Source organism: Ammodytes marinus (assembly GCF_949987685.1).
Source record: "Ammodytes marinus genome assembly, chromosome: 8".
Taxonomy (NCBI): domain Eukaryota; kingdom Metazoa; phylum Chordata; class Actinopteri; order Uranoscopiformes; family Ammodytidae; genus Ammodytes; species Ammodytes marinus.
This window is the reverse complement of record NC_137212.1, coordinates 12,876,274-13,164,631: the sequence shown is the minus strand read 5'-3', so window position 1 is coordinate 13,164,631 and position 288,358 is coordinate 12,876,274. Positions and strand designations below refer to the sequence as shown.

The window sequence follows — 288,358 nt, the reverse complement described above, 5'->3', positions numbered from 1 at the left end:
CGGAGGGCCCTGTGTCCAACATAATGGAAGGTTTTGGCGCCCAGGAATATCTCCAGGCTAGGTCAACACTGTCCCCAGATAGTGTTCTAAGGTTAGCTTTGAGGTTTCCATAAAATTGCTAGGTTGGGTATGGAGCATATGGAGGGGGGAAGGTTGGCTATGCTGCTTAAACGCTCCTTTCCCCACAAGTGATGCCAGACCTCACTGTTGGCAGTTTGTGCATGTGAGTGAGAGCCTTTTTATTTCTGACGATGTCAAAGCAGTGATTATGCCATCTGAAAAGGAAATACTGCAGAGAAGACACACAGGAAAGGGGAAGGATATATTGTTTTCCCTTTTAACTTCACAGTAACTTAGGACAACCTTTAAAAGAGAGCAGAGATAGGAAGAGCTGAGAGCTTTTCCATGTCCAGCTGAGTTGGCGTGAAGTTACCTGAATCTAGACAGGTTCCATTTTTAGGCATGGAGCCTCTGGGCCTGGACAGGAGAGCTGCAATACTAAAAGCAGACGGCATTTCAATATTACATCACCCCTGAGCCCATGTGGAATCACTGTTTCCTCAGCACTCAGGAGGGCCGGGAGACCGCACTGCAGTGTGGTGATTAAGGACAGTTCAATTTAGGGTCCTTTTTTTTTTTTTTTTTATGTATTTAAATCTTTGGAGATCATAAATGATCAATGAAGCATTGCACTCCACTAAAAACAATCGGCTCAGATTGAACATTAACTTCAAGATTTAAGATTAAGTTATGGTAAAGACATGACTGTATAGTCATAACCTCAATGCAAGTCTGTGGGATTCAGAAACAGTTTTCACAGATCCTTTGACATTAACGGCGAGTGATTTATTTTCTGCATCTGGTTTAGGCTGCAACAAATCTGGGTGCTCTGAGCTCAGACAACAGATATTTTAGTTAATTTACAACAGACTGTACACAGTGCGGTTTGGTCTTTGCATTTACTTTTTTTGCAATTTTAAATCAGGCTTCTACGGTGGATTTTCTTCTCTTCCCCTTTCACCGAGAAGCTGTATTAAAGACGAACTGTGCTGGGTGGGTGTCTGTCTCCCCGGGAGAGAGTTAATACAGAGACCCAGCAATTCATCAGAAAAATATCAACATGATATTGACCGGAATCTTCCTACTTCATAAGGAATCAAAACGAGAATTAATCAGTTTAGATGAGAAAGCAAAATAAATGATCGCTTGTTTGTTTCTGTGTCCACAGACTTGTCCAAGACTGTGTGCGTTTCATTGTTGTGTGATTTAAAAAAAAACTGCACATTAGTCTAGTCTTCATTGTCAGCATCTGTATGAAACCAGAATCGTGGGGAAGCAGAACATAAAAGTTAGAGAGCCAGTGTTATAATTAGAACGTTACCATTTTGAATCCTGGGGAAATAACCAAATGCAGTGCAAGTCGCAACCATAGGTCGCAACATTTTCCCACCTTGCAGTTGCCTAGATACCCCCAAGCAAGACATGTGATCTCTAAAATGCTCCAGGTGTGGATAAGTTCAACAGTATGAATTGTGGGATATAGATAAATGAATAGCCTTAAACACAGGCAGCTTTAGGCTCAAACGAGAAAGTCCTGAAACCTTTCTTCTTTCTTCCAGCTTTCATCTGACATTTACACATAGTAGGTTAGCTGATCATTCGCCAGCCTTCAGTTTCTTCGAGCTCTGCACAATATCGGCAACACAGTTTATCGGTATTGGTCTGTCAAGAGGGAAATCAGGTCATCACAATTCAGGCGTTATGTTAAAAACGTCAATGCAATCTTAAACTGTTGCTTGTTGCTACCATTTTATGACTTTTAAGTGCTGTTATAAGTTCCCTGGGACAAACACCCCACATCCTAGAATGAGCATTTGGTCCTACACTATTCTCTTCCACCCCGTCTATGGCCCACTGTCATTAAATATAATTAGAGACTGTGCGGGTCCGTGGTCTACTAAACTAGATTAATTATCCTTGTTGTCATTGTATCTCATTAGACCACAGCAGATCCAAATCAATATCCTCAAATTGCCCAGCCGAAGGGAAGGGAAAGGAGGCCTTTGGGGAGGGGACCGATTTCTAACTGTGCTCCACTGATAACAGGGTGTCAATGTGTGTGCACACAAGGTTTCACAATGTATGGACAGGCTAAATGCAGGCCCAAATAGAACACATCTTGGCAGTGTATCATTAAATGAGATTGGTTTTGCTGCTGGGTTGCCAGATCACAGAAGGTGGAATTTAAGCATTAAGCTAATGCAGTGTCACACCGTGTCATTTAATTCAGAAATGAATATACACTCATGGTTGATAACCTCAAAGGCCATCTTGCCAAATAGGAGAAATCATGCTATATTCATTTCAGCAGGGTTAGGGTCGCCACACATCACTCACTATTACAACCTAACAGCTGTACAATAAGGCAGCGACAGTGTGATTCAAAGTAAGACAAAAGAAGACAGAGACAGATGCTTAACCAACTTCTGGCTTAATTCTCTGTCATAGTATATTAGCATACAATGACACATTGGTTCTTTAGTGACATAATGAGCTCTTTAACATTACTTTCACCATCAAACCCTTAACTCATGTTTTCAATGCATCATTCCTTCTCCCCGGTGCACTTTATTGTAGTGGATATTCAAGTGGCCACTTCATCTTTACGGCTGATTAATTGGGTTGGCTTGTGGAGAAGCTGCTGCTCAAATGTAACAAACAAGTAGTCGCTGCAAGCAAACTGGGTCTTGTAACCAGGGATGAATTGCACTTAATTCCAGGGCAACAGCCACAAGGGAACATTCAACCGAAGACAGCGTATGAGATGTGTACAGCACAGTGCTGGATTTGGAGTTCTGGTCCAATCCTATACATCAATCCCCTCTCAATGGCTTTCTCCTCACTCAACTGCAGTGTTATGCCTAATGTTGTGATTCGTCTTTACTTTACAAATGTAAACTGTTACTACTACAATGGCGTCTTTACTTACCAACGAAAACAGACTAAGAAGACTCTTTACAAGCATGAAGGAAATGTATATATATTTTTGGCATTGTTTGGAAGGAGCCAACATCACCTGCTTATGTTCTTATTTTCAGTCTAAATCTTTGCCTGTCCTGTATTCCTCTTCCAGAGCGCTCACCTGGCAATGATCGACTCTCTGATGATGGCGTACACAGTGGAGACTGTGAGCACGGAGAAGGTGATGGGCTGCATTCGTCAGTATTCACCCTGGGACCCTGAGGTGGAAACCCCTTATGACACAGAGGATGCTGTGACCACCTGGATCAACAAGGTGGGTTTTTTTCTGTTAGTGTGTGTGTGTGTGTGTGTGTGTGTGTGTGTGTGTGTGTGTGTGTGTGTGTGTGTGTGTGTGTGTGTGTGTGTGTGTGTGTGTGTGCGCAAGTGTGCCTGTGGGTGTGTGTACCTACTGTGTGTACTGTTGTTGTTTTTTACACGTGATATGGACAGCTAAATTCCTGACACAAGTCAATCAGCCTGTGTTATGTCTAGCCATTGTATCCTGAAGTTGATATATGAAACCATAATCAAGTGACTGGGAATCTACTTAGATCTACCAATCAGATTTGAGCATGTCTTCATTTCGACAATGAAAAAAACATATGCAAGTGACAGTTCAGTCACAATTAACCAAATTGAATGGAATTGAATATGTGTCAGTATTGCTCATGGGGTGATGTTCCACTGTTATAACAGTGGGAACTAAAAGTTTCATAGAATGTTTAACACAACTAACAATGAAACCTCTCTTTAAGTAATAACCAAAATCTCATGTTTTGAATTGTAGGCTTTTTCTCTTCATATTTGAGCTAAAGATGTAATGTAAGTCTTAGCATGCTTCTTATTTAGAGTTTTCTCTCATTGATCCTGCTGTCGGCGCTCACTCTTTCAGGTAAACGAGTATCTGAAAGACATTGTGGCCCAGGAGCAGAGGAAGAGGGAGACGGAGAGCACCGAGCCTGCTGGGAGTGTGAGTTTTTGTTCTTCTTTCTTCTTTTTTATTTTTTTTTCCTTTCCCAGCTTCAACATTTTATTGAATAAACATGGACATACAGGTGTCACCAGTCTGATGGACAGTTTCAAATAAAGCTAAGTGAATCACCCCCCCCCTTAATTGTATTAACCACAGCATTTCCCTTTGTCATATATTTTGTCCCATACAGCTGTGCGACTTCAATATCAGGCAGCAGTTTTCTCAACAGATATTAAAACCCTTAAAATCCAGCCACCATCAATAATATCCTGTTCACTTATGTTTATTTATTTATTTGTTTATTGAACAGGGACAATGTACAGCACATAAGCAGTACCAGATTTAGCTATAAGCTAATGTGTGAGCTTTAGACGAAGCTCAGTTTGTATTAAATGAAACGTCTATCCACACAGATGACCACACAGGCTTCACTCTCTTGATGTGTGCCTAACCCAGCAGACCAGTGCTCTCTGCTCTGATTAGGCCAGCAGTAATTTAGTACGAGGTCACCCAGGTTCAGCGTCATGCCCATGGCCAAAATCTGTTGTATAACTGACTCTAATATCAGCAGTAAGACAGGCCTGTATGTGTGTGTGTCTGTTTTATATGTGTGTGTTTAATACTATATTTGAGTGTAGCTGGAGTAATCTGTGTTTGGCCTTAATTTACAATAAATAATGAACTGGTGCATATAAATCAATTTAAATCTCACTAAATACCACATTTAAGCTATTTCAGTCAGGTCCACAAAAACTTGATGTGGGATACTTGTTTTCGTATTTCAACTGTTTATATGACATAAACAAAGGCTTCAGTGTGTCATATGCTGCTTGGCATGCTGCAGGTACATATCGTGCAGATACTTGAATTTCTCTGTGCAATACGAGTGTCTCTATGATTCCATTGTGAGCCACCAGTAAAGCTACACACTTGGTATTATGTTCTGGCAGAGAGAGGGTCAGAGAGTTGGCATGGCAACCGTTGTTTATGAGCCCGACGCAGCAAAGTGATGAACAGAGAAGAGGGAGGAGGGGAAGGGGCAGCCTCATCCTTCATGCTTGGCTTCTGCCTCTCACCTCCCAATCATTTACCGGTATTAGGCCACAACAGCAGCTCTGCAGGGGGGAAATGTGACCTTTGTGTTGTTTTCAAACAATACAGTGTTTGTTTTGGACTTAAGATAACTATGCCAATTTTCATTTCAGTTATGTTCTGTCTTTTATTTTGTATCTTATTTTATTTTATATCCCATCTGCCATTGATCTTCAGTCTACTCCTCAGACCCATCCTCACCCCTAACTCTTGGGTCAGACCTCCTTGCCCCGCCTCTTCTCTGTCACCGGTTTATGTCATGCAACACACCATGTCACAACAGTGTCAGTGATGCTGCTTTGTAGAAACGTTAGACTTAGACAGTTTACCAGGAGGGAAAAACATCTCTACCCTGTTCCATGCGTTTTGGGCTGTAGAGAGTTGAAACTTAGCACGGCAGTGTATGAATGTGTGTGTGTGTGTGTGTGGTGTCCACTGTGTTTGATGCTGATCTGAGCGGTCAGTCTGCAGACGCATCACGGCATGCCTCAGCTTGAACACGCACATACTTTCAACTGGTGATGTCGCATCAAAAAGTGACATCATCACATTGTTGCATCTTTCCAATTTTAACAGTAGTCACCGTGTGACTGACTGAGTTCAATGCAGTGAGTGTTAATGCATCCTTTTGTTTGGCCCCCAAGCCTGAGAGTTGGACCTTCAGTAACACCATTCCTAACTAAGGACGACTTGTTAAAACCGCTCTGCATGTTGTCCAGTCAGGACAGATTTTGAACTTCAGTTTTCAAAATTTTAGGTCTTTCTGCCTCAGACAAGACACGTTGCATAACAAATGCTTGCTGTGTTGGCAGATGAAGTCACAGTCCACATATTGGCTATTTTAATTAATAATGACTTTTAGCTCTACCTAAGGTTTTTTTTTGTCTCTTGCCTTTCAATATTTAAGTTTGCGTATTTTTTACTGGGTGGTCATTGGAATAATGACAACACATTTCCTTATGACTCCCCTGTGTCTGAGAAAATCACACTCATTGTGTCCTTCATTCTCTCATCTGCATTCAGATGAATGCAGATGAAAGAGTGGCCTAAGTGTGCCTTTGTCTGCTTCAAAAGTCAAAACTCACAATAACATATGCATGACATCATTGATTAGTGGTTAGTTAGTTGATTAGACCAAACAGAGAAAGACAATCCATCAGAACGAGGTGAGGAATTAGCCAGAGACCATTAGCATTTTGTGTAGGACCAATTTAACATAATGAAAAAGAAATCAGAAAAGAACAAAGTTATAACACTAGTATGCAAAACACTGCTGTTTTTGTGCAATGAACCTCCCCCTCCCCATCTTTGCAGCATAACTCCAATGTGAGTAACACAGGCAGCCTCTGTCTCAGGCAGAGAGATGCGTACCTTTGAGGTACACTGTAACACTGTACAGCTCATAAGGGCAATGGTGTGTTTTTATCTTAACCTACTGTACCCAAGAGTGAAGGGCTGCAAAGGCAACATCAGGACAGATAGACAGAACTAATCCTTTTAAGCTGCAAAAGCTCAAACGGACATGTCAGGCCTCAGAGGATGAACTTTGATGGGAAGAGAGGCGTTGCAGGATGATTGAAGTGGTGATGGGTGGAGTGTGTGAGTGTGTGAGTGTGTATGTGTGCGTGCGTGCGTGCGTGTGTGTGTGGAGATGATGGTGGACGAGGGCCTTACCTCTCCCCAGGGGTTTGATTGGTTGTTACACAGATTATAGACTCTGTTTAACCCTGCCGAGCACACAGTCTTTAGAGCGTTGCTTTATTGAAGATAGTTTTTCCTCTATTCATTCTTATTCTCAAACTGGGGCAGTAGGGGCTGGGAGTTCAGCATTTCGGAAGAGCCTGCCATTTGCGTCATCATCACAGCGAACTAGCTTTGGATACCATATAAAAGTGATTTAAAAAAAAAAAAAACTTGATTAGCAGAAACTGTCTCAGAAAGAAAATATAGATACAACAAATAATTGTACTGTATATGTATAGACCTGCAATTTAGAGTATAAATGTAGGTAAAAAAAGATGCCTAATGTAATGTAAGTAGTTTACAGATGTCATATAATGCACCAATACATGACGTATGATATGTTGTGCTTGATAAATGTATGTATGTGAATATTTTATTTGAGAGAAGCTGTGACCCTGACAGTTAGCCTTCCATTTAGTCCGGCCTTAACCAAACCCTTCCTCTGTATTATGTGTGAGCAGCAAAAGCCTGGGATACACACACACTCTACACACAACACACACAGCAGCACATTACTCGAAACACAAATCCAGGGGTTAGTTTGCATTGTGTGGGCTGCTCTTGCACTCTTGATAACAGGCAGGTTCTCTCCCTTTGATCCAACACAGATGTCATGTTTCTCCTTGTATTACTAATCGCATTATGAGCTAATCTCACTAACAGGTATGTCTTTGTTGTTCTTCTCTTTTTTTCTCTCCTTTTTGCTGTGCTGCTGCAGTCTCCAACCAAGTGGTACATGAAGCTTGTGCCTGTAAGACCAACTAATCAGTGCTAACTCTCTGTCATCTATGTATCCATACTGACCATCTCTGTATGTCCTTAATGCCATCATTTCAACACACCTTTGCATGTATCTGTGACTTCACTGTTAGCCAAAAACATTCATTTGTACAGCAGTAATTCTGAATATTTAACTAGTTTCTTCCAAGTAAGACAACGCAGTATAGTGTGTGATGACATTAGACATTTGTCATCCTTAAATACAGTTTAGAATAAGATTATACGTATCTGTTTTATTGGAATCTGATGATATACACACATTAAAATAGAAATATGTCTATTTGAACTCTACAACAGACTGCCTTGTGTTTGCTGAATTCCCTGTCAGTGGAAGAAGACACCCTTGGGGGAATCACTGAAAGAGCTCCCAAGGGATTAGCCACCGAAAAAAGAGAGCGAAAAAATAATAAGAATTAGAATTTAATTTCAGAGATTGGATGGAGCATTTTGCACAAAAATAGTTTGAGAGTCTCCGTACCAGCTCTCTATGTAGACCCTGTTGTAACGTTGTCCGTTTTCTCTTTAAGTTAGTGCAAATGGTTTTCATATAGTCATGCTAATGAGTGGCATGTATAGCTGCTGTACATAAAAAAAACAGTAACATGCATATTTTTTAACCGTTTTCCAAATTTTAGAATGATTTTAATAAAAACTCAATATTGAAGCTGAACACAAAATGTACAGAATAAGTATTTGGTCAAATACTCCAAGGACTAACAAAGATTTTATCATCTTCAAAAACATAATCAGCGAGGCGCTTCGGTTACACTTATGCCGTACTGATAATTACCGAAGCGGGTTTTGTGGGCTCATTATGTCTGTTGATTTTATACTATTACTTTTGTATTATCTATATTAACATATATGAGAACAACTAATGAAGCCTTGATGTCTTAAGTGTTTTGTTGCCCGTGTTACAGAGACAATAAAGATAGAACTATTATGATACCTAAGACCACATACATGACTAATAGGCCTACATGACCTAAAGCAATAGGATAAGTGGTGTGGATGTAGATAGGGTGATGTTGCACGTTGCACTGTGGTTTATATAGGTATGTATTATATTATTATGCTCCACACAGGCACGCTACAGGAAGGAACAGGCCTCCAGCCAGTCCGTTCCATGGATCCCCCCAGTGGACAACCTGCTGAAAGACAGCACAGACGGCTCGGCCCTGTGTGCTCTGCTGCACTTCTACTGCCCCCAGCTTCTGCAGTTGGACGGTGAGGAGCTCACATGTTAGAATGAGCTGAAGTCAGAGTTGTCAAGTGTTGGTTTTGAGGCAGGTTGTATGCAGGTCCTCCAACTCAGCACAGGGATCCCATGATGAGCTCAGAAGCATGCCCATTTTATTTTCGTCACCAATTTTCAGTGTGGAAAAACAAAATATCTGGAAAGAATTAAAATTTTATTTTCTGAAAAACCTGTAATTGTGCTTATATTTGCAGTAGTTGGGGATATACTGCATTTGCATACTCGTATCCCCTATTGTTGAATAATTCATTCCATTGATTAAAGATCAGTCACACAATGAAATCATGATCTAATCACGTTGCTGATGAGTGTGAAACTGGACAGAACACACACACACACACACACACACACACACACACACACACACACACACACACACACACACACACACATGAGCACTCAATTACAACGAAAACATCACAGGGACATAATATCCGTCAATCAACACCATTTACTCTTTAAATGTTTCAACACACAGCTCCACCCACAGGTTGATGTGACCCGCTGTTGTGATTCGTCAGTCGTTCACAAACCACTGTGCCTTTATAAAACCTCAGCGGATCCTTACTAAAAACACTCTCGGCTTTGTAACTGGATTCTACCTATTATCTCCTAAAGAAAAAAGCACGTCACTGTTTGTTATAACCAGAACCTTTTCAATCAATCATCAAATTCATACTCCCTCCGTCCTCCCAGATGTCTGTTTGAAGGAGAACAAGTTGCTGTCCGATCGCTTGTACAACCTGCAGCTCATCCAGGACTTCTGCAGAGACAACCTGAACAGCTGCTGCCACTTCAGCCTGGAAGACATGCTCTACGCCTCCTCCACTATCAAGGTAACCCTCAAACCTTGCCTCATTCAATGTATGGAGCTTGTAAATTCAGCTTTTTTTCATGATTTTACACAGTGTTAATGTGTGACAGTTTTTATTTTTCCAATTGTACCAAATGTTTTGGGGGGAAATTATTTTAAAATGTCCTTCATGAGAGTGTTTTTTCTTTTCTTTTTGAAAATTGTTGGTGTTCAGAAATTGTTCCTGTAAATTGAGCTTGGTGATCATTTTACAGACTTCCTGTTGTTTCTTGTCAAAATATGACTTTGCATCACAGAGATCTCTGGAGTGACTCCATTCTTGTGTTGTGAGACTGATCCTGTTCGGTCGGTGTTCAAAGCGTCCCCCTGCAGAACAACTGCCCATTCTGAAATCGATTTTTACAGTTCGTTTGTGTGATTGCCATATAATGGTCTTGGTGAAAAATCGGTCAGAATCCAAGCTGCTAGAATACAGACTTGTTGAAAGTTAGCCTTTAAAATGTGCCTAGTGTGTGCCAGTAGGAAGAGGAAATTCCAATGGCGGGTCTTAAGTTTGAGAATTTACAAAATTACACGTCAATCAAAATGTTGAGTTATACTTCTGTAAACGATCGGTTCCATAAACTCGTACAAATCCGGTTCAGGGCTAATTCATTCATGAGTTCTTGGACAAGCCAGATTAGAAAACCATATGTATGCAGCGAGAAAGGCTAAGTGAAACAGGAGAAAGGAGCAGCTCTGTAGGCCAAGGTGCATGGTGAGTCATGCTGTGGAAACAAAAACATTGAATACAAGCTATCTGTCTTCACCAAACACCAGCCTGCTCTCCCAACATGTCTGCATAATATGTTTTTTCATTTATCCCTTTCACACTTCTTTTTCATGTATTTTTTTAATCATTTCCTTTTTGGATTTCCCGTTTTTTTCTTTCTCTCCCTACTGGTACTCGTTCTCTCTTTTTATTTTCATTCAAATCTTCAGTGATTTTCTTCATTTCCCAGTCAAACATTGTCTTTTTCTGTGTCTGTCACTGGCTCACTCCCTGCTCTCTCGCCTCACAGCTTGGGTTTAAATAGTCCTCTCTGTTTACTCTGTCACCTCTCCACCTCTCCGTGTGTGTGTGTGTATGTGTGTGTGTGTGTGTGTGTGTGTGTGTGTGTGTGTGTGTGTGTGTGTGTGTGTGTGTGTGTGTGTGTGTGTGTGTGTGTGTGTGTGTGTGTGTGTGTGTGTGTGTGTGTGTGTGTGTGTGTGTGTGTGTGTGTGTGTGTGGTATAACAGCAGGTTGTCTGCTATACCAATTATTGATTTTTATTTCTTGGTACAGTATATACATTTTTGACTCTGCTGGAGTGCATCTGTCGATCAGAAAGCTTTACTATTATCGATAGAACAGGCCATCCTAGTTCTACTCTTAATGAAGTTTCAACCTCATGTTGTTACTTGGTCATGTATTGATCGACCCTAAAACCCCAGTGTTTTGCTGCAGGATTCATGGGAAATGAGCTTGGAGGTTTGATAAACGCATTCTAACACACATTATGCAATGCGTGGGTGTGCATGACTAATATGGTGTTCATTTAAAAGAAATACTGGTTGTGTTTTTTAGATGTGTTCATATATTTTTTCCTTTTTCAAACAAATAGCCACATATTGGCTGGAGTCCACAATTCCCACAACGTCACAAAACAGCTAGCCCTCACTATTCTGCTGCACGATGTCTGCCAAATGCTGTGTAGACGGTGTGATGGAGGTTTTGGCGTAACTGTCCGTCCTTGCTTTGTGTTTCGCATGAGAGCCGCATAAGCAGTAAAAAAAAAGTTATCCATTTGTGTGGATGACATTGACTCTGCCTCAGCATGTCCTCGGATGGGAACTGTTGTTCTCAGCAGCACTGACTATACACGTGTCACTGGAAGGACAGACATCAGTAGACTGACTAGACGGCAGCTTTTGTAAGCCCCCTTTGACTTAAACACATGCTGTAAACAGTGCATTTGTAGCTATGTTTCCACCCAGCTGTTGTAAGCTTGTTTTACACAGTTTAAATTCAAACAGCAGGCTGAGTGGATGATGACGGGGACTTTATAGACTCTGATGTCACATTTCAATACATAAAATGGGAATTTCTTGGGCAATTGAAAATCATATGTTGTGCTGCTCCCATCTGAAGCTGGAGGAAAGAGACAAAGTGAGAGAATTGTATTTCATTATGTTCTGAAATACAGATCTGTGGTATTGGAGTTGAAAAGATAGACCCATGCAGCAATATTGGTATTTGTACTAATATTACAGCAATATATAAATCAAACTTCATCAAACAGGGAGGAAGCAATCATTGAAATGGGTAATATGAAATCTCCAAGCTTACAAACATTGACTAAATACATTGCATCAAAAAGGAAACAGTTGAGCCGTGTGAAGCAGCCAGTAGCAACGTTTTGCTGACGGTGATATAACGAAAAGAAAGAAAAAATCCCAGCAGGGCAGAGTTTTTGCCTGAGAGAAGCGATGCTGCCAGAATTGCCGACAGAACCGGAGGGATTTAGTAACCTTGACCCAGTTTCCACAGACGGTTACGCCCTCAGTAACGGCACATCGAGGCCCCTGCCATACTAACAGAGGCCTTTATTATAGAGGAATGAGGAATGAACACAACCCAAGAGAGAGTTTGTGACCATCAAAGAGGAGATGGAAGGGACTGAGGGGGACGTCATGATGTCTTACTGTTTAGACAAAACACCCAACAAACCAGATTTCAGATGTTTTACTTTATTTCTTACTGTATAGCAAAACATGCTGCATTGAAAAGTAGACCGCTAATTGAGTGTCTTCTTGCCCACACAGACGCACGCACACACACACACACACACACACACACACAACACAACACACGTTCTGGCATCTCCGTGTCTGATTCCATGTTCCTTCTTTGTTAATATGTAGAGCACTACACATAAAACCACAACAGTACAGGGTCGGTTAACCTGCTACCTTTTCAAAGAACCACAAGACTGAGGAGTGAGTCGAGACCAAACACAACATTTTGTTTGTTTGGTGAAGATGGGATCAGTCCGCGTTGTTATTTTCAGCAAGAGACAATAAACTAGCCTTCAGTACCCAACCCCCAAAGCCATAGAATACACACATTACTCAGGGCCATTCTCCTCTAATGGACATCAGGCCAGTAAATCACATCAACCCACTTCCATTATCCAGTTCTTCATACAATTCATTTGCAGCACATCTTAATTAATTCTCATCGGTGGATCCAAGAAGGAGAAATGGAATTTCCATTTTTGGAATGGGATTTTGCCAGCGTGTGCTCCTTCTTTACCAGGACCAAAAGCTGCAACATGGTTTTACATTCCATATTCATGCTCCACAGTTAGATATCATTATTACTAAAAAAGCGACACACAACATTTATTTTTTTATTATTATGTTTTATTTTTGTAACTATATTTAACTCACTGCTTGATTTATAGATATTTGATAATATTGCATTGATTAACAGAGAATGATGCACCAGGATTGGTTCCAGTTCCTAGACCACAGCTGGCTAAAAGAGAGCAAGGATCATGTGACAATCAAGCAATGATGATTATTTTCGATGTCATAGTGCCTTTCATCAGTTTTTGCATCGAAGTGCTTCACTTAATGTGTTTGAGTCTCATGTCTATCATTTAGAAATGTAACACAAGCTCAGGTTCTTCTGAAGGCAGATCAGGGCAGCCTGATAAACTTGGCGGTAAATCAAGAGAGTGGGGTTCCCAGATTGGAAGGATTCTGTCTGGGCTGCAGGACCTAAATCCTTTAATCAACCCTCTGGCCCAATGTTTTTTGACATTAATGCCCAGTGCATGCTCAGCTTGTGTCCAGGACTCATGTCGTACTAAGCTGAATAACTTAATAATATATCGGGCATTTATGTGCAAAGTTCTGTATGCATTTATCAAGTATTTCAGCCCTATATTGGAGCATTTGAATGTAACACCGCTCATGTGTTAGTGTGTGCATGTGTGGTACACACAGGCTGGGCTGTTGGTGAGTGGATTAGCTCACTCCACCCCCCACCTGACTCAACCCTGATCTCTCTCCTTTGCCATCACCAATAAGGTTCCAGTTTTCATCCAGACAGTGGCACAGTCTGACACGCAAATCTCCAGACAGGCAGATCTGGCAGCACTGCAGACCTGGCAGAGGTCGTAACGCCAGTCAACAGGGAGATAGGCGCAGCGATGTTGCTGCGGTTGGTGGCTGAGGGATCTGTGTGTGTGAGTGTGTGTGTGTGAGTGTGAATGCTGACTGGTGGTATTAAGAGATCCCACTCACACCTGGTGGGTCAGTAGTAGTGAGAAGAACAGATGGGGAGAGAGAAGTCAGGTTGGGCTTTCTGTCACCCGTCTCCACAGACAGGACGATAGGAGATCTTGGTCTGTCTCTCTATATTCTCTTCCTTCGTCCTTTTTTTTCTTCTGTTGGTCTTAATCTATTGAGGAATGCTTCACAAGCTGAACACATCTAAAGGTAACCTCCACTTTGGTATTTGATAGCTGTTTGGTAGTAACTTTATGGCAAAGAGCTTTTTACCACCAATGTTCAAAGAGGGGCAAATGTAAGTCGAAACTATGGTCGTAAAATATGAAAAAAAGTAATTAACTCCTGAGCAATGGCTCAGTTTGCGTGTTAATATGATAATTTGGTATATTTGTGCTTTGATAACTGCCTTTGGCAACTATGTGCACTACAACTTCAAGGACTTAGATCATGTCATAGCGACACACATTTTCACAAATTAAAAATAAAAATACTAAAAAGATAAAAAATGCTTCAGTAACAACCAAGGGAAAACCACTACTACTGGTGTTAATTGTCTCTGCCCCTCCTGGGGGGCTTCTGGGCTGCAGCTGGGGGTCTTGTGGTGTGTGTGTGTGTGTGTGTGTGTGTGTGTGTGTGTGTGTGTGTGTGTGTGTGTGTGTGTGTGTGTGTGTGTGTGTGTGTGTGTGTGTGTGTGTGTGTGTGTGTGTGTGTGTGTGTGTGTGTGTGTGTGTGTGTGTGCGTGCGTGCATGTGCCTGTGCGAGCGCATGCTTGGTAGAGCAAAATGTTGCTGATGAAGTAAATCAGGTATCTTTAGAGCTGAGCCATGCAGCATTGTCTTTGTCTGGAGACCATGGACTGGGGGCAGGGGGGGCGTGTTTCCTCAAGGTCGTCCCTGCCTTACCTCACTGCTTTTGCATAATATGTGTGTGCACATGTGCATTTGTAAATGACTGCCAGCATTATTCACTGCAAAGAAAAGCATAATTTTGCCCGATAATCGATTGAATATTGATTCTTGACCTATGTGAAGATGGGAAAAAATCTGCCTCAGCTATATTCAGTTTAAAATGCAGAATAATTATTTTTGATTGGAGAAATTGCTTTGTTTCAATGTAATGACATTCAAATGAGATGGTTTATAAAAGGTGTTATTTTACTTTCAACATCTTGAATTCATTAAATAGAAGGCAATGTTTGGAATGTTTGAGTGGATTTTTCTACTGTAGCTACAGTAACAAAAGAAATCCTCCTGGTTAGACCATGTAGTGTATATTGAGTAATGTCTGTTTAAGCTGCATGTTTACCTCCATTATACAGTGCAGGTCTAACAGAAGCATTTGTTTTGTTTTTTTAAGTTAGATGGTCTTTCAAAATCCATTTTTTCCTTTTTTATATAGAAAAAGTAATACTGAGGGAAATGACTTTTTAAGATGAATTGCTGCAGTGTAGTGTCCTCAAGCGGTTTGATCTCCCACTGTATGTTGACCTGATTTAGACGTGGACATGCCCTGGCACAGCAGTGGCAACATTTCATATCTGATCCAATCGAGGTTGGCTGGTGGATTGCATGCTGGTCACTGAGAACAGAAAAAAAATAGCTGACCTCTATTTCATAAATTAGGTTAATGCCTTAATCACTCCTCTACTAGCACAGGTACTATTGACATTATCATGTAAGTGGAAGATTAGCTCATGCAGCATGTGAAAACTGACAATCTTGGTAAAAATAGCTAAATTATGAGTATCAGATTCCCTTATAAATGACTCCACTGTAGGCATCTTTCTCTTTAGCTTGTATACTGTGAAATGGAGCACGATTGTTGAATAATTTAAATGCAGACTGGAAGATTCAAGTGATAGGCCTAGTACTGTATTCACCTCAGGTTCTCTATAAGGTTTAATAGGGACGCCTGCTGGACAAGTAGGTACACTGCAATTGTATGGCAATGGCTTTTGTGAATGAAGTGACAACAAGGTAGTGGATAGAATTTGTACAGTGTAACATCTCTCAATTTAATTTATAATTTTTACGATTGGTTAAGTGTCTCCTAATCCCATGTTTTTAATCATCTTTGTCTTGTTTGAATATCTCCACAGAATAACTACCTGGTATTCATGGCAGAGCTGTTTGAGTGTTTCGAGGTGGTCAAGCCGTCTTTTGTGAAACCGAGATTACTGGACGACGAAGGCAAAGGCAAGTCTTAAATTCAGACCTCATGAAAGCATTCATAGTAGCAATAGCAGCCGCGGTGTTGTGTTGAAATGGTTATGGGTAGGTAATGATAGTCGTAGATGTGCCATATTTTATCTGAAACAGACATTAAGCAAGGTAGTTATGGGGAAATGTAACCAATTGGATTCATTTAGTACAGTTTGATCACAAGCCTCTGCTGTGTCATCACATCAGATCCCCCATCCTTGTTGAAGAATATCCCAGCCATCCCCATCTCCAAGGCAACCAAGAGAAGCTTCATGGAAAGGCCCCCAAGTCCTGAAAGACCCAGGTATGCTTCTCTAAACAATGGTGTTCGTTGTGAAACTCTGTCTGTGTGCTTCCAAAAGTGCATGATTAAGGCATTGCACTGCCACCGGTTGGCTAGTAGTTCGCTGGCATAGCAAAGTTCTTATACAGACACTTTTAAGCTAAACAGTACAATACAAATGTACAGTATATTACAATGAATAACATGGCTGTCATTTTCATTCTCTCATTCTTTAGTTTGCCCCTCCGACCGCAGCCACGAAACTCAGGTGAATTTTAAAATCTGAAATGTAGTATTAGGGATGAATATCAAAATATGTTTACATATAGGGACAACATCTTCTGTTGTGATTATAACTTTGCTTACTTCTGTCATCCAGGAGAGATCAAGAGGTCGACCTCAATGTCCTTTGTCGATGGCAACCAAGGCACCTGGCCCAAAGAGAAAAGGTTATTATTAATACTGCTGCCCTGTGCATGCACTGCACATTTAAAATATCCAATCCCTAAAATATTTTATTATTCCTTTGGGATAAATACAAGCTTATTGTGATGTTGCCAAGTCAGAGTCCTGCCTCACATAACCTTTAAAATGTTGCCAGGAGTACCAAAAAAAAATCTGGAGATTTCAATATGGTTTCTTCTTTGTTTTTCTCTTAAGGTCTGGGCCTTATGGAGTGTCTTTTGACATCCCCTTTGACAAGGATGACTCTTCTCCCAGCCCTCTCTCCTCCATGCGTGGCATGGTGAGATCGATCAGCACTGACGATGGCTCTGGTTTCAAGGTCCAACATCTGCCTCGTGGTATGAAGCGCAACCTGTCCTTCCAGCCAGTGAGCGGTCAGAGTATGGGCATCGAGGAGGAGGGCTGCCCAGACAGCCTGGCTGCTGTGGAGCCCGGCAGGAAAACGTACCCCAACGGACATGGAACTGTCACAGCAGCAGCTCCCTCCATGGAGGAAGCCCTGCAGATTATACACAGCCCAGGCAGGCTGCCAGTGGAGGGGATCAACAGTGGTTTCTTCTTGCACAGTCCGGTGGGTGTTGGTGGCTTGGAACCGGTGTCAGAGTTAGACTCCAAAGGGCCTCTGAGCACCGCAGACACCACAGAGGTGGACACTGGCATTCACATCCGAACAGAAGACATGCTGGATGAGGATTCCTCTCTGAAAGACTGCTCTGTGAACATGGACCTGGAGATGGACACTCCAAGTCCCAGTCAGAGCAAATCCCCCTCGGGACTGAAGATGACCAGCTTTGCAGAACAGAAGATGAGGAAGCAGGGTTCTCCAGTGCCAGACTCTGGGAGGTGCAGCAGCAGCTCCCTCAAGACCACTCCAGAGGGCTCTGAGTTAGGCCTCCCGTTGTCTGTCTCCTGGGCCCCCACACCAGAGCACAGCCCCATCCACCAACAGAGCCCACAGCCACCCCTGGCTGCTCAGGCGTCTTCCACACCTGTACAACTTCCACCCAGCGACCCGGCTCAGGTCATGGCTACAGAGATGGTTGAGCTGAGGATGAGGCTGGAGGAGAAACGCAAAGCCATCGAAGCACAGAAGAAGAAAGTGGAGGCTGCTTTCACGAGGCATCGACAAAAGATGGGTCACTCTGTGTTCCTCAACGTGGTGAAGAGAAAAGGAGACGGAGAGGAAGGAGGTAAAGCGGAGGGAGAAGGCAAAGCACCGAGCACCAGTCCCACCTTCAGATTCGGGAGGAGAAAGGCGGAGACGCCCGACGGGGCCGAGCAAAGTCACGCCGCCTCCTGTTGGAACAAGTCGGGAGAGGAAAGCGGGCAGAGTCACGCTCAGCTCACCGAGGTGGATCTCGGCGAATACACGCGTTCTATTGAGAAGCTGAACCATTCGTTAGCTTTCCTTCAGACGGAGATGCAGCGGTTGGCTCAGCAGCAGGACGTGATCATGGCCATGAGGGAGAAGCAGCATCAGCAGTCGTGGGTCATCCCTCCGCCGCACACGACCCCATCGCCACACAAGGCCGCCAGAGCTGTCACTCGATCCTCGGGACCCTCCTCCCCCGCCGACTCCCCCCGTTCCACACACCGCTCTCCCACCAGCATCAAACGCAAGTCCGCCTCCTTTCACTCACGTAACCCTCGCACCGTTCGTCCCAACGAGCTGAAGCTGGCCCCTTACAACCGAATCCTAAACGCCCCGCAGTCGGTCGATAGCATCCCCAGGCTGCGGCGCTTTTCTCCCTGCCAGCCCTTGGCCAGTTCCTTCGTCTACATGGGGGAGAAACCAGTGACAGTAGCCTCCGAGGGGGGAGATAAACACAAGGAAATGGACTCACAGCTCTCCCCGGAGAGTGAGAATGCCGGTATATGTGTAGCCGCCTCACCCCCCACTTCCCCCAGCCTGAAGAACAAAAGAGGACAAGGTGATGTAGATCCTATGGAAACAAAAGTCCACAGTCAATCCAAAATGACTGATGTGGAAACGGGAAATGAGCGGGAAGTTCAGAACTCAGTCTCAGATCTCAAACCTACCATGGAGTCTTCATTTCCCGAGGTTCTGGCCCACCCTGTGGTGGAGACCTTCACAGTAACACCTACAGAGTTGATTTACCAGACAGAAGCCTCGGGCCAAGTCAAGGGCAGCTTGATTGAGGTTCCTCTGTCAGTCCTGAAGCCACTGGAGGATCTTACACTTGATGATGACGATGATGATTATGATGAAGATGATTTGGAGATGCAGCATGGTCAGGTGGAAGGCTCGGACTGCGAACAGAAGATGTGTCATGGTTTCTTCTTCAAGGTAGGCTGTTGATCCCAAGAACTGTCACCACTGTCACCTCCACGTTACACAAAGAATAACTTTAACTCCCTCACTTTGATTTATCTAACCGATGCACTGTCTATACATTGTAGCACTTTCTTTGATCATCTTTATGGATTTGTACCAGTTCCAAATGGCATAATGTAAAAGATTGATTCAAGAGTAATGACACTTTACCGGTCCATGTTTCGTAAGATAATATATTGTCTACTTTATTCATCCTCAATCTAATAATTTGTTTTGGACTAGAAAACAAGTTAACAACACCGAATATTAGCACAGACAATGAGGCCATAGATCATAATAACTAAAGAACAAAGTAACAGCAGCATAAAAGACAAGAAGCGTAGCATTAGGAGTCTGAGTGGCAACCAGTCAGCAGCACCATACAAAGCCCTAACATGTAGTACTCAAAAAAGACAATCACATTTTGTCTGCGGAAGCAATATATGTTTTTATACTCTGATGAATAGTTCAGGAAACATGACCACTGGGAACAGCGTGGTCTTCCCAGTTAAGGCTCGTAAGATAGCTTGCCAACTTTAGTGTGGGCTGTGATGTAGGTCATAAAACTGGGGCTGTTGTGAATAATTCAGGCACAGCTGTGGTAATGTGGGGTTGGGGAAGGGTTGACTAGATTGTAGCGCTGGATGCTGAAGGATGAGCAAAGGATGTTCAAATGAAATGAAAGCAGTTTCTTCCTTTATGAGCAGCCTGGTGTGCCTATGTTTGAAACAACAGGATTCAAATTGAATGTTGTTATTATAGCGCTATTGTGAGTGTGTGTAAGGCCTGGTATTTGACAAAACATGCCCTGCTCACTTTGCTAAAATCAAGGTTTCATGCAAAATATCTTAACTGCAGTGATATTTGGCAAAATATCCATGCAATAATTGAAAACATGGTTTCTTGTAGTCCCATTATACAAATATCATGGATAACAGAATGATAACATAACATTGTATCGTAAACATTTTTAGAAAGTATATACAATAGATGAACTTACGTCTCTCCTTTGCCTCTGTCTTTTACTGTCTCATTGAATTACTAAAAGGAGAGCTGAGCGTTCACAGTAACAGCACATTCATCATATCATTTATGAGATGAATTCAAATCAACTTAGATAAAGAAAAAGACAAGATTAACAATCAGCTCGGCCTCTGGATCTGTCACAACCATAGGACAGCTACAACATCAAAGTGTATAATATACAGTGGCGATTGGGGGGGGAGGGGGGATAGGTAGTTCAACGATGATGGGTAGATTTATTTTTTTTATTTATTTTTTTATAGTTTGCCACGTTCCATCAACACACACACTGATAAATCAATGATGACAGCTAATCCACTGATATAGGACTAGTTTGCAATATCCAACTACTACAGAAATGATTGGACTGTGGCCATTAGAACTGGTCTCTGGTCATTGACCATTGAGATGTTGTTTCCCTCCTGACTCAGGCAGAGGGAGAGGCAGAGGAGAACATGGCTCAGAAGAGAGCTGCACTGTTGGAGAAGAGGATGAGGAGGGAGAAGGAGAGCCAGCACAAGAAGATGCAGCTGGAGGCTGAGTCAGAGCAGAAGAAGGAGGAGGCTCGGTATGTTGACACGTGTGTCTATGTTTTTTATTCTCTTTTTTTCCATCTGTTATTTTGTTGCTTTGAATCTTGAAACAATCCATATAAATTAGATCACCACCACAGTGCAGAACATGATTATCAAGAACAACAGAAGGTTTGGCCACAGTGCCAGATGTTTTCCTTTATTTAAAAGACAAAAATTGGGACATATATATTTATAATTTGTGACATGGATTTAGTTACTTCTAAAGTGTAATCATAAGGTGTATAATATCCTGTGTTTTGAACAGTATTAGAGTATTTCTTTGTATGACTTTCTTCCATCCCTTCTGTCGTGCCTGTGCAGACTGAAAGCAGAGGAGGAGCGCACCCGGAAAGAGGAAGACAAGGCCAGGAAGCAGTTCATCAAGCAGGAATATCTGAGGAGGAAGCAGCTGAAACTGATGGAGGACATGGACACCGTGCTTAAGCCTTGGCCGGCCAGTGGGGCCAAGCAGAGACGGAGCCGCCCCAAGTCTATGCATCGCGACAGCATGGACTCCCCCAGAACCCCCGTCAGAGCTGCCACAGGTAACCTTGGAGATGACCCACACTCAAGTCATCCCATCTGTCTAATGTGTGTCCTGATGCCACTTTGCTTTGTGCCACCTAAGCCTGTCTTAATGCAAATTTGATCAAACTTATGCATACCCTTATTGATAGTATCACCGGAAATAATAACACAATGTTTCTGTGTCGTATTTAATGTCTAACCCAAACTAATATAGACAATCTTAAGATTAACATACTGAAGGAGCAATGCAGTTTGTGTTTGTATGTTTTATATGTCATATTTTTGTTCACTATAATATAAATGTATAATTAAAATGTATTTATGCATTTTATTTTTTATTTATAAAGTGTCCATATGAATTGTGTGTGTGTGTATTATGTGATGTTCATTTTATTCATGGCACTGAAGCTGCATTGCTCTGTGACAGTGTTGGCACAAAACCCAGTGGACAGCCCGGGGGTTGTTGTTTTCATGGTGTGACTGTGTAAACCGTGTTGTGCCGTGCCACATCTTGTTTCACATCCAGGTTCACGTCAACGTGTCTTTTCAGTCTCCAGCTTGTCCCTCGCTTCCCTCAACCTGGGAGACCGCGACAGTGTTCAGTCTGGGAAGAGATCGCCGAGGTAAGACCTTTTAAGTCTATAACTGCTGGTGTGACATGGGGAATGCAATAAAAGGGTGGCCTTTAGTGTAGCCAGCCCTTTGGTGTGGGGCAATTTTTAAAAGATTTCATACTTTCTGATACTCTGATAAATCCAGGACAAAGCAGTGGGATGTGTTTAGTATAACATTAAAAGTGTGAAAACGTCAATGTGTTCATGCCAGTTAGTGTGGTTCGCTTTATGCTGAAAGATGGAGGTCCAAACTTCTCAAAATCATGAAGTACCACATAAGCACCCGATGTTGGGAATCATTTTAACCCAGTTCACTAGCTTTTTTTAAGAATTACAGTTACTAATCCACTGCAAATGAGCACACAATCCTTGCATAATATATAGAGCTAATGTACACTGAATTATGCAGAGCAAGACATTTGTGCTGTGATGCTCTCTCTAGGTTGAATTCTCGTGAAAGACAGATTACAGACATGTAACAGCAGGTGTTATTCCTCAACAGCTAAATGTAAAAAGTGTTCCATAACATTACAAGTAAAAGCCAAAACATTTCAGAAAAACTTTGAAGATGTAGGGGAATTAAAGTCTAATCTGTTCCTCGTGTCCAGTTAATGTGATATTTTCTTTTTCTCAAGCCCTGCAGACTAACTCCAGCTCTCAGCTCCAACATGTCTGCTTTATTCTTACATATCTTTCCTCTTCTTTAATACTTTCCTTCCTGCCGTTTCACACGTGTCAGAAGTCGTAGTTTAGCCTCTGGAAGTCTCTTCTACTTTCTGAGCTCTCCTAAAGTGAGAGGGAGAAGGTTAGTTTTTGCTTGACAGTTTTAGACCTTCACGATGTGCCCAATCCTGCACTGCAACCCTGTCCCCCATGCTGGGTTTCTGGTGATGATTCTAAAGGTCTAATGCTATGCTTTTTAGCAGCATCACCATCACAACATTTAGTTTTTTGTTTTTCACTCGACTCTTTGCTGTGCCTTCCTCACCAACTCAAACGCCTGCTCTTGCTTTTCCACACCTGATAAAGCATAATTATCTTTTAGTTTTTTAGTTTTTTGTCACCGACCAGGTCTGTGCAACACACCCTGCATATAACATCCATCTTAACAAGTCATTTAATCAAGTTATTTTAATTCAGGTAAAGATTGGAAAAGGAGCAAATAAAGGACAAGTTCTTCAGTGTAATTGATTGACCTCGTTTATTGACCTCAAATGCACCGGACTGCTTCACATCACTGTATTGCTGCCTGTGCTTTGCAAGCTTTGCTAATATAAGATATGAAAATCAAAGTCCCCTACGTAACGTCCCTCCCTTAGAGGAAGGCAGCTTCTGATAGTTTCATGTAGTCTCCAGTCAGACCGTGCACTTCCCACTTTTCTGTCTGTTGAGGCTAGATCGACGACTACATGAACCAATCAGAGGTTACCTTCCACTAAAGGACTAACGTTAGGCCTGAACGAGAACCCTGATTGGCCCTGTCATTTATTGCCAGGGCTCCTCTTCCAATGATAATTGGAGAATTCTGCGTAAGAGAAACAAATGTGAAGCTTGTGAGATCAGGCTGGTCTCGCCAGTCTACTGAAACAGTAAATAGTCTTGAAGGATGAACCTATAAACATGATGTGGACATGGGGGGAAAATGACACCAGTGTGTGTGTGTGTGTGTGTGTGTGTGTGTGTGTGTGTGTGTGCGTGTGCATGCGTGTGTTTTCTAGGCCAGAATCTGCAGACGGCTTCCTGTCACCGAGTCGATCCAGCAGCAGAAATGGAGAAAAGGACTGGGAGAATGGATCCACAACCTCCTCTGTTACATCTAACACAGAGTACACCGGTAAGACAAAATAGAATATTGCCAAAATATAACCAGCTGTCAATTTTAACTACAGTTCAGTTTGGCCTAAATAGTTTTTAAAATAAACATTTTAAGAACATAGATAATTAGTATAATGATCTTACGGAATAACTTCATAAACATACCTTCAATTTCTGAAGTGTTTCATTTTGACCATCTCGGGTCATTTTACAGTCACAAGGTTTTTCTTGTCCAATGTTATGTCCTCCTCTTGTCTCACTGCTTCCTGACAGTGTTTTCCACCTTTGTAGATGTGAAATGTAAATTCATCATATCAGCTGTGTGAAAAAAGTTTGAATCTAATTACTGAACTCACATTCCTTTGTCAGTCTGCCCACTATCACATGGACATTCTACCAGTTATCAAAAGAAAGAGTAACATTAAGGGGGGAAAGTATATCTCTTTGACGTCACTGGAGGGGTTGCTATGTCAACAACAGTCTCATCCTGATGTTGTGTCCTCTTGTTGTCATTCAGGACCAAAGCTTTACAAGGAGCCCAGTGCCAAATCCAACAAGCACATCATCCAGAACGCTCTGGCCCACTGCTGCCTCGCAGGCAAGGTTAACGAGGGGCAAAAGAACAAGATCCTAGAGGTAACAGCCTGGAGCTTTCAGTAGTGTCTTTCTTTCACACTTGCAGGGGGTCAGGGTGTCCGGTGGCTCTATTGATGACGCAAACACACGTAACTTCAACACTGTGGATTCAAATCTAACATTGGATCTTTTGTCTTCCTATTTTACTACCTGTTTTTACTGGTTACTAATAAAGGCACACGTGTGGTGGTTTTGCTATGTAATTGTATATGGACTTGACTTATATAGCGCTTTTTAGCCAATCTTCTCAGCCCCAAAGCGCTTTACATTTCTTACCACATTCACCCATTCATACACACACTCATACTCATACACCGATGGCAGTAGCTGCCATGCAAGGCGCCCTCTGAACCATCGGGAGCAATTTGGGGTTCAGTGTCTTGCCCAGGGACACTTCGACATGTGGCGGGTAGGCAGAGGATCGAACCTTCGACCCTGCACACCAGAGGCGACCTCTCTACCCACTTCGCCACTGCTGTAATGTCTAATGTGAAAGTTGACCAAACAAGACTAAACAAAAAAATATATTATATTTAGTCTGGACCAAAGCAAGTGAATTATGGATCTTTCCCAGTGTGAATACACCCTAAGTCACAGAACAGACAGACTGTTAGCTATAGCTCAATGTATGTGTGGGAGAGTCCAAAGAAGAAGTCAAATATTATCCAAACCTTTCCTTTTCTTTAAAAATGGAGTCAACATCACTTTTTGTAAATATCCGTGAATATCTCTTCACAATCTGCTACCTGTCCAGTCTACACTGCTTTGGCAGTGAAAATAATATTCAATGTTAATACACAACCGAACCTAGGCTCTGTAAACGTGAATATTGATAGCCCTTTGTTCACATACCCTTTATTGACATACAAGTTTACAGAGCATAGGCTGATTTTTTCATTTCAGCTCACACACACACACACACACACAGTACGGACAGGTCATGAGGAGATATCGACAGAATTTGACAACCCACGATCTCCAGAATCGCTGACTCCACTTTTAACATAGCTGACCTTCATACTGTGTCTAATGACATGTTTCTCCCCCCTGACCCTAAACAGAGAATGGAGAAATCGGAAGCCAACAACTTCTTGGTTTTGTTCCGAGACGCGGGCTGCCAGTTCCGCTCTCTCTACACGTACTGCCCCGAGACGGAGGAGAGCAACAAGCTGACAGGCATCGGGCCCAAGAGTGTCACACGCAAGATGATCGACGGCCTCTACAAGTACAACTCGGACAAGAAGCAGTTCAGTCAGATACCGGCCAAGACCATGTCGGCCAGCGTCGATGCGGTCACCATCCACAGCCATCTCTGGCAAACCAAGAAGCCAGCCACCCCTAAAAAAGTAGTGCCTGCTCAGTCCTAATGGAACTCGATATACCCCAAAACATTACCATCAACACCCCTACCCATTTCACTTTGCACTTCACTGTACATATCCACAAAGATTCAAGCACCTGCAATGCCAGTTAGATGAATGCATATTTGTCTTTTTATGTTATGTGTTTTGATCTTTCTTTTTTCTCTCTTATCGCATTCCTGTCCTTGTCTTTCCTACTTACTCTGGACACGATAGGACTCAAAGATTATGAACAACTGGAATGTATGCCTCTGTTGAAGAATGATGTAAAATGCTTATCAGGTCTGTCTTTTTAGAGGTTGTCCTGATTGAGCCTGTTAATGAAGCATGTGTGAGTGCTGCTTTTGTTCCCTATGTGCCAAACGTCAAAAAAGAGACATTGTGAATGCTAGTACATTTTATTGGTAACATTAAGCACTGAATGTTTTTAATTGTTGTACAGATTGACTTTTGTTTGCAGTATTTTGTGGATGTGTGGCCTTATGCACATTTTGTTTTACCGTGTGAGTGCAATGATGTGATCGAAAAACAGTGTATAAAGAGGTTTTTTTTGTAATTGGAAGAACACTTTTTTCTTCATATCTGTGAGTTAAACAGTTTGTATATTAAAAAGGTACGTGAAACCACAAAGGGCCAAAAAAACTAATTGCATACAGCTAGTGTTAATAGCCACACAGTTCATGTGTGTTCAGCTCAACAAAGCCAGGCGGTTTCAGCTTTTTCAAAACCCTCTTTGAGAAAGTGATTTTAAAGAATGCAGGACGTTACTCCGGATCACTGGTTCTCAACCTGTGGGTCAGGACTCATGCAGACAATTTGAACTGTAATGTATGATGTGTGACAAAAATACATTTCTCATATACTTATATACTTGCCATGTTTGTAATTTTGTTTTAAATGACTTTACTTTGTTGCAACACAAGAATCTCAAGATGTATTCCAATAATTGGGTACAACATAAATATAACTTTTGTATCACACTCTTATTCCAAGTCATAACACCTAATAAGTATCTTTGAACATCGGGATTAAAACTAAAAGGTTGTACTGGTACGTTCAAGTCAACGTTGAATTCTTTCGAATGTCACTGGGCTTACTCATTTGAACAAAGTCTGCACTTATGATGATTTTTGTTAGGAACTTCCACCAAACACAAAATGTAGTTAACATAGTGCATTTACAAAGTTTAGATTGCTGATAAGTTAAAAAACAACTGCTTCATTATTCAAAGAAGTATGTCATACATCACAGCAAGTACTATCTGATTCATTAAAATGGCCACACTGTCAATAAGGTTGTGTCATTTTCAACACGTCTGTGCATTTGTTTCTCTTTCGTAACACAAACGTATGCTGACCCAAACTAAATATTATGTGAAGAGTGTGTATTAGCATATTTGTCTGTTTCCTATTGATGCAACATGTCCTTAATACCCCAGAAATGTTAGATTTCTGTCTTATTTTTTTCCCTGTTATTAGGAGAATGAATGTCACATAATAATGCTGCATACGGGTAGAGACTCGCCGCAGAGTTTCATTGGCGTCAGTATCATGTTTCTTATGCCACCAAATTTCAAATCAACAACACCACTTGCCGGTACCATTACCAACCGAAACAACATCTGCATATTAAGACTTTTATTTTCAACTGGGGGAGAAATGTGACCAAAAGAGAGCATGTACATGTCTTTGAAAATGTAATCCAGTGTGACAGAGTTAAGAAGTGTTTCTCTCTCTTGCTCATTGAAAGGATGTGTCCACAGAAGCTCCTTCCACCTGCTTTGGGCTGCTCAAGGCAGAGAGGTTAAGGATTATTTTAAGTGTTCTGATATTGTACAATGTTTTCATGGGAGCTCAATCCTATTCACTATGATGACTTTGTTTTGTTTGTTTAGACGCTGTGCTGTCATTCAACATATTGATGCTGAACATGTGGTTTAATTTCTCTTGATTTCTTTTCGCAATGAATAAAACTAAGCATGGCCTCAGTATTTTGGTGGTGGTGATTGTAAATACATGAAGTCATATAAAGTCAACACATATTGTAAAGGAGGATGGAGTTAATATTATTGGTATAGTTTTAATCTTGATTGATTTATAAAAAAAGCAGATGGCCGCCTTCATCCCTAAAGAAACGTCGGACTGTTTCTTCCTGTTAAAGGGAAGCAAGTGCTTGCTCATGGTAATGTTGGGTCTGTCATATCGTGTATTATTTGGTGCTATAGAAATAAAATTGACTTGATCTGGGTGACATGAGCTGTCACATCTTTCTCCATGCAACATTCATGGAAAGTTAAATATTATTTTGCAACTTTTTTTGTCATAAATACATATTTATATCAGATACATCAACCCTTTTGTTTGATGTGACTATATTAAATCTAGGTAGCCCCAAAAGCTCCGGGTTCACTGGAGGTCAATTGGTTGCACACATTTAGAATTGTAAAAGGGCTCCTGCATTGTTGCCAAATTGTTTGGCCCTGATTAGAGCAGCCCTGATTCAAAACCAAAACTGTTGTGTGCATGGTTTTGATAAGAACTCAGAGAAAACATTGTGAATGCAAAATGGGGACAACAACTCTTAGCCCCAGTCCTCCCACACAGATTAATACACTTGATTAGAATTTTGAGTTAGCTAGTTAGAAACGTGTATTTTGTACATTGCAGGGTTCAACATGACCCATGGATAAAACTAGTATGCAGGGAAGGTTGATTGGCCATTCACTGGCACTCCGTGGCAACTGAAGGCCGATTACAGTTTCTGCGTTTTTGTAGAATACATTGTGGTTCACTGTATAACGTGTGTTGAGTCAAAATGAAAAGGCCTGCCTAATTTTTTATCATCAATATTTACATCATCATTTCATCTCTTTGAAGATGCTACAAGGAACTTTTAAATATTTCTGAAACAGTCTCATTTTACTGTGATGATCATACATTAGGCCTACATGTAGCCTAACAGCAAATGACACCATCAGTGCAGAGAATTATATTTTTATATAGTTTTTCTTAATGCCTTTGTCATGGGCATAGATAGTAAATAATAGGTCATGGGTCCGCTCACCCAGGAACAACAGCTGGCATAGTAAAAACACTACCGCTTTTCTCCAAAGGGGGTGCAAGAATGAACACAAACTGAAAGTTCCTCGGAGCACCTTCAACTAAAATAATTTTTTTTAAATCCAAAGGGAACTTCAATATTGAACATACTATCATTTATCACCAACAGGGATGACCATGACCCCATAAATGCTCAGACTAAATCATGGCTAAATAGCATAATGTGTTCTTGAGCTATGTTAGTCAACCACGTAGGCCTAGGCCTACATATTGAACTTGATAGGCAGGTTATTGTTTTGTTTTAACAATGTTTTAATTTAAATTTAGTTACGGCTATAACCACACGTATAATTAGAATATCGTATACCTAGCCTACCTTTTAAATTTCGCCGTTAAATAAGTTAAAAGTTTTTATGTATTTGTTCCTGCCGTTGTTGGGGTGAAAACGTGAAAACGGGGCGTCTTCGCTACAGTTGATAGGTGGTTTGCGGCTGCGTCCTCATGGCAACCGCGAGACACACCGACAGAAAAGACACAAGGATAAAGAGACCTTTCTTCGTGAGACGCTCGCATCCAAAACAACCATTCACATCTACCCTTCCTCTCCTTCGCAGGTAACGTGACATTTGGAGACTGCAGACGGGCTGGAGCGGCTTTAATGCGGCGTGTTGTTGGCGCAAACTGACAGGTGAGGAGTCCGGGGCACCGATTCAGGTTGGCGTTTGGTACCTAGGTACCACTGGCGTAGGTCTTTCCACAACGATACCATGATGGGGAATCTTAGTGGGGGGAATTTATTGACATTGTTAGCTTTTGTTGTGTCCTTACGCCAGTCCACAGAACGGCTGTTTATTTGTACAGTGTGCGTGCGCGCTACGTGCTCTCATGCTCAAGTAAACAAGGTGTAACTGAGCGTAGCTATAAAGTGCTGAGGCTGTCAGGTTTGGGCCGCAGGATGGAACCAGGGCGGTGTCATTGGCTGACACCCGGAGGCATCACTGCTGCTCATTCACACAGACTCATCATACGCATGGACCTATTATAAAAGATCATACGTAGGCTACACAACTCGGGGCGAATGGATCGGGCAAAATGAAAGACCCGTTGTAGGTCTGCTTATGAGATGCAACTGCATTCTAAGATAACTATTAGGCATGGGAAAAATATACACCCTTTGGCTATATGGGAATGATTGTGCGGTTAGGCCATTTTAAAATGTTTACTGTAGCCTAGAAAAGACACCGCAAGAGAATGTTTGGAATGCTACTGCACAATACGATAGGAATTCATAGGCTACATATTACATGCAAACTAAGTTCCTGTAAAACGGGCATAAATAACTCCCTTTCTTATTAAAAAACTATTCCACCGGCACGGCGGAATCTCCTCCAGTGGTGTCAGTAGTAAATCACATTTAAAAACATCAGGTTGGTAGCCTATTGTTATTGTCGAGTGGGATGGACACACTTAATTGTGTGACCTTAACTTTTACTACGCCTTGGTTACCTTAGAGGACAAAAGCGTCCTCTCCCTATAAACTGCCATAAAAACATTTTACAGTAATATTTTTTTCTACATTTTTTTTACAAACCTTTTATCCAACTTGACCTCTTTACATACATATCAAATATTCATTAATTTGTAATTGCTTTTAACCCTTTACATGCAAGCTTATGTGATGACGTGAATAATTGAAAAATGTCTCATATAATAGATGCAAAGTGGATTTTTTTGAGTGGGATAATTAGACTCTAGGATGAAAGCATAAAATCATTGAAAAAAATATTGTATGCTGTAATGACAGCAGGATCAAATTGGTAAAAATTTCAATCCCCTATTGAATGGGAGTCAATAGGGGACAAAAACGTCCTTAAGGACATGAGAGGAACACAAAAGTGTCCAGCCTTTATTATAGATGGTACAAAGTTGCTGAGTAGAAATTCACAAAACATTTGAAAAAGAAAAATCCCTGGCCAAAATGTATTCAGTTAACATAAGCACAGCCAAAGTTATACACAAAAAAGAGCGGAAAAAAAAGTGCGAAAGGACAAAAACGTCCCCAAGAGCACCTAAGGGTTAAAAAGCCCTGAAAGGATAAGCATAACTGGTGCCTCATTGTGTAAAACCAGTGGGCAATAGAAGTGTGGATGAGTAGGCCTGTTTCATTAACATTGATCCATCTGTATGCATCCTCTACACACATCACCTCTGCTCTTACATATTTCTATCCACACAGTGACAGAATGATGTAAATGCTGTTTATAAAACAGAATTTACTTTATACGTATTGATTTTTATTTGTATGAAATCTGATCAATTTAAACAAATCAATTTTACATCATTTTTATCATTCATCATTATTATAATCTTGCACTCGAATTACAGCCGGACTGGTACATGAGAATTTCACTACGCATTGCCCTGTGCAATTGTGTATGTGACGAATAAATAAAACTTAACTTAACTAATGGGTGGATGGATGAAGCATATAAGTATATATTTCTTCTTTTGATGCAGCTTTTCCATCAACACGGTCCATCCACCTAATTCATCTTCTATTGCAGCCAGCTGTGAGTCGCCATAGCAGAGCTGTGAGCATGACGGCCGAGGAGACCATCAGCTTTAAGGAGGCCGAGGTGATCAAGGTGATGCTAGACTTCCTCAACTCCAGGAAGCTGCACATCAGCATGCTGGCCTTAGAGAAGGAGAGCGGTGTCATCAACGGACTCTACTCCGACGACATGCTCTTCCTCAGGTGATGACTGCACTGTATAGCCAAACGCACGTGGCATGATGTGAAGGACATGTAAGCAGTGTCCTGGAAGGGAAGATTATAGAATGCTTGTTGTTGTCCAATATTAGCACTTTTTGTCAAAAACAGTGACAATCTCCGCACGATCCTGCTTCCCCATACGTACTGTGTGCTCTCTGGAAGAAAAAAAAATAATCCAGTGTCAATGCACAGCCTAAACTCTGTGATCTATGATGGGCTCCCTTTGTTTACATTAGCCCATTGTTTACATGCCCGTTTACAGAGCCTAGGCTTTGTAAAGAAACACTGGTTTCTTTTCTTATTTTACGGCGCACACACAATGTCCGGGTAGCAGATTGTGAGGAGATATTATTCACTGATATTGACCAAAAGTGATTTTGACCACAACTCTTTCTCCAGAACCGCTGACTCCACCTTTTTAAATGGTTCATGTGTGTCTATCAACAGGCAACTCATTCTGGACGGCCAGTGGGAGGAGGTGATGCAGTTTATTCAACCTCTAGAAGCAATGGAGAAGTTTGATAAGAAAAGGTGAGGGAAATGAATGTGAGGGATTACTCTAATCTCATTAGATCAAAGTACCTTTACTGGCCATATTTTTATGTCATCTATAGGACACATTTAAGTGTGAGTGGCTCTTTAAGGGACATCAGGGTGGTTTTAATGTATTGTTGAGGAAGTATTACTATTATTATTATTATTATTATTATTATTATTATTATTATTATTATTAATAATAATAATATTATAAGATATTCTTCATCCTGCCTCCTTTTCGTCATGGTTTTATGGATTGTACATGTGAGAATGTTGAAATGAGTTTTGTTGGAAGACATCCATGGACGAAATAAATATAAATCAATCAATCAATCAATCAATCAATCAATTATTATTATTATTATTATTATTACTATTAATAATAATAATAACTGAAATGCAGCTTTTTGAGATAAAGTTGTCGTCTGGAAATAGTCTTAATTTGAGTACATCAAAGTATTGTGTGTATGTCTATATTTCAAGTAAAATATTAGGTATTTATAATGTTTCCTATTACTGGCAATTGGTTTGGACTTACCAGTACAGCAGGAGACCGGTAGACATTGGAACTAAATAAAGTCCGGCCCCCATATGCTCTAGTACCACCTAGTTTCCTACCAACCACCAAACTCTGGATGCAAATTAACCCTTATTTTGATCAAATAATTTTGTCATGAAATCAAGCAAATCCAGACAAGTGAGTTTTCAAAATGTTCTTAATCAGTTAATGTACAATAAAGTGTATTTCTTTAACACTGAGTTTTGCGTTTCCAGGTTCCGCTACATTATACTGAAGCAGAGGTTTCTTGAAGCTCTGTGCGTAAATAACGCCTTGTCTGCTGCTGAAGAACCTCTGAATGTACGTAAATATGGAATTAAGGATTAAGCCTTAAGGATATTAGTATAGGAGCAGTCGCAATTTAACCCTTAAACAGGCAACAGTGGAAAATGAGTTTCTAAAAATATTTTCATGTTATCACTCATCTCTTCAAGACCAAAGAAAAATATTTCCACATACATTTTTTTTATACTTTGTATATTTTGGGTTTTACGAGTTGTATCTCCCAGGATACGTTGCCCTATTAAGGTGTAAAAAAAGCCAAAATGGTAAAAATATAAATTTTTAATTTGATGAACAGAAATGATAAATTGTTGTTTATCTTGTCCATTTAAATTACAAATACTACTTTTTAAGTAAATTTTATTCAGTTTTACCAATCTAGTTTCATCAAATTGGATCAGCCACATCCAGATGGGCAGGCTTGAGACGGTCCATAGTGACCCGCTCTAGCTTATCCCCCATGTCCACCACAAAGTTCTTGGTCCCCGCCTCCAGGACACAGAAGGGCCCATCATAGGGGAGTCTTCAGGGGGACCTGAGTGAAGGGGCTGGAGTTGCCCAGGGCAAAAGTCCAATGTGACGCGCCCATCCACAGAACCGCAGCGTCCTGAAGGAACTTTCATGGGACCACCAGTGGCTGTCTGTAAACCAATTCAGCAGATGAAAACTGCAGGTCCTCCTTAGGGGCAGAGAGCCAAACAAGCCAACAACCACAGGAGGCAGTCAACCCAGTTGCGACCCTTTAGCCATGCAGCTCGGATGTGAACTGTGGGCCTCTGTACAAGGTGAGGTCAGCCGGCATACCAAAACGGGCTACCTATGACCTGAGGAACGCCCAGTCCACTTCAGTGAATGCAGAGGAATGGCTTCCGGCTACCTGGTGGTGCTGTCCACCAAGGTGAGGAGGTCAGTGAACCTACGGGAGGAAGGCAGGGGGCCCACCAGGTCCTTTTTGACCTGGTCGAAATGCCTCTCGGGGACCAGAATCGGCGCCAAGGGGGCTTTGGTATCATGTGTACCTTGAACACGCTGACAGGCCAAACTGAAGCTAGCCCAGGTCTTTACATCACTCCTGAGGCGGGGCCAGACAAATGTAACACCCACCAGCTTAGTATACGGCTTGTGGTCCACGAAGGCAGTGAAATGGAGGCCGTCCAACAGGAATGTAGGGACTTTATGGTGCCGTGTGCATGAACCTGGCACGGTGTCCTACTTGTGTACCAGTTTAATGGCTCCCTTTGTGGAAAGCAGTGCCCAAGGAAAGCAATGGATGACAGGCCAAACTGTAGCAGGATTGACTATTAGTCACTGCACCCTGATCCTTTCAAACAGCTGCCACAGGTGCGTCAGAGGCTCCTCTGAAGCCGATGCAGGCATGATGCTACACTGTGCGCCTACAACGACCAGCAGCCACCAGCTGGAAATTATATATTTAATTAACAGCAGCTTACTTTCCCTGCCAGTGGCTTTGGCCATCCCTGGGCAGTTAAGTTTGTGTTTTGTGCCTGGAAGGCACTCCCCGCCCCCAACGGTTAGGGATAGGGCCTTCCAGGCAGCACTGCCCTAAGTATACATAAATATAGAAAGATAATTTTAAAAGTGAAATACAGTAATAATGTTGTAATGGGCACAACTGTTCATGATAATATATGGTTCTGCAGTCATTATCAACATGCTTTCAAGTTTTAAATAAAATTCAGAATAATGAACATTGACCAAATTTCTACCCCCTAAGCAGGCAACGTATCTCTGGGGATACATACATTTCAAATTCTGCTAAAAAACCCACAAACACAGATGGATTTTTTTTTTCTTCATCAGCATGTTAAGACAAATGTCCTAATTCAATATATGAATTTAGATTGTTATTTTAACAAAAATAAGTATGTCTAATATATGATTACTTACACCCTGGGAAGCTGGCGCTTCACCACTGGCGTCCATGTTGATTTCTGATCAGGCTGACTAAACAATGAAAGATAACTTGAACCAAATCATGTCACCTAGATGCTAATAACAGACAAGTCTTTTGATAAATGCTAACTAGATTAGTGAAAACCTTCCAGCAAGCCCCCTACAGGATGTTAAAGAGTATGTATCTCCCAGTGCACGTTGCCTGTTTTAGGGTTAAAAAAAATAAGTCTGACAATTAATGATGAACCAAGCTACATTGGCCTGGAGGTCATCAGAGTCGGCCCAGGAAACCAAGTACACTCAAAATGCTGTGTAAATATGAAGCTTCTTCTAAAACATGTTAAAAAGATTAGACTTTAATGGGGGAACATGAGCTTGATACACCCCAACCCCTAATAATGAAATAGACTTGCAGCCTGGCAGCTTTCACTGGCTGCCGTCCTAAGATCTCTGACATGCTAAACTATTATTGAACAGCTCATATAATCCTTTATTTAACTTTTTATTTATTTATTATTTTAGTACTTCAGGACAATGCATGTAAATGAACACGTACAGCAGTACACGTAGATATGCCAGATTGTAGCTCGGGGCTAATTTCCATCTGTAGTCCATTAGCACATTTATCCATTTATCATCACACACGTTACAAAACAAAAACAGTTTAGAACACAGGGACCTCAGATTAAATAAAAAAGCATATACTCACCTGTCCAATTGCAGCTAGAGCTCAGTATGCAGGAGGCCGTCAAGTGCCTGCACAGTGTGGAGGAGTTCTGCCCCACCAAGGACGACTACAGCCAGCTGTGCCTGCTGCTCACCCTGCCGCGCCTCACCCACCACGCTGAGTTCAAAGACTGGAACCCCAGCACGGCGCGCGTCCACTGCTTTGAGGAGGCCTGCCCCATGGTGGCACAGTTCATCCCCGCAGATAGGAAGCTGAGCGAGGCAGGCTTCAGGGCCAGCGGCAACCGCCTTTTCCAGCTGCTCATCAAGGGGATCCTTTACGAGTGCTGCGTGGAGTTCTGTCAGGTGATATTATGATACGCTGATCATTTACGCGTCTTCCAATGTAATCATAAGTGCATATTTGATCTTATTTGAATCTACACAGGGTACCCGCGGGGTCCTAAGAACATTTGAAAAAGCATTGTATTGAGGTGATTGAATTTCACTTGCAAAGTATTGCACTTCCTTTTACAATGGTCTTAACTGTTTTGATGGCCTTTTGAAATACTTGTAGAGGGGTCGTTATGTGACGAATAACCCCTCTTTGATTTTTGTTATCAAGAGAACATACATCACAAAGCTATTGTATATCAATGTCAGCATATTATCGTGCGTTTATGATAAATGTTATTTATTTAAAAGTACCTTAAAATACGTCAGAATACATTAAACAGTCTGAAATATAACTTTGAGATCCCTGGGGGGAGGGGTTACACTTTCGACAGAACTAAGTACAATCTGAATCAATTTTTTTTTTTTATATTAGCAAGGTTTACATGAAAAAACCCTGACGCCCCCCCCCACACTCCCCCACCCCCAAAAAAATAACCTTTTCCGTTTCCGTCTGTTGTGTAGAGCAAAGCGACCGGTGAGGAGATAACGGAGGGCGAGGTGTTGCTGGGTGTGGACTTGCTGTGCGGTAACGGCTGTGACGAGCTGGACCTGTCTCTGCTCTCCTGGCTGCAGAACCTCTCCCCGGGCGCCTTCTCCTGCGCCTTCCAGCAGAAGACTCTCAACATCCAGGTGGAGCGCGTGGTGAAACCCAGCAAGGCGGGCCACGCAGACCTGCTCACTCCCCTCATCAACCGCCTCTCCCCCTGCCCTACCTCACCCTTCTTCACCCACAACAGGCCTCATTCAGCAGACACCTACATGTCCAGGTCCCTCAACCCGGCTCTGGATGGCCTGTCCCACGGTCTAGCGGACAAGAGAGGCATGGAGGCCAACAACAAGTCAGCCCTCAGTCGCAGCCTGGTGGAAAACAATGTGCATCAGGAGGACGATTCACCTGAAAGGCAAGTTTATTTATATAGAACAATTCAGACACAAATCCACTCAAAGTGCTTGACAGAGTCATGAAATACACCAAGAACACATTAGAAAAGTTAATAAAAAAAAATATATGAATAGAAATAAAACATTTAAAAAAAACAGGTTAAGTGGGAAACAGAAAAGTCTTCAGACTTGATTTAAAAGAGCTGAGAGTTGCAGCAGACCTCAAGTTTTCTGGGAGTATGTTCCAGATATTTGGTGCATAAAAACTGAAAGCCGCTTCTCCTTGTTTAGTCCTACACTCAACACTTTCTTTGAGTGTACCTGGGGCAAAATGATCATACTAGACTGGATAGATTAGAGTTTCCCTAACCATCAGAGGGAGAATTGTATTTGATGGGAGTTTCCACTACATCACTTTGATACATTTCTTTCCTCTGTATCATTAACACATTTTGTTGTCCTCGAAAAGTATCCTGCCGAGAACTTTCCTGTGATTATTGCTACTATGTAACTTCTCCATGTAGAAAGTCCGATATTTTAGAGCCAAGAGCATGTTTTTACTGCTCATTCGGCCTTTATGGCATCGGGACATTCATGCCTCTCTCCACAGTCAGAGATGCTAATTCAGCACAGCCAGGGAGTTTGTATGTGTGATTGTTAAAAACACATAGGACGTAAGCAAAGATGTATTTAAGGGTCCATCATTTACAAGATAACTGTGGATAAAACAAACAGGGTTCTGAGGCCACACCGAGGCTCTCTGGCTCCATCTGCTGGATGAAATCAATGTATGCATATCGAGACTCGAAAAGCGATAGGCAAACAGTAGCCTTCACTAATGTTTAACAATAAACTTGATAAATAAAATAACTCTGCTCATAGTAAAAGTTCTGACTTCGATAACTTGACGGAGCGATTGATGTGTGTAAATCCATCCGGTAGGCCTACATGTGTCTGATCACGGGCTGTTATATTAATAATAAAATTAGGGATAATAAGGGGAATGAGTCGCTACATTCATCCCTAGCTGTGGCCTTGGCATTTGATCTTGACCTCTTGTTGTTTGCTCAATCGCTTCACCTATTGAATTGCTTTCTGCTTGCATTGCATTGGTTTACTTTGTACTTCAAATCAGTTTGAATTTTAGAAAATGGTTGTGAATTGACCTTTTATTTTGACGTTTATTTCCCTGCCTATAGGAAGCATCCACAAGGCCTGGTTGGACCCACCTCCACACGCACACCTCTGACCCCTGGAAAAGATGGAGGGCCACCCTGCGGCACAGAAACAAATGAGGTGATAAGAAGTGCAGCCATATGAGCTGTGCAGTGGTGTATGTGTGGTGTGGTGCATTGTGAACAGTACACAGACCAACAATCAATGGAAAGCACAAAGTAATTTAAGATATGGGAGAACGACGTAGCGTCTCACCTTCGGTTGCTCAGGCTGTATTGGTTTCATGACTCTTAAAAGTGAAGACTGTAAAAAGTAATAGCCGAGGCCGTCTGTCTGGTCACTTGAGTCAAAGTCAAAGTGAGATATTCCAGTCTGTCTTCCCTTCACACTCATTAGAATACAGAATCCCCCTGAACCCCCTGAACCACCTCGTCTCCCCACCTCCACTGTCTCATAAATCCTTCCACCATTCTCAACCACACCTGTCCACGGGGCAGAAGCGCCTTCCTGCCTCTGTCCAAGTGAAGAGGGTGGAGGTCATGGAAACTGGAGGCAGATAATCTGGTTTGATGTGCGGTCACACCCAAAATGGCCCGATGCTTCAATCATTGCTCATCTTTATGCATCCCAGGCCCCATCTTGAGTAGCTTGAGATTGTGTGTGTGTGTGTGTGTGTGTGTGTGTGTGTGTGTGTGTGTGTGTGTGTGTGTGTGTGTGTGTGTGTGTGTGTGTGTGTGTGTGTGTGTGTGTGTGTGTGTGTGTGTGTGTGTGTGTGTGTGTGTGTGTGTGTGTGTGTGTGTGTGTGTGTGTGTGTGTGTGTGTGTGTGTGTGTGTGTGTGTGTGTGTGTGTGTGTGCGAGACAAGTGGTGAGAGAGATGAAGGGGAATATACAGTGTAGACCCGCTGGATATGATGAGGTCCTTGAAAACTTTTTATGGGATGAATGATGGAGGACGAGGCCTTGGGAGTTGAAGAGTTGTGAGTAGTGGCTCTGGGGATAGAGAGAGTGTGTGTGTGTGTGTGTGTGTGTGTGTGTGTGTGTATGTGTGTGTGTGTGTGTGTGTGTGTGTGTCACTGAATAGCGAATGGCATGAATGAATAATCCATCAACCAACCAACCAGGTTAGAGGGCCTATTCAGGTTGATCAGATCCTGTCCCGGAATATTGGAACATCGCTTCAGAGTTTTCAACGTCTTTTGAAAGAAAAACCATATGCATGTTGTTGACTCCCTGTGTTGCACTGTGTGTTTTTGCTTTTGTCCAGCTTCCTCCTGACTCCACGGAGCAGATCCAGGAGTATCACAGGCAGCGTCTGCGCGTGCAGCAGCATCTGGAGCAGAAGCAGCAGCAGAGGCAGCTCTACCAGCAGATGCTCCTGGAGGGAGGGGTGAAGCCACAGGACGCAGGAGCCCAGAACAACCTGACAGAGACCTTCCTCAGCAGGTGTGGAGCTCATGTTCAAAGTGTTGACATCAGCAAGTCAGGGAATCAAAATGTTGACACAATGGGATTTTGTTTATCGGCCCCAGATCCATTCAGAAGTTGGAGGAGATGAATGTGAGCATTGACCACAGAGGAGATGAGGTGATGATGACACAGCTGGGCCAGCAGTTGAACGGACTGACCGGTAACAGCGGCGCTACCAAAGCTCGCCACACCCCAGACACCGGTGAGCCCAAGAACAAGCAGGGTGGCCGGGTCAGCAGCACCCCATTGGGGGCCGGGAGCCACGGCTTGCCCTCCCTCAGTGAGTCCCCAGTTCCTGCCAGTCAGAGGTGAGAGAGGTCATGTCATTATGTTAAGGACTCACCGTCAATTATCAAATAATAACAGTGTACAAAGTAAGATGTTTGTGGTTGTACTAACAGTGCTGAGAGGATCAGAGGGTCTTGCACCACAGTCCAAGAGGATTCTGGCTGCTCTGCGACGCGAAACTCGCACGAGGTACAGCAAACTCCATTGTGTTTTCTACTGTGTCCTACATTGTTTGTCCCTATGACCACCTAATTCTTTGATTTTCCATAATTTTTTTTTATAAAAATACTGGTATTTATATTAATATATAATGTACATATTATTTTCGATATTTTTGCTTTTTTGATATGTGTTGCTTAAGCCTTACACATAATATCACCATACATTTTTTTTTAAATCAGCAGATATCCAAATCCAAGCTAACAGAACTAGATTGTAAATGAAAAATAGTGTGTCTCTAAGTGTTAGAAGAGTATTTGTGTTAGAAGAGTATTTGTGTATATGCTGATGTATATCCATCAGTTTGATTTTATTTATTCTGGTCTTCTATAGCCGGGGAAGTCCAAAGCACAGTTTGTTAAAGTGACCCAGCTAGAGGACACACAGGCGCTACGTGCAGTGGCTTTCCATCCTGCTGGAGCGCTCTATGCTGTTGGCTCCAACTCAAAAACCCTGAGAGTCTGTGGCTACCCAGAAACACTGACTGCCAGGTTGGAACCATGATGATGATGATAAATAATGTATTCACCAGTCCAGAACAGTAAAAAAGTATGGCCTTATAGATGGTTCTAAAGTCAAAACTCGTTTTAACCAAATTCTATAGTGGCAGAATGGGGATGACCATAAATGTGCACACAAATGCTGTGGGATGATGCCACCGTCTTGTCTTCAGCAATTCTAATCTTGAACAAGGAAAGCAAAAAGATGACTTGTTCAGTGTCTTCATATTAATTTGCATGTTACAATAGAGACTTGGTTGTACACACTCAAAGTCAATGGTCAAAATATTTAAATCCTAGTTGCATTTTTTTACCCCCATAATTATCATATGACATTTGATAATGGCATGCTTACCTATTCTCCTGGTATTTGTCTTGGTGGGTTCAGTGGTCCCGGTGGAGCCAAGCAGCCACCGGTGCGCTTCAGGAGGAACAAACACCACAAGGGCTCAATCTACTGTGTAGCATGGAGTCACTGTGGACAACTGTTGGCTACTGGCTCCAATGATAAATTTGTCAAAGTCTTGCCTTTCAATGCAGAAAGCTGCAATGCCACAGGTACACTATTGTATGCACTTCAGCATGTATTTGATAAATAACATCCATTTTTCACACCCAATCTCCAGATATTAAGTTATAACTCACCCCAAATGTACGCCTCCTGATTCAGGCCCAGACCTGGAGTTCAGCATGCATGACGGTACCATCAGGGACCTGGCCTTTATGGAGGGCCCCGAGAGCGGAGGATCCACCTTGATCAGTGCTGGAGCCGGGGACTGCAACATCTACACCACAGACTGTCAGAGAGGACAAGGCCTTCACGCCCTGAGCGGACACACCGGTATGTTCTTGCTTCAGATGTGCTTGAAATCAGTTTGCAGACGATGGTAGATCATGTTCAGTATTTAAGACTTCAACAGGACACATTCTGACTGTGTATACGTGGGGAGGCTGGATGATCGCCTCAGGCTCCCAGGACAAGACAGTGCGCTTCTGGGACCTGCGAGTCCCCAGCTGTGTCCGGGTGGTGGGCACCAGTCTGCACGGATCAGGTCAGTCACATAATGATCGGCTGGTCATCTTCTTTTTTTTTTATAGCCTATACTTTATTTTTGGATATTTTGTGAAAAATATATATATCTTATTGAAAAAGTGAATACACTAACTAAAGACAAAATAAAATGAACAACTAACATGGCAAACTCTACTTAACAGGTTTCTAAGGACATTTTTTAAATTAAATGTTAAGCAAAAAATCTAAAGTCAAAAAGTTGTTATGAAGGTCATTTCAGCGCTGCTATATAGTCCAGGAAAGGCTGCCATATCTGTTTTTAAATGTTTCTGCTTTCCTTGAGATCTCATAATGGATTTTCTCCATATACTGTATAGAGTACTAGAGAACTCCATGAGCCACATATCGAAGCAGGGGGCTATCTCCTTATTCCAAACCTTAAGAATCATATTTTTAGCAATAACTAAAAATGTGTGCTACTGAATAGATAAAAGTTTTCGTATGACCTAAAGTCTCTAGTTTTTGTAATAAGCCTGGCTGGTCATCTTTTTAAAGCCACAGCCAGTCACCACAGCAAACACATCAATAGCACTCTGTCTCACATAGGAAGCGCAGTGGCTTCGGTGGCGGTGGACCCCAGCGGCCGCCTGCTGGCCACAGGTCAGGAGGACAGCACCTGCATGCTGTATGACATCAGAGGAGGCCGCATAGTGCAGACCCATCGCCCCCACACCACTGACATCCGCTCAGTGCGCTTCTCACCTGGAGCGCATCATCTCCTCACCGGCTCCTATGACAACAAAATCATCATCAGTGACCTTCAAGGTATAGCAACGCCAACTAATGACTTGTATAGCTATGTACATGACATACACTGATACTGTCCGCAAAGGGGTTTTATAAAAACAAAAATTAATCACTCAAGTACGATTTTCTAATTTGTGTTTGAAAATGTTAAAATGGCTCGATAACCATTCAAGGTTCAAGGTTCAAGGTATCTTTATTATCCCCGAGGGGCAATTTGTTGTACAGCCAGCAGTATAAAAAGATGGCAAACATATAACATATAAGACAACAAATAACACAAACAGATCACATATTTACATGTGGTCATTGACCAGACTGATGGCAGCAGGCATAAATGATTTCTTCCACCGGTTAGTTCGGCAAGGTGGAAGCCTGTATCTGCGCCCTGATGGCAGCAGGGTAAACTCAGGGTACAGGGGATGGGTCGAGTCAGCCATGATTGAGCGGGCCTTCCTCAGTGACCTGACCTTATACAGGTCATTGAGGTTGCTCAATTGGGTTCCAGCAATCTTGCTGCACAGTTTAACAAGTGCCTGCAGCCGATTTTTCTGCTTTACAGAAAGTGACCCGTGCCAGCAGACAAAACAAAAAGTAAGAATAGATTCAATGAAACAAGAATAAAACATTTTCATAAAAGTGGTGTCAACATTAAAACTGCGGATTCATTGATGTTTGAAGAAGTGTACATATTTTAAGGAAAGGTTTTCTTTTTTATTACAAATGTACAGGACGGCCATGATTTTTTTGTTTTTTTACCTGTTCAAGGAGTCCTATATCTGATCATTTGTCCACCATATTAATGCAGCTCAGTGCTCAGTCAGTGCTCAGTGTTTGATCCCACTGTTTTGCCATTGTTCTTATAGGTGACCTAACAAAGGCCCTCCCTCAGACGTTGGCAGGGGAGCACAGTGACAAGGTGATCCAGTGTAGGTGGCACCCCCATGACCGGACCTTCCTTTCCTCCTCTGCAGATCGCACCGTCGTCCTCTGGGCTCCGGGGCCCCTGAACTCATCACAAGGGAAACAATGGTGAAAAACAGCAGCAGCAGCAGCAGCAGCAGCAGCAGGGTGCTCAACAACACAATGTCCACATCCATCCCAGCATGGGAGCTGTAACTGCTGCGGAGTGGGTTTGTGTGTGTGTCTGTGTCTTAGTGTGTATACAGTACGTACAGAGCATCAAGCTGTGACGCTCATTTTAGATTTAAGTGTGTGTGTGTGTGTGTGTGTGTGTGTGTGTGTGTGTGTGTGTGTGTGTGTGTGTGTGTGTGTGTGTGTGTGTGTGTGTGTGTGTGTGTGTGTGTGTGTGTGTGTGTGTGTGTGTGTGTGTGTGTGTGTGTGTGTGTGTGTGTGTGTGTGTGTGAGTGCGTGCGTGTTTTGTGAAAGATGTGTTTTTATTCAAATCAAACTAAATAAAAGAAACTTGTTAGAATTTAAACATGCAAAATCTATAAAAAGAGGAAACACCGAAGTTTAGTGTTAATGTCTCTATTCAAAATTGATGTGAGGTTGAGCATTGTGTGTGTGTGTGTGTGTGTGTGTGTGTGTGTGTGTGTGTGTGTGTGTGTGTGTGTGTGTGTGTGTGTGTGTGTGTGTGTGTGTGTGTGTGTGTGTGTGTGTGTGTGTTCACTTGATACATTTCTGCCTTTGGCTTTTCTAAGTAGAGCATAAAGCCTTTGGGGCCTACAAAGATGAAGTTGACACAGATGTAGTTAGAATAAGAGATGAATGATAAAGCCTGCTTTGAAAGGCATGAGCAAGTTCACTGCAAGCACACCTTTAAGTTGATTTATTTTTTTCTCACCATGCCATGTGACATTCTAGTCACTCAATAGTCAGTTTGGTACAAAACATGAAGGTTACTTTAGAAGGGAAGTTGATGCAACATGAAATACTACTGTTTCTATAGAAAAGCTGTGAAAAGGGACTCCTTATGTTGTGGGTTTAAGCCACGTTTGGTTATGCATATCATAATGTGCCTTTTTGTAACATTTGTAGAGATGTTTGGATGTGTGGATTGATAGGGATATTAGTTTATTTATTTGCAGCTTTATTTTGATGTTTTATTCATCTGTAAATCAATGTGACGTCACTGCAGTGCAGAAGATGATCACGCATTAACATTGTTCCCCCTGTGCGACTGTTACTATGAGTAATTAATGCTTTACACAGAAATCTCGAAAATGTGATATTGTCAAGTTTGGGATTCCAATTTGTATGTGTGTTTCTGACCAAATCATTTTTTTCAATGTTGCATTCCAAAAAAAATTATTGCAAAATTAGATACTGAGACAAATGTAAAAAGTGATTTGGTGATGAGGGGTAGGTCTTTAGTCCCAAACAACCATTTTAAGAGAATAAAATTTGAGATAGAATAATACTTTAATGTTGTCATAGAAGATGTTGTAGTCAGACAATGCTAACTAGGGCACTTTAATATTTGGAATGCTATGATATAACAAAACCAAAGTCACACCTTTACCGAGTACCTATGCAGAGACCTGGTGCATGTGAGTGATGTATAAGGTGTGGTTCATCCTATTGTGCATCATATGTTATGTTATCTGGGGCTCACAAGGGCATATTCAATGTCACATGGTGGTTTAAAACAATGTGCACGCAAACGTGTAATGATAGGGGTCAATGGAGTTCAAACTGTTAGCATATAAAATAGTAGCCATCTAATAATAACAGATGTTGTTTTATTTTTGAAGTCAGACTTCAGAGCTTTTAGTTATCTGTTGGAAGAAAGATGCCATGACACTGCTTGTTAATGTGTTGTTTAACTGTGTGGTGTTACCAAATAGAATGCACAAATAAAATGAAAACTTTTAACGATTTCTATTTCCCTTTGTTTGCTTTAAACGCATGTTTCGGGCCACACACAAGTACCCCTCTGTGTACACAGCGGAAGGTGCAAGTTTCACACAATTGCAGACATACAGTGGTGTCATCAAGGTGCAGGGTGCACAAACGCTCACTTGCTGCTCTACGAAATTGCCTATGTTGCTTTTGCATAGGAGGACTGTTGATGCCCGTCCTGCATACTCCAATCACTGGCATCTGTAAAGCATGGGGAGGGGGGGGGGGGGGAGGCATGCTCATGACCTTTGGTAGAAAAATAATCTCATGATTACAATTTAAAAAAATAATAGATAAATAGATATATGATGGGGTAATGAGAAGAAAACGTGCAGGAGAATTAAAAGTGCAAGGGGTTAGAGAGACAGACAGGGTGATGGAGGGAACTTTAGAGAAGAGAGCAGCGGGGGGATTTACCATCACTCACATGCTGCACTCGATCATTCCCTCTTTTGTGAGGTGGACAATGAGAGCCAGGGGTACAGGGCTTAAAAAGGATAGGCACACTGTTCCAGCCAGCAACACTGGAGAGACACCAGCCAACCCAGAGGTATCACAATCTGTCTTTTTATGGATTTACACAAAACCTGTTTTTATCTTACTTTTATGGATATGCTACTTTCTGTGAGGGTTTGAAAGGCCAATCGACAACCTATAGAACCTGCTTTTGGAGAACAAGTGGAACTACTTAGAGAGCAGGGATGAAGTTTGGAGACTTCTGTCCAGCGAAAATATCTTTACAGCTAACAAGCTGTGCCTGGGAACTTGATGTGTGTTCCTATTGCTTGATAAACAAAAATAGACACATACGATATTCAGATTTAGTGGTGTAATTTGGATATGATAGTGCAATTCTGTTCTTGTATTTGTTTTATTGTATAGCCGCAGTTAGGGTTACAGGAGTTTAAATCAGAAATCATCAATTGAAATTGTTGGTTTTGTTGGCTGAGTGACACAGAGCAACACTGCTGACAGTTCAGTTCCTCAGTGCTGAAAGATTAGTTTGCAGTGCAAAGAGGGGAATTAGTGGCGAACAAAGGCTCTGAACTGCCTGATAGGCAAGCTTATTGTCGGCATGGCTCAAAGTGCTTTGCTGGCTATGACCAAATTTGACAACCTCACAGAAGATTTTCTCACTGTCTTATCTAACGTACAAGAATGTACAATTGCCATACTCATTCCAACTCTCTCTCTTTCTTCCATGCGGTACAACTTCTTATTTAGGGACATTTGACATTATTTTTTAAAGCAAAGAAAAGCCATTGTTTTTTACCTGTGTTAGACATTGAGCATTTTATTTTTTAAGTGTTTATCAGTAAGATGCAATCAGTCAATCCTGTCTGGTAGTAACTCTAGCAGATCCACCTAACCCTGTTTTAAATAGAAAGAGAGGCAGCGTGTTTGTGACAGGTCGGTTGGGCTATCACGGACACCTCTCATAATTACATCCAGGAACCTTAAGTTCTGTAATGGCAAAACCAACCTAAAACATTTTGGAGTGCTTCTTGATTTTCACAAGGAAGGATGGGAGGGATAGTAGTAGGCTAGTATACCTGACTGGCAAGGACACATGGCCGTTGTTATCTTGATAATGGTGTATCATGGTTATGTGTGGCTAAATTGTCTGTACAGTATACTGTATTGTAGTTTGATCCCTCACCCATCCCCCTGTCTTCTCTTCACTGGACAGTTGCTGAATGTTTAGTTGGACAGCACTTTCCCCGGCTTCTCCACGATGCTGTATACTTTGGCAGGAGGAGGCACGCTCTGCGGCGTGGCTGCCCTCGTGCTTCTCATCGTCTCTACGGCAACAGACTTCTGGATGCAGTATCGGTACTCGGGTAGCTCTGCCAATCAGGGGCTTTGGAGGTTCTGCATCAACCACAAATGCCACGCCCACACCATCACCGTAGGTCAGTACTTCAGAGGTCACACATGGACAAGACAGTATGTTAAGCTGCCACCAGCTGATCTTTTGTGCTGGTATTTTTTCAAACCCACACATTACAAGTGTCCAATTGGGTGTGTTATGAGGAAATAATTATTTCAGTGTTTATGAATTATAATCATAACAAAAAATGTATTTAAACATTCTGATCAAATCTAGTTTTTATTTTGTTCAGTTACACATTAAATATGAAATGAACTGATCACACAGAGTTTTTAATTTAAGACCGATGTGATGCAGATTTGTGACAAAAACTTTCAGAAAACAATTTGTTGGTTATTTCTGCATACCAAAGCACATTGAAACTGTTTAGAAATGTGTCTACATAGATTAACTAGTGACATGAAATGAGCTGTCTAAAGACATGGCAACCCAATTTACTGTAGTGATGGGAAGATGTCTTACTAAAGTTGTACCAATCGTGTTTGAAAGGACATAAAAAAAGAAGAGCAAAAGGATTGAAGGGTGCTGTTTTTTAAGACTATAATAAATCCATTAGAAAAGTCCCAATTGCATAATAGGCCAAATTGAAATATGTGTGTTGATGTGTATGTGTCTCCTGACATTTGTTGTGACCAGCCTTCTGGGATGCCACGCGGGCCTTCATGTTGCTGGCTGTGCTGAGCTGCTTCGCCGGTGTTGTGCTCGGCCTGAGCGCCTTCACCAATGGTACCAAGAACAGGAGGGTCCGTACGGGCGGCATTGCCCTGGTCCTGTCAGGTAAAACACACACACTTACACTTGACCTTGGTGTTAGAGAGTTTGTCCTATATTATAGGACAAAGTTTTTTTCTGCCAACATTATATAACACACACATGTGACAACCAGTGGCTGGTCTTAGAACAGTGGATACCCAGGGTTTAGGTAAAAAGGAACAGAGATTGGTGTAATCATTAGATGATTAACTATTTGAAGTATAATATGTTAAACTTTAAATATATGTTGACAGGTGTTATAGGTGGACGGTTCCTACATATACATATGGTTGGCTTATTTCCTTTTTATTTTTTATTTTTATTTTCAAAGTTCCTCTCACCCTGCATTCTCAGGTTTTCTTGCTCTGCTGGCTTTGGCGATTTACACCGGAGTGACTGTCACTTTCTTTGGCAAACGCTTCTTGGACTGGCGCTTCTCCTGGTCTTACATCATCGGCTGGGTGGCCATTGTTTTGGCTTTTGCAGCAGGTATGTATTGGCTTTCATTGTCAGCAACCTGGAGGAGAGTATCTAACAACACGTATCTAAGGGTGTGCATTGCAACATTGCGCATTTATTTGCTCAGTAATAAAACCTGTTGTTGTTACTTTGAAACTCAGTACCCTGAAGCGAGTAAATACACTGGCTATATGCCAGAATAAAAATAACATTTAAATGATGTTATACAGTGACAAAACAGACAAGATGACAGGGTTATGCAGCAGCTTAGACAATACAATGAATTAAACCAGTGGGGAGAGAACCTTGGGCTCTTGTACTTGTACTTGTACATAGTAATAACTGTAGACTCTGTTTAGAAATTGAAAGGTTCAGTCCTCAATGATACAATCTCACATCACTAGCAAAGATCCACAACTTCAATCATGACAATAGTGTGCTTTTTTTCTTTCAGCAATCCTTGGTAAAAGTGAGTGGGATTTAAAATAATAATGACTGTGAGATGACTGTGTAACTTTATTTGGTGTCTTTCAGGTGTGTTTCAGCTCTGTGCTTACCAGCGGACCACTGCAGAACCTGCTCCTTCCAATAACCCGGACAGCTAAACAGCAAGAAGACTGTTGAAATGGATGTCACTGTTGCTTTTGAGAACTTAGAATGGAATAAATAGAAATCATAGACTCATTTGTCGTTTCACTGCAACACTGATTCACTGACAATGAATGTTTATTTTTTTTTGTTATCTTGACCCTAGTGTTCATCATCAACATCTCACATTTTTTTGAGGAGGTAATTGGAAAAAACAGTTGATATGACGCCATACGTTACCTGCAGCGAATGTTCTCACACCTTGATAAATCCAGGATATTCCAGACCCTGGAACCTTAAAAAAAATAATTTCTTATGACATTTTGTATTTTATTTAAAACAAAATGCATCATAATGCTCCTTTTGATTTAACAAAATGTAAAGACACATGAGGAGTGCATTCATTTTGCTACGACCCACCAGGAACCATGCGTATGTAGAAGAGATTCTCCACTAGATGGTGGTGTCCTGCCAAATACGAGGCCTATGCCACAAAGTGAGTTCATCTCACTCATGTCCTCTGAGTTAACCGTTTAACTCAGTCACCCAACTTCATTTTTTTAAAACGGGTTACCAGTCAGCTCTTTTAAGTTTGGATTTACCAACCCAACACAGTTTTTGATACTAAGATCCATTCATATGAACAATGAACAGCTCAGAAACAATAGGAGAGGAGGGTTTAACAATCTAAGTATACCTATGTAATAAAATACAAGCCGAAGAAAGAGGTAATAAGACAGATAATATATGGAAGTGCTTAACCATTTGCAACTGGATACACTGCAGCTGGCTTGGAGATGTAACTTCATTTTAAATGGAGAGCTTAGGTATCCTTTAGCATTTGAGGATAAATCTAGATTTTGCTCTCAAAAGGTGCCCTAAAACCACCAAATAATTAGCAATAGTGTTTCAAGTTACTAGAAACAACGTAACTCAAATGTTGCAGATAACAGCTTAAATTAGAAAGTAGTATTTACTTTAAGTTGTATGTGGTCAGTTGATGCATGATCATCCGATTCAGACTTTAGTAGTTTAGTTTGAGTTTTAGTGCTCCCTAAATCCCGTTTGTCAAAACATGAATAATCTGCATAAAACATTAAGCAGCAACTGCAGCTTTGTGCCAAAATAAAAGTGTATGAAAATTCATTCCACGAATAGAACATATCATTTATAAGTGACTTTCTCTATCAAACACACGCGAGAAATACAAATGGTTTTTGAGAATGTTTTTCCACTCGTTTCCTATTAACCATGTGCCATTCCCAAACTTTACTTGATGTAGAATATTTTCCATTTGAACCGGTTCTTGTGCAGTAAGTAACAAATACACACACATTCATTTACTTAGCAACATTTGATTTATTTTGAACAATAGCAAAGCCATCTCACAGAGACTACTTTGAATTACACAGAATGCAAATAAATATATGGACCATAGTAGAATTAAGGACATTAACAATTGATACAAAATTATTTACAACACTTTGAATAGTGCAAAACCACACAAATACTGCCCTCATCATTGAGACTCTTGCATCAAGTCCATTCAAGGACAGTGGATGAGTGTGTGCCTCCCCCTTGTGGGAGATTATAAGAACTGTATATGGCATGTTGACAAAAAACCTTTGCTACACATACAGTAAGAATATGACCATGTGTAAAACATCATGTAGCAAAAATTTTACCCAATCGCTACATCTTGTTTAGAAGAGCTTCCACAACAAGGGTGACGTTTAATGGCGTGGATATGCTTAGATTTGTTTTAAAAAAGGGTCCTTGGAAGGTCGGGACACATCATCTCAATGAAAAGTAGTGTGCTTTCTCAAAGGGATATTTGAGAAACCACCAAAAGCCAAGAATTACAGTACAGACGGTGAAGCCCCGTCACGAGCACGAGACTTTGAAATGACTAAGGAAAAGATGACAACCTAAAACCACGTGGCAGGTAGTGCCCACCACCCCTGAGTGAAATTAAATTAAAAAAAAGGTCTTAGCACCATGTCACATAGCACAGAACGCCAGTTTTTCCATTTCTTCCCAATCCAAAACAAGGTGTCTCGGACTGTGAGAGGCACAACACAATTTTTTAAAGTGCGCTCGCTCGCTTGAGCCGTTCCTATCACTCACATTTGTCGTTTTTTTTTTCTTGCGCAATTTCTTCCCCAAAAAACATCAAGCTTCATTTAAAAAAAAAAAAAAACAGCACACATACATTTTTGCCATGCATAATCATTTGTTGCATATTAATTTCTTTTCGGGACCACTTTGTGTTTCGCTGTTGAAAACTTGGACCTTGCAGCAGGTGTGGTTGTAAATTCACCTCTATGGATGATGGGTGAAAATGCGTATACAGTGTCAGTCAATTGTCAATATTGCAGACACATGCATAGACATCAGCAATACATTATTGGCGCTACTTTAAATAACCTGAAAACTCTAGAAATGCCACTTGGTCCTCTAGAGGCCTGTCAAAGAGAGGTGTACTTTTTACCACTATGTGGCGTTTGCCTGGTAGACAGTACATCAACAGATTATTAAATCTACTCTTGAAGACCAAAGTCATAAAAAAAGCCATACACAAAAACATATTGATGCCTCTGAGACAACCTCCTCTTGTCCTATTGTACTAGATGTGTGTGCATTGACGATGCATTGATCAAGTTGAGACTGCAGACAAAAACAACCTCCGATCATTGATCATTAAACTGGCTTAAATCATGCCAAAGACGAGGAGAGTAATACTGCAATCATTGCTGGTTGGAGAAAGAGAGCAAAGATATCAAGCCTCCGTGGGCTGATCCGATTTTGAGATCAACCCACAGCTGATTAAGAGGAAGATTACCAGACAGATTTGTACATACCGCTGAGAGACGGAAGGGGAAATCAGATGGAAAAGGTAAATAGGAGAAAGGAGGTAAAAAAGAGATAGAGAGAATAATTTAAAAGTATCTCCGTGCACTCATGCAAAGAGATGTGCACCGTGGGCATCTTTGGCAATGCATTAGCACTACGTCTCTGGTGTTGAGGTGCAATACAAAAGCACTACAGCAGGCTAATGCTGATTGGTATAGCCCTGTTCAGTCATGCTCAGACAGAAGGATTCATGTATATGGAGGACAAGGGATAACAAAAAGTTCACATGTGGAACCGTTTCTGTCAGGAGAAGTGCCCGTCGACTTGGCAAGCGTGGCACATTGCTAAGTTAGAGCCGTTTGGCTTTGGTTTGAATGACACACACGCTGCAGCCAGGCAGTGAATGTGTGTGTGTGTGTGTGTGTGTGTGTGTGTGCATTTTGGCTCGGCTCTGTGTGACCAAGTTGTGGCATGTCTGACATGTACTGCACTAGGGACGGGTGGAGGGTGAGGGGGGTGGGGTGAAGCCCTTCAAGTTGTCAAGTTGTCTCTGAAATTGCACAGGTCGGCCATTTTTTCTTCTAGCCGACAGCACCGGCCATGCTGGGAGAACAGTCTCATTTCACAAAGTTTCTCCCGCTGGAGATAATCCTCCAGTCACGAGTCAAGCAATCCCTCCCTCAGTCGCTGAGTGTTATGTGTCTTTGTGGTATCTGTGAAAAAAAACACAAGAGGGAACCAGTTAAGAGTGACATATCCCAAGCAGCAACTACATATGATCCTAGAAGTCTTATGTAACTTGGAGGCGAGGCTGCACCTTGTGCAGGAATTCATTTGCACCGTTTCCTCGAAATAGACCTCAATGCATAACTCAAACAGTCTCAATACATTCTTAAAAGGTGAAAAGGACACATTTATCTTTTTAAGAATGAATTAGATCATGGGGAACAAACAATTATTGGAAAAAGAAATCAGTCTTCCGTTTTTTATTCTCTGTCTTAAAACACACATATCCCTGACCACCGGGTGGCAGTAATGTGTAATGATTGAGGATCATTCACATACAGCGCACTTCACTGAATTTGTTTTCAAAATGGCACATGATGTAGTTAATTGTGTAAGGCAGAACTGCTGCCCTGGGCGGATCTAAAACTGCTCACTCCAACTTTTTTTTTAAAATCTCTTTGGCAACCATTCCCATAAGGAGTGTTTATGTAGTTTGATGTTCAGACAAAAGACGCAATGAAGAATTAAAAGAAGTGTCTCCTCACCCGCTCTGCAAGGTGAACTCAGACAGAGCCCCTAGCGATGTCAGCTGTTCCTCCAAGGCCACGATACGTAAACCGATGTAGCCGGAAGACAGCAGCAGCAGCACGACCCTGAAAAGAAAAAGAAAAAGCCAAGTCACATATAATGCCTTTCTCTTGCCTTTGTATTCACAGTGATCAAAAAGTAAGTAAGTAAAGTTTATTTATATAGCGCCTCTCGCAGACCAGGGTCACAAAGCACTTCACATTAAAAAACACAATAAAACGACACATATACAGAGTCTGTTACAAAGAAGAGTTTCCTAAGAACGTACAAAATATAATACTATACAATATAATACAGAGTACATAGACATGGATCTAGAAAGCCTGTTTGAACAAGTGCGTCTTAAGCTGACTCTTAAAAATATCCACAGAGTCCAGAATGCGCAGGGACTGGGGCAGGTCATTCCACAGACGAGGAGCAACAGCCTTGAAAGATCTGTCTCCTCTGGTTTTAAAACGAGTGCAAGGAACCATCAGGAGATTCTGCGTGGAGGACCTCAGGCTCCTGGTGGAGGCATAAGGCTGGATCAGGCCCTTAATGTAATCAGGAGCCTGACCGTGAAGAGCCCTGAACGTCAGCACCAGGATTTTAAAGTTTACTCTGTATGCGACAGGGAGCCAATGTAAAGCTTTCAAAATAGGAGAAATATGGGCTCTCCTGTGGGTGCGGGTCAGGAGCCTCGCCGCCGAGTTTTGGACAACTTGTAAACGAGCCAAGCCTTTTTTACAAAGGCATGTTAGAAGGCTGTTACAGTAGTCCAATCGTGAGGACACAAAAGTGTGGACAATCATCTCAAGCTCGTGGCTCGAGACCATGTGTCTGAGCTTGGAGATGTTACGCAAGTGAAAATTGCAGTTCTTGACCAGCTGATTCATATGCCGTTCTAGGGACATCCCTCCATCAAAAATTACACCAAGATTCCTCAGACTTTTTTTCACTGAGCTGCTTAAGTTGCCGAGATGCTGGGTAATAAGTGGGACAATAGTGTCCGGGAAAAAGGTTGAGATAAGCTTATCGCAGATACAAAGAGAACCATTAATTAAATTCTTGGTTAATACATCACTATATCTTTATAGTCTTTTGAGCAGGCACTATAAAAAGGTAAAAAAAAATGCTGCACATTTCTTTAGATTAGCGAAAACTGGTTTCAAAATCACAAAATGTCGGCACGCCTTGGCATATCTTTTTGCATAGTGAAAGTTCTACAAGATCAGGTTAGTTCATCGTTAGCAGGAAACATTTCTGAAATCCTTCACTAGTTGTAAGGTATGGGACTATTGACAGTGAGAAGCAGATTATGATTAGCACATTGGAAGACGGGAAGTCAATTTCAAAGGGAAGGAGGGAGGGAAGGAGGGATACTGTAGAGAGAGGAAGTGCTACTCACAAAATCAAGTAAATGAATAGGAGAGTGTTGAGGGTGCTGGCCTCTCTCTGAACCATCAGTGACTTGGCCCTATCGGTCAGATTCCAAACCCACGATCCACCTGAGCCGGGAGAAACAACGCAAAACACGGCATGAAAACCAATGTTGTCCACAGAGTTGTTGTTCTTGACATGTTTTTGTTCTTCTATCGGAGGACATGGCTGGTGACAAATAGAAAACTGAGTCTTACCTGATACTGACAGCTCCTCTGAGGACGAGCTATCACTCTGTTGCATGTGTAGACTCCGGAAAGCCGAGCCATTTGCATTAGGAACAGCCTCTGAAGATGGAAGGAGGGAGGAGATCAATATTAAACTGCTTTCAGACATTGGACTTTGCATGTCAAGGCCAGAACATATGAGCGAGCGAGCGAGAGAGAGAGAGAGCGAGGGCGAGATCTTATCAAGGATTTTTGATAAGATCCCGCCATCATACATAATGATTCTAGGTAACATTTGTTATTTTCACCAGGTTTGCTGTTAAGCATGTAAACATAAAGTGAAGGATTAACAACTGGCCTCTCACCTCTGTGCGGTTTGTGCAGAGGCTGCTCCTGTAAAGAGTGGGACTCCAGTGAGCCATTGAACTGGTCAAAGCTGTCGTCCAGGCTGGACAGGCTGGAGTTCTGTAGTGACAAAAGAGAGAAAGAGAGAGGGATACCATCACAATCTGTTGATCATATAACTCAGCCATAAGAATAGGGGGCATTAATAAATCATTATATTAAAAAAAAAAAAAAAAAAAAAAAAAAAAAAAAAAACCTGAAACACTTTCACTTTGTTCAGTATTGAGAAAGAGTCTTACCACAAGTTTGCTCTTATCAAAGCTGTTCTCCGCTGAGGAGAAGATTGTGCTGCTGTTGGTGCTGCCATCCTGTAACAGAGACAGACACATGTTTAGACTTTACGTTTAAAAGATTGGATTCATTTTTAACTAAACTCCCATTTTACAAGGCTTCTATCCGATATTTCTGCATGCTCAGACTATGTGCATTTAGTAAAAAAAATATATAAATAAGCAAAAATTTTCAGAGATTATGAGAGATATGAGATATGTAACAAGGTTTATAATCACATGGTTGCTGCTTTATTTCAGATTTAGTTTATGCAGGGATTATACTCTGATCGTCAAGCATTATAAAGTGTCAGTATTCCTAAACATTTATCAATGCAAAACTTCTGAATTTTTAAGACATTGGACATTGGAACCTCACCGCTATCTGAGGACATACTGAACGCAGCAGTTGAAAACATGATTCTCGATTCCGCAGCGACACAAACAGGAACTAGAAAACCAGAGTGACGAAAAATAAACAAAAAGAAAGAATATTAGCGAGGTGCACTTCTGGCACAAACATGATGCAAAAAAAATACACTCAGTTATTGTTTGGATAACATCTAAAAGCAAACTTCACTGTAAATGTGACTTTTTTTTAAACATGTCTAGTTGCTTAAAAATCTTTTTATTTAGACTGCTGTGTGGGGAGAGACTGACCTTGTCTCCTTCACTGGTGCGGATGGACAAGGCGTTGGGCACCAGCAAAGCTGTGTTCTGCTTTTTCACTATGTGGATGCAGGAGACTGGAATCACCACCTGCAAGAGCACATGCCCAAGAAGAGAAATCATGATTTGCAATAAGATGAATAGATTTAAAATGGTGCATATAATAAGTTGAAAAAAAAAAAACATTAGGAAAGGGAGGGAGCCAGAGTAGAGCTGAAGCCTACCTTAGTGTCTTTGAGCAAAACTGAGGAGTAGAAACAGGCATGGGTGTCGGTGACGTACAGACGACCGTGGTAGGGCACTTCCTTCTGCAGGGCACAGATGTATGCTGGGAGAGGAGAGGAAGACTTTTAGTTTTCATGTGGTTCATTTTGTCATTCAGTCGATCTTTTATTTATTTTTTTCTCCTACCTACCATGTATCAAGTCTTCACTATTGGGAATGTCCGGAAACAACCTGTGGAATGTTTTGTTGTGCTTCATGAAACTCTAAAAGAGAGAAGATTAAAGCAAAAGTCAGGACACGTGGCATGATGAGCAGACAATGGGCCAGACAACACACACACAGTAACACAAAGGCCTGCTTTTCAACCGGACTAGTATAATAACCTAGGTCTTCAATTCAAAGTTATGGTGGACTTACACTTTGTGTGCCGGTTCCCTCAGTCTTCTCAAAGCTTTTGCTATCAACATCGAAAGTCTGCGACCTGCAGAGGCAAAGAACAAAGCCGTCAATATAAAAAGGAAGTATGTGGCTTCACGTTTGAAGTTCATGTGAGAAGATAGTAGAAACACGACATGACTGCACACACTTGAAGGCTGTAGCAGATTGCATTTCTTTAAACCCGGGAGACAGAGAAACCAACTACAGTCTATAAATGAGATGAAGCCGTCGATGTTCCTAAAAACACAGTTATAAGATTGTTCTTTACTAGTGATGTCCATTTTTATTTTTTCCCCCTGACATATTACCAAAGATAATTGAGCGTTAACCCACGAGATTAAAATGCTATCTAGTATGGCGTTCAGAGCACTGACAAGGCATTTTGACATTTCAGAATTTCACATGGAGGGAGACAAAGCCAGGCGCTGACTTAACGTGTCTTTAAAAGCTTACTTGACCTGCTGCTGTTCAATAATGAAGAGCCCATTTGTTTGTGTATTTTCTTAATTTAAAGACCTAAGTGCCGGCCAAATGGCCAGACATTAAAGCATTACCAGCTAGCTACTCTTTCCCTTTTGACGTCTTGTGTCTCCCAGAGGAATGTTTTTTTTTAACCATTTTAAATCATGTCCATATATTTTTTGAGAGGAAAATATCTCTGCGGATTACTTTTTAAAATCCTGCATATCTTTCACCAACTCTGCGGAATCTGTCTGCTCTGTGTGTGTGTGTACACTTGTAATTACAGTAAGTGCAAGTAAAAGGAAAAACCTCCTCAATACACCTGTTAACCTGCATTACCTGTTTTTGAAAATTGCTTTACATATTTTTGAAGACATATTCCCACACACCACTTTGAATGCCCTCTTAAGTTTGCCTAAACAATATGGGTGATAGGTTGTAAGTGTCAACACGCACTCATTCATTGATTGATGTGTAAAAGGCAGTTTTCTTTAACAGTTTGACTGATATCATTAATTGGTTGAAAGTACATTAACAGTTAAGCGGTCAACCATGAACATCAGCATTCTTTACACCGTTATATCACAAATCTACCTTGTACATTTGAATCATGTGAGAACCCAGTAAGTCTCCAAAGGCGGTGCAGTCATGTGTGTGTCACGACTAAGCAACAGCTGAGACTCAGGTCGGGTCTTGTGATGCATGTTCAGAATAGCCGTGTGTCAAATGTGTGATTTTATGCATTTTTAAGAGTGAGAAATAAGATTTCCCCACATCTAATAAGACCCAAAACTGCAAACATCTTCTAACATATCTGGATGACGCCTGCTCTTTCCTCCTCTGTCCTACCTGATGGCTTCTTGTCTGGTGAGGGTTTTGTGCTGTTGCTTGATCTCGAGCTGTGCTGCCTCCAGGCTCAAGGCTTTCCTGGCCTCCGCCTTCTTGATGCTGCCATTGCTTGAGCTGCTCCTGCTTTTCTTTAATTTGGTTGGCAGCCCGCCACCACCGCTCTCTACTGGGTAGCTGCTGCACATAGGGGGGAGGGGGAAACAGACAAAAAGAAGGGGAGTTTAGCAACATGCAAAATACTGTTTCAGCGTCATTTACATTCAGCGCATATATCGAAATTCTGAAAACACCCACTGACAAAACTCTTCACCTCTGTTCCAATCTCCTGTACTCTACAGACTGTCATCATCCAGCAGCATGGAACAGCACCGTTAAAATACTGCATAGGATGTTAACTACATCATTCCATTTGTGAATCAAATTAAAATGCTCTCTGATGACTGGACAGACATTTTGCAGACAATAGGCTTATCTTTATGATTGTGAAATGGAAAACGTTTTCCCAACACATCATAAAGTTTAACTGACAGCAATGCGTCAGCAGTCTGCTGGCTGTAGAATTCCACCTCCAGGCAACTTTAAAAGCTGAACGACGTAGGCTCACGCACTAAAACCAACAACCCTCTGCAAGTACACAATTTAAAATAAAAAAGAAAGTAACACTTAAAAAGTAAGATTGCAGGCTACACTACAGCCAATATGCTCTTCAAGGGGCTTGTTCTTGATCAGGAGCAAAAAAAGCCACAGATACATTGAAAGACGAAGGCGTTTGCTGAACGCTAATGATACAAATCTAAAACAGAAGTTACAATCAGGACATATGAAGACTACAAAAACATACATCTATCATCTTGGGTATAAATAACAACAACTTTGAATCTACTTAAGATAAAAGGGCAACATAGACCATCTTACCTGGTTAATTTAAATCGCTTTGATGAACGGAAACTTATATACCGACTGACAATAGGCATTGCCTTTTCTTCTAGAGATAAATAAATTAATTAAATAACCCTTAAAAATAACTATCGTCTGTAAACTATGTTCTCTGGTCCCACGCCATCAAAGCTGAGCAGCGATATTCCTCTTTGTTGTTGTGTGGTTAAGAAATAGTCCTTGTTTGGTCGAGGTCCTACTCCACATCCTTCCAGAGAAAACCTGTTGCCGAGTTGCCGTTTGAATGTGCTAGCAAAAAAAGGGGAAGCCACTTTGTGTTGAGAATGGTGTGACACTCCGTAGTGGATGACGTCAAACTCAACCACTCCCCCGGGGCCAAACAAGCATGAAAGGGACCAACGTACACACACACTCTCACACCGTGCGCACACACACAAACACACAGAGTCAGCGGAGCACAACACAGGTACAGACATGCTTGAGAAAAAAAAAAATAGGCCCACCCATAAATTCTTCCACTGACAAGCATAATCTTATCAGAATCATGTTTGAGATTTTCATGTATTTTCTTATTTTTCTTCTTCTAAAGCGCTGTGTGCGTGAGTGGAAAAAAGTCAAATAGTTGTGAGGTGCTCAGACTGGCCCAATGTAGGAGTGGTGGATTACAATGAATCAATCATAACCAAGTACAACCTTAGAAGTCTTCCTTTAACTAACATAGTATGTTTTTTTTTAAAGTCAGGTATTAGAATCAATATTATTTACGATACATACAGCATTGCATTGCCTAAGACCTGAACAAAACCAGATCAACATTTTCAGACTGGATTCCTGATAATCAAGTTTGTTCAACTTTATTTCCCCCTGTCAGTAACCCCCGTTTAAAAAACACAAATGTTCCTACTGTGTCACGCAAGCAATTATGGGAACGTTCAAAAGGGTAAAGTAACAAACATGTCGTTAAGCTTAAGCCAGAGGGCCACCATTCCCTTTGTTCTTCAGTGTCATAACGACTTTAAAAAAAACTGTGAGTTGATGGATTTCATAACCAGCCAGCGCTGAAGCATAGACCTGGTGTGTTTGTGTTAACACGACTCACCTGACCCACTATACTAGACAGGGGGTCAAAGTGTCAGGGCAATATAGGCAGTAATCAAAGAGAACCGACTGTTTGACTTTCTCAACAACTTCCTCATACTCTTTACCCGGCACTAACCAAAAAAAAAAAAAAAAAGGCCTTGCTGAAACCGCATCCTGTAACACCAGCACTCAGCAGCCGTTAAGGCGAGATGTTCTATTTGAAAACACGATCAAAAGGTTAGAGGGTGCATTTTTCCCACGTATGCTGAAAGTTAAGAAAAATGTATTTCCTTGGTAATATTGTCACAGTAAAGCCCCTGTGTTATTCTGACGACAGAAGCCACACTACAACCATCTGTACCTTGATTAAAATCATGTATCTGCAGTTGATTTCAATACACAGAGGGTCTGGTAGCCACGCAATTCCAATAGCTATAATGGTTATTGCATAGGTTCCAGTTGAACAAAAAGATTTTAGAGCGACTGAAAATCTAAAAATCTTACAGCAACACAAGCATGTCTCAATGGAGGGGGAAAAAATTACAACCTGATTGCCTATAAAAGTGTTCAAGGCCAAAGCCATAAATGGTGAACAGGTGTGTGACAATAAACTGTAAAAAGTTACGGGAACATATAACATAAAACGACAACTGTGTATTTACGAAGCAGGAGGCAGCCTATGCCTGAAATGGGAGGCCTCAACCTCTGATCTACTTCCTCCTTGAAGCATAGTGTCATACCACCTGACAAAAAAAAATAATAATCAATGTAGCGCTTAGCATGACTGACATTTCAAACGTCTTGAACTCTCTTCAGCACGCATGTTCACGCTCCAGGGTACAATTTGTCTCGGCGGCTACAGCACAAACAGCAACCTCACATGCTGACATATGTAATAGAGATAAGTGGGAAACAAATGACAGTCAGATCCATTTTTTTTGGGAATGTGTTTGTTCTAGTACTATCTTAAGAGAGCATACAAATCACTTCATCACAGTCTCAAAGTTCATTAGCTCAGATCTGTGACCAATTCTATTTTTTTTTAGGGGGGGGGGTACACAGAGGATCTACTGAGGAAAAAAAAGGGCTGTTAGGGTTATGATGACCACATGATAGAAGTAGAACGTTTGTACCGAATCAATATTATTTCCAATAGGTCAGAGGAAGCAACCTTAACATCAAAATTAGGATTTAAAAAAAAACACACAGCCACAGACAGACAGCAAGCTGCGCCTCATGATGCGAAACAGTTTGACAAGTAGTGGCTGGAAACTGGATACGTTTGCTTTGCTTACCTTCCCGGTTCCTCAGAGCGACAAGAACAGGCCCCAGCAGCAGCAGGCTGTTGGCTCAACAAGCCTTTCCCTCTGTCCATGACCAACACAGTTTTCACTCCACACTTTCTACCATCTCTACAGGCTAGCAGCCATAACCGATCCACGCGGCCAAATGACGATGACAACGGCAGTCGCACCTTTTTGCACTTCGAACCAGCCCTAGGCATTGGCAGCAAAATGGAAAGGGTGTAAAGGTTTGCTTTACTGCAACAGGGGAAATGAGTAAGAACAAAAAAGAAGACTGGATGGGGTTCAAGCCTGAAATGCCCTCCCAAGCTTAGTCCTTTCTATGCCAGTGTCGGCCCGTGTTGTCATGGAAAGGGCTATAATAATACAACAGTAGGGGGTAACTGGTTGAAATGTGGGGGTGAGAGAACCATTGCCCGAGTATTCTCAGTTCAGAAAGGCCACAACAACAGCATTCAGGAGCCTGTTTTGAATAACAACAAGGAGGTGGCTTTGTAGTGTGCATGATAACACTTAGCTCAATCTCTTTGTGGATGTTGGTAATGGGGCCCACCAGGCACGAGACCATTTGTGTGTGACTATGGAGAGGGGAACCGAGAAAAGCTCAGGATACATCATTACAAATGTAGTCAGTAGATAAACGTAGTGTGTTGTTGTAGCGTAAATGTACAATGTAGTTGATCCTCGTTTGATTCACAAACCATAGGCTGACAAGTCTCTGCCATCTATTTCTAAACCATGACCTCACAGTCAAGGAAACCGACACAGATAATGCTGAAGTGCACTCATGACCTCAGTCCTAATTTAGTCCTCATACATGACTCACTCCTTACCTTTCCTATCCAACCACCAGCTGACATCTTGTCCAGTTAGAGAATGACTGCAATTACTGAATACATTCTGAGAAGAGGTTTCATCTTTATAATAAAGCTGAAAAGTGGACCAAAAAAAAGACACTTTGTGTTACCTTTACGAGATAATTGAACATACTCTGCACGATGAATTCTACTCTCCGTGTGTGTTTTTCAGCCTCCATCATATAAGATAAGACTTGCACAATGCTTATGAGGAAGTACACTCTAGGCACTCCAGAGAAAACACCTTATGTGAATACTATATTCCATGATAGCCTTCTTATCAATCTTCATACATGCATTGTTCCCATATGTCAGGGACTGAATGATACTGAATGGCAAAAATTAAAATATGTGTGTGTCAAAGGCACTGTAATGATATAAAGGTAAAAACAGAAAATGCATCTTACTAGTCAATGATTAGAATTCTTAAACAGCAACTTATCACATATTTACTGGGATTATAATGAAGGCGTTCAAATTCACTAGAAAACTAACTTTGATTGAGGTAATGGATGATTTCTCCGGAACGGGACATTCACAGCAGCAGAAAAACTAGTACAAGTTAAACAGTTAAGAATCATACAGAGCATAGATATACTATATAAAATATTCAGAGACATGACAAATGACCCAAGAGTCTTGCTGCAGACGTCAGCAATTCAATAGAATACCAAAGCTTCAGTGCAAGTGGCCCCCTTACACCGCTTTAACCACACAAGGCTGCCTAAAAGTTTAACAGCCAAGTCATCTCTGAGATCAGCTGAGAATTTGCTAAACCAGATAGTGTGATTGATTGCGCCATCTTCTGGAGGGACATGTATAATTTTTGTCTTGACTTCCCATTATTCAATCCAAATTGCTTAATTCTGAAGGAAAACAACAGGTCTCTGCAACTGTTCTATATTTATATTCACACATAGTGCCACACAAGTACAACTAATTGCACCTGTACACAGGATTTAAATGTGGCCTATGATTTGACACAACTAAGTTTCCATTATAACCAGAAAACAAATACATGATAAACAAAAAGATACAATAATTAGTTTCTGCCCATACGAGTTTGAGCTTTAATAGGGCAGTGAGGAAGCGAGCCAGTGGTCATGGTTAAATAACATGCGTGTGGCACCTTGCCAGGGCTCAGTCTGCAGAAAAAGTGTGTGTGTGTGAGTGAGTGAGTGAGTGAGCGAGTGAGTGTGTGTGTATATATGTGTGTGAGTGCCAAGTGAAATAGAGTGTCTGTATGCATGGGTTACAGAATAGCGTGTTTGTGTGTGCGCGTGTGTTTGAGTGGGAAGTCATGTGGCCTTGTGCATGCAGCACCTCCCTCCACTTCCTCTGTGCTAACTGGGCACAGGGACAGAGAGGGTCTTTCTTCAAGGCGTCTGTTCAGTGCACTTCCAGCAATGTGAGCAGGGTGGTGGCTGGAAAATCCCACAACTTTAAAATCGTTAAAAATAATGCCAGTCTACTGTACATAGGGGGGGGGGGCTTGGATTTAAAGTACTGTACAATTATGTGGATCTCATCTTCTTGGAACAGCGAGTTGTCCGATTAGAAGTCATATCCAAAACGTGTACGTACAAGTGTACAAAGCCTTCAGTCCAAAATGAAATGCACATTCACAACAAGCTAGTTTACGGCTGAAATACTATATCTTTAAGATTAATATCTTGAACAAAAGAGCAAGCATTATGGAGGGCAATGTGTATGAAGACTCGTTGCTGAATATCTTTTGCCCATGTCTTTACTTTCTGAGTCCATTTTATACATTATATGTTTGTGCGATTTTGCAGCGTTTATTTTTTCTCTAATTGTGTATCCACCATAGGTTGTTGCTGTGTTGGGAAAGTAGAAAGAAACATGCCATTCTTCATGTGAAGGAAATGGCCAATGAATGACAGTGGACTAGGCTCATCTTAAAATCAAGATACTATCAGAAAGGCTTACATGCACAATAATTTACAACCAAAGCATGCTATCCTTCAATTCAAAGCTGGCCAGAACATGGAAAAGCTCCATCTCAGGCGTATGGATGAGCTCGCAAAAAGCCCTATGTGTCTGAAAATATAACCACTAATGGCAACTGCTTTAGGTGGAATTCCCCAAGCTACTGTGAGCACCTAAAGGTGAAACAGCTTAGATGAATATGGCCATTTTGTCTTGGCTGTGTGACACAGGAGTGGTCAGTCATTAGCACTATCCTGACAGAGGCAACACATGACCAGCTGGTTAGCATGTCACCCATCATTTAGCATTCTTCTGACCTGCAGATGTGGTTTTTCACCCTGTAACTTGGGACTTTTTTTCTCTACTTGGCCTGCAGCACATCTCATAATTTAGACCTACATGCTTCTTCACTGCCCACGGTGGCAAGTAAGCTCCGTCCTGGGCACAGCCCTCTTGGAGCCAACAGAACGCCCCACCCAGACTATTCCAGGCTCCTCCATCTCAATAAGCTTTGCAGCTCTACCGGGTTCTTCCCTGTTTAAACAGGGCTTTTCATATTGTAGCCACTGTGTGCTTTGCAAAAAGAAAAAAGCTTGCATGTTCAGTTGTAAGGTGGTTAGGCATGTGGTGGCGTGTTTGCTATTTTTAACCATATGGTTAACCTAAAAAAGGGTTGTGTTTTCTGGGCATTTTCACCTTAATAAAAAGGAAGATTTCAGTATATAACAGACATAACACACAAGACGACAGGGGATACAAAGACTACGGTGAGATATTGCATTTACAGAGTTAGAGCTTTGGCTAGGCCATAGCACTCTCATATACATGTGTGTGTGTTGTGGAAACATTATCAGCCCACATACCATACTGCAGACATGCCACGCAGATAACCAGAGGGACCAATGTGATTGGCTGGGCTCCTGTACTCGAGCAAATGGCTATCTATGGGAAGGCAAGTGAAAGACAAACCTCAGAGGACAAGGAGTACTAACAGTGAGAAACACTGAGCATTTATATAACACCATATCCCACCTGTGGTCAACTCATGGGAGCTAAAAATAGCCTTCACCAAGACAACATAGACTTGCTCGTCCCATGTGTGACAACTGTATGCGCGTGTGTGTGTGTTAATCCTTGGGGTTTGAGGGAAACACAATACATGTGCATGTTTGAAAAGTGTGGTTGTGGTTAAGTGCATCTGTCAAGACTGCTCTACTATGGATCATCCACCATCATAAAGGGAGGACAAAAAGTGATGCCAATGAGATCAGGACATCTACTGAATGTAATGTTGTGCATTTACACTACCTGGACCAGATAAGACAGATATGCTAGACACAAACAAAACAGATGGAGCACCACACTTTGTATGGCTAATGTGGGACAATCACTGTGTTCTTGGAAAGGGTTCGATAAGAAACCAACGAAAAAAAGCACAATCTCGAGACCCATGGCTGGCACATTGGCTGTACAAAACCATTGAAAATAAGGCCCAACATTTAACTTCCTTAAATCCTAACTGATGAAAATATTTCCCACATAACTGGGCATCATTGTAATACTGGACAAGCATTCAATCTTATGTTCTTCAGCATTTAATGAACGCTTTATCAACGATGGCAGAAGCTTATGACATCATCTAGCCACGTAATGTTAAGATTGCTCAAAAAAACACTGTGCAGATTCTCCAGTACTAGGCTATTGCTTATGCTAATGTACACAGGTATTGTAAAGATGCTCGCAACAACCAACGTCGACAACAACATACTGTGTTTAATTCAGTGGCCAACAAATACCCGTTTTTTAAAATGTAGGCTATATCACGGTGTCAGAGACTGTAACTATTTGTGTCACTGTAACGTTATCTTAAGGTTGATTTAAATGCCAACCCATCTTCACCCAGACGGATGGCTAGCCTGCTAGCACTATCTACCCACCGACTGGAAGGCGTATATTCTCCTCTTACGTACATTTCAGGTAAAAATAACAAATGCATGAACACACATCCCCTGGTTCTTTGTTGAACAGTAGATTAAGGGTAGATACAACATTCCAATTAATCGTATAGGACAGCTTGTTGTCATCAAATAAATGCTAGCCGTTAGCATCCACCCTGCTGATGATGCTCTCCACCGGCAGATAGCGGTTCAGCTTTTTCGCCACATTCATTCCGCTCACCTCTCTTTCATAAAGTGCTTGAGTCTGACTATGGCCTTCTCGTCGATTTTCCTCAGGAAGGTTTTCAATCTCTCCCTCTTGTTTTCAAGCATCCTTCCCTCCGCCAGTGGTCGTCGGTTCGCGTAGAAACGACGGTCCACGCCAAACTCCGTCCACCGTTCTTTTTCGGCTTATGATTTTTTTTTCGTCCCCTCACTTCATCCTCGGGTGATAAAGATAATGAGCTCAAATCGGACCAAGTCAGCCGACCAATCAGCGTCGAGACGACGCGGGAAAAACGGTCATGTCAGACTGATCCTCCAATCAGAACGGGGTAGTTGGCTTTCAACGACCGCCCATTACCTTATATGGCAGTGGAGTTGTCCTTTCGTTTAGACCGGTGTTTTTATTGTGCTAGTGTAGTCCTTTTAAGTAGCTTAATAATTCACAAGTCTATTTAAAATGTAACGTTGGGACAACATAGGACATATACTTTTCGGTTGACCAACAGATAAACAATCCCACATCATACTACACCATATCCGAGAAAAAAATAAATACTGCTCATACATTAGGGTGGGGCATACAGTTCACATAGGCTATTGCTTTACATCTAATAGGCATACATAATCAGTGGCCTACTCCTTCCCAAAAGATAATTTGTATAAATAAGTATTTTGGTTCGAACTGCAAATATTCGCAGCACCCATGATGTTCAGTAGTTGGGCGTATTTAGTGGCATGCCAAAGTTCCTCTCCACGTTCAGCAGCAGCAGCCAAATGAAAACCCTAAAGTGCAGCCCAACACGGGCTGTGGACAAGGATAGAACATTTGTTAATACACGTACAGGCATAGCAGAGGCTTGTAGATGCTGATAACAGCACCCAAACACATTTGGGTGGGCACAATCAAAAGAATAAAAAAATATTTTTTTTAATTATTTTTTTTATTTAGGTGGAAGTCCAGACCCAGTATCGGACGGACCTGTTCATTCGCTGTCCAAGAAAATGTCAAATCAAATTCAGACAATTAATTAATACTAAAGAATATACCATTACTATGCATTGCTTCTAATTGTATTATTGGGTGGGCAGGACAGCCTGCCTCGAAGTTACCCACCCGCTTATAGTGGTCACTGGTCAGCAGCGCCGGCCCGAGGCATAAGCAAAATGAGCGGTTGCTTAGGGTCCCGACTGCCAGGGGGGCCCCCCCAAATTAATTTTTTATTTATTTATTTATTTATTTTTTTAGTTTGTGTGTTTGATATCAACATCATATTATGTGAATGTAAATTATCATACAATAAAAGGAATACAATGTTTTGGTAGATAGTTAATATCTTAATAATTGAATCAGTTCATCGGTAATCCGAGGTTAACTGATCACGTCACGTTCAAGTCCATGGTATGCACAGTGTGCATTGAGTTTATTTAAAAATATTTGAAAATGGGGCTGCCCTCAGTTGCCCATGCACTGTGTATAGTCTAGAGCCTATTTCAGCCTTGTCTGTGGAAAAAAAGATAACTGGACAACAGAGTTCTTATGCTTCGTTCCTCTCACTGCATTTAAATTAATTCATTATATTACAGAAAAATATGTCCCGTAAAAGAAAAAGAGCTCAAAGCCCATCCCAGAGGAACCTGCATAATATTTAATTTCTAATTTATATTTCTATGGGAAATCCATGTGCCTTTCTTCAATAGCTTCTAATTCATCCAACCCAGTGTCTCCCAATTATTTGTTCACACAAAATTCCTCAGATTTAGCCTCTTAATTTTCCTCTCAAAGTGCACCAGATTCATGCATTTCACTTTAAAAAGGTAAAAAAAAATCTCCCCCGGACCTCCCTAGCAGGGTTGTGACCTCGGCTGGCTACTATTTTCACCAAGCTGGACATCAGAGGCAATAGTGGAAAGTAGTGTGTATAGTATATAGCTCTGGACTACCACCATCCAGGTTGCCCAGTCCCAAAGCTTTCTCTTCAATCAGCTCAGGCTGCCTAAAAAAAGATACATTATGTTGTATATAATGTATATTATATGTTATTCATAAACATTTGGGAAAAAAAACATGCAAGAATCAAATCTCCTACACAGCAACACTCCAAGTGTATTTGCATATTGTGTTCTACACAATTCACAGTAAATGTGCCAAAAAGCAGACGCAGAGATCTTACAAGGGCTAAAAATTTCGGCTCGCATCTTCGGTCTCTCTGCCCAGTGTGCCCACCTAAAATGTCTACAGGCCCACCCAAATCTAACTGTCTAGAACCGGGCCTGCTGGTCAGCCCAGGTCTCATTCATTGAGTAGTAGAGTATAGTCCAGATTATCCAGCTCATCACTGCTCAGGACCTTCTGTTGTTGAAACAAAAATGTAGGTTTATTTGAATAAAAACACAGACTATAATGTCTCATCTTCCCCCCAAAAAACAACACACTTTATTTGTTTAGTCCTACATTTTATTGAAGTCACAGAGCTTTCAGAAAAGCACCAACTGCTCTTGATGGAAGAAAGAGAAAGAGCAACACGCGTCACATACCTACTGTGCAATCACAAGACCAGGGCCACAAGGTCGAAGTCAATATCATCAGCTAAGTGACAATGTAAAGTCACACAGGATGACTGTGCATGTAACTTGTGACAACCTTATGACTTCAAATAATAATGGAAATATGCTCAGAACGGTGGTGTATTGAAACAATTGGATAACCTGCAAGAGAAATTATTTGAAGGGTCGTGTGAGGGTTTTCTGAATAGCTGACATGTCTTCTCAACGAGAGGAGGTCTGGGTGTTGTAGGCCCCCATATTATAATCATAATAATCATCAATAAAACATCGATTGTGGCATTGCTGGTAGAAAAAGATGTTAATTTGGTAATAGCAGACATTCTTCATATAATCAACATGTTTTTTCAAGGTTAACAACATTTTACAATGCTGGATATTTAAAATAACTCACTAAACTGAAACATGAACAGCTATCATGCTAAAACACTGCCTCTCAGCTCCTCCAGTGATTTTCCCTGAATATTCCTGATATTTTTCAGGAAGGTGATACATATACTGTAGTGACAATTAGTCAATAACAAAATTGTTTTGGAAAAAAATATGGCAAATACAGTTCACTTTGATTGCTACTCAGTCAGGCTATAATTCCCCACTCTGACAGAGACTTTGGGCACATTGTAAAATGACAAGAAAAGGAAGAAAATCAATCATGATCAGGTAGCAATTCAGAGAAATGTGCACAAATGTGAGCATTTGAAGCCTGTTTTTTTTTCATCACCAGGCAGCTGAGGCGCTATACCACGCCACTAGGAACAGACGAGGTAGTGTACTGCCACATGACACAGCAAACACACCACCCTCACACAGTCTGCCTTACACAAGCCCATTCCCTCTGCCTGGAACCAAGGCAGAGAGAGAGAGAGGAGGAAATCACTCTTCATAAGGCAGTACGTGATGCAATGAGGGGGTGCTGATGCAGCGTAGGCAGAAACGCAGGCTTTTCTGTGTTGACTCAACACTGTGACGGCTGGGATAATAATTGGGCAAAGTGGGGAACTACGCAAGGGCCTTGCAAAAGCTGTCAGTCGGTTTGAGGTCGTTTGACTGGGAATATGCACACACAATATCAAGACCTTGAGGACCTTTCCTGTTGTAGAGAATAGACGTGTAATTGACGTAGCATTCACATACAGTGCAGTGCACCTTCATTGAGCCAAACATGTATTTTCAAATGTACAAAAAAAAAAACAAAAGGAAAGAGAATAAAAGAAAACACGCTTATTAATTGCCGTAAATGCTTTTAGTCCTTTAGGTCCACGCAGTTAGCTAATATTAACAGTCTGAGTCATGAAGCCGGACTTACTCAGCCTATCCTGTCAATATTTGAAATGGACTATAGAATAATTGGGGGAAAAAAACAAAACACAAACACACCATATGCTCAGAGCCAATGGGCTGAACGTCAGTCAACAAGGGCATATCTAAAATATGCTTTTGCAAACATTTGAAGTACTTCCCCGTAGCATTAATTCACTGGCTCTTATTGCTTTCTTTTGTTCTTCTCTATAGTCACTGCAGGACATGGAGCTTTGGCGGGCCATTGATGTTAGGAATCCTGCATGTTTACATTTTTGATTGAGAGTAAAGTTGCAGAGGTGTCATAATGAAGTTTTAATTGTACGTGAATTAATTCCTACGGATTACACCTGTACTAAAAACTACTTGAGCAGAAAAATATACATCTTGAAAAGAAAAGCGCTGGCGGAGTGTAAGCATATCAACATTTAAATGTTTCAGTAATGCAAAAAAAGGCTTTCACTCTTCCAGAGACAATGAACAATAAAGACCTCTGGGATGGAGGATGCAATGGCCACACCAGCCAATGTCAGACATCTGTTTTCTTTGAATAAATGAAGACATACAGTATAAGTTATCATGTTGGTCTCTACAAGACAAGATAATATTGACAGGGTTGATCATTATCTGTTGTAAAAGAAATGTGTTGCTAGAGAGGTCCATATTATCAGCTGCTGGAGTAAACACTCTAACCTTGAGAGGCTAGCAAAACCTTGGCCTTGAAAAATGGGGCTATGACGCACAAAAAAGCTGCAGCCACACATTACTGCCCAGGTGTGCTAGAATGCCTATGAGGCAGGATAGAAAAAAGTACATCACAGTCTGTACCCCTACTCTATGACGATTGGATTTACAGTTTTGGCTCAATATTACACTTAAAAAATTTATCTTTACATGCTAAATCTAATATAAGGCATTCTCACTCTATATGTGATAATGCCTTATATACAAGGTTGTACATCTGTTGGAGAAATCAACAGAGGCAAACATGTATTATAAACAGTATAGAATTGTGTTATGGCAGCATGCAGTGGCAATGTGACTGCCATTCAAATAGGAAACGAAAATTCCATCAGGTATTTAAATCAGTCAGCTATTTGAGTATCTCAAACCCTGTGTTGAGTTCATACCGCAAATACCATCACTGTAAGGAATCTTTGTCTGAGGGGGAATTATAATAGGATCACACTGGTGACATGTTGCCAGCTGGCAAATGGAAATGTGTTTTTTTTTTGTGGAATTTCCAGATCCAGATGGAGAGATAGATAGCTGTTTGTGTCCTGACACAAACGCTTCCTTGACTGACACTGGAGTAACATGTCACATGGGAGCAAGTGTGACAGATCAAAATTGTACAGATGATTATGGCTGACCACTGTGTTGATCAAATCATGAGATTTTGTGTTTGGGAGTTCATCCACTATCAAAAGAAACTTGGCTAGTTAACAAAAACATTTCTTGGTCATGGTCTGGTTTGTCGTGCAAACCCATTATCGCCTTTGGCTGGCTGATGATTGCAAATCCTCTTACCAAGCAACCTAGCACTTTTATCTATTTCAGTCTATAATTTTACGTGATAGAGAAAATGTGTGTCTCATAATACATTTTACAGTACCTAAGCATTGTTTCCATTATAGGATATTAGGCACTTGAATCTGAGTCAATAAATTCAAATGTATTATAGTTATATTCTTCATTTACGTAATTAAACAGCATTGTGTAGGTTTTTTGGATACAAGGGAATGGTCCGTGGTTTACCTGACCAATCGGTAGAAACACATTTTTTAAACCCTTGCTCAGTATAATAAGCACCAACTGCCTATGTGAATTAAAAATCGGTTTGTTGGCTTTAACTGTCATCTGTGTCTGTCGGCTGCCTGTTGGGTCAAAAAGGTCAGTGCATCACCAAGGATTCACCCAGGCAACAGCCAACTTCATTCAGTGGGGCCAGCGAAAGGGGGAGCACCCATATCATCTTACCTGTAACACTGGGAGATTGTCTGTGGCCATCTTGAGAGGGCAACTTCTAGAGTCATTTTGCAGAGTTGCAGACATTTTCACACTTCAGAAGCATGTTCTATGCATTCAGGGTCGTGTGTGTCCAACATGACTCGCCTATCAGACTGATATCGGGGATTAACCTTCTCATGTGTATGAAGAAACCTTTACCTGTTGTGTTTTGTTAGTGTTGGCTATGCGTGAGCTGCCAGAGGCTCAGGTGTAATACATTCAATCCTCAACTCAGAGGGTGTTGGGTTTCTACCCAGCAGGGTCTGGCTGGCCTCTTCCAGCTACTGTTACCAGGCTACTCTCATCAATATTTCATCGGTCTTCACCCCAAAAGGCTCTGGGTGGTTAATTTGGGTGGTTGGTTGGACGGCTAAGTGGGGGGAAGGACAGACTTGCTCCCTCTCTTTGCCAGAGCAGTGCATCACCACGGCTCCCAGAAGAGGAGCATTTGTGATCTGGGGCCCAATGCAGAACGGTGAGGCTATGAGCCCACAGGACTCCAAGGCAGCAGGGGCCGAGGCCATGGAGGAACAGAAGGCCCACAGCCGCAGCCCCAACCAGGGCTGTGCCGAGCCCACAGCGCCCCCACTCCCTCCCCCTTCACCGCCACCACCGGGCCCACCAGAATACCCCAGACCCAGGCTCATCTTCCACACCCAGCTGGCTCATGGGAGTCCCACAGGCCGCATCCACGGATTCACCAATGTCAAGGAGCTGTACAACAAGATCGCTGAAGTGTTCAACATCTCCCCATCAGAGGTAAAAAAAACAAAAAAACAACAGCTATGAATGTAAACATTATTAAGCTGATCAGCTGCATTTCAGGTTTCATGGAAAATGACCAAGATAATCATATAGTTCTTCCCTTCTTGCACTTCTGATCTGGCAGGGCCTCTTCAAATAGGTGTTGGGTTTCCATTCTAGGCTTTTTTCCATGATGCACTATTGAAGAACATTTGGCCTCTCTACTGTCTGTCAGACTGTACTTATCTGGGACCTTGACCAGGATCAATAATGGAAACAGATTATGCTGTGTAGTCAGTAAACAACAAACATATACCACACCGAGTTACAGTAATGGACTTGAGCAAAACAAGTATCATGTAATAGGTAATGAGTAGCCTACCATTGATGCAAATATCTTCAGACTCCTTACTTGTTGAACAAGTAACAAGCTAGGTGATTAACAACATAAAGTCCAGCATTCCTTGGACATAAACCAAAGGAAAACGGTCAAATACAAAAGTACAATCCTTTCAAAAGGGCACTCGAGTGATTTTGAAGCAGCAAAGGCAGAGACGGTTCCTAGTGTATAGGTAAAGCTCCATAAAGGGCTTGATCATTTCTCTTTCCGCTATGCAAACATGAGAAGCTTCTTGTATGATGCTGTTGTGTCCATGTCCAATCCAAGATTAAAGTCCTTTAACCTCACAGGGGTTATTCCCTCACACAAATAAATTCCTCCAGCCGCAAATTAAAATCATCACAGTCTGACTAGTACTCCACATGACATGAGTAATAGACTGACCTTTTAAAATTAAGCAATATTGCCCCAAATATATAGCCTACCCAAATATTGCATTGAATAAATCGTAACATGTGCCTGAATTATCTAATATAGTACATTTCTGGTAATTAGGAATTCCAAATAGTTATAAACTATTCTATGGGACTCTGATCACATTACTGTAAATGAGCAAGAGTGTAGGCCAAACCGATCAGCTCTCAATGCTATGACAACAAAGGCCACAGGCTGCGTGTGGTTTTGTATCTCTGAAAAGCATTTAGATGACTTTTTCCAGAGCAGCCGAAAGTAATAGAAGAAACATCAAATAATATATGAAAGGACATTTCTTGTTTAGGAAAAAGTGTAAAGCTTAGGTGTAGAAAACAGATTGTTTGTCCTGTGCTTATTCTTATTTTATCATTAAGCAACATTAAGTATATTCAAGACTTGCTTCACAAGTCAATTGATAAAAATGTGGTTTGTTGTTTGTGAAATTCAATATTAGACTGCAATGATAAAGCGTTTAACCCTTTTTAGTTTTACATCATTACATAACTTATGATCGGCAGTGTTCTCCAGTGTATTGTGGTAACACACTGTACAACAGAACAATAAATATTTGGCATTGGCCCTATCATCTACTTATCTGTAGTGTTTTGAAGGCCACCATGAAGGTTTTTCCTATCTGTGTATCACTACCTGTTGCACAGAAATGACAGAAGATGAAATGATTTAGACCAATGTATTTCATTGGAGCTAACCTTCATGTTCTTATCAGGCAACCACTAGCCAGGGCTGTGTCAAAATGTGATGTCCTGTTTCTTTATGTTACACAACATCCAGTTCCTAAATGCTAAATGTCTATTTCAGAGAGTATCATCGGTAACACAGGGGTATCACCCCACAGTATACACTTACACACCTCAATGATGACTTTTACTCATCTTCTGATATTAAATTTTCACTGTTAACGCATCTGGGGGGGTGACGATAAATGCAGCATAGGAATAATTTGATATTGTTGGATTACAAGGCAGCATGGTGTCTGTTTTGTCACAGCAAAGAGGTCCTGCATATCTGCCAGTAGCGTGCACTCGGTTTGGAGTTTGTCTATTCTGTATGTAACTCTAAGGCACTCTTGTCCAGTTGAATTAGATCCTAAACATTCCCGTAAATGTGTTTCTCTTTCAACATACTGTATATTCACCACGTGTGCTGGTGGAATATCCAGTTATCCCGAAAGAACAAGCGGTTTACATAACAGTTGGATAGATTACTATTTATAGTAAGCAATGAAAGGGGTGTGTCTCACCATGTAATAAATACATAACAATAAAGAGAAACATTTTAAATGGAAGTTAATTAATGCTTTTGTTCAAAAGATACGAAGATCAGATATCATCAAGTTGACGACGGATTTCACGGCCTGTATATCTACAAGACCTTGAACTGCTGTCAGACTTCCCATGGCAAATACTTTGGCAATTAGCTGGTGATAGTGATAAGTACAGCAGTTTCCTTGTCCTCCGGTGAACTGAACAACAAGCAGCATCAAGTTACAGGTATACAGTAGATGCCGAGGAAGGCCTTGAACTTGGTCATACTGAGAATCACTATGAGCAATATCTTTCTGGAACTGCTCCAAGTCAGATCACAGTTCCCTCAGGTTATCTTCAATATCCGTCATGGCTGATAAGGCCAAACTTGAACTTTAACCTTATGTTTCATAATATAAAACTTAAGGTTCAGGAAGATTTTACAGAAAATAAAAGAAAATAAATAATAAATTAAGAACATTATAATTCAAAACTATAAAAAAAGGGGAAAAAAGAAAGAAAAAATTATAGTGTTTGAAGAGGCCATAAGGTCACTGATCAATCCGGCAATGTCAAATGTGCTAATTCTATTCTTTAAGATACATTTGCTCTAATACAATGTCAGGATGTTGTGACTGACGTTTTTAGGCTTAGCATTGATCTTGAAATATACAAAGACTCTTAAGGAGTTATCACATTTGCATCTCAGTCATGACAACATGGCCACAGTAGCAAACTCAACAATAGTTTGACTCTGCTGCCCTCTACTGTCTATTCTTTATACTGCACTGCTAAAGAAATTCTTATGGTCTCCATTGTTGACCTTTGTATCTAAATACAGGATGGAAAAAATGAAACACTAGAGAATGCCACCGGATTTCCAAAGAAACTAAAATCACACATATTGTAAAAAGTCTGGACTTTCTAATTGTTTTTTTAAACATTTTGCATAAAATAGTTATTTGCAAGGCACGGTCTTAACAACATAACAACTACACCCACTCGATGTTTTCACCAACAGCAAATTTAAGTTGAAGTGATTTCTTGCACAATGTCACTGACATTATTCAGGAAGATGAAATTCCTTTTTTGGGGTTATCAAATATTTTGGGGGCCATTTAAAAATGCTAAATGTAATTCTAGAATCTAAAATGTGATTTCATAAACGACCATGGGTAGTGATGTTGATGGCAAACACTTCAAATGAGGAGATCAAAACGAAACTCATAATGTAACATTTTTAATGCGAGTGCTGTCGATTCAGCTATCTTGATGTCTTGTCATACTGGATAGATACTTTTGCATGAGGGCTGTCCATTTCTTTATCCTTAGATCCTATTCTGCACCCTCAACTCTCACAAAGTGGACATGCAGAAGCTGCTGGGCGGGCAGATCGGACTGGAAGACTTCATCTTCGCTCATGTCAGAGGGGAGACCAAAGAGGTGGAGGTGACAAAGACAGAAGACGCCTTGGGCCTCACCATCACAGACAACGGAGCCGGATATGCTTTTATCAAGGTGAACCATTGGCAAAGCAGAACCGGATGGAGGACAGCAAGCTGACATTTCTTATTATAGCGATAGCTTTGCCAAATGAGCAGTTTTAAAGCAGAACAACAACAAAGACAGTCTCAGTTTAAAGGCTCTTCAGTTGGTCTGCCAAACTTGAGGCCTACTGTTGTTGGCCCTGTCTGAGAATATGTGTTCAATGTAAACCCTATTAGGTTGTTTTGTTGTCATACATAATAGAGCCATGCCATCTTACAGTGTAGAATGCTCCACAGAAGGCCTCTAAAAACATGTGAAGGTAAAACACATTTACATGTTTAATTTTTCTTCCAGAGGATAAAGGAAGACAGCACCATAGACCAACTGAAGAGTGTATGCGTTGGCGACCACATCGAGGCCATCAATGACCAGAGCATCGTAGGCTGCCGACACTACGAGGTGGCTAAGATGCTGAAAGAGCAACCGAGAGGTGTTCCATTCACCCTCCGCCTGGTGGGGCCAAAGAAGGCCTTTGGTGAGTGGAAAAAACTTTTTTTAATGACACACACATATAAGTAAAACAGAAAATAAAAACATAGCAATAAAATAGGGGTCCAAAGTGAACACAGTGGGTTTCACCTTGTAGTATGTCTCATGTCTCATGTGCATTTGTTGGGATGCTTTACTCTGGGCATTACAATGGCTTTCACATAACATACTCTGATAGGATTAATATAGCCTGAAACTAAACATCATCAGCCTACAGGCGAGAAATGCTCTTCCACAAGCATTCGGCATAAGGCTCTGATGTCCCTGTACCTTTGTTGTATGCCCGTAGCTGTACTGCTGTTAGGCTACAGCACAAGTTGACACTGATAACATTGTAGTTACTGTATACTTAGTAGTCTTTACAAATATTTTGACTCAATTCCTTCCGAATCCTTTGCCTTTTAATCACCCACGTCTATGGTATAAATCCATTCCTGATTAAATAATGGGCTTTTGGTCCCGAGAGCCAGCAAGTGAAAACACTGCAGTGAGGAGCATGGAAAGAGAAGAATTTCTGTTTCTTCTATAATTGCTACCTAAAGCTCTCTGCACACGTAAGCACAAGTGTTTTTTGGCTGTGATCCGTAACACTGACATCAGAACCCAAAAGCTGGCCCCAGGGTATCATTTGGTTTTATTAAAGGGCTGTCCACACAAAGTGCAGCACCAAAAGAGGATTCCTAATGATCACTGTGTTGTCCACAGTCGGCCCCAGTGGTTGATGGATTACAGAATTCGCTGACACTTTTCCAGCTCTCTTCGGCCACACAGGAAGAGGAAAGGGGAACATTAAAGAGATGATACTGGCAATCTGCCTAAGAGCCAGGACAAGTTATAAAACTTAGCAGCTATAATGAATTGAACAGTGTTATGGCAGCGGTCAAGCTTCATATCTTGCATGACAGTAGATGATTTAAACGTGGCTTTGCAGGGACAAAATATGACTCGGTTAGTAGGATTTCGACAATAAAAAAAAAAAAAAATTAATAAATACATAATAATAATAAACAGAATAACAAATTATCAATAAATTAAACATGTACATCCAACATTAAAAAGGCTTTGAGGGATTGTCATATCCCAACCCCTGGAGAAACCAGAGGCTCTGCAAAGCAATGCATTTCAATATTTTAAGTTTGGTTTTAGTTTACAATTCAATTCCCTGCATGATACACGCAGAACAGAAATGAGGCTAACCTTTTATAGGAATACAGAAACCTTCACAGGAACACACACACACACACACACACACACACACACACACACACACACACACACACACACACACACACACACACACACACACACACACACACACACACACACACACACACACACACACACACACACACACATTTTTACTTATATGTGCTGTGTCAACAATGTTAAGTCCAATGTGTTGAAAACACTAACAAAGCAAAGAGAGAGAGAGAGATTGCACACTACTTTTCATACAGTGAGCAGCACTCAGTGCCAAATAAACTATAAATATTTAATCCAAATGTACATTCTCTGTTGCCAGAGAAGCTGAAGGGCCCTTTTCAATCCCAGCCAGTTATCTTCCAGGCATAAACTTAATATTAGGTAACATAACCAAATAACCACCTCTTGTTGACGACCAAAATCTGCTCTTACACACAACAGCTTTTTTCCCCTTGTGAACCAGTGACCCTTATGCAGGAAAGTCTCTTTCACTATACGTTCCTCCTCCCTTTCCCTTTCTAGTAATGTACTCTTTACTCTAAAGGGGTGTTCCCTTTTCTAAGTGGATAAGGCAGACATCGCTGGAGCCCCGCTCTCCATAACTCCACATATCAGACAGGAAACTAAATCCTTGGTCTATGATTTCACTTCCTGTTAACAATTAGTAATTAGACCAACAACTTAAACTTAAACAATGGCTCAAATCAAATCAACAGTGCTCACACAAATAATTCACAACTGGGTTATTGTCTGACCATGCTGCCTTTGCTTTATTTCATGTATATATTTGACATTATATTGCTGCTCTTTAACCACTATATATTGCATTTTTATTTTTTTATTATCAGTTTTTCCATTTCTAAAAGGCTATTTAATCTTTTTTTTAAGCCTCCTGTGGACAGGTGTTGAAAACTAGCATGCATGCTAATACACTTAAAACAATGCATCTGGTTCGTCCAATGAAATTGTCCATGTCAAATAAAATATACAATACAATAGTATATTGTAGTATATTGTAACCATGCCTACTGATGCTACCGAGAAACAATCAAAATAACTGTCAAAACACTCTCAAGTCAAGGTCCACGCATCCGCTGCATTGATCTTGAACTTTTGATCATATAAGTCGGTCTTCATCAGCTGATTGCTCTGTTGTCATGGAACTGTAGATGTTCAATCTCATCCCTGTCCACTTAAAAGTTTTGCTTTTTTCTGAATAGCTACGTTCAATACCGAGAAAGGAACTGTCGAGCTCAACAGAAATCTAGTTGAGCTAATATGAAAATTTCCTATTGTTAACCATTTGTATTTATTTATTAATTGATCAGGGACAACGCACATTTAACAACATCAGTATAGCAAACAATGTAAATATGCCAGGGTTAGCTGTTTGATCAAATTTGCATCTGCAGTCCCAGAGCAGGAGGACAATTGAAAGGAACATTAAGCATATAAACATAATTTAACTTATCAGAATCAGACAATAACTCAGTGTGAAAAATAACATATCCTTGAAATAACTTGACTGCTTGTATACCTACGGTGGCGCTGGTGGTTGAAGTTATACCATTGTCCCTTGATAAATTGAATCTTTGTCTACAGTTAAACAACAGTAGCGGATAAGTGTCCGCTATAAGTGATAATCAGAGCAGAAACCCATTCCCCCATTTTGCTGTATAAACCTGCCAATCACAATTTTCGTGGGAGTAAATTAAATGTCTTTATAATTGAAGAAGCGATGGCTGACAACCAATCTGAAGTAAGATGGATTCAATTTCATGAGTAAAATGATTTATTTCACTAATTAATATGCGATATGTAACTTCGCTAAGTGCTCATCGTGGCCCTAAATGTCAAAAATATTAGCCAAGGCGGTTCACAGAGTGGGAGTAGCTCACATTCTTATTGTCTTGGTCTCCAGCAATTTAAATGCAGTTGCAGCTGTGTATTTGTTGAAGAAGACCGTTCATTTACTCCTTATTTTAGGCCTTTTTGATTCATATAACTATTAACATGCTATGAATATGTTTTTTCAATTTATTTCTTCCAATTTTCCTTTTCAACTTCAGTCTTTCTTGACCATTAAACTATATTCATATTTTTTTTTTTTAAAGATTTTAACCCTTTAATTCCTGCTGGTGATGCAACTGTTCTTTCAAATGAAAAAAACACAACAAGTTATTTAATTGCAATATGCTTAGTGCAAATTTGATTATTTAAGGGGATATACACAGCACACCACACTATTTCCCAGTAAGCATCTTGCTTATTAAAGTAACAAAAACAAAGTTATAGGCTTATCAGATGGGAAACAGATGGTTTGGCAATAATGAGTCACATTTAGCAGAAGTCTTTGTTAATTAACTGGAATTATGCCAGGTCATTACCGACATCATTTCTTCAATGCCAGCTTGATTACACCTGCATAATCTGGTAAAGTGGCATAAATAAAACAATAAAAGATAAGCTTCAAAAGGCTCAGAACAAACTAATGAGGGTACTCCTTAGTCCAAGTCCCAGAACACAAACCAGCCCAAGTTAGTAAAGTAAACCATCTTTTCAAGGAAAGTAATATTGACTATTTCAATGAAGTGTAGTTGTGTAGACAAGGGATATGAGTAGCAGACTGGACTTTCTGCACATATTTATGGAATGTTTTGCTCACCGGCAACAAAAAAGACTTCTCATTTCATCATACATCAAACATTAAGACTCCATTTCATGTTTAAGAAAACATGTCCTCAGTTAAACTGAGGGTTAATAACCGCTGTCTAGTTACAAATAATATGGTTGTCATCACTGTTTGTCATTTGTGACACAACAGAAGGAAATGTGAATGATGCTGCTTGGCTTTGGTGTCTGTTTAAATGTGTCCTTTCAAGAACCAATATTAGTTAGTTAGTAGATTTTATTTGGACATGGACATGACAATGTCATTGGACGAACCAGATGCATTGTTTACAGTGTATTAGCATAAATGCTAGTTTACAACACCTGTCCACAGGAGGCTTTTTAAAAACAACAAAAGAAACTGAACAAGACAGAAACAAGATCAAATACTGTTTGGAGGGAGATTTGGTTTCTGTCAGCACGACTGTTAAGCATGGTAGTGAGAGCCACACTGGTTGAACAGGAACGGGGAAATTGAAACTCAATCTTCAAATAAAATTCCAAGCTGAAAGGACTGGTGACCACTGGCACGTAGAGAAACACCATGTCACTACTACCAATATAAAAAAGAACAGACACAGATTGCCTCTTTTAAATGAATAATGTTTATAATTCTATCCTTTCTGTTTGCGTGTTGTTAGATATGATTGGAATGAGGACCAGAGCGCCGAAATCTAATGAGGGCAAGATGGCGAATGGGAAGGAGACACTGCGTCTTCGCTCCAAGGGTGCTGCCACAGTTCAGGAAGTGGTGAGTCTCACACGCTCCCTTCTCACATAATGACACGTACACAGAGACATGAACGAAAACACACAGACATTTCTTCTAACCCTCAGTTAAAACTGGTTTTCAAATTGAACTTTTGAGTGTTTTTTATATTTTTCTGTGGGATACTGAAGCACTTAGTGACCTCAACTGAACTGAACCAAACACGCCTGTTGACTGCAGTCACACATGAAGCTACCAGCCCAGATGTCCATTGTTCCTTATCAAGCACTATCATATGTTCCTGTGGAAGTTACCTCCTACTTCCAACACTTCAATGCCGGATGTTTCACATTGTGCTGAACTATGATGGGAATCCATATCACTTATGGAGAAAGTTTGGAGGTTGAAAACTGAAAGAAACTTTACCAGTTTACAAGAAGTTACGCACTTGGAACAATGAACAAGTTAACAGTCAACACCTACCATGGACACTATTTTTAATGATTTACAGTACACAATTTGATTTATTACATACAGATAAGTGATAAACAATAGCCGTGGATATCTTTTTTCTCTAATGAATATGAAATTAGACAAGGTTGCTACACTGTTGTTGACTATACTAAAACATTCAGTTTTATATCATGTATCTATGGGGGACCTAAGCCATCCTTTTACTCAGATATCTTCAGACACAGAGAAAATCTTGCAAGCACAAGGACTCTTTTCGAGGTCCTGTTTGAGAAGAATGTGTGCATGCTGAGACAGTGTTGACACATGAACGAGAACAGATTCGGCTCTGACAGCGCATTAAGCATGGGATTACATTTCATTGTGTTTATTAAAGTTGTTTTTGATTACTAAACGACAGTGGGCACAACTTGAACCACATGTGCAAAACTCTAACCACAGCCTGCACAGCAGGAGTTCATGTGGACCAAACTCTGGTTCCATTTGTATTGCTTGAACACAGTTTTCACACTTATCTCATGGCACTAAACACAAACTGCACAACACTGTGGATTTACAGCACTTAGTTCAAATGTTAACACCAATATTTTATATCTCTTGCACGTTATGACATGAGAATGTATGCCAAAATATTAAGAGCGTGAACAAAACTAAAATTGTACTAACACCTCTGTCTGCTTTGCCAGCAGAATGAGTTTGAAGAACAGGCCACTAAGAAAGTGGACGATCTGCTGGAGAGCTACATGGGCATCAGAGATCTGGAGCTGGGTAAGACCAACCACATAACAACTTGCATCCTTATAAAGTAGGCTTTACCTTTGAGACCATATTTGGGTGTGAGGTAGTGAGCCATTGATAAATGGATGTTCACAAACACACCCAGGAGTCAGTGGTGTTTACTGTTAGCCGTGCCTCACTGCCTCTGTGGAATGCCGGGACAGACAAGCCAAATCCAAATCTTTGAAGGATTAAAGGAAAATCCTTAAGGCATTTTCGACCTTTTATTTGACTTTGGCTATTTTTAAACACAGCACATATGCCCTGCATGTGTATGTTATTTCATGCTCAAACAAGCAAACACCACCTGCCGAGGAAGCCCATAAAGAAAGAGACTGAAAGCTTCATAACAAGTTAAAAAGTGCACCTTGAGAAACAACAACAACAACAATAGTGTAAGCAGACATTGACAGTATTATTCGTGGGCTATCTGCATACTTTCCTACTGAATATCACAATGACTGAAGACAGGCGTCCCTGTGCTGAAGGTTCTTGAAGGAATCATGAATTTGAGTTTGCTCTTTCCCACACTTCCAAGGTCAATGGCCTGATTTCCAAGCAGACATCCGGACCTCAGTTAAAATAGGTTAATGATTTGACAATCTGCTCTCCCCTGGTGGTCTGCTGGGAATGGAGCCCATACAAATATGTTCTGTCATCTGAGCCTTATGTTGGGCGGAAGTTTATTTTTAAAATAATGTAAAAAAAATATGAATGACTTTCATAGACCTTTTGATTGGAGAAACAAAGACGGATTCAGCTCTGGCAGTGCATTAAGCATGGGATTACATTGCATTTTGCTTGCTGTCTGACTGATCATTGTCAGTCTGCATTGTCATTCAAACATCAAAATAACAGCAAGATAAAACATTATTAAAATACCTAATAAAGAAAGAGATAAAGGCATATATTGGAAGATACTTGTACTATGGGATATAATGTTTACGGTTTTCTCATTAAATATGAACAAGCTTTTTGTGTCTTTTTGTCTTGTAAGTTTCATAATTAGTTAGCCAAATGTGTGAAAGTACTACAATAGGACCTCTCAAGAAATGTGTTGTTGAATACTACCAGCCACAGTCCAAAGACGGCCACATTTTTCACCAGTTATTAAACACTGTTAATCCAGTTAACCCTGGATTGATTCAAATCTGTCCCGTCCCTTCTTTTCTGCAGCAACCACCATTGTGGAAGCGGGCAGAGACAAGAAGAACCCTGATGACTTTGCAGAGGCCTTGGACTCAGTTCTGGGAGATTTTGCTTTCCCCGACGTGTTTTTGTTTGATGTATGGGGAGCTATTGGCGACGTCAAGAATGGTAGAATTTAGAAATGTATCAAATTCGAAACAATATACAAGGGAAACAGACTGACAGAGAGAGAGAGAGAGAGAGAGAGAGAGAGAGAGAGAGAGAGAGAGAGAGAGAGAGAGAGAGAGAGAGAGAGAGAGAGAGGGAGGGAGAGAGAGAGCTGTGTACTGTGGTACATCTAACTAGAACAAAAGAAAAAAAACTGTTCGTCCGTACCTAGATTTTTTAAAACCAATCCTGTAAAACCCTGATTGGGACTGCAGTTATTTCAACCATTTCCACTTTAACGGTCAAATGACAATAATTTGCCCATAAACAGATCATCACTCTCAATGTCAAATCTTTACAGTAAACAAAGAAAATGAAGATCAAAATGAACCTTTATGACGTAGGTCTTTTGCTGATGAGCTTATATTATTCAGATTGTGTTATTTAAGATGAAACACTCTCTGCCCATTAGTATAGAACATTTTATGAAGTCAAAGTAAACAATGTGGCAGCAAACTTGACTGCAAAAGCGTGTTCAATCATCCGAGAATCTAGGATTCAAGGAAGTTGCATAAGCTACAGTGAAACTTTTTTTCCTGTGCTGCAGAACCACTGAGAAAAACAGGAAGGGCACAACGAGTAAATGGCTTGTCGCAAAGTCACAATGTGTTAGTCTATCTTTCACTTACTAATAACTCATACAAGACAGAAATCTACAAGCATGATCTATAAATGATAAAGCAAGTGACTGATCCATGTATTAGTATATGAATTCACCCTTTTAAAATACCTAAGTGATCCCAGTGCAACTTTAACTCAATGTGATCAGAAAATGGAATCAGCTGAGAATGAATGCCCAAGGGACAGCCTCCAGCTGCACTGCAATTCACATTTTTCCCACATGATCACACTGTAAAAGAAAAAAAAACATAGTTTCCCACAATTTAAATCATAAAACAAGGAGCAAATTATATGGTTCCTTTTGCTTAGATTCTGCCTGGGGGAAAACATGAAGGGTTTTATTGAAGGGTTACATTGTATAAGGCAAGGCAAGGCAAGGCAAGGCAAGGCAAGGCAAGGCAAGGCAAGGCAAGGCAAGGCAAGGCAAGGCAAACTTATCTATATAGCACAATTCAGACACAAGGCCAGTCAAAGTGCTTTACAAGATTACAATATATTAACCTGTAATCAAAATTACAGGTTAAAATGGAAACAGAAAAGTCTTCAGACTTGATTTAAAAGAGCTGAGAGTTGCAGCACACCTCAAGTTTTCTGGGAGTTTGTTCCAGAGATTTGGTGCATAAAAACTAAAAGCTGCTTCTCCTAGGCTAACACATTCATTTGATTCCCCTTTTGCTATGAGTATATAGAAAACTTTCTGGTTTGTTTCAAGGAGGGAATGTAAATAATACTACAATCGTTTGTTCATCTTAGAGTTTGACAGTCTCTGTCTATGTGTAAGCATACGTGCATTTCCATAGTAGGGCAAGTAAACACTGAACCAACTTTTGGATTGTAGTTTTACTGTTTCAACTACACTTTGTATATGATTGCACCTCTTTTTGAAGACCTGAACAAATGCAAAAAAATAGGCTGAAATCATTGTTGTGGAGCCTGGCTGTGTTTAATAGAAAAGATACCATTTATTTGACTTATCCTCTACTTACATGAACAATCACATGCAATTTCTGTCAAGCACATTCAACATTAACACTTAATTTTCAATGGACAATGGATGACATCGCCATGGAGCTAAAGCAAGAAACATCTCAATCGCTACCAGTCATGGGTTCGGTCATTTTTCTCTCTGACTGTGTGTGACATTACAATGTTTAAAAAACATGAATTGCGAGAAAATAAATCAATTCATTTCCAATTGATTGATCCAAGGATCCCTATTCATTGCGTTCATAAATACCTTCTCGGTTTTACTTAAACTTAGCTAAACTTTTATGTTTTAGTTAAACATCTGAGAAACAGAGATGTTTTAAGCTGTAATACATTTTTTTAAAAGGTCCTTATATTTTTCTCTGAAAATCTTTCTTTAGTTAGAATTGTCTTACCTCATGAGCAACTCTGAGTCTAAGCACTATTTGCATGTAGGTAATATTCTTCTGATCTAAAACAGAGGTATTCACACTCATATATTCTAGTTGAGATAATACAATTGTGCTTTCTCCTGCCGGAGATATTGGACTCTTCATTCACTTGATTGATTCAAAGACAAGTCAACTGAGTAAGCCTGTAATTAAAAATGTCACTTGACCCAGGATTTATTTTCTTACCTACCCTTACTCACACTTGCACTTCACATTTGAATGTTTTGCAATAATCACATTATCATTGAGATTCACATTATTCATTTATTTTTTTTATTCTTTCCGGCCGACCAGAATGTGTCCATTAATGACACGCCTAAGAACTGAACGAGAAGAACCTATGAAGGGTTCGGAAAAAGAGTTAATAACGGATCATTTAAAAGTAATGGAAAAAAAGTCTGGTTTTATTTACGGGCCATCATCAAAACATTTACTATATAGAAGATAAATGCATTGTTATTATATGTATTGTATAAACTCTTGAAATGAAAAATGTATTCGTGGCATCTGGAGGGCAAAGCAATATTTAAATTCAGTCAAATATTGTTTTACTTTAATCACCCTGTGTTAGATGTTCAATCAACTGTTCCACCATTAAAACCACCTTCAACATTCAACACGTCAATTTTTACAAAAAGGGACGGATACATATACTGTACATATACAGCTCTCATGACGAGCCTGGTGACACGCTGTAATAAATAATTCTTCCTGCTTCCAACAGCATCAGAGCATAATGTCCAAGGATGAAAACAATTGCTTGAATGACCAACCCAAGTCCTCCTATCCACTGAACAATAGAACAACAATATAGTAGTGCATATAATTACCTTGATTTTTTCTTCTAGCAGACTGCTGAGTTCCATAAAGTGGTTACAGAGACGGTGCTCTATTAACAGATCAGTCGGTTTCCACTCAGCCCCTGTTCCGTCTTCATACTTTGCTAGGATTGTGATATTGCTAATACTGCTAAACATTTTCACTTGCATGCAATAAAACACATCCTTTTGAGATTACACAAACCTGCTTTATGCTCTGGACTGAGTTGACATGACAACTCATCAGAGCTATAAAAAACAACAACAACACAAAAAAAAAGCATGTCGCTCAGTCTACTGCAACAACAACAATAACAACAATAAGAACAATTCCAAATCCCACCATTCAGGGAGAAGAAGAAGAAGAAGGAGGAGGTGGTGGCTCTAATGAAGTTGTGACTGTTATGTTGGATTTGCCGCCCGTTCCTTCTTCTCTTTCCTCCGGGCCCAGGGTGCTGCCCAGGGAGGAGCGTGTGAACCTACGGATGGTGCTGTTGAAAGACGCGTGGCTCATGAAGGAGCCCCGGGACCAGTCGAGGCCGGGGTTGATCCTCTTGAGGACCGCCCTCCGAAACAGGATGTACACCCACGGGTCCAGGATCTGGTTCCAGGTGGCGAATCGGATCCAGAGCAGCAGGTATTTGATCTGGGTAGGACCTCCTGACAGCACAGTTTTTGCAATGAAGACCTGTTGGTGAAGGGGGGGGGGGGGGGGTTGATTAAAGTGGGTATATGGATAGAGAGACAGTGGAATAAAGCATAGTAAGAGGCAAAGAGAGGAAATAAAATTATGCGGGGAAGAGATGCGTAGGATGGATGGAATGAGAATGGAATAGGAGGTTTTTGCAGAGAGAAAGTTGTAGGGAAAACAAAGAGAGGGAAATGACAAGACAACACATTTTAGTGGAAAAAGAATGGAAAGATTAGACATAAGGAATGAGAGGGAAAATATTGAATGTGTTAATAATGCTAATTTACAATGACACATATATCATTGTTTAGTCCACCAAGGGAGAGGCTGAGCTAATTTTGACACGGCCCTCCTGAGGCAGTGGCTGCTGCAACACAATTATCTCCCCCCTGCTTAACTCAAGCGGCAGCATTTTATGTGAGGCATAGCCTTATTAACATTGGCCCAACCGTCTGTTGTGGGGGCAAACCGTGTTAACAAGCTCCTTCAGGAATGACAAATTGGCTTATTGTTGTCTCTGTTCCAAATTCAGCTGGTCACAGAAAAAAAACTGCTCTTGTGTGTTTTACATGCAAGCAGTGCAAGCAGTGCAAGCAAAACTGTTCAACGGTTGCGTCTTGCATGTCTTGTCTTGCAAGTGTTTAATTCCAAACAATTTTTCAATCGCAGATATACTGTATGCTCCAGAAACTGAAATAACAAAGTAGGGAAGGTGAGGAGATATTCATTGATTTCGGGGGGAAAAAAGTGTTTTTGACAACAGGCATTTTCCAGAATGGCTGACTCCACCTTTAACACAATAAAACCACATTCTGCAGTTTATTAAGTTATCAGGGTTTTGATGGGAAATCAGTTGTGTAAGTTCCACATGCAGGGGCAGTGAACAGTCAAAGGCCTGAAACTTTTTAAGCCTAATGTTTATTAAGTTAGGAATGGAATGAAGCAAAATCAGCAGCAAAACAAAGATGGAACACTGGACGCATTATGAAGCACGCAACCAATGATACTTTGAGCAAATGGGTAATGGTTTGGAAGCTGCAAGGCATTGGGTAAGATGTGACGTAAAAATTATGAGTCCATCCATGGGCTTCATTGTCAGATGTTCAGAACATGCTGAGGTAGCCAGCCAAAACAGCACAACGTTATGATGGGGGTGAGCAGTCCCTATTAGGAAGCTGTGTTATGGTGACAGCATTAAGACAATCTGGTTTTTACTCGCCTTATTCGAGACACTTGACACATGATGTATATCCAGGGGTCAAATATCTGATTCCAAGTAGCCATGCGTATGTAGAACAAAATAATTTCATCTCTTACGGGTTCAGCAGTCACCACGCTCATCAGAATATGTATCTGCGCAGGGTGTCACACAATTGAGGTTAGACAGGACTGCAAAATATGTATTTGAGGTGGCTTTGACCCTTCTATTCCTCTCTCTAATGTGCCGTCCAATGTGCTGACACACAAACGTTACATTGAAGAACGTAATAGAAAGTGGTCTGGGTTGAGTGCTTTAATATAACTTTGATGGACACCATTACTCAAAGTGCTTTGCATTACCATGGCTGACTGTGTTTTTTCAACTTCCCGATCAACCACTTGGTTTTCTTGATCCTTTTTTATTTTTTTGCCAAAGTTGAGTCTATTCAATCAAACGTTTTTAAGATTTTTTTCACTCTTGCAAATGAATTGAATGCGCTCTGAAGTCCTCCATCAGTGCTCGCTAACGCAGTAGCCTAATATGCATTTCATTGGAGCTTAATCATTTTCTATAAGACCACAACTAAACATTACATACACACATACTGTATATGTTTGGACATACTCACCAAGAGGGGGCACCAGCATATAGAAGCGATGACCATGATGAGGATGAGCTGAACCATCATCTCTATTTCGTGGTCTCGGCGGCGCCGGTTCCCTCCCTGTCCGCAGCACACTTTGATCAGGGTCACAACGCTCACCGTGTTCAGCACAAAAGACACGGCGATGCATGTCAGCCCCACAGCAGAGAAGAGCAGGCAGAAGGCCATGTCGTTTCCCTTGTGGCTAATGTTGAAAAAACACCAGGAGCCGGGAAAGTACATGTGGTAGCTCCCAACGCCCGCCAGGGGCAGCAAAGCTATGGAGCCAGCGATTAACCACACCATTAGCACCATGGACACTGTCCGCCTCTTGGGCATACTGGAGGAGCGTGCGAACGGAAGATTGATCCCAACGAAGCGCTCCAAGGCCATGGTGGCACCCAGCATCAGCGGGCAAAGTCCGTAGAAGACCATGGACACGCCCATGAAGTTGCAGAAGTGGCAGTTTGGATCCAACTGCCGCCAATTAAAGTTGGTCATATAGAAGGAGATGACGATGGAGCCCGTGACCAGTAGACCCATGAAGTCAGTAACCACCAGGCCACCGAGGAAGATCATGAAGAAAGAACGTGAGCGAACATTTTTCTGCCGGAAAGACTTGATGAGAACTATGAAGGCAATCAAGTTAGAGGCGAGACCCAAGGTGGTGAAGATGGATGAGAATTTGACTGAGGTGATGGAGGGTATGAACTTGAATGGAGGGCTGTTGATGGAATAACAGAGTGGGGTGTAGTTGGCGAGTGGCAGGGCTGAGTCATTCATGGTGACCAGCTGGTGTGGGCTCCGCTTCAGACGACTCAGAGATGGAAAGACAGTGCCAGTGTGAGGGGTTTCATTTCAACCTTGGAAAAAAAAAGAGAAATAATATTTCTTCAAAATGACAGAGGACACTTAAATAACAATAAAAATAATTAAAAAGGGGGTAAAGAAACACAATAAACTTTTCTTTTGCACTTCAAATGTGACAACCTTCATGGCAAAGCCTATGTGAAGAAGTACTTTTTGGTTTACTCCTGAGGATACAATGCTAAATGGTGCTTATCTTACTCTTTATTCAGGCTGGGTATATTGCAAAACTGCGGGGCTGAACATTTGGAGTGGAAAAGTTTCCATTCACTCATCTACTTTCTAACAAGCAAACAGTGTTACCGGATTATATAAACCGCTTCATTCTGAGGCAAAGCTGAAACTCATAGCACCCAAATTGTGATAATTCCTCATTCTAAAGGAAAACTGGGCTCTAAGAATTACCGCAAGGTTAAAGCTGTTTCTGTAATTATTTCACAGTTCTCTTATGTTTTCTCTTTCTGACCTGAGGGTTTTAAAACATGACCGATCATTGCCCGGCCTGACATATTTTCAGTGAGTTAGCAATGCACCAACATCACAGCTATTTACTTGGTAGGCGCAATATTATTCCTATCAATACGAATGATTTCTTAAACTACAAAAATAAGACATAAAAGTTCTAACAAACCAGAATTATCCTTTGAAAATCTATGTTTTAATCCGAAACCGTTTCGGAGTAGTTTTAGGATGGCTAATGTTACAGCTCAGTAACAGCATGCACATAAATAACACCCACACAGACACATGCAGACAGTGACAGCATGGGACAGAGATGGAGAGAGAGTGACATTAAGACTGAAATAGAAAGGCAGTAGGAGAGCTGGCATATCCTGGCAGGAAATGCAGTTATGTGAACTGTACTGACAAAGACAGAAACAGGAAATAAACAAAGTATCACGATGCTGTCCCCAGTGGTCTGTCCCCCAAAATACTGCCCGTCATTGTCAGATTGCATAAGACTAACTTCAAGCAAAGTGGAGGTACGAATTAGACCAGATGATTCAGTGAAACCCATATTACAAGGGTATTGGTAGCATCCTGAAATAAGCTAAAGGAATAAACTGGCAATCTACAAATTCCATAAGAAGTTACCTCTCAAAAAATAACCTTTTTTGAATTAACTCAAGCTACATAATTTAAACTGACTTCACCTGATGTGGCATCTAGGTCTTTGCTGACTTTTTAAAAGTCATCGCAAGTATATCACAGCTAAGTTGGATCGACATACAGAAGCTAATTCTATCATATCAAACTGTGGGTTTAACTTCCTGTGAGCATCCCAACACAGATTGTATCAGTGTACAGAAGGAGGTCATGACAGTTAACAGTAGGCATGTCCATGTTGGTTTAATGTTAATGAAGTAAACATAAATAATAAATAATACACTAGAATAAAACGAAAGCTGTACCAGACAACTTTTCATGCTGGTGGGTAATCGTCAGAAAAAACACGTAGATTTATTTGTCCAGGTATTTTCCAGTAGTCTATTGTTTAGCTTGTGTATTTTAATTTAGTGGGATGCCTGCTGGACTCCACAGGACATTAAACATTGAGGATAAAACGTTTACAAACTTGACCTAAATAGCAGGAACACTTTATTAAATCATTTGACTTTTTGGCACCAATATCTGTCAGTTTAATGTGCTCCAGTTTTTGCATCTAGTTCCTACATTTCCCCTTTAATATTAGTGTTCAAGTCGAAGAAAGTGAATATCAAAATGGTAAAGACAAAACTTTTGGCAAAATGATGTGCATTTGAGATGGAATTGTGCATTGCTGCATCGCACACTTTGAAATGCTTGATGTAGCACACACTGGTAGTTTGCTAGGAGAAAAAACATCTGAGTCCCAACTGCAAAAAATACAAAGCCTGTCCAACCCATGAATTTACATCCCCAAGGAGAGCAACAACACATAACTATGTAGAATATGTGTTGAATCCCATATACAATGTTACGCTTTTAACTGTCTTTGACAATCTTGTTATTTTGTTGCAAATCACTAGACTTTCCTAGCCTGGTCCTACTAGACCATCGTACTCCATTTCATTTGTACAGAGGGTCTGGAATCGCTCAATTGATAAATGTTAACTCACTTTAAGGCGGGTGTCTGTTGAAGTTTAAAACTATTGGATCTGCCCAGTGCCACACTGGATCTGCCAACCAATTGCATAACGTTTTGTCGTGACGTATGTCATGCGCCGGCTTCTGACTACAACTGAAACTGGCGCACTTCATTGTTCTCAGCCACTCCCTCTGTTCGCTGATTGGACCGCCCAAAAATCTGTCAGAGAAAACCAACTAATATACCATAGGCTGTTTCTGTATATTCTATTTACATTTTGGGAAAGTGATGTTCAAATTATGTGTATGATTGTTCAAATGGTATAATTGCTATTTATGATATTCAATAGCAATATTTTTTGTCTGTCACATTTCCCTAAAAGGCAGGAATGAGAGAGACCTTTTCAACTTCTGCTAAAAGCTAACCAGGCTATTAATTCCTTAGAGAATGCTAGGATGAGACTGATGGTGCTTGGCGCCAGCTCTTGTGTGACCCTGAAAACCTTTTGAGTGTGCCATTAGCAAAAAGTGCCTGTTCGCATCTAAAATCAATATGCCATATCCAACATTGCACCACTGGATCAGTCCAATGGCTTCTCATTTAAACTAATGGGAAACCACGTTAATGAGCTACACTTTCGGAGTGTGGACACTCTGGTAGCTGGAGAAGTGACAGGTCACCTCCTGGGCACTGCTTGCGCAAGGTACTGCAACCCCTAAGTGCTCTTTGCGACCCCTTTCTCTGACATCTCTGCATACATTAAAGTATGGGGTGGGTAACTTTTTCACTGTAATATTTGGCAAAAATGTCATATTAGCCATTCAGCTATATGTAAGTGAAGTGGTCTGAGAATATCTACTCATCACTTTGCTCTCCCCTGCCTCTGTGTGCTGACCCCAAAAATTGCCACTGCTCATGTACACTTTGACCAATCAGAGCGAGGCTCCGATTCTCCATTCTTATTGGCTGTTGGGACTGTCCATTCACTTTGGCACCGACGTTGTTGGTGTACAGCGTGTCAGGGAGGGACCATGGGGGAGGGACCAAAGAGAACACAAGTGGAGCGGTTGAGGTATTTGGATTCAAATCTCTATCCCAACAGCTATTTTCTCCCAACTCATATACCCCAGCTTTAATCTAATTTTATAAGGTCCTGTTTGTGCATTTGTGTTTTTCAGGCCTGCACATCTTATACTGCAACATAGTTCAAAAATGTAATGTCCTTGAGAGGATTTAATTAAATTCTTCTGTTTCACTTTATTTTAAAATCATACAAGTCAATGAGCTTGTACAAGACACTAAATACTGTATATATTTGTATTTACTTTTTGTTTCTGTATTTTAGTTGCCTGAAAAAAAAACATTTTGACCTCTAGAATAGTCTGCAGTCCCTCCAATATCCTACTCAATCCATCTTTAATTTGAAATTTGTTTTCATGTTTGTATTTTACATCAAATATGCTGATTCGACTTTCGACTGAACATGTATCGATGATGCTTCTGGATTAACCAATTATTTTGGAAGATTTTAGAGTTGGCCTCTGCTGACTTGAAGTACATCAAATATTATTCTATAGAGACAGGTGGAGGAATCAATCGGTGCACAGAGCATGGGCAGGAAGAGCATATACGTAGTTTCCAGCATCATTTCAAAAAAATCTAGGGTCACTGGGTTCAGTTTTCCCAAATGGGTCATATAATGGTTTATTTGACCATGTGAAACATCAGTAGGAGTGAATTTATGGAGGACGGCCACACATTAATACAATCTACAATAGCACAAAGGTAGTGCCAATGAGGATTATAAATTCAAGTAGATATGAAGTTAAAGAAACGTAGTATTGAAATTGTTCTTCAGCTCACTTTAACAAAACCAGAGTTTGAATGTTAACTTATTAAAATGGCGAACAATGTTCTATCATTACATTATAGTAATCCCGATTCTGTGTTTGGCCAATTAGCACTTAATTTAGTAAGTTTAGCATCTCCTCAAAGCTCCCCAAATACCCTGAAACTGACAGTTCATAATGCAAGGTGAGACGTTAAACACGTGTAAAAAAAAACTATGCTTTATAAGTCTATACTGGGGTACATTTGCAAATGGATAGCAATGAAACAAAATTAAACCCCTAAACGGAAAGGGCGATTTTAACTGGCTGCCCTGACAAATAAGAATCCTAGAATAATCTGATTCATTGTGATATACTACAACAGCATTTATAAAGATGAATATACAATGGGAGAGTAGCATAACATAAACAACCTTAAATGTATCATAACCAAGTCTCTATGTAGAACTATTCCTTATTTTCCTCTATAGTTTCTGCCCAATATGGAAATGGGGTATTTTTTTTTTTTCAAAGGTTGCTGTTGGCAAATGGAATGTAACTTTGCTCATTAAAGTAATTAAAGTTTTTCTCACCATCACAGGAGTTTCTTCAAGCACCAGGTAGACTGTCAGTTGGGAAGTTTGCACTACTCTTTCCAAACCATATTTCTGCACTCGTGAGAATAACAATGATGAAGAAAAGAAAAAATCGCAGGAAGGAGTGGGGAAAAAGTGCCACATGCACCGAGTCCCATCTGATGAATAAATACAAGTCTAAAAGTCCCCAGGCAGGCTGTTAGCAGGAACCCCAGCGATCATCTGCACTCCCTTCCCCCTGCCTCTGCTACTGCAGCTATAGATACTCATCTCCAACCCTCCAGTTGCTCTTCCTTCTGCAAAATTCTCTCCTCCCCGGAAGACAAAGGGGAAGGACTCTTAAGAAAGGCACCACTTAGTACTTTAGGCAGGATAATGGGCAATAGAGACAAGCTGTAAGCAGTGGGGGTCAGGAATGGGAGGGGCATTTTTTTATTTTTTTTATAATGTTTGGTTAAATATTTTTGTACACGTGTGAGTGTGGGGGCTGTGGAAAATCTGTTACCAATAATGTTGTTGTTACTGTTCCTAAAGGCTACAAAACAAGGCTCAAGGAAAGATTAGTCAGTGCATCAAAACATAGACATTTTTGTTTGCACTGAAAACATTTGGGGTTGAACAGCTAGTCGTCAAAATAGCAATAAAAGTAAAGATGGTTGTCCTTACAATATGTATTCTATTTGATGCTTTCCTTCTGAAAAACCGACTGAAGCTTGAAACATCAAAACACTTCAGCCAACAGAGTAGTTAACCTTTAAGTGCATGGACATCAGATTTAAGGAGAATTACGGAAAACAAGTGGGAAAAGGTGGACATGCCATCAACAGATGTTTATATTATTTGGATTCGGCTTGTATAATAAAATCTGAACTTCTCCCCAGTTAACTGAATGACATGTGCAGTGCAGATGTGGATCGTGGCTGCCAAACATGCTCGACTAAGATCAGCACAGTGAGTCACTGTGTGGATTCGGTCCCCCCTCTGGCAGCATCTGAAGTCCTCCTGCATCCACACTATTCGCACTTTACTTTAGTATTACCATGTAAACATCTGGTTAATGATCAAATTCCTTTGTGATTTTTCTCTACTTATGACATCTATTGCAGTAGGTCCGTCCTGGGAGAGGGATCCCTTACTTTGTCGACTCTCCCTGAGATTTCTTCAAATTCTTTAATCCCGGTAAAGGGTTTTTTACTGGGAGTTTTTTCTCAGCCGAGCTAAGGGTGTAAGGGCAGGGTGTCATATTGTATCATATTGTATGGAATGTAAAGCCCACTGAGGCAAATGTCTATTTGTGATTTTGGGCTATACAAATAAAACTGATTTGATTTGATTTGAAAGTAAAAGAGCGTCCATTTTCTTGTCCTTCTTCCAGTACAAAGAGGGATATTGAATCTGAGAAAAAAACAGCCTCTAACTGCAAGTTTTGGTCAAATGAAGAAATGATCATCAAGATTTTTCAATTTCTAAATTGTGATCAAAGAAGTTTCGGAAGCGATTAACTACACAATAAAATACATTTGAATTACAATATCACCGAGGTGCAAGAAAACCTTGTTTATTAGCTATAGTCCAACTCCAACTACAGGGCAGTCTGAAAAGTCAGTTTGGCCAGGCTCACAAATACCAGCATGAGAGAATCAACAAACAGCAGCAAAAAGTAAGCAACTATGACAGTGATGGAGTACAGTGTTATTTTTAGTCAGACATAGTTGCAATTTCTCCGCCCACAGCCATCACCAGTGATATAACTTTAAGTCTGGGAAACCCTTTTCCAATTTGAAGCCAGAGGCCTGTACTATTGGTGTGATCTTTGATACAGACCAGTTCTTTAATTCTCAAATAGCAAAATCATTCATCAATAACAATCATCCCCCCTCACAATGATCACATACCTGTATGCCCCACTAGAATGTGTGCTTGTGTGTTTATCTTCAGAGTGCTGGCTGTATTTTGCTTTGCTTTGTTTTACTTTGCTTCGGGACAAGCAACAGGGGACATGGGGTTAAAGGCCTACTTCACCGGTTTGAATATGAAGGTGTATTGAATTCTGAGATCCTATGTAGTATAAATGTGCAAAAAAAATTGAACTCGGTTCATCCTAGCCTGAGAAAAGGCAGAAAGAGTGTTTTTTTTAACCCTATATTTCTCTTTCTCGTGACATCACAGAAAGAGAAATATAGGGTTAAAAAAAACGTACTTTGTAAATATTACTGTGATGTCACAGTAAAAGACATCACAGAATTCAATACACCTTCATATTCAAACCGGTGAAGTAGGCCTTTAAGTCTGAAAAAATACATTCCTAACCCCAGCCAGCCTGGGGGTATATGAGGGGCAGGACACCAATGTCCTACCAATGACCATTGATAAATCTTACAAAATGTGGTATCACTGCTATATAGATTGATGATATTATACAAATACAAACTCAACCAATTACAGAAACACAGGTAAAACATTATTTGAATTAAGCATTCACTGCATTCACTTTTCCAAGCCAGAGCTTCAGCGCAGTGGATGTTTTCCTCTCAGAAAAGATCAACTGATATTCCCTCATCTATTCGCCATGTGGCAGATAAAAGGGTTTGAGATAAGGTACCAAATGGTGGGCGTCTGTATAGCTTTAATGTCTTCCACTTAAACAATCCTTTGGACTTCTTATGCTGGGTATGTGAGTGAAGACTTTTGGTAGAAAACAGATGCTGTGTAGAGCAAAGCCCAAAATGAAAGGCATAAGGTTAAAGGGAACTAGCAGACTAAACACAGTTTCTCTTACTATCACGTATTTCCGGATCTAACATACTGGATACCGTTTCAAGCTTATGGTGTTCAGGTGAGTCGTGGCATATCATATTTGTATTGTGCCGGTGTTTTATAGATGTTATGATCTCTGTCACAATCTTCACCACCAAAATGCTGCAAACTCAATAGAATGAGTTACAAGGGAAACATTTTTTTTTTCCAAGGGACACTTAAGGGAGGAATTAGCCGCTAAGTTCATGCTACAGAGGTCAATGGTCTGTCAATGGAAAATGAGCTGTCGGTTATCATGTGTTCTCTTGGGTTGCAGTGAATCATTCAGCTCTCAGGGCTACTGTGTACATTACAGGCATTGGACCAAATCCCAACAGAGCAATTCTCCAATGTGTCAACCATATACAGTATATGGTGTCCTTAAATGTTACATTCTATCTGAACCAAGAGCCTTGCTACAACAACCACTGAAGGCTTACCTCAAGTAGTTGTGCCAACAGTGTTGTTGTAATTACTCAGAACTCCTCATGGGGGCAACAGAAGTTACGCACTAGAGCTTTTTTCACTAGCTTGTGTTTTCTTTTCATCCCTCTGTACTTTTGTAAAGTGTCTTTGGGCTTCTCGAAAAAAAATGAAAACATTTATTGGCTCTATGCTGATTCACTCTCTAGGCCCCTCTTTTCCCATTTACATTGAGCCAATACATTAGCCACAGTCATTTGACAAAGCATCAACACAACAGAAACCCTTTTTCTTAACGCTAGACACAGAATCAGCATACACGCTATCACGGTCATTTGACATGCAGATACTGTCACTATAAGAAGCCTTAAGACTTCCCAAGAGACTTTTAAAAAATATTATAAAAAAAATATATATTTTAAAGAGGACTTAGATTCAATGACTGCAGAACTATTATTGTGTTTTACCACAAGCAAATTCAAGCATTTTTTTTGTTGCATCAATCCATCTCATCTTACACAATAGTATTGCATTGACTGGAGAGAGAACATGCTGATATGGGTATAGTAAATATATGAGTTTATCTATATGTCTGAAATCTGTTAAACAATGTACACAGAATCCTGATGGCTATCACCACACCCCACCACACTAAATCCATGAAGCCATAGATGATAAAACTCTGGTTATGTTACACCATGATTCTGATGCACCACGGGCCCACAGATATTTGACAGACATGTTTATAAAACATTTTTTAGCCAGTGTGGACAACATGCAAAATAATTGGCAAATGGTCAAAATGACAAAAGGGATGCCTCCTGTCTTCAATTTCCTAATCGCACACTTGAGCCATTTAGATTTTTTTATATCAACATAGACCACTTGGTATTCTGCTTAAAGGTCTCTTTAGACACAATATCAGACCCAAGATAGACTCGACACAGTTGCCAGACACAAAGCTATGACTGACAAAAGATCTTTTCCCGTAACGTCCTTTCTCAGACTTAAAACGTTTCATTCGTGATTCCAGAATTACATTTTATTGAGGTCTTTACAGAAGGAGCTGCTGCCCTTGAGACTGGGCTCAATTTGAGCCAGGCACAGCTCAATACACTCACTGAACAAGACCTCAGCAACATATAACAAAGAAAACAAGAAGAGAGAACTGAGGGATAGCATGAATAAACTGCTTAGTAATGCCATGGCTAACAGCCAACATAGTTGTGATGGTAATTTATCATATAACTATGTGCATTCAGATATTAATCATTGCTCAGTTATATATGTATTTGTGACTTAGGAAGTTAAGAGAAGGATAAATCAATTGGAGGTGTTGTTTACAAAAAAACAATTAATAGCTGTTTGTCGGTGTGGTATACAAGGAGTCACTATGAACTGTTTATTGGTATAATAGGACAGTTGGCCGTAATGTATTAAGAATAAACTTTGTAAGGGGTTAAAGTTATAACTCAACACATTTCCTCACGGCACAACTTTACATTTGAACATGGCCTCAGCAGCAGTAGTGTATCTTTGCATAGAGTGCATGCATCTGTTTCTACTTTCCTGCCTTGCTCCTTTCACCCTCCCTCTTCTCTTCCCTTCATCTCAAATTTGCAAAACCATTTATATTTGTACAGACAATGTGCCACCTGCACATTCACACTTATTATTCTCAACAAAAACATATTACAGAACTTCACTGTCTATTCCCTAAACGGGATAGAAGGGGGAAAACGCAAATATGAATAACCGCATAGTCATCAGAGACACCTTGAAGCATACTGCCCTCTGTTTTTTTAATTTTGTACGCCCCCTGATCTCATTACGCCAACTTCAATCCTCTTTCTTTGTCAGTGTGAACTGAATATTAGATCCATTGTTTAACCAAAGACCAGCCTGAGACTCCTATTAACATTACAATTTAGTTTGCATGCATCACTTCCTACAATTCTGTCCAGATTATAAATGAGCTGCTCTGCCCCACGGTTCTCTTTCTCACCCACTCTGTGTGTCAGTAGTATTGTGGGAATTAATATTCCACTGCATATAGGTTAAGACCTTAAGGATTCTTAGGGATTGTTTTTTCAACATTTTGTGGAATCTAGCCTGACCATAGTAGGGCAGTTCACACTGAATCTCGTAAATCTCCTTAGAGCCTATTTTTAACTCCCAAACTAAAAAATTCTCACCATATGATCGCTCTTAGTCTTCGTTAGGAACTAGTTGCCTATGGAATATCGATCGGCTATTGTTTTGTTGTCTCTGAATAATTCAATTTCACATTTTTGCGAAGTTGGACTTTATCTACAGTATGCCCTCAAACAATGATTTAGTTGCTGTACAACACGAGCCGACAGATACCTACAGATATAAGGCGTATTATTTATATCAATAATAACCAACTCTAATCACCCACTTTAGTGCTTCTTTTTTCTTCAAATCATTATATTTTAGCCAGTGTAGACAAGGTGCAAAAAATTATTCATGATGCTGGTTTCTTCTACTTTTCTCTATTAAAAGCCATGCATTTTAACAGGCAGTTTGGTCCAGTGAAGCTGCACAGCTGTAAAACCTGGAGTTTGTCCAGGTTCCAATACATAAATGTGCACCTTAATGAGCGTAAAGCAAGGCAGACGTTTTTACTTTTGTTTCTACTTTAATGAGCTGTAAAGGTGTAGCAGAGAAGATACAGCACACCAAAGCTGCCCGAGGAAAGAAATGACTGAACCGAACTGAACCTTACCTCAGCCAGAGGGTCATACCTGTGGCTTCAGACGTCTCCATTGCTGCTGCCTTGACACGGCAGATATGTTTAGTCCTGCTTTTTAAAAAAACAGCGAAAAACACATTTGACGATATATTCCCTGGGAAAAGCGAGTTGCAGATGCTTTCTTGCAAGATCCTCGTAGACGTGAGAAACCTCGAAAAGTATATAGCTAAGAACTATGGTCTCCTCTCCCTTCATTGCCATCCATGTGTGCAGGCATGTCTGAACAGAAGTGAAAAAGCAAATAACACAAGTTGAAAGGAGTGAGTCACACTGCATGAGGTGGACACATTGATTCTTACAAACAGCCATGTGACATGTCAAACCTGTTAGATGGCAGTCTCTTAGGGGCCACTCACACTAGGGCCGCGGCCCCGTGCCCGAGCTCATTTGCATACTAAAGTCTAGAACGTTTGGCTAGTCAGTGTGACCACGCCATCCGTATTCCAGCACGGAACAGCCCCTTGGCCAAAGTACAGATGCTAATGAGATGACACGCGCACAAACAAGCGCACAGGCGGCGTTCGTGAATTTATTAAGGATGCATAGTCCGTTAACGTCCGCTGCCTTAAATGCAGTTGCTGTTCTGAACTCGGCAAACTTTCAAAATGAAGGCATTTACATCATGCTTTTATTTAATACTGTAGATACGAAGTAGAATACATTGTGAATAGTGAATACCTTTCGTTTTTGTCTAAGTGCCCCAATTAATCTCTCTCCCTGCACGCAGCTCCAGGAGCAAAACAACTCACAGACAATTCAGGCCCACTGGAATGCTATTTGGTATGCTCCTGTGACCACTGGGGCGGCAGCGGCGAAGTGGGTAGGGAGTTCGCCTCTGGTGTGCAGGGTCAAGACACTGAACCCCGAATTGCTCCCGATAGTTAGCTTAGTTAGCTTAGCACCCTAGTGCTAAGCCTACCCTGCGTGGTAGCTGCTGCTATCGGTGTATGAATGTGTGTGTGACTGGGTGAATGTGTACAAAAACAATGTAAAGCGCTTTGGGTCTGTGATAAACGGAGATATAGCGCTATACAAGTCCATTTACCATTTACCCCCAAATAACCCCAGGCTCTCACAGTGACCACTTCTCAGGAGTCCTCACATTCAAATTTGGCCAAGTTTTGCATGCTCTCCATATCTCTCTGGCCGTTTTCCCAAATTTGTTGGCTTGAATTCGCACACGCATGCAGGCATGCACGCACACACACACACACACACACACGCACACACTTTTTTTACCCGAACTGTGTTTACATATTGAATTCCTGCATCAACTTGTAAGGATACTGGGCTGTCTGACAGTTATCCCTGGAGGGATAACCACTAAGGCCCTGTTCTCACGGCAACACGAAACGGTGCAAACGCGGAAAAATTCCCACGGTTGCACTATATCATGTACATGAAAACAGCAAACGCAGGCATGAAACCGCAAGTTTTTGAGATCTACTCCCAGGGAGGATTTTTTGGAAAACACAACGGTTTTGGTTTCTTGTAAACACCGAAACCATTTTCCCTGATAACGCTGACGTCACGGCTCCACTTCACGTATGCATAGTCTATAACATTTGCTGTCAAAATACCCACACGCGAGTTATAAAGTTAGAAGACAACATAACATGCACGGTGTCTCCGCGGCACCATCACTGTGATCAGCGGAGAGTGTCGTGCAGGGCTCAAATATAACACTCGCCAATTTAGTCTATTAGTAAGTTATTGATACCATGCACCCGCCACTTTGTCTGGGGAAAGATTTGAGCTCTGCCGGTTTTTCTAGCAAAATAAACGTGTGTAGCTTCTATATGCCAGGGACATGGCTCTCTCTACATTAAAAAACACTATCCATAGTTCGCAGCGGTTAAGTTACTGTTCAACAAAAGGAGCATTAAGGCTACGGCTTCACAGTAAAAGCATGTCACTGGCTAAACATTAATAGCATTTCACTGGACAAACGTGAGTTGACTTTTATTTTGAAGTACGTCTAAAGGTGCGAACACACTAGGCATTTTCTGCCAACAACTGTGCCAAAAGACAAACTGAACAGCACAAATAGCCTAGCATTAAAACAGCATTGCATATTCACGGCAGCTACATAACAAACACAGTTACAGCAGCATCGGTGCACGGCGGCACAACATAAAGGCAAGTAGCCAAAATTACCCTACCTGGCTGTGACAAGGGACCGTGGCTGGCGTAGATCAACACCGGTGCTTCGCTCTACTTGTCCTGAAAGTCCCGCGGACGGTCGTCATGTTTGGGTTCATAATATGAGGCGCTAGCCGCCCGCACACAACAGGATGAGTTAACTAATGCTATACGGCGCTAACTTTGTTTATCGGCTAAAGCACAGCCGCACATTGAATTAACCAGGAAGTCCATTCTCCTGGTAAACTTTCCCCACGTGTTCTAACCCCGAGCGGCTTCATACAGCACCGGCCGCCCGCAATACATTTTTCTCCTCGGTGTCTCTCATCAGCCTCTGTGTACAGTACACTGTTCTCCGACCCTGCCAATGTATCTGACGTCGCGGGTCAAGCTCAACGCTGATTGGCCAACGCGGCTAATCGTCTCGCGTAGGAGCAACAAAAGTTAAATTTTTTGAACTCCTCGCGTAGCTATACGAACGTAATACGCGCGTAAACATGTTGCTTTAGCGCGAGTGAAAATGTTGCTTTAGCGCGAGTGACGCATTTACGCGCCATGTAGCCTACGCGCGTAAACCAATGGTTCCCTATGGAAAAGGGGCGGATTTCATACGCGTCTGTACGCGTGTAAAGTGCCTAGTGTGTTCACACCTTAACAGGAAAGTAGCCGCTCACAGAGCCCCTTCACTATCAGCATGTCTTCTGTTTTCACGAGTTCAATGCGGTGAAATAAGAGGACAGAAAGCTTGTGATTTACAATACGTGTAACCCTAAGCTTACACCAACCGCTTTATGAACGTTAGTGGCATTAATTTTCGGTTACAGTAAGGTTTTATGCATCAAATTGTACCGGAAAAGCTATCTACTACTACCTTGTACCGCCAACTGCTGGCCTGGCATGCTTACTACAGCGATTTCATCCCGTTTCCTCTGAAAACATGTGTACGAGTGAAGATGTCAGATAAATTGTGGCTGTGTCTTGATTCAGGTATTGCACCCTACGTAGGACACAGTCTCGCGGTCTATGAAGGCTATAGCCTATGAAGGCCAATTTTAAGGCCGATTCCAAGGCCAACGAGCGTTGTTAAACGGGACGGTCTCCGCAGGTCTCCGTTTACGAGCATTTCCGGTTTACGTAACAAGCCGTTACCTTGCGTGACGACTCGCCGCTCCTGTGCTGCCTAGCAACCCTGATTGCTGCCAACGGAGACAGCCCTGTCAATGGAGGAAAAAAGAAAAAGAAGTTGCCTACCAGACGAAAAGAAAAAAAAGTACAAGAAAAAAAGAAAGGAAGATAAAAGTTAAGAAGATGGAGCAACACGTTGCTGTTTTGTTATATTTTATTTTATGCAATCTCTGAAAAAAACGCAATGAATCTTGGGATATGTTGGGCCACGAAGGATCCATCTGATGCAGCCTTCAAAACCGTGAAACGAAGGCTGCATTTCTCGGCCGCATATGAGGAGCCTTGCAAGAAGCCTTGCAAATGGGACAGCCTTTGCGCGCCGCTATGACGCAATCGGTCTTCAAATGCAGCCTTCGTAGGCTGCAACCCCTGAATCAAGACACAGCCAGTCTGAACGGGTTTTTTTTTAAAACCAAAAACGGGAAAACTGTCACGTTTTCACCATGAGAACAGGGCCTAAATCACATAGGCGACTACAGGGGAGGGGGAGAAAACAAAAAGCACAAAGCTATGAAGGGCCACACAGGCTACATTTTAATAATACAAACTAAAGCACGAACAAAACCACTGCTGCCAAGCAGCTGAACAGATAGACAAAGTAAAACAGTTGACTTGCTAAACTAAACACAGAGAGCACTTGGAGACAACGGCTGTGTCTTGATTCAGGGGTTGCGGTCTTGGAACCGGCCTCGTAGGCTGCATTTGAAGACCGATTGCGTCATAGCGGCGCGCAAAGGCTGTCCCATTTGCAAGGCTCCTTGCAAGGCTCCTCATATGCGGTCGTGAAATGCAGCCTTCGTTTCACGGTTTTGAAGCAGTTTTGAAGGCTGCATCAGATGTATCCTTCGTGGCCCAACATATCCCAAGATTCATTGCGTTTTTTTCAGAGATTGCATAAAATAAAATAAAAAATAACAAAACAGCAACGTGTTGCTCCATCTTCTTAACTTTTATCTTCCTTTCTTCTTTTCTTGTACTTTTTTTTCTTTTCGTCTGGTAGACAACTTATTTTTCTTTTTTCCTCCGCTGACAGGGCTGTCTCCGTTGGCAGCAATCAGGGTTGCTAGGCAGCACAGGAGCGGCGAGTCGTCACACAAGGTAACGGCTTGTTACGTAAACCGGAAATGCTCGTAAACGGAGACCTGCGGAGACCGTCTCGTTTAACAAGGCTCGTTGGCCTTAAAACCGGCCTTAAAATCGGCCTTCATAGGCTACAGCCTTCATAGACCGCGAGACTGCGTCCTACCAAGTGCGTGGTCTCTGAATCAAGACACAGCCAACCTCTCACTACCTCTAAAGGTGAGGCAATGAGCAGCACAGAGCACTGGAGTCTCAGGGCATATATAACCTCCTCACACCTGGGCTCAATCAGCGCCACACACCTGATTGCAGTGAGGGGATCAGTCACCATTCTCACGGAGGCGACAGATTTCGTGCCCTCGCAGGGCTGAAATCTTCTGTGTCCTCACACAACTTTGATTTACCATACTTGCTGAGACGACTGAGAGCACTCACGGATTTAATCTGCGAATAGGGATTATGAGTGACATGTGGGCGATGCAATGTTTTCACTATCAAATAAAGTGGTAGCTACTTCTGGCTTGTTTTAAAATCCTCATGATTGTCTGGCCTTCTTGTGCTTTCATTCTACCCCATTGGACCCATTGTGTTCTGAGAACTCAGCAATTACTTCTTGGAGCGCAACATTATCTTTATATGACTGAAGGAAAGTGCCGGCCGGAGCTGCAAAAATAAAACCCTAGCAGCAATAAACGATAGCTCTTCTTTAGGAATACAACAATCTTCCAAATGGCCACTCCAGAGCATACTCAACCATGTTAAAGATGCACTGGAAGAGCAAGGACAGTAGGGTGAGAAAGAGAGATTTATTGTATTTAAAGGACCTCGGAGGAGCCGGATATTGTTACACATTTACCATAGGGCTCATGCACTTAAATAGTCACATGTCGATGGCCTGCACCACTTCACTCTTCACTTCATGTTAAAACCAAACCACCCCGGTCAAAGAAAGGATACAAAATGGAAGTTAAGCTTAGTTCATTTAGCATCATAACTTCATACATAGACTGCTTTTACCCCCCGCAACTCATAAAAGCAGCCTAAAGAACAATAGGCAGAGAGCCCTATTCATTATGTGGTGAACTTCAGTGGATGCAGTGGTGAGTGAACGCCCTCTTTTTTAAAGGGCTCATATAGGCTGACAGTGCATTATGCTAAATGGCATCGCCTGGAACCCAATAGGATGAGAGGTCAAACACGCAGAGCCCCGTTAGAGGGCCCCGCTAGTTCTGTGTTAGTAGAAGTAGAATTATTATACACTTTCATCATTTCTCCCCCTTAACTCTATTTCCCAGCTCATCCCTCCCTCTGCTGGAATGTGATTTAATTGTGCTCAAACAGACATGTTTACAGGGAGACTTTAATGGTACCACTGCTGATGGTTTCATGTATCCTAATCGTTACTGTACAATTCACTTGAGAGCATCGTAGAGCAGATAGCACTGTAGGGTTTCATTCTCTGCCATTATTCTTGTGCTCTGTTTTCCATTACGGCGCCATTATCCCCACAGTACTGAGCCTATTTTGTTCTAAACCGAGTGTTAGCTGACATTTGAGACCAAAATCCAAATGTGTTTTCAGAAACAGCTGAACAAGAAGAGCTTTTTTCTTTTCTTTTTTTTAAAATGTAAGACTTTTATGTTTTAGCACAACGTATGCTGCTTGGAGTTCATAGGCCACTGTTGCTAAATCCACCCCAAGTTATTATCATTATCCAACTCATTTCTTACAGGAGACATTCCTTGTCCTACTCTAAATAGAACGATTTTGGCCTTCTTCCAATTCATACACTTCTTTATACAGTGGATCAAACACATCCCAAAAAGAATGCTTTGAGAAGCAAACACAATAGAGAACATATTGCCATATTTGCACAATATTTTTGTGTGAGATCTTGAAACCAAATCAGTCAATGTTTTGAATGATATTGCTACTTGAATAAAGAAAGTTCCTGACACGTGTTTAACCGCATTGTAAATAATAACATTAATGACACCATCATGACAAATGAAGTGATTGCAAAATAATGTGGTGATACTAAAAATAATAGAACCCAAGGCTCATATAAGACTCTGCAAATCTGGAAACCACACAGGTAGGAATGAATACAAATGTAACTTAAAAGTACCGTGTGGTTTAAGAAGTGGTAGTAAAGGAGTGACTACACCTTCACACAGCAACAAGATTGCCAAGAGGTACATTTCCTAAAAAGTCAGATCAAAATGGACCAATATCCTGACAAGAAAAGCCTGCCTTTAACATACTTCAACTAGATCGTCTTTCATTACACCTCCTGCTAATGTAAATAACCCTGATGAAATCCCTGAAAAGGATAATTAAGACCATCATATATTTTTTCAATGTATTTCACCCCTGGACTAACATTGGACTAATCTATTAGCCTAGCCGTCCCACGAACAGGGGCACTAAAGTGTGGCTATGAGTCAAAATATAAACAGAGAGAGGAGAGAGGTATTGCCTGTGTAGAGAGAGAGGAAGTAATAGCAAACAATGGAGGACAAGTAGAGGAAAAGGCAAATGAAAAGAGCGAGAGCTAGAGTGGAAATAAAAGAGTAGCCCTTCTTCCCACTCCAGCAGGAAATGGTTTTAATAGCAGCAATCACTCAGTGGTAGAACACTGGCTGCAAACGGAGAGACAGAGAGAATGGAAGGGGGAACATAAAACAGATTACGGGACATACAGGCATGACAGCATAAACATGGTACCCATGTCACAGAAGAGTTTTATAAATACCACAGTTTACTGCTGGCAGATGACCAAACCGGCGGTCAGAAGCTGGAGGAAAAGAAAAATATAGCACACATACTTCTCAAAACTATGTATGTTTCATATGTATGGAAGAGTTTATTAGACTTTAATGTCTGTGAAAGCAAAACAGTTTTGTAAAAGCACAGAAGACAATTGACAAGTGTGTATCATGATTCACACGTATTTCACTATCCACAAACCTGTCATTTTTGACTTGCAAATATGTAGAACTTACTCTGAAAATACAAAGTCATATTTACGCATTTACGGATCTGTTTCTGCTTGTGAAAAGGGGTTTGCATATTTGTGGATTGCCTCCTGTGAGTTTGTGAGCCACATTACATTTTTACATAATTTTGTCCAACTTCTACCACCGAGATCTGTAGAACAAGCGTTACAAATGTGAAGTGCAATAATTTGTATGTGTGTAATTGTGTTTTGTAAAGTTATATCCACACAAAGAAAAAGCGATTTGCAAATATGTAGAATTTAGTCTGTAAATGTGTATTTTAATTTTGCATAATTTTTTAATTTTTTTTTAATGCAAATAGTTTCACCACAAAAAAAGACATGTCAACTCTTATTTACACATTTACAGAACCATTTCTACATGTGAAACTGGCTCTGCGCATTTGTGGATCGCTTCCTGTGCGCTCACAGAATATTGTCCCATTCGTGCCGCAGGGATCTGCAAAACGACACCTGTAAAAATAGACCTGTATTTTGAATTCTGTACTTTAGGTGCAGTTAGACAGGTCCACCAGCAGATGGCGCACTCGCGGCGCAGCCTTTATCTATCGGCGAACCACATGGTCCCCTTGACCAATCAAAAGAGCTTGTTTAGGGGCGGCCACCTCATTGGTTCATTTGGAGGCCTGTCACACGAACAGAGGAGGGAAAAAAAGCTGTCCACAGCTCAAGCTCATTCTCGAGTTCGTCGGACATTATTCCTCGTTAGTGAGCAGGAAAGCAGCTGGCTGCAGACTAGCGGAGCTGAGTATCGGTGATAAGAGAGGTATGTTGTTATGCTGACCCACCATTATACTATCATACAGTAGTTTGTGCGCTGGTCACCTGCGAGGGTAATCAGCATTTCTTGCTAGGCTATTTAGCGAGCTAGCTGACATGTTAGTTACACACTAAGCATGATTATTTGAGTTTGTCGCCATCATTTTTAGCACACAGACATGCCGCGACCCGCGACAGGCAAAGCTTCTCCCTTTCATATAATATTTCAATTGTAATACAACAATATGCCAACTAATTAGATGGTCATTTAAATGCAGGCTATACATGTGTGGGGCATACCTCTAAAAAAAATTAACGTTTTACTCTTAGTAATATGTGTGTTGGTCACCTCCTGTGTATCTAGTAAATGGTGTTACAGGGTTAAAGTGATAGTATTGTGAGCTTGGTGTAGTTAAAGAATTGCAGTAACATTGCCAAAGTATTGTGATCAGATGAGTTTCATAATTATGCACTTCAGGGGAGATTGCCATTATAAGAATTTAGCATGGTAAAACATGATTAGCATCACCTTGTTTATTTTTATATTATCCATAGTTTACAACGTAACACATGCTGTCAAAGAAAGGTACTACAAGCCTCCCCCTGACTGTTATGGTGCTTTCAGCTAGACCTGATTTAAAATAAAATAATGCTAAGAATACCAAGAGCCACTCGAAGTGTAATGAGATTGTTATTAAAACATGTATATTCGTGTCACATGATTGTGTAACCTATAAGGTTTCTGTCATTCTTGTAACATATGGTATTTTTCCTCCTTTAGGAAATGCTGCTGAATCATTGACTGACTGCACTACGGACCAGCAAAGCTGTCACCATGGTGCACCTGTGGACCTAGACCATCTCCAGTTTATACTGTTACGGGACCAAACCAACTTCAGATCCCACATGCAAATCATTGGTTATGTGAAGGGTCATCTCTCTCATATCCCGGTTAAAATTACCCTATAGATATCACACTCAAGGACTAAAGGCAGTGCATTAACCCAATGCTCATTACTTGGTTACCCATGTACATTTTGCATTAGTCCATTGTATACAAGTTGGAAAATTACAGAAATAAAATAAACAAGTGAATGTATTTGAGCATATGGTTTCATGTTTTGCATGTTGATGAAGTGGGATGTTCCACTTGCTTCCACTCATGTCAGCCCTGGGAATCTCCCAGCCAATCCAGAATTTGACCATTTTAAAGCTTGTGGAAGTGCAAACGACTAAAGGACTGTACTAACAATTAACAAAAGAACTGGAAACGGAGATAATTGAGTAACTGCATGCTTGACACAGACACATACGGCTAGTTTGAAAATGGTTAAGTGGTGAAAATATTGTATTTATACTGTACACATTTTATTTGTTTTAGGGGGTAATTGTTTTTTGCTGCTTGCCCTGTTCACAGGCGTTACATTGCTATGCTCGGGCACTCCTGCCTGCTTGTACAAACTGTGTGATGTCGACCACAATCTACTGCAGCTAAAACACAATGACTATGGATAACCAAATTCTGCAAATAATCTGAACTGAATCCAAACACTGTATCCTCCTGACGATGTATGTTTATTTGACATGTTTCTTTACTTTTTATGCATCGCTATGGACCCATTTGTGAATCTGAAATAAATTATGGATATCCCTTGAATGGCCACATAGTGTGTTGCTGTGAGTTCACTTTGTCCATGGGCCAGACCAGAAATCGGTACAATCTTGGTGCTCATGTGCACCTCTCGAATATGTATTGATGCGATATACCTTTTATATTTTAAGCTTTATGGTGGTTTTCCCCTCTTACAGCAAAAGTAAGAGCTAGTCATTGAAGGTGAGACACTGCAGGGGAATAGGATATGTTATATTTGTAGATATCATCTTGAAACTTTTCCAGTTGATTACTAGCATTAAAACAATTCGTTTTTGTGTTACCATTTGTTCAGAAATGCTTTATAAATATTCTATTCTGACTGCAGAGATGCTAATTCACGGAAAGGGGTGCATAAAGGGCAACTAGTGAGCTCTTGTAAAGCTGTTGGGAAAGTCCTAAGCCCTCAATTAATTAACATGCTGAAAATTGCTTTTAATTTAAAGGCTCTATCCATCCTGGCTTTATCCAACATCTATATTTTGGTTTGATTTTGCTTTTGCAAATGTTCACAAAATAAGTCACTGTATCCTGAGGATGGATGTTTATTTGACATGTTTCTTTACTTTTTGGCATTGCTATGGACCTATTTGTGAATCTGAAATAAAGAATGATTGGTAGGGTGAGTTGCCCTAATGTGGGACACTTTTTGCAATTTCAATTTATGTACGATATTAACATATGAAGCCAATATATTTGACCCATACATGATACCATTCTGAAATCCCCAAGTTGTTTTTCATCTTCAATCAATCTGTAGCTGTCCCACATTCGGAAAGGTGTTTCCAAGAGTGGGACAGCAGATACGTTTGATTTGAATTAGTTAAGGGGATATTGTTTTTTTCTGCATAATACAGACTGTCCCAGATTAGAGCGACACACTGTCCCAGATTAAAGCAAACACCTTTTCTTGAGCAATTTTGCACATGGACCACTAATATACGTGCCATCACTTCTCTGAGTATGATATCTGAATTTTTTCTTCTCTTTTAATTAGCCAACATCTTGGGGATTTCAGAATGGTATCATGTATGGGTCAAATATATTGGCTTCATATGTTAATATCGTACATAAATTGAAATTGCAAAAAGTGTCCCACATTAGGGCAACTCACCCTACCAATCATTCTTTATTTCAGATTCACAAATAGGTCCATAGCAATGCCAAAAAGTAAAGAAACATGTCAAATAAACATCCATCCTCAGGATACAGTGACTTATTTTGTGAACATTTGCAAAAGCAAAATCAAACCAAAATATAGATGTTGGATAAAGCCAGGATGGATAGAGCCTTTAAATTAAAAGCAATTTTCAGCATGTTAATTAATTGAGGGCTTAGGACTTTCCCAACAGCTTTACAAGAGCTCACTAGTTGCCCTTTATGCACCCCTTTCCGTGAATTAGCATCTCTGCAGTCAGAATAGAATATTTATAAAGCATTTCTGAACAAATGGTAACACAAAAACGAATTGTTTTAATGCTAGTAATCAACTGGAAAAGTTTCAAGATGATATCTACAAATATAACATATCCTATTCCCCTGCAGTGTCTCACCTTCAATGACTAGCTCTTACTTTTGCTGTAAGAGGGGAAAACCACCATAAAGCTTAAAATATAAAAGGTATATCGCATCAATACATATTCGAGAGGTGCACATGAGCACCAAGATTGTACCGATTTCTGGTCTGGCCCATGGACAAAGTGAACTCACAGCAACACACTATGTGGCCATTCAAGGGATATCCATAATTTATTTCAGATTCACAAATGGGTCCATAGCGATGCATAAAAAGTAAAGAAACATGTCAAATAAACATACATCGTCAGGAGGATACAGTGTTTGGATTCAGTTCAGATTATTTGCAGAATTTGGTTATCCATAGTCATTGTGTTTTAGCTGCAGTAGATTGTGGTCGACATCACACAGTTTGTACAAGCAGGCAGGAGTGCCCGAGCATAGCAATGTAACGCCTGTGAACAGGGCAAGCAGCAAAAAACAATTACCCCCTAAAACAAATAAAATGTGTACAGTATAAATACAATATTTTCACCACTTAACCATTTTCAAACTAGCCGTATGTGTCTGTGTCAAGCATGCAGTTACTCAATTATCTCCGTTTCCAGTTCTTTTGTTAATTGTTAGTACAGTCCTTTAGTCGTTTGCACTTCCACAAGCTTTAAAATGGTCAAATTCTGGATTGGCTGGGAGATTCCCAGGGCTGACATGAGTGGAAGCAAGTGGAACATCCCACTTCATCAACATGCAAAACATGAAACCATATGCTCAAATACATTCACTTGTTTATTTTATTTCTGTAATTTTCCAACTTGTATACAATGGACTAATGCAAAATGTACATGGGTAACCAAGTAATGAGCATTGGGTTAATGCACTGCCTTTAGTCCTTGAGTGTGATATCTATAGGGTAATTTTAACCGGGATATGAGAGAGATGACCCTTCACATAACCAATGATTTGCATGTGGGATCTGAAGTTGGTTTGGTCCCGTAACAGTATACACTGGAGATGGTCTAGGTCCACAGGTGCACCATGGTGACAGCTTTGCTGGTCCGTAGTGCAGTCAGTCAATGATTCAGCAGCATTTCCTAAAGGAGGAAAAATACCATATGTTACAAGAATGACAGAAACCTTATAGGTTACACAATCATGTGACACGAATATACATGTTTTAATAACAATCTCATTACACTTCGAGTGGCTCTTGGTATTCTTAGCATTATTTTATTTTAAATCAGGTCTAGCTGAAAGCACCATAACAGTCAGGGGGAGGCTTGTAGTACCTTTCTTTGACAGCATGTGTTACGTTGTAAACTATGGATAATATAAAAATAAACAAGGTGATGCTAATCATGTTTTACCATGCTAAATTCTTATAATGGCAATCTCCCCTGAAGTGCATAATTATGAAACTCATCTGATCACAATACTTTGGCAATGTTACTGCAATTCTTTAACTACACCAAGCTCACAATACTATCACTTTAACCCTGTAACACCATTTACTAGATACACAGGAGGTGACCAACACACATATTACTAAGAGTAAAACGTTAATTTTTTTTAGAGGTATGCCCCACACATGTATAGCCTGCATTTAAATGACCATCTAATTAGTTGGCATATTGTTGTATTACAATTGAAATATTATATGAAAGGGAGAAGCTTTGCCTGTCGCGGGTCGCGGCATGTCTGTGTGCTAAAAATGATGGCGACAAACTCAAATAATCATGCTTAGTGTGTAACATGTCAGCTAGCTCGCTAAATAGCCTAGCAAGAAATGCTGATTACCCTCGCAGGTGACCAGCGCACAAACTACTGTATGATAGTATAATGGTGGGTCAGCATAACAACATACCTCTCTTATCACCGATACTCAGCTCCGCTAGTCTGCAGCCAGCTGCTTTCCTGCTCACTAACGAGGAATAATGTCCGACGAACTCGAGAATGAGCTTGAGCTGTGGACAGCTTTTTTTCCCTCCTCTGTTCGTGTGACAGGCCTCCAAATGAACCAATGAGGTGGCCGCCCCTAAACAAGCTCTTTTGATTGGTCAAGGGGACCATGTGGTTCGCCGATAGATAAAGGCTGCGCCGCGAGTGCGCCATCTGCTGGTGGACCTGTCTAACTGCACCTAAAGTACAGAATTCAAAATACAGGTCTATTTTTACAGGTGTCGTTTTGCAGATCCCTGCGGCACGAATGGGACAATATTCCGTGAGCGCACAGGAAGCGATCCACAAATGCGCAGAGCCAGTTTCACATGTAGAAATGGTTCTGTAAATGTGTAAATAAGAGTTGACATGTCTTTTTTTGTGGTGAAACTATTTGCATTAAAAAAAAATTAAAAAATTATGCAAAATTAAAATACACATTTACAGACTAAATTCTACATATTTGCAAATCGCTTTTTCTTTGTGTGGATATAACTTTACAAAACACAATTACACACATACAAATTATTGCACTTCACATTTGTAACGCTTGTTCTACAGATCTCGGTGGTAGAAGTTGGACAAAATTATGTAAAAATGTAATGTGGCTCACAAACTCACAGGAGGCAATCCACAAATATGCAAACCCCTTTTCACAAGCAGAAACAGATCCGTAAATGCGTAAATATGACTTTGTATTTTCAGAGTAAGTTCTACATATTTGCAAGTCAAAAATGACAGGTTTGTGGATAGTGAAATACGTGTGAATCATGATACACACTTGTCAATTGTCTTCTGTGCTTTTACAAAACTGTTTTGCTTTCACAGACATTAAAGTCTAATAAACTCTTCCATACATATGTAAATCTGGTAAAAAAAAACCTCTTTTGGTTGTGGAAAAAGACAAAGTATTGCATCAAAATGCACAACAACATCCATGTGTTGGGGTAATAAAACTGATGTGTCCCTGCTAAACAGCATTAGTAAGCATATGTAATGTCAATAGCACTGAGAGCGGGAGTCTCTTGAGAGGAAAATGCATTTCAGCACATCATCCATGTTGATCTTTGATTTAATTGAATGGAAATTGCTATTTAGTGTGGCTATCCCAATGATGACAAACCTTATAATATCCTGCAGATGGCAGCAAATCCTTTTGAGAAACAGCTCACCGATTTCTCTTGAGGGGAAGCAGAATTCTGTGAAAATATAGTTTAATGAGAAAAGATTTGAAGTTCAATGTTACTAAATGTACTCTGTAAATCAAGAGTCTCGAACATATCTATCAATCAATCTATCAATCAATCTATCTATCTATCTATCTATCTATCTATCTATCTATCTATCTATCTATCTATCTATCTATCCATCTATCTATCTATCTATCTATCTATCTATCTATCTATCTATCTATCTATCTATCTATCTATCTATCTATCCATCCATCCATCCATCCATCCATCCATCCATCTATCTATCCATCTATATATCTATGTAGCAAACTATCATTGCTCCTTGACTGTTCATTTACTTCTTTTAGATGTCAATGCAGAGCGACTCTCTCCTCTGTGAATCATAGGCATGTGGTACGGTACCCCTCTGACACCTTTACTATTCAGTCTGGAGTTCAAAAGTCGGTAAATCTCTTATTATAAAAGGTGGTCATAAACATCTAATGGTCGGTCATGAATATTTTAGAGCTCTGAATATCATACAGAAAGGACCTCTGGAAAACCACAACCTTTAACAAGGCACATCTCAGACACATAGCCTCAACAGCCAGTGCCACGCGAGGCCCCCTTCTCTGGTTCTTTTGGCTTTTTTTCGTGACATGATTGGATTGATTTGTCATTTGCGACAGAAAGAGCTTGGCCATGGGGTGTTGGATAATCCAATTTATCGCTTTGCCATTTATTACACATTTCTGTGGCTTTTGGGTCCACTGTCACATTGATTCGTTGATTGCTTGCTTAGCTGGGTCCTAATGAGCTGCTGTCTGAATCACTGCATAATCACCACCCTAATTCACTTCCTCGCCTGCCCTCACACTCGGTCTGTTGGCTCGCCACTATTAGAAAAGAATGGACTGAAACACCGCTCTCTGAGCAGACAATTAGTAACATCATCCTTGAAAGTGAGTGTCATTCTGCGTATATATTACCCTTTAATAAATGACAATTCTCTTGCGATTCAGTGGAATGTTGAAACAGAGTGCTGTTTTAAGTAGGCTAACAAGGAGCTCGTTGGCACATCATCTGCGGCTGCAGTATGTGTGAATTACACCGTCATGTTCAGTGAGACAGCTTTTGAGGTCCATCAAACCACCACCAAACTCTGCAGTCTAAATATTAATAATTGCAGCTACGCTTTAGAATACAGCCGCTAGCCTTTAAATATTTTGTACACATGAGGGTGCCAATAAAATAATTAGTTACTGGTAGGCAAAGAGAAAAACTACAGGAATAAGGTTAATTAAGCGCAAACCCATTTTGAAATGAGAATTAGTTAACCCCTTACTTCTTTATGTATTTCACCTCCCTCTGTGCGTTACATGTTTATCTTGGTAGATAGTATTTTATTGATTCCCTGGTATACTTGATAATCACAACTTTAATTTGTTAGCTGTAATTTAAAGCTAGTACAGTAAGGTTTTGTACCAACATTTCCCAATCAGTTGCAGACACTCTGCTTTGAGGGTTATGCTAGATTGAAGAGCCAATAGCACCAGGTGAAGATTTACCTCTGCACCAATACCAGCCGGCCTGGGTGACATTTATCAAGCCTGAAGCGGGTCCTAGGGACACTTCGGGAAATGTTTGCGAAGAGTCTGGCGGACTAATATAGGGCCAAGCTAATCAAGCCATCTATCAACAAAAAAAAAAATTGCACCATCTGTGTGCTTCATCACTTGTCATCATGAGATCTCTTGTATCCCAGATTGTATTTTAAAGGTCACATATTATGCTAAATGCACTTTTTAAATGTGTTCTAACATATCCATGGGTCCACAGTGTGCCTAGAGACTGCCAAAATATTTTAAAAAATAACACTCTCCTTTTCTCACAATCCCCCTTTCTGAAACCACCACCCCTCCCCCACCCAATATACTCCAGTCAGAATTTTCCCCTTTTCTGACCTCACAAACTGGAAAGCCAGAAGCTTCCACTGTGCAGCCCACACCCCTATTTCTTATTGGTCCACGGCCCTGACAGACAGAGGGCGAGGCGTATCTGGCTTCGCTTCCGGACAGGGGGCGGGGGCAGCGCAAAGATTGTATATTTACGAGGGGAGCTGCAGCTCTTTTTAAAAAATAGGCCATTGTGAGATTAGCTGAACTTCAGCATAGTACAATAAATTATCTGAAAGTTTTTTTCAGCAAACAATTAAAGAAAAACGTATTAGTGACCACTAAGACCATATAATATGGTGTATAATAGTACCGAAAAGTGTATAATATGGGAGCTTTAAAGCTTCTCCCAGTTTGATGAATATTTTGTGAAATGTAAGCGCTGGTGCGATTTAAATATTGCAGTTAAAAAAACAATCATGAGCTATTTGCACATTGAATTATGATAGGGATATACACTCAACAAAAATATAAACGCAACACTTTTGTTTTTGCTCCCATTTTTCATGAGATGGACTTAAAGATCTAAAATTCATTCCAGATACACAATTGTACCATTTCTCTCAAACATTGTTCACAAATCTGTCTAAATGTGTGATAGTGAGCACTTCTGCTTTGCTGAGATAATCCATCCCACCTCACAGGTGTGCCACATCAAGATGCTGATCTGACATCATGATTAGTGCACAAGTGTGCCTTAGACTGTCCACAATAAAAGGCCACCCTGAAATGTGCAGTTTTGTCTCACAGCAAAATGCCACAGATGCCACAAGCATTGAGGGAGCGTGCAATTGGCATGCTGACAGCAGGAATGTCAACCAGATCTGTTGCTCGTGCATTGAATGTTAATTTCTCCACCATAAGCCGTCTCCAGCAACTTCGCACAGCCATTGAAGAGGAGTGGACCAACATTCCACAGGCCACAATTGACAATCTGATAAACTCTATGCGAAGAAGATGTGTTGCACTGCATGAGGCAAATGGTGGTCACACCAGATACTGACTGGTTCTGAGTCCCCAGACCCCCAATAAAGCAAAAAAATGCACATTTCAGAGTGGCCTTTTATTGTGGACAGTCTAAGGCACACCTGTGCACTAATCATGATGTCAGATCAGCATCTTGATGTGGCACACCTGTGAGGTGGGATGGATTATCTCAGCAAAGCAGAAGTGCTCACTATCACACATTTAGACAGATTTGTGAACAATGTTTGAGAGAAATGGTACAATTGTGTATCTGGAATGAATTTTAGATCTTTAAGTCCATCTCATGAAAAATGGGAGCAAAAACAAAAGTGTTGCGTTTATATTTTTGTTGAGTGTAAGAAGGCACACAATCTGACATGCAAAGCGATATGCAGAATAATCACACGGTTACACATCGTACTGTTTCAGCAAAACATCACAAATCACAGGCAAACTGTTTTTCAGACAACATTTCTTTAATACAAAGTCAACATATCTACATACACAGTGGCTTTAAACCAATTATTGTTTCAGTTAGAAGTAACAGTTTGAAAGTGATAGCTCTTGGCCCTCGTACAAAGGAAAAACTATTTTGCTGAGTTTGGGTTCTTTTCCATTTTGTCGGTATGTACTGTATATGTTCTTTTCTTTTTGATGTCATTTTTTTGTTAGTGTTTTTTGTTTTTTTGTTTTGTTAGTACCCCACCCTCTCTACCCCAAATATTCTGCGACATGATCCAGTAAATTTGGCGGCTGTTTTTCAAAAGTCTAGCTTCTTTACATGAAGTCAAAAGAGTAACACATTGCACAAAGTTCCAAAGACCTCCTTGGTTTCCGTTTTGGCATGGGCCCATTTTTTTCCAGCCTGTTCGATTTTCCAAAAGACTTCATCAGGATTTTAGTTCATCATGAAACATCTCAAGGTTCCCACTGTTTCGGAAAATGACGTGCTAAAAATGTGAATTTGCAGCAAGTTTTTGGTTGTTTGTCTTCCCCTTGCATCACACTGCTCTGTTTCATTGAGTCCTGGTTATTCCCTGCATCCCACATTGACACATGGCTGAACAAAAAACACAGTATGGTTCTATACAAAGCTTAAAAAAATTTACCTGGGAGAAAATAAAATGTCATGTTGCACCTGAACTATTTATGGCCTTTAGCAGATGCAGTTGTCCATCAGACAATGACATATTCATGGACAACATATTGGCATTGTACAGCTGGGGACCTTCTGGAGATTTTTTTGCAAACCTTTGGGGAATGAAGAAAACTTTTAGGGCGATTTCCTCACACAATACATTAAGAATATTCACCTTTGAAAATCCTCTTTTTTTTTTTTTTTTGGAATTTGAGATTTTGGAGTCCCAATTAATTTGAACAGGTCAGTTTTTTCAAACCCCTCCAGTTGCTTTAGTTCCATTCTGTGATAGAAAAAAGTCCAACTCATCCCTGATAAACCCACGCTCAAGCCAGGGCAGTGAAATGCTCACCTTGAATTTAAGGTTGAATAACAATTCAAATGGTGAGATGGTAGAGTAAAACTTTCCATCCTCAGCTAAATTACACCAGCAGATCACTGATGCTGATTCTGTACCCTCATTGAGGCTATAGGTCTGAGAACAGATCTGGCTTGTTTCCCAGTTGAACTGCTAGCAGGGGAAATAAAAGGCAGCAAAAAACAGAAGTGAGTGGTAATTAAAGAGCAGGGAGCAGGGCTGGAGAAAGAACATTTTTAGAAGGAGAGAAAACAGGCGTTTAAAACAGTAGGACGTCGGAAAGGAGCAGAACCTCGATCTTTGTAATTCTGTTCCCACTTAAAGTATGAGATCTTGAGGGTCAAATGATACAAATACATATAATCTATATATTTGTTTATTTACAGGTATATTCTAGTTCATTGTGGATATCTAACAAAATGAATGACCACATTATGTCTGTAAATAATAAAAGTAAAAAAAAGAAGAAGAAATAACTTAAAGGATTTTCATAAAAAAAACTGCGAGGGTCATAGTCTGTACATGATCATAAGGTACAGTACGTCAAGTTGGGCTGACAGTTTTTGATTGATAAGATATTTCGTAGACCACCAGTTCATCATTCAACAGTTGTTAAAAAAAAGAATACTAATGCCTACATGTTAATGATAATAAAGAATCTCAAATTTTTTTTTTAAATGGTGTCTCCCAGAAGATAAATCGGTGAGTTGAGGCGGAGGATTCAGTCATAGTGCTGACAACACCTCAGCTTTTTCTCAAGAAACACACTGGCTTTCTAAGATTACAAAAAAATAGAAATAAAAACACAAAGAAAAAGAAAGAAACTAATAAAAAGTCTTCATATTTTTTTAAACACAAGCACTGGCTGGTATAAAAACAAAGGATGATGTGGAGAAAATTGAATTAATACTAAGGGTTTGGATATATCTTTATATTCTGCATTTAAATATATATGCATGTGTGAGTGTGCAGTCTATATATACGTATATATATATATATATATATATATATTTATATATAGATAGATATATATGTATATACATATATGCACACGTACACACAGACATGTTATACTTAACTTTTTCTACAGTGAAAAAATAGAATGTCTTTTAACGTAATATGAACAAATAAGCATTTCTCTTTTCCTACTAATTCAAAAAAATGTGATACATCTCTGTTAAAAAACAAAAACAAAAATAAAATAAAGAGTCAACTATGTAATGTAAAATAAGTCATCATAATACAACATTAATGTTTTCATAATGTAACAATAACAATAAGGCTTTTTTGGAAATAAGAAAAGATTACACACAGTTCTTACCATCGCTCTGGATTTTGTGCACGCCCATGGGAAAACCTTCCGTACACTAATCGACACCAAAGCACTGATCTCGAAACGAAAACCTGTTGATCTCAAAAGCTTGATTTTTCATCAGACACATTTACATTGGTGCGTCAAATCCAACCTACAGTTTGTTTTTGGAGTATTTGTTTTCGAGATTCTTTTCTCTTTTTTTTCTTTTTCTCAGGGATGTGCAAGTAACTTGTACCTAAGGATTTCATTATCACATCATGGCATCCAGATCCAAGATGGCCCCCTGGTCCGGCTGTGGCACACACACAGAGACATCATCTATAAAACACAGGAGGACACAAACCAAAGCAACTACTTTGTTTATCCACCTGGTACCAAACACACATACAGTGGGAACAAAGGCCAATTTTTCAACCACGTGGACGCACAGCTTTGTACCTGCAACAGGCCACTTTTGAGTGTCTTATTCAATGGATTAGATGATTATAGAGGAGGCTTGGGGGAAAAATATGGAGAGTTGGAAAAGACCAGTGGACAATGTCGTCGTGTGGATGCGTTTTCAGTCATACCCGCTTAGGCGCGAGCGGTAAGCAGAGCTGGCATCTTCAGTTCGTCAGTTTCCTCTCCCTCAAGAGTCACATGTACAGCATACACGAGATAAGCAGCATGTTTGGTTTTGACAGAAAAAAAAAAGAAAAAGGAAAATAAAGATAATTCCTCATAAGACAGACGGACAAAGTTCGAAACGATGATAATGAGCGTTGGTCACTGTACACAAAGAAAGGCCCCGACTTTTGCGGCAATCCTTGTTTGGTAGTTGCGTTTGTTCCAAAGCTTCTCGCCCACCAGATTTAAAGTATCTCTAGTTCAAAATGGTGGATGTTAACACCGAAGCTCCATGATGCAATGGTTCCAAAGAGAGCATTGATTGTAAAAAAAAATCATGGGACACGGTGACCATTTATCCCACCTTGACCATCCGCTCAACGAAAGAACTGCCGCAGCTTCTTGCAACAGCCAATGGTTTCCCCCGATTTCTCTGGTGACTGAGACCACAAGCCTCCTAGGGCACTTGTTAAGTATAAATACACTGTGGTACTTTTCAATATCACGGTGGTGTCTTGGCTTGGGATTCTGATTTTATACTGAAGTTCACAATTCTTGAAACTGATATTGAGATATGTCTTGCTAATTCCTACCAAGAAGGAGTGCCTGAGAAACAGGCGGTTAATGTAGTGTATACTTTAGTGGCCAAGTGTATTTCCACAGAAATTATGCACATCATATTATCATTAATGGGACAGTGTAAAAACTCTAGGTTTATTTGATGCCAAATGGTAGTGTTCTCGCGCTAGTTATGTTTTTGTCTTACCAGAGTTTTGGGGGAAAAAAAACATTTGTGTTCACACCAGCAACTGCAATTTGGTCATTTATCTGAATATCACTCACAAAATAAGTTGATAGAAATACTTGAACCCCCTTTCACACCCAGGCATATCAAAAACACAAGAAAGTCACCCCCGTCCGTCTTGGCTACATCCATCTGCCTCTCACAAGATGTTTGCCGTTTCCTTCTCCTTCATTATCCGTTGCTCGTTACCGTTGTACCACTGTTAAGATATTTTTGAGAAGTGAAATGTCCACCAATGTTTACAATGCCCTCCACATTGAAACACTTGAGGTAAGGTAAGCAGTCTGACACTATAAACCGATCGCCCGTCCCACAGCTTGAGCCACAGCATCTGGTTTCTCTCCTGATGAGGATTGTTTCATTTCTCGATGATGGGGCAATTTTCCTTGTGGCCCACTTTCCTCGCTCGAATTGGAATTAATCTTGACTGGTTCGTTGGGCTTCGTCTTCTGGATAAATCTACAATGGGATCCCGCCTGTTGTTTCTTGAATTAGTGATGATATTGTCGTCCGCTGTGGTCGTTTCAAATTTCAAAGTTTCTATGGCTCAGGAGACTGTTGAGGGGGTGGGGGTGGGGCCAAAGGATTTCGGGGGGAGAAGAGATGGCTTTTACGTTGCATAGTGATCAAAGCTTCCTAAATACTCCAGAGCTGCGTGATAGCAGAATTGATATTCATCCTGTTGGGAAGAAACATAGACACACACAAAAAAAAAATATATATCAGAACAGAACACAACAGATCACCACTGGTTTCAAGAGATTTGTTATGATAAGGGCATAACTTTGAATTAAAAACACATTACAGAACATGTTGAAGCAGACCACAACCTTCAGAGACAACATTATAGATGGTTTGACTTAGTATTTCAAACATTAGACACAGAGGTTAACAATACCTATATGACGGTGAAATACTACAGAATTTCACTAGATTGACTCAAGTTTAATTCAATGGTGCTGGTTCTTTTCACATTGTAATGGCGCTTTGCCTCAAAGCTACATCAAACTAAAGAACAATCGTGTGTCCTGCAGAAATAGGAAGAGTTTATAGTTTTGTGTGTGTGTGTGTGTGTGTGTGTGTGACCTCTGACCTCAGTCTGGACCATGGCTGGCCGCTGTGTCCGGAGCATCTTTACTGTCTGGAAGATATCAACCACTCCTTCGTAGCGCATTCGCTCCAGAACAATGCTGAGGGTGATGAAGACTCCGGTCCTGCCCACGCCAGCACTACAAAACACATTAACACAAAAGGGATTTCATGAGCATGTTACAGATATGCAGAAACACACACACACTGTCTTGAGCTGCATCATTCAGTCCACTGTCCTGGAGTTTTGTATCGAGCATGTCCTTAGAATTACAGTGGTAAAGTAACACAGTCATCCTTAAACAACTTTGATCCCACTGTTCACTCAACATCTATGCTATATCCTCAACACAAACCTGTTTCATAGCTATCCACTGGGCAACTTTACATGATTGCGACTTCGACTAGCTTGAAAAACGGTAACGACGGCAAGAATCCAATCTGCAGGAGAGAACTCACATTCTCATCCAAAAACACAAAAAGAGAGCTCAAGGACACATATCCAAAGAGACACACGCACATGCACGCGCGCGCGCACGCACGCACGCACACGCACACACACACACACACACATTTTGTCTTATTGAGCCCCTCCCATGTGTGGAAGAAGTCCGCCTGCTGAAAATACTCCAGAAATAGTCGGAGTCTTAACTCAGATCCTGAAATACTTGAGAGCTGCCTCTCTAAGCTTCTTTTTGCCGTGAAATGACTTCCACTTCACCAACGGAACAATAATTGATATGACAACAGATTTGTTTAGGCTTCTTCTAGCCTCCCGATGCCATTTTGTGCAATAAAGAGTGTAAAAGCGATGGCTGCTGCTAGCAAGCAGGCACTTCAGGGTTTTGCATGTGTATGTAATGCATGCATACAATTGTGTTGTCCTTTGGGCTTCGAGCAAAGATGACTTGTATCATTGGACAATTAATGAAATCAAATGGAACACAGTGGTTTAGGAGCCTTATCGTGCAGAACCTTCACCCTCCCACTAACCCAACCCCCCCACTCCGCAGTGTCTCTCAGCCCACCCCCAAAGCCTCTTCCTGGGGGTCGGTCACAGTTTGTCACATGGACTCTTAAACTCACTCACAGCTCATCTCTCGCTCACTATCTCGCTCACTCTAATTCTCTCTCTCTCACTCTCTCTCCCTCTCAAACTGTGTCTCTCTCTCCAGGAAGATCCACTCTCCAAATCCAAAACGTCGGCGAGCCACTGCCGACTGAGAGGATTTGCTGTCCCCATTCACAGGAAGTAATCAGGCAATTAATGACAAAAAGCATGTGGGTCTATTAGATAGTGGCTGAGGAGGGGGGGGGGGGGGGGGTGGGAGAAGGGATGGATGGATGGATGGATGGAGAGGAAAAGAGAGAGCGAGAGGATTAGAAATTAGACAAGAGAGATGACAGACGGGGAAGGCTGGTGACGGAAGACTAAAATAAGAGAAAAAGGAGTAGCCTGAAGGAGGGGGGAGGGATGAAGAGAAAGAGGATGATAGGGAGGAGCTGAAGGTGGCTACGGTGGACAGACAAAGACCATCCAAAGCTTATTTTACTTTCTTACCCTAACATTACTAATCAAGAGGAACTTCCTTTCCAGAATTTGGCATCAGGCTATAGTCAAAGTGACACCTACACACTATTAAAAAAAAGACTTAAGCACCAGATTAACAGCACCCAATTCAAATGGTTTACTACACTACGTACTGCAGAAGTGATCAGTAAAGGCTTTATTATGCTCTAAAAATCAAATCTCTCAAGTCCACTCAGATGTGTGGAGATATCTTAACTGCGTGTTTGGCAGTCGAAATACAACATCATAGTCATGTGACTCTACAGTCCTGTTTAATAGGCCGTGTGCCTTTTTGTCCACTACTCCAGTCGGGCAATTCCTCCTTCATTAAGCGACCCTTTTTGCTTTCAGACGGCTCCCCGAGAGCTCACCCCCTCCCAACGGCGCCATAGAAGTAAGGAATAATTCAGTCTTATTGGTGCCACCCTGACACAGCTAACAACTCCCTGGGGGCTACTTGATGGCTGGTGACATCATTGCTTTCTAACACAGGGGAGGTGAGGTTATGTTGGATGAAGTCATGGCACCTTTGCAAAAGAAATGTGGCAGGAAAGAAAGATGACACCTACCCTGTTCCTAAAGTAAACCACGTTTATGAGACAGTGAGCTAATTATTCAGCCTGTTAACACCTTTGTTTGTTGACACCATCACATTCAAAAGGAAGGGTTGTTTCTTTCAAACTGAATGCCAAAATTAGATTTTCAAAACATTTAAATATGTATTATGGATCACATAAAAGGTAAGTGTCGTTGTAAGCGTGTGTTTTTTTAGACATTGCTTTGTTGCTGCACTCTTCTTGCAGCACATTCAAAGACAGGCCTATAATCTCATTTAGATGGATCCCACTCAACATCTATTGCTGAATAAGATTAGTCGGAATTCTTGGTGGAGATCGCAACCAAACATCAGTTTCTTCCAGCAGCAGGTCCAGTTAATGACAAAGATTACCTTGGAAGCTACACCCGAGGTGATGAAAAATACATCACGAACACATCATAAAAACAAAAAAAGAATGGCCGTATCATTTCATGAGCCTCCTCTTTGCCAATGCCAAGCTGCATCTCCGCCCTATCAATTATGGAGGAGATGGGCCTGTGGAGGTGCAGGGGGTAGTGTACAGCACTGGCAAAAAGGAGGGAGGGATTGTGTTTGATGATGCTGTTACAGCAGCACCGGAGGACGTGCTATGCTGCAAAACAATAACCAACTTAAGTGAAGTGATTTAATCTTGCCTTGATACCTAAAGCCTTCTATCCTTTTTTAGGAAGGAAAGTGCATACATGCCCTATATAATAGGCTATATCATTTTTTTTTTTTTTGAGGGGGTCTAAAAAAAGACAATGTTTTTTTAAAAGCACAACAAAAACACACACAAGGAAAAGCAGTCTCTGAGTTCAAATTATATCCAAATAGAACATAGAAAACATAACAAGCTTTCACCCAAAAATGTGATGTGTACACATTAGAATTCCAACAAAGAAAACAAGCAGAGATTAAATAAGTTAAAAGAAAGTAAAGCGAGAGAAAAAAAAGTGTAATATATAAATGTTTTTAAAGAAAAAAAGTCATGACATTTGGAGCTCGGATCTTTGATGGTGCACAGTAGAGAAAGTGTGGTGCAATGTGACCGTGAGACGCCATACCTGCAGTGGACAGAGATTGGTCCATCCTGTCCGAACTGCTCCTTTGTTTTATGCACCTGGCCAATGAAATCGATGAATCCCTCCCCGGATTTGGGCACGCCTTGCTCCGGCCAATCAGTGAACTGGAACTGCCGAACTGTCCTGGACTGGCCATCCTGCAAATATAGGGAGAAGAAAAACAAGTAGAGTTAAAGGTGGAAATAAAGCAAAGGCAATTGCTGCGAGAAAAAATTAGCTCAGCCATCGTAATGTATTGCCTTTTCTAGTCAGAGAAGATCTTTGTTGTTTGTATTTCATTGGGAAATAGTAAGGCTGTCAGAGATTGGGGTTTCAATCCCACCAAACCAAACCACGCTTTTCAGATCCTTCCAAGAATATAATGCAGATGAAGCAATGCTGATAAAAGGTCTATGCGGCACTAACATCTTAATCTTTATTGCCCCTTTAAAATGAAACAGTATTTTGTTGATGCTTTTGCCTCCACAGCACTGATAAAGCACAGATGTATAGATGTCCAATGACACACACACGCACACGCACACGCACACGCACACACACACACACACACACACACACACACACACACACACCTCACAGGGACAGTGTGTCCTCTCCTTTCCCACCCTGCTCCTCTGCCCCCAACTCAATTGTCTCTATATTCTCCCGTTGTGTTTTTGTGTGTATGTGTGTGGCACGAGTAGGTCCTAGTTAAAGCTAATCAATAGTGTATCTGCCATGACAAGCGTCTTCTCCCAGACACCATGTTGAATAGGATAATCCTGCGATGCGATCGATAGAGCGACCTGATGGATGAGCGGAGCGCCGGATGGAGGAAGCAAGAACGGAGGACAAACGGAGCCGTAGGTGGGATTGGACGATGAAAATTGAAAAGAAAAACTATGACACACTGACAAGCCCGCTAGACAAAAAGTCAATCTTAACAATTTAATCTAATATTGATTCTTATAATCTTGTTTTATTGGTGCATTCGCTTCCAATGCAAACAAAAAACATAAAAAAAAAAAACATCCCAAAACATCCCGACAGTCCGCTGACATCGCACTAAGTGATCTGCTTCATTTTGCGCGGGTTGATCATCATGTCGGATAATGCATAGTCAACACTTTGTGTCCTTGTAAATAAGTAGAGAAAGTCCTTTCCAAGCTGTCTCGGCGAGAATACATTTATCAAGAAAGTGAGCAGAACGAAGACTTTTTTGCATTGTGAATCGGGCTGTCCGCTTGATACCACCGGCAATTAAGACAAGCAGGTGTTAATTTCTCACTTCTCTGTGTATCAATCAGCTTAGACACGATTGTCAATCGTACACATACTTTACCCATTCGTTTCACACTCCACAGGCACAATTTGATTAATACTCAGTTGGCAAGTAGAATGATAGACTCTTTAATTAGGTTTAGGGTAATTTTGTCTAAATTGTGTTGCAGAATCAATGTGGTATGCAAAAAGTTACACTGGGAAGAAAACATTTTCAACCCTAATAACATCAGTGAAACAAAACTTTGTTAAAAAGTAGAATTATGACACCCCATATAGCACGTGTGTGAGTAGCTCTTTAATGATACAAGTTACATTAATGCGCTGATCCAGTGAACGGGTACATGTGCAGCAAGTTAACAATGTGTATGTAATTGGCAAAAACCTTACAATGGCAATAAGCTATGCTGTGTGTAAGGCACCTACTGAAAGCAACATGTCCACACTGGTTCTAATGTAATACAGGTCATAAAAAGACGTGACATAACTGTTTATGGTGGAATTACGTGCATCCGATGAGAGCACACTGCCAAATCCAATGCTGCATTTGGATTATAGCAGTTACACATTGGTCTCCTGAAGTGGATGCCTCAAGCAAATTGAGGTGCTCTCTTCTTTTCGGAAGAATTAATCAAACCACTGAGGATTAGTGACTGCCCACACTAACCGCTGGATACAAATAGCCAATGGTTAATTTTCCATGGTTTCAAGGTATCACCCAGTCCAGCAAGCACTCACACAAGGTATGATGGGAATAAAAAAAAAGTATCATGTCCGGATGGTGTATGCAGAAAACACTGCAAACAACTTCATACAGGCTTTAATTTGGCAGTGACCATACAAATAGGTTACAACAGTGATTAAAGGCCCCTTTAAAAACAACATTGCACTTCTTTCCAAAAGAGCTTTCTGTGTCAAACATGACATAAATCAGACTGAGTTCATAGTGAATTTGTTGAAGTAAAGAAGTACCTTAGGCAATATATTCATCACGGTGGCTGCGCTACCTCCCTATTCATTCACTGGGATTGTTTTGCCACGAGGTAACCAGCCGCCTGTACTGGTAGCATGCCAAATGCAGAGAGTGACTGAATGTCGAATGCACAACATAGGATATACATAATCTGTTAGTGTCTATAGAATTCTTGGGCTCTGAATGTGGTGTCTTGTTCCGTGTGCCTGCATGCCCGTCTTGGCTGTTGATGTGTTTCTGCACCGATGCTGCCAGGGTGTATTCCTGTACACGTATTGTACTTGACAAACACAGTGATTTTGGATTCCAATAAGTTAAGCTCCAAGTACATACTGTCTTTGTACACAACATCCCATGTCTCTGTCCCTGTTTTATGGCACATTGCATGTTCTCTTTCTTTTCGTGGCCTTTGTTTTTCATTTCAAAATACATTTAGCCTCAGCAGGGGGATTAAAAGTGAAAAAAGGGGCAAAGACAAAAACACAATAAACCAAGCACGCCGAAGAAAGAGAGAGGAGAGGGGAAAAAAAGAGAGGAAAATTTAACACACAACCTGAGGGCCCACGCGGCGTGTCAAATTGTGTGATTAAATACGTGACTGGCTCGCTAGATGTGAGTGTTGGGGCGTCGAGTCGAAGCTATTACTGCGCAGAGGCGTGCAGCGTACACATGAATACACACACACACACACACACACACACACACACACACACAAATACGCAGTTTAGTTATACATATATAACGCAAACATGCGTGTACATCTAGGTAATTTATGGTATGTGGGGTAAAATCCAGTTTGTATGCATACACTATCAGTAATATGGGGTCCAAAACGCAGCTAACACATACAGTGCTGCTTAACAATTCACACTGGCTCAATCTTTCCACTTTCACACCTCCAGACACTGAATCTGTAGCACGATCTTCACTCTCTTTCTCTGTATGTTGTTTCCTTAATAAGAATAATAAGCTTTGAATGCCTGTCTATTTGCTGCCGTTGTATGTTTAGATGATTTCAACCCCCTTTAAGAATCCTCTGAAAGACACCAACATTGACCAGTTCCATGGACCAAATGTACGCATTTGTGTTGAGCGTGTTTACACTGGTTAAAAATAACAATCTACATTCTGTCAAAACTTGTGTGCTGAATGGTATGTCATGTGTTGAGAAAAGCATGTCTGCATGGAGATATGTGTGTGTGTGTGTGTGTGTGTGTGTGTGTGTGTGTGTGTGTGGACGTTTGAGCCCGTTGAGAGGCATTTTGCACACTGCACAGATTTAGGCATAACGTATAAAGTGTGTGTTTGTGGGGAAAGTGCATACCAGCTTAAATAGCATTTAGGCCTGATTTCCACACTGTGGATAGTGTGTACTTTTTTTTGTACATGAGTGCGTATGGGCATTTATAATGTATTACTTATTTTAATACCAATAGCATGAGTGCATGCTAGCTGCAACACCGACTGGGAAATCATTGGATATGTCAGCCTGTTTGGCAAAGAGAGGAAACAGATTTATTTCTGAGCTACAGTTCTGCTGCTGCTGCTTCAAACTGTCCGACCTAATTGGACCAAAAAATAAATCCGGAGGTAAAAAGCATAACTACAGGACCGTAGAGTAGGTTATAAACAGTTTGGGGCATGACTAGTCACTTTGGTTGTGAACTCTCATGAATATTTGCATGAAGATACTTTTAACATTAAGTCATTATGCTATCTTGTTTTCCATCTAGCTATGGAGGCAAATTAAGATATCAAAGCCATTTTAAGAGAGAGAGAGAGAGAGAGAAAGAGCGAGAGAGAGAAAGAGCGAGGGGTATGAAAAAATACTTGTGATGTTTCTGTTTATGTGTTTATGTGACCTACATTTTCTTAACCTGCTAAATCTCCCATTTTCCACCCTCCAGTGAAGGTTGGGTCGCCAGTCAATTGTGGAAATAACAGCAAAATTGGGTGCTGCATTGAATTATGCTCTATTGAGGCTACTGAGAAAGTGGCTCACAATCGAGAATCTATGAGGTTTCCTCTGCTCTTTGAATTCCAAGGGCATAATTTGAAAGCTTATAATTAGTGATGTCTTAAAGAGTATTTGACATTAATCTGAAATAAACTCAATTTAAGCTACGAAGGGAAATATTTAAATTTGAAATGTTGGTGTTTGACTGACACCAAACAACAAAAACTCCTTAACTTTTTCCAAACAATTTGCTGTAATTACTATGTTTATTAGAAAAACTGTTTGTTACGTTTGTCTGACGTTTTTTGATTGTTCCCTCCTCGTTGTGTAATCAATCAAGTTTAAGTTTAAGTTTAAGTGTATACTTCTTCCTGCTCCTTTTCAGGCATATCACAGAAATAACAATATTTTTGTTGTTGTGAAAACATAATTTGTTTATTGTATTTCCATGCTTTTCATTTTGTTTTGTATGTTTGATATGTCTGAAATAAATTGAATCAGATCAAATCAAATCAAATCATCTAAACAACCAACACTCCACAAGTAAATGTCTTACCCTTGCGTCTGTGACCTTGAACTCTCGGAGGATGTACTGGGGCATGTTATACTCCGCCATGGGATCAACCACAAAGTACTGGTACCTTGCAGAGCGCTCAGCCGGCCAGTACTGGTGGCACTTTTCCTGTGTGAGAAGAAAAAACAGGTGGAAACCATTTGTTAATTTACATATTTTTTTTCCTTTGACTCTTTTAAATCTTTCAATAAAGGGTCATATTAAAAATAAATAATTAAAATGTGTTTGTGTCCTACCCGTCCCATTTCTCTCAGTTTGGTCAGCATGACTACAATTGTAGAGTTGTTCTCCCAGAGCATTCTCCAGAAGTCTTCCGTGGTCTCTGCCAGAGGGCCCTGGGTTGCGATGTAGGCCTTCTGTTGCCTGTACACAGTGTTTACCGTAAAAACATATTAAAAAAGATTCACGGTGGGCATGTGAAATTAAAATATTTTTGCTGATACTTGATACATTCTTTAAGAAGAATGAGTGATCATCCCGCCATCTCACCCCGTTTCCCACCTGTATCCATCAATGAAGCTGGAATTGATGTAGTCGGATCCTTCCAGGCCTCGGATTGGCTGCAGGCAGACACGCGTGGTCTCGTAGGGCATGATGTTGACCAGCCGATTCTTGAACTTGTTGCAAGGAAGGTTGGCACTGATGAAGCGCGACGTGTGCGCTTTGGAGTTGGCCAAACGCTGGAGGGGGAAAGACGGAGAGAGTCAGATTAAAAGAAAATAGAAAAGGAAGAAAAAAAAATTTGACACGGAAAGTGTGGAATCAAAAGTTACAGGGTGGGGGGGAGAGAAGATGAAAAGAATACGGAAATAGAGTGCTCAGGAAAGGGGTAGAAGGAATGAATTGGTGAAAGCCACGGTAGTTACAACGGGGAGAATAAGAGGAATGGAAAGAGAAGAGAGAGAAAGGAAGAGTGGGAGAGGACAAAAAGGAGGGAGAAGAGGACAGGTGCGAGACCGATCAGGAGAGGAGTATCAACGGCGGAGACTAATAAAGCACAGCCAATCTAATCTGCTTTACCGTTGAGGGCCCAGCTTCAAAGGGACGTCGTTTATAAAGAATGTTTTTATCAGAAAGCTTTATCCCCTTTGGCTACGTGTGTGGGATCCTGCAGGGTCAGACGCAATGGTGGGAAATATGCCACACACCCACACTAACAAGCCTCTGGATCAAGTCTGTACCAAACAGGAAAGTCGGCTAAAAGTGGGTCACCGGTGCCTTTGATAATGGCAGTGTGAAATGTGTGCATAAAACATAGACCCGAATGGGGATGTTCAAAAAGACAAACACACACACACCCACACACACACTGCATCATGATCCAAATGAAAAGCTGTCACGACCACATCATCATTGTCATAGGGACCCTCAGTAGCAGTGTGTGGGTCGGAAAGTTTTTTTTTTCATCGCTTACTCTTGGCTTCAGTGTCTCAACAAAGAATTGGCGAGTGTGTGGGAGTGTGTGCTTGCTTGTTAACGTTTGCCCGCAACAATGGAAAACACACTAATCAGATTGTTGTGGTGCCCCTTTCAGACAGAGAAAAGCACGGCACACTTACGACACTGGCAGACACGCAAGAGGGAGGAGAGAGATGAGCTGCAACTGAACCCCACCGAAAACTTAGCAGGAATGCAGTGTTTCCCAAACTCCTTGTCTTCTCAATGATAGTCAAAATACACAAAGGGAAAGTGTTTCTCTTTCAAACTCAGTGAGAACAGGGCCTAGCGTACCATTTCTCTGTTTCCCCCCACATTAGAGCACTGTCCTTTCTTTCGCTCTAATTCCCCTAAAGCACTAGAATTTCTGGCCACTTGGAGTTGGTCCAGCCCTTCTCTTACTCCCCCTCCTCCTCCTCCTCCTCCTCCTCCTTCTTTCCCTTCATCCCTAGCGGCTGTCCTCTCTTTGATCTGTGTTTCACAAAAGCACCTGGAAAGGCTTGAGGTGGCCTGGCAGCACTAAAGAGGCCCCTCGGCTCCACCACCGAAAACACAGCAGAGGGTGCAGCCAGGGAACAGGCCAAACCTGGCAACCTGTCATCCAACTGGGCAGAGTAGCACCTTTATATTTCTGGTCACGGTTGCTTTTAGTGGGGTCAGCATATCTTTTCACTTGGAAAGTAAGAGCTCATTAAGCATGTTTTATCACAACAGGTATTAATCGGATTTTTCTTAGACAGTAGCTTTTTTTGGTTTCTGTTGTGATTTGTGTGCTGTATGTTGCTCTTATAACCACAGGCAGTCGGCCCCTATATAACTTAACACGTCACTATTCTCGCTTCATTCCCTGCTGTGTTCCCGGGTGAATCCCACCAACAACAGTCTAACTCTGTCGGACACTCTTTCCCCACCTGAGAAAGACAACACCCTCCCACCCGTCCCCTTAGTGCGGCATTCTGTCGAATCACTTCCTTAGTGCCAGGTTAGCATACAGTCCTCCCTTTGTTCATTAGCCAAACGTTCCTCCCTCCGTTTGCCCTGCCATCCACCTCCATTTGTCATCATCAAGTATTAATTACTTAGCTCCCCCATCCCTCTTCGCGCGCGCACACACACACACACACACACACACACACACACACACACACACACACACACACACACACACACACACACACACACACACACACACACACACACACACACACACACACACACACACACACACACACACACACACACACACACACACACACACACACACACACACACACACACACACACACACACACACACACACACACACACACACACACACACACACACACACTTCTCTTCTCCACTCTGGTCGTAGTGCGGCCGTTATTAATCCCTGTTTGACTCCTGATGCCAGCTCAGCATTATCCCTGTTACAGATGGTGAATGGAGATTCCATCGCTGTTGTGTGCCATTGAGTAAAAAAAAAAAGAATAAAAAAATGGTAGAAACACACACCAGCACTATTAATGTATCTTGTTGTGTTTGTGTGTGTGTGTGTGTGTGTGTGTGTGTGTGTGTGTGTGTGTGTGTGTGATGATAGATGATTTGAGAGTGAAAGTGTGTGCAATTCAAGGTCAGCAGCAGATACTGACTGTAGGGCCTGAGGTGAGTTTGTAAGTGGATGATTGCAAAGATCTGTAATGAAGATCTATGTAAACACTGTGCCTGGCTGTCTGTCCTCCACTTCTGCTTTGTCATGAGTTCCTCTGAAAAGGAAGCACACACTCTCTCTTCCTCACACATAAACTCAAATCCACTCTGCCTTCAGCCAAAATCCTTTGTCTCGTTCCTGCTTGATAGAAGCCAATTTCTTTACTTAAGCATATAATTCCAAATCCTCCAAAATGAACATTATGGCCAAACAGTGAAGGGGCTTTTATATTTCCATTTGTACAGCTTTTCATCAAATACAATAGTAATTCAAATAGTGTGTATCTAAGTGATTAAATTATTGAAGTGAGGGCTGGAGAAAATAAGGAAGACTTGCTTTCCAATCCATATTAGATCCTTTTTACTTGGACATCAAGTACAGTATAAACTGACAAATTGCTGCCATGTACATATGGTTGGTTTAATCTTTATTCACACTATCTAGGGCTGATTATAATAGCTTCGGGAGACGTGTCTTCATCTCAATTTCTCAATTATTTAATCTTACCCTGTTGTACACCTTGTTCATTCTGTTCCAATTATGTCTGTGTGAGCCACCAGCTGAAAGAGACACCAACGCTGCCTTTGTAAAAGTCAGTTTGGATTTTCCATGACCAGCATTTTAACTCAGTGCCTCATTTGCCCAGTTATTCTCCCTTAATCAGCCATAACCATCCATTTAATTATTCCTCCAGTCTACTCATTTAGTTTCCCATTTTCTTGCCAAGAAGACAGCTGCTGGTCAAAGACTACTACATTTTGTTTTGCTCATGAACAAAAATGCAAAGAAATGTATGATAACAAATCAAAAAGCCTTTATTGCAACCATCAATTAAGCCTGCTGCATAATGATGAAGAGCAAAAATCATGATAGGCATAGCATTTGGATTTGAGTCCAAAATAGCTCCCTTATAGATAAAGCTGGCAGTGAGCCTCAATTAAAAGTCTCAGAGTCTCTTAAGACAAGTTGCAAAAGCGTGTTGTTTGTGTCTGTATTATTTATGGTATAATTAAGCAGACATGTAAGATGTCTGCTCTTTCGGAGGGGATCTTGCGCGTTGCTTTTAACTGGCTTCGGGTCAGCTACATCTGCCAGGTGAGTTTTTGTGCCCTCATTTGCAATTTTTAATTGGTGCCTGCATTTGTCAAAAAACTCAAAATGGGATCACCTGCAGATAACCACAGGCAGTCGGTCCCTATAATATACAGTACGTACATACCAGAACCCAGTAGAAGTTAAAGTAAATATGAAACACTGTCACAGACGGTCAGGTTTCATCAGTGAAAAGGAGTACAGGAGATATACTCTAAACCACTGTCATTTCCGTAACAGCAATATACTTAAATAGCCGGAAGAATTATTAAAGAAAAATTGTTTAAATATCCATGTACCTTGAATTCTAGCTCCATGCCAGTGACGTGCTCTCCGCTCTCCACCTGAGCCAGCTTCTGGATGTAAGAATAGAGGCTGCGGGCGGCCACCTCAGTGTTGCCGCAGGCCACCGCCTCCAGCAGTGCGTCGTGAATGAAGCTGTACTGGTCCTCTGTCTGCACCATGTAGTTCCTCTGCGAGCGCATCAGCGTCACGTGGCCGTAGATGTCCACCGTCTTCTCGTGCTTGATGCGCTCCAGCATGGCGTCGATGACTATGAAGCAACCTGTCCGGCCCACACCCGCACTACAGGAAGATGGGAAAGGAACCAGAAGATTATTCAATAATCAATAGAATTATTTTTTCTAACTTTTTCTCTTTTCTTTTATTGTTTAGTTTAGTTTTGTTGAACTGGCTACTTTTATTCTGTTTTATAAATTCAGGCTATTACTTTATCTATGTTTGTTTTTCTTTTTCTTCAAATATTCTTGTTTAGAGATATATAATATAATGTCAAGAGGGTAGGCATAAAAAGCCTCGGCTTCTTCCTACACCCTTTTCAACATTGCTTCTATTATTGATCTGTGTATTTATTATGTCTTTGTGGTCATAGACCAAATAAATATTTTACTACTACTACTACTACTACTACTTTATCAGGGTGCTGAAGCTTAGTTTGAATATGATTTTTTTTCTTTACACTAAAGTGCTTGTCACTTTATTTGTGTTGCATGAATGTACAGTTATTCTCACTTGTGAAATAGAAAACAGCAGGAGGTGACTATGTGTGTCCACAGTAATGCTTGTAAATGTGTTACACACTTTTCATTTCATTGAGTAGGAGAGTGGGACAGAGACACAGAGTGATGGTTGTAGACGGATATAATGACATGACTGAAAATTGACAGAACAACAAGAGGACATTGACGGAGAGTTGAGCAAAGCAAGCTGACACATTTCACTTTTATCCCATTCTCCCCGAAGTCTCCTTATCTTGACAAAAAGGAGGGTTTAGATTTGAATAAGTCACATGAGAAATATGGCTCATGAGAGGACGATGGGTTAAGAAGCAAAAAAGAGAGAAGCATAAAGATGGGGAGGGATTACTGCAAGGCTTTTTTCCCAGAGAGAGAGAGAGGGGAAAAAAGAGAAAGAGAATAAAAGCTCTGATATAAAAAAGAAAGATGATGTGACCAATGGAGAATAAAAGGGAAAGAAGGAGGTCTGGTAAGAAAGGGAGCATGTGTTTGTATAATGTGCGTTATGTAAGATATAAAAGCAGCTACACAGGTCCTCTGCCATTCTCTTTGCTCAGGGGCATACGCGCACAAATACTACGGGTAGGGCAAAGAGGGAAAAAGGGATACCTTCTTCCATGTGTGGGTTTAGGCTTGCATATTTTCTCAGAGATCACGCCATAGTGGCATTGAGCTGGCCACTGGGGGGGGGGGGGGGAAGGTTACACTCTCCCACTTGGGGCACAGATAGTGCAGCTACAGAAAAGTTTAAAGATGGGGGCGCTTTGGAGAATTATTATTTTTTTTTACCAATCCCCCGACCACAAAAAGTTGCTGCTTACCTGCAGTGGGCGATGATGGGTCCGGCGTCTGGCGGGTTGCAGGTCTTCACCCTGCGGAGGAAGGCCAGGAAAGGGGTTGGGTACTCTGGCACGCCATGGTCAGGCCATGCTGTGAACTGGAACTGGCGAACCTCCCGCTTCTCACTAGAGCCGTTCTGAGAGAGTAGAGAACAGAGTGGGTTGGGTGTTAGATACTGTATGACTGTGAACTTACCAACTGCTTTTATCTGATGGTGCAGTGTTCAGGGGAGAGTGTTTTAAAGGGACAGCTATTGTCAAGACTTCAAAACTATGATAAAAAAAACAACCCTCTCTCTCCCTTTCTGAAAACATGTGTTCAACAAACCCTAGTCAGATTTATCTTCCCTAATGACACCCCACCCTCATTATCAACCTAACTTTAGCACTACCTCCACCTTTGATACGCACACCCCCATATACCCCTGTATCTAACTGGCAGTAAGAAAGAAAGCTGCAGTTAGATTCAGGGCCAATCAGAGCAGACTGGACCTTTTGGAAGGCGGGGCTTAAAGAGAAAGGCTCTAAAACGGAGAGTTTCAGACAGAGGCTGAAAAGAGAAGATACGGCAATGGCACTGTGAGAAATACTAAGGGTAATTTGGACCTTACTCCATGGAAACTGTTTATTGTAGAAACCTAAATTACAATTTTGAATCAATTTGGTTTAGCCACTGGATTTATTTTGACTGCCCCGAAGAACATGTCTGAACCATTGACTGGGGTATTTTGACTCTTTGGCACAGTAAGATACTATGCTTCAAAGCACATAAGCCTAGTCTATATGAGCACCCTGCATAGAAATACACCCTGCATAGAAAATAATGTGTTTCATCAAGTGTAGACACAGGCAGCTGTCTTGGTTGGCATAAGTTACAATTCCCTGTGTAGGTTTGTGCAACCTGCTCACAAGCTGGACAAATAGATTTTTAACTGCAGTACTGTTGTGATTTTCCTTTGTGAAAACACTTTGACACGTACATGTATCCAGCTGATCAGATGGACTCATCATAATAAAAAGACAATTCCTATACTGAACAGTGCAGGTAGTATGATACCTTCACGCTCACACACTGCTGCTGCTCAGATCTACAGATACATGCCGCAAACCCCCGTATTACGCTGCCGCCTGTCAGCGCTCGCCTCAAACTCAACTCTTGACGCATCAAAGACACAAGCTTGGATCCAGAGGAAGATTTTTGAGAAGGATATGAAGAGTGAGAGAGAGAGAGAAAAAAAATCTTTCTGTGCTCCTCTCCTCCTCAGAAGATGCTCTAATGGAGGTACTGTTTGCATTTCAATGCAGTGCTTACGCTACTCTGACAGAGGGAATTTTTTTCCTCACTGAATACATGAATACATGAGTGTGGTAATTAAAAGCAAACTGACCTAAATCTTATTTTTCCCTTTTCTCTTTTCTTTTTGGACATTCCCTGTTCCTGTGGACGAGGCAGGCTGCGTGGATGTGATTGGTGCTCGGCTGCTGGGCTTTCTTAATTTTTTTTCTCTCCTTTAAATAGACCCAATTCTGCATCACTGTGGGATACACATACATATGGATAGGGACCACAGAGGCTGCTTTGTAGATGCACTGTGTGCGTGTGTGTGTGTGTGTGTGTGTGTGTGTGTGTACGTTTGTCTGTCTTCTGCCAGATTCAGCTGAAAATTCACACAAATCCGACAGAATAACCCCATATCTTTGCAGAGATACAAAGTGAACACAGCTCAGTGAGAAATCCTGGCAATGGTTGCAGTTCTAAGGAGGAGGGAAAACGATAGATGGAAAGGATATAGCGTTTGATGGCGGCTGAGAGCAGCAGAATGTAAATGGCCCTGAATGTCAACCAGCGAGCTTAAAAGCACCGTGGCCGCTGAGTTCTCCTTTTTTCTTTACCCATCACAGGTTCGCTCTGGCGCTCATTGTTTCGCTGACACACTCCCAGCTCCACAGTCATCTGTGACATTAGCTTGGTGCTTTCTGGTTAAAAAAGAAAAATTCAGGATTTAAAAAAAAAATTCTTCCAATGGCAGTTTCTCAGCTCTAAAGTCTCTTCACATGTTCCCTTACATGACGTGTGAGAATGTTCTTCTTTCTCTTCTGCGAGTCCCACTCTATGTGTGACTACATGTGCAAATGCTTCATCTTAAAAGAATATATGGGTGTGTGTGTGTGTGTGTGTGTGTGTGTGTGTGTGTGTGTGTGTGTGAGGAATATGAGAGCAGTCTGCCAATTATGTATATTGAATTTCTCTTCTGCTCACTTTTCGTAAGTGCTCCAATTTGTCAATTTCACATAAACAGATGATTTATTGAGAAGAGAGAGAGAGCCAAACAAGGTAAAAACAGGGACTGGAAGGATATTGCAGACAAAGGGCTACATATAAGTATACCTTTACATTGAATTTTTTGTTTGTTTTTCCTTTGTACATTAGTGTATGTATTTCTACATGGCCATAGGCTGGATGAATCCAGCCAAGTCTGCCGGCGATTTGATTTTGCCCTGCATAAAATAGAGCTGAGGTCTAGTGATAGCCAGGCACACATCGCCTTCAGTTTACTGGAAATATACTGATTAACCATAATGTTATCTATTAACATCCCTTTTGACAATGTACATTTTATTTACAAAGAGATTCCGGTCTTCCCACTTCAGAGATTAAGGTTTAAGGTCCAGACTTTGACTGGGCCAATCCAGAACACAACACTTCTTATTTCTCAGCCATGGTAGTCTCCTTGGTAGTTTTGCTGGAATCAAAACCGAAAGTCTTGCGGTTCTGTTCTAGGATTTTACAATTTCACTCAGAATGACTGATTCTCTTGACAATGTGGAATTGCCCAAGTCTCAAAGGACGAAAAGCAGGCCAAGATCTTAAAGTTTTCTCTGAAGGGTTTCACAGTTGAGAGAAAAGGTTCTTTTTGTGGTATGCAGTGTTGACTTCATGCCAAATGCTGTGATTTTAGTGCTGACCGAACAATTCAATTACATTTTGGACTCATTTGTCCACAGAATGGACTTCAGGTCAAAGAAAGCGTCAGTTCTTCTCCAGGTGGTCTCTGGCAAAGTTGAGAAGATCAAGAGCAGGAGCATATTCCCTAGCAAACCCCTCATGAAAGCCATGTGCAATGTTCGTTTTTATATCTTATTTTTTATTTTATTAGAAGTAGATGTATCCCAGTTGTAGTAATAGTGGTCTGCAAATTCTAAAATCGTAAGTCTGTGTTGGCCTTTACTTGAATGATCACTTTTCGAGGTTTTTTAGAAGGTCATTTACTTTAAGGCAGAATTGCTTTCATTTTCAGTTCTCTTGATAATCTGCCTCATGGCAGGAGCTCAATTTTCTTCTGAGATGAATTTATAGCTTTCTCTAGACAAATGTCCTGTCACTACCCTCTTCCTGAGGTCCTCTGAGATGCATTTACCTCTCAGCATGATTGACCTGTATGCTTTCATCTTGGTAAGAACCAAACTGGCCTGGTTTTATCTCTGCTTCAATCAATGCTGCCCAAAATCTTCCCTAAAAATATCTTGTTTCATTGGTCCATTTCTCTGGTTAAGCCACCAATTCTGTCCCACCTGATTGGATGTGCTTGTTTTGTTTTAAGCAATGAAGCTCAGGGTTCACTAACTTAACTACACACACATATATATATATATATATATATCAATAATTTTTTTCCTGACTGCACAGTTGATTTCCTCCAAAAAGTATATGGAATTGATACACATGCACCTGTTATTTCATATAAAAGATATGGTTCTGATTAAACTCCAAATGGCTTAAGACATTCACAACATTTCAAGCAGCACTGTGTGTGAGTATGTGTCTGTCTGTCTGTGTGTGTGTGTGTGTGTGTGTGTGTGTGTGTGTGTGTGTGTGTGTGTGTGTGTGTAAGAGAGAAATTAATCGTTTTACCTTGTGCAAAGAGAAGGTGCGGACACAGAACGTGGCTAATTCTATGGTATCCAAGAGGGTTACTTGGGTCATACCATAGGTTTCTGTGCCACGACTGGGCCAATACTGGTCACACTTGATCTGTAAGTGAAAGAGAGGGACAGTTTCATTTGAAATATCTCACAATCTATTAAATGGTGTCTCCACAAATTAACAACATTATTGCCATAAATTCAGTAGTACAGACATTCCAAATCAGTATTGCTCGCTCGCACAAAAATACTATATGCTCTCACGCACACACACACCATTCATAAAGCAAGCCCTCCTGTGGTTTAAAGCACCAGGCACTGTTGACAGGAACACCAGGGTAGCTTCACTGTATTTCAAATAAGAAATACAACACTAGGCAGACTGAACAGATGTGAGCAGAATGGCACAGCAGCTCCTATCTTATAGCTTAACATACACCACCATTACACAAGTCCTGCCATCATCCTTCACTCAATCTTGCAATTACAATGTCCACCAGTGACGCAAAGCATAAGTATGCATCACTGTATTTGACATATAGGGAACATAATTACTCCCCAATCAATTCTTAATTCAATATCTGTCAAAATAAAAACATGATAAATTGTTAGCATTTCAGATGCTCGATAAAATACCTCCCATTCTTTGAAATGTTTAGTAAGAGTACAAAATCAGTTATTAAAAAAACTGGATTTTTATCTCATTTTTAATTTAGTTTTTGTTGTTTTTTTGTCCAGTGATCCTATGGAAAAACTGACAACACACAGTAACCCCTCCCCCCTCCCCCACCCACCCCGCTATCTGAAGCCTACTTAATATATATTCATTCAATATGGCGTTTGACGCGCCGGTGGACATCGGATTGGATGTGACAGCTGTGAGGGAGGTGCGCTGCTCTCTAGATTTCTTTCCTATTTCCTGCTCAAGCTGACACTCAAGTTCTACCGCCCGCTAATCACGTTTGACAGCATGGTGGAACGCGCATGTCCGTGAGCAGGATCGGCACACCATTTCATATGGACAGAGGGAGAGAACATGAGTGGAGACACCTGGGCTGAGTAAAGCCTGGTGTTGACATAGGTTGGAGTTGACAGGATGAAACACCCCACAGTTGTCTCTCTGACATTTATTCCACTCCCTTGATAGCAAACAATGCACAAGTCGTCGAACCATCCCCAAGTGGCACTCACACCATTTGGCTTTATTTGATGTCTTTATTTGGAGCGCTCACCTGCATTTTCGTCCCATCATTTAGAAAAATTGGTCATGCGACAAGAACTTTGTTGAGGTAATGACTCACTATGTGCAAACAGAAAATGCTATGCGACTGTCAAACACTTCAGAGACCTCCTTAACAAGAATCTTTCCGATGAGTTGCTTTAATTTCAGTTACAGCTAGTAATTCTTCCAATACATTTTTACCTTTTCTAATCTGATAGTTTGCGGCTGTAAAGTGCTGCTGTGGCCCAACTGTGAAATCTTCTCTGCTCTTTGCTAGAGTTAGTTGGCTAAATAAAAAAAGAGTGTTAAAATCACAGGCACAACTCAAAAAATGTACTCCCAGTGGATAGCAAAGCCTAACTTCGAAGATGTGCATGGGATGACCGTCTTTGAGTTAACCCCGTTTATCACTTTCCCCCCTGCTGATTTCCCCTACCTAGTCCCATTTTTTCAGCACTCTAAAAGCAATCTTGTGAAAATGAAATCTGATTACCCACCAATGAAGATCAAGGTGTCCTGTGCTATTTTCAACAGTTTGTTCATGTATTTGGACAGGTTAACCATTGATTTTCTTTAAAGGTTTACTGAATAAACAGCATTTTTGAGTGGTAAAAACAATCCTGAAAATTGGCAGAGCGGACTTACCCGTGACTTCTCCTCCAGCCTGGTCATCATGACCACAGTGGCTGCTCTCTGTTCCCACACCATCCTCCAGAAGTCCCCAAACGTCTCTGGTAAGGGACCCTGCGTGGCGATGTAGGCATTCTGCTTCCTGTAGCCATCAATGTAGTTGGCGTTGATATAGTCACTACCTGTGATACCTGGATACAGACCACAGCCAAAAGAAAGAACATATATTATGCTATTCCTCTTACAATCCATTTTCTGCCTCAATCTATTTGACTTTTCATTATTTTTGCTTTACACACTATTTCAACCCTTTTTGTTTTGTGCCATCTGCCTCAATATTACTCCCAGACTTCACACATACTGAACCACTGTTTCCAAACAGCAAAGGTGTAAAAGCCTGCAAAACCAATAATTTATTCAAGCAATATATATATGAGTTCTCACATCACTTACTGTTGAAACAACTGAAAATTGAGAAAACTGAGCTCAGTTAAAAGTATGGCCGATTATGTGTCAGCTTTTGAGACTTCAAATATTCTTAGTATTATTCTTGCCCGATAGGTCTAAGTTCTTGTTCGGTAAAACAAATTGCAATACAACATAATTCAGGATTGAATGAGATGTTAAAGCATTATCCCAGCCTTTTACCCCTTTCTGCTACAGCTGTTGTTTTCATTTGAATCAATTCAAATGCAACAACTGCTACACTGTCACAGCTTCCCTTAATGCTCTCAGATAATTTTTCGGTTTCTTTGTGCGTGTGCTTCTGCCTAGGCCTCTGTAGATATGGTGTAGCAGCCTACATGTGATTTACTACCACCGCAAATGGAGTGTGCTTTAAGATGCATGATATCAAGGAGTAAATCAGCCACTCTGCCACCAAGGCCGGGAGCTAGCCCTAGCTACCATCCCTCTCAGCCTGTAACCACGCTCTGTTGCACACTGCTCCCAACTGAATCCCGCCTTAAGGGGAACCCCTCCACATTGGCTGGGAAGACAGATGTTTACTTGGCAACTTGTAATGCGAGGATGTTGTATATAGCAGTTGTAAGCTTTATCTCAACAGCCTGCCTCCACTGACTGCATGTAACTATCAAAGTCCTCGGCGGCATCCTTTAATGTCTGTGCAGTAGCATAAGAACACTTCAAAAGGTGAAATATGTAGTTCACGGCGAGGCTTCATCAGGGGTGTAGCCTACGGAGTTGTGCAAATATGAGACAAGCGCCTAGTCTCATCATGCGCGGTGCCAAACCGCCATAGAGCTTGTATCGGAGGGAATATCCGGATGGTTGTGGTTGTTTTTTTTATCCAAAGTGTCTTTAATGTAAACAAGATAATCAGTGGTTAGAGAATGTCACACTCACACACCTAGCATGTGACAAGTGATAAGATATGAACATCGCAAATCTTCATTTAACCATCCTCTGCAATCCTGTCTGTAAAACATTTAAAAACAAAGAGTCTCCAGCGCGGCGGCATCTGTGCTGGAGAGTCACGTCTCTTTGACTGACGTCTCCTCACTCAAGCGACAAACAATGAAACACTCGACTGGGCTAATTTAAGAGGGAAGACGCAGTGAGGACAACAAACCAGGGTGAAGAGGGAGTAAGAGGGAGAAAGAGAAGAACAGAGAGAGAGAGAGAGAGAGAAAGAGAGAGAGAGAGAGAGGGTATAGAGAGAAATAGGCGGAAGAACAAAAAAGAGTAGAGGAGAAAGAAAAATTAATGAACGAAATAATGGAAATAAGGCAAAAAAAAGAAGAAGAAGAAGCCAAATGTCATTAAAACGGATGCCACGTCGCGCAATCTGACTGTGGCGCCTTGGCTTTAGTCATAGCTAAGTGAACAGAGAATGGTGGCGTGCATGAATTGTTCTACTGCTGCGACTAATGGCAAAATCACTGCAGTGTAAAATAGAAATTTCAGACTTGATTAATTTATGTATTTATGGACGAGGCCTTTTTTTTCTTTTTCTCTCTCACTGGGATAATTTTGCTACGCATGTTGTCGCACCCTTTAAATTGGCCCCCGACTATTGCGAGACGTCGAAATCTAGTCAGAGCAGTACCAAAGCTCACACAAAAGGATGAGAGGAACTGTGAAGAAAAGGGAGCTAGGCGCTATACTGCGAGGAGAGTCGGGGAGTTCCACTGGTGATGCAACCGCCAGAACAATGTCAGCGGTGAAGGGTGACTACCTCTGACAATGTCCCTTGAGATTTGGGAGTCAGAGGAAGAGTTTTTCCGGCTCCCGAGATTCTCAGTACAGTGTCTGTACTGCCGTTAAAAGAGAGCGGGCTAGATCCGATGAGACAAATGGTGCGGCGGCAAAAAACACTGGTGAAAATTCCTGGGTCACTCAGAGTCGGAGATTCGACTATGTACTGGGCCGGAAGATGAGCCGTAAAGAACAAGCCCACCCCCCCCCACCCACACACACACACACACAAATATAATATGATTTCATAAACTGCTAAGCTGCTCGGGAGCCCATTGAGCGGAAATGAGTCCTCAGTTTGCCTCAAAGAGAAGTTAGTTTTGCTCGATAAATGCACTGGATGCCGCTGAACTGAATGTGAACTTCAAATGTTGTAAATTATTCAATTCTGTTTCACTGGTGTGCCATTTCATTTCGCCTAATGCTACTGCAATGCCTCAAAACCATACCTGTGCAATCGAGCCACGTCTTGTTTATTTAAAAAAATAAAAAAATAAAAAAAATGCTTTGCTACTCTCTTCGGCAGTATAGTAAAACACAGTATTTTAATTGTCCTCATCTGCACTGCTATGACGCACTGCTCCAGTTTAGTCTTCACTGTGTCTATTCTCATCCGGTCTAATGAATGTCTATCCGGTACAAATTCCTAATTACTTAAACTGGATCGGTAATTAGCAAGGATTTCCCCAAATGATCCGCACTGAGCTGTGGCTCATGTCTTGAGGTGGTGTACAGTAGGTGCAGTGTGGGAGGAATGGGTGTGAGCCTTACCCTCGATGGGAGCCAGGATGACTCGGGAGTGGTCGTAGGCGATGACGTTGGCGTAACGATTTTTGGGCTTGTTCACCTCCAGGTTGGAGTGTTCCCAGGTGAACTGCTGGCCCGGATCGATAGACTGAGAGGGGGGGTGGGCAGAGACAGGCACACCATTTACAAAATTGACAAAACCACCTGCATGTTATCATAGAAAGATCGGAGGGAGGGAGGGAGGGAGAGAGGGAGAGAAACAAGGGATGATCTTCTCCCCCCAAAGGAAAAGAGAACACAGTATCATGAAAAACCTGCTCACTGCCGGCTTTGAATGCTCATAGCAGCTGCACACACACACACACACAGTCATGTATTAATAACAATACAGTACTTAGAGTGCATAATGACAAATAGTAATATTGATGAAGGTGGCGACACTCCCTCTTGAGCGGCAGTGGGCGCGGTGGAAGATTTGGAAGACAAATTCAGCTGCCTCTTTAAAATACCCGGTAACTGTTCTGTTCCCTTGTCAGGATAATGAAGTGTTCCATTACGATGGGTCTGATTTGCTCATAGGCACTCTGTTAGCATGGGGTTGGAGACTAATAGGATAATTGCAGTTAAGGCATCAGCATGTAGGGTAAGGGGGCTTGAGAGAAAAGACTGAACGGAACAAAGTCCTAGTGGAAAAGCTGATCTAAACATTTCCACTCAATCTTTCTTCTGTTTTAGCCCATTTCAATGTCCGTTTCCTTCCCTCTCGTCTCTACCCCTCTTTCTTTGTGCCTGTCTTCTTATCTGCATCGCTCCATCTTCAAAGTACCCTGTTCTTTTGTCCACATTTCTTTCTGCTTATCTCTTTCTCCATCTCCTCTCTGATGTTTAGATTCCCTCTCCAGCAGATGCCCTCCTGCTACTTTCCCTTTTAGTCGAGATTACCTTGCGGGTGACTGTGTGTGTGTGTGTGTGTGTGTGCACATTAATTTGGGTCACTCAACAGAAGCATTGCTCAATATGAACATTGAGAACCATATCTGTGCAATCCAGACTTCAATATTAATTTAGATTTAGAAGTGACATTAAAGCTTGTATGGCAAAAGTCCATAGCCTATACCTTCATTTGCCAGAATAACTATTTCCAGAAATTATTTAGAAACTAATTAAAAAAACACATTTTTATAATAAAAAACTATAATTTCTACTTGTTCCTCCTGCTGTGCTTATGCAAAACAAGCTTCAGTCAAAAAGGAACTCTTTGTCAGTAACAAGCTCTATGGTCAGGTAAAACTGTGGCTGGCTTTTCATTGCCGGTTTTAAGTCAGATTATCTCCTCTTCATCTCTACACTCCAGCTGAGATGCCCCCCCTCTCTCTCTCCCCTCACTGAATCCCCATCATTAACCAAACCTCCACACCTCATCTCTCTCTACTTTCTCCCCTCTTCCCTCCATTTTTCCTCCTCCCTCACATCCCGCCCGGCTAAAAACCAATCAGTCAAGGCGCCGTAGAGCTGTGCTTGGCAAGCCAGGGCGCCTGGACAAGCAGCCATTCATCAAGAAAATAACAAAATTAAAATTACACTTCTCCATTTAATTTGGTCATTCATTTTTCCTGGGGGGGGGGAAATGCTTGTGTAAAGGGGCAGGCCGGGGGACAGAGAGACAGAGAGATAAACAGACAGACGAGCGGGCGGTTTAATGCTCTCTCTCTCAAAGCCAAGTAATTAGAAGTTGTAGTTGTAGCGAAGCGTCTACTATGGCACCCCAGCTTTCCCCTCTCCCGAATAGAACGAGCTTGTCCATTTGGTACACGGCCTGGATGTGGATTTATGAATAATAGATACCAAAGAAATACTGGATGGCTATGAGAAGTCATTATCCACCAACATTCGCCGGCAGGCATGATGACAGCAATCTATGCCGGTGTACCTGCTTCCTGCGCTAGCCTGGCATGCAGCGAGGCGACAGGCACAATGATTTAGGGATGGCGAGGAGGGGATATTGCTTGTATGCAAACGAGAGCTGATTCAGCACTCTTGATTTCTAATCAACTCTAGTGTCATTTATAACCGCCTCGGTCTCAGAGCTCAGACAGCTCAGTTATCCCCTCTTCACACGTACACAAGCGCACACACACACACACACACACACACACACACACACACACACACACACACACACACATGTACACAAGCGCACACACACACGTAAACAAGTAGACACACACACACACACACACACACACACACACACACACACACACACACACACACACACACACACACACACACACACACACACACACACACACACACACACACACACACACACACACACACACACACACACACACACACACACACACACACACACACACACACACACACACACACACACACAATGCTTAAGCCTGACTGCCAGTGTGCTCTCATCCCCCAAACCTGCCAATATTTCCCTTTTAAAAGAAATCAATTATTTCGTTTTTTATCCCATTGTTGAGCCTACACATTTAATACGTTTTCTAAAGTTAATGTTTAAGATAGCTAAAACATTCACCGTGTCATTTCTGGTCATCGATTTAGGTAAAGAAAAAAAGAAAAAGAAAAGATTTTTCGAATATAACACATTTTTTCAAGTGTTTCAATTTGCCTTGAATGCAGTTACCCCATTTTGTAAGTATACAGAAACATTTTGGATGTAACAAAAGAACATGTTTCTTTTTTTGCAGAAATATTCAACTTCCTTTTCCCCCCTCTAACCCACTGTTTCATGGTGTACGACTGGATGCATTACAGTAGAGTGATTCTTTTACTCTGACACGAATTTGAGGAAATTGCATTCGGGAGTTCTGAAGCTTCCACAACCCACCAAGGGAAATTTTTATATAATTGAAAACGACAATTGCCTTGCTTTGCCATGTTGGGGAAATAAGTGGCTGAGAACAACTCGGTATTCCGTAATTGCTCAAGCCCCAGCAGCTACAGCATTGTCAACAAGCAGAGAAGAAAAGGACTTGTGAAAAAAAAAACAGCCACTTCGCCCTGGGGGAAAAGAAAGGACTCTTATGTCCCCTTCCAATGAAAACCCCAATCAGACAGAAATCAATACTCTGAAAGAAACTTTGACCTGTTGGCCCACTCACTTCATATTCCTGGGAGAGCTTGAGGTTATCGTTGGCCTTGAGGAGCTCTGTGTGTTCGGCCAGCTCGGAGATAGGGATGGGAGGGTGATTCATCATACCTGTCCGTCAGATGTTTGAGAGAGAAATTTCACACAGGAGAAAGAAAGTTCATTAGTACAGGATAGAGAGAGAGAGAGAGGACTCAAGTTCAGAAACTTTAAGAATGATACAAAAACACACGTTATGGAGTGAGAGTGTGTTGCTCACATAAAAAAAAATGGGAAGTTGGGTATTAGTGGTGAGGAAGCTTGTGCAGAACATGGTGAATGTCATACAGAGCAGAGAATGGTGTTGATTGGTGATTTTACATAGGCACTTGATTGGACCAGGCCAGAGCTCAAAAACAGCTGGGTTTGCCGCACAGGGCTGATTATGATTATTTGCTAAAAAGAAGCTGCATTGTAACTTACACCCACAGACCAAATTGTATTCATTCCTACAATGGTCAGGATGCAGACAGCAAGATGAACACATTGGAACAATGTTGCTGAGTGTTGCAACAACAAAAAAACAGATCGATTACATCTCAACTATTTCAATAACTCGGGAAATAAACTGAAAATTACACAAGAGGAAAAAGGTAAGGTGTTGATGGCGGAATAACAGACATTAGACGCGACAACTCTTTTTACTCTTTGAATTGATTGAATGCGAAATATGACAAATAATCCCTTTTACTCCTTATTGAAGATTTTCAAAAGCCATATTTGCTTTCACCATGGCTGCTGTCAACAGAGATCACCGGATCACTGATTTGGTGGGAAAAAACTTTTACATTTTAAGGATGTTTTTCAGTTGAAGCAGATCTACATTATTCAAGCTGAATTATTGTTTGGGTTTCTTGTAAACTATACATGAATTAATATATATTACCAAACCGACACATACACTTTATATTACTTCCAGCACCATCCTCAATTAAAAAGAACCATGGGTGAAGAGCTTTGAAACAGTCTTCCAATGGACCTGACCTAACATATCCCTCAGGCCGGCTTCTTCTAGTGTTTTCCCAAATCTGTAATGCTCCTGTTGTGCTGTGTTGTTAGCATGATGACAATTATGACTGTAACCTTTATAAGATGGCGCTTATTTTAGAACAGAGCCCTGACCTGGGGGCTCATGGGAAGGGTGGTGGGGAGGGGAATAAGGAGGTTTAGGGGTGTGAGTGATGTTGAGTGACAAAGTGAGCTGCTCCATTCCATTCCAGCCAGCCAGCCAGCCAGCGCCAAGTCAAGCAAGCAAGCTGCTGTTTCTACCCTTTCCCTTTCACAGAGGACATCGGCTCTAAGAAGAACACCCCTTACCTTCCACAATCGCAAAAAAAAGGTAAAAGAGGTGCATGTCCAATACGTTCTCCTCCAAATTCCTTTTTCCATGTTTCCTTAGACATTTCCAGAAAGAACTATCTTTTCAATTGGATGGGGACATTTATTTTTCTTGGCTGGCTCTAGTTTCCACTGAATATTGTGTTGCTACTGCTACAATATTATCAGCACTGCAGTGCACTCCAGTCACTAATCCATTTAGGAGCATAATGTTGAGGCCATGTAATGGAATATGGGGCAGCCATAGATTATGCCGCTGTCCCTGCATGTGGACCGGCAATACTTAAATGCTTTTATGTTTTTATTAAGAGGCCTCTTTCCCTGCCGAGTTACAAGGTCAAAAGTCAACTAAATGTTGAAATCTTCTCACAAAAAAATAAGTTATGGAGGCTTAATTGGGCGTGCAAATCAGCATAATCACATTAGGCATCCCTCATTTTCCCTCTCTCACAATGCTAAATACCCCTCCAATGTCAAAGGGGTCAACAATGTTTAGGCGGCTTTTGTTTGCACTTAAAAGAGGGAGCCTGACCCGTTGTGCTGACAGTCTTCATTAGTAATGGTAATTTACTTTACACTGAGAGAACAATGCAGCAGTGTCAAACACATGAAGACTCACAAAGATTACAATGCATACTGTATATGAGACAAATGGGGATGACACTGGACGCTGTGACATCCCCCGGAAAATGAACGGACACACTGCATTAACAGCCAACTTGACAAGAGATGTGCAACAAATACCCATATCGCTTTTAATGGATCATTTAAATGATGCCTATGTTGATTTTTTTTCTTCTTTTCAACACATTTAAATAAAATAAAATAAAATGAATTTGTAAGGTAATGGGAGAACCCTATTTGGTCAAAACTGTGTGTGTATTTATTCATAAGTGATGAAGCACAGACATCGAGGTAGCACCACTTCAGAATAAGAAGGAGCTATTAATAACTCCAAGTGTGAGGATTCATTGAGATTGCCATTAAGGAAAAACAGGAAATATTCAAATAATTTTTGTTCTTAGGACAAATGAGTTCATTGCACCGGATTTATTCTCTTACTCAGTATGTCATGTACACACTGCATGGCACATTGCTGTGTTTATCCAAGAAAATATTCACTTTCAAAGCTATGCCTATGCGTTGATCAGCACTCCAGCAAAGTCACTCAAGGACCAATTGTTGTTTTTCCCTACCCCCACTCCTAAGCTCTCATACTTCTCTTCAACACAACCCACGGCTTTTTCCTATCCACGCACAAGATCGCCCATTTATTTGTCACTGTAATCAACAGCATGATCAATGAACACAGCAAAACAAACTAGCGTCTAATTACACATCTCCCGATCCGCAGTCGATGCGCCCAGAAATATAATGATTCTTTTTGATAAGCCAAAGCAGTCAGGCTCCAAAAGCCTATTTATGCTCTTGTGTATTTCCATATAAAAGGGAAGAAGTCTGTCCGTGGGTAAGCAAAGAAAAAAGAAAAGGAGGGAGAGGAAAAACAGAAACTCGGCTTTTCTCTGGGAGAAATCCTTTTGCAGAGAGCGGGTAGAGAGGGGGGTAATCAAATGTCGAGCCATTGTATGCCACCGCTTTAATTAATTCTACTCGTTATCTCTGAGTACAGAAAATACCCCTTTACTTCAAAATGGAAATGGAGCAGTGGTGGTGAAGGAGGTGCAGACAGGAGAAGGGGGGACAACAACAAGGAGGTGAAGAAGGGAGGAAGAGAATAACAGGGATAAAAGATATTGTACTCCTGTAAAAAAAAAGAAAAAAAAGACCTCTAAAACCATCTCTACATCAGCAGGAGTGTTTCGCACAGGTTATTTATGCATGGGGGATTAATGCACAGCCAACAGCCCAAGTGAATATTGTGACTGACATCCAATTAAAGAAAAAAAGGAAGAACAAAGAACAACCCAGTATACCAATAGAAACCACATCAAAATAATTAGTGCTGGAATTTTGCTGCATAATGGGAAAAAACAAACAAATGCAAATTATGTATTTGTAAATGGAGAGGCAAGCGGTGCTAGGAAAAAAAAAGATAAGGAAAGCTGGTACGCAAATGCTGAAAGCATAGAGACTAACTTTCATAGTTAAAATCTGCTTCACTCTGAGGACTGCTTAGACCAGAATCTGTAAAGAACAGCAAACATAAGGGAAATGGTTTCAAAAAGGCTGCAATGCAACAGAAAAGGTTAAATGGAAAAAATAAATCAGAAGAATGTGCAAAATGATAAAAGGCCCAGATGTAATACACAAAGGCAATAGTACATTTAGTTTTCACAAACAGTTTTACCATCTGTAAACTCAGGCCCTTCTTATGTTGGCCTGGATGACATATTTGAGGCCAGACTGCCCCCCACACACACACACACACACACACACACACACACACACACACACACACACACACACACACACACACACACACACACACACACACACACACACACACACACACACACACACACACACACACACACACACACACACACACACACACACACACACACACACACACACACACACACACACACACTCACACACACACACACACACACACGAAAAAATAGGACAAACATCATCAGATCAGCTACAGTCCTCCTCAGGATTGGACTATTTAGCCATGGGCATCCGCCTCTGATGCCTTCAGCCCCTTCAGACAGGACACATATTAAGGGTCATAGAGATCAGGGATAAGAGAAATTGATTTGCTCGGCCCATTGACAGGAATGAGACAGAGAAAGGGGGAAAAAACAGCTTATGTTTCCTGGTGAAAAGTAGCTCTGAACGTCTCCTTTGTCTGCAGCTTTGTGCCGAGGCATTGGGAGTGAAAGGTGTGGAAAAGTATGTACATTTTTGGTTGACAGCCGTGGAGCCATGAGCTGATGGGAGTCAAAGCTCTCAGGAGCGCGGTGGAGGTTCAAAGTCTTATCTGCTCCAAAGGGTTGAAGGGTCCTCTTGAGGCCGCAGCCAGCAATACTAAGTTTGTGTAGAATCAAGTCTCCTCATTTTGTTCCAGCAGAAGAAAAAAAAATGCCCCGTGTGACTACATTAACTGGACATATGGCTGAGATGTACCTGGACTGTAATGCCTCCAAACCTGTCCATCAAGTGGAGGCGAATAAATATTGCCAGGGCTGAAAGCTGAAATCAGATCACCAGGGTCTCTCCGTGATGAGAAAGGATCTGTTCACCCAGAAGAGCAGAGGTGATCCGTAGAAAACAAATACTGTTTTTCCAGAGCAAGAAGTGGAAAATGGAAAGCAAGAAGATCTGACTTGAAATACTACTAAAATAATATTGTTTTTCTAATAAAAAATCTCCAACCTCAAACACCTCTGTGATAATGTAAGAAAGCAGTTAGGACATTAGTGAGAAATCAAAAAGCCTTTAATAGGAAAAAAAACTAACACGAGTAGGATGTATATCAGCCTTTAAACAGCGCTCAATTCTGCTAAATAACAGTTGCCAAACTGAGTTTTGCTGGGTTTACCTAGCACTGATGTTAAAGTGAGGGGGCACCAGTCCAATGGCACCACATGAGTGAGGAGAGATGAAGACATCAAACGTCCCCCTCTCCCTAATTGATTGGAGACAATGACTAATTAAACCTAGCAGGGGGTTCTCTGATCCACTGTCTCCAGACGTCATTCATCACAGCAGGAGGGAGGTACGAGTGTGTCTGATTATGTATAAGTCTGTGCTGTGTGTTTATGTTTGTGTTTGTGTGTGTGTGGGTTTCAACTGTGCTCAGAGGAGGAGGGCACGGTTGCTGCAGTCGTTGCCGTAGTCTGGAGAATCAAGTATTGCTGATGCAAGCGAGTGAACGGCTGTACTGTAGACGGTGGGCTTTCAAAAAGTGTGCGAGGCTGTCTGCAAGAAACAGTTTGACTTTCAACGTGCTCGTATGTGGAAGTAACTTCTGACAAAATCATGGGGGCGTGAAGTGCCAAACGCAAAGCTGTATCTGAACGGGGGGGAAGAGAAACACAGATGGTGATGGCATAAATAGAAGATATATCAGAGATGTGTAGAAGACTCAACCCAGAAAAGAAAAACCTAAAAAGAAAACAGTGAGTACTTATAGTTCAGGGGGGCGGGAGGGGGCTGAGTTGGAAATAGACAGTAGATATCCACTGAGTCGTGCTAATTCATTACTTTGGCCCCATTTGACAATTAAACCCCGGGCACCAATAGCGATAATGACAAAACGAGCCACTCTGCGCCCAAAGGAGGTATGGCTAGTCACTGTGAGGCTGTCACATGACCTACAGGCTTTAAAGTACACACACACACACACACACACACACACACACACACACACACACACACACACACACACACACACTCGCCTATCTTTGCCAATGGGAAGCCTAATCAAAAGCATATTTTTTGTTCCCCGGCAACAAGGGGTCACTGAGCACACATTGCCGATGTGGCATATGCTCCCTTGTGTTGGGGGGCCTTGGATAAGTGCACTGGGAGTATGCTCATTTGAACAATGGTCGCTATTAGCTGATGGGGATGTTCACAAATGCTCACCGGCCCACTTAATTGGGCTAAAATGTCCATTCAAATTAAATTCCCTGGGTGCAGAGATAACGACGTCGCCCAATCCTGCGGAAACATCAGGAAAGGCTGTCGATTGAGAATGCTTTTCATATAAAACGAGAGGTCACAGCATGTATTGGTGAGTGTTATCTATAGGAGAGCGCGAGAGACTGTAACAATAGTTTACTATTATTTAAGAGAGAGAAGAGGACAGTCGAGTGCATGGTGGAACATGCTGGAAGTCAGACGGACAACTGGCATTGTACATTATAAGCCTGTCCTTACAGAACCACTAATAAGACTCCAATGGATACCAAGCAAGATAAAGATGAGGAGAGTAGATTGAACCATTACATTTCTGTGCACAAGTGGGTTTGTGCATCTCCTTTTATCCGCACATCCGTCTTCTCAGATGAAAAGAAGTAACCCACCCCCCAAGATACAAACTCAGGCAGCATAACTGAGCTCCCAAAGAAGCCCAAGAGAAAATGCTCTGTTTTGAAATCTGAGCTCTTTTTGATGGCGCAGAGAGTGGCTGTGGATGACAGATGGATAGCTGAGAGACAACTAGAGAGGAGACAGGAAGGCAGGAGGGGAAAAGAGAAAATAAACAAGGGAATGCATAGAAAAAGGGGGGATGTGTTTATTCCGCCTCTGAAGGATTTACTCCCTTTTCTGCCATTCACTTGGACAGGTGGGAACAATTGCATTTGAAAAACAGTGCAAGTTCCACAAAATGCAGGACTCAGTCGTCTGCCAAATAAACAGCCTGAAGAGAGAATACCATCAAACGAGCTAGTGGAAGACCCACACCGCCATGCTAGAGGGTTAAACTACCTGAGACAGCAATCACAAATGGTTTGCCTTTCTTTCAGTGGAAACTCTAACCTGGCAGAATGAGAGGTTTCTAAAACTGTAACACAGGCCAAACATGCCACTCGTGCGTACATGTTAACAATTTCTTCACGTCAATGCTGGTAATTAAGCAACGGGGACTTAACTCATCTGAATAAAAGAAACATAAAAAAGCCAACATGGTTACACTTAAGACCAGTAATAACTAACTGTAGATGCCATCATCAGATGCATAAATTACAGCGACATACAGAACAGAAAGACAGACACATAGATAATGGGGCAGGATGAAGATGGAGAAGCTTCAGAGAATTAGAGTGGGATAGAATGTCTTCTCTTGTTAACACCAGGCTTAAGCTCGGATCAACACCAGACGGAAAGCGAGACAAATAAAAAGGGGAAACGGGTTAAAAAGCCAGGAGAACTTCCAAACAGGATTGGGTTCTAACATAATAAACATTAAATTCAAAAACAGACATCATTTTCCATCCATTTGTTATTCATGAAGGGCTAATTGTTACGATGAGACACGACAAACACATACACATGGCTTGCAGGTAGTTATGAAGGCACATAATGTCAAACAGAATGATGTGGGAGCACTTCATGGACGTTCACATTTCACTTTTCAGTTGCATCATTTGTGAATGGTTAATCACTGTGTAGGCTGTTTGCACGTGTGTGCCAATGTCCTAATATCCAGTCACTACAAATGTAAAATATTCGTAAATGTTATCGTTATTTTTCCGAAACAACTTTGGCATATTATTTTCAAATGAATCCCATATGCGCCTAAATCATAAAGCAATAGCATTGTACAACTGTGTCCAGTGTGTTCAAAATATATAGGCAGTCCCTACTCAGTACAATGTTTTATGTACATCAATAGTTGTAGAAAAATACCCAAGCTGTAAAATACCACAGTTTCCTTATGGGTGAGGTTGTGTAAGTAAGGCACATCTGTTTAGAAAGGCTTACAGGCTGTCACATCTTAAGCTAGATGAGTAAACTTCCTTCTTCACACCTTAGATATTGTCAGTGAAAAGTGAAATATTTAATAATCTTTAATATCTAATGTAAGGCTTATTTTGACAATTTTGGCCAAACACATTCCATACACAGTAAATTGGTTTAACACTACCTATGCATATTTTCATTCATTATCCACTTTTTGTCTTCAGTGTTTGTGCTGTGTGTCCCTCCTGTACCTTGAGTTTGGAAGTTGATGCGTCTCATCTCCACAGGGTCTGTAGGGTGGTGGGGTGTAATGTCTGCATTGTTCAGCAGACACTTTGTGCGTGGCTCGGACTCTTTTCTTTTGCGGCTGGAGAGTAAGACAAACAAAGTGTAGAAAGAGGGATAGACGTACAACAAAAACAACAGGATAGCAATTAATAACTGAATAACTTAGTGAGCAATAACTAGTGTGCTGAGAAACGTTTCAAGTACGCCAACTTCTCCTTCACCCTCACTAATTAAAGGCATTTTTTTTTTGCTGAGGCAGGCCTTTTGTCCTCCCTTGTAAAATGCAATAAAGTACAACTAAACCTTACCTGTCAGGTTTGCTGCTTCCAGAGAAAGCAATAGGAGTCAAATAAATATATAAAGATGTCAAAAACACAACACACAAGGAGAAAGGGGAGAAGGGGGGAGGCAAGAAGAGAGATAAATCAATAGAGAGCAGTTTAAAATTCACAGGGGTTGTTGCTAGGCTCGCAAAAAAATGCGAGGTAAAGGTCATTAGCATTTGGAGGAGGTGTGTGCATGCGCGTGCATGTTTGCACATGTCGCCATGTGTGAGAACCAGGGATTATTCAATAAAATGTGCAAGTAAGCGCATACATTCGCTATCCCGTGTCCGTGTGTCTATGTACAGGTATGTGTGGGTGCTAATGTGTGTGCACAGGGATGCAGATACAGATGGGGAAAGGGAATGTCAGGGCCAAGGGCAGAACTGGAGAACACTATTCACCAGGGATAGATGGATGGGGAGATGGGATAGCAAGGGGGAGAAAAAGAGAAGAGAGAAAAAAAGAGAGATCCAAGGAGAGATGTTACTCTCCCTAACCACCAAGACCCATATACTGTAAGGTAAGGGCAGACAGTTGGGGATCATCTGACAGTAGCAAGCTGCGCTGATGTTGCTAACACCAGCCCTGCCCCCCCTCCTTCCCCCCCAAAGTGATTCAGTGATTTTCCCTGGCATGTGGTGTGACCTCTATCACCACTGTTCAGCTGGGACTTGTAGTCACTGAGACTAAAAGCCAGAACTAACTGTAAAACAAGGGGGACATATTGACTGTGTACATATGTTCCAGGATGCTGACAAATAGTACATTCATTTAAAACTTGTTAAAGGAAGGAAACTGCTGCCTGTAAGATTCTTACATCATTAAGCAGAGATTAAATTACACAATTATTAAAACCTCAAATTCTAAACTAATTGTGGTTAAAATGACAATAAGTAACATGGGAAACATTTAAATAATATATTTATGGACTATTCTTTACCAAATTAACAGTTATTATTTCAAATGTTTTTTCTTCAAATACATATGTATCAGACATCTCTTGATTTGTAGATTGTTCCATTCTTAGTCCAGTTATTGAGCACCATCTCAAATAATCTCCTTCTTTCTCCATTCTCCAACCCCCTCACTTTCCACAACCAACTTTTTCACAAAAAAATAAGCTATTTTATATTTACATGCAACACCATTGTGGGGCATTGAATATTATGCTCTGATGAATATAAAATAAGCCCCTCTATTTCAACATGCTCCCCTTACATGCGATTACTTCCCAATAGCCCAATTCTACAGAAACACTGTAACAGGTTCAACATCAAATGACAAGAACATCATCATAGTGTGTTGCTGGGTAAGAAAAAAATATATAATAATAATTTGAAAAGATTGAACGATCGGATTCAAATGTCTATGCCTGAATGGTATTTTTTCTATCATTTGAATTTGAACGGCGTTATTTAACACAATACAGTCCACATGCAAGTCAGAATGCACACTAAGCATTCAAAATAATAATAATTAGAAAAAAAAATCACAATCCAACTCACTTTTTATACAGAAGGATGGCAATGACGATGCAGATGATGAAGACCACAGCCAACACTGGGCCCACCACCCATATGAGTCCATCACCGGTCTCTACTGGCTCCACCCCAATCTCGGGAGTGATCACTGTGTCGGTATAAGGGCTGGTGGCAAACATTTTCTGAACAGCAAAAAAATCAGGTTAGATGTTAACATAGCATATGAGACCCAATCCTGCTGGTAACATGATTGAGCATGCAAGAGATTTAATGTGTCATACTGTATGGAATGTGAAGCCCACTGAGGCAAATGTCTCTTTGTGATATTGGGCTAAACAAATAAAACTGATTTGATTTGAATAAACCCACTCTATTTTTCTTTACCCAACTGAACTGGGCTGAGCTAGTTACTCACCCCAGCGGTGGTATTGAGCTCAGCCAGCAGGAAGAAGACATACTCCTGGCCTGGTTCTAGAGGCTTGTTCTCACAGCTGCTGTGGCCATGGTCAGAGCCCACCGTGAAGGAGGTGGGCAGGTGCTTGAAGCAGGCTGTGATGTAGGGACTCCTCTGGTCCAGCTGAGCCAGCTGACGGCGTGAACGACGTTTTGGGGTCACCTCCCGCAACAGCTGATTGATGCAAATAGTAAACTTTTTTTTTTTTTTTGCATCCTTGTTTCTTTTCTGCAGTTTCCAAAACATGAGCCTACAATATCCACAACTCTGAGCAAATTAATCTGAGATAATAATGTTTTGTGATGCTCTCAAAGGTTTGTTTTGACCATATAAAAAGAAGGCCACAGTAGTAAAATGCTTTCAGGGATACACACACATTCATATTTTGCCACCAGTATGTTTGACTATTCCAAATTTTGAGAATATATTTATATAAGGTATGGTCAATACTATAATGAAACCACCGACCCCGCTGATGAATATTTTGTAACTTGGCAGTATTACAGGTTATTACATTTAGCCAATAAATAAATCGATTGCGGATTTAAGTGACCATTACAGTAAAAGAACATGATCCCTTTCAGTGAAGTGACTGAGACCACAGAAAGAAAAAAAAACTGTATGTGTAACTGGAACCTTAGATTTAAAAGGCTGCCAACTGTCTGGCAAGGTTCCATGTAGCCCTCTCATTCATTTTCAACTGCAGACCGAGGCGGGCATGCAGCAGTGAGAATGTGTATAATCCCAAATCCAATAGGGATGGTTACTGTTGATCTGGCGCCCAAGGTGACCCCAGGCTATGGGAAGAGTGGGACAAGACTGTGTAATTCCCTTTTTTGCATGCTTGGGGGGGATGAATTAGGTTAGCCGTGATTTACTTACATTTGTGATGTGTGTTTCCATGTCTGATACATTGTGTGTACAATACAATTTCCCTAGCACATGCGAATGTTAATAATAACGCAAATGTGACTTCGGAATCCCTCCCTAGAACATATTTGCTAGTCGAGGGAAATGAGGACAGTCTCTTTTTTTTCTTTATTACCTAGTGCACCCAATTAACCTGAACCTTTGCTTTAAAAAGATCTTACCTCTTCCATGTCCATCTCATCCGGGTTCTTCAGATTTTTGACAGTTACTGAAGTCCTCTTAAGTGGGACCACAACCACATAGAAGTTCCTGGAAACACAGCACCAAAGCAAATGACCAATAAAATAAAAACAAATCTGTTTTGATATTGTATGGCATTTAAAGCTGGGGTATGTGATTTCTGATTGGTCAACGTTAACATGAGCTGTACACTTTGACCAATCAGAGCGAGGCTCCGATTCTCTGTTCTTATTGGCTGTTGGGACTGTCCATTCACTTTGGCACAACGTTGTTGGTGTAGAGCGTGTCAGGGAGGGACCATAGGGATCAAGTGGAGCGGTTGAGGTATTTGGATTCGAATCTCTATCCCAACTGCCACTTTTTCCCCAAATCCTCCACCCCAGCTTTAAGGTGACGGTAAATTATATTGACACTTCAATACTTGCAAGGGGTTAAGCAATGAACAACAAAACAGAAATCCGTTACACCCATCCCATTTCAAAACGTGAGTTTTTACTCCATATCGCAAATCTGATCTCAATCGCATCTCAAGACTTAAACCGTGTGAAAGCCATCTTTCGGCACGCTCTACTCACTTGACGTCTTTGTGATCGACCGGTGGGAAGGACATGATGGGCATGTTGTCAGGCTCGGCGTAGATGTCCAGCTTGGGTTTCTTGACCAGGATGAACGGTGCAGTCCTGGCAACCACCCGGTGTCTCTGCCCACCGTCCATGCTCTCCTGGCATGTCACCCTGAACTCATAGGTGTTGTTGTGCTTTAGCCCAGTCACTAGCACCCTCATCTGCCTGGCATCCACATCCATCTTATGACGGTTGTACTCAATCTAGAGTTCAATAGGAGGCCCACAAGTTGAATCGATAATTAAGGGATACCATAAGAGTATAGTCATTGATAATCAATACACTAATGATTTCATATATACGTGGATGGGCAGGTAAGGAGGCAGATTTAGGAAGGAACAAATGCAGGTAAGAATGCATGTGCATTTGATCACAAATGAAGGAATGGTCATTTTGAAAATGATAATGAATGGGAACTGAACATTGCATTGAAATATTCAAATGCATACAAACATTTCACAATTGTAAAATCAAGCTATTGTCACTTAAAAACAAAAACAAATGAAAATGAGTTGGGCATTTCAGAATGGGACTTTAATAATGTCTTTATATTAAAATGTAACTTCTCCCTCAACTTGTAATTGAATGAATGTTTTTGCTCCATATTAAACTCACCGTGCATTTGTATGGAGACCTGCTTTCAGAAAACTTCCATCCAAGGACCACTGTGGTCTTAGTGGCCCACTTGACAGTGAAATTCTTTGGAACATCTGTTGAATCGACAAATTGAAGGAAAGGGAAAAAAAAAACAAGACAGTGTGAATTGAACATATACAAAGACCAAAAAAAGAAAAACAATAGAAGAACCTTTGGTTATAAAAAAATAAAAAGTGGTTGTTCCCCTGCAACGCTCCTCTGGGTTGGAGAGTGATTGTAATGGTGAGCTGTGATTGGCTGTGAGAAGGGCAACGCCATTGGTTAAGACAAACAGCACGTAAGACTCATGGATGACAAACCCGTGGGACACAAAGGGGCACCCACTGGCTAGCTATCGTAGGCAGTGCCAACTCGCCTCACCACAGTCTTTGAACCCATGACCACTTGAGGATTAAAAATTGACCCAATGAGGTCACAAGGCCAACTACTATTGAGTCTGGGTTGGCACTGCTAACGTGCTGCCAGGCGGGCATAGAGACAGACCCAAAACACAGCATGCCAACAGTCCTCAGCAGTGCATCTGGGGGATGCCATGCCACAAGCTGCCCCGTAAAGAGCAGGGGAAGGGGGAACTAGGAGAAGAAGGGGTTAGGGAGCGAGGTAAAATCTTAAACAAACCCAAATCCAAAACCAAAATAAAGAACCAAAATCATCTTTCAGGAATCTAAAGAATAGTCCAAACATACTATTGGAGTGACCGGATTTAACTGAGTGTCCTACCTTGTTGGAAAACTGGGGATGTGAGATGGCATTAGCTGTGTGTGAGTGTGCTTGGGTTGCAAGGAAGACTGACAGGAGTGTCTCACCAAACAGCACTTACCTTGACATTCTAGGCTGCTTTCCTCTTTCTCAAAATGACTGACTATTAACTTACTGACTTGGGGTTTACCTTACTTGGGTTAGTGAAGTGAGTTTCCCACAGCAAACAATTTCATTATCAATCTTTTCTCTTTCTTGAGGAGTAGAGATGGTTGAAGGAGGGGTTGGGGCATTTTTCTTTTTTTGTGTTGTTACAGACAACTGGTTTTGGCCAATTTCCAACCCCCTGTCTGCGAAAGAAACGGGTAAGCCCTACCTGTTGGATCAAACGCCACCGTCCGATACTGGATAGGCGGGCTGTAGGGCCCCGGACCTACACTGGTGTGTGCACGTATTTTCACATCGTACGCTGAGTTGGGTTTGAGGCTGTTGAGTACATAGCTGGACAGGCCGGGGGGCAAGCGGAGCTCCTGTGGTGCTCCTCCGGTACCGGCTTCCTTATAGGCCAAAGTGTACTCTGTGATTAACCCGTTCCTCTCCGCCAGCACGGGGGGAGACCAGGAGAGCTGCACTGAGCAGCATGTCACGTTGGAGCCCTCGTCAATTTGAGGGTATCCCCCCGGTGAATTCTCAGGCACATTGAGTTCTACCAAGGCCTCTTCCCCAAAGCCCCCCCTGCTCTTGGCTGAGATTTTAAAGAGATAAATGGCCCCCCGGTGAATGTTGACCACAGAGTACTCTCGTTCTCGGGGAGAAAATTCCAGCGTGGCCAAGGGAGAGACATCTTTGCGGCCAAACTGCAGCCGGAAACCCTGCAGGTCCATGCCATTGGTCAGGTCTGGAGGGTCCCAGCGAACCACAGCTGATGTGTCTGAGTCCTGAGCCACTGACAGGTAGGGTTGACCGGGCACTGTACAAAAAGACAACAAAAAAAACAAATCTGAGTTTCTGTGATTGCAGAGACATGTAAATGTGCAGTATATTCTTAAAGTGATTAATGTACTATACGCGTAGATGTTGACCACAAACGGAATGGACACAAGGAAGACACAAGAACTACTACAGCAGCTGTATTAAAGAAACAATAAGTGCTCATCTCACTTTTTTAAATAAATATCATTAGTTTGTTAAAGAAAAACACACAAAAACATTTTTTTGGTTCCTATGCAAAACGGTTGATAATGAGCGTGAGTATTTTAACAAGTGCATTCAGTTGATGCACACTTTTTCAGTGCTTTGGCTAAATCATAAAAGGCATTGAAGCCAGAGCACTGTCGCCACTTATACCTACAGTATACTACAGATTACAGAATCTACTTTTAACGTAATCATTTTCATTTCCACCATTTCTTTCAGATAACACCCACCCAAACAGAGTCAGGTCGTGATGCATGAAGATGTGGGATATCCTTAGTGCCTCTTGAGTGGTCGCTGGACCCATTTTCCTTTCATGAGACGTGTTCGATACAACCAAAAATCCTTTCTGTACTGCAAAGCACCACTAAAAAGTTAAGCAGAGACACAGTGCCTCTCTCAGCTGTAGGAGTCATCACTTGTTGTAAAATGGATGATCTACGCTTGGGGTCTAGACACCATTCTTCAGAGCGGCCCAGTTTTGCTGCTCTTATGGATGACACACGTCTCATCTTTACTCTCCTTTTAAGGCCCCATCAGTGTGATAGAGGCAGCAGCAGTGATGGGAAGCCTTCAGTTCTCGAGTTGCCATTGAAGCTTTGTGAGAGATGAGTGTGGCTGATTCGTGCTTGAGCCCCATATCTCTGTAAATAGACTCTATCTTGATTTGCTCATCTACGTCCTTCCTTTCTCAGAAATACAAGGCAATGGTGGGACAGATAACTGGCAAATATAGGAGAGGTTACAATTGCAGACATATACACTGTTAGTGATATACTCAATCACTCAGTAACTATCTTATTTTTGTAATAAAAGAGCACACGAGTGGATATATAAGAGAGGTTAAATAATATATAGCAGGTAACACTGTCAGTTTGTTTACCATTATTTAATATCATGAATCTACTTGAGAATGAGAGACCAGTAGTGAGAAGGGGTTGGCTTTATCAGTTTATATTTCTGTTTAAAAAAAAGCTTGCCAACTGGGTCGGCAAACTGGGTCGGCAGCAAATTGCTTGGTCCTGGCAGTGAGAGCTTTCTCAGCATAAATTAAAAGCGCTGAATAAGCTGAATACAAATGATTAACTGTAGTTTAATGTGCAATGTACATTTCGACATTGTCTTGAGCCCCCTGAATTATGGATACACTTGCCTTATTCATCTCTATGACTCCATAGTTGGTTCCCTCCCTTACACTGTACAACTTTTTCCTTTTTCATATCATTTGTGTCTTGTGTACATCTGCTTGTGTGTTTGTCTTTATGCGCAGTGGGTATTGCACATTCATCTGTGTATGTGTGTGATTGCATAGGCCTGGGTTTGCAGCCAGCTCCTGCTCCTATATCACCATTCCACCTGCACACAAAGCTATTTGGCTTGTTGCCCGGTATGGACTTAAAGTAATTTGGAGAAAGCTAGCATCAGTCTGAGGCAAAAGCACTCCATCTCAGTGGAATTGTTTCATTGTGCGTGTGCGTGTGTGTACATGTCCCTAGATACAGTAGATATTGCTGTACCTAGATGCAAGTCTTAATGTGCACGCACACAGTAACAACACACACACACACACACACACACACACACACACATACACACAGCTATCCACTCTACACAGCCCCTCCCTCTGCTTGTATTATTCATTTCCGTTTGCTAATAGTCTTGTGTCTGAGGGCTGTTGCTGAAGGAAGACGAGGGCTGGTAGGTGGATGGTGGCTAGTCAGCTGAGCCTTTGCCGGTAATGGAAAGGCGGGGGAGTGCTGGGCGAGACGAATGCACCTAATACACTTCGGCTACATACTATAGCTCAACTTGGTGTCATTTAAAAGCCCAGCGCGCCTTCATGCTCACAGCTCATCAAGGAAATAGAATCAGAGATAATGATCCTTTGAGGACTTTGGTGTGCGTCTTTGCTTTGCTTCCAGTCCACAAGAGGCTACCGCATGTATCCATTACAGCCTTTTTGGCCCCCGAAACAGTATCATTATTTGTACATTTAAAAGAGTGGCATATTGCACACCGGGGAGAGAAGGATCACGGGTACTGAGCCAGCAGATTGGTGTTGGGAGGAGGTGTGTGTGTGTGTGTGTGTGTGTGTGTGTGTGTGTGTGTGTGTGTGTGTGTGTGTGGCTATAGGGAGATGAGAGAGAGAACAAGGGCATGGAGAGGGGAAGAAAAATGAGTGAATGAGATGATAAAGGTGACTGGGGACAAGGAGCAATCTGCTGCAAAGAATGCCCAAACGGGATATGAGGAGGCAGAATTGTTTGTGTGTGTGTGTGTGTGTGTGTGTGTGTGTGTGTGTGTGCACTTTAGTGTCCATGAGTAATTCTGGGGTTCTTGGACACCTTGATTGTCCCTCTCGGCCTCTCCTCAGTGTTCAGCTCTCTGCCCGCTAACACTTTATTCTTTCCCCATCTCTTCACTTCTCCTCTTACACACTGCCCATTCCCCCTTTCATTCCCTCCCCTATTCCACCCTCCCTCCCTGCTTCTCTCTCTCTCTCTATGTCCATGTCAGGGTCGACCCTGGTTCAATCCCTCCTTCTGCGCCTCCTGGCACGTTTCCCATCAGGCCACAGTATTAACAGCTTGCTTTTGACACTCACTCAGCCTGATTGAGAAAGGGGCGATCAAGGCTTTCTTCTCATTTCCTCTCGCCACACAAGTGCCCTCTCACGACCTACGTACTGTATAGTCACAAACAAATATATGACTTTCATGCTTGTCTGCAAATGAAATTGTGCACATGTATGCACCTTTTAATCTTCCCCCGGGATGTAAGGTTCTCCTGTTTTGAGATGCTCTTTTTCACAAGAGTAAAGAAAACGAATAACCCTCCACTGATTAACCTGTGGCCTGCTTACGGTGACTTAAATTATCATGGGGCATGTGGGAGTGTGGGCTGTTTTTTAACCTTAAAGGTCATGACAAATCTATCACTCTCCCATCATCTTTGTTTCACTCTGCATTTAATTTAGTCTGCTCACTGGAGGAATGTGTGTGTGTGTGTGGCAGGGGTTCGTGGAAGGGAGTAATTGGTAAGGTAGGAAATGTCATGGAGTCAAATCTGCAACAAATTCCACATGGCCCATTTGGGGTGCAAAGCAAGAGAGAAAGAGAGAGGGCTAAGAAAAGAAAAAGAAAAAAAGAGAGCCATTGTGCTGATGTTTTCTCACTGGATCAAATAACAATCAGGAAGTAACTAAACATGCAATGGTGTTTTCAGAGCTAATGTTTTGTGTCTCTTTCCGACACAATCTTTTGTCAACGAAGACCTCCATTTCCTCAAAGCAAGGTTCGGAAGGTATGATTCATTAAAAATAGTCTTTTTAAACCTGGCTTTTATTCAGCACACAAAGATGCAACAGTTGAAATGAAGGCTAACTAGATATTAAAGGGGCAGGGCATCCTACTAATGTCTTTAGTGCCTGTCTAACTACAGTGTGACTGAGTTCATTTGTGTCTGTATCCACTCTTAAATTATTAATGAATAAAGAAAACCACTTCACATACTTACAAATGGCACTTCCAAATATAATTGCATTCAAGTGTCCATCACTGTAAACCTTACATCATTATCCAGTGGTGCAACGTGATAGACAGTAACACTTAAAAATAAAAATAAATAGCACACAATCATCAACATTAATAAAGAAATGTATATATTTCATGACTTCTGTGTTTTCTTCTTTCATTTTACACTATTCAGCTGGGGGTTGAAAAGGAAAGCTTTGAATAAACCCATTCCAAAAACTAACTTACTTCTTTTAAATAGAGAACCCTATATGTTTTCCAATTTGAACTTGGACAAGAATAGGAGATGAAAAATAAAAGGACAAAGGATGGCAGAATAACACTTTCCGACGCAAACACTTAAATCTTTTGTCATCGAAGACCTCGGTTTCCCCAAAGCAAGGTTGGGAAGGTATGATTCATAAAAAATAGTCTTTTTAAACCTGTCTTTTATTCCACACACAAAGATAGCCACAGGAACATTTTTTATTTGCTTGGACTCACGCATAGGTAGACCGTTTTTCTTGTTTTGATGAAAATAGCTTACTATCGTTGTGTATCGACATTTAGGTAGCACGTAAACATATTCTATTTTTTCCAAGATGTTTTATATCGATGCCCCTTGTCAGGCCTTATGTTTCCTAAAAAAAAAAACAACAACACTGTGAAATCATAGTTTCTGAAGGCAATTACTTAGGTTAAGTACATGCTTGTCTGGGATGATTGTAAGATCTGTTGCACAATTTACGTGGGTTTGTGTGCGTCTTAAAGTTGCATGAAAAAGCATCACACTTTTAAAGTCTTCCAGTTTACAAGTGAGTTTAAACAAGCACAGAGGACCAACACATATGTGTTTTTATGTGGAACACAACGATCAATACATTATACTGTATACTGTATGCCTGGGTAAAAAAATGACACATGTATAGACCAATTTTTGGGATGGATTCCATAAAGGACCTTGTCAGAATGTTGCACATATTTCACATTTAAATCAGATGTGATCAGAGTATGTATGCGTGTAAAAGTGAATTCAAATGCACAGCTTGTAAGAAGGGCATGTTGGGGCACTGTCTAGTATGAGACTGGTCTGTCATATTTGTTCCTGTTGTATTTCAGCGCAGAAATGCTCTAACACTGTCCACTAAGGCTCAGGTTGTTCTGGAGAAAACTGAACTTAAACTTTATGCAAAAAAATTGGGCATCTTGCTGAAAAGTAAGCAATTTTTTTTAAATAAAGAAAAAAATACTTTTTGTTCCATGCCTTATGCCTTCATCCGTAAAAAATCCACAGTATTTCAGAAATCCCAGAACCAGCGGGAATCCTGCAATTCATAAGCCCACGCTAACATCCCTTAGAACAAGAAGGACAACCACTTCACCTCCGAAAAACAAGGCTCCTGAGTGTGTGTTGACTTCTCCCCAGCTCTCACCCCTTCCCCTCTTCTATTTATCTTGGCCCCCTGGCACGAACCATTTCTTTATACTTCAATAATAGAAAAAGCATTTCCCCTCTGAGTATTCCCCTCTGAGGGACAGACGGAGTGCGCTAGACTGGCACATCAGTCATCCAGCCCTGGCAGGAGGCTGGAGAGTGACAGCACTCACTCAAGCCCCATGGCAGTGTGGCACAACCCGACACCTGTAACGCACACGCCTGTCATGATCCGGGGAAATATGCCTTGGCCTTGTGTGTGTTGGGTTGTGAGAATTTGTTGTGTGTACATTGGTGAATGCAATGTATGCCACAGTGTGGAGCTGCATATCCTGTGTGTATGTAGGCCAGTGTGCGGTATGTATGCAGTTGTGTATAAATTGACTCCCTGAAGCTTTCCAAAGCTGACGGGCGCAGATGCTCACACACAAAAGGACTCTCCTATCTTGGCTCGATGCCTGAAATTTTCTCTCAAAGAAGGCTTTCACACTGTCAGGCAGCCAGCGCCACAGGTTTAGATCATGTTCAAGGTAACTTAGCTGTTGGCTTTTTTAACAAGCTCAAGTGGTGCGGTTAAAATGGTGTGTCTACGGCTGCTAACAAGAGGAAAAAATCGAGGACGCCAAGGCTTTGTAGTGTGCGGGCTTTAGCCTCCAGTATTTTATCCTTAAAGCCTAAAGCCTGGGTCCCAATAGAGGTTTTCAAGCTGTCATAATCTGTACCTCACACCACCTACTAGATCTTAAAAATCTGTATATAGTCTTAGCACCCAGGTTCAAACTGCTTTGAAAGAAGCAAACATCAAGTCAACACTGAGCTGTTCTTGAAACCAGACACCATACCTCAGAGTAGCTCATTTGGAAAATAATCTTGATTCTAAAGACTTTAACTAAAAAGCATGTATTTCAGCAAAAAAAGGGCACCATAAAGTTGCACTCAATTTAATGTTTGTATTTTTTTTCATATCTTTCTAATTGTTTTGGCCTATCAGTGAACTGGATGAGCATGAAGGGAAACATATCAGCAAAATGTACTATACTGAAAACAAATATGCTGCCAGTGCCTTCATTGTGGCATGAACAAATGTGTATAGACACAAACCAACAGCCTACTGATAAATCCTTGTACTGACCTGCCCCTTTGGTCACCACCAGTTTGGATTTGCTCCGGGCTCCATCCCCCTTGGTGGTGTAGGCTGCTACGGTGATAGAGTAAGTGGTGTCTGGCTTTAGTCCTCCAATGACCATTTCCTATGGGATATAGGGAAGAGACAGGAACAGGAACAGGAAATTGTCAACATGTGCCTTGAATTGTTGACGATTTTACGCCCTCCCCCCCTTCATGCAGCTCAAACTGTTTTATGCATAATGTTAATCTTAGTGTTTCCAGGTGGTCTTTATTAATGTTCACGAGGCATGCACTAAATGTAACACTACCTTCCCGTGTGATGGAATACCATTCCATTAAGTAAATCCTTAAAGTTGCCAGTGTGGAAGAGGGACATTAGGTATGTAAATGGAAGCTCTCCCCCCCACAATTCCAATCAGCAACTTAACATAGTTCTAAATGCATGCTGAATACATCCTGTCCAGTCACTAGCAGTTTTTACCTCAGCCATTAAGTTTCCTTGAGTCCTCTTCAAAGAGAGGTTTCCGATCAATTCTAATGAATCTTTCAACAGAGCAGTTTTGAACGAATGCAGAAGGAGGTTTTTAACAGGCTGGTTGGCAGCGGGATGGAAGAGGTCAATAAAGGTAAATGAGCCATAAGTACTGTCTTGCACTTGAGATGGTATTCACGTAATGCAGATGTTCTGGGGTTTGAAATCTGGGTTCAAAATAAGGGTAGAATTGGTTGAAGAACTAAATCTGCAGTCGTGAATGATCATCAAATATGGGATGAGGATTCTAGTCCCCAAAAAGTTTGTGAATTGATGACATCACAGTAATTCTAGGGCACCACATAGAAAAGGGAATAGAATGGCAAAAAGAAAGAAGCAAAACAATGCAAAAAAAATAAAATTAAATACACACACCACGACAGCACAAGACAAAACACACCGTTTCAAAACACAGCATGGCACACATTGTATTACCGTTCCAGGCACAGTGGGCAGTGGATATTGCATCAGCCACCATTTTCTAGAACCAAGCAATACGAGTTTGTCCTTTTTTCCTTAGTGGCTTATAGAGATAGAGGTTACCCGGCTTAACAGCTGTGGAGAAACCTCCGGGCCACTTTGTCATCCAAACGTATTGAATAAAGATCGGAGGGCTTGTGTACATTGTGAATCCAACCAGGTTGATGCAATACCCACTGTATACACCCTTTCAGCTAACACAAAGCACTCAGGCGATCTTCGTACTCACATATTCAGCCGTATCGTCCGTTTCCCACTAACCCAACCCCACCGCCAAAGAGGAGAGTGCAGGAGAGAAAGTGTGTGTGTTTTTTTTTAAAGAAAGACAGAGAGAAGAAAGGAAAGAAATAGGATTGTGAGAGACGGAGGCATTAGAGGTTCAGGAGCAGAGGGTTGGTATCAGAAATAGGTCACTGTTTTTGTAAGGTCAGGAGAAAAGAGAAGCTGATCTCAAGCCTATGTTATGAGGAGCAGCTGAAACAAGGCTGAACGTTGTGATGTTTAACCATGTTACTGTGCAGCTATCAATAAGCCACCTCATTAAAACATTGGTAGCTGCAGCCAAAAGTGACATCAAGCATGTTCAGTGATGAGGTCATTTCTGAATATAGTAAAAGTGCAATAAAGAAATATATTTTGTTTGGCATTCTGCTGGATCCTATGATTTTATTTTTTAGGTGATGCTGGTGACATTTGGACTGCATGGATCCTCCTTATTCATGTGCAGAAAAACAATGCAATCTGGATTCATTCATTCCACATACAACCGTTTAGAATTGCATTGCAACAGCAATGTTTTTTGTGTTGTTTACCCTACAGAGCTATGATTTCCATTTGGATGATTGCTACTGTGCAGAAAATAGTTTCACTTTGGCAAGATTCCTCCAACATTATGTTGATTTTTTGTAAAAAAATAAATACAATTCTAGCTGTCAGAGGAGGCTCAGTTTTGGTCAAATGTTTTCATGACAATTTTACTTTTGCCCCCCAGACGCAGAATACTATAATCAGTATTTTCTTGAAATCCTTGTGTTTGATACAAGCACTGCACACAATCAGACATTTCAAGGCAAATGTTGCCATAAAGCACTGGTCTAGACATTCCTAATAAAAGCCACAGTGGACAAGATGAGTGAAGCTTTGATTATAGTTCTTGTTGTCGGCTGAAGGCAAAACTAATATTACAGCCATATGAAATGAAATCCAAGAGGGAAGAGCACCCGCATCGCCTCCCATACTCCTGCAATATTTGCAAAGTCACAACAGCGAAGATAAAGTACACACTTTGCAGTCTGGCTGAGAAGGAAAGTTGAGCAACGCTTCTTTGAAATTTCCACTGGGATTTTAATCACGCATCACTCTAACAGTTCGGTTTTTATACTGCTTAATTGGTAATGCTGTTTGAAAAAAAAGAAAGGCATTCATAGGCAGAGCCAGGCATATTTGGTGGGATTTACAGTTTATTTGCATGGCACAAGTGATGAATGTTATAAGGAAACTGTGAGGGGGTTATACCTGGGCATCAGCGAGCATGACGTCCTTGATGAGGGGCAGGCCCCGGGACTCGCCATTTTCCACACGTACATAGTGAACCTGGTAGCCACGGATCTGACCGTGTTGCCTGCCGGGGATGAGGGAGCGCCACATCACCTTCAGCGCTGTGGAGTTGAGGACCTCAACCTCCACCTTCCTTGGAGGAGCCCCAGGAACTGTGGATGACAAGACAAAAGCTCAAAAATCCAAACCGCTTTGGAACCGTTATATCCATATATGATGCACGTAAATATCTCCAGGTATTTCCAGGTACAAGTGGAAATGTGGAATAAGTGCATGTTCCGCATTCAACAAGTGCAATAAACACACAGGCCTGTATGCGTCCCTCCCTCTCCTCCGTAGTTTTTCTTCTTGCCTCTTATTGGTTGTGTGTCTGGTCCTTTTTCAGGTCTAAATGAAGGACAGGAGGATGTGTAGCCCAGGTCCAATGTGGTGACAGCTGAAGTTCAACTTCGCCCTGGATCCATTTATGGGTTGTAAAGCCCCCTGAGGCAAATTGTGATTTGTGATAAAGGCCTATATAAATAAAACCTAGCTGACACACCACCCGACTGACTCCTGACTCCTACACCATTTTCAATACGTTTCTGCCGTGTATGTCTGCCATCAGTGAGAAGCTCTCAGTCATAATGACAGATGCTTATGGAAGGCGTTGCTTCTAGGTCTTTCTAAGTGCCATGTACTGGCCCCTTTGTGAGATGGATGTGTCATTAATAGAACCCTCCCACTAAAACTGCTTCCATTTGCTCTTCCACAAACACTTCAAGTACCCTAAATCACAACCCCATTTCCCCCCATCTTCCCTTAGCTTCATGCGCCAGTCTTGTTTATTAGCAAAATCTTTTCTACCTTTTAGCCCCGGCTCTTATTTCTTTACCTGTCACTTCTCTGTCAGACGTAATATTCAGAAATGACATCAGAAAATGAGTAACAGCTAATGTAAGTCGCTGGGGCTTTTAATCCATTCAAATCCTGATATAAGTGTCTTTTAAAACAGGTATAGGTTAGGAATTTAAGCTTTTCTCTACTGTTAGGCACATTTCACATCAGTGTCAGGCAGTGTTAGCTTAAAAATGCTGTGGCAATATACAGTATGTGCAATTGATCTGGAGGATAGAAGCCAATGTAAGCCATCCATCAGCCATCATCTATGATTCAGATGTGCTGTGACATGCCCACATCTTTAACTGTCAATTCATGTACTTTATTGCAACTGCTTCTTTCCTTTGTCATTTAGTTTATGCTACGAGGCTAAGCTGTATCTCGTTTTTTTTTTCTGGTCGAGATGTTTTTGAAAGCATGCTGTTTTGCCTTTGTCCAAGCACAATCTATCGTTTGTGCGCCCAAGTTGTACACAGTGGTTTCACAAGAAAAGGAAACTGTATCAAACGACCAGCAGTGCATCGAACCAACAGTCTATTTATTGGTTGATCTATTTGAACAATGTCTGCATCCAGAGACTGTAATACAGTAGAGCATATTTGCCCTTTTCTATAATATTTATCTTGCTTAACGCTCAAACAATCACGCGCCAAGAGCAATCACAGTATCATATATTTTATAGGTCAGGCCCATATGCAATGATCAAGGGCACCACCAGAGTAGATCATAAGAGAGGATGTCATTAATTGTTTTTCTTCCCTATTGAACTACTGTCATGACAATTTGCCCTTTATAAAATTACAACTTGAAAATAAAGTCATCAAAATATGCAAAGCAATCCAATGGCCAAAGGAGCAAATTGTCCACAGAGCGTTTCACAAGGTTTATTTTTCTATGTTTTTGCAAACGAACAAAAGGATGAAAATGGTAAATTGTTGCCTCTCCTCCTTTGTCTCTCTTGCCCTGGTAAAAAAAAAAAAACCTGACCCTTCCCAGCGCCTATATAGTGCCCAATATCTTCAAAACACAAGCATCTACATGATGAATTTAACTTAAACTGATTATAAAACATTTGAAATAAACTAACATAATCATAATATTTAATACTAAACAAAATAAATAAAATTAATGTTTTTATTCTTAAATCTTTCTATTGAATAGCTCCAACAGCTACATTTTCAAGCAAGGGGATTTGAGTTGCAACCTAAGTGGGCACACACCTGCCTGTATAAGCTCCAACCTACTCACTCATAAATGCTTATGGCTCTCAGCTGAGCAATGGGATGCTTTTAAAAGCCTGCAGAAAGAAGCAGGATGTGGGATGTGGTCGCTATTATGAATTACATTTTGGTTTGTTATGTTTTAATAGCAACACACTTGATTTCCCTAGTGCGTAATCTATATTAAGTATTTTCCTTTAAAATTGTTTACACAGCTGTATGCGGTACTGTTATTTATGGAAAATTATTTTAGTATGCTTCAGAATCCATTCTACCAAGACACAGTGTAATGTGTTATATTTAATTATTTATTTATTTTAGTATTTTTAACCCTTTACAATGAGGTCTAAAAAAGATATTTGCAAGATGGATACATATGGTATATGTGCAAACACACATACCCATGGATTGCCAAAGGCCCCACTAGACGATCAGACAAACAGGCGATACTTTACTTTTCTACATTAAAGAGCACCTGTTGTGCTTTTTCATCTTTTCTGACCTATACATGCTGTTATAATGTTATACAATAATGCTAAATGATAGCAAAGTGTCAGTTAATGACATACATGCATTTTAACTTTGTTTAACTTCTACACAATAGATAAGAATGTACCATCTTCGTCGGTGCGGCAGATCAGGGGCTCGCTCTCTGGGCCTGGCCCGATCACGGTCAGGGCAGACACAGTGATGCGATACTGGGTCCACTTCTCCAAGCGCTGCAGCAGGGTCTGCTCTTCAGTGGCAGGGACATCCTCGCTGGGCTCCCCATGGTCGCTGCCCCCCTCAGGCGGGCTCAGCACCTGGTAGTTCACCCTGTAGCCCACCAGGACACCGTTCTGACTGCTCAGAGGCGGGGCGCGCCAACTTACCAGCAGGGAGGTGGATCTGCTGCTGCTGCACTTAATGTCTTGAGGGGGGGCTGAGGGCTCTGGTGAGGTGGAGAGTACAGGTAGGAAGGGGTCGAGGACCAGGGAGATGGGGAAGGGGGAAAGGAGGAAGGGTTGAAAGCAAAAAATAAAAAAGATGGGAGAGATATAGAAAATGATAAACCAATAAAAAAATAAAACTATGAAAATAATTCAAATAAAAAAATTGCAAAACAAATATGGAGGTAAAATATGTCCTGATAAAAAAATTAAAAAACATCAAGCAAATGTCAACATAAGAGGCACAAATGGACAATGCACAAGCTAATGAACCAAGATGGCTAACTTTGAGAAATACCTTCTGGACATCCAGACTTTTGCAGTTTAAAAGTATTCATTATTTTGTTCTGTTCTGCGCATTAAGAGTTATACAAATCTTCAAGCTGTTAACGTTTTTGCTCCATCAGTCAGATATTACCGCTACTGTGGAAATCTACTTAGCAGTGTGTGACTTATCAAGAAATATTTGACAGACAAAAAAGTTATTCATACTGGTGCAACAATATAATGATCTCCAGGCCTTTATAACAGAATCCATTTGTTCTACCGAGTTTAAGCCTGTTTTTTATAGCTGAGATACTTTGTTATCCAATATCACTAGTTTCACTGTTCAGTGCCAGGTGGACAGGAATGGATATGCTTTGTATCCATTGTGCATTTTATTTTTGGCACTGGGCTGAGGCTTAAGTGCCTAACAACTAACAATCAGGTAAACATGGCAGTCGTGAGCTCTTAACCCCTAATTTCCCCTTCAGAGTCTCGCAATTATTGCAGCCACTAAGGCACTCAGCTGTTCACAGATTTAAAAACATAATGTCATGTCAATAAAGCTAAAAAAAAAAAAAATGCCCAGAGTTAATGTTCATTGGTTCAACTATAAATATTTCTGACAGCCGCTGTCTCTAACCTTGAATCGGCATGAATAAACAATCCATTAAAAATTATTTATGATATTTTTTTTTACTTTCAGGCAAATTAGCGTAGTCCAATTTTTTTTCTTAAGTATAAACTAGTTTTTAGGCTGTGTAGTCTGTCCTTTTTTAATGTGTAACAGTGCAAATAAAAGCGTTCAAACACAGTAGCTGTTATTTGTGTCTGAAGTGTTCTTCCAAAACATATTAGAAAACCTAAACATCTGTGAACTTTCTAAATCAAATTCAATGCCTCTCTTTTAATCTGTGCCAAGCTCTTACACAGCTTGCACTTTATCCAGAGAGTGGTGCTGTGCAAGGAGCGATAAAATGTTTCACTTCTCATCCAGACTTTGGTATTATACGGATAAAAGGACATGTATGAAAATATTGCTATCCAAGGAGTGTCTCCCCTCTATTCCCTATGATGTTTCTTGTGTCGATTATTCCCTGCATCTTGGTGTGACAAACCCACTTCATTATTACAGTCTGTTATGTTGTTGTTATGTAAGGTAAAGCACAATAAACAAACAAAAAAGATGAGATACCATAGGTGAAAAGATGCACATCAACCTAAAAAAAAGAACTCAAACGAAACCCATGGAAACAAGCAGCATGTTCTCATTCCAAAAGGAGGACATACATTATGAACTGAAGGAGGGAACTAGTGAATGGATGTCTCCTTAACCCAGGTGACTCGAAAAATAAATAACCACAACAACAGGTAAGGTTTTAAATGACAACTCAGGAGAAAACATGAAAAAAACTGGATACTGAGCATAAACAGAAAACAAGAACGTTTAACTTCTTTAAAAAAAACAGACAAACAAAAATAAATCAAAAGCATTGATTGCATCATACGTACCTGACTCCCACACATACTACATTTTGGAGACTTTCTTACCACCAGCACCTGACTACAGAGCGTGCGTACTGCAGTGAACTGCAACCCTTTCCCTCTTAAAGAGCCTGTGTGAAATTTGGAAGTTTTTGAATCAGAACAACCTTCAATTTAGGCTTGTATTGAGAGTTCGTTTGGACCCCATTGTGGGCTTATTGTGAGGGAGAGAGTTGGCTCTGTGCTGTAGGCAGGGCTGTTTGATACTCTTTTATTTTTGGGCCGGAGGGTCCACAAGACTGTGAGAGGGGAAGCCATTTGGGGGAACACTCCCTCCCACAATATTCTGTTCTGCAGCACTTGGTAATGTACATACAAACATCCATTCCTTGTTAACCATTATTTCAAATGAATCTCATTTCATAGCCCTGTGCCGTTGCATTTCCGACAAGCATATTGCCATCTCCAGAATGCAAAGACACAAGAATAGAAGAAGCAAGCATAAAGCTTGTACTGCTGAATTCATGCAAGTTTAATGATAGTGTTCTGACTGAAGTGTCACTTAGGGGAGAGCAAATTCAAAAAGTGAAAATAAAGGGTTTTATCAGAAAGGCCTCCTACCAGTGAAGACTGGATGTTCCAGCACACAACAAATAGGACAGGACTTCAGCCACAGTTCCCAAACCCTCCTCTGTGTCCAATGGGCTTATTTACTTACGGTCTTACTGGATTTTGAGCTTTTCAGCTGCTTCCCTCCGCTCATATTGTATTTGCAAACTCTCCACGTCAAGAATGATTGCTCAGTTCTCAATCTTTGTGGCACAGAAAAAGGCTGTGAATCTGACGGGGCCAGTCTATCACAGTGCACAGGCATCCTCATGCCTGATAAAGGTTTAAGACTAGCTAGGGCACAACTTTAATAAAGTGCATATCCCATGAAGGCCAGTGGTAGGATTATGTATAGTAGAACTTTACAACCACAAAAGAAGAAACCCAGCTAATGCTCCACTTGAGGTTCTTTTGAAGTGTCCTTGAAAGAGTTTTGTAAATGCTATTTGAGAAATAATTAGTCATGTCTGCATTCATACTCTCTCCTCTATGACTTTTAAGTCTCTTGTGATATGACTAAAAGCTCTGGGTATAAAGTCTGCAATGTCAAGAACTGGTGGCATATCTAATCAGTATGACTACCTTCAGATTCAAATGTATTTAGTGCAACATATCACATTAATTACACATATTATTGCTAAATTTAGCTACATAGGTCACTACTCACTGCCAGATTGCTAATGCTTTTGGTATCAGAGTATAAGCACATGTTTGCATTTTAATTGTATTTTAATCAAAGGCCTGGAAAGACAGGATGTTAATATGTGTAGATCATTATTGAATTAATCCCCCCTGATGCCAAATGGCCATGCTGTGCCTCACACACATATTCTAATATATCTCAATTCTATCCTGCAATTACAGTAAGTGTGGGGGCTAAACTGCTGGTTTGGCTAAATACAGCGGATTAATAATCTGCCACTTTAATTTGAGGGATAGCACTTGACCGACAACTAGCAGGTTCTAGGTATAATCTAAGTGTGCGACAAAGCCTGACAATCAAGGGGCCTGGCTCATGAATTATGACACTATGAAATGAGATCTAGCACTCTGTGGGCCTCTAGTCCCCCAACACTCCCAGGGTCCATCTTAGGTCATGTTAACATGCCTGGCAACTGGCTGACAGCAAGACCAATGCTGGGAGTCTTCCTGGCTCTCGGGTTGTGGACACACTCCGGCCACGTCTGAACGGTCTCACAAAAATGGTCTCACAACCTCGCCTGACTGTGGCAGAATACCCCAAGAGGCCTTGCTTCTGAATGAGGGCTACTGTTGCCAGTAACATCTCGTGTATTTCAGTCAGCTGTCATATTGACCAAAAAAATCCAATCAAACGACCATGGCAAAATTTGATTTGGGAAATGACTGGGCGTCAGTCAAAATTGAGAGAAAATCAGGATGGGGATCAGGAGAATTGTTATTATTTTCCTTTTTTTCTTTTTCAGTGACTTCTCACGAGTTATTGGCAAAGTGGTCCCCATGACAAAAGGCCATGGTAATGCTGCCTGGACTGAGCAGAAATTTCAACAATCTGCTTAACAGTTTATACAACAAATAAAGAGAAGCAAACAGGATATCAACTTTGTCTGTCTTTCTTTTTACTTAGTGGTAAAGGGTTTCAGTCTGCCAGACAATGCATTTGGTTCATACCCAGGTTGAAATGGCTCTTTGGGCTGTGAATAGAGCATGGCACTACAAATGCCAAAAGTCAATGAAGCGATACTAAAACAGTATGCAGTCATTGCTCTATAATGTGTTTCGGATAAGAGAGCCCTACAGGCATTAGCCAAATGCAATATTATGTTACTATAGTGTATTTTCTATTGTGGCTTTTTGTTACAGTTGATCTTTCCATAACATGTCATAGAACTTCAAACATAACTGTCGGCACAGGTAGTTTAGCTAAGTATGTGGGGCGCAATTCTTTGCGTAACACCATAAGTCTCTGGAATCTTGTACTCATGCGATATTTGGTTTCAGTTAGTGTGAAACTGCAATAGGTAGTCATTCAACAATTGTGCCTGTTAAACATAGCGGAACCTGAGGCCATTGTGTTTCTGTGTTCTTGTGTGTTCATGAGTAGCCTATGTACTCCTTGTTAGTAAAATAGGCAAGTTTAACAGGTCATTTATGTGTTGCGTGTAAGGACTGCATAATCTATCCTTCCAATTATCTGTTGGTGTCTCAGAGGAACACTGCAAACAAATAGAATTGTAGTTATTGTAAATGTTTTGATTAATTGCAATGACAGGTCTTTGAGAAAGGTTATGGCAGACTGAATCCCCGAACCACACAATCACTTACCTCAAAGCATCCATCAGAGCAAGGTATTTATTGAGATGTGTTGTGGGAAAGCTTTTGCTTTGTCTGACTTAGTCTGGGAATTTTTGACTTTCAACAGTGAGAAACCAATGGATGGACAATATTTCTGACTTGCCTGAGCAGGGACTCTTGATAAAAGCATTCAGAAAAATATACTGTATTAAAAAAGACAGAACATTAAGGCCTAAGGTGAAACCATACATACACATGATTAACCTTAAAATGACAGCCAGAGATTATTTGATCTTCACTTAATGTAAATGAGCACTTATCTGGGACACAGTATTTACAAAGTTGAATACTGCTCCAAACATAAATCGGCGCTCATTTATAGGACAGTATTATGAAATGTTTGCAGATGTCCCTATCAACCAAAAATTACTATTTCCATCCACTCTAATTGTGTGTACCCGGCATTTGAAATGAAGAGTCCCTTATTCCAAACAAATACTAGATAAAAGCCCATCAGTTAGAATTATTTTTACCTCTATTTGCTCAATGGCAATGGTATGTCAGTATGTACTGTTTGTGCGGACCTGCTGCGCTGTAGTTTCTTGTGTCTGTGGTAGACTTGGGTTCATTAAAGAATGCAAGTGAGAATGGCTGCAAGCTACTGTTTGGATGTCAACCCAATATTATTTTTTGATAACCCAGAGTAGAATAAATTAATGAATCAATATTATAACAATATTCATAAAAGGAAAATACTTTCAAAAGACTCAACGTAAAAGGAAGAGGACACAAAGTGAGCAAGGCGATGTCAAACCATTCCAAGAAGAGTTTTAGTTCCATTGCACAGGGGGACACGTGTAAACGAAATAAACAGAGCTGGTGTGTGGTGTGATGTGAGAGAAAGAGAGGAGTGTATCCAATCTAAATCAGCTACCAGTATAGCGATCAAGAAAGAAAATGCAAAAACAGGTAAGGAAATCACAAACACACATCGACAAGGTGAAGATGTGCACAGACACTCAAAGAGACGCCAAGACAAGAATGGGGGCTGGATGAACATAAAGTATTGTCATGCCTGGACTGATCAAAGATCAACAGTGCAGTGGTTTTCAACAGCACCACCAATAGGTAGGAGTGAACATCACATGCAACTGTCACTCTCGTCAGTGACTCTGTCGGCAGAAACAAAAATAAGAAGTGTGAAGTGGGTGTTCCAAAGCCCCCACAGCCCAGATGTGGGGATACAGCCAACAAGTTGCACTGGTAGAAACAGAAAAATGTGTTAAAAGAAGTCGACTCACACCACCATGGCTCTCCTATGTCCCAGTACATGTGTTCTGGTTTAAATCTTACACAATCTTATTAGGATCTATTAAAAACCAAAAGTAGCCCATATTTACCCTTTTCTTTGTCTGTGATTTTCTAAATTCTGTATGATCAGAATCCAAACTAACTTCCTCAGATTGACCTATAATCCCCCGTCTACCTTCTTTACCATTAATCTATTAAATGTCAATATACAACATCGTTTGCAATCTTTGTGTGATGTGTGCATCTAAAATACATGAATTTCATACCCTGTCAACCCAGCCCTTGAGCTGGAATTGGATATTTGATTGGATAAGCTGTGTGTATTTTATTTTTCTAGAGCCTGCCTGACTGTGAGCTATGATATCATTCCTGTTATTTTTAGCTGAGTGGTTTAAGTAATTCAGTTGTGTTCCTGCAATCTGGAAATAAAATAATCCGTTCAGACCTGATTCACTGGAATACATTCAGGGGGTAAGGCATGGGTGTACTTTTGGTGACTGCTGATAGGGTTTTGTCTTTTCTCTTTAATAACTAATTTTACCCACATTTCCCATCCCCGACATAGAGTAAATACAGTTCATATGAGAGCCTTGGTGGTTGTAGAGGAGAACTGACATTGTGTGTGTCCCTGTCATGTGGAAGAAAGTGCACTTGCTGTTGACAAAGGAAAAGCAAATACAAACAAAAGTGAAAGGGAAATAAAGAAACTCCCTAAATAGTCAGTCCATGAAGACTTGAGCAAAGACAAAAAAAAGATCATTCTAAACTAAGCTACACCACACCAAGTGTCAAACAACTTGGTGAAGTGGAGCTTGATCTCAACTCTCCAAAAAACACTGTAAATGTAACTTTACATGGGGGTAGAAAATACAAAACCCAAATTGTTACAATGAGGTTAACAGAATAAAGATCAGATGCAAAAATGTCAAACCACATGTTTCAGAGAAACTTCAACAACACATGAGTTACGTCTGTATGTCCTGTAGTTAATCATTTCTGAATCAGCTTTGAACCCTGAACATGTCTGAGACAAGTCATAGTTCAAATTTGATGTTTTCAATCTCCAGTCAAAAGGAAGGAAGGAACCGGATTATCATTTAACTGCTTCATTGGGGAAAAAAAACAGAAGGGAAGACTGAATAAAAGGCTACATACTGGCTTGCAAGGTCTTCTGAGCTATGTCATTGGTGAAGGCTCCGATGCCTTTGTTAGAGATGGCTGCCAGGGAGAAGCGGTAATCTGTGTTCGGGCGGAGACCTTCCACCACATATGAAGATGTGGGTCCAAATGTTTTCTTCATCTGTTGAGTAAAGTTATTGAAAAAAGGTTTGACTTAAAATGGTTGTACAGAAATGTAGCTTGGGAGAGGACGTACACTTATCACTATATCAGTCCAAAATGCACTGCCATTTGAAATGAAAGAGTGAAATGAATACCTGGGTGCCAAAACTGCCTTCCATGTAACGAAGTTCATAATTTATAATTCCTTCTTTCTCATAGGCAGATTCCCAGGTCAGTTCAATGCTGGTGTCACCCACAGCCCCAACCCGAAATTTGGAAGGCTGACCTGGAACTGAAGAAGACATTATAACACATTATTGAAGGAAATGTTGATACAAATAAGTAAAGAAATGGAACTTCATTTTATACATATGGGAGGGGTACAATCTAACTACCATTTGAAACAAAGTGTTAAGAATGTGTCTAGTTTTTCTTCTTCCTGTTCAGGGATTTATTATCTTCTTATTTTGCATGCACACTAACATGATGAACACTATGATATTTGTCACAAAATTGTATAATGATGATGAAACTATAAAATGTGTCGCAATTACAGTAAAGTACACACGTTTTTTTCCCCAGTGGCAAGGTATATGCAATATGTGGGGCCTGTGAAGTTGGAAGTGCCTCCATGGTGTAGCAAGGCTTGACTGATTTTGAGTGAGGCTGATCCTGTTAGTTCTTTCTCAGATTTGTCTGTTTCTTTTCAGGCTGCCATGATCAAACAGAATTTTTTCATCATTTGCAGAGGCCACATATGTGTGGGTGAACCTTGCACAGCAGGAGAGGAACCTGTCTATTTGGCATCAGACACAGTCTCAGAATGTGTCACTGCTGTTGCAAAATAAGAGGCTGAAGACGTTTTTCAGTAGTTGTCAAAAGCCTTATCTTTAAGAATAAGGCTGGAGAACAGGCGTAAGTAGCATTTACTGGATTGCTGAACAACTTTTACCTAACAACTCGATTTCAACAATATTTGAATATTATACTGGTGCCCATTTTGCCATTAAATTGACAGACGGAGGTAAAGCATATTCTTAAGCTTTAACACCAGTGACCAAGGTAAGAAAATCAGTTGACCGATGCTTACCTCCTTGCAGAACTTTGACATGAATCGGCTCTGAGAAGGGTCCGTCTCCTACAGAGGTGAATGCGAGGACTTTGATTGTGTATGTTTCTTGAGGAACCAGGCTCTGGATAGTGGTGATGATACTGTCCTGGACATTATGGATCTGCCAGAGGCTCATGGGCTGGGAGTCGTCCATGGTGTAATAAACACGGTAGCCCTTGATTTGCCCATTGGGCTCCTCTGGCTCTTCCCAGCGAACCATCATGGTGTTCTGAGATATGATCTGGGCTTGGATATTTCTTGGTGGACTGGCAGGCGCCTGTTCACCGGTCCGGGTTTCTACCGGCTCGCTTGGAGGACCCTGGCCTATTGTGTTAACGGCCGAGACACGGATTTCATACTCTGTGTTGGGGTAGAGGCCACCGATGCTGTAACGCGTAGTGGTGATGTCATCCACTGTCTCATATTTGCTGTCTGGAGACTTGGCTTTATACTGGATGATATAGTAAGTCACTGGCTCTGGGTTGCCTGAGTCCCAGGTGATGGTCACACTGGTGGCAGTGGTTTCGGTAACCACAGGCGTACCTGGAGGCTTGGGAAGAGCTGTTATGGTGACCAACAAAAGGAAGGAAAGAAAAGGTAGTTGTTTATCATGACAGTGATTAAAGAACTTTGTAGCAAAAAAGAAAAAAAACAATCCGATCCCCATGAACATTATAATAATACAGATTGGAGTTTGGGTTTTGTTAAATTTCAGATTGAACTGACACCACAAACACCTTTCTTTACAAGCACAGGTATCTCTTACATTTGACAGTGATCTGCGCCACAGCTTCTATGATGCCGAGGCTACTCATGGCCACGCAGGTGTAGTTGGCTGACTCACGGACGCTGCTCAATTCAAGAACGTTCCTGCCCACCGGCATCTCATCCTCAGGCGTCAAGTCCTCCGAGCCGAGCATCCATTTGACGTAAGGCATGGGCGACCCCACCGCCACACACGTTATGTTCACACTGCCACCGGGCATGATCTCCTGACTCGTCGGTGGAATGGAGAAGCGAGGGGGCACACGCCGGACTGGGAGAAGGCATGAGGAAGAGGAGAGGATGACAAAAGAGGGCAAGGGAGTCAAAAAAAAGAGAAAGAAAGAGGTAACAAGAGAGGCCGATGAAAATGGACCCTTCTCAAGAAAAAAAATACTTAACACAAAAGGTTCAACATTGTAAAATGTGAACCGAAACACAATATAAAAGAAGTAGACTTTTCAAAACATAAAAAAATACAAATAATGAGAAGGAACTAAACTAACAGAACTGCTTCAACAACAATGTAGATTAACAATTAAGCAACGATTCATAGCAACAAGGTTCCATTGACCAATATTTGACCCATCACAGCACAATTAAAGACACAAAAATCTATTACGAGTTTCTCATCTTTGGACTGAACTGCTGACATATACTGTATACAACTGTAACATAATCTAATCACGGCATGTAAAGGTGTGTGGTAAAGGCCATGTGATAATGCTATCACAAATGGCCAACATGGCAACCTGGAACTTCCTGTCCTCTCAGGCACTCATTGCAAGCTGGAAGTGGGCCATTACAGGCTTCTCCCACAGCACAGGAAGTGTAGGGTTACTGGGCTATTGGCCATCTCTACAAGGTCTCTCAACACATTCTAACATATATTGGTACTTTATACCTTACTCTTCTACCTAGATAACTTAAAGATGAGAAACTTTAATCAGATTTTTGTGGTTTAGGGTAGATCCACTGGACAAAGCCTTATTAAGATCTGACACGGTTCCATTGATAGATGCAGCTATCAGTTCCACAGACAACATGCATAAATAGACCGAGGTAAATTAAGGAGTAAATGATAACAAAATCAGATATAGTTGAGATAAATGCATAGAGGAATATAACTGAAGGTTCGCTAGCATGCCCAGACAAAAGACGATTGGAGAGGAAAGAAGAAATACAAGATAGAGGGTAAAGCATCTGAGGAGAGAATAGAAAGAAAGGGAACAGGTAAGCAAAGTGACAGAGGTAGAAATAAAGAGGGGAAGGTTTGGAGGAGGGTGAAGGGGGGAGGGGGGAGTAACCCGCTTCAATGCTGTGTAAACTTTGTTTTTCTCCAGCAAATGTGACAAAATGTGATTGTGGCACATTGTCACATCGCAGTCCCAGTTAACACAAAATAAGTATTGAGCAACAAGGTGTGTGTCTAGAGATACATAGGAAGAGAACTATACTAGTAGTTGGTAGAGAGGCGACTATCACAGAGAAGAACTGGATCAACAGGGAGTAGAAATCCAGAGAACAAGAACAAGAGATAGAGGGGGTAGATGAATAAGGGCAGAATGACAGCTAAGAGTGGGAGACAGGAAGGAGCTTACAACTCATGGATAGGTGTTGAGTGGAAGGAGTTTGATAATGAGTCTGAGACGCAGAGGAAGGCTGTGAAAGGTACTGTGTGCTCGCATGTGTGTACGTCTATATACACAGATGTATATTTGGCGCTGGAGTGGAGGCATGAGTGTGCGTGTGTACAGTATGCAAGAGTTAGAGAGCAAAGGAATATGAGTTAGCAAAAACACTGTGTGTCCATGAGAGGCATCCCAGCAAGCACTTGACAAATAGTTTCATGCAACACTAAATGAGCAAAATTCTGTGGGTGGTTTATCTAACGCAGGGTTGTCCTTGACTATGCAAAAAAATAAAAAGTGACATTGCTATGCATTTTGACTGCTAAGCCAAGCTGAGTTGGATAATTGCCCATATTGCTTTTAGGCTGAACACTAAACTTCCAACATACCATCATTTGACAAGAGAACATATACTGTATAATATGATGGTTAGGTACGCACTTAGTATGTTGAGCCAGGGATAACCTTGTTGTTTGTACACTAAAACTTAACATTAAGACATCTTTAAACCTAGTTTTAACAAAATGCTGGAAATACTTGAATTAACCAAAATGATACAGGCAACAGCTAGGCTATGGGATACTACAGGTGTCTGGGAATTCCATGTTTCACCCTATTATGAACAGTTCTTTAACACCAGCACACCAAAGTATCGACATATCATTTAATATCAAAATGTTTGTTGGGATGCATAGAAGGTCAAAGATAGAGAAGCAAGGTAGTTCAGATGTAGAAGTAAAATATGATGAACTATATGGAAGAGCTGACTCAGAGACAGACAGATAGACAAGACGGAAAAGACAGGGACTAGAGACAAGACACAATGCAGAACAAAACAGACTCAAGCAGCAAGACAGCAGACAAGAAGACAAACAGTGACGAATGGGCACGCAGACATACTGTACAGTACGCAGAGGAGAAGGGGAGGGGGTTGGGTTGTTGGAGAAAGGAAGGAAGGAGGAGGAGCAGGAGGAGGGCATAAGTGGGGGGATAGAGTAAGGAGACTGTGATTCCAAATCAAGACAAAACAAAAGAAGAAAAAAAGACCATGGCTCAAAGTTGGTTTGGAGGTCTCACACACTGGGGCTTAAAATCAAGAATAAACTACACATTCCCACTTCCCTGCCTCAAACAGGGCAACTTAATGCAAATATAACTTGGGATGTTTTAGATTGTGTAGGTGTGAGGTGTGTGTGGGCCAGGGGATGGGGATTCAGGGGAGAGACTGAGGGGCATCACGGATAGGTAGCATTCCAAAATACACTGTGTCGATCCAAATGGGATTCATATGATCGTTGCATGGGACAGCTTGACTTTTCAAACAAACTAAAGCCACAAATATCACCTACACACACTCTGACATTTACTGACCTGAACACCGAAATAATCACTAAAATGTACATTCACTATATTCACATGTAGTCTGTAAGGGCCAGGCATGTTAGTAAATAAAAGCAAGCTAGCATTATGGGCAAAGTCCAAATGGTGGAAACACATGTACTGTTACTGGCTTTTAACAGCCGGGCCATATTTAGTAATAGAAAATAAAGCATTCTGCTTTGCGTGTTGAAAGATGTCTAACATTAACATTAAAGAATGGAATCAAACATGTATGGACCAAATGCAGCCAATGTTGGGCTTTTGATTAGCCCGCCACTGCATCCTCTCAGTCCTGTTATCCACTGTTAATGTTGACTATGTTACTACCTTGGGCAAGGCACGACCTAAACTTACAGGCAAAATATTAATCGCTGACCTTTGAGGAAATGCTCTGTAGTGGTTGACAAAATCACACACTGATTTGGCATTAAATGTAACTAGAAAAATGTGAGTATTTTTTCTTAAGCCAAAAAATGCTTTTTTACGTGGATCACAATCTAAAAAGCACCTGACTAAAAATGTTTTGCCTTTTCTCATCATGACTTGTTTTGGATAGTTGTTAAGTCCAAATGGGAGGTATTTAAGAATTATATGAACCGAAAATATAGTTCGGAATTCTAATTTGTCAAAAAAATGCCTAACCAAACAACAAAAGGTGAAAGGGCAGCCATTCCTCACACGGACATGCATGGGTATGGCTATGGCATGAGTGACATACAGGTGTGCCCCCATCCACCTGGGCAGACACCAGGGAACCAATATACCAATACCAATACAAATATGTCCCCCAAGCCCATCCAAGCATGCCATTCATTCCTTATAGCATTGTTCCAAACACACACGGACAAAATCAAATGAAAGGAGACAAACCAAACTGAACAAATCCACATAAAGGAACTAAGCCCGAACAGCATAGACAGTACCAGTGCAGCTGTATTCAACACAGAAGTATGCATCAATACTATTAGATGTTTTTCAGATATGATTTGTCTCTGGTTGAATGTTGCAGCCAATCCAAAAGAAGGGTGACAACTGGATATGGCGAACAGGTTCTATTTCTAAGGGGAAATGTGCAATCAAAATGTGTCTGATGGGTCCCTTCTCTCCATGGGGTTCAGTTCAGCCAATAGTACTGGAGCTGTAGTAGCTGAGAGCATGAGCTTTATCTACAATGTAGAGACTAACACCAGCCACCTGCCAAATGCTTGTAACTGTTGGCTGTGGCTGGCCTGTGACACCTGAAATAGACAAATCACTGAGCCGATACACAAAATGTCCTTGCATCAAGGCTTCATGGCAATGGGGGACTTTACAATGAATGATCGGTAATCAAACTACAATATGGAAACCGCAGACGATGGACAGTCAGGGGGAGAGTTTAGCCGTCACTAGCATGTACTGTGTGTCCAACACACAAATACATTTGGTCTCTGGTTATTACAAAAGATCAAGAGCTCAAGGTCAGTAAACACTACATTACTTAGTAGACACATTGGGGGAAAACAATAACTGTGTGTCTAATGTTAGTCTCACATGCAAGTGACTCATTGCATCAGCAATTATTAGCTAGACACAGTCCTGGATGAAATGGCTGAATGTTCAAGTTGACTGTGTTAGTTTGACATGGCAATGGTCAGCTAAGCTCTTAAAAGCTGTGTGTGTGTGTGTGTGTGTGTGTGGCACCTATCCTGTCCTATTCTATTTTAAAACATAGAGCCAGTAAAGCTAAAAAACTTTAAAAAAAATTAGAATCCCAATTGCATGGACAGGCTCCTCCTTCAGAAAGACCAGGAGCCCAGCCGGCCCATTTGGAATTGAGAGAAAATAAAACAAAAATATGCCTTCATTTGCTGCTAACATATAATCTGGTTTCAAGCCCCAATGTGGAGAAAAAGACAAGAAGCCTTACAGTGGACCAAGTGAGAAGCAGTCGAGAGAGAACGCCAGAGTACTGCATTAACTCTAAAAGTGGGCGGTGTTGTGGAAGGATTTGTGCCAAAAAAAACAGAGGTCAGAAGGTGGACATTATCGGCCATTTTGGTGAGGCAGTCTTTGCTACCCCAAAATGAAGGGGGAAGCCAAAATAATGTGCAGCCTTTAGTGTCACCTTGAAGCTGAGATTACACCCTCTTGCTGCCTGAGGACACAGGCGCAGTATGGAGATCCTTTAGTCACACTTGCTGGGTGAGGCCTACGGCATTTACATATAAGCCGCAGGGGTCGGCCTACATTAACATACTTTGACTGTGCCAGTGCAAAACAGTCACTATCGGGGGCTCATCAAAATGGAAATTATTATCTAAAGAAAACTGACAGGAATCATGGCAGGGGTATATAATAATAGCAAGCAGTGGATTGCGAGGATTAAAGAGTGTATCGCTTGTTTTGCTATTGACTTATAGGTAGATGACAAGCAGCCAAATGATAGTGCAAGCATGTCCCCTCGATGTGTCGATCCCTTCAGTAAATATTATCAGTTGGATTGAATAGGGGAGTGTGTTCATATCGAATCGAATAAAAAAGGTAGGAACAAATTGAATTTTTTTGAGAAAAACAAAATCACTTCTGATATCAACCAGAGGTTTTTTAGGGGGTGGCAATACACTTTAGGATTCCTTGAGACAAACATCTAATAGAGATGGCAGGATTTTTGCTTTGGCCATTGAGAACACAAGGTGTAATCTAGCTTTCTTTCCCAACGTTACACACAAATGCATAGCAGGACATGCAAGCACATTCAAAATCAGGCATATACCATTGTAGGAGGGCAAACATGCACATGCGTACACCACAGCACAGTCTTTCTGCATCAGTGTTCTTCTTACGACTTACAATTAGATATAAAGACCAGATAAAAGAGAATGTCACGTTTTTCCATTATTCTCCATCTTTTACAGTGGGATTTTGCCATGCTTTGTGGACACTATTATGTGGAGGGCAGATTATTGACTCAACTGTTACAATACCTCATAGAAAGTCTTTTGATAGCCAACTGATGCATTGGGGTGTTGAAATTGAAATCCTCATTTGTGTCTGGGATGACTGCTAGATCGGAAGGGATGATTATAATGCACTGTATATTTGTCTAATGACTTGTCTTGAGGAAAAAGGATGTGGCTGGTGCAAGATAACTGGGCCTGGAAATATAACAGCTACACACAGCATCTCCTAAAAAGACACAATGGCTGACAGGATTGGATGGAGATTGTCTTACTTACATTTTGGGGAATAGTGTGGCTTATAAACTCTTGACAAACAAAAAAGGCTCATGTGATACAATGAAAATAATCTTGTAACTAACTCTCCTATGGACGAACACAGGTATCCAAAGCATGGGAAATGCTAATTGGATTGCTGTTGGATCAGTAGTCCGTAGTCAATATGACTTACAGATACTGTACAGAGATCAGTCTCATACCCTCTGGAGATCAACACACTTAGACAGCCACACATTCAATACCCCAACTCTCTCAGAGGAGACTGATATGGATGGAAGGCTTTTATCTCTTCCTGCATAAATGATATGCCTGATCTAACCAGCCTTGTTGAGCCATATCGTATTATAACCCTCTCCAAAAGCAGTGATCGCTTTCCAAAAACATCTATTCATAATACTAAGGAAGCTGTCAAATGTATCTGATCAGTTGGATATGTTTTGGACCACCTGGTGCACATGCTGATCCTAAAATCTAGGTGGAAAAATCTTAAGGGATGACACCAAAGCCACTTGCAGTATAAATAAGTAAATGCTGATTGCATTTATCTCCAATTTGTGTAGCACTTTCTTCTCAGTATTGGTGTACAACTACAGTAATGATGCTTACAAAACAAATTACTGTGTGCCTTGTTATAGTCCAGTAGAGAATAGTTATTACTTTATTCATATTAACCTGGAAATCAATTGTATTTCTATTAGTGTTTTGATGTGTGTGAGGGAAGGAGGGCTTTTGAATAATACATTTTAATTTGAACGAGTTTCATGACTGTGAGGGAACACAAACAGCAGTTACTCGGAAGAAGAAAAAAAACTCAATCACATCTAGCTGCCGCCATTTGAAAATAAAAGTATCTTTGAGCGCCCGCTAAGATCAAATGTGATGTTGAAGTCATTATATTGCTATTGATCCACACGACACTGTAAATGTCATCCCTTAATGGCTGCCTGAAATCACCATGGAACCCAATCAGGTCTAATTTTTTCCAGTAATGGATCGCTATAAACAAGATGACAGGAACACTGGCTGTATACACACTTATTATTTCATTCGGCATTTGCATTTGCACTCCGAGAATCAAGAAGCAGAGCAGCATCATTTTGAAAAAAAGAAACACAAATCTCACAAACAAATGAACCACAACAAGACGAAAAGTAGGTTCAGGAACAGAAGTGAAACCAAAGGAAATCACACTAACACAACACCATAATCACAACACAAAGAAAGAACTAAATAAAGGAAAGCCAAAAAAGGGTTGTATCAGGGAAAACGCTTGTAGCAAAACCAAAGAAAGAGAAGGAAACAATTGAACATAACACAGGGAATGCAGAAAGAAAAAAATTCACGGCCAAAGGGATTTGTGCAGGCATGCAAGCGCAGTTACATTCTCCCATCATGCAACAGGTCCTGTTATTCACACGTGCTGGGTTTCCATGACAACACGTGCAAGAAAGCCTTTTGGTGCAGAAGCAATACCAAAGGATGCAAAACGAGAAAAGGCCCCACAATGCAAACATAAAAGTAATTAACAAGACCCGAGCTAATCGGGTTTGCTTTCATCATTTCTTCCTTGGAAATAAAGATACATTTCTTTCATAATCATTTAGCAGTTTGGATTAACTGATTAGTATTTCTTCAAATTAGTCATGAATCGAGCTCTGTAATAGGCAAATGCAGCTCAAAATTTTCAACATGTTGAATTTTCTTTTTCAAACGTGGGTTAAAAAAAGTAAAAAAGAAAAAACACACCAACCTTCTCGAAGCTCTGAGGGATGTAAAGGGGTTGATGCAGAACACAATGACATGAGGAGAAGAGAAAAATAGGGGAAACACAGAGAGAGTAAAAAAAGCCACCTCAAGGTGTTTAGCTGCAGCTACATTTCCCTTTTCTTTAAGCCTTTTTCCTCCTTTTTTCCCTTGTCTCTGCTATCAGTGACCCCCATATTGAAAGTACACTTGCCTGCCCCCCCACTTAAATAAACTTTGAACCAAAACAATCAGATTTACCCCAGTGGCCACCTTGTCGCCTGGTAAGAAAAAAAAATTGTGAGGCGCCACTGGAGTCAAATCAAGCGTACCATACCCATAATTCAAAATTTCACAAGCTCTTTATAGCCACAAGGAGAGGCTCCTGTGGTGGCCGTAGTTGCTTTTGTTAGAGAAGGAAAACCAAATAAAGAAAAAATAAGGAAAAACTAATGAGAGATAGAAAAGAAAAAAACGACACAGTTTGGGCTGAAATTAGCAGCTGCAGTTTAAGACAGTCAGAGTAAATGTTGTTGGAAGTCAATCAATCAGTAGCACTGTCACACTAGTTTTTGTTTAGTCTCAGTCTTCCTTGGTACAGCATTACCCAGATAACATGAATGTGTTGTTTACTTTTGCTGGAAATTGACCCCTACCACAGCTGCTAATCTCATGTGCATTTCGCTTTGTGAACAAAACATAGTCAACATCAAGTATCAGAATTGATTGACAAAAGTTAACTGAAAACAGACAAAGGTTGACACCATCAAGGCATAAAAAGTGTGTTGCATAGTGTGATAGTACCTGAGTAATTATGGCCCTTGTGTAGTACTTTTGAAAGCATGCTGATGGAGCCAGTGTTCATGGAGATTGCATGAATTGTTGGAAATGATATCAGGGTATATAGCTGTGTGCTTCTGATCAAAGGAACTAAATATTTGAGCACTGTGTCAACAAAGTGTTCCCCACTATCGTTATTTAATGATTCCCGTAGAGCTCTTGACTGTAATTTTGCAATGAAACTTTTCATTTCTTCCATGCTGTACATGAAAACAGGTGCATAGCCACTTGACATTTGGTGTCACTGCATCGCTGTGGAGACGTCATGAGCCTTCTAGATAAATGCCGGTAAGAAGAGAGACTAATCTTGATGAACCATGTTTTACCTTCTCCTCACAGCTGAATTTTTCTTCCCTACCCTGCGACTTCACAGGGTGTGATAATAGCAATAATAATGAAAAAGCAGCTCTCTGACCCATTTTATAATGTCAGAGTAGTGAATTATTTATTGGGAACAAAGTTATTTGGTACACAGCAGAGGGAACAAACTCAGTAGATACCGAGGCATCTTTATTTAATATGCACAATATAAATAATGCATGTCGAAAATGCATCTGCTTCAATTTATCAAAGCTCCCTCAACAGGGATTTATTGTCATTTAGAATTAGTGGTAGAGGCTTTTGTCTTCATTGCCTGTTCCCAATGAAACTCAGCCTTCCCTATGACTGTTTGTTTTTCATATCTTCACTTTGCCGGAACATGTCAGCCAAAATTACTACTGACTGTAAAAGGCTTTAAAGATAATAGCCCAAAGCAGAAACAGGGGAATACTATGGATTTATTCTCCCGAACACCATGAAGAAGAAGAAGAAGATGAAGAAGAAGCGGAAGTGTTCTATTTATAACCTATGCAGTATACCACCTGACTGTGTTGACAGTCGTTTTCTATTCATTCACCACAATGGAATCCCCTTTACCACCATATCTGGAGGAAGCCAAGGGGTTGAGATTTTGATTGGTGGGCATTAATTCCACGCCACTGAATCAAAATCGAGACTTACCGTTTCGCTCCTGTACCTGAAAAAAAAGTCTAATCAAAAAGAGGTCCTTCCCGACTCCTTTTGAGTACCAGAAGTTTAAAGGCGGGGGAAACATTTTATCGGTGCACTCAGCCACAGGTAAAAGGCGTCTTACGACTGATAGGGTAAAGACATACGGCTTGTTGTGCTACACAATTCCTTCCGAGTGAGTAGGGGAGGGCATTCAAAGACAAAATGGAGCATAGCATTATAACAGAGAAGAACATTAGTTGGTCAATTATAGTTTTACATTTGGAAGTTTCAGGGCATGTGAAAGTACATTTGCAATACTATCAATGCTTAAAGATTTAAATCACTTGGGTAACACTATTTTTTTTTTTAGCAAATACAGCTGGGCTAGAATGAATGCAATTATCATTTGGTTAAGCTCAACAGTAATGCCACTTACAGCCGACCTGCATTGTGCAGACATGTTTAGATAGATTGGGTGGAAGTTAAAAATGTTTGGCCTGACGCTGGGGCCGGGTTTCTCCCTACCTCGCACATAAAGGTTAGCAGGGGACGAGTAGCGCACGCCTTCCACATTAGACGCCACGCACTCGTACTTCCCCTGGTCGGTCTCCTCGGTGTTCTCGATCTGCAGGGCGCCTGGGAAACGACAACATACAGGACAACAGGGAGAGAAAGAGAAGCAGGGAGGAAGTGATTAGTTGATATGTCAGTGAGCAAGTCAGACGCTATCCTAATGGAGGGTATCTCAAAATCACTCGGGACCATTTTGTCAACAACTGTTTCCCTTGCCATGACAAACTGGGCTCATCCTCAGCCCTAGGGCCACCCACAGATACAAAATAAGAGAAATTAAATACATGTTCTCGTTGGTTATGGTTGTGTATGCGACTCATGTAGGATACAACATCTCTTAAAAGAGTGACAAGTAGCAACAGGAACAAAGCAATGATGTAAGGGTGATGAAATAACTGTGTTGAGATGGTCCTGGAAACAGAGTGAGATTGACAAATGGGTCTTTGTAAAGCTCTTCTCAGGGGAGGGTCTGTGTTGTGCTGAGGGGAAAAGGGGACATAGGGAATATACAGACATCTTGTACCTTGTCTTAATGCAAACTGGCATAGTGCATAATGCAGCAGCTCAGACCCCCCTTCCCCCCACAGTCTAACAGCTTAACCAATTACAAACTGTTTAGTACACATAAGAACAAATATAAATACCATATAGGGATAGAAAACTGAAAAGTATATCCATAGAAACTGGCTACAACTATGACTGGGTTGTTTTAGATCATTTGTATTCTCTTTTACTCGTTGTTCATGTGAACATGTTTCTATTTAGATTTGATCTCCCCTAAGTGCAAGTACACTCAACTAAATGCCTGGCAACAAGGGGCGGGAGAAAGGGTGTGCGCGACGGAGGAGGGAGGTGGAACACTGAGCATCAGATCATTCCTCGTTAGAGCGCTGTCGAGGGCGCTTCCTGATGATATCATTAGGGCTGCTGGCTGGCTCAGCAGACAGATTGCAGCCATGGGCTCCCTGACAAACACAGCGCCATCAACTCGTTAGCGTTTAGCCACGAAGCATCAATACGCAAGCCACTAGCCGGGATGCTTTCGCACTATACCATAACCTACTCCATCACATCAGCAGGCAGAGGGAACACAATGTTGTACAAAGCTACTACTCTGGAACATTGGTCTAATAACGTTCTTCTGCTGTGCCACGAATGAAACCATCGATCCTTCCTAATTATAGAGATTAGTCACGCCTTCTACCTTGTCCACGGCCTAATGCTCTGAGACTATTTTACACCTTGGAGTCAATACAAAGATCTCTTCTTTAAAATAAAATAAAACACGCCCGGAGCTAACACAATCTAAACTCTTTTTTTGTCTCTCCATTTCCCTTCACAGCTCAATTAATTCTCATCAACCCAGAGGGAACTGTTACTGGCACATTGCTCATGAACCAAATGATGGAGTCCACCTGCAGCGTGCAGGTGGTGGAGTACTCACTCTGCATTTATTCAGGGATCTGAATTGGATGCGTTTGATGTGCACTTGGAACAGCAAATGCCAGACCGGTGGCATGTGGGTTGGAATACGCTCAGAAGCCTTGCGCCTCAACGACAGGGAGCATAGTAAAGTAAGAACTCTGTGAAGTTCAAATCCAGGTGGACACTTCCAGAAAGCTCTGCCAGCGGCTTCTCAGTCTCGGTTCCTATGCTGAATTATTATATCTTTGCGAGGCTGAAGTTGAAGTCTGTGCAATAGTTGTATACCTCCGTCAATAAATAGATCCAAAGGGCCTCAGTTCCAAATGCTTCCAAAAATTATATTTAACAAATGTCATCTGAAGGTCAACAAAACACGATCTTCAACATGTGGATGGCTGACGGATAATGAGCTGGACAAAATGTATTTCTGAGCCAATTAAAATTGGCATTGGACTGCTGTGAATTGCACCATGGTGAAAGAGAGAGAAAGCAATAAGGAGAGAAAAATAGAGATGTCTTTGAGGGGAAAGTCAGAGTTTCATCTGTTCCCTACCGTTTTTTAGTGGAGGCTCCTCGCTAGGTGGTATTATATATCCTTTCCAAGCCCCTAGCTTTATTACATGTTCTTGCTATAATTTAGTGGAGCCGGTCGCTGGCGGAACACAGACTGAACAAGTGAGGTAGGAAATAAGTGAGGAAGAAAAAAGGCAGGGAGGAGAGGCAGGAAGGAGAGAGGGTCAGAGACAAAGGGAAACAAGAGACAACAAATGTGAAGGAACGACGAGAGAGAAGCGGGGATGAAAACGTAATCTTATTCAAATGTCTCATTTCTCTGCTCATCATTCTAACCCTAGAGAGGGAAAGACGAGGAACAGAAAGGTAAGAGAAAGAAAGCTAGCTAGAAGAAAAATTGTAACTTTGTTCTATTTTGAGATGTTTAGGCTCTTGTATCCTCCAGATCCGCACATAGGGGAGATACAGTATCCTGCTGGTGTTCTAGGTGTTGTGACGCGCTGTGTGAGATGCTCTTCTGTCCCTTTTGTCATTGACAGTGCACCTACAGTATATCATATTTGCTTTTATATTCCCGGCTATGTCTTTTGGTAAAGCACATGATATGTTGATTTAAATGAAATAATCCCAATAATGTTCTTAAATATCTCTGTAACTTTACATGAAAGAGTTTGGCTTTTTTTGCAGACAAGGCAGTCAGTTTAGACTTATCATTTAAAGATACCAGATCACAAAGAGGCTTTAATATATGAATCCAAACAGAGCCTCTATGATGTCTCTGTCCCTTGCATGTGTGCAGACAAAACAAACTCAACCCTTTGAAAAGCCTTGTCACCAGCATGTGTCCCTTTCCTACCATTTCCCTTTGTCTATTTTTTTTAATGACTGCACTCCCTGTGTTTTGCATAATTGCGTTCTATCTACACTGCAAGCCAGTGGCCCAACCGAGCGCAAGTGGCCAGCGGCATTTTTTTTCTTCTTTTATCTGTAAAAAAAGAAAAAAATACAACAAATGGAAATAAAATAGCTGCAAATAATAATTTGGAAGCACAATAAAAGCCATGCACCCCGACCGTTCACACAATGGGCGTTTATCAATAAAGACTGGCCTAGTGACAAGCAGCAATATATGATTTCACTCACAAAATGGCTGTACTGTGCTTATGAAGTGAGTCACATTTGAGGCTTTAATGGCTCGTCTTCCCTGTCTACTGCTTTGGAGTCTTATCACAAACTCAGCAATTGCAAAAAAAAACATCCAAAGACCAGTTTGTTTTGGGTGATTCCATTAGGAAACATGATTCATGATTACTTATCTGCTTGCCCAGATATGGCATGATGAATAACAAATAATGCTTGTTTTACTTTGATATTAGAACAATCACTGATTTTTCTAAACTTTCATGAGACTAGTATGTCCCAATTTTTGCTTTCTGTCTCATTCCACGATGTATGCTGCACCATTAGGCACAACAGCATAACAAAAACAGTAGCTACAAGTCAGACAAGTATAGTCCCCTATAATAATCATGTCACCTCCACCTCACCCAATTAGTCTCCATCTCAGTCAAAGTGACACTTTCTGCCCACGAACAGTTACATCTTCCAATCATAACTGCTACCCACTGCTGGCTGGCTTGCAGCATGTTCCTTGCTTTCATCCATTCGATAAAGGAGGCTATAGTGGGCAGTGGGTCTGGGACATTTCTCCCAGCCATGACAGCTGCCCTGGTCAACAGCGCTGCATGCCACAGGCTGATCTGTTGAGGTGCCAAGGTGTGATAACAAAGAAGACTTTGAAGGCATAGTTGAACAAATACATGTTGTCGAAAGCTCATTCGGATTTTGAAACCGATATTAATCTACCGAAGCTGTTGAGAGCAGATTCATATACATATATAAGATTATAACGACATTCAGAGGTCAGAAAAGCCAGCAAAGCATAATAGGTGCTCTTTAAGGTTCAATCGGTAGGGGAATGACAAGGGAAGAAGGCAACACGTGTACAGACATGGGGCCATATCTAAAAATTGAGGGACAAAAAAAGAGGTGGACACATAAATGAAAGGTGCAGTGTACAACGGACAGACAGAAAGAGAGAGAGAGAGAGAGAGAGAGAGAGAGAGAGAGAGAGAGAGAGAGAACAACACATTAAGAGAGTGGCTGAATGAAAAGTTAAAAAGAAACCAGCACAGAAAAACAGGAGAGATGCGGGGATAAAAGAAAGGCAAAAAGGGGCCAGCATGGATGATTAATTTCAGAAAGTGCTTGAAGCTGTGGTGTGCCCAACCCTGTTGGTGCTTTGAAGCAGCTTTGCCATGGGTACCCCTGCCCCCAACCCCAGTCCCATTTGTGTAATTCAATTAGTGTGCTCCAGCAGGCCTTGATTGATTTGTTCAGGCGATCAACAAAATGGCTAGCCAAATCCCACTCTTTCTTGCACTCCGTTTTGCTCCTTCTGCGGCGCACTCAGACCTTCCTTTCCTTTCATAATTGTATCACTTGTTTTCATTTCATGTCTCTCATTAGTCCTTTTTTCTCTAATCTCCTCTCCTGTCGTGTCCTCTCTATCCTCCCATTCCAGCACTACTCACTAAAGCTTTACTACTGTGCAATTAAAATTAAAGTTATACCTCACTCAAGATAATAACCTTCCCAGTATTATGAGTAGTATGCCAATACATTCAACTCTTTCTTTTTACATGACTGAAAACAGCTAGCAAACTGGAATGAGGTTTCACACTTTGATGAATGAATATACATTTGAATATCCATGCATCACGTACAAACATTATGAGTAGACCAAGTAGCATCCAACTTATTTGCCTGCCTGGTTCAGCAGGTTGCCATAAAATAGCTCTGCTCTGTTGTTGTATTGTTGAAAATCAATTCAACTATAAGGACGTCAACATGCAGAAAGTTATTTCACTTGTGAACCTGTGCTTGTAATAGTCATAACATTGAGTGAACAGTCAGAGTAGACACCTGTCAGGCAATATGCCCTTATTCTCCGTCCCTTTCCTTCTGTCTGTATCCTGGTAGTCACTCGGGCATGCACTGCCAACCCCCAAGGTCATTGGACAGTGATCGAAGCAGCATGGGGCCGCATGTATGATGCCATTGTTGTCAGTGCCCATCTGGTTGCTTGTAACGCTCCCTTGAAATCCGTAATGAAGCAGGTAGGGAGTCCAGCTACCTTTCTACCTATTCCCTACCTCTAGGCCAGCACCTGGGTAGCTTTGTATCGAAGCAAATGTATAGAAATGAATGCATAATGTAAAAGTTTCTGAAATTGGCTTTAACCTGTGAATCTTGGTGCCACTTCTCCCAAAGCATAATGTTATTTTGTGAGATTGGCAACCGCTGCCTACTCTCTCTCTGTAATCTAATTCATTTCTGCTCTCTTCACTCTCATTTTTCACTCCTTTTTAAGGTGTTCCTGCTGTTTTACAAAATTCTAAATGGACATGTCTCTAACTGCAACTGTCTGATCTTCTATTCGATCCCACCCTCTCCACTCTGAGAATACAGGGTGCATGTGTGTGCCAATAGTTAAAAAGTCAGCAGGCTGCAGGGCATTTTCATACCATGACACCTACATTCTTTTTTCTCTGTACATAAGAAACTCATAACGGACAGTTGTGGTGGCTACGGTAACGTGATGGGGAGAAATTGCCTTTTTCAGACCTCTTATCTCATTATGCAAATGCAGAGTTCACATGTAATGCTTGCTCTTGTTGTACAATATGATTCATGAGACCCTAATCAAGCAAAGCAGCATAGGCAAGGCTAGGTTTGGCTATGTTGGTCAGGCGGTAGGGCTTTAAAGAAGTAAATGTTCTGAATTTAGTTTTAAGCCTGAGGTGTTCGTGAATACGTTTGACAACATGCCACTATTTAGATATTTGTTTTGTTGTTTGACTTGTTTTGAATAATTGAAAGTGAGGATTTTAACCTTACTGTCTGAGCTCAATAGTAAAAAAAAATAAAAAATCCCTTCTTTGCTGTAACACACTGAACATGTGAAAACAAATGCATTTATCCTATCCCCATGAATACAGGGACATACATGGCAAACTGAGATTTGCACTTACCTGCTCAGCCTGTGAAAGAAAAGCACTTTTAAACAAACTCAAGAAATCACACTGAATCGACTGGGAGAGAAAACGCTTCATCGACAGAGTCTGGTGGATAATTTACTTAAAGGGAAAGATACATTGTCACAGGAAATTGAAAAAAGAAAATAGATGAAGAATTATCTGACAAAGCTATCATAAATAATAGTCACACTGCTTTACAACTGTGTCATTCCCTTCCTTCCTTGATATCCTCCTTTTCATCCTGACATTATCAGAGTTGAATTGGTACGGTGAAAAAGAAGCCGTTGTACTAGCTATTCCAGTTTTCCTTTAAGTTGCTATGCTGCAGAGGATCAGGAAGGAAGGGAATGAAATCAAATTTAATTTATGATGGCTTTTTTCCTGACATGACACAATAATCTTATGTAGCTATTGTCCAATTGGTGAAGGAAGAAGGCGGGTTGCTTCGATGGCGATGAACAGTTTTAAGTATGTAGTAGCCTGGCCTTATCAACAGTAAGGCCACCATCTCCCACCCCCTCCCCTCCCGACCCTGTCTAAACAATTCAAATGTAATAGTAGGCATAAAGCAAACAAACTGCCTCAGAAAAACACACACCATCGCTCTCCTCTGCTTTCCACCATCCCAATCCTGAATCATAAGCAGCCAGCAAAACAATTTAAACTGTATAGTTGTTTCCTGACACTGATAATATGGATGAGATAGTCAGACAACACAAACACGGAAAACCACAGAGATGGAAGGCCTGCACATCAATGATGGCATGGGAGTGGGAAACACATATGATCACGCTCACAGACGGACAGTATGTACAGAAAACCCAAACACAGATGAGATATGAATATTAGTGGATAAAGAAGAGTTTGTCATTTTTTTTGAGGAAAAGCCGACTAGATATTGTCCCTATTATGTCATTTAGATGGAGTTATGAGCGGTTATGTCTTGTTTAATATCGGTCTTTTAAAGCCCCCTTTCATTGTGTTGATTAAACATCTTACCTCGAATCGGAGTACCCTCTGGAGGAGACACAAAAATGAAGACACAACATCAGTTTAGTTCAACATTAATGTTAGTATTAGTTAGAGGAGTTATTTGGGTTGAAAGGTGGATCTCTGGAACTAGATTATCGAACCATTAGGTGATCTCTTACAGGGCTTTCAAAAAGTAGGGATTCTTCCACAGAAGACAGCACCACTCATTGCTGGTATCACAAAATAATTGGAAACGTCATATGACTGGCACACTCCTTTTATTATTTGATATTTTTCCCCCTTCCTGCATTAGGCATATTAAGAGAGAAAACACAATGCTTCATCAACAGAGTTGAACAAGCTTGAGGTCTTGGCATGCATTTTATCATGGCTGCAACTGGGTTGATTAGTTAACATAGATCATTGCACAGCCAACTGGACTTGAATAACAAGTCTACAAGTTACGGGTACCACTCTTCTATATTGGGTATCTTCATTAGTATGTAACACTCTTTTTAACTGAACAAGAATTGCAAGCTTTGCCTTCAGGCAAGTTCTTATTGATCCTACAAGTCATAAACCTATTTAACTGTAACATATAGACTGCTTGTCATGCTTCATCCTTCCTCCCCATTCATTCAATACCCTGGCCCTTTCCATTGTTTACTATAACTAGAGAGTAGCATGTTCCTCTATTATTTGTTTATTATGAGTCTGTATTGTATGACTGCAAGCCAAATGTCCCATTAGAGACAATACAATACTGACCTGTCCAATCAGCGGCTGGTGGGTTTTAAATGTAACCCGAGTTGTCACTGTGATGTAAAACACATCCCTTATAGACAGAGCTTTTGGTGTGGGAAGGGGAGTCTTAACTGTAACCCCATCTTTGTTAAAATGTCCTTCTACTCTTGGCTTTCTTCCTTCATTCAATGTTTCCAACTGATTTTCCTAAACATTTTGACTTCATTTGCTCCTCCAGTTCTCTCCCTCTTTCTGTCTCAGTCTTTCCCACATTTCCCTGCCTTTCACTTAAGTCTTACTGTGTAATTCTAATGATGACTCATGGCAACAACATGCCCTTGGCAATCCGTTGAGAGCGTCTTCAAGGAAAACCACCAAAGGAGGCGTCCAGGAGGCATCTAAATCAGATGCAAAGGAGCTATGTCTCTACCCAGCTCCCCTTCAGATATCTGAGCCCTTCCAGTCTTAAAGAGTAAGCCTAGCCACCGCCCGAATGAAACTCTTTTCAGCCACCTGTAGCATGAAGCATTTTGGTCACTAACCTGAATGAATGACCATAGATGTGTGTGGTTACACATAGATTAACTAGTAAATCAAAAGCTTAACTTTCGGGCTCAGCTCTGTCGTCACCAAAATAGTCTGGTAGTATGCTTGCATTCCCCAGTTTAAAAATGTGTTTAAAAATCAAAAGAACCTGGTGTTAAAGTGGTGACAGCTTCTATATCCTATTAAGTACACTACGGGGTGTGGATAGTTAGGATGAACTTTTCAATATCTACTTGTCATATGTTTAAATCTTGTTGCAGTTTTGCATACACAGCGTTCTTTGTGATACCAGCAGGTACGACGCAATCATTGAGTTTGAAGTTCTGCCTGGTTTGCAATGTAAATCAATGGATTTTTATTTTGTACACTTTGCTCCACTGATGTATACATCTTAAAATGTGTCCATAATTATACACTATTGTCAACATACAGTATATCCTACAGTGATGTGCATGTATTTATAAATTAGGTGTGAATATTTACTTCCATTAACCATACTTTTATAATAACATTTACAAATGTCCACATTGTTTGATGAAAGTGGAAATGTATTTCTGTGTCAGATCAGTAATATATACTATGTAATCAATAAGCAATGCACTTCATGCCTAGATTTTCCACAAAGATTGTTTAGAGTCATTGAAAAACCAGGCATAACAACAACAACTTTGCTTTAATTTTAAGAGACCACATAATCATAGGTTAATCACAAGACAAAGAACAGTAGGGGTCTGGGAAGGACATTGTTATAGAGTTAGAGTTTGATTAAAGGCTGCAGAAGCAGTTGGTTTATTTTGCTTTAGCTGTGATGACATTTTTAGTTGGGGTTAAGGGGTTACTAGTTAAAGGTTAGGTGAGGTTAAGGTCAAAGTTAGGTTAAGGTTAGGATAAGGTTAAGGTTAATAAAGCAGGTCTGTTAAGGGAAAGGACATCACATACGGACCTTTAAAAGGACTGAGTGACAAAAGAATGACAGAAAAAAGAGAGGAAAGTCAAAGGATAGATGAGGGGTAATAGTTAGAGGTTGTTTGGTTTAAAGGCATTGGTTCAAGAAAAAATATGAAAAATTAAGACCTACGTCATTGGAACGGCCAGCCTATATTAATTTCCATTGGCAAATCCACCTGTATTATGGGCACGCAACCTAATGGCCATAAGCTCCCCTGCTAAGCTTTGGTTAGCCAGGGGTTGATCAGCTTACGGTGACAATGACCTAAATTTACCTCAATAGGCCACTGACCTCCACACATCATCAAATGTGGTATGATTTGCTCCACCGAAGCGTCCATCTGTTTTGTTAAACAACCCTCTGTATAATATATTAGAAAAAAATTATTAAAGTATGTAGTCTGTTCAGAGGCAATCTGGCCAGAGATGTTGCCCATCTGCGTTTGAGCTGGATGAGGTTGGATGATTGGCAGAGTGTAGAAGTCTGACTGCCCTTCCCGAGGGCGTTTGACTGACCTTCTCATTACCATAGACATTTGTCTGAGATCCTGGTGGTGTCGCAGCAGGTTTCAGAAAAACCTGGCTCTTGCTACCACATCTGCAGAGGAGGACCTGGACAGTCTGTGCAGAGGAGCTTTGATGCCAACGAATAGCAGTGTTTTTGCACATTTTTTATTTAGTGCAATTGAACTCACATTAGAATGTGCATACTGTAAATCTGTATGTAAGAGCCATACAAGGCCATGATTTGTAACCTTTATATTAAAAATGTGCTTAATGTTTATAAAAAATGCACTTCTCCCTAAGCTCTCATTGTCAGCCTAGGCTCTGGCTAATCTTTTCTGGCTGACAAGGCAGCGAGGGCCCATGGTCTGCAGCCACAGGGACATCAGGAAAAATGTCAGGCTCCCACTACACACCTAGAGGATCTCTTCAGGGGACCCAGATGCAAATAGCACTTCCCCGCTAGCACAGCAGGGTCTGGCACATAAGGAACCTGTCAGCCATTTAGCCAGCTATCTAGAAAAAATAACTGGAAGGCCTATCTTCCAGTATTGCCTCATGTCGTAGGTGGGAATGATTTAGATCAGTATGCACATTTAAACATTACGCAGAGTAAAAGTCTGATGAGACATGTGTGGGATTATTCTGAAGGAGATTGACATAGAGTGTGTTTTTGAACTTGTGTTTGCCAGCCGAAACCCCATTTCCTCCTTCTCCTCCCCCAACTCTTCCCAGAAGTATCTATTTAACCGCTCTCTACAGGAGCAAACCCATTAGTCTCAGAGATATCCCTTGAGCTGTGAGGGCTTGCTTGAAACAAAAGAGCAAACAGGTAACCCTCAGGAATTTCCAACAGCAATCTGGTCAACAGAAGAGTAATAGGCTGCTAAAATAACCTTTACATTTGTTCTGTGCATTTATCCGTAAAATAAGAATGAGACCCCAAATGGCTACTCGAAGTGCTGAGGACACAAGAAGGCAGCCCAGGGGGCTTGACAGCACAGGCCTTTTTTTCATCAGCATAAATCCTGCCTGGCTGCAAAAGCAAAAAGGCTACAGAAAAAGGGAAATAATCCAAAGCTAACATTCCCTTATGAGAGTCTTGGTATTGAAATAAAGGAAACTAATTTCCTTTTATGCCCTCCTACATACACATGTAATTTGAACTATAAATAAAATATACCCAATTTCAAGTGGCTGGGTATATTTTTGCAAGTATTTCAAAAGGTCAGGAGAATTACAGAATGTGGCCAAATGGCACACTCAATCACTTGAATCCTCACCATCAAGTATTGGCTAATATCTGAAGCTACAGATATTTAAGGCAGTGGGGATGTGGGCCAATTTGGCAAGAGTAGAGAATGCTCTCATGTGAAAATATTTGGTCCAGAACAGAGGGTCAACAAAAAGCCCAAGTTTGTGATCGGAGGGTTGAGCCAAAAAATGCCATAAACCTTGAACTGATGTTTGCCTCCAGAGAGAGAGAGAGAGAGAGAGAGAGAGAGAGAGAGAGAGAGAGAGAGAGAGAGAGAGAGAGAGAGAGAGAGAGAGAGAGAGAGAGAGAGGGTGAGAGAGAAAGTTAGATCGAAAGAGAGAGAGGGTGAGAGAGTGTGGTGGGGGTGGATTATAAGTAGTGTGGGCGAAACAAAGTAAAAGTTAAGAATAAATAGGGAACAAGTGGCAGAATAGGACAAGGGTGCGGGCAGAGCAGGGAATGCATGCATTTTGACAGTAGTTTAAATATGCCATCTGCTTCAAGGAGAGTGCGGCTCGCTGCTCTTTGCATGACACTTACCAAAGGTTTCTGAAAATGACAAAGGAGGAGGAAAATATATAGAAAAAGGGGAAGAACAAAATAGTTCATTTTAGGTTGAGGTTAAAAGTGACTGCCGTGCAAGAATGAAACTACAGTTTAGTTGGGTCTTGTGTCCCAGTATTTTAGTAATTTTTATTTTATTAATTACCATGTGATACAGTGGAAGGAGAATTTCATTAAATGTGTGTTCAACACAAATTATTTTAATAATGTATAATACTAATAACATGTTATTTTATTATATTTAAAAACAAATAATAACTTAATCCGTTTTAGTGACACTTCTAGAATATCAAAATTGTACTCCTATTTTTCATTATATTTTCATTGGTTTATCTCTTTGTTTATTTTATTCCAGTTTAAACTTGTGTTATGGGTCACATCTGAATGAAACATGTTGAAGACTCTGCGATGTGCACTGAGACACATCAGAGTTTCAGACAGTACAGACAAAAGACATAAAGAGAAGAGAGAGACAAAAACACATCATTTGTTTCAGTTAGACAGGACACACAAAGACAACTGAAGATTAAAGACAGATGACACAGAGGTTAGACGGCAGGCAGGACGCTGAATGTATTTGTCCATCATCCATAGAAGCTCCAAACTCATAATCTGGCCCTCCATAATATGATATACAACCTAAGGAATGACTGATGAAGTACACAGGCCTCCATCAATGAGGCATCAATATTGATCCTACAATATAACCCGAGTACTGCAATGCCATAATGACAACTTACAACTGCACAACAGTCAACCTCTGGTATCAAAAAATCATATTTATGAAAATAAATCTAACCACTCAAAGGTTGAACGATTGATTACCCAGAATAATTTAATAAACTTGTGAAAGCTATATTTCAGTTTGTTATTGTCTTGTAACAGCTCCAAAAACTGGAACGTAAAATACAATCAACTATTCTTTGGTGTGGTATTAGACAAACATTTGGTCGTACAAGGTAATGGCATGATAACCTTCTTTAGAATATTTGCCTCTTACATTTCAGGAGGTGCAGTACATCTCAAGAGTTAATACCGAGGTAGCCTGTGAGTTGTAGAGCACTAGAGTCGCATTGAGCAATGTTTGTGCAAGTGGTCCATATTTAGTTTGTATTGAGCAATTCCCATCCTGCCATTAGTTTTATGCTTTTCTCTCTAAACAAGACTTTATGCTGGTCACGCAACCAAAGTCAATGATGAAAAGACTGCTAACAATGTGAATGTAGATGTAAAGAAAGCACCGATTGAAATAAGAATAAATTAGGCTGACATGTTGAAATAGGACATGCACTGACATGTTTTTAAGACCTCAACCAAAAAGGTATTTGGTTCAAAACACCACAGTGCAGTTTTAAGTGCGAAGGCTAAATTGTTTAGGAAAGGCAGGCATTGCAAGAAGATGACCATGAAAGTGATGACATTAACATTTGAGCTCCTTTCGTAAGAGCCTCTTGTGCAGACTCTTTGTCCTCAAACTAAAGTTAAAAGCCCTGGCTGACAGCCTCAGGACAACCTAACATACTCAGAGGAAGTATTTGGGCCACTATGAACCAAGAAACAGTTCTCAGTAAATTGCACAACATTATCCAAGAGATAATATTTTGGTCACATATTTTGACATTAGTTTTTCTCTGAAATTAAAATAGTCCGTATACCTCAAAACTGTAGTTCACCAGTAAGTCAAACATGAAACATACAGTATATAAAATGTAAGCGTCTTAGTCTGCAGACTTTTTACTTTTAGTAAGGTATATATAACAAGGTGAAAACTTGATTATTTTCAGTGTACAGCTCATGAGGGCTACAACTGGGGCAGTAACTCGATGGCATCAGACACTTTATTTAGTAGTGTCTACGCTGATTTACGTTTGCAGCTACAAATCAAATAGGAGTCATTGGTTTTTTCGAATGGCGACAAATCATCGACCTAAAATATCTACCCTTATTGCCGGGGGCCACTCCAGGGCCTACACTTAATTAGCTGTATAATTAGACTTTGCTTTACTGGGCCTCTCAGTGGGGTTTAATCAATGGGAACAAGACAACATATCCAGCACTGAGTTGGGTCAGTAGAATGTGGACTTTGCTCTCATTGTCTATCATCATGACACACTTCAGGGATGTTTTTTTTTAGTAATTTTTCACTCTTAATTTTTCTTTTCAAAACATCTTCTGAATGATGCTTTCTGGTTACAACAAGGGTTCAGAGCACTAGCTGCTCAAATTGTAATCTTGGAATTGTAGCTTTGCCTCATGATTTGAGCTTTAAATGCTTTACACATATTCACCCAAGTTTAGTTGGATAAACACACTTTTCTTTTCATTTTTCAACACAACATATTGTTTTGCATCTGTGGTGATATGCACGTATTCAATATAGTGTAAAAGATACACCCTTCTATATGGGTTGAACTGAATCTCAGATTCCTTGGTCTGCAGCAACTCAAGTCAGATGTGGTTGCATAAATCCATGTGGCACTATCATTAACCTCTCTTAACCACACAATATCCTCCATTATTTTGTCGATATTGGACTTGGCACTGAAGCCACATTAGCTGCAAATCACAAAAATAACTGTGTTTACCATTAACAACAATGTCCTGGGAAAACAAACAATGTTTCAAGTTAAAATAAGCTAACAGAGAAAACACAATGCTTGGGCTTTCCTTACCTGAGCGTAGCTGTTTAATTCGCCCATTACTTGCACTGGGGTCTATGGGCAGGAAGTCTTTGTACCAGGTGATTTCTGGGTCAGGGTTGCCACTGGCAGCACAGAGCATGGTCGCTGTTCGAGTGCGCTCCACCACTTTGAGTTGAGGGCCCATGTCAATGTTAGGGAAGCCTGGTGGTAGTAGGTCCTCTGCAAAAATAAACAGGCAAAGAAGATGTCAGTCCTCTGACTTGCAAAGTATGTCGTAATGACTTATTACAGTTCCCATTGAAAGTAGCTACTTGTAAAACCTTTCCATTTTTGCTGCTAAAACACAAAAGTGATTTAATCGGAATCAGGCAAATGAAATTATTATACTGCATTGATTTAGTATTTTTGAAACCATTTTACAGTTACTGGCATCACCTATTGGAACAACAATTTAGAAGTAGCCTGTATCAAGTACAATCTTAGTCAAAATCTCTGTCCTTTTTTCACATGCTTGTTGGGGAAAAAAATATTTGAAACTGTATTTTTTGCAGTCCCATGTAGGACGTACCTAGGTGCGACAGCTATTGTATTGATTTAACACACCTACATCACCACATACAAATGTGATTTCTGTTTGATTCTTCTTTAAACATTTAAATTATACATATTTATACCATAATTCACGTGATGGAACACAACACTGACCTGTCAGAATGAAACATAGTTATGACAAAATAGATGTCAGGAGGTAAATAGATGGATCTGTGGTACTTTTTTTAGTACCACAGATCCTAATGATACATTTGTTCAACCTTTTGCTTTGCCTAAAAAGACTCATTTACCATTTACCACATACAGACATACAGCATACTGAATACCTCAGGATTGCCAGGATTATAGCTAGTCATGTAGAGTAGCCAGATCAATTAATAATACATTTAGGATATAGGGCTTGAATAAACATGTATAACGTTATCTAATGTATCATCTGAGGGATGCATTGAGCCGTCCAATACCAAGAAAAAAAAGCATTGGGGCTTTCTTGGACTTCCACTTTCTCAGAAATGAGCTAGCACTGCCAGTGGTTAAAGAAACCATCCTGTAGACATTTACTAACAAACCACATGCCCACTATCAACTAGCATGTCCATTAAGGACCATACGTCTTACTTAAATGCCCTTAAGGAGGACACGGTCGGGTCACTGCATCCATTCACAGTATAACATAAGTCCATAAATGGCTCTCAATGCAAAAAGCAGACAAGAGGGGAAGACAAAAAGTAATCCCAGGAGAAAAATCTGGTAATCCTGTTGACTTCTCCATCTCGTTTCTCTATGTTTAATCAAATAAAAGGACACTCATGTCAATTTAAGGTCCACAGAGCTCTGCAAAGCTACCTCTTGGTTGGGACACACTATAACACTAAATAGCCCAGGGTTATAATACCAATTGAGAAATGTAAATCAGTCAAATTTCAACTCTGGCATTCATGTTGCAGTAGCTGTGCATGATGTACGCCCTTTGTCAGTATAGCTACACTCACTGAAGAACCATCACACTGGCCTGCACTTGTATCCTATTTCTTTTTTTTTACAACAACTGTGATATCCCTGCAGCTAATACTCCTGCATGATTGAGCGATTATTTCACTGTTGAGAGATGACAGTGTAGTGAGCTCTCTGGTCATTGTTCTCCTAATGCAGACTCCCGCTCTCTCAGGGCAATTAGTCCCATGGGTCAAAACGCTTGACCAATGCCATGATTCGAGCCAGAGCAGTGACTCATTGTTAGTAGATGAGAGCTGAGGGCCAAGTACCCCGAGCTGTATTATGCATCGGCAGAACCAGGGCCACATCCAAACTCGATTGAAGATTGACTGACTAGCATGCTGGCCAGTGGCACATAAGAGGTCACTGTTCATCTGGAGAGCCAATGACCTCATGTCCACAGCAGACATCACTGTAAATGGCATAGTGCTAAATGAAAGGGAAATTAGGACAGTTGGTTTGAGTCACAGTCGTTTGCCTATAATGGACAGGAAGAGCTTTTCCATATCAAATGTTCCTACTTCACAAATCAGCATGCACGCAATGAAATCACAATACTTGTATTGATCGTTATTTCAAATTCTAAACTCTTTGGTCTTGTTTTAAGTCATGCCAGGTACTTGTTTTATATTAAAGGGACAGGAAAAAGGAAAAGCCCACATTTCACTATCACACATTTTATTGATTAATTTATCTTAAATCAGGAATTATATATTATATTATTACACCTCAAAGTGTTGTATTATTTTATTGTTTAGTAACAAAGATGAATAAGGACAAAAACCTCTGTTTTTGTATGCACTTACTTTAATGTGTTAGTATAGTATAGCATAGAGGGGTGGTGAGTTCCTACGTATGCAGATACCGTATATTTAATCTTATACAAAGGACACAAAGGACAACATAAGGAGGAACCAGAGTGTCTCAAAACTAAATCCAGACTGTTTTCTTCTAACTGAGTCTGACATCAGCAGAGCAGGATGAATATTTAAATGCTAGGTTCAAAGGAGTACAGGCATTTACAGTGTTTTTAGTATGCGTGCTAATTCCTCTCCATATACTATGTATGATCACCCCTGTATAACACCAAGTTCAACTGAAGCTTAGAGCCACAGTGGCAAACCCAACACTTCAATTTAGAAAATTCAGATCAAGATGGAGCATTATGTTACATGTTACAAATTCTTCACTGTTTCATCAATGATCTATAACATGCCATTAAAGGTGTTGAACTCTCGTACCCCCTTTGAAAGTTGTGTCTGTTGTAGAACGATATACGTCAAGGGTAGATAGGGTTCGGCCGGCTCCCTGTGTGTTACACCTAATGTTTTTGATGTAGCCAAGGCCTATCTCAGCTTTCACATTACGTTAATGCTGCCTTCATCGTATGAGAGCAGTCGCCAGATTTCTACACAGGCTACAGTAATGAAGCTGAAAACATAAAGAGTAAGTGGATTTAGACTAATGAAATTAGGCAAGTGACAGAGGGAATATGCCAAAGGAAACAAGGGAGGGCAGAAAAAGGTGGTCGAACAAACAAACCAACCAAAACAGCAGTAAACAAGGAGCAGGGACGGTGGATTCATGGGGAGATTATGCTATCATTACAGCTGCTTGGACCTGATACAGCACCAGCTGCCTTTCCTGAATAAATGGCATGTACCCTGGTTACTTACTTCCCCGGGAATAGAGCCTGATACCATCTCTTCCCTTAAAGCTTACAGGGTCTGTCGATAGAGGCAGCCATGCAAAAATAAATAGATCACTCGTTGAGGGAGTGTTACTTCGGGGTTAGCCAGCCTGACTGTGAAGGGGGAGAAGGCAGCCAATGATATGGGCCGATGGTATCCTAGAATCCCCACAGGGTCGGTCCCCTGTAATGGTAGCAATTACAATACTACAATGTGTACTAGGGGGTTCTTTGTGGTGACAGATCTTAACAGACCACATAGAACAGTTGTGTGCGCACTATTGGTCAATGACAGCCCCAGTGTTTATTTGCCAGGAGCAGCCTTTGTGTCTCAAATGATCTTCATACTATAAATCTAAGAGACACATGCTGCATTACGCCTACAATTTTGAAACTACCATATTTTAAATTATTATCCGACAGGCAAACACATTCATTCACATTTAATTTTCTTCATTGCGGAGTAAATGCTAAATCTAAAAGGTGAATAAGTAAAAAAATCAAAGTTCGACAGACAACGTGGGGGCACTTAACAAAGCCGCAATCTTCCCAGCATGAGACCAATCTCCTTTGTTGAGCCACCTTGTTTGTAAGGTGCCACAAACACCTTTTTGATGCAGCAAATTGACTGTATTCTTTGGCTTGAGTGCCATTCATTATCTATAATCGTCTTTAATTTCGCTTTGCCGTTTAATATCATTACACAAGTGACAGGTGCAAAGCCTTTAATCAGCCTCTGGTTAGCTTAGCCACTGCCCGGCTGTTAATCTGCCGACTCATGCCTGCTGTCGCGTTCTACTTTCTATCATGCTAAGTGTGGCCCTCTTCAAAGGTATGTCCTCATCTACTCCTGACTAAAGCTTTTTCCAGTGACTCGCTGCTACCAAATCATCCATTTTTAGCAAATTTAAGTCTGCTATAGTCATAATTGTACAACTGATTTCTACAGCTCTATACCAAAGGGGTGTGTAATTAAATGTGATGGCCACTTTTCCTGACCTGAATGAATGGTCCTAGGGAAAATGTAAAGTATATAAGTGGAACTCCTACTGCTACGCCAACCAAATGGCAGCATAATTACAAAGTGTTTACGTTCTTCAGCACTTACAATGTAACCCTGTGTTATCAACACTGTGAATAGTGCACCACACCTGTGCTTGACTCAATGAGCACCTGTTGTGTTCATAGGCAACTGACAGTGTATGTCCTGAGCATTGGTCAGGACATTAAACTGCACAATGTCATCCATTTTCATCCAATGTCAACATCTCTGACACAGTGGCTTCAGAGCTGCTTGTTCTGAGCCCTCAATTATCTCATGGAGAGGAGAGAGCTATAGTCAGAGAGAGAGAGAGAGAGAGAGAGTGAGTGAGAGAGAGAGAGAGAGAGAGGTGAAACACGACTGGCTGGGGCTGGAGCAAATGCCGTGGGGTGCTCCACCGTCCCCCACACCTATTACTCATATTATTATTTTCACTTACTGAAATGATTTAATTTCATCAGCAGTGTAATCAGGTTAACTGATTACCCAGAGCCACAGCATAGAGACACAGGCTTTAAGCAGGTCTGTGCATTAATACTACAGAGGGACTGCCGGGAGAGAGACAGAGAGAGAAAGCAAGGGAAGAGAGAGAGATTAGGGGCTATAGGGAGAGAGGATGATAACCATGGCGGAAGAGGATGAGGAATACCAATTGCCTGATCTCTTTCATACATATAAATGCAGCCTGAGTAAATATATGTTTAACTACTGGGCAGACCCAGCTGCTTTGACTGTAGACAATGCAGTGTAATGTGGTGTGCAACTACAACACAACCATTTTAAATCCAGCAGGCAGGCCAGAGACAAGAGAAACGTGCCCGAGTTTTTTTTACATGTAGGGTACACCTGTATTTGGGAATATAATGCAGGTAATGCATGTGTGTATCGGTGGTCTATGGAATGTATGAATTGGCAATTGTTTTTTCTACCTATTTTACTGGAAGGAAGTAAATACATTTCCAAACATGTACATGCAAATGTGAAGAAAATCACTGATTGTCACCATAATGGTTGCATGCAATGTGAACCACATATTTGAGACTAAATGGTTATCTTTCCAGTGACTACAAAAGAAGCTTCTAAAAACAAGGTAAAATGTCCTAACTCAGAGTACTTTCAACACCGTCAACTTGAATTATTTATGTTGTGAAAGAGATCGATCTGTTTTTCTTTCTTTCTCTGGACCTGATTGTGTTGTAAAATCCACCAGCTTTCTAGAAGAATGTGTGAAACCAGGTTAAGGCTTACGTTCTTTGCTCCAACCAAACAGTTCACTAGTGTGGTTGACAGATGACAATGTGCGAGGACATGCTATACAGCTTAACGCACAGTATATGTTCAACTAAACCAAATGGCAGTGTGATACAAGACGGGGCTTTCCATATCTACAATGCATCACTCCATGACAATCCTTCCATTCTAAAGGCCAATGTGATCCTGTTGAATTGCTTGAGAAACACACAAATGTAAGGAAGAAAGGCAAACAGTGACACAGAAAATATCCAGGGACAGAGAAGAATAGCAACACAGGAGAAATCTAATCACAGTGTCTCTGGTCCAAGCACCGATAGCCCTCTACGGATAGCCATCTCAGCTGAATAATGGTTATTATACGGCCAGCACTCAACCTCTACCCCCCTTTCTTTGTTCCCAGAAAGACGCCTGATGTCCCATTGGTATTCCCCACACCTAGCACATCTAGCCACCAAGGGCAACATTTACATCAAAATCTCCAAAAATACAAACCCAGAGAAATAATCTGAAAGACCAGCTGAGAGAAGAAGGAAAGGCCAGAGGAAAAGAGTAACAGAGAAAGAGAGATAGAAAGATTGGACATTAAACTGGAGTTTGCGGCATTGCTTATTGCGCTGCAAAATGAGTTTGTTGGGTCAGCTTTTCTGACCATATGAAAGCCCCACAAGGTGAACCATCATACTTTTTCCTTAGAATTCCATCAGTTTACCTAATCATTTTAGGAATGTTTCCAGTAGGTTGCCCAGACTGTATTATTATGCATGGAATATGTGCATTTACTTTTTAAAAATGTGTGCTTCATATGCAGATATCATGGATGTCCTGTAAGGAAAAGGTCACTGGAATTTCCACAGCAGCTGACTGTTCTATTAAATTACTCGTCTTGCCATTGAACCTTATAGATTATAATAGGTAAACGCTGAAAATGTTACCATGAGAGAGTGACCAGAGTTTCAGTTTGGCAAACACACTGACTCTTCTGACAACACTTTCCACAGCACCTTCAATTCTGAACACAGCCCATATTAGGCCACATTCATAGCTCTATCATCACCACTGAGCTAGACAGCTTGTTTGCCAAAGAATGACAGTGATAGCAGCCAAGAGAGGTATATTTTGCTGAACAGCGTAATGTGTGTTGCATGAGAACATATGCAGTATTAAAGTAGACTTCCACATACAGTATTATAATACCATTATATCAATATGTTTCCTTCATTAATAATCCCAAGTATGTTGCACTTCTTTAAACCAAAAAAAGAAAAAAGATTAAGGGGCTTTCTGACACATTTCTCCATGACAGGTTTCATTGTTGTAGGTTGAAATGCTGTCTTGGTCTGGTCCTACCTATGATTTTAGAGTTCAGTATTTGCCGGAAACACGCACAATATAAACTGTGTCCCTTATGTGGGGAACCAAGATAGACACGGTACAGACAAGAGAGCGGAGTAATTGTCTAGGACAGCTCTCCTTTCTCAGAGGAAAAGGTGGAGGTGGAAAAACACATGAAAAGGGGAAAATCTGTTTATCCTTCCTTCCTCTCTCTCTCTCTCTCTCTTTTGGGGAAAGACAGGCAAACTCCAGGGGAGACAGGAGATGAGGCCGGGGCCATTAAAGGAAGTGCCTCACCGCAGAGAAACGTCAACCAGTCAGGTCTGGTTTAGTGGTGGGTGGCTTTGAGTGTGCGTGTGTGTTTCTGTAAGTGTGTGTGTGAAGAAGCACAGTGGGCACCTTGAAACCTGACGTCAGTTTACCACTCAGTGTTGGCGTGTAAGGCTTTAAAAAGATGGACTTCAGTTCTTTGATTTGTAGAGTTATTGAGAAATAAATGGCCACAGTATCATTCAATCACAACACAAGCTCAACTCAGTTGTATCCTCCTAAAATACAACCCGCCAACTGAGGTAGGTTGGAACATGTTGCTGTCAACAATGGTTGTCAAAATTTGTATGTCATAATTTAAAGCAACCATATTGACAGATACAGCATTTCCATTGCTATGCTGTTCTTATAGATACATTAACACATTTTACACACACACACACACGCACTCTCTTTTACACTACATACAAGAGTGCCCAGTGCTTCCTTTAAAAGTCAGCAGAGTAATACATTTCACATTTAACTTATCACTTCCCATTTACTTTTTACATTTTTTAAATAACTTAAGTGACTTGGTTCCTTCCAGAAGTATGTACAGTACTTCATTGTATGTAATTAACAATACCATTGGTAAGAAAGCCTACTGGGGGTGCTTTAACAGCTCACTGGTGTGTAGCATAACGCTAAAAGCAGGAGTGGGCCCAGACCACAGCCCACCCAAACATTCTTCTTGCCCACCCAATCAAAACATTTTTTTCTTTTTTTAGTCATTTGAAAATTAGCATAAAATACCAGTGACATGTCAAACTTCTGATTGGGTGGGCAGCCTACAGCCCACCTTAAAAGTGGAAGGCCCTCTTCTAATGTTCAGACACAAACATACTGAGCTCTGAAACAGACCCGTCCACTGCGACACTCGGAGCATGCCAAAACAGATTTAGCAAAAGGACTATAGACCTAGTGACAGCCGAATCAAAAATTACAAAATGGGATTTTCAAGCCATCTGCACTGGGATTAGCAAATTGCACAGTGCTTATCCCTGCCAGCCAACCCTCATATAGCAGGCTGGTGGTGACTAGAAACAAGAATTTCACGTGAACTTTCTTTTCCCACATTGCAAAAACCTAAATAACCTTTCTTTGGAGCTAAGAAGCTTGCCAAGCAACTCTGGGCCGAAACATCAACAGGTTGAGAAGGCTGAACTGGGGCATTGTGCCACTTGTGCCACAACAACCAATCTAACCCAAAGAAATACCAAAACCTCAAGTGAACAATAGAAAATGTCAGCTGCAATTCCACCATAATTTCGAATGGAAAATTGGTACGCCTCTTTTATTAAGTTACCTGCATACTTTAGAATGCATATTATACATACAGTAGATAGTGTACTGCTTGAAAAACCAAGTTATGCTTTAGCTTTACCAAGCCAACTCAATTTCCATCATACAGAGATGTGATGCCGAAACTGAGCTCAGTGTATTTAAGAGGGAGGATGTGACAGAAATTGTGGGCGTATTGGTTCGTGGGGAGAATCGAATAAAAGAGGGGACACAGTCATTTTAAATACTAAAAGCTGCTTTATGTCCAATATTTGCAATCGTGCAGGCCTGGATGGTGTCTCTCTGATTGCTATTTCCATTTCCTTCACATTCCTGTTCTCCATTAAAATCTTCCAAAATCCAAGGCTTTTTTTAAATTATTTTTATGAATATCGTCAGACCATTGCAGTTCTGACGATATTCATATATTTTTTTTTTAAAGCCTTGGATTTTGGAAGATTTTAATATTTTAAGTGATTGGGCATTGCTTTTAATACCTTGTTTGGGACCAGTTTAACAATGAGGAGCAAGTACGTTTTTCCTCTACTCAATCTTAGCTGAGAGACCTTGAATCATTACATAGAATACATACTCATATAATCATGCCAAGCTTACCAACCATATTTCACTACAGGAAGCATATAGGCACGGCACTTGTGAAGCATGCAGGACTTTAAGTCTTATTAACTCTGCCAATCCTGGATGGCCCACAGCATGACCTCTGTGTTGTACCACTTCAGTCACCTGGGCTGGTGGCTCATGTATATGCATGAGGCTGCTGGACCAGGCCACATCCCCCTGCTCTTCTTTATTCATGAGTTGGGCCACTCCAAAGGTCTTCACTCGTTTTCACAAGAACCACCTCTTTCTCCCTCCTCTCATTCCCTGATCTGGTGTGGGGTGAAAAGTGCTACCCTAGTACAGATTGGACATTTTGATTTGGTATCTGTTCTTTATGACTGCATCGCTATTGTTTATTGTTTAGGATTACACATGCTCGTCTTGAATTGTAAAATGTGTAACACTACAACATGCAGTTGTTATTAATAATTGCATTTTTTTTTATTATAATTATTTTAAAAAAAAATGTTGTCTTGTCAGATTAGAAACCTTTGTGGCTAAGTACATTCCATGTCCCACTTCACTGAATGCCCAATTTCACATGTGCATGCAAAATAATTACAGGACTGCAGATAACTGATTTTCTCTGTTATCCAATAAAAATCCCACGAGACCAAAATGCTTACGCAAATTTAATGAAGTATAATGAAAGACACAAAGTAAGGTAGGAACAAGATGAGGGATATGAAATTATAAAATTGAATTACATAAATGTTTTGACATATTTTAGTACACATAGCAATAAACTGTTGATTAATTGCAGGAGATTTACGAACATTTATGAAGAGGGCAAAACATTTTAACACATTGTTATTACATTACAAGTGCTTTGGATTAAATTATTTGTTATAATTATATTGTACCTGCCAAATTACATTATATTTTATAGCCATCAGATCATATTTGGTCTTCTAAAGAGTGATAGAAAAGTAAGAATGTTGACACTACTGGTTTCCAATTGAGGAACAGATTACGTAAATGACTTAATATAATAGGAGGAAAGCTAGGGGTATCTGATGCAACATATTGAATCAGCGGGCCAATAGAACCACAGTGCTTATCCTTGGGAAAAAAGTCTCTGAAACACTGATCTTTCAATTTAGTCCCCAGGCCAACTCCTTGCTACGACAAAGGATCCATTTATCTAAACTGTGTGGCCAGTAATAAACCAATCTTCCAGACCCTAACCCCTTTTTTGCTTGCCCCTTGCTCTCCATCTCCTAACCTGTTCATTTCCTCCCATTTTCCCTCCTTTTTACTTTACCCCAGTGTCTTATATTGGCTATGGCCAGATGTATAGGGTGGCCTGGGTTGCTCCACTTGAGCCCGAATTATATGAAATTGATGGTTAAAGTTCACGAGCCAGACACCCCTGGCTAGAAGCAAGATCCTTGCACTTATCCCGCTCCATCAGCACCAACCCTCCCCCCCCCCCGGGTTTTCCTTTATCTATCTTGGTAGCACACAGCTAAGTGTCCTCCTACTCCTTCCTCCAATCACACGTGATTACATCATTACAGGCACTGAGGATCAAAGGATTCAAAAGCCATAAACTCTCATCTGAGTGAATTTCCTTCCAAAGGAACTTTTTATCTACAAGAGAGAAAGATGGGATGAGAAAGAAATAAGGCTGGCAATAGTCTGGAAGGCATACGAATGCCAACATGGAGGTATGCAGAGGGGAAAGGGGAGGGCAAGGCGAAAGGTGGGTGGAGAGATATCCTCGGAGTGAGATGGAAGTGCCAGAGTCATTGAAGGAGAGAAAAAGGGAAGTATGAAACCCAAAACTTCCTAAGCCACCAAAGAGAGATCAGGGTCATGAGGGCCATGCACATGGTCAACATCCACCTATTGATTTCTTGTTTCTGCCAAGCCTGCCCTTTACAATACACCAATACCATCTAGAGATTCATAGCACAAGGAGTACAAGTAACACCTCATAAGCACCATCACAGAACAGAGCCAAATAACAACCACAAATTGAACAAATGAAATGTTACTGTGATCGTGCACCCAAAGGGGAAGCATGCAGCCTACTATTTTCAAGAAAAATAGCTTGCCCTGACTAGCTGATAAAAGGTGTAGATCTTAACAGCACCAAACGTATGTATTATTTAGCGGTGAAGGCAGTGAGTGCTGCTTGTGAATGAGAATTGACTTGCTTGTCTGGGACAAACTAGAGATAAGCAGTTGGCAGAAACAACAGAGAATGCATCGAATGGCTCAGAGATGGACTCATAAGGTACTGTATGTCCAGGTCTCAGCCTAAGAGTGTCATGCATGTGTTCTTTTCAGTGTTTATTTAAAAGGCATTTTAAATGTGCGCCACTTTGTGTTGACTTTCATCCAATCGGCATAAAAGTGTAAATATTTTTAAAACGGCTGTCTTGGCTAGTAGACACAAACTGAACACTTGGAAAGGTATTCCAGCGAAACACAAGCAGTCAATGTGCAAGAAAGGAATTCAATGTATGTCTCCTGAGAATTCCAGTGCTTTTTGCATTGGGACTGCAAGTGTGCAGCTGCTTGTCACTATTGCTGTCCTACTCTACTGACCCTGTGCTCACTGTCCTGAGCACACACGTGCAAGAAAAGTACATCAATATAGAGGATTTTTAATATTTATTCTTCATCCATTCCTTTATTTATTATTCATTATTTCAAATATGTAGTCTTTTTCTTCTTCTACCTCTTTGCTTTTCACTTCAACTTTCTGCCATCCCTACCTACCTGCATTTTCCCCTTATCTTTCTTGTCCTCTCTAGGTGTGTGAGACTTGTGGAAGAGGGGGCAAAGATCACCTCAGAGGCAGGCATACAGAAGAGGAAGAACAGCCAGATCTGTTTTTGATACTACCAAGCTTATTCTTTACTGTCTCATTACAGCGCGGCCACTGCCTGACTGCCCGCTGGCTCTCTCTTTCTTACTTTGACTGCCTCTTTCTCCAATACACACACATGCGCACATACAAACAACAACAAACAAAAAAACGATGTGTGTGCACGGACACAACACACACATGAATACCTAGACATACCACAAATACTCTGTCACACACCGGCACACAAACTCTCTATCTCCCTCCCTCACTCGCACACACACCTGCTCATGTTTCACTATGTGTCTTATTATTTTTTCATCCAGCCTGCCTGATGCCCCGGACTCACCTCTTCCTCAAAAGTAAACTCTATAAAATAAGCATTCAAGTCTTCAACACCAAATCAGCATGATTTTAGCACTACAAGGAGATAAAAGGCAGGCAAAAATTGACCACGAAAAAAAATCAATACAGAAAACAGAAATACTTGAATCTGGAAAAAGTAGGTTTTAGGAGAGTAGGTCCTTTTTTGGGTTTTTACTTCTCTTTCCTAACTACATATTTCTGGAAAAGTCTAAAATGTAGTTTTAATATGATGCAAAAACCCACAGGGTCATGAATAAACCCATCTGTAACGTATTGCAAACCTAAACGTGTATTTGAGCTGGTGATTTAGATACGTACAGGGAATACTGATGAAATTAAAAGCAAGACAGAAAAATCGTCTCTAGATTTCTTCTTCTTCTCATCATCTGTCTTGAGTCAAACTGTCTCTTCCTCTCCGTCTTAGCCCAGCCTCAAACCAATTTTGAACTTGGATTGCATCACACTCGGGGAGAAATCTTACATTTGCTCAACTCTGATTGCAAACATACACGCATTAGAAGCTGTGAAGCTCAGAACAGCTCATAACATAACCTGAACGTTACGTGATTTTAACCTTAATCAAACTTCATCTCCCCTTTGTTTCCCTCCTCCTCCCTCTATCCCCGCCTAAGCATTGGTCATCACAGCTAGAGCACATTGAATTATTTTAGAAGCAAATTGGATGTTTTATTCTCCTTCAGAACGACAACATAACAGTGGAGATATAGTGTGAGGGAGACAAGAAAAGGTAAACGGAGAACAGAAAACAAATGCAAAGGGTAGGAATCTTAAAGCCGCTATTGGTTGATAGGTTGAGTAGTCTCTGTCCCCTCAACTTTCATCCTAGACCTCCTTTCCTTTTGCTGTCACTTACTTTTTTTCCCCATCTCATCATTACACATCTGACTGAGCCCCACCCCCTATATTTGACCGTCTCTCAACCCTTCTACGATAAGAAAAATAATAATACCTAGGGCCCAGGGCTGTACGCTTATTGTTTTAGGTGGTAGCACTGGTGCTAGCAAGCAAAAAAAATCAGTAGCACAAAAATAAATTCAGTAGCACACAAAGTATGATCGAAAACTTGCATAGCCTTAACCTATGCATTTCGCTCTAATTACCTTTTAGCCTGTCATATTGGTCTCATTTGAAATTCTCAATTAATATCATATCCTAGTGTGTGCAGTAATAATTGTAGAAAAATGAATAGGGGTGCACTGATTGCAATTTAGACAAAATAATCTAACCTGCCAATTGCAATCTTTTGCTGATTCAGAATTATTTCTCCTCATAAAATGTTTATCTATATATTTTTTGTATGATTATCATAATAATATTTTTTTTTGGTAAATGTCCTTCTGTTAATTAAAACCAAACTTTAAAACATATAGCCTATTAAATAAATAAGTATACATATTGGTACAATTTAGGATAAGTTAAATAGGTTGTTGTGAATGTGTTGGGAGGTGTTCAGTTATTTCAAACTTTGTTTAAATAGACTACTGGTGACTGCTCTCTGCAGCTGAAGCAGTTGATTTTCAAGCTAGCGCACTGTGAAGCGCGAACTTCCTGTTCTTACCGGCTTCAAAATAAAAGTCAACTCACGTTTGGCTAGTAACAGGCTTTTAATGTGAAGGCGCACAGGAAATGTTCTGTTTGCACACGCGCTAACTTAACTGCGTGCCGTCTCCTTACGGTTATACCGTTGGTGAAGTGTAGACGCTAGCACTAGTGCGAGCAGCATTGTATTCATCATCGCACGTGATCAATTTCAGTAGCAAATGCGATCAAAACTGTCGCACTGTACAGCCCTGCTAGGGCCTGCTGTGCATGTATCAGGATTGGGAATCCCATTAAAATTCTCTATCACATTCTCCTTGACAAGAGAGCGGCCAATTAGAAGACAGCCTGGTAAAACAGTAGGCCCGCTACGCCCCAATCCCCTCTGGATAACAGCAGGTGTGCTCCCGAAACCTGACCGACACGCCGTTGCTCAGTCGGCAGACGGGCAGAGCTCCCAGTCTTTATAAACCGGAAAATGAAACGGCTCGTGCAGTTTGTGCCAACCTGAATCTGATTGCAGAAAGAAAAAACAAGACGCTACTTTAACAGTCAACATAATAAACGACCAAAACGGATACACATTTGCCGTTAGTATGGTTTGACATGGCTAAATCCAAATGGAAATAGTATTGTATTGCCAACAATTGTACACTAGGGTAGGGTGGTTGGGTTGAAACAACACAGAGAGAGAAAAGAAAAAAAAGTATATTAACAAATTCAGTGCAGTGGATGAAAACCAGGCTTGCGACATGGCATACATAAGAGTGATTGCAAGATTATTGGAAAGGTTTCTGAGAGGTTAAGAGGGCGATGAGTGACATAGAAGGGCATGTTTGATTGGTTCCACCTTGTTGGGAGATGCAAAAGAAAATAAGCAGGACTTCTTGAACATGAATATGTGTGTGTGTGTGTCTGCGTGTGCATTTGTGCGTTGTATTTGAGTGCCTATGGTTCAAACAGCATGGCTGTGTGCATGGCTGCAAATGAAGGTCATAGCTAGTTATAGTGTTGCATCAAGCACTCATGAGGCCAGACCTGAGCACTAAGCTGTGTGTGTGTGTGTGTGTGTGTGTGTGTGTGTGTGTGTGTGTGTGTGTGTGTGTGTGTGTGTGTGTGTGTGTGTGTGTGTGTGTGTCATATTTGAGTGCCTATGGTTCAAACAGCCCAAGGCCCACTGGAATGTAACTTCACAAGAAACAAGCAGCTAGCTAAATGGTTTCACACAACATGATTATTTCTGCCTTGAGAGCGGTTATCTGAAAGGGTTACCAAAGGCATGGATAAACACATCATATTTACCACTTCTCCTACGTAGAAAATAAATCTGAATATCAGCCCAAATCTCATCAATCACAGCTTTTTTCTCTACTTGGCATGCCTTAAGGGGGGAATATTTTCGCAACGGTAATCACAGGGCCAAAGACTGCAGCAGTCAAGGATACGAGCACACAAGAGCAGGATGACTCCCATTGATCTCCTCACAACAGCATTGAGCTGACAGTATCCCAGTGGCGAATTTGCCTTCCTTTTGACACAATACACTTGCCCAGAAAAAAACAGGCAAATCCTACAACAAAACTGAAGAAAATATAAACTCAGGCTTGCAAGTTGTGTCAGATCTCTCAAGAGTGTGCTTCATACGCTTGTCGGTCTCTCTCCAAGGACTCCCAGAGGACTGTGTGTGCAAGTCTTAGTGGAGCCAGATGGCCCCCATTTTAGGTATTCAGCTGAGGCAGTGGAGCAACAGCCAAAGAGGTGTCACAGTCGATGCTAAACGCCCCCCTCCCCCCGCCCCCCCGCATCCATTCGCATACACACAAACACGGCGACAACAGAGGAGAAGGTGGGGCTGCGTCATTGTCACAGCACAGTCTGAAAAGGAACATTGAGATGGGCTAAAAGTTTAGCCCGCCTGTCGTGTCTTCTGTCTGAATAAATATCTGTTATTACGACCAGCATTTGCATGTTTCTGAATGTCTATATCCTGCTGTGTATATTCTTTTTTGGGTAGATTTAAGTTGGTGTATGTGTAGCTGTGGTTAGGTGCATAGACATTAAGGTATACATGGGTATGTGTGTGCCTGTTTATGTTGATTGATGTAACATTGCGTCACAAATGTCTGTTGTTCTCGCTAAAAACTGTAAGCATTCATGATCATTTACATGCGTTAGTCGATATATATAAGCCATCCATGTTTGTTTAAAGCTGGGGTGGGTAACTTGTTCACTGTAATATTTGGCAAACATTTCATATTAGCCATTCAGCTATATGTAGGTGAAGTGGTCTGAGAATATCTACTCATCACTTTGCTCTCCCCTGCCTCTGTGTACCGACCCTAAAAATTGCCACCGCTCATGTACACATTGACCAATCAGAGGCGCCGATTCTCCGTTCTTATTGGCTGTTGGGACTGTCCATTCACTTTGGCACCGACGTTGTTGGTGTAGAGCGTGTCAGGGAGGGACCAGAGAGAACACAAGTGGAGCGGTTGAGGTAATTGGATTCAAATCACTATTCCAACTGCTATTTTCTCCCAAATCATATACCCCAGCTTCAATGCATGTTATAGTATTTTCTTTCAAATGTGTGTGCCATGGCTTTCTGGCCAAGTCACCCACGGTGGCGACCTAATTTCTGCCTCTCCAGTTCCCAGCCGACAACCCCTGTTTACTGCGGATGTGTCCCTTGCGTCTTGTCCCATATCCCATAATCCTTTTCCCCTGTTCCAAGAACCCATGTTCGCCTATTGTCCTCCTCACCTGTTCTACATCGCCAATCCTCCACAACAGCCCCTGTTGTCTCCTTTCATCTTTAGCCAACTTTTTCAACCCCCCCCCCCACCCATATGTTTCCCTGGATTGCTCCACTTCCACGTTCACTCACATTTTCTCCCTTTATTCAACCCTCTTCTTTTTCTCACTTTACCCTTAACACCTTTCTCCGTCCACACAGTTCTGTGCTCTCCGTGACAATTCAATTATATATTTCTCTTCTCTCAAACCTGAATGTTTTCTCTCTTTATCTTTTCCTGTCCTCTTTCCATCACTGATGGGTTAATCCAAGGGGTCCCGACCTCATTAAAGATGGAGAACGAAGAGAGAACGTACTGCTCTCCTGCTTTCGCCGCTCATCTTGCACCTTCAACCCCCATCATCACACTCTCATCAGTCCTGCAGTGCTGGGTCTTGTCTGGGCAGGAGAGCTGCCGTCTTCCTCTGGGCTCTAGAGGAAACCTTGGCAAGTTGAATTCCAATAACTTTTCATTTTCCTTCTGCTCCTTTGGACCGCCCTGGGTTTGCCCTATGTGCTCTTTCACACAACTACACACACTCACATGAACATACCTGGGCTTGTAGTGTACATTTAGGTTTGTTGTGACTATTTAAAAAGGTATTTCTGGACCTCATCAATGATTTTGGTTTGTGCTATTTATACCGTATGTGGACTTATCAATTCAACATAAATTATTGGAATTGTTGAGAGCACTAAACAACTGTTAAATGCTTGACATTTGAATCCTATCGGGCTCTGTTATAATATATGCATGCTAAGCACACACAATCTCACAAGGGCTTCTGGATTCAAGTGTCAAGGAAATGGCAAATACTATCCTGTAAATGGAAGGTCTCAGCTAAGTACAGAACCAAACTGCAACTCTATAATAATTGTCACATTTGTGAACATCCATGGCATTTCAAATAGCACCTGAGGCACTCACACACCCCCACCAACAACTTGCTTCCAGGGTGGTAGGGTTTATTGCTAACAATAACTAACCCAGGATGCCGGCCAGGCTTCCAACCGTCCAATTCTTAGTCCAACAACAACCCCACACATGCACACTCTACACACACACACACACACACACACACACACACACACTCTCCCCAACCCAACTCACTCCCTGTGGTTCTGACAGCCAGGAAAGCCTAGCTTGTGTGCTGCCAGCCAACAAGCAATAGATCAGCTTCATCAAGCCCAGGAAAACATGGCAGATGGCGGCAGGAGAGAACAGAAGAGAAGACATTGCATGTGGGTGTGTTTGTGTGTGTGCGTGTGTGAGGTACAAAGAGACAGGTAGAATGAGTGAAGAAAGCGGGAGTGTGTGCGTGTGTGTGTGTGTGACCACATGCTTGCTGGCCTATTATAGCGTCCCCCATGACCTCTAACCCAGAGCTAAACAACTCGTATAATTTCTCTGCTGGATTTGAACTGGCTCCTATAGAATGCGATCAATAAAAAGGGTCCACAAAGTTCAGCCGGCACTGATTTCATCTGGCCACATCTGGGACTATATTGTTATTTTGCACCTGTTCATGTGTGAGTGTGAGAGTGTGCCTGTACTCTGTCAGCTTCTGTGTCCAGACAGTGTGTGGGTGACCAATCAATCTTTTTCATTCAGGGTTCTCATCATGGGCATAAAAGAGGTTCAGCTCAAACGTGAAGGGACCTTTGATTAGTTCCATCAAATTGATGGACTCTTGAACAACAGCCGTCCCACTGGCCATCTGTTGTAAGTGAAAATGAGTCTTTTTCGGCCTGTGACGTGCCAATAAATAATCATCCACGTGTTCACATATAATAATTTGGCTAGTTCTCTAGTGATGATTCGTGTAACACTACTGATTCAGTTATTTTAACTCTCGGTAAATGTAAGCTCACTGGGAGACTTTACTTGCAAGTTTCCTAAGACAACACCTAATAGAATCAGATATGTTTTATCGTAAAATTGTGCATGTAATTGGATACAAAGGACAACATGTACTCATGTATAAGATAAAGTGCAAAATCAATGCTCATATACTATAAAGTGAAGTGCAAATTGTACATTTCACAGCCAAGGCCAAATAGCTTACATTTGACAAAATAGAACAAGACCTACAGAAAGTGCAATCCACACTCACTTTCAGGTGTTGTATTAAAAATTAAAAAAGCTAAATATTGTAATTGAAAACCTGAGGCGCTCACAGGTGTCATCTTTAATGATTTATTTTGTAGTTAGCGCTCTGCACTCTGATTCAAAATGCAGGACTTACCTCGGATGATAGACAACTTGGCATTGACGGTGATCTCTCCCTCGGTGTTCTCAGCAACGCATTCATAGATGTTCTCGTCACGTGGCGCTCGGAGAGGCTGGATTCTGAGTACAGCGCCAGCACCCTCATCAAATTCAATGGTCTGTAGGGTACAGAGTAAATCATACGGTTAGGTTAGATACATTTGGGACCCCAATAGCAAAAGCACCAATTTTGAACCTACGAGTAAGTGATGCATGGAGCACCAGGGCAATTTATTTGTTCCTGGCGATAAAAGGATTGTTGTCCGTGTTCATATTGTGCCATATATAACTAAGGAGTCAAGACTGATCTAAAACTCGCTCAAAACATATACATATGAGCCATGACAAGTTATCCTTGGTTGGAAAAGTATCATGTTTATATTGTTTTATAGCCTTGGTCCTCATAAATACAGAATTATAAAAGGAAAAATCCATCTATATCTCTCCACACACACACACAAAAAAAATCTTATTGTGATGTGCTTGTTTTTGGTCTTTTTATCTCTTGTTTTTATCTGTAATTATGCCCTTTGTTCTAGGGTAAAGCCCTTTGTTTTGAAACATGTTGAAAGGGCTTCGACAAAATCAGGCTACACTGAGTACACTGGCAGCAGACCTGCGCTCCTAAATTTCTATTGTTCCTCAGGGGACCTTAAACCATCTCTAGGAGGGCTTCACTGCTGAAATATCGGTGCCGAGCATGACTTTGAGGTACGAAAGCAGGTCTTCAGCAGCCCTGTTGCTCCACTGCTGCACATCCCAGAGCTGAGTCGCCTAATTAGGCTCAAAACACTGCAGAGCACGGCATCATGATCGATATCAAAGCAGCTGTCTAGAGGGTAGAACAGAGAGTAAAAAAAAATCTTAACTACTTCAAAACCCCTTTTTCACAGATAATTTTTTTTTAATTTCATGCTAAACGAGGGTTTGGGAAGCTTCCGTTATGGCGTTCTCCTTCGCACCCTTGGCTTTTCTTACCCACTTAGCATGCAGACGACCAGAACCTACAAACACAACTAGTCTTTTCATTTTTTTTTTGTCCTCCGTTGAGATTCTGCCTCTCCCTCTTTCTCTCTTGGTGTTGTCGTCATGTTTTTGTTGCTTTTCAGCCCCCTCTCCCCTGTGGTTTTCCTCCTGCTGCAGCGTGTCTTTGCCCGTGCACTGCCGTCATTGCTAACGAAAGCAACTTTTTAATTAAGAGACACTGAGCATCAATCAAGACTTTTAGAGATGCCATCTGGGATGCCTGCCGAATACTGAACAACAAACACCATGAATAACATTCACACAGACAGGGCTGTATGCAGAGAAAAAAGCCCCAGCACTAGAAACAAGAATGTGACAACGGCAGAGCCAGTCAAATGAAAAGAGGACAGAGCGGGCTGGGAGGAATGAGAGGGCTCTACATTTCATTGCTGGGCGACTATAGCTAATGGTGGAACCTGCACATTGCTCAAAGGTTAGGAGCCATTCCATGAAGAGATTGGCGGTTGTTGCCTAGAACTGTTTGTTAAAACGGTGGGTGAAGAAAGCACAAACGAAAACCCCCTTTTCAAAATGACTGTGTGGGATCCAAACTGGAGTGGAAGACCATGCTTGTAATGTTAAAGTGGTGCATGGCAAGGTTAATAAAGAGCATGTGTGGGCAAATAAAGGTGAACGAGAGTGGAATGTGAGGGGCCAACTTCATTTGAGCTTCATGCTTTCAGGGATTTTGCTAGTAAACTGTAGGGTACAGTATGTGTAACTGGCAGCTTGGGATCCTAAAACGGTTTATATGGCTTAAAGTTATTTGTCACAACAGTAAATTGCAGGATTACACCATCATTTGTTTGTAGTCAAATATATTATCGTTAAATGGCAGTTCCTTCTGACCCGTTTTATGGATGAAAAAAATACAGATGATACACAGACCCGACTTCAATAACTTCATGAGCCACAAAACAACAACAATGTGTCCCGTCCATCACATTTAAGTATCCTCAGGAAACAGTTTCCATTGTTTCCTGCACTATTTGCAATGTGTTCTTTGGTTGTGTCTGTCTGTATTTGCAGCGGATTTTTTTTAGAAATTCTGTGCTTGTGTTGTTTAATGGATGAAGAGGTTTACTTAATTTGCTCGTGTTTTGTTTATAAAAACATGTTTTCTTAAGTTGCAGTGCCTTCATCTCACGCTGCCTCTGTATTTTCCTCCAATGATCGATAGTTTATGCTATTAACAATAGAAACACCACAGGGTACATTTTCCCTGTGTTTTTTATTTCAATTGTTCATAACTAGTTTTGATAAGCTACGGTGTGTAAGCCCCCCACTTTTTTTCTTTTCCTAAAATTGCGTTGTAACACTCCCCATGATTAAATATGATCAAAATAAATCCGGAATAAAAAATACATGTCACCGTGTAAATTTAACCCGTAGGCTATATAACAATTGATAGACTTTTGCGGCAGTTGCTAGGCAACAGCATAGGTTAGAGTGTGCTATCTGACAATTAGGGAGGCCTAAAGTAAATCATGAAAGCTTACAAGAAAATACGAGACCAAGATAGATACCTTACAGCATTATAGTTACTAAATAAAATGAGAGACAGTGATTCTCATAGTGGGGAGATATTAGGACCAGTCGGCTTGTCTGGCTCATGTGACGCCAAAGAGGAAAGCGCGTCGGACTTCCACTTTAAGACAAGTCAGCGTGTGAGATACATTTGACCCATCTGAGTTTTTTTGGTTAACATCGAACCCTGGCCGTTGTAGTGTGATACTTTGAAAACAACATATTTCAATATGAACAAAATTACAAATAAAATGCTGACTTACTGCATTACAGGCACTATTACCAGTACGGATAGGAGGATATAAGATTCTATAACGATCATGAAAAAAAAATTAAAAACTGTCAATGTGTTGATTGTGGTGAATTTCCACTGTCGCGATAATCATGAATCGGGATCATTGTGGATGTCCTCTCATGAGTGAATTGAAAACGCTGTCTGGCTCCCTAATGTACAGTCCTTTATTTGATTTCCTGATTTATTTTGAGTTGCCTTCATGTTGAGCAGCATCTTTTACAGTAATTTCTAAATTCTAAACACATCACCATGGCTGAGGGCTCGGCTTGCTCGATAAGGTGACATGGTATAGTGCATTGACAATAGAGACGCCTCCTCGCCTGTAGAGTGCAGCAGTGAGCGGGGGGCTCATTGACTCACCTCTATACGCTGAGAGTTGACCTTCTTGCCTTTCTTGTTCCAGCTAACCCTTGGCTTGGGGTCGCCCGTCGCCTGGCACACAAAGGAGACCACGCCCCCTGAGACGCCAATCTGGTCGACGGGAACTTTTGTGAACCGTGGTGGTGCTGGGGAGGGAAAGGGAGGGTACAGAGAGAGAGAGAGAGAAAGAGAGAGAGATACAGTACATTAGCACTAGGCACAAGATGAATGTTGTGCCGCTGGAGCTTACACAGGTCCTTCAAGGTAACATTAAATAACCCTGATTAAATGTTCTGAAAGGACAGATGACCACTCCACACTAACACACTCTTATTACTCACTCTGTACCACACACCCAACACACAGTGTTATATAGCAGAGTCTTTGGTAAATAAGGTAAAGTAGATGGCCAGACAGTCTGAGTTTTAAAAGAGACACACAAAAAAAAGCTAGGCAGACAGACAGACAGGATAGATAGACAGACAAACAGATGGCTCACCATCTAAAAATAGCCACCTATATGTCAAAGCAACAGGTTCAATGGCCAAATCCCAGGAGCCCCACAATTAGCACACTTGGGATTGTTGTGAAATGGTAGCCTCTTAAACCACTGGACCATCCTGTAATTTTCAATCAGACCTGGCAGTGCACACTTGAGTTGAACTAAACTTTCCTCTACTAGTACCTGAATGTCAGTGTGGAGTAGCTCTGTGTTAAGGTCATTATGCTCTGTGGTAGGCTACATGTTGATGTTGTGCTAAGGTGTCACTGACTAGTAGCTCAAAAACATAACAGGGAACTGGAGACTGGATACAACCAGTGAATCATCAAAGCCTCAGGAAAGGAAATGAAGTGTGTCCCGCATTGACTGTTATTCTATTCCCATTTGGACCCTAAATATTAAAATGTAATGCACACATGAAACTGAGACCCTTTGTCCATCAAAATGTGCCATTTTGGTGCTTGTTCAAAACAACAAGCTGGGTGGAAAACACAGAGAGAGGGAGAAAACAGTCCTTGGGAACTCGTTAAATCTGAATCATCCAGCTATGTGTGGGGATGATCAAACGGCCAGCGCATATATTCAAATTAATAATTAAGGGGCCAACACCAGTCTCCAGGCACTGCTAAACACATATGAAGGAGAGTTCCTGCATTCATTATCGGGCAGAGAGTGATAAAGAGTGGGCATTTGAGAGTGAACGAGGGAAAGAGGAACAGTGTAGGACAGGGGGACGGAAGAGGAAAAGGGAAAGTGTACTGCTTCAGGAAAGCGGAGGCACAGCATGCAGGGTTCATCTCACCGCCCCCAACTAACAACCCAAATATATCTGATGCAAATATTGCACCAAGGAACACAAACGGGCTTGACTGGTGTTTGGTGGCTACTAGTTAATCTCAAAAGCAGTGTTCACAATGTCACCAACCAGTTGGATTTCAAGTACAAAAAGCACATTATACAAAGAAATCAACATGTTTTCCATGCCAATACATGTGAGCCAGTGTGATCTACACCTAACCTTAATTTTAAAGCTTAGATTAATTAGTAATGCAAGATCATTGCTGAAAGCGAGCAAGTAAGCTCATTATGGTGTCCATGGTCAAATGAAGATAGGGCAAAATGCTACTGCTGCTGTAATGAGATGGTTCCTTTCATTTTCAACAGTCAGATTTGCTCAGCTGCAGGTGAGCATAGCGAGCTACTGTTTATCTTGATTTATGTCTACTTTTTTTTCTTCAATTTTGTAAGATCATTTTTGGCTTATGAAGCTCAACAAGTAGAGCATGACACTAACTACACCACCATGATTACAATGTTTACTCACACTGTGCAGGCAGTAATGGAAGATCTTTGTAAGTGCTCGAACTCAATGGCACGTGTGAAGAGGATTTTCACATATGATAAAAGCCTATGTGCGAGTTGAAAGACATTGACAGGCAAGATGATGAGCAAAATAAATCAGGCAAAGGGCAGGGGAAAAACTCCACTTCCACTTTACTGAGAATTATTATAAAAGGGAAATGTTGCTGGCATTCATTTTAATGCTGAAAGTATTGATTCCTGGATGGTTAAACGGATGTTTATTGATTGTTGCATCCCTCCAAAAAATGTCTTAAGCCTCTTAAAATTTTAAATTATTCTTAACTTACTCTGTCAAAATAAATTGGCCGAATGTTTTTTAGAGAATGTTGCTTCCAGAAAATCTTCTATTAATATCTCAATATCACAAAATATTTCATCACATTGGTTGTAACAACAATGTTGGCAAATATTTAAAATAGAAAATCTAAAAACTTACTTACAACTTCAATTACATTTAATCTTACTATCATTTCTCAGTGGATGACATGTTATGGTTAGATTATCATTATTTTAAATGATCTTAGTGTTTTTATGCTGCATCCACATACATTTACATGGTAGACAATTTCAAGAGAAAAATCTTAATTAGAAATTTTAACTAAATTCATTTTGATCTTCCAAACTATTTTGGAACATTTGAGCAATAGCCTAAGCGGTATTATTGACCTGTTGCATACGAGATGAACTAAAATGGTCCGACCTTCAAATAAGATAAAACAAAAAATAATCCACCAAAACTACAATATTCTTGAATAAACCACTATGTAGTACTACATATTTTCACATATTTTGAAGGTTGCGGGATGACATGACCACTGCAGCTTTTTTCTTGCTTCAAGGTGGAGGAGGCCCACTTGATGTGTCTGGTGCATACAATTATCCCTTTTGGCATTTTTACACTCTCAGTTTCCATTCTGAAACTACACAACACAGCTGTACACAGCACAGCTCCTCTGCATTTGACCTCTCCTTACAATGTGCCCTCTGTCGAGAGAGTAAAGGGATCTACACAGAGCGGGCCTGTGGCAGTGGTTATGCTGACGGCCTGCGCTCTTTGATTAGTTTTCCCCTGTTCCGTTCGACATTTCCACCCAGACGCCCTTCTCCCTCTGCATCTATCCCGCTTCAGAAGATGAGAGATGGACAATAAAGGCGTATGCCTGCATGTCAGGCTGGATGTAACTCCTGACCCATTCAGGATTTTATTCATAATGTACTGTAGATAGTTTTTTATCATTACTTCAGGAAGGTTTAAACAATAGGGGGCTGGCCTAAATAAAAAGCCGAATTGAAAAAGGAGTTAAACAGTGGAACCAGAGGAGAAAATGTTTAAGAGGGAGGGCAGGACAGTAAGAACTGAAACATGTTTGACTTGCACTACTTTTTTTTATAGTTCCCCCCCTCCCCCAATCAAATAAATGAAAACATGAGATTTATGTGAGTTTTTTTTAGAGCAATTCAATGTTTTCCCGGCACAACACCACTAAAATCTCCCTATAGTAGAAGATGCTCACCCATCCCTGCCAACATACTTCATTCATTATGTTTAAATGCATTCAAAGACGATGGTTGTAGACGGAAACCCTCCACTGTCGGTGGTGTATCCTGTCATTTTCCCTTGAACTATATATAAAAACTATATACATCCTGTTATCTCTGTACATCAGCATATGTATGACATGTACACTTTATTCATCACATACTCAAGACTGATTGTGAAGACCCAAATGTACACAGACGCTCATGATTGTTGTGTGTGAGAGCTAAAATCCCATAGATATAAACTGTGGGCCCATGAATAGTGCAATTACTACAGGTATGCAGTGTGATCTCTGATGGGCGTAATTAACCTCTTTTTAATTTTTTCAATTTTCCTCTGCTGTGTGCCTCAGGGCTTCTTCTGCCAGTTACCGTTGACTTTAAGCCGCTCTTTTTTTGTTATAATGTGAACCTTGCCACGTAGCCAGTAATTGCTCGGTGGAAAAGGTTGAACGCAGTTGAGGCTTAAACTGCTTAAACAATACAGTAATTATTGATGACATACACCACACCATGTGGCAACAGATAAGCTTGAGACTGAGTTCAGTACCTACATCATGGCTGTTCTGGGGGAATCAAATGGGTGGCTTGCTTGCCAAGCTTGTCTCCTTAACAGTGCAGGATCTTAGAATATCAATATATCATATTCATATTACATACACATCAGACTCGGGTAAAATCATTTAAATGTATGTGTACTTCCATTTGTTCCTGTCCATGCTAGTGTCCTAAAACTCATTTATTTTAACTAATTCAATCATTTTGTCATAAAACCTATTGCATTTTATTAAAGTTTTATCTCGGAACAGCTCCCTCTAAATATCCAGCATGTTATAGAAACTTAATAAGGCAACCAAGTGAACATCCTCTGAAATCAGTATCAAATCATACAGTGTTACATTAAGCAGAAGCGTATTTCCATAGAGTAATTGTATGATTACCTCCAATATAATACTGCTCAACTTTAGAGTAAAGTTGTGATAAGCAACTTTAAACATCAGAATCTTTAGGCTACTGGTGAAAGTCCATTTTTCATGACTTTAAAATATACAAATATACTGAATGTCATCTGCCTTCTGTATGTAAATGCATGTGTTACCAAAGCAAAGAGCTTTCGAGGATTGATTCCCACTGGTGCCAGCTGTTCTAAAAAAATGTATTCCCTTCCTTTGCAGTAAGGTGCCTTGTACAAGCGGCGTACGTAATGTTAGCAGAGATGACATTGAAAGGACATCGCTCCCGCAGTGGCCATTTGTCCCTTCCACCAAAGTCCCTTTCTATTCCCAAAGCTTCCCCTCAGACAGACTGAGGTACAGGCCTGCCCAGATAAGCACATGAGACCTGTCTTTATCTGCCTGGCAGGGGGACATGGCCTGAGCTAAAATAACCAGCAATGGAGGCCCGGCTATCTTCAGAAGGCCCCCCTGAGAATAGAACAGATCCACGCAAACACGACCAACAAGCGGGAGGGAGAAGAAAAGTCACACTGTGCACACAGGCGCTTGTTAAGCCAAAACAGCAACCACCTGCTACTGTCCGCTACCTCTGTTGGACCTGATAAGACAGGATACACCAGCACTGAGATTATAAAGTGGCGGAGAGTGGGAGTAGGGAATGTGAATATGAGACGGCTCCATTTACAGTACTTAACTGTTGTCGTTTTGGGGTGTGTGTGTGTGTGTGCGGGATGGGAGGGGTATGGCTTTATGACTAATACAGTAATTGATGGAGAAAAAGCTTCCTGGGTCATAAATAGGAGCCATTATCCACTGAATTAGCAAAGTGGCAGACAAAATGACGCAGGGCCATTCAGTGATTTACAGGAAAAAAGGCAGAGAATTGGGGAAAAGGGCACTTGTTATCCATCTTGCTACAAATAGACGTATCTTTCAAAGCAAATGGAGACCTTTTGGTTCTATGAGAGGTACTGCTATACGCTAAACTAATTCCCCTTTCTCCTGCCACTCATGTGGGCGTTTTGGAAGAGGGAGTAATCGGGGTTAGGATGCAGATGAGAGGGACCTCTCTGCTTAAACTTTTTTTTGTATAGGCCTACTCATACCGACAGTTGCTCTGGATTACGTGTTAATCGCGCATAACTTTTCCCACATATTGTCATCCCACTCACTGCCACTTCATCTCAACAGAACCCTCTTTTCCTGCCTCTATGTCCTAACAGATTTGCCTTTTTTTACGGTGTGTTTACCAAGTGGGTGAGAGCAATATGATGGACCGCATGCTACTGATTTAAAGAAGTTGATTTACTGAAGCTAATCCTGATCAAACTTAATTTTCATATTACGCAAACAGCAGACACATGACACACAGGGGCACCAACAAGACTGACTGCGTAACTGGGGGAAAAACAGCAGTGAATACACAACAGAAGGAAGCAGTTTGGCATCCCGACATGTTCACAGTCGAAGCACCACATCTAATTACAGTAGAACTTTGGACATTTTCAAGCGGCCTGAGGTTCAATACACTTCTTTCACATCTAAACTTTCCAAGGGGTTGTTACCGTTCAGCAGCAATACACCAGGTCAAGTTGACTAGTGGAAAGAGAGTCATGTGGACCTCTGATGTGTATAGATTTACTACCTTCAGTATTCGCCTAAAAGCTATCCAAAAGACTCAGCAGGCTGCCAAGCTGCTAAAGCTGCCCTGTCTGTTAGTTCTGGACATATCTTAAAACTCCACCAGCTTTTATCAATACATACACACACACTACACACTCATGCATACATAACTCAACACAAAACCACACACACACACAAACACAGAGGTATATAGAGGGAATAGATGGATTGATTCAGCCAAATGTGCTTTCATGTTGGTGCATTAAACATCAGACACACACACATACAAACATACAGGCATTCTCACACACACACACACACACACACACACACACACACACACACACACACACACACACACACACACACACACACACACACACACACACACACACACACACACACACACACACACACACACACACACACACACACACACACACACACACACACACACACACACACACACACACACACACACACACACACACACACACACACACACACACACACACACACACACACACACACACACACACACACACACACACACTCACTCACTCACTCACTCACTCACTCACTCACTCACTCACTCACTCCAGGCCTGAACCACCAAGCCCATCAATCAGGACCAATTCTCACAGGCTGACTAGGCAAGTACCATCACTATGGAAACCAAGCCTTTACTCTAAACCCCGTCTTGCTTTGTCTTGTCTGGAGGTTTTCACACGCAATCATTGCCAACATAGAGCAGCAGACTGCTGCTGCAAAAAAAAATTGAATAAGCCCACATAGAGAAGAAGGAAAGAGGAGTAAAGAGAGAAAAAAAAGTTGCTGGGCCAATTTCTAATTTCTGAATATAGTTTGCGAGTAACGATGGACGAACAATGTTATGCTATGATGCTAGTGAAGGGTCTCATGTTTCAAACTGTTCCAATGTGTGCTTAAAATGAGCATGCATTCTCTACATATGACTCTTACCCTGGCTGTGCGAGCTTAAGAGTTAATGAAACTGTTTGATTTTTCAATTTAAACAATGACAAAAGTCTAATTGGGTTTTGCTCTAGGGGCTGCTGGGGTGCCAAGAAGGTGTGGACCTAATGATTCGGAAAGTGATTTTTGTGCTGCCTGGACTCTACAAAATGATCTATATACCAGTAGACAGAACATACTTACTTAGATGGGAAACAGAACTTTTAAGGTTGAGCAGTACAAGAAGTAAAAATGTAATGTTTTTGTTCAAACCCTTCCCAATTGCATCATATAGAGTGCCATCTACAGTATGTCGAATGCACTCCAAACAAACTCGCAGGGCTGATGCTTTGCAGTCCACGAGGGACTTGTGGCAGGATGTGGGAACCCAGTATAAAATAAGTTCTGGAGTGTTAGTACCCAGAGGTGAAAAACTTTGCCGACCACACTGCTGTCACAGCAAAGCTGCATTTCTAAAAAGGAGTGCAACACTCATAATGTGCACAAATTGGTCCCATTGAAACCATTGTTGAAGGCTAAATAAAAAAAAAATTAAAAGACACTAAGTATCCTTCCGCCCATTTGAAATAAATAGACTATTCCTAAGAGACAGAAAGGAGAAATTAAGCTTAAGTGTGTGTCTGATTTCAAAATGGCTATTGAGCGCACACAGAGGAGGTTAAATGGCAACAATTTTGTGTCATTTAGAGACTCACTTGAGGAAATTGACACTTGTTGGTTAATTAACTGAAGAGGACACCTACAATTGCCAGGTGTTATAGGTGTCGGATCAAAACAAAAGGACAAGAAGAAAATGGAGACAAAACGATCTTCCATCTCTCCATTGAAAATAAAACATTAATCATTGCAAACCACTCACTGTATCTGTCCAAGTAAAATCACAGACACTGAAAAGTCACCACTTGTTCAGAGAAAGATGGACAAAAAGGCATCCAGGTGTGTCTCTCTCTTTAAAGGGGAATCATATTTTAAGATCTCAACTCATTTAAAATCATTAAATCCTTTCTAAATTATGACATTTTAAAGGCCACCTTGCTGGTGTATTGAATTCCTTACTGCCCGGGAAAAAGAAGAGAGAAACATCAAGGGATAATGCCTTGCACACACTTTAAACACAGTGTATTGTTCTGTCAAACTGGGTACATATAATATTGCTCAAGCTACTAGAGCATGTCACTGCAGGCAGACTGAGAAACAGAGATGATGGCAAAAAAAGACGAGAAGCATCACCCACGCTTTGGTTGCAAGCTTGGAGAACGGCTCTTCAATCCATTGTTCCGACCAATGTTTGGTTTTCTTGTCTACTCTGTTCAGTTATCTTGTATTGTATACAAGTACAAAGCAATCAAGTACTTTGGCCACACATGCTCACTACTGAAACAGGCAAAAAGTGGTCATTGGAACTACTTTTTGGTGTTTGGTTTCTGTGGTGGAACACACCTCTAGCATCATGTAAGTCAATATGTTTTGAAAACTAACTACAGGCTCTACAAATGTAAACAAATCCCTCCCCCTGCATAGTGCACCTTTAAATTAGAGTGGAGAAAAACTCTTGACTTTAAATTCAACGTAAAAGTGTTTCCTAAGGGCCCTCAAGAAGAAGGAAAGATGGCTTCTTGCACCACTAAATCAAAGTGTCTCTATCTACCAATTGCAAGTGAACAGGAGCACTGAAAATACACCCCATAACAGCCTCCAGATTGTAGACATCGCCAACAGGCTACCTGAGGCAGGGATTCAACTCAATTAAAAATTAACTTGTTTTCTTCTCATTTGAGGAAGTAAAAACACTGCATGGAGTAAAGCGCTGGGCCAGGCACGCAACAGCAGGGTGCACAGAAAATTTAATTTTGACAGAATGAACTTGACAGTATTGGCACAAACATAATTTGACTGGAATAGATAAAGAGTTGGAGGGGGGAGAGACACAGCGAAGCAGATGTAGGGAACAAGAATGAGAAAATAACGGCTCTTACTAAGGAGCTTTTTTTTCTTTTTTTTTTTTTTAATTTCCAGCTTCAAAGGAATATAAATAATTGAACACTCTCACCCCATCACTGTTTATTCTGGCCAATTACTATAAGGAGTACTTTGCTAAAATATCGCTGTTGAGGACTCTAAAAAGGCAGAACGAATAAAGAAGATGTTGTGCAGAGGAAATGGAAGGCCAGAAGAAATTCTGATGGATAGCCCTGTCAACCTGTCCAAATACATATGCCAAAATGCAAACAAATAATGCAAGATGAGTCACTCAACTAAAACAAATGTGAATGTATTGCAATAATGCAGAGGAACATTGGTAAAATGTTCATCTTTCACTGGGAAAAAAGGACTTAGCCAATTCAAACATTCTGCATTAAGGGTATGTATGTATGTTCATGCATTTATGAAATATAGCATTAGAAACAAATAGAGCTTAATGCAGCATTATCAACTACTCCCAAAGAACAACAAAAGAACACAACTCTAAGGAAAGCCATCCCCATGTTGCTGTTAAAACCAAATTTTAACGCCCCACTGGCAAAACCAATGGCATGTCTTAATGGTATTGTTAATAGTGGTAGAACTGTAGTAGCCGGGACAGTTTCTAGTTATTATGGGCAGCCAAAGGTCTTGAGGTCCAGTGACAGCTCATAAATCAGAAAAAACTAATATCACACGATTCATAGATCTGATCATTTTAGCAATTACCTACACTTTCAATATTCACTGAGGATGTTTTAATCAGCTTCCCTGACAGGGTCACAGATGCTTGATGGTACAAGCACCAGATTAAACAGCCTTTGACTGCCGTGTGATCGCTTCTTGGTTTAGTCTTTGTGTGTATTGTTCACACCAAAGTACAAGACAATTAAGTTGGATTGACAACATATCTGTCCCAATATTTATATTTTTGTTGTGTGTTTCTGTATTCATTGCCTCTCAGAAGACAAGCCTTTGGGCTACAAGGTCCAAGCAAACAATACTAATTAAAATGTGTATATATCTCTATATCACATGCTAACACAATTACTTTGGGTTTGTGAATGCACAACACTGCCATCTAGTTTAATAGCTGTGTTACAACTGACACTATAAATCAACACGCTCAATATGCTCACCTATGACATAGCTCAGATGACACTTCACACATTAGTACATTTACACACAAGGATATCTACAGTATGTGCCTTCACACAAATTTCATGTAAACATGCAGACAAATATAGACACACACACAACACAGGCAATATTATAGTTAGGGGTTGCAAGATTTATTGAGCCATCTTTCTTTCTCTTTTGATTAAAATGCCTCCTTCTCCCTGTGATTCATGAGCGGCAATGGAAAGGGATGGAGGACAGAGAAAGGGAAAGATGACGTCATGCTTTCAGCTGGGCGGTTTTTTTAAGAGGTGGCATACACTATGTGCAGGTGTGTGTGTGTGTGTGGGGGGGGGAGAGAGAATGTGTTGATTCGAGGGGGGGAGGGGGTCGGTCTCTTCATCCCCCTCACCCTGATTCTCTCAGTCCAGCAGGTGAGAGTGAATATAATTGGACAACTGCACCACTGTGTGTGTGTGTGTGTGTGTGTGTGTGTGTGTGTGTGTGTGTGTGTGTGTGTGTGTGTGTGTGTGTGTGTGTGTGTGTGTGTGTGTGTGTGTGTGTGTGTGTGTGTGTGCGTGCGTGCAATGCTGTGTAGCCTCAAGAAGAGACGAGAAAGAAAAGCAAAGACAAATAAAGTGTGAACATATAAAAAGGAGACAATAAGACTGAGAGACAGAGCTTGACAAAAATGGCGATCATATCCACAGGCAGAGCAGACAAAGATTGGAAGATACTGACAGATGGGGAAAGAGCCCTGCTGTTAGTGTATTTGTTATTGTGTGTGTGTGTGTGTGTGTGTGTGTGTGTGTGTGTTTGTAATTGAGAGCGAGCAGGCAAAAGAGAGAGAAAGAGAGAGCATGAAGAAAGAAATAGAGAGGTAATCTATTCTGCATAAAAAAACAAAGCAGACTGAAGTGAACGTTATTAAAAAAACTGGTTCAGCAAACATAGTGTGCCGATAAGTTCAAATAGAGGGGAAACAAACTGATTCCTTACTCAGTGGGCTGCTGTCCTAATATGCTATATGAAACAAAGAGGATCTCTGCTACTCTGACGCTCTGAAAAATTAGTGTGTGGCCTTACCATCAGCAAGACAGCCGAGGCAAACGGGAAGAGAACAAAGACGTCTGTTTGACATCCGTCTTAGTGCAATTTTCAAATGTTTTCAGCAAGCCGAGCTGATAGACATTGGAATTAGGCTACCAGACACTCAAACCGCCATGCAATCAAGAGCAGACAGCGCTGTTGCAACATAAGAAAAATCTAGTCCCTCCTTATGTTTTCTTCAACAACTGAGAACAAAGTCGAGACAGAGAGAGGGGAAAACAAGGAGAAAAATGCCATTTATCTTTAAAATACCCGAGATAGAAATAAATATCAAACAAGACTCCTCCAAATGTTGGTTGTGACACCCAGACTAAAGTAGAGTATTTTTGAAATGTCACACTGGATGAATCTGAATTTATTTACATTGAAATGTAAAGTTCCATTTTAAGAGGGAATTTAAATCTCACATTTGCACACTGCACACAATTGTGATGGTTTCGGTCTCTTTGTTTGGACTTTTCTCATTTCCCAATGTTTTTGCAGACTTGATCCAGTTGTGCAGTTTGTTTACGGCAGCATATAGTAGAAACCTTCTCTGGTACATATACAATGTGTGTATTAGTAACCTATTTCTTTTGTGAAATACACTTCCGTACAAATACAAACTTGTGTTGTGATTTAGGAAGCTAGTTAAGCAGCATGATGTCCTTTATCTGTTTTTTATTAATTACCTATAGGCAAATGTTGTACCAAGAGAGAAAGCAGTGAAAGAAGATAAGACCCGATCAATCTGAGAAAGTGACATAGCCCTGCCATTCCCCACACACATACTATACGGAAACACCAGTATTTCAATCATTTGAATGTTGCATGAAGTGCAGCTATGGACGATCGGCTAGAGCATGCTAACAAGCATAAACTTGTCACTGACACACTCCAACAGACACGCTTACAATCATCTAAACACATCATGCATATATAATTATTTCACATACACACCAACACACTTACCCATGCACAAACACACACCCACACACACACAAAGGATTTGCAAACAATGAAACCCAGGGGTGGGCCTCCCCACCTCACCATCACTCTTGTTCTATTTCTCTGCCGAGCCTCCTCTTTGTTTTGTCTCCTTAATGCTGCTCTAAGCCCATCTTAACTGGGAAATGGTGCAGAACAAATCCTAAGCAGGAGTTGACAGGGTGGGATAAGAGACTACTGACGTTCTTCTCTTACTACCATGGGAAGTTATGGAGGGTGAAAATATCATGTCTGAAGTCACACGTTCAGCCTTTCCAACAGCTACTTGTCCTCGTCTCTTTGAGCAAAATCTCCGAAGCCCGTACACGCGCTGAGTCGATTTTATGAATACGACAAATACAGAAGAAAGAATGGCCCTTGCTATCATGAGTAAAACCTATAGCTCTTGACATTGCCTTAGAATTCTTATTTTTCTTCTGCTGATGCAGAGGCCCTCTACAACCTTTTGGAAAAGGAGAAAGTATTCCCAAGAGGAGATATCAACAATTTGAGACAGAAAAAAAAGGTCTACAAAAAGCAAACTGTAAATGACAATAGCAAAAAGCACCAAATGTTTACCAGAGCGTTCCCATCCTCAGCCACCTACCTGCAATGATGCCGTTCTGAATGATGAACCTCTACAACCTCTACTTAATAGGAAAGCTAAGACGTTGTCAGCCGTAGCATCATGGCAAGCCAGCGTCTTAATGGTCAATACTTACATAAGGCGAGGGAGTCTGTGAGCAGCAGTGATAGCAGCAGAGTGGTGACAGGAAGCAGGAGTGGCAAGGAGAGTCGAGGGGCGCCGCCGGTGGCCATCTTGGCACCAGTATGGACAGGGGGGCAGGGAGGGGCGGGGGAGGACCGATCCTTGACCTGGCTGGAGAGCCCAGGCCCCGACTGCGCAGGGAAGGCTGGGGGTCTTCACGCAGGACGGCTTGGCACTCTGCAAAAAACAAGAAACAGACAGGAAAAATTAGATTTGTTTATGTTATGTAATGTTATTCATGCAATGAGGGGTCTGTTGAACTTCACTCAGTTTTTTTCACAACTCAAGATCCACGATCACAGATCCAAACCGTCATCCACAAACTCCCCAAATAAGGAAACTGATTTCCTAGCATTTACAGAATGTAGCAGTGAGGAAACACAATATACTGTAGTAGTTGGCTTGTTGCTGCTGTTCCAGATGGAATAAAACTTTACCCAAATAAAACACTGCCACACTACATAAAATGTATTACGTTTGAGCAATAGACATGATGCTCATAGCCAGAGCCACTTGCAGTGAAAGGGCAATGGTTCTGCCCAAATCTACAGGGCACACGACTTTCGATGAACACGCTGATCTGCTCTGCTCTGCTTTGCCATTCCCAACCCCTCAATGTAAAGTAGGTAATAATTTGATCTGTCAGACTATTAGAAGCAAAGTACAACACAACACAAAACCCTGTAACTTTCCCATCACGCGCAACCAGCCTCTTCTCGTGCCCCTTTATTAGCTGAGGAGTTGCTGTTTCCGCTCTCTTTATTTATTTCGTAATCGCCTGATCGTGTCGTTATTTGCTTATCTCACCGCCTTGTAATTACACAGGCACCCAGTGATATGCCAGGCATCGTCTCTTTGTTTTAGTCAAATTACCATTAATCCCCAAAGCTACACAGAGGGACTGGGAACGCCTTCCACCGCACTCATACACACACACACCCTTTCTCTCATTGGTATGTCTGGTGCAGCACAGAGTCACCGCCAAGTGGTTAAACATTCTCTTTAATTAGAGAGACGTGAATAAAAAGACGAAGGAAGAGAAAAGTGAGAGAGATGCATGACATGAATGTAATGAGTGCGACAATGTCTGTCTCTCTCTTTTTTCTTCTTTTTTCAATATGTATGTCGTTCGGTTGATACCCTTCATCCAGAGTATCTTAAAGCGAGATGGGTGAGTGGGTAAACTGCAGGGTCTTATTCAAAGACAATGCACCAGAAAGCACTGCCTGCCCTAGCAACCAGGCTGCAAACACTAAAAGAAAAACACAAAATGGTCCGTTCTCAAAGGGCCCAGATAACATGACCCAGGTTCAAGCCCCTGTGTCAGCTAGCTTTTGCCCTGCTTTCGTGTCCTTGCGCAACACACTGCACTTGTGACAGCTCATGGGATGCTTCCACACAGCTAGCCCTGCATGGGGGGTAAGAGGGACTGTTTATAAGTGAGATTAATTAACTGCACTCTCAGGGTAGTGAACGGTATAGCACAAACTGTCCAGACAGTGTGCGGTTTATAGCGGATGCCCCAATATAACTTTTCTCTTTTCAAGGTAACCTTGCGGTTACAGGTAATACTCTGTCAACACACGTTTACTGTTTTGATCTATGGAACAGCCACTTTTGAACTGTCACTGAACACCTCCTGACATCCTTACCTGCCAACTAGCTCGCAATTCTCTTTTGACAAGTTACAATGTATGTGAACTGAATTTACTTGGAAAATAGCATAACCGAATGAAAATTGCAATCTTTATTATTCAAATGATATCATGATCGGTAGCACATAGAATTAGACAGTTACCGACAACCTTACAGCCATATCAGTTATACCCAGAATATATAAACGTCTACATAATTATTTATTAAACCTTTTTCATAATACAATTTTATTAGGATTACAAATGACTGACCATGACGGTAAATGTAGATTTTCTTTTTATAAAATCCCCCAAAAATGAGCTACTAAGTCAACCATGCCAAGCTGCTAAATTGTCAGAGGAGTTGAAAGGTTAATATATGCAGCTATTTCACTACAGGGCTGCCTTTGTGACTGTGGCCTTGTGAGAGGCAGAACACCACTGCTAATTGCAGTGTAACCAAGAATCAGACAGCATGCATATATAGGAGCCCCACCCTTCACAGCCATGGACCACACACTTCAACTGGCAACATGAAACCGACAGACACATGCAGTGGCAGGCAACCTTAACATAAACCACAAACGGAGGAGAGAGAAAAAAGTGTACTGAGTAAAACTACTGGCCTCCAAAAGCAAAACATTTTTTTTTATATATTTTACGTAATTCAAACAGAGAAATTCAAGAACACTTCAAGGCACTTAAAAACACACAAAAAGAGAAATCAATAATAGGTATTTTGTACTGATGCCCATGCCTGAAAAAGAGTGGGTGTGTTTCAGAAGCTCAGCTCATCTTTCAACAGAATACTATACACACACGACCAAAGTGTGTGCCCTTGCTTGTTTTTTTTTCTTCTATTTTTTCGTGCCCTGGAGGGAAGGTGAATCTGGGAGTATCACATTGTGTCGGAGGCCTCTGAATAATGCCTGCATTGTTCTGAGTGTAAACATTGGTGTAGGTAGGAGGAAATCTCGCCATGCCTGTGGGGAATAACTCTATTTCTGTTCACAAGATGCCCAGGTTATGATTTATGGCCCTCCCCTTAGGGAATGGCTTTTATCTCCACCTTTGGTTGCTTTACAAAACCATACAATTACAACAGCTATTGTTGTGTTGAGCAGCCTCCTCAAACATACTCTAAGTCCATGTGGGGGCTCCAGTTTTACCATGGAGGTAGTCTACATAGATGAATGCTGACAGGGTTAGACAGAAAATAGATAGAGTTTAGATAGAAGGAAACATTACACTACACATTTGATTCAATAATCCCGTATGGACTGGGGGGTGTTAAAACTCACCAAACCAAAACGTAACCTTAACAAAAAAGGCAGCTCTAAACAGAGATGCCAACAAGTTGCTAAAGCAGTCTTTCACTCAGAGGGAAGACACGTTGGCATGAAGGCATGTTTCTCCTGCTATTAGCACCTCCATGGAAAAGGCTGTCAACCCTTGCTAAAAGCATCCATCACTTTGCCTCTAAAAATGGACAGAGCATTTAGCATTCTGAAAATGCTAGCAGCAGAAAGGCCGATATATATTGATAAAGCAGCACCATTGCCTCTCCTTTAGCATTATAGGCTGTGTTGGAGAGGAAACTGCCAATGATCATGTTTTGCCGCTTTCAATGTGACCAGAATGACTGCAACAACGTACTGATATGTTAGGGAAATCAGGCGTCCAGTGAATACATTCTAGATTATTTCAACTGATTGCCAATGAATAAATTTTTTATCTAGAAGCTATGAACCCCCCATCCCTGGAAAACTGACCAACACTCTAGATAATATCCAGTTGCCAGGCTCCTGTAATTACAGACAAAATTGCGGCACAATTTCCACGGAGTGGTGGCAGTCACTGGCTATCAGGGCTTGACCATGACATGGTCATGGTCAAGCTTTAAATTCGGCTCGTTTCCCCATGCAATATTGATACTAATGCATTTGATTACTGAAATTGAGAAAGGCGACGAAGGGAAGGGGAGATGGGAATTAGCGCCAGAGCCATGAAATGAGAGCACGACCAGTAGATATAAAACTGTGTGTGCATGCACAACTACACACGTCTCAATGGGCTAAGAAAAATTAAAAAGAAAGTAGTGAATCCTGCAAAGAAAATTAAACGCAGGTTACGCACCACACCGGTGACTTCAAGATACCAAACCATTTCCATTTTAGCTCGAGGACTCTAACAGGCCCTGTTTACAGTGGAGTCCTGCTGCTGCCTGCTAGGGCTGTTGTGAATTATACAGGGTTGGGAACTAGCCGGTCTACTCTGACTTGGCTAACTCTGCCCAAAAACATTAATTTCCAGATTACAAACACACACCTACAGTATAATAAATAAAAAACACATCATAAAAACATTATTTAATATTTACTAAAATGTTCCTTGATTAGTCTAAAATAGCAATTATGTCATTTATTTGAGGGCCACTTAGGCAATTTTGAAACAGCTAAGGTAGTAATTACCCCATAAAAACATGTGAATGTTTATGTCCAAGAGAGGGGTTCCAGAATCAGAACATGTCTGATGTAGTAAAATGGTAAAGTACCAATGTTCCCGATGCTTATGCTTTTTTCATGGCCCTCTCTAAACTCTATCTTCTGTTGACGTTCGGCCTTCAGATGCTGTCTCACCCTTTGCAGCCGTTAGAAAACAATTTCATTTGTCAACCCCCGAGTTACAGGCTTTTACCTCAACCAGTTTACAGCTTTTCATTGATGCATAGCCGAGACAATACAACACAAAGATTGTAAAATGACGGTGTGCAAATGTGTTTATGTGTATACATTCGGTACATGTTAGTTAGCTAGTTTTTTAGTCCCGTGTGTGCAATAATTTAGGGTATGCATTTTACGCTGAAATGATTTGTGTCTGTATCTCTGTGTAATTTGTAAGAAGCAAACGCACACGTACACATACCTCAACCTCAAATTTTAAGCATGTCTAGGAACCATCTGTTTTTCACCATGCTGAAATCCTAGCAGTATTGATTCCATGTGTCATCAGTAAGGATCCCCCCTCTCTCTCTCTCCCTCCCTCATTCCTTCCACTTTTTAAGCTTCCTGCATCAGAATATTGGCTACATAAGGCAAAATCTACAGTGAGAAAAAAAAACGAACCATGACGCACACTATCCTTTGATACCAAGAAAACTAGGTGGTGAGACACATGGGTTATTATGAGAGAGAGAGAGAGAGAGAGAGAGAGAGAGAGAGAGAGAGAGAGAGAGAGAGGTAGGTGTGTTACGCTTCTAAATATATCCCACTGATCAAACTAGTCGTCCTTCAAATCCTCGATCTCCGTTTTCTTTTCTTCCCTATAACCCCCTCCTCTCCCTCATTTCCTCTCTCTCATTCCCTCCTCCCCTGGAACTCATGCATACTAAACTATGCTTGCATTGCAGATGTTTGGTAGGGAATCACATGAATTTGCATGGAACTGCAGGACTATTATGTAAATGCCCCAGCGCTTATACACCTCCCAGCTTTTACTCTTTCGTTGCCATCCTCCATCCCGAGAGAAGGTGTTGGGAGGAAGCAGAGTGTGTTGTCATTAACTACCGAGTGCAGGGAAACCCCCTGTGGATGGAGAAGGGCTTATATTATGCAAGGGAAACATATTCATACGTTTGGGAGGATATCATCTGCAAGACTGCAACATTAACATTTTAGGCACTGGGCTTTAACTCACATTACTTGCAACAGTGGAATAAACTGCACTCAACGGTATCGTGCAACAGGTCGGGTAGTGAGGTGTGTGGAAATCTGAGTTCCGACAACAACACTCCCTTTAAGAATAAAGATGTTAAAGATGTTTTAGATGCAAACTAGTCATGACAAGTCTGCTGGTCTATTGTATTTCTATATCCTGAAATCACAAGAGTAACACGTTTACCTCAAGGGTCTTAAAATCTAATGTGACTCACATTTCTTGACTTTTTGGTAGACAAACTTAAAAATACGACACTGTGCCACCCTGAATACATCCTAGACTCATATTTGGATAAGTAGACTAACAGAAATAACTCCAGAGCATATTATAAGTGAAATATATATTTTGTATGTTATGCCAACGCATGAGCACCCTTTCTTTCTGCCTAAAGTGAAGGTTTGTTTGCACGGGTACGTCGGGCAGCGAGAACTACTACCACCATGACCTCATTAAGAGATGGCAGACCTCTCTGCCGTGACAACGTCTCCTTGGAGTAGCTTTCCCATAAGCCTTTGCCCTCAACTGTTCCCAACCTCCAAGTCCCTGAAATGGTGCTTGACACTTCAGAGACACCTTGTGTCGACCATCTGCTATCCCCCTGGGAGCAACATAACCTTTCTCTGGGATCTCATGAGCTCCTGTTTGCTTTCTAAATGAGATTTTGCTAGAAAGAGCAGCTGAAAATCAAGGGAAGTTTTTGTTTTTAACTTAAACGTTGCCAGCTTCTGAAATGATTTTTTTAGCATTAAAAGTATAGAATATTAGAATTACAATTTATGTAACTCGTGACGGACAATATATATATTTTTTTAATATATATTTTTTATCTTAATGGTTACTCTATATTGTATTCGTCAGCCCAAGACTCCAAATTGATCTTTTAAAGCTCAGAATTATCAGTGTTTTGTGATTACCTCTGATCAATGTTCAGGCTGCATTCACAGTCATACTGTTGTGTCGGACTCCTGTCAAAAGGAACTGCAGGTTTACAAAATGGTGTGTGACCAAATAACCAGAAGCCCATTGAATCTCCAGCCTTTTGTTTTTCTCCGGGTCTTGCCATGAGTTCGATCGTCAGGAAATGGGTTTACTCTGGACTTCACGAGGCTGCACTGTCCTTCCAATAAACACCCAGGGCTTTGAGAGGCTTTTAGCTGAAATGCACCTTGGTTGAGGTTGAGTGCACAGCAGAAAGTGTCAGGGTCGTGCAGCGGGGGCGAATGGACTGCAGCTGGGATACTTGGGGGACAAGAAGATGACATCCTAAATGGTGACTTTATTGCGCAGCCATTTTGTTTACCACCGAAGGGGTGACACACTATCTGTTTCCTGTGTAACTTTGTCGTACTGTGATGCCACGAGTTGGCGAGACACGCACAAACAAAAAGAGGAACCCTTGTTTTTATTTCTGCCTCTCCTGGTTTACCAAGGATCATAAAAGCAGAGGTCAAAGGTGGTACTGTCTATGACGACCATCACCTTAGCTTGGAGTAGTCTGGGAAGGGTTGCTACGTAAAATATATAGAAGAGAGGCATTTAATTATAGGACACAGTACAGGTCACAGTTGGAAGCCAAAGAAGGAAGGGGGGTATGACGTCCTTGACAATAAAGGGCCAGTTTGTTGTGTGTGTTGAGAGATTGTGGTGGTGAAGACAACTTGGAAAGGGGAGGGTTTGGAGCGGTGACAACACTTTTTGGCCCTGTGCCAAAAGATTCAGATAAGCATCACGCCGTCTGGCCTGTGACTTGATCACCAGGGGGAATGACGTTTTTTGAAGGGTGAATGGGACGTTTAAAAAAATAAACGCATCATATCCACTCTCGGAATTTGATGTGAAATGATATGGGAATGAGATTATTCTAAGTGATCGAGGGGTGGGCGGAGGAGGGAAAGACTGGCAGTCCAGGGTGTTAAGAAAATGTCTCCAAAACTCCTCTGTGTAATTGGCAGAGCTCACCGTGCAACATTTGCTGTGTGGTTTGTGAAGTTTCTATTCCAAAATGATATACCATTTGAAAAAAACTGACAACTACACAACGAAATAACTGCTCGCATGTCAGGAAAATTCCCAACAGAGTGAAACTTTACTTTATCTTTGGCACAAAAAGGTTAAAACATAAATTATATATATCTTTGTTTTATACAGAAGATAAACATCAAGTCTGAGTCATTTTCTCAAATGGGAGAGGTCTTTGTAGTACACACTTGTGAGTACATCACTAGGTTGGTGTCATGTAAACATAAGGAAATACTCTGCGCTAAAGGGATATCACATCATTAAAAAAGTGAAGTGCAATGTATGATTCACCCTACGAGAACATTGCAGATGATTAGTGAAACATATTCTACAACATAAGGGCATCTGGCAGAATAGAGGAGAGCTCCTTTTTTTGCTTATTACGATGAAGCTCAACAGCCATGTTGCAAATGTCAGAAAAATAAAGATTAATACAGGCCACACGGTATTTGTGGATCTGATGGTTATGCTTTTGCTCTAGATAATTGGGATAATAATGAGTAATTAACATGCAATGATTTGATTAGTAGAATCATGTCATCCTAATACATTTTTAAGATTAGATGTATTTTTATTTTTGTTAAATGTATTTAAAAAAAGATTATTAAAAAAAAGAAAAACAGACAAAGCCTTGTGCAAGCAGCATACAATAGAATAGGTTCACTTTGTGCCTTTTCAAATTCAAGTCGAAGAGCCTCAGTGCATGTTATTCTCAGCTGTTTGACATAGTGGTTATTCAGTTTAATACAATATGAGGCTACAACCTTTGATGAAGCAAGGCTACTTTTCTATGATTCATATCTAAGGCCCCTTTTTTCTGAGCAGTTTTCTGATTAATCCTGTATGTCTCAAGGTTTGGAAAGAGAGAGAGAGAGAGAGACAAACGTGCGCATTCACAAACAAAGAGACACAGATATAGGAGCACACACTTGAACACAAGGGGTATTAGCCCTGCTGATAACAAACCCTCTCTATCCAGGGTGGTCATCTTTTTAGGGCTTTTTCAGGAAATTAATTGAAAATGGAGTTAATCCTAGTACTTTGCTTCTTTAAACTGGGCCAAAGCCCATCAGCTGGCAAAGTACTATTTATTAACCTCACTGTGGTAGTAAGAGTTTCTAAGAATAAACTTGTTCCATGCGTGATGAGGGGTGGAGTATGTCAATTTACACTCAGTTGTGCTATTCTGAGCTGATTGTTGACCAAAAAAAGGAGTGAACATGAAAATTATCCCAACAGAAAGGTACAATCATCCTACACTCTACCATGAAGCCAGCAAGTACTGCAGCGGACATACACAAGACACCACATTGGAAATCCAACAAGTTCCTAGTTAATTTTTTCGTGTTTTGCTCTCCATTCCACTAACTCTCATATCCTTCTAGATTCAGCCTTTCCATCCCATTCAGGTCATCAGCTCATTCCCTGCTACTAGTTTTCCTTGCCCATTTCCCCACCTGCAACTCATTTCCAATTTACCCCTCAAAACTGGTTCAGTTCTACTCATACCCTGCCAGACTGTCTGACCTCCAAGGCTTCAGATTTCTGGTTTGTTTGCATGTTGGACTGAGTACCCGCTGCTAACCTCTGCCTGCCTCTAAACTAAGTAAAGCAAACTTTCTTGTAACTGACCGTATCCTTCATGCTTCATCCAACCTCACCACTACAGTCATTCCCATTGCTGCCATGTGTGACTTAAACATAATAGTTTAGTTTCCAAAAGGACAGTTAAGCGCTGTGTTTACATTACGCCTGATTAAAGTAACTGGATCTAATGATATGGTTCCATGTGCAATAAAGAACATAAATATGCTATCATGGCAATATGTGTTGTGAAACTCTAGTGTGCAGTAGACAGTGGTTAGATCCTGTTTGGACTGGAAGGTAGGGGGGGATGTCTGTACCCCTGTCAATCACACAGCATTGTGAAGAGCAGAGACAGATGGCGAGGTTGACCCGTACTCTGTGTTTCTGCCTGTCAGTCCAGCCATCACAGTCCCACCACCAGCACTACCACTTAAAGCCTCGGAAAGACAACTGTTTTTTTTTACAGCCTTTAAAAAGAACGGAAGAACAGACAGCAACAAATGTGACTATTTGACTCGGGACTTTCTACTAAAAAACACCAAGCCCTTTCCAATATGGTGAGGGGAGATGTCTTACACTGGTTGCTATTCATACATCAACATTAAAGGTTGCGCAACCATGGCAAAGTCCTTGTTGGGGAGGTAGAGACAAAGAAGAATATTTTGGTGCCACTGGCAGGGGAAAGGGGACACCAGAGGTCACCCCCCTCGATGAGAAACTGGCAGGGATTACTGGGGAATCCCTACTGAGTGGAGATGTAACAGGGGCGGAGGGTCACTAATAAACTGTATTTGTATAACACCTTTTAAAACACAGCAACAAGGTGCTTTACAATAAAACTAAAATACATTTAACACACAGAAACAAATTAAAATTCCTAAAAAGAAAAGAAAATAGAGTATAGAACAAAATATATCCCATGTAAAAACCCCTGACGTTTGAGTGAAAATCCCCTCTGTGTTTCTAGATAACCATCAGGCAGCCGAGTATGAAAAGTCCTGTGTCCTCTGGACGCACATTGAGGCACATGCCGCCCCATGTGACCTGTTGAGTATTTAGCCAGTGGTGGCAGATGCTGTAAGGGTGCAGGGGGATTCAGTGGGAGGTAATATTCTGGCATGATCTATATTAATGTATTCCTCCACAATACATTACTGAAACACACAGCCAGTGTTGTGAACTAGCCTTATTTTCCCTCCCACACAACAGAATAAAGAGTTTGTTTGTGTGCCAAAGACAGAGAGCTATTGTGGTTGATGGGCATGCACATGGGCAAATGCCAGGAGAAGGCTGTAATTAAATCACAATGGAGTTTCCGCCAAACCCGCTCACACACACCCATTAAGATGATAAGAAGCTGCATACAGTGGTTACACATGCATGGCTTCTCTGATGTGTGTCCAATGCTTGCATGCCTCTGTCACACATTCACTTCAGTGGGACTACAAAGTCAACAGTCGGTTCCTTGGAGCCCCTTTTCAGTCCTACAAATGACCCTCCATCGTCTCCGTTGAGACTGAATGTCAGAGGGCCAAGGGAAGGATTGGTGTTGAGGAGGGTGGTGGGGTGGGAAGGTGTGCAGGTCAAATGTGAGAGGTCAGACAGCTGGGAAACCTCTTTTTCTGTATAACACCACACATTCCTTCACAGCAGGGTACCGCCAGCCATGGCCATCCATCCCTGCCTGATTTAACTGCATGAGCTATTGTATGCATATAACATGTCATATTTTTAGGAGGCTGCAAAATATAAAAGCTAATTTATTCTGCCATATTCAAAACAGCAATAGGCCAGTAGCAATGGGGCGGTACATTTGGGTTTGTTTGTTTTCCCGCCTGCAGTACCCACGCTGGTTTTAAATGGTGGTAGAGTGGGTGGGGGAGCTTTTAAGTCCTGCAACTAATGCATAAACAAAACCCCTATCTCCCTGTCTGCTGTCTTTTATTTTCTCTGTGTGTTTGTCATTTTACCACTTTGCACACCCATGCTGTGTATTGTTGTGCTGTATGCTGCACTGCATGGAGTGAAAGGGAGAGAGGGAACGAGAGAGAGAGAGAGATGTGTGTACGTGTGTGTGTGTGGGGAGGGGCGGGTTCTCTTATTATATAGTTAAAAAGGAGTGTGTCACAGTAACCCGGCCACACACAAATACATATAAACACATGCCATCATACATGTAGACATAGTATGTAGAGTGGAAACAGAAAAAATAGGTGAATTGAGGGATTGCGTGTTTACATATATTATAAAAAAGTAAGAGAGACAACATTTGTAAGAGGGGAGAACATACCCCTGCTTCCTTAACACACAAAATACACAGACACCAGGTGGGAGGGATTGGGGGGGGGGGTTTAATGGAGAGAAATGTATCATATTGGGCCGAGACAAGGCTGTTTAGCCTCTGACAGTCACAGTGACCTGAAGAACAATGAATACTGATGAGAGGGACAGAGGGACTGAAACGTTGAGAGGGTGAAGTATTGAGAGTGCTCACACCACAAAGTCTGTGCTACATAACAGCAGCAGTCTGGTCTGATTGAGCATGACGCTCAAGAGCACTTTGGCAGTGACGGTGGGTCCTGTAATTCCAGCTGCCCTTGGATAAGCAGCTCACGACTCGACCAGACCCTCTTGTCTCAGGTTTAAACCAGAATCCTTTCAGTTTCAGTGACTTACACAACACAAATCAGAGAAAAACCAACAGAATCTTGGCCGACAACACTGCATGTGATGGAAGAAGTCCCACAGATACACTAAAGAGCTATTTAGTATTGTAATCCAGTATTGGACTGCAATGTACACTGTAATGCATAACGAGGCTCTCACTTGGCCTTAGTTTTATGTCAAGTCTCAAGCCAGATTTTCTATTGTTTTGGACTTGTCCGATAGGGTTTTGACTTGGACGATTTCTCCTGGTTTTGGCAGCAGGTAACACCCATTATGTTCTTCGGATTTTTTGGGCATGATCTTCCCAGCCTGCATTCTCATCTTGTGATATTCCCCTGAGGTCCTATCAGAAGATAAACATAAAGCTGTGGAAGATTTCAAGCCACAGTCAATTCCCCAATAGAAGACACAACATTATTTATTGTCTGGAGAACACCCAGCAGCCATATTCCGTGTGTCTTTGTCAAGGAATCATCGTCATTGGCCAACTTTTCACCTTCATGGCAATTGTATGCATAATTACATAATGGTTCTTATTAGTAACATGCCTGTTGTCTCCTGTAATTCACCTGGACTGCTCAAATTAATTTGTTGGTGATTTGAGCTACATTACCCTATTTCAATGTCCAGTATGGCTACTGCTTCAGAAATGCCCACTGACTGTTTTTGAATGGGCCCCCAATTAAATCCCAGTTCAAGAACACAAATACCAGGAACAAGTTAGTTTGCCAATGGGCATTTTTTTCTGCATCTGTGTAGTCTTTCAAAGGATACAGTACTTGGGATGAAATGATAGGTAGATGAATGGGCTTGAACTTTTTCAATACCCCTAGAACATCACATAATCAGTTGATATAGTGATGTGCAAGAGGTGGAATGAAAACATACAAACTCTCACGCTTCTGAAGTACATTATGGAAACAACTTGCCTATAAAGGCTTTTTGACGCCACAACATCAGAACAATAGGGAGGTTGATGTAGTAATGCTGTAGGGAAATATAAATGAGTTCCAACAACACAAACCCCAGAGCAATTCATTGTGGGAACAAACAGTGACTGACTGAACAACAATTGATAACAGGACTTCAGACTGACTTTACACCCCTGGTCGTTCTGGTGCTATATTAACTTTCTCAGTTTGTTGCAAGAGCACATGATTTGGTTTCACCCTTTTTTACTTTTAGTACGGCATGCATACCAAGACAACCTCTGATCTAAAGTGGATATTTATGTCACCTTCTATGATGATGATGTATGGTCGGATAGGGAGATACCAACTGGGCCAATAAAGAAAAAATAGTACAACTTCAACCAGAAGGGAGGACACCATGCACTCTAACAACTGTGACTATGGGACATTTTATCTCCCACACTCTCAAAAAATGTACACAATTGCGACCATTTTGGTTGTTGCATAGAGACCTAGGAGAGGAGCATAAAAAGATGACATCCATGCCAGGGGGTGCCGTACCAACAAGCGGCTCATCTTCTTGGCATTAGGCAAAGAGCTGGCTATCATCCAACCAGGAGGTTTAATTTTCCCTTGCTTTTTATGTTTCTTTTTGTTTTTCATTATTCACCATATGAGTTGTTAACAAGTTTGTCGCTTGCTCGCTTCGCATATTCGGATCACTCTCTTTATTGGATCGGAAAAGATGGCTGGTTTTTCCAAAGCCTATGGGCCTTGAAATGCATGCAGGCTTGAATCCAAAGCTCCTGATCACTGCTAAGGGAATAGGCTGCTAGGAGAGTTGCAATATGTAGCAAGGGAGAAATGGAGGTTGTGAGGAGGGGGAAGGGGCAAAAAATGAAGAGGGAGCGTGGGAGAGGGGAGGATGTGGCTATCATTAGAAACAGTACGTTTTAAACACTTAGCTAGACAGATATAAGAGCAAATATGCCATTACTACCAGTATAGCTCTTGATTATACGTAAATGGGGCATGATTCAAGGTCTTCTCTGGTGGAATGTGCCATGGAGTGTGTATTGCATTTGGATTGGGTTTTTCTGAGTGCACGTGTTTGTGTGAATGCGACGTGACTATATTTGAGTGTGATATCCGATTGTGTGTGTGTGTGTGTGTGTGTGTGTGCGTGCACATGTGTGTATGTGGCCACTTCGGTACACTTCAAGCTGTTTCGGCTGTCGTCAAGCTCGCTCAGCAAGAAGCAGGCTGCTCCATCTGGTCAACTGACCCCTCCACTGTCTTCTCTTGAGACTCGCTTTGTACGAGTGTTGTCTGTGTGTGTGTGTGTGTGTGTGTGTGTGTGTGTGTGTGTGTGTGTATGTGTATGTGCATAACTTTTACAATCACTTGCACTACTGTGAATACCCACACAGTCATTCTTTAGGTTATGCAATGTGCCAAAGTATATTTGACCCATCCACTTATCTCTTGAACACACACATGCACACACACACAGCAGCTTAACAGGTACAACTTATACAGCACTTTTCCCTGGTTTTTCACAGGCCCAAAGCGCTTTACATGGTTTTGTTCACATTCATTCATTCACACACCGATAGCAGCATCTACAACACAGGGACACTTCGATATGTGGCGGGGAATCCTTATTCGTATGGAACATGTCAGAGTACAGATTGTAGTATGTATAAAGCGTGTTTATGGCTGTCTATGGCAGGCTGTCCGTCCTGGGGTATGACCAAGACTTAAGAAAAAGAAAATAGAGTGCGATAGAGGAAAGAGTAGAGGGAAAGAGTTAAAGCTAACATGACAGGAGCAGACCCTAAGACAAAAAATGTGATGTGTGGGGATCATGTCTTCCCCCAAGATTATCATGTATATGATGATAATATTTGTAATTGGGATTATACTATTATCTTATTTTCTGGAGGGTGCAAAATGACAAAACATTTCAAGATGTGTGTTTTTGTTACCAGTTTCATCCAGCTATAGTCAATTAAGACTTTTTGAAAACACAGTGCATAACTATATTTATGAAATGATAACATCTGACAGGATCCCCCGTATTTTAGAGAAACCAAAAATAAAGTTCAGGAAGTCATTTCACACAAATAAACGGCAATGCAACAACATTTCTAATTTGGTGAATGCTTCGTGCCCCATATGCCAATGTGGGCATGAATTATTTTTGTGTACGCGAGTGTTTGTCACTAACAAGGTCCCATGAGGCATGCTCAGTCACCTGGGCATTGCAGCATAGCACGTAGCCAGGTCGACTCATGAATGAACCTAGAGCAGCAAAAGCCAAATACAGCTCTGTGTGTGTGTGGGAGGGGGGGCGAGGGGGTACTTTGGAGCTGTAGTGCAGCTGGCTGCCATCTCCCACCATGGAAATGTGAACCAGCTGTCCCCTCTTCCTTCATCTTCCTCAGCAGATAACACAGGGGCTATTGTGCCCAACACACACACACACACACACACCCTCTCTCTTCTCTTTTTCATTACCTTATTATCTTCTTCCCATCTCATTGTCATTATATTTCACTGCCCTCTCTCTTTCACTCTACCTCCACTTTCACTCTTTGTCTCTGTCTTTGAATATGTATGCATTGCTGACAATATAATTTGGTATTTTATTTTGTCCATCTGTGTTTTTGCTACTCTCCATAAGCGACACATTTCACTATCGCTGTCAAGGGATATGACATTTGCTGTATTCTTGAAAAAGTGTGTTTATACAGTACTTACTGCAGCAGAGACTCTTTCCCACAAAGCAGCTGGGAAACAGCAACCAATCATGCAATGTTTTAAATAAATGATATGTTATTCATGCCTTAATTGGGCACTGGTGGTAAATGTGCTTGATTTTCTCTGCACACATGTTTTGTTTGATGAAGTAATGCAGAAAGTTCACCTCAGGCCTTTCTGTTTCATGTTTACAATCTTGTTTTATTTTCTTATTTTTCCTGCAAATGGTATCATTCAAGCTCTTTTTCCTGTTTTGCATGCCACCCTCCTTAATTCCTTTGACAATCCCTTGTTTTCAAACCTCCCCTGCTGCTTACCATCCTCACCCTTCTCTCCCCCTTCACATCACAACTTCACTCATCTTCCCGTTTGTTTTCTCCTTTCTTGTTTACTCTACTTCTTTCCCTCCACTCAAGCCTTTACTGCCTGGCTTCCAGCTCTCTGTGAGCAGAGGAAGAGAGAGAAATGATAACATGGTGACTGGTCTTCACACAGTAATGCTAACAGTGCCAGGGTCAACACACACACACACACACACACACACACACACACACACACACACACACACACACACACACACACACACACACACACACACACACACACACACACACACACACACACACACACACACACACACACACACACACACACACACACACACACACACACACACACACACACACACACACACACACACACACACACACACACACACACCTGTATATTTAAGGCTAGGCAAAAACACATTAGAAAAACTACAAATGTGGCTAAGTAAAACAGACAACAACACACACACACACACACACACACACACACACACACACACACCTGTATATTTAAGGCTAGGCAAAAACACATTAGAAAAACTACAAATGTGGCTAAGTAAAACAGACAACAACACACACACACACACACACACACACACACACACACACACACACACACACACACACACACACACACACACACACACACACACACACACACACACACACACACACACACACACACACACACACACACACACACACACACCACAGAGTGCAAACAATGGCGTTACAGTCAGATCAGTGAACCAAACAGCCGTTCCTTTACTTAAATATGTTTGAGTGACAGAGAGGCTTCCTCCTCCTGATCATCATTAAAGGGTGAAAAGCTGGTGGTTTGGCCCCACGGAGTAACAAGGAGGCGGGAAGGCGGGTAGAGCGGTGGGGAGCGATCAAATGACACCCTGACATTTGAGCCCCAAACAAACCAATCGATCCTGATTCAATTATTCATCCGTCTGTTTACCATGGAAATGGGGAGATTTGGGGTAAAGCGAGAGATATCGTTTATAAAGACCCTGAGAGGGAGAGGGGAGAAAGTGCTCGTTTACTCATCTTATACTAATGATCTGCTGTATTGTAGAGTTTGCAGCAGCCATATTCTACTTTGAGGTATGTTCTGCTCTGCTTTCACACTATAGTATTACCCATAATAATCCTACAAGTGTGTTTCAGTGCTGTTCAATAATTAATTTGTCGCAGCTATTTTCTAGTTTGCAATTTTTTTTTTATCTCCAAGGGTTTCCTCACAGTACCTCTAATTTAAACTATGTCTCATTGAGATACTAGCTGACATTACAAAACAATAAGATATTCTAGGGTCAGACAATGTAATTCCATATGTTGTTATGAGAACATTGATGCTAAAACGAATGATAAAAAGGTTAATTATATTATTTTTCTATTAAATGAATTGATCTCGGTGTAAAACAAGTAAAAAACTAAATGTCAATCACCAGGTTTCCAGTACCTAAGATAGAATCTTTAAATTCTTTAGTGTGATGACAGCCTATTTGCACAAAATGAAAAGGGGTTAATTGCAGACTCGCCGTATCTATGCAGAACTGATATAGATTCCACCTGTAGATAGCACCACTGCAACACTGACTAGACAGATGCATAACACATTATGTTTACTCCATTATTGACCTAAATGACTGAGCTATAATAAAATGGTTGACAATTAATTTGTTTTTCAACTAATAAAGTTACCGTTGAACATTTCATCACTAACATTTGTTATAGATTACTTTAATGTAGCTATGTTGCAACACAACACAAACCTTTTTAGAAAATACCCAGTCAGCAAGCGAGACTATACAAATACTCGCAAACACACACACACACACACACACACACACAATGAGAAAAAGGTACATTATGCCATACACTCTCACAGCCCCTCCGTTTTTCCAGGAACTCAATATGGCTGCTGCCTTATCCCCCCCTTTCCCAGCTTGCTGCATTCCTCAGATAGAATAGATGGCCCTGCTTAGGATGACATTTTAATGTGTGTGTGGGAGAGAGGCTCAGAGAGGGTGCACACACGCAGGCACATGGGTACACACAAAGACTAATACACACCAACACAAAGGGCTACTGTGCACAAGTGTCACTGGTAAACACACACACATACACATGGCATATAGACAATGGCAAACACACATGAATAAGGGCTATCATGCACATACACACGTGTGCACAGTAGCGGACACACACAGTCATCAACGCCTCCCATCACGTAAAGCCAGTCCTTCGACACAGAGGAAAGGGCTTTGTCCTCAACGACACGGGTCTCTGCCACATACCGATCATTTATTAATCGCTGCCAACAACTAGCCAGTGCTTACAAGCTGTATCTAGTATCATACGTCCCCCAAAAGGTTTCCACTCCTGCCAAGAGGAAGTCTATGTGTTTGGAAGGGAGATTGAAAAATTAGATGTTTATCTTGTTTTTGATGCTTCAGAAAACCATCACTTTTTGCCACTCTTAAGGGAGGTCGGAGGTCTGCTACAGAGCGGCCCCACAGGAGCTTAATGGGATTCCTCAGAAATAGTTTTATTCAGTCTGGAGGTTCCGAGGATGTGCAAGAATCCGGCATATATTTTACAGAATGGAATCCACCATAATCGTAACAAACTTTCCACTTTTTGATCCTTTTTATACCGCAAAATATTTCATGTTTCTTTGTCCAGTCATTTCATGAAAAATGTAAAACAAGGACCATTAATTAGTTGCTTTAAACTACATTATTTATCTGACTCAATCTATTTTCAAATCATTTGTTTCCTATTCATCTAATTATTAATCACTTCAGACTCCTTAGTGAAATACCACAGTCTTAAATCATTTTGTCATCCTCGTTTTAAATACCAAACAGGAACATTATGTAACGTACTTTTTAAAATGTATATAGATTCATGGACGTATGAAAATAAAGGCGGGGAAATGTGTTGACACGTCATTTCTTAGAGTGTATCCACAGTTAGTTAACCTCAGCAGTGGCAGATTATATTAACCTTTTAGAGGAAGTGTTTGCATACGGTATGGGGGGAGAGAGAGAGAGAGAGAGAGAGAGAGAGAGAGAGCAAGTACTGCAGTATAGCCGGTGGGTTGAATTAATGAGATTGTAGGTATCTGCATGGCTGCACATTTTAACTGGGCTTTGGTTGAGGACAGGGGGGGAGAGAAAGAGAAAGAAAGAGAGAGAGAGAGAGAGTGGGGAGGTCAGGGCAAGCAAAGGGGGTGAAACACACACACCCACATACATACACACACACACAGCCACTGAAAGCATCTCGTCTTCAGCTACCCAGTTATAACCTTCAATTAACCTTCCAACTGAATACAGAAGAGTGTGAGTGGTCTGAGCAAGCGTGCGTGTGTGTGTGTGTGTGTGTGTGTGTGTGTGTGTGTGTGTGTGTGTGTGTGATTGTGCATACGTGCTGAAATACTCTAGCTGACGTTTGTATGTGTGCGCAGGCCCGAGCCCGCTCACTCTTGTGCATCTGCTTTTACTCAGCCACAAATCAATTTAACCTAACCCCACCCCCACCGATCAGCATACATCTGAGCCTCATTGAAATTCAAAACACTGAAAACACACATGTCTCTATTAGTTTAATGCTGCCGAGCTCTGGACACCAGCAGCATTTAAAAAGCATAGTCCGTTCTCTGTCTTTAGTTTTTTTTTCTAGATATGTTTAACTGTGCGGTAAGATTCTGCTAAGGTTTTTGCAACATGAGGCAAGTTGCCTTCACTTTTTCAAGACCTTGATTTTGTTACTGGATTTGATGATTTGGTTGGCTGTTGTGTGTGATTTCTGCTGATCTGAGGATTATTCTACACTACACCAGATATCACAGTGCTACTATCAACTAGTGACCCCCTCTGCACTTTGGTATCACACAATAAAGCTGCAGTTGGAAGTCAACATGTCACTGTGACTGTTGCAACACAATCATTTATAATAACTCAAATTCAGAGGATGCATAGAAAACATGTAGCGTCATGTGCTTATATTTTGTGCAGATGTTATTCTTAAAAATAAATAAGTGATCAACTAGGTAGTGCCATTCACTTGTAGTCCAGCATTTTCATTCAATAATGTATGAATATAACAATATACCAGCAGTGCACTAATCATGACCGTGCTCTGATTCAGTGGAGATAACAAGCATCACATTATGTTTTTTGGCAAGAAAGCCATTAACCGTTTTAATCGGGGAAGCAAAACATTGGCTTGGTCCTCAATCGAACGATGCAATGCAGATTGAATATGCGTTTATATTGCCACTGCCATCTGGTTTCAACTTAAGATAAAAACCACTAAGGATGAACAATGAATATGACAGTAGTTGTGAACAGTCAGTGGCAGACATTGTTGAACAGTGTGTGGTGTAGAAGAATGCTGATTTGGCACCCGAGTAATCCAAAGCAGGTGAGGAAAGGAATGGCCCTCATTTTGGAACCCCTTCCCCTATTAGCTTAGATTGCCTCTATAGACAATATGGCAGGATGAATGAAAGAAGAATAGGAGGAAGTGAGTTGAGGAGAGTAAGGTGCAAATTAGTTCTTCTTTTCCCCAGAATACACTATATTCTGCCTGTTGCTGCACTCTAAGCTTCCTCATCACCCGAGGCTGTGACTAAAAATAGCATGTTCCAGCCTGTAAGTATATGTGTGCTTGTGTGCTTGTGTGTGTGTGTGTGTGTGTGTGTGTGTGTGTGTGTGTGTGTGTGTGTGTGTCGTGCAGCTGCTCAGAGGGAAGGTTGAATGAGGGGTGATGAGGGCCATATAAACAGTGAACATCTGTGAGAAGCTATTCATACAGTAAAAATATAGTAGGCTGTAGAGTGTGTGCGGGTCTGTGTGTGTCCTCAAATTCGGAGAACCACACCCCACTCTCCAAGACTGGCTCACTCTCCCTCTCTGTCAGACTAAACTTCGTTCACTAACCCCCCCCCCCTCCCTTCCCATTCTGCATTCCACCAGACTTGAGGGGCCCTCAATGACTTCCTGACTGACTCTCTCGTTCTGTCTCAGACAGAAAGACACACACACACTTACGTTTTACATAATCACACCTCCCACCGCTGTGTACATATTGGTGTATTTATAGAAACATAGTAGGTGGCAGGCTACTTGTGAGATATAGACCAATTAATCAAGTCGGTTAATGTCATTTAGGATCATCGGAATCTGCCGATATCTGCGCTCAAGAAGCAGATAAAAAACTAAAATAATAATGTCTGTAGAGCTGCCTCTTTAGTGTGGCTGCTATGGAGCAACGTTACATTTTTACATGTTTAACCCAAATGTTTAATTTTCTTTCTAATAAGAACATTACAGATGGCTGGACAGATATCCAGAAGTCCCTTATGGCAATATTTTACAGAGCCATGCATTTGCTTCTCATTTGCAATTATTATTATATTAAATTATTTAATGTTATTGATTCATTGTTTATTAATAAATAGTTAATAAACCTCTGTTTGACTAATTTATTACTGAACCCGCACATCACACACCACCACAAGTCAATTCTCAACCTGTGGGACACACTAACGGGAAAGGTTAACTATTGTGTATGATTTCCCTGCAGCCCTGAAAAATGGATTGGAATATATCTCTTTTGAACCTTCAAAATCAAAAGAAAAGTGAAAAACTGACTGTGGTCCTCATTCAAGACCATTTGAAACACTGGTGCTAAGCTGATGTTAAAGCTGCATTTGAACATTTGATGAGTTATCCATTTGTCAGAAGTTATTCTAACACCAGCATTTTCCTGACTTTTTTATTACCTTCTACAATAAGTTGCAGTCCTGAAATATGCTATTATTCAATACTGAATTTCAATTGTGTAAAGGTTTGTAAGATGCTTTCACTACACGTTGTTTATAGATAGGTGTACAGAAGGAAAGAGACAAGTTGAAAAGGTTCAGAGGGAAAGCAGCAGGGTGTGCACAGAGGATACATATTGAAATGTATAACTTGTATACATAATGTATGTTCTGTTGCTCTGCAGATACATTGCCATGTATGTCCTCAAACGTATACTTCATATTAAAAAGGTGCTTGGGTACATATTATATTTGTATGTCCATAAACTATGTGTGTGCACGTCATGCACAGTAAGAGTCTGCCCAGCTCCACTGCACTCGTTTCAGATTTCAGAGGAAGCCGTCTGCAGGATTCCTCCAGCACGCTGCAGAGCTGCTATTGCGCCCTTCAACAAATCAACATGATATATCACTGCTACAAGTGTTTCTTCAATGTGATCCTCTCTTTGCTTCCCAAACTGAGAACAGTGCTGGTTTCAGCAACTGCAACTCCAACACCAAACTGAGAGATCGACTGTTTGGCAGCCACACTTTTGGTGTCATTAAGGTGAACATTATTTTGGCTACTGGAATCGAATTGCATTCTTGTTACCTATTTTCTACTTGAGCGCCGTCTGTGGAAGAGAGAACGAGGGACGGGGGAGGGCAGGGGACATGGAGAGAGAGAAACAGGGAGAGAGCACACCCGCCGAGGAATGCAAAAGGGAAAATAAAGCTGAGGAGAAGAAAAACAAAGAGTGGAGCGGGAGAGAGAGAGAGAGAGAGAGAGAGAGAGAGAGAGAGAGAGGGAGAAAGAAAATCAATACCTTGCCTTGAAGAGAGGCCTACACCAAAGGTGCAATTATGCTAAATGTGTTTTGTTTACGCCGCAGCAGGCCATGGAAATTTCCCAACGAGGGGGGCAGGAGCCAAATTAAAACATTATGACTGCAGGGTATATAAAAACTCTAAGCAAATGTATCCAGGATTCACCATCTTGTGACACAGTTTCTGGCATTTTTAAAGGAACATAAGACAACATCAAAAGCATCAAAGGCCTCTTCTTCATTAAACCTGTTTTTTTCTCTGTGACCCTTATGATGTTATTGGTCCAAAAAATAATTCTCCCTGGCAATGCCTCCTCAATTAGCATGGCCCATTCCTTGCTCTTCTGCCTTAAAAAAATACTAGCATGTGAGGTATTACTGTGCAAGTAATGCATAATGTTAGCACAATTCTATTCCAATTCCAATATTTAACTGGGATAATGTGCTATCCTACTTGCCAGTTTGAATGATAATAGAATATACAGCTTTGTTTGAGATACAGTAAAGTCAGTTAGGGCGCACTCACACTAGGCCCTCTGTTCCGTGCCCAAGCTCATTTGCATACTAAAGTCTAACGTTTGGCTAGTGTGAGCATGCCATCCAGCACGGAACACTTCCTTGGCCAGGGAACGGCAGAGATGCTAATGAGATGACATGCGCACACTCACGGATATGCAACGTGAGCTGGATGACGTCCTTACAAGCAGCGCTGCAGCGGCAGGAGCAGTTGAGACGGTTTAGAAGTTGTATGCGAGACCAAAAAAAGTGCGAGAGATGCATCAGTATTGTTCTCTGTGTTGTTGTTCTCCATTGTTGTTCTACTAACTCTGGCAGCGAGGACGCTTGGTGATAACGTATGTATCGTATTACGACGTGATGCCGTATGTATGAAGGAGCAATCGTGCCCAGTCCACAGCCTTTGGGAGCAGCAGGCCAGTGGGGGAGTGAGGAGGGCGGGGAATCTTCCTGCAGCACGGAACAGGCAAACTTGCCTAGTGTGAGTGCGCCCTTAGTTTATGATAGTTGGTTTTCTTGCGAGGAGCAAGAAAATGGGGCCCTACCACCACTACGACTCACATTCCTTCGAGCAGGAGAATCAACCCCAAGCTACTCAAGAAGAGTGCTCAGGGCTACATCATGCTGGCCTTTTGTGGGCTCAGTCCAGACTTACTCCTTTTTTTGTTGACTCTATTCTGATATCATTGTTCTGTGGTGTTACAGAAATTGCATTTTATTTTGTACAAAAAAAGGATCTGTGTATCTAAAAGCCAGCTCCCAGGAGGCAATGTGTGGATCTGGATAAATGTGAAGTCAGACTGCGCTTGAAAACACTGCGTATCCTCTGCAAATCTCCCCATATAAATAAAATAAATAGAGACAGGAGTATTTTAGAATGCAGGAATACCACAGACCATGGGGACTGTGTACAACAATAGCTGTCAAGCTATACTGTGAAGCAACTGCAGGCACAGAGTACTTTATATTGTTTGGGATATGAATGTGGCCAAGTTTAGACACACCGAATAGAAAAAAAAAACCTTCCTACATCTTGCCTCAGTCTGGAAACTGCAATTATCCAGTGTAGACTCACACTGGCTTACAGACCCCAAAAAGTCATTGTGCTTTAAGACCTTGTACATCTGAAGACCATGTGACAGTGCTGGGAGCCTCTACGAGACAGCTGGGGTACCAAAGCCAAATAACAACTTGACCACATTAAGGGTTGAAGTGGCAAAGGGGACAATTCTCCTTGGACGCCAAACTACAATGCTGCGGAGCGCCACAAGCCTTATGAGAAGTAGTAAGTTGAAAGAGGTGAGGGTGTGAATATACTGTAGTTAGGTTAGCTTCAGAAAATGCCTCCACACCATAGCTCAACAACATTCCTGTCACAATCACCCACACATTTATAAACAGCTGTTTATAAGACTTGACGTCTTCAAAGGGGTTCCATCTACTTTTCTTAGCCATCAACAGCAATGGCAATATGCTAATCAAATCAGAAGTCTTCTCTAAGGTATTTACTTGTCCAACAGAGTAGAGTCCCGGTTTGTCAAAACTGCGGCCTCCCGTGAAATCTGAGCTGACGTGTGAACGACAAGATGACAGCTTCAGGTGACGAGTGCAAGTGTCCTGTTACGGATGGTGAATGCTAGGAGTGATACACCAGTGCAGATCTGCAAACTACACTACCCAACATCCTTCACTTGCAGGTACCCACCACAGGCCAATTTGAGGTAGGAGAGGCAGGGTGAGAAGGAGCATAGTGCCAGAAAATCTTGTCAAATGAAAACTGCGCTGACATTTTGGTAGCAGAAATGAAGCAACCAAATTCAACATCAAGAGGTGTCATCTGATTTCTTGTGAAGTTATGCTGCTAAAAGATGAAAGCAGTGGGGAGGATATTTCACCTGGTGTCAACAACACTACAACACGGCATGACATCACTCACGAAAATGATAAAAAACATGTCCTGACAAGACAAATGATGCGACGCCACATCGCCATATTTACTTGAGAGAAGGGTTCAAACAGGCCTGTAATAGTCTGAAGGCAACCCCTGAATCATATAGACAGGAAGAAATCAAACCTTGCCTCAACTGCATATAACACTGTAGATCACCTGTCAACTTTATCAGCTGATACCATTTCCGTCTGTGGCCTTTAGCCCATTTTCAAGCACTACAGAGGTCATTCAAGGGGTGCAACTGTGAAGGAGGCACAGTAAGCAAGGGGGTTGCTGAGGTAAAAATGGCTGGATGTAATACATTAGGCCTAAAATAATAACTTTGTCATTGAATGCAGTATAAAGGGAGGATTACAGCTGTATAGCTTTTCACTCACACTGTCTCATCCCTCTATGGTGAGGGAGGGGATGGGATGGGATAACAAGGGGAGTCTTGAAAGTGGGGGGATAGCTTCTCTTCTGGGGTATTCAGCCATGTCCTTCCAATGCCCTTCCATGAATCTCACTGAAATGCTCATTTGAGAGTGGTACACAAATGCCCACTGGCAAAGTTGAGCATCATTAAAAAATCAGATGAGACATATCAAACGATGAGGTCCAAATACCAGGTCCGTCAAACTAGCAGTAGTTCCTTTTTTGTTGCTGCTCAGTGCTCACTATTACTGTAAAATGGTTCCTTGTCAGTTTCTAATTTTTTCTCTCTGGTGCTTCCTTCCCTTTTGTTTACATGCACTCTCTTCCTCCATCTCCAGTCTTCTCCTTGACAGGGCTGGCAGCCAAGGTCTCAGAGGAATCCTTGCATGTACCGCTCGTCCTCCTCCGCCTTCTCTCTCTCCCTCTCTCCCTCTCTCTCTCTCTCTCTCTCTCTCTCTCTCTCTCTCTCGTTCATATTAGAAAAAGCCCAATAGTAAAACAAAAACACATCTCTCTGTATTCTTTTCGCTCCCTCACTTCATGCCTCCTCCCGGAGCACCCAGTGTTCGCTCCCTCAGGTCAAGTGCATGCATTCGCCTCAGCTAACAACCTCACCGACTGAGATCAAGATTTCCCTGCGCACTTGGCATCTATTCAAAGCCAAAGATGATCTGAACTCTTGAAAACATCTTAAGAGCATCAGATCCAATCTGCATTGTCAAAAGTGAACAAAAGAAGATTTTGAACTGTGTTGCATCTTGTGCGGTTGTTGAAGGGCAAAGTGTCCAGTTTGTTTTCGAGAGTCAATTACAGTGTTGTTTGGATAGCAGATACATTGAGGCCAAGAGGACTAGGGGCCAAAGTCACCTTCTGAATAAGACGTGTGTGGGGTAGGGCTGGGCGATTAATTGAAGTTCAATTTCGATTAAAATTTGGCGTCCCTCGATCATGAAAACAAGATAATCGTAATAAAACGATTATTGTGTCGCACGCCGTCTTGTGTGGTAAATGCAGTGAACCCTTCTGTGTGCGCTCCGCTCTGCCCCGCCCCCGCCAGAACTATTTCGCTTTCAGCGATTGCAGTGCAATGGTTAATTCAGTATAAAGTTAAAGTACTCACCCAAGACTGAAGTTAAATCTAAACACAAAAGCCTTGCGTGAGCGAAATAGCGAGTTGCCAGTTGAAACTCTGTGACGGTGGGTAACGGGTGTCATTCACAGTGACACCTCGCCAGTGTGAGTCGCCGCACAGAAAAGCCCTGTGGCTTTACGGCTAAAATGAACTGGGGATATCCTGCCCGTTAACGTTGATGTGGAAGGCTTCCGCGATCGGATTGCATTTCTTGAGCCTGGATACACAGAGCCATGTTGCCAAACTGACAGCGCGACTAGAGAAAATAGAAGTTTCAGTCTACAGCCGAACAAATAACAATAACCACCACGGACATCGTTGAAATAAAGCCTCTTGTTTTTATGATCATTAGGGCTTTGATGCAAATTCTGAAGTCCGAATATTACGTTGGCAGCTGCTGTGCAGTTTTTTTTCAGCAACTTAACCTGCACTGTAAAACCTGCACTGTAAAAAAAGGCAATAAGTTGATCTTTTTGTAGATTCATACCTCCTCAACGTGCAAATAAATGAGTTGTTCACAATCACATCCCTAGTAAAATATTAATTTTACTCTTAGATTGGAAGGTTTCACTGTTTATTTATTTAGGGTGGCTTTTTAGTTGTAGGCTATGTTTGAGGAGCACATGTGGGAGTTTAATTTATGCAATGTTGAAAGAATTTACAGAATTTTCATTTTGGGGCATCCCTACAGTGAATAATCGTGATTACAATATCAATCAAAATCATCGTGATTATCATTTTTGCCATAATCGAGCAGCCCTAGTGTGGGGCTGTGCACCAGGGTGTTCTTGGTGGCGGTAGGTGAACAAGGGACAGGGTGATTGGCTGTGGAGGAATCACATGCAAGACTGTGAAGGAAGCTAATGGATAGCTTTCCCCAAACTGGCTCTCCGTTCTCTGACCCCTACAGCTGAACAAGACACAATTCCCCATTGTTGACCACTCATGTCTGGAAAGGGATATAACCCTAGTATACAGCCAAACACATAGACAAACATACAAGGTTGCAGCTGTACAAGGTACACACAATTGCACATGCACATGTGGTTGCGGTTACAAATTATGAGACGATCACACACTCATTCAGACGGTTGAGTATGCAAAATATGTGTTCCCATGCACACACACACCGAATGCTATGGTAGTAAGTGGAGACGGCACCCTCATCTGTTGACAAGCTTGTGTGCCAGCATGGGCTTCAGCTATTCAAGTGGAAAACATCAAGTAGAGATTCCAATTAAAATCATGCCAGAAAAAAATAAAGGTGCTGGAAAAGGCTAATAACCACTAAAACCTCTCTGTATAAACTTGACCAAAGCTCATTTCCCATGGTATGCAAAACATTTCTCACCGTGCATGCATTTAATATCACTGACATTGAAGTCATTAGCATGCGGGAAGTTGGGTTGTAAATGGTGTATATTTGGTTTTCACAGAGTAGGAATGTGAATTGGAGTCAGATATAGTGGTTTTGCTAACTTTTCTAAGCAAGGGTGGGCTGCCGACTTCAACGAGTAGAGAGTCTTAGTCAACAACCACATTCAAATCCGTGCCTTTACCCATGCACCGCAGGGGTCATCTAGCCATGATTCCACACGCTGCTGACGCTCTCTGTATTCTCGCTCATGAACAAAAGCAAAGCCTCGGACCACCATCGAGCATCATCTGCAGGGCTCTTTATGTGGATATGCACACAATCCCAAACGCAGCTGTGTAGGCCCCACAAGCTGTCAGAGGCACAAAAACACACTCACACACATACAAAGGGACGGAGTCATCTAAGGTTACAGATACTCTCTGACAAACTCTCATCAGACACGTTTTTTTGTGCTATAAATTCTACACAAAGCAGAGGAGGAGGGGAATCAGTACATTTTGTGTGAAATTCCCGCTTTGAAGTGAGTGACGCACTTGAAGTGAAGGACAATAGCTGACTTCAAAGAAGGGCCCTGGGTGCTCAAGGTTCCTCCTGGCTTCGTTTTTTAACATGCTATGTTCAACTCAAATCTGCCTGATATGCTTAGGGTTGGCTAGAAGATGTTGTTTAGCAAGAATTATACACTTTCATCCAAATAGGTTAAAGTGACTGCTTATTGCAGACAGAAGGATCATCTTCTTTCCTCTCTCCTCAGCACATACTTCCTTCCCTACCATCCCACTGTAATACATAATAACTGTAGGGGCAAGACATGTAAAATATATGTTAAATTTTTAAATTGATTCTTGCCGTTCATATTTGCTTGTAGGGCCTGGGCAATGTGGCCCATAAATAGTATTGCAATTAGTATTGGTACATTAAATAATTCAAAGTCACACCCACCCTTACTTGCTTGTCTTGTCATCTAGGAATAATAAAAATATTCAGAACATGTCAATGTACCTCTCCTGGGATAAGCATATCAGCTTATTGCATTCCAATTACAAATTTTGACTACACCAACATGAGCTATTTTTAAAAAAACAAATGCCATATTAACCAACCAGATTTACCAAGTTCAAAAGCCTATGTTTGGAGCCAAGGCTGCAGGAAGCCCAGAGAAAAATAAAACATAACAAATTGCGTATGAATGAACAGCCCCAGCGCATGTCTCATCTCCTCAGTTCCCTTTTAATATTCAGATCTCATATCACACAAACAGATGCAAAGGCCACCATCCATCATGTACAAAGCAGCCTTCTTTCTTTCTTTGAGTGTCTGCTCACACAGAAGCCAGGCTGCCCTTCGTAATGCATGCCTTTCCCATTCAATTCTCCCAAAGGCGTCAGCCAAACAAGACCCCTCTGTGATTTACAATGGTGGAGCCCACTTCATTATTAACTGGCTAGGCTCACAGCCTGGGGGCCAGACCATTGCCTCCACATGGGGGTAGATGCCACAGGCAGCAGTTGGTCTCCCAGTGTTGTAAAACAACACGTTGTAAAATTGATGGGTGAGGTATGTAGGTGCAGGCTCCAGGCCACCTCGAGTCCTTGGTATTTCAAAAAAACATTGCTTAATGTTAGCTTTGTGGTTGACCAATGCCTCAATCATTGGATAAAAACTGATCATTTATTGATATTATTTGTGAGAACTAAAGAGTTAATTTAGTGGACACATAGCCAAATAGTTTGAACTAGCATAAATACATCAATTGTTATCTGACACAGTCTACTCAGTATACAGCAGTAGAAAACAAACCCCTCAACTCACAATGTTGGTACCATGTTGCACCTCTGATACCCCTTTCCACCGACCCAAACTGGTTGTAGTTCTGGGCTGGTGCTAGTGCCTGTCACACAGGTCAAGACTACACTTAACTACACAGTCCCTCATACTCTTACGCTGCAATCAACTGTACAGTGCTTGACAAGCAAGGTACTGTAATCAATAAAAGCTCAGTTAGATGGGCAGATTCATGCTCTCATTGGCTGGAAGAGTGGTTTTAGCTTGGCGAGTTGGTCATATCTCCTCTGGCATCAATTCCTCTCCGAGCCCTGGCACAGCCCTCACCCGCGGCAGTTGGCGAGTGGGGAGACGGCCATCTTAGTGATTGTAGAATTGGGAGCACCCCTGTGTGTGTAAAAGACAGTTTGGCTGCAGTTTAAAAAGCCACAAAACCCCAATCTGCTCCTTCCTATTTTTGCCCTTATGGTATACCCCTGGAGGGCACTGGTTCAAATTCATTAGCAGTCCTTTATCTCCATGAAAATTGGAGACCCTCAGCTTTCCATCTACCTCCTGTTTCTAAGTCCCGGTCTTCATCTCCCTTCTGCCTGCTTCTCACTCTCAGTCTCACTCTCTCACCATCCATTCTGCTTTCATTGTTTCCGTCTCTCCCTAGTTTTCCACAACAGTGACCCAAGGGCAAGTATGGTGGGGGCTTTGAACAGCAACCCCCATTTCAGACCTGCTTTTGTCTTTCCTTCTGTCCCCATGTTTTAGGCCCTATCTTTCCCATGTTGAGACTACAGATTGGGGGCTTTAAGGTGACAAATGTCTTGGGGGTTATCTCCAGATACTCCACACCCAATCCTTTGGCTAAAAGCCAGTATCACAGCACTGTACAGGGAGCATCTCTGCCTGCTTCAAGTCTTCAGTCGGCATTCACATTCTAGCTTTGTGGCTGAAAATTGTTTAAAAAAAACTTATAATGAGCATGCAAATACTGCAGATGGTGCCTTTTGCTGAAGGACACACATTCAAATTTGATCTTATAACTTTATCACCAGATACCATTTTGTTTCTCAGAGACTGTAACTTATGGTAATGAGTTCAGATTTAATCATATAGTGAATTTTGCAACTGTGTTTGGTTTTGTCATGTAATATATTCTTTGTGCATCTTCACACTGTCTCGGATTTATTCTAACTATATATAAAGTCACTGAAGTGCATTTATTTTCTAGTTCCACTTGGTGGTATCAGGCTGCAAGCTCCCCGCTTCCCTCTGTGTCAACACTATCTCCCTGAATCAGCAGCAGACAGACTGATAACAGCCTTATTTATTTCCCTTTTAAAAATCCATCTACTTTACAACTACTCTGCTTGGCCTATTACCTCGTTCACCAGATAAACAGGTGACTGCCTACATCTTAAACCCTTCACATGAGCAGGTATTGGTTCGGCATCCAAGACATTCCCAAAGACCTGTGGCTAATGACAAACAAAAGCTGCTTTAGCAGGGATAGCCGAGACTGTGTGGTTACAAGACAATCCCTCAAAGGCAAGACGCCACTAAGTGTCGTTACTGTTAGTTTTCACTTGAGACACAAATAAGCTTGTTTCACCTCGCATGTTGTAAGACAGTGGTCAGAGCGTCACACACACGTTATGCCAATATGTGGATAACTGATTTAACGGGGTAGCAGTGGCCTTACACAGAGGTGAATGAGTCTCAAAAAAATTCCTGTTGACATGCCGCTCAAGAAATTATGTGTGACACACCAAATCAACTCGTACATTGTCTATTGACCACCTGGCCGAAAATCTCTACATCATTTTTTTTTAAATAATGCAACTTTTATTTTACAATACTTGAAGGTCATCTATTTCCTGTATCTTAACGCTGATAATGAGTGATCATGTGGTTTATAATCTACTACTCTGCTGCCTTCTGCCACAAACCACTGCAAACCTCTAACAAAAACACAAAATAAATTCTGTTCTGTGTCCAAAACAATCTTCCTCTTAGTACAACAAGCAGATGGAAAAAATATCTCCAAAAGCATTACACTGCCATGGATTTGATCAGTAAACAAAGGGTGACAGCAGCAATGGGGAAGCCCCCCACCCTCCTGTAGCGCTAATCTCCCTAACCGTGGCTGGTATGCCTGATTGCTATGTTGTCATTCTTACCCCAGCCTCCATCACTTTTAATCGGGATTATCTTCCCTGACACAGAGACTCAAGAGTTAATTAGGGGTCTAGCCACTGGAGGTTGTATTTGTATTTGCCTTCTGTCCTAAATGATCTGGATCTATGACCCCGTTTCCATTTGTCTTTAACATGTGTTTTTTGTGATCCGATCACGTGAATACAGCTCTAACTACAGGTGAAAACACTCTCAAGACGCATTGAGATCGGAAGTTTGGGGTCCCCTACTGGAGCTGTTGCCCCTGCAACCCGACCAGGGATAAGCAGTTGAAGATAAATGATGAGATTAGACAAAAAAAACTACATATTGTTTATTTTGCATTCATCTTACTCCCAACAAAATGTCAAAGAAACAATTTAATCCTCAACTTCCAAAAAAAGAAAACGCCAGGTTGCCCACTCTGTTTCCTGTCAACTGGAATACAGTGGATGGTGCCTGACTCCATTTACATACAAATGTCACCTTCTATCTTCCTAGGGGCTAGGGAAGGTTTGACTCTCTCCACCATGATGCACTTGACAAACCTTTCGTGCTCGTCGGGGAGACAAGCGTGTGATGAACAGTGAGAAAGTGTGGGGGGGGGGGGGTTGGGGGGTGGACTCAATGCACTCTGGTGTCTTCTCTCTGTCTTCTTTCTCTTTTACGCGCCACTGCTATGCTATGTAATTTGTGTATCCAGACTAGAGTATATATGGCTCTTGTTTCCATTTCATTGAAAGATGGAAAGGTAATTACAGCTCATGCCACCTTCATTGGAAGGTGGCATGAGCTGTAATTACTGACGATGCCTTATAATCTGTCTTTTTTTTTACGATGGAGGGTATTTTGATGTGGAGGTGGTGGGGGGGATATAGAAAGAAAATAAACTATTTTAAAGAGCCAGAATACAACACCTCAAAATGCTTGCGACAATGAACCTCTTGTAGTAAGGGAGATAATGACGTCAAATGAATGCAAAGCACCCATCACTGCATCAGAAGATCCAAACCTGCTAGTTGTGTTTATTGTCCCAGACATGCACAGGCAACCATGTTCACTGGTGAAGTGGCCCACATAGTGAGTCTGCTCCATCGTTCATAAACCAGGACGAGTATCCCCTGATGCATAGGGATGAACAATCAGCACGACAGGCAGGTAGTTACTCCTTCTTAACCCCGGCTAGTGCTGAATGATGCAGGCGAACAGCAGGCCCCCTCCCTTTCCCTTTCCACCTCCCAGTCTCCTCCCTGTACCCTTGTTCAATCTCTCCTCATCTCTCTTTCACTCTCTAGCTTCCCATTTTTCACACACTCCCTCTCTTCATTATTCTCTTTCCACTGTTTATCCCCCTACTTTCTCCTGTCCTATTCACTGGATCCCTCTCTATCTATCCCCTTCCCAGAGGCCCATGTTTCCTCGCTTGCATTACACACAATTACTTCCATCCATCAATTATCTGCCTACTCCTCTTTAGCTACCCCACTTCCCGTTCTCTTCTCTAAGACAACAGCCCCCACAGTACCACGTACACGCTTCCTTGCGACCCACATCTCTCACCTCCCACCCCTCGGGGACAGCTGAGTGTACCTCCCCACACTATTCCCCCCCTCATGTAGACCTCCCCTCATACCAGATGTCCCTACAGTTTGGGCGTGTGTAGAGGGCAGGAACAAAAGGACCTGGTGGGTTTGGGGGCAAACGGATGGTTGGGTGTGGGGGGATCATAGTGAATGGGCTGATCTCGCCTTGGGCTTTGTGCGTGCTGTGCACATTAAGCACCATCGGATTAACAACATTTAGAACAAATACACACACAAAAGCCACTCACTTCTCTCATAACCATTTCACTGAAAGAGCTTCTTGCCCATGTTTATGATGTGAATTAGTCAATGGTAATTACTGGACTGGTTTCTGTGTCTCTTATCCTTACCAGGGTTTTATGACAGACACTGCTCAGCTGATTTATGAAAACATTATCATGTGCTTCTACTTCACGGTTACCATTTACAATTGTTGGCTGCAAATGAAGCCTTTCCAAACTTGAATTCAGCTTTTTGCCAGGACGGATGCTATGACAGGATTCAAGTCACATCAAGTTTGTAAGTAACTGAATAAATAAAATATGTAAATACAACATAATTTCGAACATTTGGAAAAGCTGCCAAGCTGCTCTTAAATACGGCACTGCAAGCAATCAGTTTCCTAAGTACCACTTGTTTCCCGTACGGCATTTTCAGCTAGAGGAGCTTTTGAGTTATGGTGGAATGAACTATGGTAGGAGAAAGAAGAAGAATCAGAAATACTGTACATTAATTCTTGACATTAATGACCATTCACATGCAGGCAGCAGTGTAGTGTCCCTAAACTTCTGGAACGTACTGTTTAACACAGACTGTCAATTTAACTATCAGCCAATCAAACAATTAATTATACTTTTTATTAAATTAAAGTAAGTAAAGTAAGTGAGTTTGGTACGTTGCTCAAGGACGCATGACACAATACTGCTGATGGACAGATCGTCTGTCCCTGCAGGTTCACTGACCTTTCAGGCATAATTTGCAGTTTGTGTCCAAACAGAAAGGTTTTGGGGAGTTTTTAATTTTTTGTATTGCCATGTAACGCATCCCGCTTCACAAACACACACTTCATACAGATGGCTTAACAGGCTGCTGTGGAACATGTAGCAGCCTGCATGAGCAGCATTTAAATGGGCTAACTGCAACCTGTTCAAACCCTTCAGGCGTAAAAATTGGGGGTCCTTAGCCCCACCACATCGTGTCTAAAAACCAAACAGAGGTCAAATTGCAAGGGCGCAGGCCAGCTCCTCCTGCCAGACCTAGTTTGCAAAGAGGAGGAGGAGGCGGACGCCCCAAGGGGAACCACTGTGCATCAATCTGGGGGAGGCCAGCTGGTAATCACACTAAACATAGGAACAACCCAACCACAAGCATAAGGAGGAGACAGAGAGAGGACCAGACACGTCTATTTGATGCCCCAGACTGGGTGTTAATTAAGTCTAGCCATGAAACACCGATTCACATTTACTCCATAAACATAAAGAGAATAGGATTAGGCACAGAGGAAAAGGGTAGAGAATTGTTTTTTTGTGTGTCAATACAACAGTGTTCGGTAAAGTATCATCTCAGGCTTTAACATACTATGCATGCATGTTTGTTCATCTTGTTGCGGACTATACTGAATTGGGGAGTAACAACACGCGTAAACAGTAGGTCTGCTCCTGCTCGTCTTCAAAAGCAGATTATTGTCACTTCATCAGAGGGAGCTGGAGCAAATCATTGTTGTAAAACCCGGAGGTACCAAGGGAATGGGCGGGAGGCTGGGGAGGTGACAGTGTGTCGATGTATTCCCCAAGGCTTTACCAGATAGTCAGGCTGGGATTAGAGTGTGTATGTGTATGAGGGGTTACCTTCACTTCTGCACACAATAACCTCATGACTGCAAATACTCTGATTAAGTCTCCTTTTCAACCTGGCACAACCGAGGTGGTACAAGGGCAAAGAAGAAAAAAAAACATGAGACATTAAACTCAGGTGGAAATGTACTAAAGACACATTTAAAACCTGACCAAACACTTACAAAGCAGAAATGTTCAATATACACTTCATGAATAGGAAAGATAGGAAACTTAGACCTGAATAAAACATTTCTGTATTGATCTAATCTGGATACATATGCAAGAACGATACAGACAGACTGGAGACGGGGAGTATATGATTTTTCTGTTTAACCCCGGCATTTAACATTGTGAATAGTTTAAAGTTAGACAGACATCATAAATAAAGAGGGAGGCAAATTTGGAGAATAAATGGGAAATAGAGAAAGTGCGACGGGAGAGAAAGACAAGATTCAGGGATGCAGAAAGGCAGAGCTTGATAGTGAGCCAAGAGGCAAGGTGGACTTTTAACTCCGCGAGCGATGGATCAATCCTGCTGAGTTCTCGCCCCCTATCACAGCCTCATCTTATCTGCTCATTGCCTTCTAAAACCTGCTTCAACTCTGCCCAAAACCATTGCTGGCCTGTTTTGGAGCAGTGACCTTTTGAGTTCAGTGGAGCTGCTGTGTAAATATGACTTTTGGGTGCTGCTTTGAAGGTCATGGCCATTTCTCAACACGGACGAGGTCTGCTGAGGACAGAGCTTCCCATTTAAGACCGAAGGCAACCAGCTGGGGAGTCTGAGTCAGTGGTCAATAATTCCCATGCCAGGCTCCTACGTCCTGTCTCTTCCCCTACGGACAAAGTGAAAATCTAGGTCTATGGAGTCAAATCGACACATCAGCCCTCCAGAAGTTTAACCTTGAAAATGGTTTCAATTATCACCACTGCAATGTTCATATTTTCCTGTTGGACTGCTTGTCTGTTTCCTTCTTGACAAATAGTCTTACCCTGGACTTTAAAGTTCTGATATTTTTATCCAAAGTGCCCAACAGTGGATATTCATAATGCACACTCTAAATTACAGTAATCGGGCGCATCAGAAGATGTGCAGCGCTTTGAAACAGAAAGCCAGACTGTGAAGGTCTACTGTATATAAAAAAGAATTGCACAAAGGCAGAGTAGGTGTTTCTGGGTATCTGCATCTTTCTGAGGCTCTAAAGCCTTAATTCAAGAGACAACACATACATGTAGTATGTACTGTGAAATCCCATGCACTCACAAGAAGAGAAGGTGGAATGGCTAAAGGATATGAGGATTTGCTAACATTCAACATGGAACAAAAACATAAACCTAACCAATTGCAAAGAGATAAGTAGTGTGCAGTTTTGCAGCATACAATTTTACTATAATAAATGTTTTTGTTTTGGTACATTCTGGTTTGGTTAAAGCAACCCTGAATGTGTTTAAAGAATCTGAAACATAAAAGGATGTTAACTGTGGCCACAAAGAGGTTGTTAATGCATAATGCATACAAGTTCCAGTATTCTAGTTGTTTTCTAGTATTCTAATCTAGTTGACAGCAAGTCAAGTTCTACTGTGGCCTAAAAGTATATGAATTTGAGTACAGTAGACTATATTACATAATCATACAGCATTGTTAGCTTTGTTGATGCTGACAATAGTCAGCAGAGCTTCATATATAATGCATAACCGCCATATCCAGACCCAGTCAAGAGTCATTTTCTTACTGTAGGAATTATTGTTTTAAAACCTTTGCAACAGTGGTGTCATTTGCATGATCTTTCCATTATGTGCACACTGGCTGTTATGATAAGAAGTTGTTCCATGTTACTTTCATTAAGTTTTCCCCAGCCTGGTTATGTGGCAACAAAGGAAATGGTAATGACAATTGGCTAATAATCCACAAATCAAAGATTAGAAGGGGGGAGGGGGCATTTTACAAGACACGCTGCTTCCTGTTTTCACAGCCAGACTAATTGCAACTCATGTTGCTAGAAGAGCACTGATTTAGCACTCAGTGCATATTAAAATGAATAAACACAATTAGCTGAGTGCAATAGCGCCTCTGCACAGCGCACATTTCTTTCTGCAATGGCAGTCACTTCACAGCAGCTGTTATCAACTATGTTCTTGCGTCAAGTGCAATGGGACTAATTGCAAAGCACTTAATGCCACCAACATTTTCCTAATTTGGATTGGAATAAAATGAACAATGCACTGGGGGGTAAAAAAAAGTGGGTGACCTGACCGTGCAATTGTAGTCCAAAAAGCATGAACAGAAGATGGTCGTGGAAGTCTACTGCTGATTAAATCTTTGATCTAATAGTACCGTTAAACATGTTATATTCTTTGGTAAGAACATGGCATGTACGTTTGAAAATGTCAACATTTGAAATATCAAAGTGTTCCGCAGGCTGCCAGTTTCAGTTTCAGTTTTAGTTTCAGTACAGCATCCGAAAATTCTCTAATAATAAAAGGCTCCTAAAGTATGAAGAGCTCTGCTTGCCTTGCATCAATAAAAACCTTTCCTCAGCCAATAGCTCAAGTTGTATGTCAAGAGTGCATTTGATGTTTAGAACCCCAAAGAAAAAGAACTACATAAAAGAGGTCGGAAGGATGAGTTTCTGAACTGATTTTCAAATACCTGGAGTAAAATAGCTTATGGTCAGTCCTTGAGGCTTGTAGCTATCTAGAATCTCCCCCTCTTTTCCCCTTTGATCCCGTTATAAATGAGAGAATACACACTGATTTTGGGGTTGGGGAAATAAAATAAAACAGCTCAGGAAGTAATAATTGCAAAGGAAATTATTTCAAAACCCCAAGGAGGAAACTTGTCCAAGACCTCCGTATTGGGGGGGGAAGAGGGGAGGGTGGATGATCATCAGCTTTTCTTTCAAGTGTAAGGAAAGGCGTTCCAAGGAAAAATCTAAAGTGTTGTCAAATAAAAAAAGTTTTCAATGATGCCTCCCTCCTCCTCCACTATTAATTGCCAGTGCTTACGAGCTTGCCACTCACAAATGCACCGATCTGTGATTACTACAGGAAAGAAAGAGAAGTAAATAAATAAGAAAAATGTATAAAACAGTGTCTTGCTGATGCTGCTGTGACAGGCACGTCGGTCATACTTAGCTGGCTGTGCCTGGCAGCTTTTCCTTGGCGTTTTCATTGCCTTTTTTCTTTCTTGCCCAGTTATTTGACAATGATCGGGGGTGATAAATGGTTCAATTAAAGCCACATTAAGAATCCCGAAACACATTTGCCTCTTGGTGGACGTGTTGTCCAATTACTCTGAAGGACAAGATTCCTTCTAGCTACTGACAATCAACATGTGTCTCTCGTCACAAGACAAATGGGTGTATTTATAAAACATAGCAGGGTGGATTGAATACTGGAATGCAAGACTGATGTTTTCGAGTTACAACTTATGTGACATTCTGAACTTCCATCACAAATGCTACTATTCTGCATTTGCTAGAATGTGTGCTGTTTTTTCAATAATAGCAGAATAGAACTGAATACATATGGATTATCCATGAGGTGAGATAATTGCCTTTAGTTCACCAAGGGAACAGATAAACACAAAGCACTTAGTGGAAAGAAAATAAAGACTTCATTTAGACTTAACTTAACATTTTCCAGATTGATGTCTGGCCTTGAACTCTGGCCTGTCTACATTTCAAAACACTTCCATGAAACTCCAAGTGTTAATAAACATCAGGAACAAAAACTACACTTTTTATACTAGTCTTCTCAGCGCCCCCCAGTAAATGAAATGTACTACTTTTTTTGGCTTGCAGTTGCTGTTAGGGTATAGGAGGCCGAAAAGGGGGGTGGGTTGTAGGCCTACATTTCCCGGAGACTGATTATCCTTAAACGTTCAGATAAAATTAAGATCCATTGCAATTTAAATTGGACTCACTTGACTTAGTGGACACAGCCTTAACAACAACAAAAAAAATAAGAAAAAAGTAAGAAGGAGATGATAAGCTAGGCCATAGGCTTGGGATGCATCGAAACTTTCCAACACAATCAGAAGTCATTTTAAAATATAATGTATTGTCATCTCTAAAAAAGACTTAAAGGTGCTCTTTGTTATAACAATATTACAATGAATTCCACACAAAACACATTGCAAGCGAGTGAACGAAAACCGCTACATCAGTGTTATCTGTAAATCAGGACAAAATATGAGCCCAGACTTTGATTTATGGGAATCTTACCGTGATTTATTAATGCAGCGGATTATCCTGCCCTTTTCATTAGTAACGGGCATCACTTCAAAGCGATTGCTGAGCACTACAAAAACTTGTGATGAACGATTACCCTGGGTCACATCAGCAGAATATGCCTACCAAATGACTGCAAGCCCCAAATGTTTCCACTGGAAAAAAGATTTGAACAGTTTTGGACCAAATCTCACCAGAATAGCGGCTCGGTGTCTGATCTGCCTTGTTTGGGGGCAATCCTGACTTTTGTTTTGCAAACACAAAGAAACATATGCCCACCATGTTTCCTCTCAAACAAATCAGCACCAGAGGGACCAACAACAGTAGGCTACCTTTTTTCTTCTTTTTTTTTGTTGGCCCCACCAAGTGAGGTCTAGGCTACTTGAATGAACGAGTGGCCTCGGTAAATAAAACGGTCCAGCGTTATGGCAAAGTTGACAAAGTTGCAATATAGAACATGTAGGGCAGGCCTTATACTATCCTTACGCTGCAATCTAACAAGAAATTCGAGAGTTGAGAAGGAGAAAAGTTGCAAGTAGTACTTACTTCTATGGCGTCTGCGGCTACCCCCCCTAGTTGGTTTACGGGGTACAGCTTTTAAAATCCGTATTCCTTGCCGTTGAACGGTCGTATTCCCTCAGAAAAAGCAGTTACTTCCCATCCCCAACGGGAGAAAAAACCCCGTTAGGCTATATCCCACTTTGTTACCCCAAAGAAGAGACGCTCCGAGCCAGAATCTCCTCCGTGAAATAAAAATAAAACAGCCGACAGTCATCCGTGCGCGAGACCGCCGCGCCCGGATCTCCAAATGTATCTCTCTATTGGTGTGTTTCGTTATCTCCGCGTCCCAGGTTTTGGTTCCTTTCTTCCTAAAACCACCTCGTACGGACTGGGGGTGGAGAGACGGGAGTCAAATACCCCCCTTTCTCCCTCCCCTCTACTGCAGGAAAAAAAATACGGAGCCTTGTGCTACGTTCAATGCCGCCTCATAAACTTCGCCTGAATCGTAAATCCCAGCACCGTTTGGTGCGTTCAGGCTCAAATCATAGCACAACGGGGCCTGAAACGAAACGAGTTACAGTGGCTTATCTTTTATTTTATAAATCTGTGCAGCACTGGCAGAAGGAAGAGGAGACAAATGCACAGAGCAATGATGCAGTGGCAAAAAGCGCTTAGACGAGAGTTGTCGAAGTCCTGTGAGAATTTAGTGCACAGATGTGAATGTTTGAGGATATTGTTTTGTTTGTATGTAGGCCTACTTGTAATATTATCATGTTTTCTCTAAATATTATTAATTATGTGAATAATGTCACATGAGAGTATAAAAACAGTAAAATAAAACAGCTTATTATCCATTTAGGAGAGTTAAAGTTGATATTCTCAATGCGAACATTTTAAATCGTTTTGGGGAAAGCAGTGTTTCATGGAATATCAGAGTTTTAGAGTTACCCTGCTGTCTGTCAACTTCAAATTGACTGAGAGACTAGCCAACCCCCCCCCCCCCCCCCCCCCCCCCCCACACACACACACACACACACACACACACACACACACACTCTCCCTGATGGTGTGTGATACTTTAAATTAGAAACTATTGCAAAGATACACTCAATACATGTATTTACTAAAACTACATAGGAGGAATTGACTGAGGTCAAAATGACACCAATGCATTTGTATTTAAAAAAGCAGAAATTAAAAAAGAATCATAAAAAAATAATCTGTAGTCATGAGGAACACATTTTTGAAAAAGTCATGAAAAATTGGAATGATAGAGTCAAACACCTCTGAGATAAGATAAGATGTACCGGTAGGATGAGTGTTAATAATATAGGTATTATGTGATCTCTTAATAGTTCATAATTGTGGTGGTTTATATGAGTTAGTCATCATTAGTCATCACAATGCTGGAACAAGCCGCAATTATTCTGTGTGACATGATCACACTTTGGAAAAGTAACTTAGTTTTAATTGTTTAATGAATATTTATTTTATTTTCAAAGGCCACTCTACCATGACATGTCCCGTTTGTCCTTGTTCCCATTTAAATTAGAAACTAATCAAATTAGCATAAATGGCTTTAATTTAAGAGATGATAATACAAATATTAATCTTGAGTTACAATGTGCTATGAAACAACAATGGCAAAATAATCAGCATTAATAAAAGGTAATCACTAGTGTCTCGGCTTTACTTTTCATCCCACTTCTTTCACTTTTGCTGTCCGTGAGGAGGGATTTAAACATGATTTCACCCAATCACCTTGCGTTTTGGCAGAAACAGTTATCCCGATTGGCTGGAAGAATTTGAATTTTAAACAGTGACATCTGGTGTCCACTTTGTCCAGCAGAAAGGCAAGACACAGTCTGCAGACACATCAATCAACTGATCCACAGTCAGCCAGTTACCACCAGTAGCCACATTTTACTATATCTTTGGCTGAGGCCAGCCCAAGTTTTTTTTTTTTTTTACTTTTGAGATTATGGTTGCGTTCCGAATCGCATTGGGACATACTTTACTCTCTTATTTCATCATAACATTTCGCCTTGATCTTGCCTCTTGCTTTTATATCCGTTGCATCCCCGTTTGTTTTCATATGGAGGCTTCGTCGATGTGACGTCACTTCACGTGCGCACTGGATTGTGGGTCAGAATCGCCCAAATAGGATGCAGTTTTCAACACTAACAATCTTGGCCGCATGAAGTAGGACATCCAGGTACTTCTAACCATCCTAAATCTGGCCACAAGAATCGGGACATCCTAAATATTTTTTCTACATACTATATAGTAAAAAGTATGCGATTCGGAACGCAACCTTTATTTGAAATCCAAAATCCATTGGCTCAAAAGGCAGAGGAAGTAAGTGACTGGCTGAATTTGGGATTTAAAAGCCTCTGAACAGAAAGACAAACATGTCTGTTTGCCCAGCCCAACTGCTCGCCTGAAGAAAATACTGATAGCTGGCTATGTGAAAGCAAATTGCTGGAGCACTAAGGATTCGGGTGTAGGATAGAGAATTGAAGGAAATGAGATTGCATTAGGCACTCTTTAGAATGGGTGCTACAATTTGTGAGACACACTACATCAAATGAAAGGCTTCTCCCACCCCATCAGAGGGAGAATAGCAATAGATTCTGTGTGAACTTTTCAAGGTATGCAGGCAGTAAAGGATGGGAGTGGGCCCCGTTTGAAAAGACCATTCTTTGCTGTGTGTTAACAGAAAGCCATCCTGAGCCACAAGCAATCCTCCACTGCCCTCTCTCTGGTCTTTGTTTAAAACCTAGTGTGACATGTTACACGCCATAAGAGGTGTAAATGGGTGTGAAGATGGTAGGGAGGAGGGGAGGTTCTAATCAATTTAACTGGTGAGCAAAAAAACATATGTTTATGTTACATGGATTTCTCTCATGGCCTCTTATTCACACCACAGCCCTTTATTTAATCAGGCCGGTAAATCTTAGAGGCAACCCAGAGCTCTCACCGCCATTCCCCTGGTGGCGAGAGCCTTAACATGGTAAATTTCACTCGGGTAGGGAAATGTGCTCGGTGGCCGAGGTTAGTGCTTTGGAAGGATAAAAAGAGCACTTATCGCCTGACATGTGCAATCCATAACAGAATAATGAGACTCCTCCACCCTAGGAGCTCTCTTCTCCTGCTCTCCCTCACCACTTTTTGTTTTGCTTGTGAGTGTTCATAAACGCCATGTAAATTCAGAGAGCGGAAGATGCGGCGAGCGCTCTAGGGAAAGTGTTTAATCGTTTGCGTCTCGTTACCCAAACGTATAACAGAATGTACTCGGAAAAGATGCTGCGAAACGGCCAGTGAACCTTGGTGAAACTGCTGGCCTCCTTCTGCCGGCTGATGTGCCTCTAAGTGAAGTTGATCCTCGATGATTCCAATGTTTTCTTATCAGTGTTGTCCAACAGAAAACACGTTTGTCATGCCAGAAAAAAAAACATTTCAGGGGAGAAGAATGCCTCTCAAATTAAAATAAGGTCTAACACATAAATGTTTTGTTTAGTATATGGTGATTTCCTTCAGGAGGCCAATATTACTACTCTGATTGACACAACGGTCAACTCAAAAGGCAACAAACAGAAGAATGTCACAAACATATCAACACTGGCAAAGACTGGCATGTCCACATATACAGTAGGCCTACATGCACGCTCACAATTCCTTCCTGAACTGTCCTTAACTCCATGTGAGACTGTTAAAAAAGAAAAAGGGACGTCTCCTCTTCCCCTTTTGTCTCCCTGCTCCCCTTCACTCATCTGTCACCCCCAGGGGTTGAGGCACAATCACCTCCAATAGCAGCGGGACATCGCTCACTCCCTGCAGGCGACAGCCCACTTACTAGCTTGTGCTCAAATGGAGGACACTTCATCACCCCACCCAAAACACAATTAAAAACACGCGCACGGCACAGTCGGCGGCCCTACATAGCCAACCTCTGCTGCAAGTTTAGATACCCTGAGCCTGCCTAGCTCCCCCTGAGATATTTACTCTCTCTGTGGTTCAATGTGTG

General features: G+C 41.3%; 7 protein-coding genes across 16 annotated transcripts in view; 4 read left to right on the top strand and 3 right to left on the bottom strand.

Annotated features, from left to right (window-relative positions):
- The window catches only part of camsap2a (calmodulin regulated spectrin-associated protein family, member 2a), a 37,157-nt gene extending 9,333 nt beyond the window's left edge, over positions 1-27,824 (top strand). The window contains exons 3-17 of the mRNA XM_080031961.1: positions 3,134-3,295; positions 3,914-3,991; positions 8,695-8,836; positions 9,564-9,703; positions 16,100-16,196; positions 16,410-16,506; positions 16,722-16,753; positions 16,865-16,934; positions 17,146-19,258; positions 20,740-20,876; positions 21,205-21,428; positions 21,938-22,034; positions 23,744-23,859; positions 24,358-24,476; positions 25,538-27,824. Coding sequence (XP_079888087.1) covers positions 3,134-3,295; positions 3,914-3,991; positions 8,695-8,836; positions 9,564-9,703; positions 16,100-16,196; positions 16,410-16,506; positions 16,722-16,753; positions 16,865-16,934; positions 17,146-19,258; positions 20,740-20,876; positions 21,205-21,428; positions 21,938-22,034; positions 23,744-23,859; positions 24,358-24,476; positions 25,538-25,843 — 3,930 coding nt within the window. The 3' untranslated portion in view covers positions 25,844-27,824. The remainder of the gene's footprint in view (positions 1-3,133; positions 3,296-3,913; positions 3,992-8,694; positions 8,837-9,563; positions 9,704-16,099; positions 16,197-16,409; positions 16,507-16,721; positions 16,754-16,864; positions 16,935-17,145; positions 19,259-20,739; positions 20,877-21,204; positions 21,429-21,937; positions 22,035-23,743; positions 23,860-24,357; positions 24,477-25,537) is intronic.
- A 3,666-nt stretch (positions 27,825-31,490) lies between these two features.
- Positions 31,491-43,468, top strand: LOC307254008 (WD repeat-containing protein 47-like; the record flags this gene model as incomplete). The annotated part of the gene is made up of 15 exons (XM_080032229.1): positions 31,491-31,651; positions 32,117-32,200; positions 32,981-33,065; positions 35,685-35,993; positions 36,546-36,985; positions 38,165-38,261; positions 39,410-39,585; positions 39,672-39,917; positions 40,011-40,086; positions 40,450-40,607; positions 41,005-41,174; positions 41,287-41,457; positions 41,537-41,668; positions 42,235-42,453; positions 43,299-43,468. The coding sequence occupies exons 1-15, from the start codon at positions 31,494-31,496 to the stop codon at positions 43,466-43,468; spliced, it is 2,691 nt and encodes an 896-aa protein (XP_079888355.1). The 5' UTR covers positions 31,491-31,493.
- A 3,564-nt stretch (positions 43,469-47,032) lies between these two features.
- lim2.2 (lens intrinsic membrane protein 2.2) lies at positions 47,033-49,005 on the top strand (the record flags this gene model as incomplete). Its single annotated transcript, XM_080033179.1, has 4 exons — positions 47,033-47,210; positions 47,825-47,965; positions 48,296-48,430; positions 48,935-49,005. The coding sequence occupies 4 exons, from the start codon at positions 47,033-47,035 to the stop codon at positions 49,003-49,005; spliced, it is 525 nt and encodes a 174-aa protein (XP_079889305.1).
- Positions 49,006-50,338: 1,333 nt separating this feature from the next.
- Positions 50,339-66,511, bottom strand: LOC307254875 (GRAM domain-containing protein 2B). Of its 6 annotated transcripts, none has more exons than XM_080033416.1 (13): positions 66,325-66,511; positions 58,059-58,235; positions 56,727-56,790; positions 56,500-56,572; positions 56,309-56,412; positions 56,076-56,174; positions 55,795-55,866; positions 55,386-55,454; positions 55,107-55,206; positions 54,772-54,861; positions 54,543-54,642; positions 53,113-53,220; positions 50,339-52,554 (listed from the first exon to the last, which is right to left on the bottom strand). In XM_080033416.1, the coding sequence occupies exons 1-13, from the start codon at positions 66,414-66,416 to the stop codon at positions 52,536-52,538; spliced, it is 1,167 nt and encodes a 388-aa protein (XP_079889542.1). In that variant the 5' UTR covers positions 66,417-66,511; the 3' UTR covers positions 50,339-52,535. The 6 variants fall into 6 exon arrangements, with proteins under 6 accessions (XP_079889542.1, XP_079889543.1, XP_079889544.1 ...); XM_080033417.1 differs by having other exon boundaries at positions 58,059-58,232; XM_080033418.1 differs by lacking the exon at positions 66,325-66,511 and adding an exon at positions 61,331-61,466.
- A 6,133-nt stretch (positions 66,512-72,644) lies between these two features.
- Positions 72,645-84,439, top strand: gipc3 (GIPC PDZ domain containing family, member 3; the record flags this gene model as incomplete). The annotated part of the gene is made up of 6 exons (XM_080033399.1): positions 72,645-72,938; positions 76,335-76,520; positions 76,845-77,025; positions 81,554-81,663; positions 82,779-82,860; positions 84,046-84,439. 6 exons carry the CDS (start codon positions 72,645-72,647, stop codon positions 84,195-84,197), a joined length of 1,005 nt encoding a protein of 334 aa, XP_079889525.1. The 3' UTR covers positions 84,198-84,439.
- A 1,080-nt stretch (positions 84,440-85,519) lies between these two features.
- On the bottom strand, positions 85,520-101,156 carry tbxa2r (thromboxane A2 receptor). Of its 4 annotated transcripts, XM_080033410.1 has the most exons (4): positions 94,975-95,214; positions 89,603-90,480; positions 88,993-89,126; positions 87,457-87,770 (listed from the first exon to the last, which is right to left on the bottom strand). In XM_080033410.1, exons 2-4 carry the CDS (start codon positions 90,398-90,400, stop codon positions 87,593-87,595), a joined length of 1,110 nt encoding a protein of 369 aa, XP_079889536.1. In that variant the 5' UTR covers positions 90,401-90,480; positions 94,975-95,214; the 3' UTR covers positions 87,457-87,592. The 4 variants fall into 4 exon arrangements, with proteins under 4 accessions (XP_079889535.1, XP_079889534.1, XP_079889536.1 ...); XM_080033409.1 differs by lacking the exons at positions 88,993-89,126; positions 94,975-95,214 and adding an exon at positions 100,946-101,156 and having other exon boundaries at positions 85,520-87,770; XM_080033408.1 differs by lacking the exon at positions 88,993-89,126 and having other exon boundaries at positions 85,520-87,770.
- A 17,681-nt stretch (positions 101,157-118,837) lies between these two features.
- On the bottom strand, positions 118,838-284,708 carry ptprsa (protein tyrosine phosphatase receptor type Sa). 2 transcript variants are annotated; one of them, XM_080032760.1, is made up of 32 exons: positions 284,377-284,708; positions 244,517-244,740; positions 231,663-231,808; positions 228,432-228,573; positions 209,601-209,789; positions 195,310-195,420; positions 184,984-185,253; positions 184,197-184,778; positions 183,262-183,398; positions 182,981-183,125; positions 175,570-175,884; positions 172,813-173,006; positions 170,290-170,407; positions 163,393-163,986; positions 162,276-162,370; positions 161,613-161,863; positions 161,019-161,106; positions 159,889-160,101; positions 159,498-159,655; positions 157,630-157,745; positions 149,637-149,734; positions 146,518-146,641; positions 143,545-143,720; positions 141,667-141,786; positions 137,736-137,890; positions 136,177-136,462; positions 132,148-132,338; positions 131,895-132,021; positions 131,641-131,766; positions 126,877-127,031; positions 123,667-123,802; positions 118,838-123,252 (listed from the first exon to the last, which is right to left on the bottom strand). In XM_080032760.1, exons 2-32 carry the CDS (start codon positions 244,611-244,613, stop codon positions 123,184-123,186), a joined length of 5,724 nt encoding a protein of 1,907 aa, XP_079888886.1. In that variant the 5' UTR covers positions 244,614-244,740; positions 284,377-284,708; the 3' UTR covers positions 118,838-123,183. The 2 variants fall into 2 exon arrangements, with proteins under 2 accessions (XP_079888886.1, XP_079888887.1); XM_080032761.1 differs by having other exon boundaries at positions 132,160-132,338.
- Between the last annotated feature and the right edge of the window lie 3,650 nt (positions 284,709-288,358).

Coding starts and splice junctions, on each gene's coding strand:
- tbxa2r (XM_080033409.1), bottom strand. CDS start 90,400: ATGAATGACTCAGCCCTGCCACTCGCCAACTACACCCCACTCTGTTAT. Junction 87,771..89,602: donor TATGCTGGTGCCCCCTCTTG/GTGAGTATGTCC, acceptor CTTCACCAACAG/GTCTTCATTGCAAAAACTGT.
- ptprsa (XM_080032760.1), bottom strand. CDS start 244,613: ATGGCCACCGGCGGCGCCCCTCGACTCTCCTTGCCACTCCTGCTTCCT. Junction 136,463..137,735: donor CCCATCATCGCCCACTGCAG/GTAAGCAGCAAC, acceptor ATCTTCCTGTAG/TGCGGGTGTGGGCCGGACAG. Junction 123,803..126,876: donor CCAATCTCTGTCCACTGCAG/GTATGGCGTCTC, acceptor TGTGTTTTGTAG/TGCTGGCGTGGGCAGGACCG.
- LOC307254875 (XM_080033416.1), bottom strand. CDS start 66,416: ATGCTTGAAAACAAGAGGGAGAGATTGAAAACCTTCCTGAGGAAAATC. Junction 56,573..56,726: donor AGGGAACCGGCACACAAAGT/GTAAGTCCACCA, acceptor TCTCTCTTTTAG/AGTTTCATGAAGCACAACAA. Junction 53,221..54,542: donor CTATTCATTTACTTGATTTT/GTGAGTAGCACT, acceptor TTTTCTTTTCAG/GGTCGTGCTGCTGCTGCTGT.